Here is a 288,304-nt window from a genome sequence, read left to right on the forward strand (position 1 = left end):
ACTCTAAAACTATCAGTCTGCCACGATCATGTAGTTTTTGGAAACTTAAGATCAGGATGGGTAATATATAGATGAATAAATATATGATTTATATTAAAATAAATAAAAAGTTATAGCCAGATGCAAGCAGTATAGATAATATATAAAACTGATTGTGATTTTTAAGCATATCTCACCTTCCACTCCAGCTTCCATTGTGAGACTACCATCATTTTATAGACAATCATCTTAGATATCGCATACATAAATTTGACTTGCAACTATTTAGCACATGATTAGTTATGCAGATACTTGTCATGTCACTGCATTATTGTTTTACTCCTAAAAATCTAAATATTATTTTTATTTTGTCAGTATTGTAAATCCACTTTTGGTTTTCAACACTGCCTGGATCCTTCTGGGCTGCACTCGACCAGATTCAAACATGTCACAACCGAAATCTGATCCCAGGTCTCTTCTAAATGTTCCAAAAGTTGGTGCATACTGGTCGCCTCACTTAGGTATTGCTTCAAATCTACACATCGATTGGGTTGAGGTTTGGGAACTGTGGGGGCCAGTCCAGCACCTCTACTTCATTCATTGAACCATCTCTTCACCAATCTCGATGTATGCTTTGGGTCGTTACCCTGCAGGAACACTATGTTGTCCTTTTCATACCCATAGTATTCAAGAGTACGAAGTAACTCAACTTGCAGGATACTCACATATAGCTCAGCACTGAGATCACCATCAATCCTGGTCAAGTATCCAACACCTTTGACCATGAAACAAACTCATATCAGGATTCCTCCTCCGAACATGACATTTCCTTTAATTTCTCAATCCATTAGCCCCTTTTCCCCTTGTTTCTTCCAGACCAGACCCATTTGCACTCATCAGAGCCTAGACGTTTGCCTCATCGCTCCAAATAACCCGTCTCCAATCTATTACTGTCTACTTTACATGATGCAGTTTGGCAATTTTCTTGGCCGAGAGACCTCTATTGATGACCTGGATGATGCTGTTTCTCTCTCCTTGGGAAATCATCTTCTTGGCTGCTTTTCGATTCGAACCATTGACATTTCGCTTGGGAATCAACCTAATCACACACTGAGCTATTGGGGAATCTGAGAACATGTTGTAATTTGTCGTATACAGGAAGAAAAAGCAAAGAAGCTAAGTAATGGCAATAGTGGTAAACTAGCTCCCCTATGGGAAAAAAGAGGACGTAGAACCACGGGTTGAGGACAGGACTCTCACATACTGGACTGTAGCACTGTGCTGTGGTGAAAGCAGAAGAATTTGGTGGCAGAAACATGGATGAGGTAAAGAGACTGTGTGTGTGAAGATGCTCCATCTTTTAAATAAAAAAAATTGTGAAGTTAAGCATCCACTATCTATTGAACATAGTTTCCACCAAATTGCTGTTCTATTAAATACAGTTTATTGTTGACTGGTGGTTTCTCTCATTGAACTCTACAACAAGTGATCCTGGCCAACCAAAGCATGTGGCCTGAAAGAGTGCAGTACCCCTATAGACAAAGTCCATACACCCAGCCAGGACCCCCATCTTCATGTAGCATGCCATGCATGGAAATCAAGCACCTCGCCCAATGCTGCCACCCGGAGCCACGTTACACATGTCCACTGTGAATTGTAAAGTTATGTGGAATTTGATAATGCTATACAAATAAAACTATTATTATAAAGATAGTTGTTAGATAAAACAATAGAAGGATAGTTAGATGACCGTGCACGTAAAGCAATTATGATAAGAGACAGACATTACTATGTACTTATTACATTGAAAAAAAAATGCAAATTTTTCAAAATGTATAATTATCGTTACGGTATTTGTAAAATTAAACTTTCTACCTTAAGCCATCTTCACCTCAGTTGTTAATGTTGTATCTCCTCAAACTATCTGCTCACACCTGCTGGATGCTCTCTTTCCATTGTCTGAAAAATGGAATTTAAAAATGATTATTTTATGGATATATGAAGTTTTATTTTACAAAATAATAAGATGAAACAAATAAAAGTATGTGTCTGTATGTGTGCGGGTGTCAAATTTACGATCATAGATTATCAGCATGCCCTAATGAAGCATTGGGAAAAATAAATATTTCCATATGTCATTGTCCTTTTTATCATCCTGTCTCTGTCAAATTTATTCTGGACACCTTAAAAAAAAAGAGCAGGGAACTTTTGTGATGTGAAGTAGAGTCAAGAAAATAGAATATATTCACAGTCAATCCTGGAGACACACAGACACTGACAAGGGACATAACTTTTAAAATTAGTGGAAAAGATGTGAAGGAGCACATCTTTAAAGAAAGGGTGATCCATGGAACAACCATCCTATCATTGTCTTGGGGGCTCATTCTGAATAAGAAAACTCCAGGTCTGTAAAATAAACCATAAAATACGATAATGCACAATATTTACAATAATTCTAAAGGCCATGTTCACACTTGATGGAATTTTTGAAAGTTTCCAAGACAGATTTAACAGCAATAATGTACGATACATTGGATGAGGTTTCTGTGAAACATGAGCATGATGCAGACTTCCAAATATCCAGTATGCCCACTATCTTGCAGATTTACACAGTGGATTTTATCCTGTCAAAATAGTGAGACATCTGCACAGAATCAACAGTACAACCTGCTCCAAAAGCCATCGGTAACTCTGGTGTTTTGCTAGAGAATTACAGAAGATCTGTAGTGAGAGTCATCGTAGAAATTGTAGCAATGTTCATTATAATTTTATTTACTTTTAAAGCAACAAATTATTGCATCATCTAAAAGAGCAAAGAAATCCACTAAACATTAAAACCACTTCTTTGATCCAAGAAAACTGTGATCGAATTTTCAGTAAAGAACATTCTAGTGTTCAAATACAAATATAAATTAATCTAAACATTGATGACTCTGTTCTGCATATTGTCAGAAGTTGTCAGCTGCTGTTATGAAATGAGTAATTTCTTAATGATTTTGGCCTCCTGAATTCAAATCCGACAATGACAATTTTTAGTTGGCTCTTGTTTCTATTATATCAAAGTGTTTTCCTTTTACTGCTACATATAATTCATGCATAAAAGTTTCAGTACTTTGAAACCTTATTATTTTTGCAAATATAAAGATGCAGAATATTGTGTTGTGTCAATTTTCTGAATTTATTTGTTTAGAGAAAACTTAGCAACAATTCCAACACGTAAAACATATCTAAACACCATTGCAAATTATAAACAGAAATTGCTCTACAAAATTGGCTCCTCGTTCAGTAACAACTCTCTTTTGCTTGTCTCTTGTACTCCTGCACTGATCATCTCTTACAATAGTCCACAATAATCTGCAATAATTGATGGGTTCCATTTTTCTTGATTTTTTTTCCTATATTCGCAATATCTTGGTGAAACCTCTCGCCATGCTGGTTGCTCACTGCTCTGCAATTTGGTGGAAAGAGTCTGCGAATGTAAGAAATGAATCTTTAAGGACATACTACAGACAAGATCCTTATATGTTTTGAGGAGATACTCCACCAACTCTTCATAGTTATCTGCTCTTGCATTTTTCCAAAAAAATGAGTTACCACTAATGAAAAATGCTACCCATGCAGCCTTTTTCTTGCCCTGCAACAAACTGAGAAACTCCTCATTTTAAAGAAACTTATGAATCCGGAGGTCCAATAAAGACTCCTGCTTTTATCTTTGCTTCACTCAGCCTTGGAAATTTATCAATGAGGTACTTGTCAAGAAGAAGAAAGAAACCGCACCTTGTGTGGATCAACAAGGTAGGAGAGCTGAAAATGATTAAAATACTGCACACCTATGGAAGATGTGCAGCTGAGGCACATCACTGGTTAAACTGGATGAAAGCTCTGTTAGCTGCTGGTCCACCTGCAAGATCCCATTAGGGTCCAGATCCAAATAGCAGAAAACAAAAAAATTTAAATGTATTGGTACGAGATATGGTGCTGCCCCATAACCATGTAGCAATAATTTGTTTTCTGGGCAGCGCTATATGCACCACCTGAAAACCCAATTTTTTTCTGCTCAATGAGGTACTTTGAATGCTTTTGCATTTTTATCCATTGCTTTTAGAAAGTTCTTCATTGGGCCCAACATTAGGCCATGGTGGTAACAAAATCTTATATGGGTCATGAAATGATGGGTGGAGGACATTTTTAATCCCTGGCTGAAGTGAATGTCTGAGAGGCCAGTCTCTTTTTATTGAAGTGATACTCTCTTGCACGACTATCCCACTCACATGGAAAGCAGCAGTATTTTGTGTATCCACCCTGGAGACCAAATATGAGGGCAACCACCTTAAGTCACCACAGAGGAGCTACAAATGTTGGTCATAGTTCAGGCACATCAACAGCTGTGTCATGCTTACATTCTAATGGGTGCACGCGTCTTGCACGTGTCTCCCTGCAGCAAAAGTATCAGTGCAGCTAAAGTATCGTGAAGCTGCAGTTATTTCAACGGCCGGGAACTAACATCCATCTCTCTTCACACAGGTACAATCTCTGCTTGCTGTCATCTGCTGCTTATCATCCTGCAACATTTCCTTTAATGCTACAATCTCTGCTTGCTGTTTCCCCCCTGCTCCCTCTCTCTGGAGCACTCTGGAATGCCCGCTCAATCAGCAATAAGCTTCATGTGATTCATGACCTTTTTCTCTCTCGCAAGCTTGCCTTCCTCTGCCTCACAGAAACATGGCTTACACCCTCTGACACCGCTTCCCCTGCTGCGAAGTGTTACAGCGGCCTCCATTTCACCCACACCCTTCGCCCCGGCAACAGACATAGTGGAGGAGTGGGTCTTCTCCTTTCTTCTAACTGCACCTTTAACCCAATCCCACCTCTACCCTCCCTTATCCTCCCCTCTTTTGAAGTTCACTCTGTCAGCATCTACTCTCACTCCAACCTCCAAGTGGCCGTCACATACCGACCCTGAGCCCGGCCGCTGCCTTTATTGACCAATTCTCTAACTGGCTTCTTCACTTTCTTTACACTAACATTCCCACTATCATCATGAGTGACTTCAACAACCCCAACAGCCTCCAAACTCCTGTCCCTTATTTCATCTTATGGACTTGCTCAGTGGTCCTCCTCAGCCACCCACACAGACGGACATACACTAGACCTGGTCTTCACCCGTCTCTGCTCTCTATCTAACTTCACCACTTCCCCTCTCCCTCTATTCGACCACAATCTACTCTACCTGTCCTCCTCACCTGTCACCCATGTCCAGCAAAATGTGCACCCCCCCAGAAACCTTGCACACCTAGACACCCACAAGCTCTCTGACTATTCTACCACTGGCATCAATATCCTCACTCCACGACACAGACAGTGTCACTGCTTTCTACAGTGCCACTCTCGCATCAGCTATTGACGCGGTCGCCCCTCTCGCTCATGGCAGAGTGCAATGTATCAGTAGACAACCCGGGAAGAATAACACCACTAAAAAGCTCCAGCAATTGTTCAGGGTTGCAGTGCGGCGTTGGAAGAAAACAAATTCGCAAGATGACTTTACCGCATTCAAACAGGCAACACACGCTTTCAAATCTGCCCTGATCCCAAAAACTTATTCAAAACTTTTAACTCCCTCCTCCACCCACCACTCCAACCTCCATGCTCCCTCATCTCTGCTGAGGACTTTGCCACACACTTTAAAAATAAGATCGACCAAACAAGGCAAGTCTTCATTGTTCAACCACCACAACCCTTTTGTATACCAGACCAATGCCCAAACCCCATAACCTCCCTATCCAACATCACTGAAGGGGAGCTTAATTGTCTCCTCTTCAAATCGCATCTCACCACCTGTGCGCTCGACCCCATCCCATCCCATCTCCTCCCCAACCTCACCACCACTCTTATCCCATCCCTAACCCACCTCTTCAACCTATTACTAACTTCTGGTACCTTCCCTTCTGCTTTCAAACATGCCACAATCACGCCTATCCTTAAAAAGCCAACCCTCAATCCAACTGCTATGTCCAGCTATCACCCAATATCGCTGCTCCCATTCGCTTCCAAACTCCTAGAGCAGCACTTTCCTCCCACCTCTCATCTAACTTGCTCTTAGACAATCTACAATCTGGTTTCCGCCCCACCACTCAACTGAGACAGCCCTGACCAAAATAACTAATGACCTACTTACAGCCAAAGCTAACAGGCAATACTCTATACTCCTAGACCTGTCCTCTGCTTTTGACACAGTTGACCACTGCCTCCTAATGCAGATCCTCTCCTCCTTTGGCATTAAAGACCTCACCCTATCCTGGATCTCCTCATACCTTTCCAACAGCACATTCAGCGTCTCCCACTCTCACACTACCTCCTCAATCCACCCTCTCTCTCTCTGTTGGAGGCCCACAAGGCTCTGTTCTAGGACCCTTACTCTTCTCAATCTATACACTTGGCCTGGGACAACTCATAAAGTCCCATAGATTCCAGTACCACCTTTATGCTGATGACACTCAGATCTACCTCTCTGGCCCAGACATCACCTCTCTGCTGTCCAGAATCCCAGAGTATCTAACAGCCATATCCGTCTTCTTCTCCTCTCTCTTCCTCAAACTCAATGTGGCAAATCTGAACTCACCATCTTTCCTCCATCTCATAGATCTTCCTTACCTGACCTATCCATCGCAATTAACGACATCACGCTTTCCCCCGTACCAGAAGTCCACTGCCTCGGAGTAACCCTTGATTCTGCCCTGCCCTTCAAACCACACATCCAAGCTCTTTCCACCTCCTGTCGCATCCAGCTCAAAAAAATCTCCAGAATCCATCCTTTCCTCAACCCTCATCTACTAAAATGCTTGTGCATGCCCTCATCATCTCCCGCCTCGACAACTGCAACATCCTTTTCTGTGGCCTCCCTGCTAACACCCTTGAACCTCTCCAGTCCATCCTTAACACTGCTGTCTGACTAATTTGTCTCTTTCCTCGCTACTCCTCTGCAAATCTCTTCACTGGCTACCATTCCCTCAGCGTATCCAGTTCAAATTACTAATACTTTTCAAAAACCTGACCGGCACATCCAAACATAGACTCAGTGTGAACAGGTGCTGAACCTAGAGTCGCCAACTCGTATATAGTTAACTAAATAAGGCAGCACACTGCAGCGCTAGAACATACAAACTTGAAAAACGAAATTTGAACTGCATTACTGCACTAGAAATATGAAAAATGAGAGCGTTTAGCGCATAAAAATGGCCAATTTTATGTGTACCTGGTAGCCCCTTTACGGCATCTCTCTTATACCAGGTCCTACACTTGCCTTACCTCGCCGAGAATAAACGTCTCCATCTGAATGGGTACATGTGAAACCTTTTCCTAGACTAAAATTCTCTCTCTCTGTGGAGGGGTATTGGACCTGCTGTAATTAAAACACCTGTGGCTAGGAGGCAGAGTGCACGATCAGAAGGCTAGAGAATACATTTCAAAAACCTGACCGGCACATCCAAACATAGACTCAGTGTGAACAGGTGCTGAACCTAGAGTCGCCAACTCGTATATAGTTAAGTAAATAAGGCAGCACACTGCAGCGCTAGAACATACAGCGCATTAAAATGGCCAATTTTACCTCAGCGAGGTTAGGCAAGTGTAGGACCTGGTATAAGAGAGATGCCGTAAAGGGGCTACCAGGTACACATAAAATTGGCCATTTTTATGAGCTAAATGCTCTCATTTTTCATATTTCTAGTGCAGTAATGCAGTTCAAATTTCGTTTTTCAAGTTTGTATGTTCAGACAGAACCTGAAAACCCACCTCTTCAGGAAAGCTTACAGCCTGCACTGACCCCGCTGCCTCCTTACCACTACTGGAGCTACCGCTTCACCAACACCTGAGCTGCTGCAACCCCCCAACCTACTGTCTCCTTCCCCACCATCCTGTATAATGTAAGCCCACCAGGGCAGGGTCCTCTCCCCTCTGTATCAGTCTGTGATTGTTAGTTTGCTTACTGTAAGTGATATCTGTAATTTGTATGTAACCCCTTCTCATGTACAGCACCATGGAATCAATGGTGCTATATAAATAAATAATAATAATATCATAGGCTTCTTTCATGTTGACTTCATAACCAACTGGAAATGAAGGTAGCATATAGCACTGTGCTATTATTCAGCAAGACAGCTTTTAGGCTTGTTTTGGATGAATCGATTAAGAGCCTCCATTCCTCTGCATTATGACTTATCTTCAGAGCTTCTGTTAAGACAAGATCTTTATCAAGTTTGTGCAACAAATAAATCCGAATATCGCGCTAGGAGATTCAACTGCTGTAGCCGGGAACTTAAGAGCTCAGCCATACTCTTGGGCAGACCCAAATCTCTAACAAGATCATTTAATTCACTTTGTGTTATAAGGTGTGTGTCAGTTCAGGTTTCTGACAGAAAATCTGGGTTGATAAGGGAAGATGCTTCATGACACCAAGCACCCTCGTCTTCTTCACTTGACTTGACTGAAAATGTTTCTGGTTCTTTTGGAATCGGCAGTTCTTCTGTATGTGGTACTGGGCATATTGCAGATGGAAGGTATGGACACTGTAAAGTCAACTTCTTCCTTGAAACTCCTTTCCTAATAGGGAACACGATGCAGAAATGGCAATAGGTAGTAGGATCAGTTGACTCTCTCCAGCAAAAGGCAGAGATTTCCTCTTCCCATAGAACCACTGAGTAATGTGATGCGTATCAACTGCAGGATATGTGTGGAGCCTAGTTCTTTTCCTGATCTCCTATTCTGCAGCCAAAATACAGGTTGTAGGCTTTTCTTATGATGGTAGTCAAGCATTTATAAAAGTAGGTGATGCAACTGTAATTAGGATTACGTAACCGGAGTTGATTTTTTTTTGATTGGTCACCCTTAGATAGAATACCGATAGCTCAATAGACTAAGCAGATGATGTAATAGACAAGCTACTGATAATGCAATAATGATGAAATAATAAAAACACAATTTTTCTATAAGCCTGTATGAAAGGTGTCATACGTAATTACAACCTCCTCTGGATCTTGAAAATTAGAGCCAATCAACAAATTTAAGCATCGTTTGCATCACCACAAAATCCGTTAAGTTCAGTTGTTTTTGTCTCTAAATTAGTCTGTAGAACAGTGTAATCACCTGAGCAAAAAAATGCAAGCACAACACACACAAAAGAATACATAATAATCCATACTTACTTACTTGTACCAAGCAAAAAAAATCCTAAAAATTAAAAGTTCTAAAAAAAAAATGTTGCAAAAAAACAAACAAACCCAAAACAAAACTGAAATAATAATAACCCATTAAAAAAAAAGTTCAATTAAAAAAAAAAAAGCTGCAAGTTTGAAAATGCTATCGGTGTATCCAGCGAGTCCCAAAGGATAAGGGGGAACTTGTAAATTTTGCACATACAGTACCTATCGTTAAAGTATGTGTACACAAGTACTCAATATGTTTTTAAACGTTGGCATACATACATTGTTTTTTAAACAGAAACTTTAGGAAAATGCTGGTCATTCTTTTCCTGAAGCATATTCTTTGATGTCTTTAGTGTCATTTTTTTATGCCATCTTTTTTTTTTTTGTTTAATTTCATTGATAAGGTAGTGGCGACTTCTAATTGGAAGTAGTCTAAAAAATGGTCACTTCTTTTAGCAGCTTCATAGATTTCGAAGCCTCAAGCTTTTAAAAGAACTCACAAATGGTGGAACATATGCAAAGCAATATTGTTTTCCATTTCTCTGCACATGTCCATTATTTTTGGTATTTTTTTTAAAGCTTTTAGAGGTGGAATCTGCTTGAAAAAGATGTTGCCTGCACATATCCTTAAAGGTACCTTCACACTAAACGACGCTGCAGCGATCCAGACAACGATCCGGATCGCTGCAGCGTCGCTGTTTGGTCGCTGGAGAGCTGTCACACAGACCGCTCTCCAGCGACCAACGATGCCGGTAACCAGGGTAAACATCGGGTTACTAAGCGCAGGGCCGCGCTTAGTAACCCGATGTTTACCCTGGTTACCATCCTAAAAGTAAAAAAAACAAACGCTTCATACTTACCTTCAGCTGTCTGTCCCCGGCGCTCTGCTTCTCTGTACTGGCTGTGAGCGCCGGGCAGCCGGAAAGCAGAGCGGTGACGTCACCACTCTGCTTTCCGGCCGCTGTGCTCACAGTGAGTGCAGGAAAGCACAGCGCCGGGGACAGACAGCCGAATGTAAGTATGTAGCGTTTGTTTTTTTTTACTTTTACGATGGTATCCAGGGTAAACATCGGGTTACTAAGCGCGGCCCTGCGCTTAGTAACCCGATGTTTACCCTGGTTACCAGCGAAGACATCGCTGAATCGGTGTCACACACGCCGATTCAGCGATGTCAGCGGGAGAGCCAGCGACCAAAGAAAGGTCTGGCGCTCTAGCCCCGACCAGCGACATCACAGCAGGATTCTGATCGCTGCTGCGTGTCAAACTGAACGATATCGCTAGCGAGGACGCTGCAACGTCACGGATCGCTAGCGATATCGTTTAGTGTGAAGGTACCTTAAGGCGATCCTGTCAACGGGATTTTGCTAAGTAAACTACAGGCATTGTCAGGTTGCCAGTGTTAAAATGATTAAAATGATACCTGATTTCAGTTAATGATATGCCTGTGCTCCAGAGCAGGACTATATGCAGAGTCTTATCTTCCTGCTCTAAGCCAGAGAAACCAAGGAAAGACCTGCCCACAGGCCCGCCCCGAAGCACAAACATATTCCTCATCATAGATGAATTGGGATCTGCAAGGTACTGCGACTGTGACAAGCAAGTCTAAACAGAAAAGTCATAACTAGATGGATTTTTTAAAAACTTGCTTGTCATGGCCATAGTATGTTGCGGGTTGCTATGCAATTTCATTCACATGTGAAGGAACAGTGGCAAAGAAAGATTTTTGGCTGCATAACCAGTGTCATGGCAAAAAATTCCATGTAGCCCTAGCCTAAAATTGCAGACAAGTCACAGTCACGTATAACTTGTATTAAAGTCTGTGTGCCAGTGAGTTATGTGCAACTAGCGATATAAAGTTGAAGACATTTGGAAACATTTACTACTCTGTGTCACAGTAATAATAGGTCCCAAAAATATCATTAGGAAACAATTAGATTTGTTACAGGTGTCGCATCACAAATGAAGCTGTGTAGACCTAGCCAAATGTCCTAGCCTGTACTATATGTTATATGGTTATCTGAGGAATGTTCTTCTGTGCTGATTGCACTTGGACAAATCATCTAGATCCGCTACTGGCAGCTCCTGTGTAATCACCGACCAATGACATCCTAGATGTCCTTGATGGAGGCAAGTCCGGAGATTTTGCAGCCATGGCACCACATTTAGACCACTCGGACTGCTCACAGTAACATGACTGATATGCAGCTTGTTGTTGTCATGATGAAAAACGGCTCTGGGGACACTTTGGAGAAATGGCCAAACCACTGGTTCCACCGCCAAATCAATGTAACGCCAAGCTATTACTGTACTTGTAATGAAGACTTAAGTGGTCCCGCTGCTGTACATTATGCCACCACACAGTATAATTCCGAGAGTAGGACCGGTGTGCGACATTCCGACGTGGATGCATCTTCATGGTGTTGCACACGTGGTGTCATCACATTCAAAGAATGTTGTGTGGTGATTCATTTTGTACTGCAAGTGATATTAGACATCATATGCCAAGCCTACGTTGTCACACAGTGTCTACACAACCATCAGATTCTTGCACAACATCGGGCCACAAGTCAGACATCCAACTATAATGGTGCAGAGCAAGAAACAATGGAACCTGAAATGGAGTCGTGCTTTTGTCTTGGACACAATTAGAGCTGGTGACTGGTCTGGAGATCATATGGGCAATGCCATGAAGAGGTATTCACGAGGGAACTTGAACGTGTCCTAGAAGCCCCTTTTCAGCTTGAGAACGCAAAGCCACATGTTACTGGTGCTTTTATGAGCAGCCTGTGTTGCCTAAAAATGCTTGCAGTGTCTCTGAACTTGCCTCCCATCGAGCACATCTGGGACATCATTGTGTGGTGATTACACAGGAGCTGCCAGCAGCGGATCTTGATGATTTTCTCAAGTGCATTCAGCAGCAGAACCTTCCACGGAACACCATTAATAACCTCATTGTTGGCAGCCAAGGCTGTGACGGGATTTGTGAACAAGGCGCCAATACTCCAGACAGAGGTTTTGAACATATTATTTTGTCATTAAGGCTGGGGTCCCACTACCGTAGAATACGGATGAGTGCTATGTGAGAAAACATGGAATAACACTCGTACAAGTGTTAATCTATGGGGCAGCTCACATCTCCGTATTTTTTCTCAGGTGTATTCTACGTGCGTGTGAAATCGCAGCATGCTGCGACTGTATGCGTATATCGTCCGAGTCTCGCCAATCTATGGGTCCGAGAAAACATTGGACACCACACGGACCATCCTTATAGCTCGCGACAAATACGCACATATTTTCCCCATTTCAGCCCATTGAGCCATTAAATTCAATGAGTAAAACCAGTGAGAAATGTAAAGCCAAACGCATGTCATACGGATGTCACACGGATACTTAGGTGAGAGAAAATCACATCATCGCATTGCAAACGTATTACACACGGATGACCATACGGAGAACACTTGTGTGACTCTCGGCAGTGAGACTCGGACCACTTTTCCATAAGTTTAGTGTGACCCCGGCCTAACATGTCTATCCATTCCATCCTGTGATTTCCAGAACTCTATGACACTTCCTTCTTGGTGATGCAATTTCAATGTTGAGGAGTGTGGGTAAATAGATAGATAGGTAGATAGGTAGCACAATAGTTCACAGCAGGTGCCAGGCCTCCAGGCAAACAGTCTAAAGGTACCTTCACACTAAACGATATCGCTAGCAATCCGTGACGTTGCAGCGTCCTCGCTAGCGATATCGTTTAGTTTGACACGCAGCAGCGATCAGAATCCTGCTGTGATGTCGTTGGTCGGGGCTAGAAGGCCAGACCTTTCTTTGGTCGCTGGCTCTCCCGCTGACATCGCTGAATCGGCGTGTGTGACACCGATTCAGCGATGTCTTCGCTGGTAACCAGGGTAAACATCGGGTTACTAAGCGCAGGGCCGCGCTTAGTAACCCGATGTTTACCCTGGTAACCATCCTAAAAGTAAAAAAAACAAACGCTACATACTTACCTACCGCTGTCTGTCCCCGGCGCTTTGCTTCTCTGTTCTGGCTGTGAGCACAGCGGCCGGAAAGCAGAGCGGTGACGTCACCGCTCTGCTTTCCGGCTGCCCGGCGCTCACAGCCAGAGCAGAGAAGCAAAGCGCCGGGGACAGACAGCGGTAGGTAAGTATGTAGCGTTTGTTTTTTTTACTTTTAGGATGATAACCAGGGTAAACATCGGGTTACTAAGCGCGGCCCTGCGCTTAGTAACCCAATGTTTACCCTGGTTACCGGCATCGTTGGTCGCTGGAGAGCGGTCTGTGTGACAGCTCTCCAGCGACCAAACAGCGACGCTGCAGCGATCCAGATCGTTGTCTGGATCGCTGCAGCGTCGTTTAGTGTGAAGGTACCTTAAGGTTGCCATCACACTAGCAGTATTTGGTCAGTATTTTACATCAGTATTCGCAAGCCAAAACCAGGAGTGGGTGATAAATGCAGAAGTGGTGCATATGTTTCTATTATACTTTTCCTCTATTTGTTCCACTCCTGGTTTTGACTTGCCAAACTAAACAGGAAGAAAAAAATGAAGGCAGCACTCCAATTGTTTCAGGTGTGAAAAGTGAAAAAACTTTATTCTGCCCCACTCATCCTGGGCAACGTTTCCACGCCTCCGTTGAGGTTTGACAAAGGCTCAGGAGGAGCCGAAACTTTGCCCAGGATGAATGGGGCAAAATAAAGTTTTTTCGCTTTTTTCTACCTGAAGCAATTAGAGTGCTGCCTTTATTTCTTCCTTCTAGATAGATAGATATGTACATTCACAATTGTATTTATATACACTTAAGGACATGTTATTTTATTTCTTTCATTCCTTAATTTATTTCTTATTTTATATACAGGTAAAATGCAAAAATATACCTTAGATTAAGAAACCTTAAACATTAGAAACCCAACAGGGAATATTTGCCCAGAAAGCATCTCTGCCAGGATTTCAGAACATTTTGAACACTATTCATTTTATTGCTGATGTTTAACTATATTTGTGCTCTGTAACAAACTGCTGATAAAAATATAATAAAACTTGTATTATGGCTATATAGCACTGCATGGGATGTAAAACACTGCAATTTTTTTTATGTCGACCCCATAGATCCAAATAAAAATCTAACCGGATTTCGTTAAACGTAAGCTTATTTTATGTCTATGGAGGTAATAAAAATATTGTTTCATTTAGAATGCAGAGCAAATTCAGCGCCAGTGATTACTGTAGGTTTATTTCACTATTTATGAAGAATACTATATTGCCTGCAGAGCGCTTAGGACTTCCTATCTGTGTGTGTGGAACTGCTCTGGTTAAGCAAATGTGAGCATATTGAGCATGTTATTAGTTTACGTTAATAATCATTTATATGAATATGGCATAGAGCGCGTATCAAAAGGTTGCAATGGATTAGTGGACGTTATGGGAATCATCATGGGCTGCATTGTCTCTTGCAATAAAACCCGGTTCAAAAGACAGGGGGTTAAGTGTGAATTTTATAACGTACCTAATAACTAATAAGAATTGTATACAGTTCGAATGTCATTCTGAATTCATTTTATTGACTGAATGTTCCAGTAATAAAATTACAACAATCATAATTATTCTTTTTGTTTCCATCCGTGGCACATTTTAATCGGCTGTGTGCTATGGACAGCGCAGGAAAGGATTTACTGTAATTCTGCTGCCATCTCAAGGTCAGTGCTGGTTTATTTTTGTCCCTTCGTCTTTCCTCCACAGTGACAATATTAATTGAGGAGTGCCATTTCTGTATCTTTCTGCTCCTGAATTCTAGTAATTGTGTATTTATCAACACAAAATTTACCCTGTCTACATATTTTTGTTTCTGTATGTACCCCATAGAATGTAAGTCTGCAAGGACAGGGTCCTCTCTCCCCTCTGTACCAGTCTGTCACTGTAAATTTGTTTACTGTAAACGATATCTATAGCTCTGTATGTAACCCCTTTCTCATGTACAGCACCGTGGAATTAATGGTGCTATATAAATGAATAATAACAATAATAATACTCTGCACAAATGAAAAAAAATTAACAAGATATGGGTATAAGACATATTGCGTGATTATTAGACCTATTAATTAGAAAAAACAGTGTATTTTTTGTAATCTGTAAAAAAAAAGAATAAGCTCAAATTAGTAAATAACATAAAATAACCAAACAGTTATTACTTACCTAAATAAACCTCTGTGTGTTTATCCAGAGTTCTCTAACTTTACAGTCATTTATTGGCCTATGGTCATGATGAGTCGAACTCCATATCACAGAAGATTCAGGTGAGACTGCAGTTAAAAGGGTAGTCCGTGAGTTTAAGAAATTAAAGGGGTTGTCAGGAATTAACTTTTATAAGTCCATAGGCTTGCCTAGGAAATACCAAACCCTCTGTCCAGCGCTGCCGTAACTGTAAACCGAATAGAACAAATAGGAGTAACAACGCCCAATAGAGTTTGAAAAAGGTAAATGTATTACTTATAAACAAAATACTATAACAATAAGACGGACTGGGATCAGGTAGTGAAGGCTACCAATGTCCAGACAAAAAGAAACACAAATGGGCAGATACATAAAGTGCTTAGTGCATATTAAATCCAGGGGAACCGAATAGTACTGGGCATAAACAGTATAACACCGCAAAGCAGTGATAAAAATGCGCGCATAGTAAGTAAAGCCCCCGTTCCCCCATCTTAATCTTGCTTACCCATAGTGTAACTGAGTCTGGACACGCGCCACGCCAACACCGACGCGCGTTTCGCTCAGCTTTTTCAAGGTGCGGTGTAACTGTGCTGCACCTTGTTGACCAGGTGCAGCTATTACATCAGGACTACAACAATGAACAGAGCAGCGTCAGAAAGACAGCGCTGAACATGGGAAGTGTGAGCTGTGTTTTTTATTTGCTAAATCTGCATGCCTATGGGCAAACAACAATTATTCCCGACACTCCCCTTAAAGTTAGCTGCAGGAAATGTTATTAAAAAAAAATAAAAAATACACTACTGACCTGGTAAGTCTCCCGCCATGCCAGCGTTGATACTCAAGTGTAACCTGCAGGTCTTGGTGTAGGTTCTTAGCCTAAGTTCACACAAGCATATAAAAAAAATCTTACTTTTATCTTGAAAAACTGTGAAATCTGCATCTCAATTAACTTACGTATGAAACACATATGGAGTCTGATTTTTTTTTTTTTGCGGAACCATAGACTAGAATAGGCCAGTCTTATCCGACATACTGAAGAAACTAGTGCATGTTGAGCTTTCTCTTTCAGGCGCAGAATCTGTCCGTGAAAAAAGACATGTACAACTGAACAGTCTAAATGAATACCATCGGTCTCAGTGCTCTCTGTGTGATGTCTGTTTTTAGACTGCATTCAGACCGAAAATACGGTCATGTGAAAGCTAAAACTACGGTCAGGCAACTGTATTTTCTGTCATCTGAAAAAATGAGGATGATTATGCTAACCGTACTCTGATCAAAGTGCGATCCGATTTTCTCGGATGAGGAGACGATGGAAAAAAATTTTGGGTGTGGTTCGAATTTATCCATTGACTCAATCACTTGCATGGCCAAATGCTATCCAAACATCAGATCAAATCTGAGCATACTGAAATTTTTTTCCTCCGTCCAAGGAGGACATAGGAAAATTTTTTTGACGTGCGCAGTCCCATAGAATGACATTGGTCCGATGTGTTGTCAGATTGCATTCAGACCGAAAATATTGTCATCTGCACAAGCCCTTAGAGCGATTACATAATGTATTGGAGTGTTACCACTGCAGCCAATCATTGGCCTCAGTGGTGATACTATGGGTAGAAAAAAAACAATGCACAGTATATGTTTGTTTTTTTTACAGTGGATCTATGTATGGAAAAGCGCAGTCTGCAGTCAGATGGAGCCTGATATAAAACACTTTTGACCTTTTGTGAATGGGGGTCTGTGGGATGTTACAGCATACATCAGGAAATGCTCTTGATATACACTGTGTGCAGAATTGTTAGGCAAGCTGTTTTTTGGATCACATGATACTTTTTATACATGTTGTCCTACTCCAAGCTGTTCAGGCTTTAGAGCCAACTACCAATTCAGTAAATCCGGTGATCTGCATCTCTGTAATGAGGAGGGGTGTTGTCTAATGACATCAACACCCTATATAAGATGTGCGTAATTATTAGGCAACTTCCTTCCCTTTTGCAAAATGGGTCAGAAGAGAGATTTGACGGGCTCTGAAAAGTCCAAAATTGTGAGATGTCTTGCAGAGGGATGCAGCGGTCTTAAAATTGCCAAACATTTGAAGCGTGATCACCGAACAATCAAGCGTTTCATGGCAAATAGCCAACAGGGTCGCAAGAAGCGATCTCTGTGTCATCAGCGTAGAGATGGTACTGCATACCGTGGGATTCTATGAGCTGTCCCAGGTCGAAAGTGTAGTTGGAGAAGAGTAGGGGTCCTAGAACAGAGCCTTGAGGAACACCGACTGACAAGGGGCGAAGTGAGGAGGTGGTGTGGGGAAGGGAGACACTGAATGTTCGGTCTGTCAGATATGACGAGTGCCAGGAAAGGGCCAAGTCTGTGATGCCAAGAGATGAGAGGATTTGTAGCAGAAGGGAGTGGTCCACAGTGTCGAAGGCAGAAGACAGGTCCAGGAGAAGGAGGACAGAGTAGTGTCGCTTGCTTCTGGCCGTTAGAAGGTCATTGGTGACTTTAGTTAGGGCAGTTTCAGTTGAGTGATGGGAACAGAAGCCAGATTGTAACCGATCAAAGAGGGAGTAGGAGGAGAGGTGGGAGGACAGTTCAAGATGGACGTGTTGCTCCAGCAATTTGGAGGCATAAGGGAGAAGAGATATCGGGCGATAGCTAGACACAGAGGATGGGTCAAGGAAGGGCTTTTTGAGGATGGGTGTGATCTTGGCATGCTTGAAGGATGAGGGGAAGACACCTGTTGTGAGTGAGAGGTTGAAGAGGTGCGTTAGTGTTGGGATGAAGACCGTGGAAAGGTTAGGGATGAGGTGGGACGGGAGCGGGTCGAGCGTGCAGGTGGTGAGGTGTGATCTTAACAGGAGGGTGGAGAGCTGATCTGTCATGGTGGAGAAGCTGGTTTTGGAGGAGCAGGGTTGAGCAGCTAAGAGGGGCAGTGAGCGCTGTGGGCCAAAGCTTTCTCTGATCGTATCGATTTTCTGTTTAAAGAAAGAGGCAAAGTCTTCAGCAGAAATTAGGGGGGAGGGAGGAGGTGCTGGGGGACGGAGTAGAGAATCGAAAGTGTTAAAAAGCTGTTTAGGGTTGTGAGACAGGGAGGATATGAGAGATGAGAAGTAAGTTTGTTTTGCGGCAGTGAGCGCAGACTTGAAGCTGGCGAGGGACTGCTTGTATGCAGTGAAGTGGTCGGCAGAGCGGGATTGCTTCCATCTCTGCTCAGCGATCCTGGAAGCCCGTCTCAATTCTTTGGTCAGGCTGGTCAGCCAGGGCTGCCTGTTGAGTGTACGAGTTTTGCTATGCATGAGCGGGGCGGCCGAATTGAGTGTTGCTGTTATTGTGGTGTTATAAAAAGTGGCAGCAGCATCTGTGTCATGAAGGGAAGCTATGTCTGTGAGAGGGAGAAGGGACTCGGAGAGTGATTGTAAGTTGAGATATTTGAGATTTCTGCAAGGGAGTTTGTGGAGTGGGGGTTGCACATTAGGAGAGGAGGGGAAAGAGAATGTCAGTAGGTTGTGGTCAGACAGGGGGAGGGGGTGTGTTAATGAGATTAGTAAGGGAGCAGAGGCAGGTGAAGATGAGGTCCAGCGTGTGGTCATCTTTGTGAGTGGCCTCAGAGGACCATTGAGTGAGGCCAAAGGAGGCAGTCAGTGATAAAAGTTTAGAGGCAGCATCAAAACTGCCATCAACTGGTATCATCAAAGATGAACTTGTGGGACCTTTTCGGCTTGAGGATGGTGTGAAGCTCAACTACCAGACCTACTGCCAGTTTCTGGAAGACAACTTCTTCAAGCAATACAGAAAGAAGTTGGTATCGTTCAAGAAAAACATGATTTTCATGCAGGACAATGCTCCATCACATGCCTCCAACTACTCCACAGCGTGGCTGGCCAGTAAAGGTCTCAAAGAAGAAAACATAATGACATGGCCCCCTTGTTCACCTCATCTGAACCCCATAAAGAACCTGAGGTCCCTCATAAAATGTGAGATCTACAGGGAGGGAAAACAGTACACCTCTCGGAACAGTGTCTGGAAGGCTGTGGTGGCTGCTGCACGCAATGTTGGTCGTAAACAGATCAAGCCACTGACAGAATCTATGGATGGAAGGCTGCTGAGTGTCATCATAAAGAAAGGTGTTTATATCGGTCACTAATTTCTTGGGGTTTTGTTTTTGCATGTCAGAAATGTTTACTTCTAAATTTTGTGCAGTGATATTGGTTTACCTGGTGAAAATAAACAAGTGAGATGGGAATATATTTGTTTTTTTTTAAGTTGCATAATTCTGCACAGTAATAGTTACCTGCACAAACAGATATCCTCCTAAGATAGCCAAATCTAAAAAACAACAACTCCAACTTCCAAAAATATTAAGCTTTGATATTTCTGAGTCTTTTGGGTTAATTAAGAATATAGTTGTTGATCAATAATAAAAATAATCCTCTAATATACAACTTGCCTAATAATTCTGCACGCAGTGTATAGTAAAGGCTAAGTGCAAAGATGCAGTGTATCAGGAGCCTATCATATATAGTATTCAGGTGCTGATGAGAGTGATTGGCTTCTGCAATCACATGACTATACAACACAACCTCTCTAGGAAGCCGAGGTGCGACCAGCTGAGCATCGACCCTACTTAAAGATAGATGTAACAGATGCAGCAGCAGCTAGTTTAATTTCTCAAATCCTTGGATGAACCCTTTAATGCATCTTTCCCCAAAGTTAGACATAGCGACTAATTCGGTCAGGTGCTTATATTGTAGAGCTGCTTTGACTGTCACTGACAAGGAGGAAATAGTTTAAGGAGCAAGGAAATTTTTTTCTTCGATTACTAACCAAACAGCTAACAAACACTGTCATTGTCACAGTGTATTCACACATAGCATATTAGTTGCAAAAATGTGTTTTCTTTTGTATTTTAGGCAATATATATATTATACATTGCTCAAAAAATAAAGGGAACACTAAAATACCACATCCTAGATATCATTGAATTAAATATTTCAGTTGCAAATCTTTATTCATTACATAGTGGAATGTGTTGAGAAAAATAAAACATAAAAATGATCAATGTAAATCAAAATTAATAACCCATGGAGGTCTGGATTTGGAATGATACCCAAAATCAAAGTGGAAAATCAAATTACAGGCTTATCTAACTTCAGTGGAAATGCCTCAAGACAAGGAAATGATGCTCAGTAGTGTGTGTGGCCTCCACGTGCCTGTATGACCTCTGGACAACTCCTGGGAATGTTCCTGATGAGGAGGCGAATGGTCTCCTGAGGGATCTCCTCCCATACCTGGACTAAAGCATCTGCCAACTCCTGGACAGTCTGTGGTGCAACGTGACGTTGGTGGATGGTGCGAGACATGATGTCCCAGATGTGTTCAATCGGATTCAGGTCTGGGGAATGGGCGGGCCAGTTTATAGCTTCAATGCCTTCATCTTGTAGGAACTGCTGACACACTCCAGCCACATGAGGTCTGGCATTGTCCTGCATTAGGAGGAACCCAGGGCCAACCGCAACAGCATATGGTCTCACAAGGGGTCTGAGGATCTCATCTTGGTACCTAATGGCAGTCAGGCTACCTCTGGTGAATACATCGAGGGCTGTGCGGCCCTCCCAAGAAATGTCACCCCACACCATTACTGACCCACTGCCAAACCGGTCATGCTGAAGGATGCTGCAGGCAGATCGCTCTCCACAGCGTCTCCAGACTCTGCCACGTTTGTCACATGTCAGTGTGAACCTGCTTTCATCTGTGAAGAACACAGGGCACCAGTGGCGAATTTGCCAGTCCTGGTGTTCTGTGGCAAATGCCAAGTGTCCTGCACGGTGCTGGGCTGTGAGCACAACCCCCATCTGTGGACGTCGGGCACTCAGACCTTCCTCATGGAGTCGGTTTCTAACCATTTGTGCAGACACATGCACATTTGTGGCCTGCTGGTAGTCATTTTGCAGGGCTCTGGCAGTGCTCCTCCTGTTCCTCCTTGCACAAAGACTGAGGTAGCGGTCCTGCTGCTTGGTTGTTGCCCTCCTATGGCCCCCTCCACATCTCCTGGTGTACTGGCATGTCTCCTGGTAGTGCCTCCAGCCTCTGGACACTACGCTGGCAGACACAGCAAACCTTCTTGCCACAGCTCGCATTGATGTGCCATCCTGGATGAGCTGCACTACCTGAGCCACTTGTGTGGGTTGTAGAGTCTGTCTCATACTACCACGAGTGGGAAAGTACAGCCAACATTCAAAAGTGCCCTAAACATCAACCAGAAAGCATTGGTACTAAGATGTGGTCTGTGGTCCCCACCTGCAGAACCACTGCTTTATTGAGTGTGTCTTGATAATTGCCAATAATTTCCATATGTTGTCTATTCCATTTGCACAACAGCATGTGAAATTGATTGTCAAACAGTGTTGCTTCCTAAGTGGACAGTTTGATATCACAGAAGTTTGATTTACTTGGAGTTATATTCTGTTGTTTAAGTGTTCCCTTTATTTTTTGAGCAGTGTATTATATATATCACCTACACTTGGTTCTGCTGTTCTGGTACCTCATGGGCTCTCCCAGTGGGTCATGACACCTGCAAGCTATAAAAGTAAAAATCTGGAACGCCTTGCCTTCTGAGCTTTGCACTGTGCCTGAAAAATATTTTCGTTTACATGTAGGGTATTGGCACACTGAGGAAAAAAATGGACCTCAGTTTGTTGTAAAAAAAAATTCCTATTAGCCCTTAGAAAAATTAAAACATAGTGCAAAAACAACATTGTAGTGGTAAAAATGTAATTCATTCATTCTTCATTGCTCAATGGTATAAAATTATGTGAGGCACATGTGGTGTTAATATGATTACTGCACCCCTAGGTGAATTTATTGGGGTGTGTAGTTTGTAAAATTAGTCCACATATAGGGGGTTTCTGTTGTTTTTGCACCCCAGGGGCTCTGCCAATGTGACATGTTACCCTCAAACCATTACAGCAAAATTTGAACTCCAATATGGCACCTGTTCCCTTCTGAGCTTTGCACTGTGCCTCAAAAGTAGTATTCTCCCACATATGGGGTATCGGTGTACTCAGAAGAGTACGATTTGCGCAACAAATTGTATGGTGCAATTTCTCCTGTTACTCTTATGAAAATGCAAAATTTGAGGCTAAAATAACTTTGTTGTGGGGAAAATGTGATTTTATTATTTTCACGACTCAACGTTATAAACTTTAGTGAAGCCCCTGGGGGTTCAAAGTGCTCACTATGCATCTAGATAAGTTCCTTGGGGGGTCTAGCTTCCAAAATGGGGTCACTTGTGGGGAGCTCCAATCTTTAGGCACAAAGGTGCTCCCCAAACGCGACATGGTATCCGCTAAAGATTGGAGCCAATTTTTCATTCAAAAAGTCAAATGGCACTCCTTCCCTTCCTAGCCCTGTTGTGCGCCCAAACAGTGGTTCCCCCCCACATATGGGGTATCGGCGTACTGAGGACAAATTGTACAACAACTTTCGGGGTCCAGTTTTTCTTTTTACCCTTGGGAAAATAAAAAAATTGTTGATAAAAGATCATTTTTGTGACTAAAGTTAAATGCTCATTTTTTTCTTTCCATGTTGCTTCTGCTGCTGTGACACACCTGAAGGGTTAATAAACTTCTTGAATGTGGTTTTGAGCACCTTGAGGGGTGCAGTTTTTAGAATGGTGTCACTTTTGGGTATTTTCAGCCATATAGACCCCTCAAAATGACTTCAAATGTGAGGTGGTCCCTAAAAAAAATGGTTTTGTAAATTTTGTTGTAAAAATGAGAAATCGGTGGTCAAATTTTAACACTTATAACTTACTAGCAAAAAAAAAAAGTTGTTTCCAAAATTGTGCTGATGTAAAGTAGACATGTGGGAAATGTTATTTATTAACTAGTTTGTGTCACATACTCTCTGGTTTAACAGAATAAAAATTCAAAATTTGAAAATTGCGAAATTTTCAAACTTTTCGCCAAATTTCCGTTTTTTTTTTTCACATATAAACGCAAAAATTATCGGCATAGCTTTAGCACTAACATGAAGCCCAAAATGTCACGAAAAAACAATCTCAGAATCGCTAGGATCCGTTGAAGCGTTCCTGAGTTATTACCTCATAAAGGGACATTGGTCAGAATTGCAAAAAATGGCCAGTTCATTAAAGGGACTCTGTCACCTGAATTTGGCGGGACTGGTTTTGGGTCATATGGGCGGAGTTTTTGGGTGTTTGATTCACCCTTTCCTTACCCGTTGGCTGCAATATTGGATTGAAGTTCATTCTCTGACCTCCATAGTACACGCCTGCGCAAAGCAATCTTGCCTTGTGCAGGCGTGTACTATGGAGGACAGAGAATGAACTTCAATCCAATATTGCAGCCAGCATGCAGCCAACGGGTAAGGAAAGGGTGAATCAAACACCCAAAAACTCCGCCCATATGACCCAAAACCAGTCCCGCCAAATTCAGGTGACAGGTTCCCTTTAAGGTCAAAATGGGCTGGGTCATGAAGAGGTTAAAGACATGTAAAATCAAAGTTTGAAAAGTGCAAAATTTTGAAAATTTTTGCCACATTTATGCTTTTTTCACAAATAAACGCAAGTCATATTGAAGAAATGTTACCACTATCATGAAGTACAAGATGTTATGAAAAAACAGTCTCAGAATAACCGGGATTCGTTTATGCTTTCCAGAATTGTAACCACATAAAGTGACAGTAGTCAGAATTATAAAAATTGGTCTGGTATTTAACGTGCAAACCACCTTCGGGGTAAAGGGGTTAATGGTTGGCGAGATTTTCTTTTCCTGAAATTCTGTGCCCTTTTTTCTCCACACATTCATTTGTTCATTGTGGCCACAGAGTTCTATTTTACCTCATCGGTCCTCAGGACTTGTTTCCAAAATACATCCGTCTTGTTTAGATGTTCTTTTGCATACTTCTAACGCTGAATTAGGCCGGTTTCACACGTCAGTGGCTCCGGTACGTGAGGTGACAGTTTCCTCACGTACCGGAGCCACTGACACACGTAGACACATAAAAATCAATGCATCTGTTCAGATGTCATTGATTTTTTGCGGACCGTGTCTCCGTGTGCCAAACACGGAGACATGTCAGTGTTCGTGGGAGCGCACGTATTACACGGACCCTTTAAAGTCAATGGGTCCGTGTAAAGCACGTACCGCACACGGACGTTGTCCGTGTGCAGTCCGTGTGCCGTGCAGGAGACAACGCTACAGTAAGCGCTGTCCCCCCCACTGGTGCTGAAGCCACGATTCATATCTTCCCTGCAGCAGCGTTTGCTGTAGAGAAGATATGAATAAGTGTGTTTAAAATAAAGATCTATGTGCCCAAGCCCCTCCCACCCCCTGTGCACCCCCCCCCCTTGCCTTCCCCCCCCCACCCCCCCGCTGTTCTGAAAATACTCACCCGGCTCGCTCCCTCGCCAGTGCTGCTTCCTCTCCTAGCCGCATCTTCTCCTGTATGCGGTCACGTGGGGCCGCCAATTACAATCATGAATATGCGGCTCCACCTCCCAAAGGGGTGGAGCCGCATATTCATTACTGTAAATGAGCGGCCCCACGTGACCGCTCATACAGTACAAGGTGTGGCCAGGACAGGGCGCTGTGAGGGATCCGGAAGCTAGGTGAGTATTTTAATCACAGCGGTGGGGACGCACAGGGGGTGGGAGGGGGATGGGGACCTGGATATTGATTTTACACACTAATATTCATATCTTCTCTACAGCAAACGCTGCTGCAGGGAAGATATGAATGGGGCTTCAGCACGATGCCAGGGACAGCGCTAAACTTTAGCGCTGTCTCCGGCACGGTGCGTGTGGTACCCAGTGGGCACACGGGCGGCTCACATGTGCCGCACGTGTGCCACACTGATGTGCCACAGAAACGCACCGGCACACGGATAATTCCGGTACCGATTTTTCCGGTACCGGAAATATCTGAACGTGTGAGACTGCCCTTATATGGTGAAGATGCAGGAGAGGTTTTCTTCTGATGACTCTTCCGTGAGGCCCATGTTTGTGAAGGTGTCTCCGAACAGTAGAACAATGTATCACAACTCCACAGTCTGCTAAATGTTTCTGAAGGTCTTTTGTAGTCAAGCAGGGGTTCTGATTTGCCTCTCTAGCAATCCCACGAGTAACTCTCACAGAAATTTTGCTTGGTCTTCTAGACCTTAGGCCGGGATCACACACAGCAAGAAACGGCCGAGTCTCGCAGGTTAAAACCAAGCTCTGGCACCGGCACTCCAGAGCGGAGCATGCAGCCGCATAGCAATATATGGAGCCGCACGCTCCGCTCCGGAGTGCAGGTGCCAGAGCTTGTTTTTAACCTGCGAGACTCAGCCGTATCTCACTGTAGTGTGACTCCGGCCTTACCATGACCTCCACTGTTCCTCTTATTTGCCATTTCTTAATTATATTTCAAACTGAAGAAAGGGCAACTTGAAAACACTGTGCTATCTTCTTATAGATTCCTCTTGCTTTTTGGCCTCCATCATTTTCATTTTCAGAGTGCTAGGCAGCTGCTTAGAAGAACCCATGGCTGCTGTGTTTTGGCACAAGGATAGAGGAGGCTGGGTTTTTATAAAGCTGGGAAATTTGCATCACTTCGCCTTTTCTAACAATGATAGAGAACAAGCCATAACCCTAACAGGCTAATTAAGATCTGAAACCTTGGTTAAAGTTATCTGAGCACACAAATCACCAAGGGTGCCCAAACTTTTTTACTTTTTATAATTTTTAAAATGTAAGAAATTACTAGATATTTTTTACCTAAAACACAAAGAAAGTGTGTCATCTTTAACTTTATCCTTTTTAGAGATCATTTCATCTTAAACTTGCTTAACTGTTCACAATAACAGTAATTTGACCAGGGTGCCTAAACTTTTACGTGCCACTGTAGTTAATATGGAGTGTAGCAATATGGTGTGTGTTTTGTTGTGTTCTCCTGACAAAAAAACCTAGCAAAAAAAATCATTACACACAACAAAAATTGTGACAAAAACATGTGTTTTGCCGTGATTTACACAACATGTGCACTATAGGCGTGGTTTCCTTTTCGATTGATTGGGAGGCTTGTTGCAAGCACATTTGTAGCTCTTTTTAAGGCCGGGATCACACACAGTGAGATACGGCCGAGTCTCGCAGGTTAAAACCAAGCTCTGGCACCGGCACTCCGGAGCAGAGCAATACATGGAGCCGCACGCTCCTGTTGTGAATTCTGTGGCAGAGTTCACTCCTGTGGTCACAAGTGGTACTTCGGCTGATTCTCTCTGGGATCTTCCGTTTGTGGAGGAAAGTGGTACTGCAGCTTCTGAGTTTCCTCCCTCAGGTGATCTGGTGAGGTCGTTAGCTGCTTCTCTACTTAACTCCACCTGATGCTTTGATCCATGCTTCCTGTCAATGTTCCAGTGTTGGACTTGTGTTTCTCTGGATCATTCCTGTGGCCTGCTGCTCTGCATAGCTAAGTGTTTCTTTGCTATTTGTTGCTATTTTTTCTGTCCAGCTTGTCTATTTGTTTTGCTGGAAGCTCTGGGACGCAAAGGGTGTACCTACGTGCCGTTAGTTCGGTACGGAGGGTCTTTTTGCCCCTTTGCGTGGTTTTCTTTAGGGTTTTGTGTAGACCGCAAAGTTATCTTTCCTATCCTCGTTCTGTCTAGAATATCGGGCCTCACTTTGCTGAATCTATTTCATCCCTACGTTTGTCTTTTCATCTTACTCACAGTCATTATATGTGGGGGGCTGCCTTTTCCTTTGGGGTATTTCTCTGAGGCAAGGTAGGCTTATTTTTCTATCTTCAGGCTAGTTAGTTTCTCAGGCTGTGCCGAGTTGCATAGGGAGCGTTAGGCGCAATCCACAGCTGCCTCTAGTTGTGTTTGGAGAGGATCGGGAATTGCGGTCTACAGAGTTTCCACGTCTCAGAGCTCGTTCTATTATTTTGGGTTATTGTCAGATCACTGTATGTGCTCTGATCGCTATGTACATTGTGTTACTGAAGTGCCTTTCATAACACGCTCCGCTCCGGAGTGCCGGTACCAGAGCTTGTTTTTTACCTGCGAGACTTGGCCGAATCTCGCTGTAGTGTGACTCCGGCCTAAGTCTATGTTCCCACTATGAGATTTTGGTGACTTTTTATATGCTTCTTACTTTCTAAAAAAAAATGCAAGTAACCTATTTATTATTATTTTTTATTATTATTTATTTCTATTTTACTTAATGGGTGTAGAAAATCTGCAATATCAAAAACTCACCAACAGCTCATCGTGGGAATGTAGCCTAAAGGAAACTTTGGCACAGAATCGGGACCAAAAACTGCATAAAAAAAATCTGTATGAACATATATGGTTTTCAGAAATTCATGTACCTTCAGTCACAGAAATGTCTGCCGCATGTGACTATATCCCCAGATTTATTACTAGCCACATATATATTTAGTAGAGATGATAGAATCGTTTCTCTGGACCCAAGTCCAGTGGTCCCGTCAATTCTCCATGTCTGCTGGATGGGAATCCTGTGAACTGCCTCTGTTATGATCAGGTGACCTTGGAGCAGCATGAAAACTTTCACTGGAGTAGGTGGTAAATATACTGACCTCAAACCCTGATCTTATCACCGCAACTAGAAGTAGCCGTGGGGTGTGCCTAACAAAACCTAGACACCTCGACACAGCCGGAGGACTAAATACCCCTATAGATGGAAATAGGAATTTCTACCTTGCCTCAGAGCAGAACCCCAAAGGATAGGCAGCCCCCCACAAATATTGACTGTGAGTAGTAGAGGAAAAGACACACGCAGGCAGGAAACAGGATTTAGCAAATGAGGCACACACTAGCTAAATAGGAAAGGATAGGACAGGATACTAAGCGGTCAGTATTAAAAATCCTTCCAAAAATATCCACAGCAGAAAATACTAAAACTCCACCATCTAACTAAAGATGTGGAGCGTATATCTGCATCCCCACAGAATCCAACAAGACTGAGAAAACACTGACACAGTCTAAGCTGGACAAGTGAAAACAAATGAATAGCACAGAATATAAGCACACTGCATGTGTGCCACAGAAACAAAAACCAGACACTTATCTTTGCTGAATTGACAGCTGAGCAGGAGAAGCCAGAAAGTGATCCAACACTTCAGAAGAAACATTGGCAACTGGCAAGGACTAATGAATCCTGCACACCTAAATATCCCAGTCAGAGCTGCAATCAGCAGATTCACCTGGCAAGGACTGCGACTCAGAGACAACTGCATTCCCACCTACAACCACTGGAGGGAACCCAAGAGCAGAATTCACAACATGCCTCCTACTGTATAAGCCAGCATCTCCTACTTGATTAGCTGTAATCAAATTTATTAGCTAATCTGTTCCTAAATAGGATGGGTTTGGTAACCTAGTACTGTGTAGAAAATATGTTCTGCAGCACCAAAACTGTAGGAGAATGTCTAAACTAGACATGTACCACATTACTCCAGCCATGGTCCAGTGCATGAAGCCTACACAGAGATGCATGATTGATGTCCCTATGGCGGTTATATTGTATGGGCACGCAACAAGCTGCAGTTGGGGACCTAAAAGCTGAACTACCTTTTCCAGTAGGAGCGATAGCAAAATAATTTTCCAATATCAAATGCTGTGGAACATTTTATTTCATCTGTGAGAAAAGGTGGTATGTGGAAGTAGAGTAATACACATATAGTAAATATAAAGAGTAAATATCAAGGGTGCTGTATGACAGACCTGATTCAGAATTCAATTGTGGTTCAGGTAGCCTCAATTGGTTCTTCATTTTCACTTCTGTAACCACGTCAGCTCTCCTACTTCTGTAAAAAAAAAACATAAAACATATTACAATGGTATTACATAGTATATTATGAATCTAGAACCAACTAGGAAAAAGTTGTATTAATTAAATAAATTATAACACCTGGACCACAATATCCATCATCATGATCCGTAATTACCTAGCTAATTAATAAACACTTCAATGGACATCTTTACAATAGTTATATTTTCTTTTATGTTATTTTTTTTACTGTATTAGAAATTACCTAAAAAACTGGGGAAAAATAGTACAAAAATTCAGATGAAAAAATTAAAAAAATTCCAGGCCTTCTGCATAGATGTGAGAAAACTGTTAGTAAACCGGCTTTGTGTAATGGAAAAACAACCCAAATGTCATTTACAGTTTCAGGACAGAATATATATTGCGTTCTGACCATAAGCAGCGCTGGCTTCTCCCCTTTTTTATCAGGACTGAATATACTTACTCGGATTATTCTTATTCTCGGATTTAATATTTTTCCAAAATTGGAATTAGAACTTTTTTTGTATGAATTGTGGTTTCTAGAATTTTTTTTTGACATTTTAATACTTAAAAAATATGTTTTTATGTAATTTTTGTGTGTGAAATAAATCTAAAATAATTTACATGTTTACACATGCGAATTAGGATACAATAAAGAGCTGTCCATACCAATATTGTCTAGGCCCAACTCCCCCCCCCCCAAAAAAATAAAATAATATTTTTTTGTATATACCGTAATTAAAAAAAAGTTTTCATAACAAATGAACTTCTTGGAGGATCTTTACTGTAGTGCTTCTTACTTTCACCCTCCTAATACGCAGATAAAGAACGTGGTGAGATCCCTATTGATACCTAATACTTCTTTTACTGCCAACGATGGTCGTCTCTGCAATGGTCACATTTTTTATTATGTTATGTTTCTTCCACATCACTAAAAATAAACTAAAAGATGGGAAAAAAAATTCTGAAAAAAAAAGAGTCAATTTCAGGCCTGTTGCATAAATGTTCGTAAACCGTCTATGCATACAGTAAAATTGGCCCTTACAATTTCAGGAAATGTATTCCTTTTTAATATTTCTCCCAAATCAGAATTTATTTTAATTTCCATGTATGAATTATGGTTTTAATTTTTTTTTTATATTTAAAAAATATATATTTTAACTGAAACTATAAATAGTTTTTACATTTTTTTTATATTTAAAAAAATATATATTTTAATATCATTACCATGTCTAAAAAAAAAAATAATTTACCTCTTGCACGTGAGAAGGAGCTGACCCTAGTGATATTTTTCAGGCCCCCTAAAAATATATATTTTTTTACTTACGCATATACCAAAGTTAAAAAGAAATCTTCAGAACGACTGAATTTGGTGGAGGACCTTTACAACAGCGCTTCTCAAATCCCACTTTTAACTTCCTAACTCACAGTCAGTGAACATGATTGATTATACCCCCCCTTTTATTACTGCTAGCTATGGTTGTCTTTGAAAAAAAGTATAAAAAAAAATCTTTGAAAATATATTTTAAAAATATACTAAAAAAAAAATATTTTTAAAGCATAATTCATCCATGGAAGTTAAACCAATTTTTGGGAGAAATATCAAAAATAATCCATGTAAGTATCTCCAGTCCTGTAATTGTAAGTGACATCCTGGCTAGAGTTTTACATTTTTCAAAACCCGATTAACAGGCATCTATGCAGAAGGCCTTGAATTTTTTTTCTGAAATATTTTACATATATATATATTTTTAGTGGAGTAAAAAAATGAAATTACATAATAGAAAACGTAACTAGTTTTTATGTAACTCGCCTGTCTAAAATATATTCTTTTACCTCTTGCTTGCATGAGAAAATTGGCATGCAGGAAAAAGCTGGATGTAGCGATATTTTCCAGGCCAACCCCCCCAAAAAAAGTAAAAAAAAATAGTTTTTATTATTTTTTTTCCTATATATACTGTAGTTAGGAGGTTTTCGTAACGTTTGAACGTCCTGGAGGATCTTTATGGTATCGCTTCTCACTTCCCGCTTTCACTTTCCTCGTACGTAGCGTGTTTTCCCGCTGCTACGCAGTAAAGGCATTTGTACACCTTTCGCGGATGTTAATAGTTAAGGATTTTTTTTTATTATTATTTTTTTTGTAGTCAGGAACTGACTTTCCTAATGGCGTTTTTACGGAGCTGGGGGAGCCCTTAAAAAATTTCTAGCAAATGTTGAGAATGGTTTGGCAGGACATGAAAAATTACCATGCAGCGCAAATTACTTTTTTTTTTAACATATTAAAAAAAAAAAAGACGAAGGTATGGTGAAATATATTATGCATATTGTCTTGAAGCGCACCTTTAGGCCACATTTACTTTTCTCCGCTGTCAGAGCTGCCATCTCGTGACATTTAATGAAGAATGCTTGCTGTGCATGACAGCGGGGAATAAAGTGCAAGCTATGCAGACCTATTATTGCAGCCCCGAATCTTACTTTTACATCTAAATGGTATCACTCATGTCCACGTCGGGACCCCGATGCATTGTTAAGATTGTCACTCATAAATATGATAACCGATTCATTATGGTTTCAGCTTTTCGAAGTAAAAAACCCTTAACGTCAGTCACGTCGGCCAACAAACCGTGGCAGCTTTCGATTCCCCCGCCTAGCAAATGTCCATCATTGTCAGTGACAAGCATACATTTTTAAAAAATTGTCACTCACGACCGAATAATTACCCCCGTTTGCTCCACTGATGTGTCACTCATAAAAATCGCGTAATTAAATACTAATAATTATACCGAATGTCAGTCAGGTTATATCAGACACTTGCTTTTTTTTTGGGTGGGGGGTAGGGTCTTCAGCCTCCATCAAAATTTAATCAGGGAAAGCGATGAAATTTCCATCAAATTTAATTTTTCTTTTATTTCGCGGCTTTATTGTGTCTGAAGGTCTAGCTGCAGAGAAAAGAAAAAAAAAATAAAAACTATTTTTATATATTTTTATTTAATTCTGTGCATTTATTCATAATTTTTACTTAAAGCTTTTTTTCATTTATTTTTTACTTAAACTACGGTAATCTTTTTTATTTCACTTGCTTTTATTATTATTTAATTAAAGCAATATTTCATATTTTTATTATTTAATATATATATTTTTTTATTCAAATCATTCTTTTATTTTTAACCAAATTAAAGTTTTTCATTTTTTACTTCAACTAAAGCATTTTTTATTTTATTTTTATTTCATTTTTTGTTGTTTTCTTTTTTAATTAAAGCAATATTTTTGCTTTATTTTTTTTTATTCAATTCAAACCATGTATTCATTTATTTCGACTTATATTAATTTTTTTTTCAGTTTTTATTGCTTAAACTAAAGCAGTTTTATTTTTTTTTTTATTATATTTTTAATTAAAGCAATATTTTGGACTTTTTTATATCTAATTTAAAGCATTTTTTTACTTTTACATTTAAATTAACTCAATTTTTATTTATTTATTGTTTTCATACATATTTATATAAGATTTGCAAAGCCGTCTGTCGGATGAGAATGACGCGACGCTCTCTCATAAAAAAATACAAAAAGAGGGCGAAATATGAAAAAAAAAATTACAATAACTTCCCGGCAGCCATATATAAATACCACAAAATATCAACATCCGATCATGAACGATACAACGATAGTAAATTATCGATGTATTCGGCCTAGGACTTGACTTTAAATGACTTTTTGACTGAAATTTTGGACATTTTTGTGTGTTTTTTTTTTTGTGTAAACTACAGGTTTGTGTCAGGTTTTTCTTTTTTTGTGCCCCAAAGGGACTAAATATGGAGAATTCCTGACAAAAATGGTTGTACAGACGAGGACGATGGTTAGGGAACGACAGAACTAAATCACGGCATGGAAATTATTATTGTACGCACTAAAACTTGATTTTAATGGCTTATTAGACTAAAATTTGGGGCATATTTGCATTTTTTAACCATTTTTCTGTCAGGTTGTTAATATATGTGTTTTGGAAGGACTTAATATGGACAATTCCTCACAAAACAAAATGGACGAAGATACAAGAGGACAAAATCATGGGGCAGAGCTTGTTCTCGTAAGTCCTAAAACTTGATTTTATTAATCCTGTTGCACCTATTGAGTGAAATTTGGGGCATATTTGCATTTTGTAACCATTTTTTTCTGTCAGGTTGTCGGTATTTGTGTTTTGGAAGGCCTAAATATGGGCAATTCCTCACAATAAAATGAACGAGGATGGAGATATACAACAACAGGACTAAGTCGTGGCACAGAAGTGATCAAAGCATGTCTTAAAACGACTTTAGTTGAGCATTCGGGCTTTTTTGACTGAAATGGTTTTTTTAATCATTGTACATGTGATTTTGAAGGGGTTAAATAGAGATAATACCTCATAAAAAAAATAATACCTTGCGATATGTAAAATATGCGCCACAGAAGGGCAGAAATGGCGCCACTTTTGACTTAACTATGAGGTAACAAGGCTGCAAAGGGGTTTTGACGATGCTGGGAGTTGTAGTCATTCTCAGCAGCTGGGGACAGACACAAGCTGCAGTTTCGTAGACGGCTCTTGTGTGTTATAATGATGGACAGAGCGGCTGTGGCGACATTTTGTGATTTTTGGTCACGCACTGTGCGAGCAGACAGGTGTCCCTCTGTGTGAGGCGAAGCCGCCGCCGCCGCCACTTCCCGCCTCTTTTAAGCCCCTCCCACCATTTCCCCTCCCGCTGCCGAGCCCTCGCTGACGTCACGGCCGAGGCCCACCTGACCTGTCATGTCGTGTCACGTGATCCACCTCTTGCACGCCGCCATTTTGAAACGCCTGAGAGGAGAGAGGAGCGGAGAGGAGAGTTTGCGGCGGCCTCTTCCTTCCCCGGTAGGATGTTTGAGCCTTTATTTCGTCGGTTCATTGCTAGTCTGGGGGTGGAGAGGCGGCGGGTGTTCTGCCCTGAAGTGTCGGCGGTGAGGGGAGGAGGATGGAGCTGGTAACAGGCCGTGTCTGCCTCCTCTGCTGTGTGTGGCCTGCCCCTTCCCCTTGTTGTCACGTTGCCTGACCAAAACAAAAGGCTGCCAGCTTCCCCTCCCTCCCTGCCCGTGTGTAGCGAACAGTAACGGCGCTCCGGGGCGGTCACGTGACTGCGGCGGGACTACAAGTCCCAGCATGCCTTGCTCGCCAGTCTCCAGTCCCTACAAAAGCTGCAAACAAGCATTGAATCCCCCCTTTCCTCCATCTCTGGTGACTGTAGAAGCTTCTTTTGGATGGGGATCAGGGCATGCTGGGAGTTGTAGTCCCATTTGTGGGGGTTGTAAGGTGCAGAGTACACGCCAGAGGCGGCTTTTATACAAGTTCTGCTGTTTTGCCTTTTTTTATATTTACATTTTAAGATCTCCATTTGCTGTCAGAGAGCTAAGAAACTGGCATTTAAAGGGTTATAGCCCTGATCGGAGGGGTCCCACCACTGCCCCCCATCTAATGGGGCTGGAGGACAGACATGTGCACACCTCGCGTCACACTCAGACCCACAGACAGTGAAAGCAGTGGTGGTGCGCGAGTCTGTCTTCCTGTCCTTTTAGATGGGGGGGATTCCTGGTGGTCGGACCCCCAAACCACCAGCGTTCAGGGGATGGGTAGGTGACAGTTTCTAAAAAACTGGAATAACTTTTTAGTGCCAGTTGCTTGCATTTGAAAACATGGCCCAACCGCTTTGTATGTGCCATGAGCCGGTTAGTGGAGGTCCTTGGAGACAGGAGTCAGGCCGAATATTGCCAAGACAACCAGTGTCTCACAGACATATGAAACATAGGAAGCAGGGGGAAATCTGCTGCGAATCCACCCAGAACCAACGGGCGCTCTGCGAAGCCGCAGCAAATCCACACCTGTTCGGCTCTGCGAAGCCGCAGCAAATCCACACCTGGATGGCGCTGAAAATCTGCAGCAATCCGACCCACAGGCGCGCTGCGAATCCGCAGCAAACTCCACACACGGACGCTCCTCGAAAACGCAGCAGATCCACATCTGGATGGCGCTGCACATCCGCAGCAAATCCACACCTGGACGGCACTGCGAATCCGCAGCAAAGCGACCCATGGGCACGCTGCGAATGTGCAGCAAAGTCTTCCCACAGGCGCTCTGCAAATGCGCAGCACAGTCCACCCACGATAGTCGCTGCGAATGTGTAGCACATTCACAGGCGCCGCTGTGAATGTGTAGCACAGTAAGTCCACCCACGGGCGCCGCTGCGAATGTGTAGCACAGTCAGTCCATCCACGGGAGCCGCTGCGAATGCACAGCACAGTCCACCCACGGGTGCCGCTGCGAGTGCGTAGCACAGTCCACCCACGGGTGCCGCTGCGACTGCACAGCACAGTCCACCCACGGGTGCCGCTGCGACTGCACAGCACAGTCCACCCACGGGTGCCGCTGCGACTGCACAGCACAGTCCACCCACGGGAGCCGCTGCGAGTGCGTAGCACAGTCGACCCACGGGAGCCGCTGCGAATGCGCAGCAAAATAAAAATGTATACTTCTGGGGGTCAGGTCCTCACGCTTCGGATTTGTGGCTTGGTCACACCTGCAGCTATATGAAAGTAAAAACTTTAGTCATGCACGGGCGGATCGTGTACCCAACAAATGCTGTCTGCACCACGAGAACACATTATGGTGTTCTTATTTTACTGGAAAAATACCACCGTGAGCACTTTGTTTATTCATCCCAGAATAATTCCACAGTGAAATCAACCATTGGGTGAGTATCAAACCAGAGCTGTCCGTCATCAGTGAGGTAGGCGGGGTCATGCAAGCAAGTGGGTGGAGTGAATCACTGAGACCCCCCTGGTCACACCCAGGGTGCACCAAGCACAGTTTACATGTTTGATGAATCTTCACTAGTGATATCCCTCACAAGGCTGTGCGCTTGGTTTGGGCTGACAGATGCCATTTAAAGGGGTTTTCCATTGATGGCCTAACGCTGGGATAAGTCATCAATATCTGATCAGTGACGGTGGTGAGACTCCCCCCTGTTGATCAGATGTCCTTGGCAGGTGGAAGTGCTCCGTCCACTGTATAGTGGCCATAGCTGGGTATTGCACATCCACCCCTTATACAGAACCAGTATCTGCACTGACACATTGTAGCAACTGCAGGAGGAAACATTTCTGATGTGTTCAGGGGATTGTTTAGACTGATACAATGTAACGGTGTTAGGTTACTTAGGTGAGAACAATGGCTGTCGCCATTCACTGACAGCATGAGAACTTGCCCAGCTCCTTACATTAGTGTCCCCCGGCGGCCATTGTTCTTTAGCTTTATGCATCTCTCACAAACCACATCCTGAGCACATCGGGACCCACCCACGGGGCTCAGATGTCAGCTGGGGTTGAGGTACTGCCGGGAGCAGATGTTAAGTATCTGGAGAATGTCGTTCATGTCTATAGACCCCTGCCACTTTCACATCGAGAAACCGAGCTCCAATACACGGGGATGAACCATGCACAGTTGGACATGGCTAGGGATAGTTTTCGTTTCAGTGACAGCAAGCAGAGATCCTGAAAAAAACAGTGTGTATTATTCATTAATCAAAATATCCCCTTAAAGGGAACCTGTCACCTCATTTCTGTTCTACCCACTAAAAATATCATTTTAGTCAGTGTCAGCTATGCATTCCCTAAATGCTTATGTAACCCCGACTCCCCATGTATCACCCATAAAACCCTTTTATATTTCTCCTGCGATGTATGCTAATGAGGTCCGTCCGGTCAGATGGACGTGGCTTCCGTTCACTCACTCCACCCCTCTCCTCGGCTGTTGCACACAGTCCTTGACGTGGATGGCGCAGGTCGCTGTGAAATATCGTGCCCGGCTTTCGCAGTATGCTTTGCCCAACTGCAGGCAAAGCCGAAAAGCAGAAGTGCGCATGCGCAAGAAACCATTTGACCAGACGGATCCAATCGTGGGAGAAATATAAAGGGTTTTTATGGGTGATACATGGGGAGTCAGGGGGTTACATAAGTATTTAGGGAATGTATAGATGACACTGAATAAAATTTTTTTAGCTGGTAGAACAGAAAAGTAGTGACAGGTTCTTCCACAGAAAAAAGTTGACTGTACCCAACTGAGCTAAAGGCTTTGTTAGCAAATTCTAGTCCAAAATACGAAAAGTAGGCTCAATTTGTTTATACAAAGAACTCCAAATCCCATGCAAAGGCCCACAACTAAGGGTTGAATGGGTATTCCCATCTCCAAGATCCTATCCCAATATGTAGTAGGTGTAATAATAATATTAGCAAATACCTCCAAATAGAAATGTTAGTATAGTTTTTCTGACAAGTCGTCACTTACCCATGTGCAGGACATTGCAGGACCTTAGGTATCCATGGTTACGTCCACTGATAAGGTGATGACTAGTTGCTAGTGGTCTTAACCATGGATACCTAAGGTCCTGCAATGCCTGCACCTGAGGAAAGAGACATAGCAAAAATCAAAAAAACTATACTACATGTCTAATTGGAGATATTTGCTAATATTATTATTACACCTACTACATATTGGGATAGGATCTTGGATATTGGAATAAAACTTTAAGTAGTGTTGGCTGCATTCACCACTAGGGGCAGATCCCTGCATACAGAGATACATGACAAGATGCTGCCTGTCTGCAGCCACCACTAGGGGGAGCTCCCTGTATACAGAGATACATGATAAGAGCCTGTCTGCAGCCACCACTAGGGGGAGCTCCCTGTATACAGAGATACATGACAAGATGCTGCCTGTCTGCAGCCACCACTAGGGGGAGCTCCCTGTATACAGAGATACATGATAAGAGCCTGTCTGCAGCCACCACTAGGGGGAGCTCCCTGTATACAGAGATACATGATAAGATCCTGTCTGCAGCCACCACTAGGGGGAGCTCCCTGTATACAGAGATACATGATAAGATCCTGTCTGCAGTCACCACTAGGGGGAGCTCCCTGTATACAGAGATATATGATAAGATCCTGTCTGCAGTCACCACTAGGGGGAGCTCCCTGTATACAGAGATACATGATAAGATCCTGTCTGCAGCCACCACTAGGGGGGGCTCCCTGTATACAGAGATACATGATAAGATCCTGTCTGCAGTCACCACTAGGGGGAGCTCCCTGTATACAGAGATACATGATAAGATTATATCTGCAGTCACCACTAGGGGGAGCTCCCTGTATACAGAGATACATGATAAGATCCTGTCTGCAGTCACCACTAGGGGGAGCTCCCTGTATACAGAGATACATGATAAGACCCTGTCTGCAGCCACCACTAGGGGGAGCTCCCTGTATACAGAGATACATGATAAGAGCCTGTCTGCAGCCACCACTAGGGGGAGCTCCCTGTATACAGAGATACATGATAAGAGCCTGTCTGCAGCCACCACTAGGGGGAGCTCCATGTATACAGAGATACATGATAAGAGCCTGTCTGCAGCCACCACTAGGGGGAGCTCCCTGTATACAGATACATGATAAGATCCTGTCTGCAGCCACCACCAGGGGGAGCATCCTGTATACAGAGATACATGATAAGACCCTGTCTGCAGCCACCACTAGGGGGAGCTCCCTGTATACAGAGATACATGATAAGACCCTGTCTGCAGCCACCACTAGGGGGAGCTCCCTGTATACAGAGATACATGATAAGACCCTGTCTGCAGCCACCACTAGGGGGAGCTCCCTGTATACAGAGATACATGATAAGAGCCTGTCTGCAGCCACCACTAGGGGGAGCTCCCTGTATACAGAGATATATGATAAGATCCTGTCTGCAGCTACCTCTAGGGGGAGCTCCCTGTATACAGAGATACATGATAAGATCCTGTCTGCAGCCACCACTAGGGGGAGCTCCCTGTATACAGAGATACATGATAAGGTCCTGTCTGCAGCCACCACTAGGGGGAGCTCCCTGTATACAGAGATACATGATAAGATCCTGTCTGCAGCCACCACTAGGGGGAGCTCCCTGTATACAGAGATACATGATAAGATCCTGTCTGCAGCCACCACTAGGGGGAGTTCCCTGTATACAGAGATGCATGATAAGATCCTGTCTGCAGCCACCACTAGGGGGAGTTCCCTGTATACAGAGATACATGATAAGATCCTGTCTGCAGCCACCACTAGGGGGAGCTCCCTGTATACAGAGATACATGATAAGATCCTGTCTGCAGCCACCACTAGGGGGAGCTACCTGTATACAGGGATACATGATAAGATCCTGTCTGCAGTCACCACTAGGGGGAGCTACCTGTATACAGAGATACATGATAAGATCCTGTCTGCAGTCACCACTAGGGGGAGCTACCTGTATACAGAGATACATGATAAGATCCTGTCTGCAGTCACCACTAGGGGGAGCTCCCTGTATACAGAGATACATGATAAGATCCTGTCTGCAGCCACCACTAGGGGGAGTTCCCTGTATACAGAGATACATGATAAGATCCTGTCTGCAGCCACCACTAGGGGGAGTTCCCTGTATACAGAGATACATGATAAGATCCTGTCTGCAGCCACCACTAGGGGGAGCTCCCTGTATACAGAGATACATGATAAGATCCTGTCTGCAGCCACCACTAGGGGGAGCTACCTGTATACAGAGATACATGATAAGATCCTGTCTGCAGTCACCACTAGGGGGAGCTCCCTGTATACAGAGATACATGATAAGATCCTGTCTGCAGCCACCACTAGGGGGAGTTCCCTGTATACAGAGATACATGATAAGATCCTGTCTGCAGCCACCACTAGGGGGAGTTCCCTGTATACAGAGATACATGATAAGATCCTGTCTGCAGCCACCACTAGGGGGAGCTCCCTGTATACAGAGATACATGATAAGATCCTGTCTGCAGTCACCACTAGGGGGAGCTACCTGTATACAGAGATACATGATAAGATCCTGTCTGCAGTCACCACTAGGGGGAGCTCCCTGTATACAGAGATACATGATAAGATCCTGTCTGCAGCCACCACTAGGGGGAGTTCCCTGTATACAGAGATACATGATAAGAGCCTGTCTGCAGTCACCACTAGGGGGAGCTCCCTGTATACAGAGATATGTTATAAGATCCTGTTTGCAGCCACCACTAGGGGGAGCTCCCTGTATACAGAGATACATGATAAGATCCTGTCTGCAGCCACCACTAGGGGGAGCTCCCTGTATACAGAGATACATGATAATATCCTGTCTGCAGCCACCACTAGGGGGAGCTCCCTGTATACAGAGATACATGATAATATCCTGTCTGCAGTCACCACTAGGGGGAGCTCTCTGTATACAGAGATACATAATAAGATCCTGTCTGCAGCCACCACTAGAGGGATCTATAAGATTTCCAAAACTTGAATCTGCAGTTGGTGGGAAAAATCTGCTTGGAGATCTGCCTCGCGCTCGGTGTGTGCGCTCGGTGTGTGCTGGTTCATCACCATTTACAGTTATGAAGGTAAAATCCGATAATAACACATTTAGGTTTTACAAAAAAATCCATGACAGATATGTTCCCGTGACTTGCATTGTGCAGATTTTTTAATAAGAATGTTCCCCTTTGTGTTGTATTGAGCCAAAGCAGAGCTGTCGCTCTAACCTGATATTTGATATCCCGGCTGCGGCAGAATGCATGGAATCTGCAGCCATGTAAGTACGCCAAGAGCTTGCGAGGGCTGAAAATAGCCTCCGTCCTCCCACTCCTGCTTTTTTAGTTCCTGCGATTTCTTCGGAAACAAAGTGTAGATGCTTTTGAGCAGCTGTATAGACTTGGAGACTTGACAGCTTCTGTAATGATGCTACCCACGTGTCCGTGTTGTACCCGCACTCCTGGCTTCATGACCCCCATATCTAAGAGGAGATCCCGAGACTTCTTATGGATTTTATTGCCTGAAAATAGTCAGACCCCCAGCAATCCATATTTTATTCTTATCCCTGCAAAAAAAAAAAAAAATTATGTTAATAGCCAAGCAGACATAATGTGCCTTAAAAACAGTAACAAGGCCTTATTCTCACAAATGACACTGGACGTGCATCCTAAGTGGAATCCACAAACATGGCTTCAGAAACCGTCTCCTCGGGAGTTCAGCTCCGGGGCCCGGAGAGTAAACGGCTGAACTCTCCTGGAATTTTTAGTAGGTCACCTGATTGTATTAGGGGCAGGTAAATAGATCTTTTCTTGCCTTTTGAGCTACTAGTTAAAATGCATATTTGTGGCCTTGTAGATCACGAGGTATTAACTGTTAGACGCCCTTGATGACATCAGCTGGTATATGATTTAATCCGATGGATGACCTGGCTGCATACAAAATTAATATTTTTTTGGGGTGGGGGGATTTGAAGCTACTTCTCTTACCACTTTTTCCATTATTGGGGTCCACGTTTTATTTACGTGAGAGCCACTGGCAATGCGGGGATAGATATGTGAATGGCACGAGACTTTCAAAACCAGTAAGAGGGTACAGCCGTCATGTGAAAATGGACAGAACCTGACTGTCGCACCGGGTGGCTCCCGCTGTCGCACCGGGTGGCTCCCGCTGTCGCACCAGGGGCAGTTTAAAAGAGTAATGCGTTTCCACTCACTTCCACATCGATGACATCACATCTGTAGATGTGATGTCACCAGTCCCGCTCACCTACCAATGCAGAACGGAATGTAGCCAGGTTAACCCATTAAGTATAGGCCATCAAAATGTAAAAGCCAGAAATCGCCAATAAAGCTGCCTAGGTGTGCAACGGGTCCCCAGACCCAAATATTAGGGTATATCTAGTAGTGCACAACCCCTTTAAGGCTGGATTCAAACACACCGCTTTAAATAAAAGAAAAAAAACAAACTTCAGAAGCTATAGTAAAATCTAACACGCACTGATTCTGTGTGATAGTTTTAGGGGTTACTTTGGGGCGTGGCAGAATTTTTGGAGTTTTTATCCATAGGGTTCTCACTAGGACTTAAAAAAAAAAAAGAAGAAAAAAAAAACACATGAAACGACTTTAGAAAATTCCAGTGAGGTCACTGGGAAAAAATGCTCCAAAGCCAAACATGTTTCTTTTTCTTTTTTTTTTTTTTTCTTAATCATTTACAAACACGGGAGGGAAAAAAAAAGTGTGTGTGAGAGATGGGAGTAGTAGTTTGGCAGCAGCCGGAGAGCTCTAGGTTGTTTGCACAGGAAACGTTTTGCCGTCGCTCACTATTGTGCTTGTCGCATGAGCGCAGGCTACAATGGCCGCAGCGGCACCGGAGAGCGGCGTTGTCTCCAGAGAGCGGCGGCATTGGTGTCACCAGAGAGTGGCGGCAGTTTTGTCGTCACCAGGGAGCAGCGGCAGCGTTGTCGTTACCAGGGAGCAGCGGCAGCGTTGTCGTCACCAGGGAGCAGCGGCGCAGCCTTTTAAGGAATTAGCATTCCAGAGTAGGAGATAAGCGGCGGCAGCGCCCTGACCGCGCCCCCTCCCCGGAGCCCTCACATACCACAGTATTGTCAGTGGTTACTGCTGTGGTGATATTACAGCGAGGAAAGAGGGAAGTGATCTCATCCCGGCTCACTTTCTCCTTTCTTTTTTCTTAGTGTGCACTTCCTTTTTTTTTTTTTTTTTAAGATCACTTTTACATCCTTCGAGAAAACCTTGCTTTATTGACCTGTGCAAATCCTGACCTCCTGTCATAGTCCCCCGAATACACATCCTTGGTGCACAGGGTCATTCAAGGCTAAGTCTAATCCGAGGCCTTCCCATAAGCAAGTTCTTTCTTTCAGATTTTCTTTGTTTTGTTTTCCCTGTGGCACAATTCAGGATCCACATTTTTTTTTTCCATACACTTTGTATATTAGTTGAACGTGCATGAAATAAGTATTTCTCGCCCTCTTTCTCTGCTTTCTGCTGCATTGTATCGCTGGAGATGTAGTTATCACCTGTGCCATGTAAAAGCGATCTACTGGCCAGAGTTACCATGATGGATTAATATAGCGATGTCATGCCGAGATCACAGGTCCACAAAATCCACCCACAATATAATACATCCACGGCGATCCATGTCTGTATCCCAACAATAATGGGACCCCCGATCTATGAGCTGAGCGGCCCTGGGGGTCCGATCCATCCATGCACGTCTGCCACACACAGGGGTCCTGCTGTAGACGTACACCGTGCAGTGTTTATTTTTAATGTGGACATGTGCTGCAGCATGTCCATACACTGACATACATCGAGGTATACGTGGTGAATTCCTCCATGTCTTGTCTGATCCCTTATCACGTAGCGCTCCAGTCCTGGAGTGTTTGTTCTCCTGCCCTTCAGACATTGCCGTGCAGGTGAGGGTCACATATAAAAAGTTGTTGCCCTTTATAAGTTTACTATGCCTTTGATTGCCATGTGATGTGATGGCCCGCAGCCAAATTCCTTTACCACGTGCTTGAAAGATTTTTCTGACAGATTATCCATGACCTTAGCTGACAATACTCCTTTTTTTTTTTTTTTTCCTCTAGTTTCCAGTGTTGTTTGCTCAATCATTTAGGTGGTGAGTAACTTCGTGCATTAATTTACTGGTAAATGAAATTTCACATTGGCCACTGGGACTTTTTTTTTTTTTTTAAGACTTTTTAGCAGGTTCCTTACCTTCAAAGGAAGGATCCTAAGGACTGAAACCTATACAGTAGATAACACAGGATCCACCATTCACAATAGGTGATGTCACAGCTCACCTCCTCCTCCTGTACAATGACTGATAACACCTCTATATACAGTAGATAACACAGGATCCACCATTCACAATAGGTGATGTCACAGCTCACCTCCTCCTGTACAATGACTGATAACACCTCTATATACAGTAGATAACACAGGATCCACCATTCACAATAGGTGGTTACAGCTCACCTCCTCCTGTACAATGACTGATAACACCTCTATATACAGTAGATAACACAGGATCCACCATTCACAGTAGATATCACAGCTCACCTCCTCCTCCTGTACAATGACTGATAACACCTGTATATACAGTAGATAACACAGGATCCACCATTCACAATAGGTGATGTCACAGCTCACCTCCTCTTCCTGTACAATGACTGATAACACCTCTATATACAGTAGATAACACAGGATCCACCATTCACAATAGGTGATGTCACAGCTCACCTCCTCCTGTACAATGACTGATAACACCTCTATATACAGTAGATAACACAGGATCCACCATTCACAATAGGTGGTTACAGCTCACCTCCTCCTGTACAATGACTGATAACACCTCTATATACAGTAGATAACACAGGACCCACCATTCACAATAGGTGATGTCACAGCTCACCTCCTCCTCCTGTACAATGTCTGATAACACCTCTGTATACAGTAGATAACACAGGATCCACCATTCACAATAGGTGATGTCACAGCTCACCTCCTCCTCCTGTATAATGACTGATAACAGCTCTATATACAGTAGATAACACAGGATCCACCATTCACAATAGGTGGTTACAGCTCACCTCCTCCTGTACAATGACTGATAACACCTCTATATACAGTAGATAACACAGGATCCACCATTCACAATAGGTGATGTCACAGCTCACCTCCTCCTCCTGTACAATGTCTGATAACACCTCTGTATACAGTAGATTGTGATACAGAGGAAAAAAATTCCAAAATGTTTTAAAAATGTAACATAAAAACCTAATTTATACAATGGCTATTTATTATTCCTAATTGGCCATTCGGGGCCTACACAAAACTAAACAATTTCCTTTTGTGTTTACAGGTGTGATGGAAGAGAAGGAAAGCGGTGGTGGAAATAAAGACGGTAGACCTCTGCTGCTTCCTGATGCGAAAGTCACTCTGATGCAAATGTCAGCGGTGAAGCAGAAAAGCAATGAGCCCTTGATTAATGTGATCCAGAAACTGACAGCAATGGTGAAAAGCCAAGGATTGAGCAACAGTTCAGAAGGAAATAAGCGCTCGTACCCAGATGACGTGGTTGACGTTACTCCATCCAAGGAGCCGAAAGTGGAAAACCCCAGCCCCAAAAAGATAAAGGAGGAAAATCCCCACACCCAGGCCACCAATAGTCCCGCACCGAACAATAAAAAGGTGATGTTCTACCAGTGCAGTCTTTGCAAATTTATCTCCCCTTCATTTGAGATCCTTACGATCCACGTGAAAAATCACGGACAGCATAACGAAATCATCCTGATGTGCTCCGAGTGCCACTTGACTTTTAAAACCCACGCCGAACTCGAAACGCACATTAAGACGCACTGTGAAAACGACGTCACCGCTCCCTCGCAAAGTAAAAACCAACCCCAAGAGGAGAAGCAGGGCTCCCCGCGTGCAGACGGCGCCGAGCCGGCGAGAAAGAAATGGTACGCCTACGAAGCGTACGGTCTGTACCGGTGCCTCATCTGCAGATATACCTGCGGTCAACAGCGAATGTTAAAAACGCACGCCTGGAAACACGCGGGGGAGGTCGACTTCTCGTACCCGATTTTTGAAGAAGAGAACGAGTCAGCTGGATTACCAGATTCCACCGTTGCTCACACACCGCAGGGAAGCGAATCGGTGCTCTCGGAAAATCTTTACGTCAAGCAGCAGGTGCAGGTATCTGGATGTGACGCCACCGTGCAGGAACATAGCTTGGCGCCCATGGATGTACAACTCAAAAGGACTGAGGTTTTAAGCCCAACTAGTGACCCAACCCCAATGACGGAAGTAGTCATCGTCGACGACACCTTACCCGAAAAAGTGCAGGATAGCCTCATCCGAGAGAGTCTTCTGTCCTCAGCACAGAAAATTATCAGCTGTAGCCAAAGTACAAATGGCCACATGAATGTAATCGTGGAGCGTTTGCCCGGAGCCGAAGAGTCCTCTCCGCAGAAACCCTTTCTGATCAGTACGGAAGTGGATGTTAAGAAGAAGAAGAAGGTGTCCCCTCACGAGTCACAGCTGGCAGGCGCTATGGAAGTGTACCATGCCGATAAAAATGTAGTGGAGAGTGAAGAAATTATCATAGGATTTGAAGGGTCTGATGGGAATTGTCCTCCCGTACGCAGAAGGACAAACTCCGAGTGCTTAAGACTTCACTCTTTGGCGGCAGAAGCGTTGGTTACCATGCCTATCCGAGTGGCCGAATGTCCCAAAACCAGTGTCCGGCTCATCCGTAATTCCAGTACGATCGATCCAGACACTGGTCAAGAAGATGACGACGTCACCTTCGTCTCTTGCTCCACGGTGGGGTCTTCAAAAGGTCCCGAAAAAGAGCCTAATGTTCAAAAGGAGGAAAAAGAGAAAATTGAACTGTCAGAAGCTCCCACGAAAGTGGGCGGCATCAGCATGTCCTTACTTAAAGTGATCGAGAAGCTGAGAGAGAGGACGGATCAGAACGCCACCGACGACGACATCCTGAAAGAGCTGCAGGACAACGCGCAGAGCGAATGCAACAGTGACCTCGGCTCCGGCACCAACCTGGTGGAATTTATACCCGATTCCGATCGGCCCTACCGATGTCGCCTGTGTCATTACACCAGCGATAACAAAGGCTACATAAAGCAGCACTTGCGTGTCCATCGCCAGAGACAGCCTTACCAGTGCCCCATCTGTGAGCACATCGCAGAAAACAGCAGCGACCTGGAGAACCACATGATCAACCACTGCAAAACCATTAAGTACGATTGCAAACACTGCAGCGAATCCTTCTATTACAAGGTAGGAGGAAATTGTTTTTTTCACTGATGTTTGTTGGATAAGAACGGCTTTTATAGGCCCCCTACAAGTGTCTTGGCTTTGATTGACAGCTCCAGCACCATTGCAGCTGACACTGTCAGTCATTGTAGCCGCTGCTGGGTGAGCATGCCGACATTCAGACTTCCTGGCACCGTGTTTGCTAAAACATTAACACACGCTGTGTCAGCTTTGTTACCACATTGAGATCAAAAACGCAAAAAAAAAAAAAAATATCTCTAAAGTCTTTTAATTTACATTGTGTTTCTGCGTACAAAAGTGCAAGAAAACTGCTCCTGTTATAGGGACGGGAATAATGGGGCCACCTGTCTGTGGGTTTCCAACTTTACCTGATCCTCCACGATTTTTTGCAGAGCCAGTTAAGGACTCATGAACGGGGACATCGTGGCGCTCGTGACACAGCGTCTACAACAAGCGAGGAGACACATGTCTTCACTGAAGAGGTGGAAGAAAAGTCATCTCCTGAAGATAAAGAAGATAAAGAAGAAGGTAAGCATTTTTCTGTACTGATTAGTGATGAGCGAGTGTACTCGTTGCTCGGGTTTTGATCTCCGAGTGTTTGTGACTGCTCGGAGATTTAGTTTTCGTTGCCTCGGCTGCATGATTTACGGCTGCTAGCCAGCCTGAGTACATGTGGGGGTTGCTTGGTTGCTAGGGAATCCCCACATGTATTCAAGCTGTCTATCAGCCGTAAATCATCCAGCTGCGGCAACGAAAACTACATCTCCGAGCAGTTACAAATACTCGGAGGACAACCAAGCAACGAGTACACTCGCTCATCACTAGTACTAATGTCTCCGGGTGGGTCATTAAAGGGAACCCCGTCAAGATTTACCCCCTATAATGGGTGTGATACCGGCGAAGTGCAGGGATGAGTGATGTTGACGCCGTGGTCTCTAATAAAGGCGTCATTAGCAGGCGGGTAATGCTCTCTTAACACATTATTGAGAAATGGCCTTCTAAAGAATTATAGGCAAAAGCTTGAATGGTAGTATAAGGGTATACTCTGTCGCCTCATTGGGGGACACAGGACCATGGGTGTTATGCTGCTGTCCACTAGGAGGCGACACTATGCATAATCTGAAAAAGATTAACCATGGCTGCTCCTCTGCAGTATACACCCCTGGATGGCGTCAGCCTTCTCCAGTTTTTGCTTAGTGTTGCATAGGAGGCACACCTAAGATTTTTTACTCCATTTTTTTTCCGACAGATTACAGATGAAGAAAAGTGGGTCTCCTTTGAGACTCCCGGCATGGCTCCTTCCTCGGCCCCCTATTACGGGGTGCCCGGTTGAAGTCGAGATGGCTATTCCCTATGTCGCTCCTTCCACAGTCCCTCGTGTGCTGGTTCGAAGTCGAGAACACCCCTCCTTCCCCAATTCTTTTTGGTTTCTGGGTTGAGGGCGAGGATGAAGCCCCCTGAAGGTCATAGCAGCACCCTCCCTAATCCCTCTGGGGGGCATTAGGTTGAGACGCCTCAGGTAGGGCCTGTACAGGCAGCACTCTGCAGCTCCCAGCAATGGGCCAGCACACTGCGCCTGCATCCAGGGACCCCCGCCCAGCTGCGGGCTCCTGTCGGGGCCGGGGGGGAGTGCAGGCAGGCATGGCACAATAGAGACACAGGGCTCCCTTCGCCCCTGTATCTGCGGCAGCACCAGCTCTATACTGCCTCAGGGGGACCCCTCACAGGGCCCCCCTTCCGCTTATGGCCCCACCGCTATCCTGCCTTTAAATCCGGGGGGGTCCGGTTCAGATCCGACCCCCTCTCAGACTTCCACGACGGCCTGGAGCCTTTCTGGGCATCAGGCATCTAATTTTAGGTCACAGCTTCGGCCTAGCTGAAGTTGCCGCCTCCTCTCCGCCCCCCAGCCTGCCCCCCAGCCCGCCCCCCCGGATGACAAATATGACTCTACAGTGTCACAGAGGGGGCGGATCGAGACAGAAAGGGCGCGTTTTTACAAAGCTTTGCCGCCTTTTTCCTCAGCTCTCCGACCCCTTCTCCCCCTGCCTCTTCTCCTCGGCTGCCATTTCTACTGCAGCAAGGATTAACCCTGCATCTCCTGGTCAGCAAGACCAGGACTAGGCCAGCCAGTCTCTGGGGGGCACAGGACTGTAGTTCTTTGGCGCTGGACCTAGGAGCAAACTGGTGGGGTAAGATCACAGCTGGGTTGTTTTACTCGGCTGTGAATCCATATTCCCTATAAGGCTCCCCTATAGGTTCCTCTGCATAGCTACCCCTGTAAGGTGCTCTGCATAGCCAGCCCTTTTGCACTCTGTGCACTATGCCGGGCTCAAGGTCCAAGAGAACCAGGCAGGACTGCTATTATGCATTCTGCACAGTCTGTGGGACCGCTCTCCCCAGCGGCAGCACGTACCCGCACTGCCAGGACTGCACTCAGACTACTGTCAGAGCCCCAAGAGGCCCCTGCCAATGCTTGTGTCTAATGCCACGCCGGAATGGGTCACTCAGATGTCGCAATCTATGACGCAGTCTATAGATAACCTAACCTCCACATTGCTTCAGACTCTGCAGAGTCATGCCTCGGCTATGACCGCTACCCAGCAAAGGGAGAGCTTGACTCAGGGACAGGACGACCTTGGCACATCCACTTCTAGGTCAGGACGCAAGGGGACCCATAGGTCAAATCCATCTGCATTATCCCATAGCACACGGTCATCCCCTTCTAGGGAGAGACACCGTAGTTCCAGGTCATCTAGACCGTCCCCTTCCAGGGGCAGACAATACAGATCTCCGCAATCCCCGACCAGAGAAGGCCTCCGCCCCAGCTCACCCAGCAGGGGACGCCTCAGTGATACACAGGATTCGGAAGGCATCTGTGACTCCGACTCAGACAAGGAAACTGAGGGGTCCATGATCCCAATCCCTCCTAGCAATACATCGCTAGTTGAGGACTTAATCTCTTCCATCCATCGGGTGCTGGACATTTCTGATCCGCCACCAGAGGCCCCAGAACACAAGATTTCCTTCGAAGGACCTACCCACAGAAGGATACCAAGGAATGGACAGACCCACCCGAAGTGGACCCCCCAGTCTCTAGACTAGCAGCACAGACCCTCCTTTCACTGCCAGATAGCTCAACCCTCAGGGATACAGCAGACCGGCAGGTAGAACGCATGGCTGGTTCAATTTTCGAGGCTGCAGGGGCATCCCTGGCTCCTGCGTTCGCTTCAGTTTGGGCTGCCAAGGCCATTCTGGCCTGGGCCAGAAATTTACAAGCTGGCCTCCAAGCATCCGCTCCTGTGCTGTCGGACCAAGTGGTTCAAATAGCAGTCGTAGCAGATTACATGCTTCATGCAGCTCTGGATTCAGCAAGGGGTGTAGCGGGGATAGCATCAAACGCCATCACAATTCAGCGTATCCTCTGTCTGCGGGAATGGAAAGTGGACGCAGCCTCAAAGAAGTCCCTCACGCACCTCCCCTACCTCAGTGGGCGACACGATGATATCCAACGCCACCGGGGGTAAGAGTACCTCTCTTCCCCAACTGAAATCTAAATGCAGTTACAAGAAGCGTAACCAAACTCTATTCCGATCCTTTCGGAATTCTTCGTGCTGGTCTGTCTCGCATCCAGCACAAAATCGTAACCGTTCCCCACGCAGGGACCACTCACGGTCGATGCAAAGGTCGGACAAGACCTGGCAGTCAAAAGCAGCCCAGTCTTAGCCCAGAGGAGGAAAATCTCAGACTTTCTCCTCATCATGACTCACGGACTCCGGAAGACACCACACCCGTAGGCGGCCGCCTTTTGCTCTTTCATCAAGTCTGGCTGCCTATTACAGAAGACAGGTGGGTCAGGGAACAAGTGTATTCCGGATACAAGATAGAGTTCACCTCCAACCCACCGGACCGATTCTTTCTTTCTGTCCCCCCAAAACCACAGGCCAAGGCTCGTGCCTTCCGACAAGCGGTCTCCTCCCTTTTTCAAGCAGGAGTCATTGTACCGGTCCCCACGGCCGAGCGCTTCCGACGGTTCTACTCCAATCTATTCGTAGTCCCCAAGAAAGGAGACAGTGTGCGGCCCATATTGGACCTAAAACAACTCAACAAATATGTTCGAGTCCGTCACTTCCGCATGGAGTCTCTTCGGTCCATCATTGCGTCCATGGAGAAGGAAGAATATCTCGCCTCCATAGACATACAAGATGCATACCTGCATATACCGATTGCACCTGCCCATCAGAGGTTTCTCAGGTTCGCAATCGACCAGGACCACTACCAGTTCATGGCTCTCCCGTTCGGACTCGCCACTGCTCCCAGAGTGTTTACCAAAGTCGTGGCAGCCACCATGGACGTCCTGCACTCCAGAGGCATAGTAGTTGTTCCATACTTGGACGATCTACTCATCAAGGCTCCCACCTTCAAGGACTGCGAGCTCAGCGTCTCAATTACAATCGACACTGAGTCGCATGGGCTGGTTAGTCAACTTACAAAAGTCATTAACAACCCCGAGTCAGTCTCTGACCTTCCTGGGAATGCTATTCAACACCTCCAGGGGTCTAGTGCTCCTACCCAAGGACAAGGCACTGGCTCTTCGCCTAGGAGTTCACACCTTCCTCCGCAAACCCCCTCGATCTCTCCTGTTTGCCATGAGTCCTCGGCAGGATAGGGCAGCAATAGAAGCCGTCCCATTTGCCCAGTTTCGCCTCAGGCCTCTCCAACTAGCCATCCTCAAGTCCTGGGACAAAAACCCTTTCTCTTTCGACAGGGTGTTCCGGCTAACGTCGTCAACCAAGAGGTCCCTGCACTGGTGGCTCAAGCCAACCTCGCTAGCAAAAGGGAAATCCTTTCTCACAGGTCAATGGAAGGTTCTGACCACCGATGCGAGCCTGACGGGTTGGGGTGCAGTGCACCTACACCACAGGGCAAGTGGTCCCCAGTGGAAGCGTCCATGCCCATCAACATCTGGAAATTCGTGCCATCCTCCTGGCATTGAGGGCCTTTCATCACTTACTGGCAGCCTCTCACATCAGAATACAGTCGGACAATGCCACGGCTGTGACATATGTGAATCACCAAGGGGGGACCCGCAGTACCCAGGTGATGCGAGAAGTGTCACATATCCTCCACTTGGCAGAGGACACGGGGTCGGATCTCTCGGCGGTCCACATTCCAGTTGGAGACAGCTGGGAAGCAGACTTCCTCAGCTGACAAGGAATAGACTCGGGAGAGTGGTCTCTCCATCCCGAAATTTTTTGCCAGATTTGCCATCGCTGGGGGACCCCGGATGTGGACCTAATGGCATCCCATTTTAATGCCAAGGTCTCCAACTTCATGGCCAGAACACACGATCCGCAGTCGCTCGGAGCAGACGCTCTGGTTCAGGACTGGACCCAGTTCCAGCTTTTGTACATTTTTCCACCTCTCCTTCTGATATCTAGGGTGGTGAGGAAGATCTAGCAAGAGGGAGTTCCAATCATCCTAATCGCACCGGACTGGCCCAGACGTACATGGTATGCCGACATCGTACAACTTACAGTAGATGCCCCCTGGCGTCTCCCCGACCGCCCCGATCTTCTATCACAAGGCCCATTCTACCACCAGGACTCCGGGGCTCTCCATTTGACGGCGTGGCCCTTGAGACCTGGAATCTAACCCAGGCAGGGCTCTCGCCGGACGTCATTGGAACCATGATCAGGGCACGGAAGCCAGCCTCTGCCAAGATCATACCGTACCTGGAAAGCTTTCTTTACCTAGTGCGAATCTCGTGGCCAGACTCCACTCCCTTATTCCTTACCCAAAGTACTTGATTTTCTCCAATTGGGTCTGGAGGCAAGGCTGTCCCTGGGCTCGCTTAAGAGCCAGGTGTCAGCCCTCTCAGTGCTTTTTCAAAGGCGCATTGCTATCAAGCCGCAAGTAAGGACTTTTCTTCAGGGGTCTCCCGATTGGTTCCCCCCTACAGACGACCACTAGAAACGTGGGACCTCAACTTGGTCCTGACAGTATTGCAGGAACCACCCTTCGAACCTCTTAAGGAGGTCTCGCTCCGCCTTCCGGCCCAGAAGGTGGTTTTCCTGGTGGCAATCACCTCGCTACGCAGGGTGTCTGAACTGACAGCACTCTCCTGCAGACGGCCCTTCCTGGCTTTTCACCAGGATAAGGTAGTTCTCCGTACGGTCCCATCCTTCCGAAGGTTGTGTCCCACTTCCACCTCAATGAGGAAATTTCACTGCCATCCCTTTGTCCGGTCCCGGTTCATAGAGTGGAGAAGGCCCTGCATACGCTTGACCTTGTCAGGGCATTGCGTATATATGTGTCTAGGACTGCGTCCTTCCGGAGGTCTGATTCTCTTTTCATTCTTCAGGAAGGAGGCCACAAGAGTCTGCCAGCTTCCAAAGCTACCCTTGCCAGGTGGATCAAATCCACCATACAAGAGGCCTACCGCCTTAAGAATTCTCTTCATCCAGCCGGTATTTCGGCACAACAAGTGTGTAAGGCGGCCACTTGGACTAGCCTACACACGTTTACAAAACACTACAGGGTTCATACCCAGTCCTCAGCGGACGCGAGCCTGGGTAGATGTGTTCTGCAGGCGGCGGTGCCCCAAGTGTAGGGGCCTGTCTGCACAATATTCGTCCATTGCTTCACACCCAGGGACTGCTTTGGGACGTCTCATGGTCCTGTGTCCCCCAATGAGGTGACAGAGTAAAGGAGATTTTTGTGTACTCACCGTAAAATCTCTTTCTCTTAGCCTCTAATTGGGGGACACAGCTCCCACCCTGTTGCCCTTTCTGGGCCGTTGTTACTGTTGAGTTCTCGTATTGTTTGCTTGAGCTCGTACATAGTTGTTTTCTTATAGGCATGGTTATGTTATTCATGTTACGTTCCTCCTGCTTTTGCACAAAACTGGAGAAGGCTGACGCCGTCCAGGGGTGTATACTGCAGAGGAGGAGCCACGGTTAATCTTTTTCAGATTATGCATAGTGTCGCCTCCTAGTGGACAGCAGCATAACACCCATGGTCCTTTGTCCCCCGATTAGAGGCTAAGAGAAAGAGATTTTACGGTGAGTACACAAAAATCTCCTTTTCTACTTTTGGAGACAATTAAATGCATTTAAGCATTAAAAAATATATATTTGGGGTTAGAAAATAATTTTTCCAATTGCATTGCATTAAAATTTAGTATCGTTTACAGCAGGGGTGTCAAACTGCATTCCTCGAGGGCTGCACACAGGTCATGTTTTCAGGATTTCCTTGCATTGCACAGGTGATAATTTAATCACCTGCAGAGAATGATTCCAGCACCTTGTGCAATGCTAAGGAAATCTTGAAAACACGCAAGGTTTGAGGCCCTCGAGGAATGCAGTTTGACACCCCTGGTTTACAGGCTCTTTTGTTGTCCGGCACAGTCAAGTTCCAGCGGATCTATGGTCGTAAATCTGTTGAAAGGAGCAAAAAAAAACCAGATAGGAATTACAACCTCTACAGTAATAACAAAAAAAAAAGACAGTTCATTGATGAAATTTCAGTTAGCTCATTCTGCAGCCAGCAGCATTAGCCAGTGCAACACAGAGGCTGTAGAAGGCAAACGGTGAAAATGTAATGACAATTGCAAAAACATTTTTGGCTCGAATACATGCATTTTCTCATTTACAGATTTTTCTGCATTTTCATGACACTTTTTTGTTAAGTATATAATTCCACATGTGTTAAGTCATAGTTTTGATGGCTTCAGTGAGAATGTACAATTTTCATAGTCATGAAAATACAGAAAAATCTTTAAATGAAAAGGTGTGTCCAAATGTGTATATATATTATATTATACTATATTACATTACATTACATTACAGACAGGAACGCTATTTACTTTTCTAGAATGGATGCAAAGCCAGATGCTTCTATTTCCATGGGACCTAAGCAGCTGTGAAGAGGGGCAGCTGCTTGCTCTGCAGTCTCGATTTAAAAAAACAAACAAAAAAAAACAACACATGCACGTGCAACTAAGTAGAGCATGCATATGCAAGGGCGAGTTGTCTGCTGTGTAAAGTGCGACCCTACAGTGTGACCGGCGTGCAATGTCGGTCACAATAATCAATAATACGTTCCACACAGCAGTTCCTATTCTATCTGCGCCGCTCCTACAACTAATCTAAGAACAGGCCGCCATAATTCACTTGCGCATTTTTCCCTCCTCTGTTTCCAGATACATTAAAACATTCCTAGATGTTTCTAGTGTAATAAACCTTTTCCATTAGCATCGCCGCAAACTACCGACTTGTTTATCTCCCTCATAAAAGCCGGCCGGGGAAGTATTATTTCTTTGTAATAATTGTTTTCCACCTAAACTCTTTCCACTGTGAGAACGCGGGCTTGCCTTCGAATTATCATTGTGTTATTTTATTTTTATGACTTTCTTTTTTTTTAAAAATTTTTTATCTAAGATTCCAAATCAAGTATCTCCAAGTTGTATCGATGTGACGTGTGCAGCTACACCAGCTCTACGTACGTCGGCGTGCGAAATCACAGGAAAATTCACAGCTCCGATAAACCGTACAGGTAGGTGGATTTACGTAGGCCGCGACGCGCAATTTGCTGCTTCTTCCACTGTGATGAATTGCCCTCGTCTCTCTGGGAAACCCCAATGACACAGACGGTGATGAGTTATCACACGGCTAAGCTGGAGTTTTTCCCCTTTCGCCCATCCCTGCCATCTTTTCCATGTTTTATTCTAGAACGACTTGACTATTACTTTACGTAGTTATGTAGTCGTCGACTTTGAGAGGAGGATAAAATCCCAACATGACGCTGTAAACGTGTTAATGAAAGGAATCGCAGGAACAGCAACACTAAATAAAGAACAAGAGAATTGCATGCGTCTTCCTGCAGCCTCCAAAATCCTCTGAGGCTCTGTTCACACTCCGGATCGATTTGGGAGTCTTTCCGGCATTGTCCGTCTTTTTTGTTGGACACAAACGTGTAGTTTATTATGCTACCGTGGTAACCAAGGAAAGAAAAGATCATGTCCACAAAACCGGGAGCACCTCAAACAATTCCCAAAAAGTACAAAGTTTTTATTGAAGAAATATAACAATAATAATCAAAATACATCACACAAAAAAAACACAAGACTAAAAACATTTAAAAATGCAAATGCACAAAACAAACGTGCACAACAGACATTTCCTAATATAGGGAGAATGACTAACCACATCCCCTTCCCCTCCCAAAAATAGAGAGAGATATATACGTGATGGCCTATAATTTAGCCGTATAGCAATACATGTAATACAAATAGTCTCTATAAAATACTAATAGTCTCTGTAAAGTGCTCTCATATCCCCACTATCAAAAATACAGTGCATGCCTATATATAAACCCGCTGATATCACAGTACCATATGGTCCTAAGGAAAATCAAAACCAAGGAACAAATGATAATAACAGACATACAACAATCAATGCCTTAATGGCTACTGAGAAAAAGCTAATGCCACACTAGTGCAGATGCACAAGGCAATCAACATAGTGGTCTTATACATGCCTGAATAGAGCATCATATACCTGTGCCTAAAAGGAGCCGCTGACATGCAATGAATCAGGACCCCAAGACGAGCTGAATAAAGGGGAGAGAGACGAGAGAGGGAGGAGGGGATGTGGGGTGCGAACCCACGCGTATCGCCGCGACTATGGCGGCTTCCTCAGGGAAAGAATAGCATTATTATTATGCTACCGTGTTCTATGAAAGACCAACACCGTCGGAACAGAAGCCAAGCGGGGTCGAAGGCAACGTCGGCCGCCCCATTCATACCAAATGCTCCAGGCTGAATTCATATGAAGCAAGTAGAGATTTTATATTTTATCCTTTAGGGTAAGTTCACACAGGGCGTTTTTGCTGCGTTTTTTATGCTAATTTTCAGCTGCTTTTTACAGTACCAGCAAAACCTATGAGATTTCGGAAATCTCAGCACACGCACTGTTTTTTTTTGTGTTTTCAGTATTTTGGGCTTTGCTGCGTTTTTTGGACATAGAGCTTCTTTCAGCGCTTTTGCTGCGTTCTTTCAGCATTTTTCACCCATTGACTTGAATGGGTGTTGCAAAAACGCAGGTATCAATATTTGCTGCGTTTTTGCTGCTGAAAATTCAAGGACATTAGCATGGACAAAGAGGGAGAAAAAAAAGTACCAAATACGCAACAAAAAAATGCACCTAAACCTGCGTTTGTGATGCAGCTTCTTTCCTGCCAAGATCTTTTTATGCTGCAGAAAAAGAAAAAGCAAAAACGCCCCGTGTGACCTTACCCTTACAATGTTTGTTTTTCTTCGCCCTGCCTTCAGGTGCTCACTCTGTGGCTACGTCTGCAGTCACCCTCCATCTTTAAAATCCCATATGTGGAAGCACGCCAGCGACCAGAACTACAATTACGAGCAAGTGAATAAGGCAATCAATGAGGCGATGTCTCAGAGCAGTCGGTAGGTTCTGGAAATGTATATATTCTTTTCATCTTGTATCCAATAATAATAATAAATTAATCTTCTCTTAATGCTTCAAGCAATAAAAAAAAAAGTCTAGTTAGCATACTCCTACTTATCCAAAAGATGGTCGTGTACGCCTTCATGTGTCCATCGGCCCGACCACCCCGTCCATACACACGATGACTTCTGAGTTGGGGGAGAGAAATTGAGTGCTGGATTTGGGTTTGCACTTGTTGGACTTCTCCTTGCCCCGTTCTAACATTTGTGATGTTCTTGACTTGCCCTTTTAGTTCCCCGTTTACGATCTACTGTGATTTCAGGGTACAGTCCGAGCCCTCGAAGGACATATCGCCACTAAACGAAGGGAGCGTGACAATGGACAGCGATTGCATCATTACTGGTTCTCATCCAGCACCCGAAGCAACCTACATCGAAAACCCAAAGGTGAACAGTCCTCATCCTAACCCGTGCAACTCTGAAAAACCGCAAAATCAACTCCGACCCGCGACCGAACTGTGCGTCCTGCTCTTCTGCTGCTGCATATGTGGCTTCGAGTCTACGAGCAAAGAACTTCTTATGGAGCACATGAAAGCACATGAGGGGGATATCATCAACATTATCCTGAATAAATCCGATGGCTCATCCTGAATGGAGGCGCACCACATCTCTACACAGGACACCGCTTTCCTAAAGGAGTCTATCAGTTATTTTTATTTTAATAAAAGGCCACGTCCTATAGATTAGAAGGTACCACGGGTCGCCCTGGAGTATATTAGAGACTTCATCAGATACTTTTTTTTTTTTTCCCCTTTCTTGTAGAGCGTATTCTTTTCTGGGTGACAATGGAGACATTTCTGGGTTCTGCTCATTTTACATCAATTTCCTTAAAGAAAAACTAACTAGGATTTTGATGGGAAATCCCTGCAACCATTAGGATCTTCTGCCTCAAAGCCAATTTACCTTTTTTTTCTATATTTCAGAGCAAATGCAGAAAATGAGTTTAGAAAAACAAAACGAGAGACGTGGAAATGGCCGTGTTTCTTTTTCCTGTTCTGAGTTACTTAGACGAATGCATGTATAGTATGTCATTAGGGTTAAGCCTCCTCATGGGATGAAAGGTCTTCGGAGGAGCAATTGATTTTTGGTAGGGGGGGGAGGGTGCACGTTACAAGGTTGAACGTATTAATGATTAGAATGAAAGGGAAAATCTGGCGACAAGGGATCGTCGGGTGAGCCGGAGATCAGAAAATCGCACCAGGAGTCGGTGAGCAGATTTCCAAAACTAAGAAAGCGACTAAACCTCTTTGCTACTAGCGGAGCGTGAGCTGTCCATTACTGGAGATCTCTGGTACATTGCCTTTAAGAAAAGGCTCAAAATGAGTTGAGGACATTTTGATCAAAAAAAGCTTCGCAGGAGATTTCCAGTGATGGAAGCTGAAGTGAGGTCTGAGCTCAGACTCTGGATTTCACCATTAGAAAGGCCGTGTGCACCTTTGCTAAATATATATATATATATATATATATATATATATATATATATATATATATATATATATATATATATATATATTCTCACTTTTGCAATAGTCTCTAATTAATATTTTCTTGCTTTCTTTTTGATTCGTGCCCTCCTTAAATTGTGTAGTCCTGAAGTTGAGGAAGGACATGTGACCGCAGGATCAGACTTATCGGTCTGCGCCACAAAGTTTTTTTTTTTTTTTGCAAAATTGCATGATTTTACACAAAGTTAGCAAAGTTGCAGGCGACCTTTAAACAGATGTCTGGTCAATGCTTCTTATTTAGTCTGGTGACCACAATTAGATTTTTATATAGTTTTTTTCCCACTAATTATATATATTTATATTATTAATTTTTGTTCGGCTACTAGTTGGATCGTGTGCGATCAGTGAGTGCAATGTATATTTACTTTCCACGGTCAATTATATATTGTGCATCACAAAAAAGACAAAGAAAAGTAAAAGGTGTGTAACTGGAGCTTATCTGGAGATATTGCTGGTCAGACACACAAGGGAGATGTGTAATGTTCCGGCAGCCATCGCTAGAAGTCATATATATAGTTTATTATCATAGGGATCCATTATGTATTGTTTCCTCATGTTTTATATAGAGAGGCAAAAAAAAGCCCCAAAATTAAGCCAGCATCATGTGTAAGAAAATGAGTCGGGCTGCTGCCAGATCTTAATTTTTTAAGTTTGGAAATTTTTAGTAATTTTTCTTATTTCATCGTGGCTTCTATAAAAGGGAGGGTTTATGCTCCTTCCTTTTTATCTTGGCCCCATGGCTTAAAATAAATAAATAAATAGCATTTCCTATCTTCTTCGGTCCCTGTGGCGGGGGCTACCACCGATCTCCTCTCCTTTTCTTCCATCTATTGGCGGCAGCATTCACGTGCACAGAGATGAGGCCGGCGGGATAGACACCCATCAGTTGTGAGTTGTCTGCAGCGGTGCTCGGCCAATGCTGGGGGTTCCCTTTATGTAGTAAGAAAACAGTAGGAAACCGCGGGTATTTCTATAGACTGTCCGAAAGCGGCACAGAGGAGACGTGTCACCAATCAGCGAGCTCTTCGCATAGAGCTATATACACGTGCGAGCGGCTCGCCAAGACTGTACAAGACGCGGTTTTGCTTTTTTCTTTATTATGTTGCTTAAACTGAACGCGTACGGAGTTTTTTTTTTCCCGTACCCTGAATGCATCTGAATCCGGTCATACGGTGATAGGAAAGAGGAAAGCCAATGGTTGCGGGTTCTTAAAGGGGTTTTCAACGCTTTATTTGGTTATGACTGTCTCGAAGCGAATCAGAAATTAGAGAAGTTTTGTAATGTTTGAAAAAAAAATTGTCATTAATCCCCTGGATCTGACGCCATACCGCTCCTGGCAATAAGCCGTCACTTGCCAGTGTTATAGCCTGAGAAACGGCTGAGGAAAGTGAGCAGCGATGCGGCGGATACCGGGGTCACTATTGCAAAATCAGAAAAATGGATTGAAGGGGGTGTCCGGGACTGAAATATTGATGTCTTAGTCTGAAAATATATAGGAAGGGGGTCCGAGAGTCGGAAGCGATCAGATGATAGACGCCACGGCGCAGTACACTGTTGCAGTACCCATAAGCAGCCAGCGTGTGGAGCTGTTGCCTCCGGCTCTGCACATTTTCTGCAGCGCTGCTGAGCAGTGGGGGTGTCGTCATTTTTCGGAGCCCCCTCCAAACCTGAGGATAGGTCATCACTATCTTAGTACTGATTTGTAAATTTACTATCCAATCGCAGTCGGGGGATTCTTTAATTTTATTGACGGACGCTGCGTAATTCAGTTTGTTTTTTTTTCTAGCACTTTTTTTTTTTGTATAGTCATTTTAAGATACCTATATTTTTTTAGCGTTGCGCCAGACGTTTTTTTTTTTTTTCTTACGTATTTATTATGAAGTATTTATGTCATTTCACAAGGTCGCCATCGGTGGAGAATCCTGATGCGTTTTCACATTTTGGTGCTATTTCCAAGGTAATTCATTGTGATGTATTTTTGGTTAGGATTTAGGGATGTGTAAGAAAAAAAAAAAAGATAAAAAAATAAATACATATGATTTTTAATATTCCGCTCTGTCCGATAAATATGTACGTAGGGCTCCGTATTGACTGGTCGTGGGCAACCCCTTTAAGATGCAATCAGCTGACTGTGGTGCCCCTTGCCGATGGAGCGTCAGTAAAACTATGGGGGGCCCAACTTATTTACATTAAAACATTTTTTTTCACATTTTCAGAAGTTTGGACTACATGGCAGCCTCGCTGGTAAAGGTTTGCTATTGAACCACCATGGCAGATGACGCATGATCGGGGGGTTGCAACGTGATTTCACGTGAATGAGTCAGATACTAAAGTCTTAGTGGCGGTCTCCCTTAAAAAAAATAATTTAGGTGACCCCCCTATATGAGACGTCCCATGTGTCTCTCCTCCATCATTACAGTTTTGCACATTTTTGACATTTACTCTTATTATTAGGGTTTCATAACTGACCTGTGATATAACCACATTTCTTTTTTTATACTATGTATTATAGAGTAGAACATGTAGTATTTGAGTGTTTATTTCTTTGTTGTTTTCTTTTAACGCACGTCCTATGAATCTGCGCTAGATATTGTGTGTATGGTGGGAGGAGGAGAGTCCCGTGCAGAGATTATCCCGGGCGATCGGTCGGGTCTCTGCTGTCATTTTCCAGTCTGCCTTAGGAAAGCGACGGCGGTTCCGGTTGCATTCGGGTTTAGGACAGATGCACAGATATTTGGGTAAGGGCACGGTCAGATGGACGTATATATGGGACCGCGGTGCACGGACTGGCTGACCCTGAGTGACTGGCACAGATAATTGGGTAAGGGCGCGGTCAGATGGGCGTATATATGGGACCGCGGTGCACGGACTGGCTGACCCTGAGTGACTGGCACAGATAATTGGGTAAGGGCGCAATCAGATGGGCGTATATATGGGACCGCGGTGCACGGACTGGCTGACCCTGAGTGACTGGCACAGATAATTGGGTAAGGGCATGGTCAAATGGGCGTATATATCTGACCACGGTGCACGGACTGGCTGACCCTGAGTGACTGGCACAGATAATTGGGTAAGGGCGCAATCAGATGGGCGTATATATGGGACCGCGGTGCACGGACTGGCTGACCCTGAGTGACTGGCACAGATAATTGGGTAAGGGCGCAATCAGATGGGCGTATATATGGGACTGCGGTGCACGGACTGGCTGACCCTGAGTGACTGGCACAGATAATTGGGTAAGGGCGCAATCGGGCGTATATATGGGACTGCGGTGCACGGACTGGCTGACCCTGAGTGACTGGCACAGATAATTGGGTAAGGGCGCGGTCAGATGGGCGTATATATCTGACCGCGGTGCACGGACTGGCTGACCCTGATTGACTGGCACAGATAATTGGGTAAGGGCGCGGTCAGATGGGCGTATATATCTGACCGCGGTACACGGACTGGCCAACCCTGAGAGTGACTGCTTTATATTTTTTTTATGCAGCTGTCACTCTTGGGTCGGGAGAGCCGACGGCCAGTCCGATATATATGGCCGTCTGACTGATGTGTTTTCTGCTGCCATTATTACCGTACTCGAGCATCATCCTGCTTCAGTAAAATGTCTGACATTTCTGCTTTTCTCGCTCTTGGGGCGGAGGCGTCACACACCAGGAATACGCCAGTCGGTGGCAAGTGGGACTGTAGTAATTGGCCGTGCGTCCCGTCAGATCACATCTTAGATTCCCATTCACCTTCTGCATAAACGCCAAGAGCTATTAACTCTTTTTCCTTGTGTGTACAGTTTGTTGCCTTGGAGACCGACCACCGTCTGTGACTAGCTTGTATGCGCTGCATTGAAACTGACCGGGATTAGCAGGTAACGGCACGCTCCAGTGATGCTGGATAGAAAAAGATCTTGTTAGAACTGGGCATTTTATGCTGTCTGGCTGTGGTGGTCGGTTTCCAAGGCGACGTAAACAAAAGTGTTAGTATCTCAAGATCGGATGAAAATTTTAATAAGCCACAAATTGCAAAATGGCCTGTATTTACAGTATCCATCAATGAAGGTGGGATACAACCCTTTATTATGTGAGGGTGCCGGTGTAGTAAGACACTTTCCCCTTCTGACTCGCAGTTGTCACCTCCATAGACGCTTACTTCTGCTCGTTACGTGTGAGTTTCCTGCAGGTGGCGCCGTCTTCGGAGGATTGTGTAGCACTTGTGTAGTGATCATGGGTCTCCCCCCTCTGTATAGAATGTAGGCCGTGATGTGATGATGCCAAGAAGAAGGCTTTTTATGCTCCTCCCATAGACTGCAATTATAAAAACATCTTCCAGAAATGGTGCCACCATCATTCACAGGTCGAGTCCGGTATTGCAGCTCGGATACAATGAAGTGAATAGGGCTGAGCCGCAATACCACCCACTACCTGTGAACATGGGGGGGGGGCGCTATTTTGGGAACAAAAAGCCGCTGCTCCACCTTACCAGACAATCTAATTTGTGCAGGGGGCTTACCAACCCTCTCATGTCACCTTTTTTTTGTTGAGGTTTTACAGGCGCCGCTTATCTCCCTTCTCAGCTAAAATGTTTCCACTAGTGGGGAGTTGCTGCTGGGACTTGTTGTACGTCAGACAGGCTTTGTTTTTCATTGTACCCACCCAATAATTGGTGCTCCGCTGCTCCTCGATCCTTTCGCCTCTGCAGCAGATTCATGTAACACTACATCGCGTTATTTTCCCCCTTTTTGCTAAGCCAAAGTCCTCCGCTCCCGTAAACTGACATTAGACCGAGTATCGGCTTCTCCTGGATTTTATTTTATTTTTCATACCTTGTATCTGGAAATGTTGGCGCTCTGCTTTGCCTTAAGACACCAGACCGTCTGTCCGCCCGCGACCTGCGGCAGAGTCTGCGCGGGGCAAGGAGGTTAGAAACCTTTAATATTTCAACCACAACGGAAGATACTGTAAAATGTTAGAATAATTTATTTTGCTTTACAAAGAAGTTTGTCACATATGGACTTTCATATTGTATTTTGGTAATAAACACATTTTAATTAAAGCCTTCGTGTGTTCGTGATTCTAGACGGTAGAAAATGGGGGAGAAATATATATTCTAGGCACAATCCAGTGGAAATGCCTCAAGGTAAAGAAATGATGCTCAGTAGTGTGTGTGGCCTCTATGTGCCTGTATGACCTTCCTACAACGCATAGACCTTCTGAGGCAGCGGATGGTCTCCTGAGGGATCTCCTCACAGTCAGTCTGTGGTGTTGGTGGATGGTGCGAGACATGATGTCCCAGATGTGGTCAATCGGATTCAGGTCTGGGGAACGGGCGGGCCAGTCCATAGCTTCAATGCCTTCATCTTGCAGGAACTGCTGACACACTCCAGCCACATGAGGTCTGGCATTGTCCTGCATTAGGAGGAACCCAGGGCCAACCGCACCAGCATATGGTCTCACAAGGGGTCTGAGGATCTCATCTCGGTACCTAATGACAGTCAGGCTACCTCTGGAGAGCACATGGAGGGCTGTGCGGCCTCCAAAGAAATGCCACCCCACACCATTACTGACCCACTGCCAAACCGGTCATGCTGAAGGATGTTGCAGGCAGCAGATCGCTCTCCACGGCGTCTCCAGACTTTGTCACATGTGCCCCGTGTGGACCTGCTCTCATCCATGAAGAGCACAGGGCGCCAATGTCGACTCTGGCAAATGCCAATCACCCTGCACGGTGTTGGGCTGTAGGCACAACACCCACTAGTGCACTTCGGGCCCTCATACCACCTTCATGGAGTCAGTTTCTGACATTTTCAGGAGACACATGGACATTAGTGGCCTGCTGAAGGTCATTTTACAGGGCTCTGACTCTCTTCCTCCCCTACGTAGGAGGTCCTGCTGCTGGGTTGTTGCCCTCCTACGGACTCCTCCACGTCTCCTGATGTACTGGGCTGTCGGACACCGCAAACCTCGCCACAGCTCGCATTGATGTGCCATCCTGGATGAGCTGCACTACCTGAGCCACTTCTGTAGGTTGTAGACACCAGCTCATGCCACTGTACAGTACTTTTAGGGTGAGAGCAACGCTAAAAAGCAAAAGTGACCAGAACTGAGAAATGGTCTGTGGTCCCCCCGGCAGAACCATTCCTTTATAGAGACTGTCTTGCTCATTGCCGATCATTTCTACCTGTTCACAGTCGGTGTAACTGGACAGGTTCATTTCACAGAAGTGCGACTGCCTCCTTGTCACATTGTGTAGTTTGTGTTCCCTTTATTAGAGCAGTGGGTGTATATAATATTATAATATATAAATATGTGTATTACACACACAAGAATGATAAATATTTCTGTCAACCACTTTTACTAATCAAAACTTTTTTTTCCAACAAGTGTATAGATTTCTGAAAAAGCAACTCGAGTCTTACTTTTTGTTTGGTAACCAGCGCCGCCTGTAATCTATATAGTAAACCTTATTTTGGCATTGTGCTTTTTTTTTTTTTTTTATAATAAACCCAACTGGATAATTTAAACTCTTACTGAGATTGAAGGGGGAAAAAAACCAAATCCGCCCCATGTGCAGCCAGCCTCCTCCAGCTCCGGCCCCGACCCTCCATCGCTCCATTCTCTCCACTGGCAGATTTCATCCCAAGCTGTTGTACGCCAACCGAACTATGGAACGCTGTTAATATGCAGTACAACCGACCTTGCTGCAGGAAAAAATCTGATTGGTTATCCCAGGTTTAAGCTTTGGGGCCGCGCTGGCCTCTGGGAGTTGTAGTCTTACGTCACACCCGTTGTATATTCAGAACGCTAATGTAAACTACAACTCCCAGAGATCCCACCATTCTATTTTTGAAGCGTTAACCAATGGAACGAGACAACCAAGACAGCTGGAGGGAAGGGGGGGGGAGCAGTGATGAGGCCTAGCGGGGTTGCCAGGGAAACCAGACTGCGCCGCCGACATCAGCTCCCATTTTTCTCGGGTGGGATTCAGGCGGCGGAGGCCTCGGGACCAAGTGCCTGCACCGGATACCACGGGGTGCTGTGTGTCACAGGTGGGTGCGGGCAGGAATGGAAACCAGTGTGGCCAGAGTGTTGGTGGCTGCATGATAGTGCGAGTAATATATATATATGTAATGTGTGTGCAGAGGCCAGGCGTGACAAGAAGGCGGTATACGGGGGTCTTGTGGGGTGTTCTCTGTATACGGAGGGTCTTGTGAGGTGTTCCCTGTATACGGGGGTCTTGTGAGGTGTTCTCTGTATACGGAGGGTCCTGTGGGGTGTTCTCTGTATACGGAGGGTCTTGTGGGGTGTTCTCTGTATACGGAGGGTCTTGTGAGGTGTTCTCTGTATACGGAGGGTCCTGTGGGGTGTTCTCTGTATACGGAGGGTCTTGTGGGGTGTTCTCTGTATACGGAGGGTCTTGTGGGGTGTTCTCTGTATACGGAGGGTCTTGTGAGGTGTTCTCGGTATACGGAGGGTCTTGTGGGGTGTTCCCTGTATACGGAGGGTCTTGTGGGGTGTTCTCTGTATACGGAGGGTCTTGTGGGGTGTTCTCTGTATACGGAGGGTCTTGTGGGGTGTTCCCTGTATACGGAGGGTCTTGTGGGGTGTTCTCTGTATACGGAGGGTCTTGTGGGGTGTTCCCTGTATACGGAGGGTCTTGTGGGGTGTTCTCTGTATACGGAGGGTCTTGTGGGGTGTTCTCTGTATACGGAGGGTCCTGTGGGGTGTTCCCTGTATACGGAGGGTCTTGTGGGGTGTTCCCTGTATACGGAGGGTCTTGTGGGGTGTTCCCTGTATACGGAGGGTCTTGTGAGGTGTTCCCAGTATACGGAGGGTCTTGTGGGGTGTTCTCTGTATACGGAGGGTCTTGTGAGGTGTTCTCTGTATACGGAGGGTCTTGTGGGGTGTTCCCTGTATACGGAGGGTCTTGTGAGGTGTTCCCAGTATACGGAGGGTCTTGTGAGGTGTTCTCTGTATACGGAGGGTCCTGTGGGGTGTTCCCTGTATACGGAGGGTCTTGTGGGGTGTTCCCTGTATACGGAGGGTCTTGTGGGGTGTTCCCTGTATACGGAGGGTCTTGTGGGGTGTTCCCAGTATACGGAGGGTCTTGTGAGGTGTTCTCTGTATACGGAGGGTCCTGTGGGGTGTTCCCTGTATACGGAGGGTCTTGTGGGGTGTTCTCTGTATACGGAGGGTCTTGTGGGGTGTTCCCTGTATACGGAGGGTCTTGTGAGGTGTTCCCTGTATACGGAGGGTCTTGTGAGGTGTTCTCTGTATACGGAGGGTCTTGTGGGGTGTTCCCTGTATACGGAGGGTCTTGTGAGGTGTTCCCTGTATACGGAGGGTCCTGTGGGGTGTTCCCTGTATACGGAGGGTCTTGTGAGGTGTTCTCTGTATACGGAGGGTCCTGTGGGGTGTTCCCTGTATACGGAGGGTCTTGTGGGGTGTTCCCTGTATACGGAGGGTCTTGTGGGGTGTTCCCTGTATACGGAGGGTCTTGTGAGGTGTTCCCAGTATACGGAGGGTCTTGTGGGGTGTTCTCTGTATACGGAGGGTCTTGTGAGGTGTTCTCTGTATACGGAGGGTCTTGTGGGGTGTTCCCTGTATACGGAGGGTCTTGTGAGGTGTTCCCAGTATACGGAGGGTCTTGTGAGGTGTTCTCTGTATACGGAGGGTCCTGTGGGGTGTTCCCTGTATACGGAGGGTCTTGTGGGGTGTTCCCTGTATACGGAGGGTCTTGTGGGGTGTTCCCTGTATACGGAGGGTCTTGTGGGGTGTTCCCAGTATACGGAGGGTCTTGTGAGGTGTTCTCTGTATACGGAGGGTCCTGTGGGGTGTTCCCTGTATACGGAGGGTCTTGTGGGGTGTTCTCTGTATACGGAGGGTCTTGTGGGGTGTTCCCTGTATACGGAGGGTCTTGTGAGGTGTTCCCTGTATACGGAGGGTCTTGTGAGGTGTTCTCTGTATACGGAGGGTCTTGTGGGGTGTTCCCTGTATACGGAGGGTCTTGTGAGGTGTTCTCTGTATACGGAGGGTCTTGTGGGGTGTTCCCTGTATACGGAGGGTCTTGTGAGGTGTTCCCAGTATACGGAGGGTCTTGTGAGGTGTTCTCTGTATACGGAGGGTCCTGTGGGGTGTTCCCTGTATACGGAGGGTCTTGTGGGGTGTTCTCTGTATACGGAGGGTCTTGTGGGGTGTTCCCTGTATACGGAGGGTCTTGTGAGGTGTTCCCTGTATACGGAGGGTCTTGTGAGGTGTTCTCTGTATACGGAGGGTCTTGTGGGGTGTTCCCTGTATACGGAGGGTCTTGTGAGGTGTTCCCAGTATACGGAGGGTCTTGTGAGGTGTTCTCTGTATACGGAGGGTCCTGTGGGGTGTTCCCTGTATACGGAGGGTCTTGTGGGGTGTTCCCTGTATACGGAGGGTCTTGTGGGGTGTTCCCTGTATACGGAGGGTCTTGTGGGGTGTTCCCTGTATACGGAGGGTCTTGTGGGGTGTTCCCTGTATACGGAGGGTCTTGTGGGGTGTTCCCTGTATACGGAGGGTCTTGTGAGGTGTTCCCTGTATACGGAGGGTCTTGTGAGGTGTTCCCTGTATACGGAGGGTCTTGTGAGGTGTTCCCTGTATACGGAGGGTCTTGTGAGGTGTTCCCTGTATACGGAGGGTCTTGTGAGGTGTTCCCTGTATACGGAGGGTCTTGTGAGGTGTTCCCTGTATACGGAGGGTCTTGTGGGGTGTTCCCTGTATACGGAGGGTCTTGTGAGGTGTTCCCTGTATACGGAGGGTCTTGTGAGGTGTTCCCTGTATACGGAGGGTCTTGTGAGGTGTTCTCTGTATACGGAGGGTCCTGTGGGGTGTTCCCTGTATACGGAGGGTCTTGTGGGGTGTTCCCTGTATACGGAGGGTCTTGTGGGGTGTTCCCGGTATACGGAGGGTCTTGTGGGGTGTTCCCTGTATACGGATGGTCCTGTGGGGTGTTCCCTGTATACGGAGGGTCTTGTGAGGTGTTCCCAGTATACGGAGGGTCTTGTGGGGTGTTCTCTGTATACGGAGGGTCTTGTGAGGTGTTCTCTGTATACGGAGGGTCTTGTGGGGTGTTCCCTGTATACGGAGGGTCTTGTGAGGTGTTCCCAGTATACGGAGGGTCTTGTGAGGTGTTCCCTGTATACGGGGGTCTTGTGGGGTGTTCCCGGTATACGGAGGGTCTTGTGGGGTGTTCCCTGTATACGGAGGGTCTTGTGAGGTGTTCTCTGTATACGGAGGGTCTTGTGGGATGTTCCCTGTATACGGTGGGTCTTGTGGGGTGTTCCCTATATACGGAGGGTCTTGTGAGGTATGAGAGCGGGGGAGGCAGCATCCATCTTTGTGTGTACAGCAGATTGTCAGTCTTAAAAATAGTGATGAATTTTCCCATAAAGTCTGAGAACATTTCACAATGTATTTATATAGAGAGATTTATTTTTATAAAGTCCAGTCATCTATACGGAATAATGCGGAGCCTCCATTATAATTACCGGACACAGAGCTGGAAATACTTTCCAGATCTTTGTCATCATTTATTTTACAGGAATCTTTCAGAGAACGATGTGAAAGGGGCCGACACGATGACAACAGTGCGACAGAGGAAGAGGATTAACGCTTCTGAGCAAACTCACAACAGCAGCCATACTGACAAAACCTCACCGCCGAATGTGAGGGGGGGATCCAGTAAGTAATGTAAGATGAGCACACCGCTGTGCCACGGTCTACAGATAGAAACTAATCTACATAGGAAGTGCAGTCACTAGAGCCATACTCTATTATACCCCAGAGCTGCACTCACTATTCTGCTGGTGCAGTCACTGTGTACATACATTACATTACTGATCCTGAGTTACATCCTGTATTCTACTCCAGAGCTGCACTCACTATTCTGCTGGTGCAGTCACTGTGTACATACATTACATTACTGATCCTGAGTTACATCCTGTATTCTACTCCAGAGCTGCACTCACTATTCTGCTGGTGCAGTCACTGTGTACATACATTACATTACTGATCCTGAGTTACATCCTGTATTATCCCCCAGAGCTGCACTCATTATTCTGCTGGTGCAGTCACTGTGTACATACATTACATTACTGATCCTGAGTTACATCCTGTATTATACCCCAGAGCTGTGCTTGCTATTCTGGTGCAGTCACTGTGTACATACATTACATTACTGATCCTGAGTTATATCCTGTATTATACTCCAGAGCTGCACTCACTATTCTGCTGGTGCAGTCACTGTGTACATACATTACATTACTGATCCTGAGTTATATCCTGTATTATACTCCAGAGCTGCACTCACTATTCTGCTGGTGCAGTCACTGTGTACACACATTACATTATTGATCCTGAGTTACATCCTGTATTATACTCCAGAGCTGCACTCACTATTCTGCTGGTGCAGTCACTGTGTACATACATTACATTACTGACCCTGAGTGACATCCTGTATTATACCCCAGAGCTGCACTCACTATTCTGCTGGTGCAGTCACTGTGTGCATACGTTACATTACTGATCCTGAGTTACATCCTGTATTATCCCCCAGAGCTGCACTCACTATTCTGCTGGTGCAGTCACGGTGTACATACATTACTGATCCTGAGTTACCTCCTGTATTATACCCCAGAGCTGCACTCACTATTCTGCTGGTGCAGTCACTGTGTACATACATTACATTACTGACCCTGAGTTACATCCTGTATTATCCCCCAGAGCTGCACTCACTATTCTGCTGGTGCAGTCACTGTGTACATACATTGCATTACTGATCCTGAGTTACATCCTGTATTATACTCCAGAGCTGCACTCACTATTCTGCTGGTGCAGTCACTGTGTACATACATTACATTACTGATCCTGAGTTACATCCTGTATTATACTCCAGAGCTGCACTCACTATTCTGCTGGTGCAGTCACTGTGTACATACATTACATTACTGATCCTGAGTTATATCATGTATTATACTCCAGAGCTGCACTCACTATTCTGCTGGTGCAGACACTGTGTACATACATTACATTACTGATCCTGAATTACATCCTGTATTATACTCCAGAGCTGCACTCACTATTCTGCTGGTGCAGTCACTGTGTACATACATTACATTACTGATCCTGAATTACATCCTGTATTATACCCCAGAGCTGCACTCACTATTCTGCTGGTGCAGTCACTGTGTACATACATTACATTACTGATCCTGAGTTATATCATGTATTATACTCCAGAGCTGCACTCACTATTCTGCTGGTGCAGTCACTGTGTACATACATTACATTACTGATCCTGAGTTACCTCCTGTATTATACCCCAGAGCTGCACTCACTATTCTGCTGGTGCAGTCACTGTGTACATACATTACATTACTGATCCTGAGTTACATCCTGTATTATACCCCAGAGCTGCACTCACTATTCTGCTGGTGCAGTCACTGTGTACATACTTTACATTACTGATCCTGAGTTACATCCTGTATTATACCCCAGAGCTGCACTCACTATTCTGCTGGTGCAGTCACTGTGTACATACATTACATTACTGACCCTGAGTTACATCCTGTATTATCCCCCAGAGCTGCACTCACTATTCTGCTGGTGCAGTCACTGTGTACATACATTACATTACTGATCCTGAGTTACATCCTGTATTATACTCCAGAGCTGCACTCACTATTCTGCTGGTGCAGTCACTGTGTACATACTTTACATTACTGATCCTGAGTTACATCCTGTATTATACTCCAGAGCTGCACTCACTATTCTGCAGGTGCAGTCACTGTGTACATACATTAGATTACTGATCCTGAGTTACCTCCTGTATTATACTCCAGAGCTGCACTCACTATTCTGCTGGTGCAGTCACTGTGTACATACTTTACATTACTGATCCTGAGTTACATCCTGTATTATACTCCAGAGCTGCACTCACTATTCTGCAGGTGCAGTCCCTGTGTACATACATTACATTACTGATCCTGAGTTACATCCGGGATTATACCCCAGAGCTGCACTCACTATTCTGCTGGTGCAGTCACTGTGTACATACATTACATTACTGACCCTGAGTTACATCCTGTATTATCCCCCAGAGCTGCACTCACTATTCTGCTGGTGCAGTCACTGTGTACATACATTATTGATCCTGAGTTACATCCTGTATTATACTCCAGAGCTGCACTCACTATTCTGGTACAGTCACTGTGTACATACATTACATTACTGATCCTGAGTTACATCCTGTATTATACCCCAGAGCTGCACTCACTATTCTGCTGGTGCAGTCACTGTGTACATACATTACATTACTGATCCTGAGTTACATCCTGTATTATACTCCAGAGCTGCACTCACTATTCTGCTGGTGCAGTCACTGTGTACATACATTACATTACTGATCCTGAGTTACATCCTGTATTATACTCCAGAGCTGCACTCACTATTCTGCTGGTGCAGTCACTGTGTACATACATTACATTACTGATCCTGAGTTACATCCTGTATTATACTCCAGAGCTGCACTCACTATTCTGCAGGTGCAGTCCCTGTGTACATACATTACATTACTGATCCTGAGTTACATCCGGGATTATACCCCAGAGCTGCACTCACTATTCTGCTGGTGCAGTCACTGTGTACATACATTACATTACTGATCGTGTATTATACTCCAGAGCTGTGCTCTCTCGGCACGGTGTTATTTCTACGGTGTCATTTGCTGTGTATACTAACGATTCTCTTTCGCTCCTCAGGCCGCTCGGTGTGGAGCTCGCTGTGTTGCTTTGTCGGGGTGACGTTCGCTGTGTGCCTCGGTCTGGCCGCCTCGTGTTATGTCGCCACCCTCCATGAGAACGACTTGTGGTTCTCCAGCATTAAGGTACCGGGCACCATTGTATCCTCTTATTACCCTGATTGGCTCTTGTGAGCGCTGCTCTTGCAGAATGTGATCTTGTGACCGGCGTTGGTGGATTTCCGTGCTGCAGCTTTTCTTGCAGAGTTTTCTGTGAGTGGATACCGGTTCCGTTCCTGTGATTTGAGATATTTCAGATAACTGGGACAATTATAAAACTCTCTGGATCACATATTTCCTGCCATTTCACTGCATTTACAATTTTTTCCACATTTTCCAGTAAAGTGAATGCTATTTTTTTTTTTTTTTGTTTTTAAAGAGTAAAAGTAAAAATTCACTTTACCTTAAGGAATTAAACTTGACTCCTTTTAGTCCCAATTACTTGAGTCAGACACAGATCCGGATATGTAGAAGTGTTTGGTGTAATGGTGGCAGCACTGCCCTCTGGTGGACACTTAGGATATATTTTTTTTAAATCCAATTTAAGGCAAACATCCCAATTCTTTATGTCCAGTATTCATCTGAAGTTTTGTTACATCCAGTGTTTTATGTAATAAATCTCACTTCACTGGAGTTTTATGGGACACGGCACAGAAAATGCTGAAATTATGTATTGTAGGTGCTGTTAGGTTGGGATATCGGGCCGTACATTGATCTGGAGCAATAATAAACTGTTGTGTTAATAATCTTCTTCCAGATTCCTAGAAGTTTCCTCACTGGGGCATCGCTGCTGATTCTTTTTTTTCTAGCGTGTCAGTCAGTTTTTAGTTCGTCGCCACCACTGTTTTTTTTTGTGTGAAATCCTTGTGTCATTTCTGTCTCTGTAGGAGGTGGAGAGAGAAATCTCCTTCAGGACGGAGTGCGGCCTGTATTATTCCTACTACAAGCAGATTCTTCACGCCCCGTCCATCACACAAGGTACTGTTATTTTGCCACTGTCGGCTAAACCTCTGGATCCATGCGACTGGAAATAATTAGCCACTAGGTGAGCACTGAGTCAGTGGGATCGGAGTACGAGTCCGACGGTTCTGATTCATGTTCACAGCTCGCGTGAAGGGGTTAATAAAAGCCACTTATAGGGTAATGCCGCCCCATACGCCCCGTAGAGTTAACCCTCTGCATTTTGCATCATCGATTTATTGACATCTTATTCTTTAAATCGGCTCTGCTTGGTCTGCAGGGATCACTGACCTGATCTATGACAATAGCACAGAGTCAAAGAGAACAATTAACATTCTGGAGAGAATGAACATCTACCAGGAGGTCGTCCTCGCCGTCACCTACCGGGCCCTTAACTTATGGGTAAGTGGTGGTTTTCTATGTAAGAAGTAGCGTACATGTACCCCTGGCTTTCCGATTACTGTGGCGTCTGTTGTGAGGGCTCTGCAACCAGTCCCCTTCTGTGCAGGGTTCTGCAGGCAGCTCCCCTGGTTGTGAGGGCTCTGCAACCAGGCCCCTTCTGTGCAGGGTTCTGCAGGCAGCTCCCCTGGTTGTGAGGGCTCTGCAACCAGGCCCCTTCTGTGCAGGGTTCTGCAGGCAGCTCCCCTGGCTGTGCAGGGCTCTGCAGGCAGCTCCCCTGGTTGTGAGGGCTCTGCAACCAGCCCCCTTCTGTGCAGGGTTCTGCAGGCAGCTCCCCTGGCTGTGCAGGGCTCTGCAGGCAGCTCCCCTGGTTGTGAGGGCTCTGCAACCAGGCCCCTTCTGTGCAGGGTTCTGCAGGCAGCTCCCCTGGCTGTGCAGGGCTCTGCAGGCAGCTCTCCTGGTTGTGAGGGCTCTGCAACCAGGCCCCTTCTGTGCAGGGTTCTGCAGGCAGCTCCCCTGGCTGTGCAGGGCTCTGCAGGCAGCTCCCCTGGTTGTGAGGGCTCTGCAACCAGCCCCCTTCTGTGCAGGGTTCTGCTGGCAGCTCCCCTGGCTGTGCAGGGCTCTGCAGGCAGCTCCCCTGGTTGTGAGGGCTCTGCAACCAGGCCCCTTCTGTGCAGGGTTCTGCAGGCAGCTCCCCTGGCTGTGCAGGGCTCTGCAGGCAGCTCCCCTGGTTGTGAGGGCTCTGCAACCAGCCCCCTTCTGTGCAGGGTTCTGCAGGCAGCTCCCCTGGCTGTGCAGGGCTCTGCAGGCAGCTCCCCTGGTTGTGAGGGCTCTGCAACCAGGCCCCTTCTGTGCAGGGTTCTGCAGGCAGCTCCCCTGGCTGTGCAGGGCTCTGCAGGCAGCTCCCCTGGTTGTGAGGGCTCTGCAACCAGGCCCCTTCTGTGCAGGGTTCTGCAGGCAGCTCCCCTGGCTGTGCAGGGCTCTGCAGGCAGCTCCCCTGGTTGTGAGGGCTCTGCAACCAGCCCCCTTCTGTGCAGGGTTCTGCAACCAGCCCCCTTCTGTACCTGGCTCTGCAACGAGCCCTATTTACTTGGATGGGACCAGCTACCACCACTGCGCTGCCGGCAGCCAATGCTCCATCCTGTGGAGGGGGACTAAGCATGACATCAATAGGGGTCCCAGAGGTTGGATAGCGAACTGTTAGTGATACGATACCACTTCCCAAAAACTGGAAGAACCCGTCAATTTAGTAGATAGTTTTTCCAGATTTCACCATCTCTGCTTGCTGTCAGTCTGTAAAGGTAAACCAGGAAGTTTCCATTAACTTACAGCAAACAGAATGTGAAAACAATGATCGACTAAAACGCAAAATGTCGTCGAAAGGTGCAGACCTTGTTCAGTGCACAGTTTACTCCACTTGCGACCCCAATATATCGCCAGCGAGTCTCTGACGTGTCCACCTCTGACATGGAGCTCCGCGGCATCTGCGTAATGACTATTGATGCCTTTCTGTATCCGTAGAGTTACCTGGAGCCGGTGTACTTCTACATTTACACGCTGTTCGGCCTGCAGACGGTGTACGTGGCCGCTCTGTATATTAACAGCTGGCTGCTCAGCGGGACCTGGCTGTCTGGAGCATTGGCCGCGTTATGGTACATCGTGAACAGGTACGGTTCAGGGCAGGACACCTGATTGCCGGCTTCTCATTTCTATGGGGAGCAGCCGACGCGTTTTACTACACCGGACAGGCGTGCGTTCTACCAGAAACTTTCTAGGCACATAAATAGGAAGCAGATTTTTTTTTTTTTTTTTCTTTTCTGAAATGTTTTGGTAAAGTTTAGTACAGCGTGAATGGTTAATATAAAAGCTCTTAGTGAAGGGTGATAAAGGTGTATCACCACCTACGACATTTATTACTCATTCTTCTAGGAAAGCTGGATGACAACCCATATGGGAGCTGTAACGATAGCCAAATTGGAGGTCACGTCTTTTTTTCCTACAGGTGTCTCAGTTTTTTCACATTAATCTTTTCCCCTTTTGCCTTTCAGGTTCCTCAGGACAGCAGGGTGTAATATTCACTCTGCCTTCCCAATTACTTGAGACCGAGAGAACAGTGTGGCATCCCCACGCTGTCCACCCTCATCTCGCCAGGCAGGACCCTATCTCCTGCCACTTCACTGTGTCCAGGGTGATTTGTGGTGGCTTGTACTTGCCTTATTCCACACCCCAGCCCCTCCTCGGAGCGGGCCGGGAGGAAGACGGTGGTCCCTTCCCCAGGTGACATTCCCCCTTTTCTGGCGTCTGCACAGTCAAGGAACATGATGGCGCAGGGAGGAGGACGCTTTATCAATACCAGGAAGCCCCCCTTAAGATTGTGAAGAAGGAATCGGGACTGGCCTATCAGATATTGTCCCTCTTCCTTCACAGGCGGCGGGGGTGCATCGGCGTTCCCACTGAGTGGCGCCACTTTCATATATTCTGACCATGCCATTTTCAAACCCAGCCGTGCTTGTAATAGCGTGCTCTTTTCTTCTCCCTTATGCCCGCTGTCCTGTCTTTGCGCGTCATCCTTTGGCACGCTAGTTTGTTTTTAAAAGGATCCAATCCCACCGCGCCCCGGCCTTCCGTCCTATCATCTGCGAGGCTCGGGCATGCTCCCTTCTCTCCCTCCTATCAGCGACGGTAAATTCAGCATTATGCCCGCCCCTTCCTCCCTCGCTCTGTTTGTCAGGACACCGTCTTCAGTCAGTGTCCATCCGCAACTGTTCCCCTGTAAACCAGCGCCTTCCTGCACCGCACTGTCCTGGGACCTCTGGATCACGCTCCTCCAGGACTGGGTAGGCTCTGTCCAGGCTACGTTTTTTTTGTTAGGCGCCCTCCTCAGCAGTATTCCCCAGGCATTAACTTATGCCCAGAACTGGAGAGTCTCTCTCCTGTCCCCCCACTATCATTCACTACGCCTGCGCCCTTTGTAAAAGAAAGTGGCCCACAGGTCAGGCTTCAGCCTTCTGCCAATCCTGCACTCCTTCTACCATTCTGGCATCACAGGAACAACTGGGCCGTGGCTATCTCTCAGTCTGTGTCGAACCTCACCAGGGTTTCTTAGTCCCTAGTCCAGGTCCTTGAACGTCTACCCAAACATCCCGCTGCCACCAGTGCCCCGATCGCTCCTCAGGACGATTCGCTGGCACTCCGTTACCACTCTCGCAAGAGCAGATCAAGAGTTAGAAGCGGACATAATCGAGCTCCTCGTCCAGATCTCAAGCCATGTATATATCCTCCAGGTTACACTCGACATCCCATGCCATGGAGGTGGCCCTGGGGTCCAACTCTAAATCTGGTTCAGATTCCAAGCACGGGAAGGACAAGACCACCAAGATCCAGGATGTGATTGACAGCCTTATATCCGCAGTTAACCAAACCTTTAATGTTAAGGAAGACAAGGGTATTCCTCAGGACTACTCCGTCTCCGTTAAGAGTGAAACGCCTTTCCCAGGGTTTTCCAATCATGAGGAGTTTGAAGGGATGTTCTTGAAATACTGGGAACATCCGGAGGAACGGTTCTCAGGTAGAAAACAGATAGAAACCTTATATCTCTTTCACGCCGAACTCGCAACTAAGTGGTCCGAGTCACTGGCTGTTAATCTGTCCGACCAAGACGGTCTTCTCTCTTCCCGACGGCTCATCCCTTAAGGACTCCACTGACAGGTTGAGACTTAAGCCAAATCCGCCTTCGAGGGTGCTGGCGCATCCTTTTGCACTGCATTTGCTTCCTCGTGGGTGACCAAATCGGTTTCCGCCTGGGCACAACTCCTCTGGCAGGGCATACTATCATCTGCCCCCTGACGAAGCAAACGCGAAACGCGCGTTGGGGCTCCAGCGTGGATCATTTCTGAGTGCCAGCTCCAGGGGTAAGGATGTAGGGGGGATTTGGGCGCCATCACGGACACTTGTATTTTATTGGAGCCTATGTACAGGGCTCGGTGACGGTCCACATGGACCTATGACTATCTGATTAGGCCCTATACCCCTTTACCTTTCCTTGGTTCTATATTTACCTTTGCACTAGGCACTTTATTTACATATGTGGCATCAGTTTTCCTCCGCGTTGGTTTTTTATCTGTGCTACCGTCACTGTTTACTTTTTTTCTTGTTACTTTATTCATTATTTTGATGTAATTGATATTGGATTTTTATTTTCTATTGTGTATTTAATAAAATTGTTAGTGTCCTAGATGCATTGAGTGTATTATCTCTCCTAGAATAAGTCTCCCCCACTGTGGTTGTGAGTATGCTGGAGAGATTTAGTATTATAATTTTCAGTTTGGGTTTGTTATAATATATCACCCTGACAAGCTGGCTGGCCTAGCGAACCAGATCGCTCACGCAGGGAAGTACCTGCTTGTCTGCGTCTTTAGACGCTGTTTGCTGCTTTGACCGCGTTGCTAATAATATCGTCGCGGTTCAGAGAGTTGTATAGCTCAAAGCCTGGATTCAGCCTGAAAAAGTCTTACTAATCTTCCCTTTCAGGGGGCAAACTATATCATATAATTTCTGACGCTACAGGGGGCAAGAGCACCTCCATTCTACAACCTAGGCCCAACTCCTGTTTCCAGGGAGACATTCTCTTCAATGTCGCCATTTCCCTTCCACAGGGAACTCTCCCCATCGGTAATGTCCTCCTGCCCAGCTGGAGAGACTTAAGCCAGCCCCTAACTGGCATCCCAGGGGTTGTCCTTCAAAGTCCCCCGGGTCCTGATCAAATAGATTTTCTTCAGCATGATCGGTCATCCCTCCCCACCTGTGACTCCTCCCAGGGTGGGCGGCCATCTTCTCCCAGAGTGGGACACATGGCTGTTGGTAGTCGACGACGCCTGGGTCAGGAAAATAGTGACTTCCAGCTACAAAATAGAGTTTTCATCTCCCCCCGGGAATCGCTTCTTGATGTCTCACCCACCAGGACTTCCAGCTCAGGTCCCAGGTTTCTTTCAAGCCATTTCCTCTCCCCTCCAAGCAGAAGTCATCGTCGCCGTTGCTTCCCAAGAACTTTTTTCCGGTCTCTGTCCCAATCTTTTTGCTTTCCTAAAGAAGGACGGTTCCCTCCTTCCAGTCCTGGACTATAAACGTTTGAACCGATCCATGCGTCTTCAGCACTTCCAAATGGAGTCCCTCCACTCAGTAAACTCTTTGATGGAGCCCGAGGAGTTTCTCTGCTTGGTGGACATTCAGGACGCAAATCTCTACATCCTGATGTGTGCGCCGCATCAGAGATTTCTCAGGTTTGCAGTTCAGGGAAGTCATTATCAGATGACAGCTTTCCACTTCTGCCTAACCTTTGCCCCCAGGGAGTTCAAGAAGGTGATGGCGTCCTTGATGGCCATTCTGCGTTCCAGAATACCCTCGACACTCTTGCTCGGCTCGAATGGATAGTCAACAAAACAAAGTCTTGGTTGCTTCCGACGCAACATATTACTTTCCTGGACATGTTGTTTGACACCACCCATGCCAAAGTCTTTATCCCGCAAGAGAAAATCTCTGCCCTTCACCTGGAAGGTCCTCTCTTTGAAACACTTATTCTGTCACCCCCTTGGCTTCTGCATGGGTGTGCATGATGGTTGCGGCCATGAAGCCCATGCCCTTTGCCCAATTTCACACCCGTCCACTTCAGCTGGCCCTCTTGTCAGCATGGGACAAAAAGGTGTCTTCCTTGGACCATCCCATTAACCTTCTCCCTTCGTGTACGTCAGTATTTAACATGGTGGACCCTCCACTCGTTTCTTCATCTCGGGAGATCTTTTCTTCCTCACATTGCAAGGTCATCACTACCGATGCAAGTCTTCTCGTTTGGGGGCAGAAGTGTTTCTGCATCACACAGTGCGGGGCTGCTGGAACCCTCAGGAACTTACCCATCCTATCAATCTCCTGGAGATCAGGGCTAACTCTCCCTTCTACACTGGCTGGAACTCCTCAGGGGCCATCCGGTTCGTATTGTAGGACAACACCATGGCGGAACATGCAGCCAGTCTGTTCTGGCAGATGTATCCAGGATCTTAATCTGGGCAGAGAATCATGTAACAGCAATCTCGGAGGTTTACATTCCAGGAGTAGAAAACTGGGCCTCCAGTCGGCAGGATTTCGCCTCAGGCGAGTGCTTACTCAACCCCGAAGTGTTTGACCAGATCTGTCAGAAGTAGGGCACCCACGATGTTGATCTGATGGCATCTCCGATGAACGCCAAGGTGCCCAACTTCGTAGCCAGGTCCCGCGATCCTCTGGCGATCAGTCAGGACGCCCTGGTCCTGTCTTGGTCTCTCTTTCGCCTTCCATATCTCTTCCCTCCCCTTAATCCTGAGGGTCGTCAAGAAGATCAAATCAGAGGGAGTATCAGTAATTCTGGTGGCTCCAGACAGGCCTGGTATGCACAGCTAGTAAACATGCTCATAGACACTCCTGGAAACTTTCTCCAGTGTGGCCTTGACTCCAAGCTTTCCCTCAGCACTCTTAAGTGTCAAGTCTCCACCCTTTTGATTCTGTTTCAGAAGGGTCTGGCATCTTGACCCCAGGTCAAGACCTTCCTCAAGGGTGTTGCTCATTTGGCTCCACCTTAACATCCTCCGGTAGATCCGTGGGACCTTAACTTTGTCCTATATGCCCTTCAGCTCTCCATTCGAGCCTTTCCAGGACATAACAACTTTCTTTCTTTCCTAGAAGGTTGCTTTCTTGGTTGCTATCACGTCTATCAAACGAGTTTCGGAACTGGCGGCTCTTTCCGGTCGTTCTCCTTTTCTCATTATCCATAAGGACAAGGTCGCTCTCAGACCGGTTCCTTCGTTTCTTCAGAAGGTAGTTTCCTCTTTCCACATCAATGAGGATATCGTTCTGCCTTCCCTTTGCCCTTCCCCAGTTCATTCCCTGGAGTGGTCTCTCCACAAGCTGGATCTGGTCAGAGCTCTTAGCTTCTACCTCCTCTCTAGGACAGCTACCTTTCGGGCTTTGACTCTTTGTTTGTTATTCCTCAGGGTCGTCGTAAGGGTCTTGCAGCCTATAAATCTATCGCTCTCTTGGGAGGCATATCGGGTCGAGAACAGACCACACCCTTTGGGGGTGAGGGCTCACTCCACCTTGGGCGTTGGGGGGCCTCCTGGGCCGTTCGTGAACAGATCTCTGCATCTCAAGTTTACAAGGCAGCTACCTGGTCTTCCCTTCACACTTTTGCGAGGTTTAAGGCTATGTGCACACGTTCAGGATTTATTGCAGAAATTTCCTGAGCAAAACGGACATTTTCTGCAAGAAATCCGCATGCGGTTTTTTTTTTTGCGGATTTTTTTGCTTTTTTTTTTTTTTTTTTTTTTTTTTTCCGGAGATTTCCCAATGCATTGATATAGTGGGAAATCCGCAAAATTAATGAACATGCTGCGTTTTTTTCGCGGAAAAAAAACGCAACATGTGTACAAAAAGTGCAGAATGCATTCTAAATGATGGGATGCATAATGTATGCGTTTTTTTTAGCGAAAAATCTGCAACGTGTGCACACATCCTTACTGATTTCATACCTACGCTTCGGCAGATGCCAGCCTGGGAAGAAACGTTTTGCAGATGGCGACTGTCCACTGTCTGACCTGAGTCTTCCAAAGTCATTTTATTCCCTCCCTTGGACGTCCCATTGTTACCTGCGTCCCCCAATGAAGTGATAAAGAAAGGTGGATTTTTGGTACTCACCGTAAACTTTCTTGGAGCCTTCATTGGGGTACACAGCACCCTCCCTGATTTTCTCTTTTTCACTAACTGACGAGCTTTTTGTCTGTCGGTGAGTATATACTGCTGAGGAGGAGCTAACTCTTTTTTTGCCTAGTGTCAGCCTCCTAGTGACGGCAGCATACACCCAGAGATATTACAGTGAGTACCAAAAATCCCTCTTTCTAAGTTATACCTCCAGATGACATCCAATGGCTATCATCACAGCTCCTAAGGGGGTTGTCAGCCAACTTTCCTGAGTGGCACATCCCATAATAAATGTCTTAAGGTGTGAATAATACCCCACAAATGTGCCATTCAGTACTGTAGGAAAGATGGATGACACGTGACACGCTAGTAGGAATATTATTATTGCTTTTAGGGATAAACTTCATGTTTTGTTCCGGTTGGACGGATTTCTTCTTACGGTATAATTTTTTTCTTTTTTTTTTCTTGGACAGAATTGACACAACCCGAGTTGAATTTACCATTCCTCTTCGAGAAAACTGGGCGCTCCCTTTCTTTGCCGTTCAGATAGCAGGAATATCGTGTTTCCTGAGACCCGGTTTGTCGCCGTTAAAAGCGGTAAGTGGGATCAGTACAGAATATTCTAGGACATTGACTTGTACAGTCTCCGTTTCGTATCAGTGACTTTGCTCCGTCTACACTTTGACAAAGGAAACTTACCTGTCGGTTGAAGGTCCATTAAGTTGCATCACAATAAATAGTGAATATATTAAAAAAAAAGCTGCATACTAAACTATAAATCACCCAGATTTGTGGAATAGTTCACACATACCGTAAGTTATAATCCTACACCTCTGTTTGCATATCCGTGCCGACTTCTGCTGCCGGCTTTAGATGACGCTTTGCTGGCTCATCTGTCCCATCCCTCCTCAGCGGAGCAGTACTTGAGCCTGGACCATCAGCTGCCGGAGTACAATGCACTGATATTATAGTAAATCCTGAACTTTCTAGCTTCGGAGTCTTCAGGAATAGCAGATTGTGACTTGTTTGCAGGTTTCTCTTTATCTTTCTTTTATATGTTGATTTAATTTCATGTTCCTATCCAGAGACTGTCCCTTCTTGTAGTTTACATCTCCACGTTCATCTTCAGCCTCACCTGGCAGTTCAACCAGTTCGTTCTGCTCATTCAAGGTCTCGTTTTCTTCTCTTTGGACTGTCTGGACTTAATACCGGCTAGCAAGGTGAGGCGAACACTCAGCTCAATTCTTCAAACCTCGATGGTATCCTCATGCATCATATGTGTAGTGCCGACGTATTGCCGTGTATCGTCTGCCACAGTGGAGGTTAGGGAACAATATTAAACATTGTCTTTTGGGTTTTTTTTTATGGAGGATAGAAAGGAGGTTGTTTATAAAGCTGCGAATAGCGGCAATGTTCAATTCTTCTCCCACCGATACACATTAGGTAGTTGGCTGGTTCCCTCAAAATTCAGCCAAGATTAATGTGCATGGGGCCTTTAAAGGGGTCCTTTCACCAGTCTGGGGTTGCCCTTTTTATTTAAGAAAAGAGTGGGCAGATGGGGGATTTTTCATCCAGCAAATGTGTTAAGAAGGGTCTCAAATGCACCCTCTACCCTAAAGGACACAATTTTCTAGCAAAAGTCGGGTCCGAGCTCCCGGCTCTCTGCATGCAGTGCAGGTTCCCACAACAGTCCGCTGCACGATAACACGAAAGATTCTGCTCGATCACAGCGAGGCGGGAAGTTTGGACCCAACTTTTGCTAGAAAATTGTGTCCTTTTATGGCGCAGACAGACAGCCATATTTCTTGTGCGAGGATCGTATTGCAATCCTCGGGCTGACCTTAGCGTGACAGCGGCATAGAAATAGATCACGCTCAGGTTAGGAGAGGTGTCGGTCCGGTCCGTGCTGTGCGATGCGATCCTCACACCAGAAATACGTCCTCTGTCTGCACCATTAGGGGTAAGGCTGCATTTGAGACACTTCTTGCCACATTTACCTAATTGGCGTCATTTTGAAAAATCACTTATCTGAGGCTGCCCGCTCTTAAAAAGGGGCATCCCCAGACTGGCGATGACTTCTTTCTAAGGAAGATTTACTAATCCTAAACATGCTTCATGTAATCGGGCATAACCCCAATCATTGATTTGTTGCCATGAAAGTGACATTTTCGGACCGGGCTGCAATACGACTTGCTAGATCACCTTCAGTCCAACAGGTCCTATATAACTACGGCTGATTTTATATATACTTTCGGTCTACTCTGTGAAATCCGCTCACTGAATGGAAACGTCCAGTTAGATATGGTCAGGACAGACTTTCCTTGTCTGCTTATATATAGTTTCCACTCACCGAGAACAAACAAGAAACTTAAGTTCAGTCCCAATATTATAAAAAAAAAATTCTTAAGTCATTTAAAAATGCAAGGAAAGCTCATAGTGGAGAAAAATTCCAAAAACAAGAAATCTCGGAGGAGGTGAGCAGATCCTGGCGCTCCGTGACTGAAATGTTGGATGCTTCGGTTCTAGGTGAGGAGCCTGTACGTGGTCCAAGCGGCGAGCCTGGTCCTGGTGTGTCTCCTGCAGTTCTTTAATACCATGATTTTGGGATCTCTGCTCCTCAGCTTCATTTTGGCAGCGGTTACAGCCCAGAAACTACAGGTGAGCAGCGATCATATCAGTGCGGTGGAAATCCTGGCAGACGGGTACCGCTCCGATACCAACCATTTATTTTCCGTTTGTCATGGAAAAATCATCCATTGTGTTGGTCTTGCAAGCTGTTGGGATCTGATAATCCAGAAAGGTCTGTGAAGATTAATTAAACCCATCCTCCTTTCGTTTAGAAAAACCTTAAAAGCGGCCATCTTCGGAGAAGGATTTGGAACCTCTGTCTTCACGTGGCCATTGTCCTGTGCCTCACGGCGTCGATAAATGTGTTTGTGAAGGTAAGTGCGAAACAACATGGAGGATCGGACGCCAAATGACCTTCTCCTAGCCTTGCTCGTGACACGTGCGTGCTGCTTCATTGTCTATAGGACTGATGGAGGAATGCAAGTACAGAGCTTGGCTATCTCCGTCAGTCCAATAGACAATGAATGGAGTGATAATGCACTTGTAAGATCACCACTTTATTCAAAGGGGGACACAAGATCAGTGACCCCTGCATTGATCATATATTTATCACCTCACCTGTGCAATGACGTACATGGGACAATCCCTTTAGGCAACCACAGAAAGGATTGTAGCAGAATCTCCTGACACTTTTTCTCTCTGTGGATCTCATCCTGTTCTGTTTTATCACCAAGAGGTAAGTGGCACTACATGAACCCGCCAGCCTCCTCATGAAATAGCCTGCCCATCTGGGTATGTAGGACTTGGTGAGGCTGCCGTATGTGTAACCTTCCGCTGCTGGTCCGTGTACACACCTGCCATTTGCCTCGTAGTGATGCAATAACTGGGGCATGATGCATGCTTTATGACGAGAGGAGGAGTACTTTTTTTTTTATAATTGTATTTTTCCAGATTTTTATTTTGGGGACAGGTATGTTTTTCTTTGTGCTCTGCAGAGCAAATAAGACAACTTCTAAAATGACATTTTTTTTTCCCCACAGATTATCCAGATTGCACCTAAAACTTAACTTTTTTGTTTTTCTCCAACAGAAAATCCTGAAGCTGCAGTCGGACGAGCACATCTTCAAGTTTATACAGGCCAAGATGGGCTTCAAAACCCGGTCAGTCTGCGGTGATAGATGGAAGCGGTACTGCACACGTGGCTTAAAGGGACGAATGAATGTTTTCCCTTTAATGTCAGCACTTTTTTGTGTAGGAGGAGCTGTACCCGTATGGCCGTGATTGCTCTGTGGATTCTTCTCTCCTCCCTGTTCTATCTGACGTAGATCCTAGATGTTGGTGGATTGCGGTCAGCGCCTCCGTGCCGTCCTCTTTTCACCACACGACTGATCCTGTCTGTCTCTTCTTTGTAGAGACTTCGATGCCAACCTTTACCTCTGCGAGGAGCCGTTCCAGCTGCTGCCATTGGACACATTCGGGAGACTCTCGGATTCTTTCCTCCTTTACCCTTTTATTATCGCTCTCTTTTTCTTCACCGTTGCAACCGCCATCACTGTGTTCTGTAACCTCAGGTAATTAATCTGGTTATATATTTTTTTTTTACTTACTGGCACTTTCTAGTTTTTGACGCGTTTCATGCATTATGTTCCTAACCCTTTGAAGCAAACCTCACCTTTGAAAGTCGAGGGCGAGGATTATTTCTTTTACCTCCATTGATGTACTTTGCTCCAGCACTCGGATGTATCACCAAAGCTGTAAATGACAGATAATTGTAATAAATAAGTTGCTTTATGAACATTACTTTTTTTTATTTCCAGTAATCCTTCAACTTCTAAGAAGGCGAATCAGCAGGAACAGAAGATGTGTCTAGTAAGAGCCGACGTCGCCTACAACCTAATGCACAACCTCCTGTTCGGGTGCCTGGCCATCAGCACTATGAGGTGAGCCCAAATAGGGGTGAGATTTATCAAAACTGGAACCTTTAAGCCAAAAAACGACTCTGATGTGCTTGATTGCAGAATGAAATATCTCTGGACGTCGCACATGTGTGTTTTTGCTTCTTTCGGACTCGCCAGTATGGACATTTGGGGAACTGCAATGAGACTGCTGCGTCTCCACACACCACAAAGGGTTAGTGCAAGAAATGTGCCAAGTCCTATTCTCCCTCTTAGGGACTGATTCAAGCGTCCGGGCAAATCGGTTCAAGATTGGGCTACAAGGCAAGGACTGGCCGGCGGTCTCCCCACCCGAGCATGACGGCTTCATGTGTTTCTATGCAGCTGTTATGCATCGATCAGGAGACCCGCGGCCATGCTGTGCATTGCTGTCTGATCTCAGACCAATTTGTAAGGACGTCTCAATGCGCTCTTATACTCTGTATGGTTGTTACCCAGTTTTACCCTTCCCATGTAAATTAACTGGCGAACAGACTGATCCAACAACCCTCTTAATCAGTCATCACATGCCTTTAATATTCGCAGGTGGAGCGGTGCTTTGTCCGCGGCTGTTAATTTATTATTATTTATTTATATAGCACCATTAATTCCATGGTGCTGTACATGTGAAAAGGGGTTACATACAGGGTTATAGATATCGTTAACAGTAAACAAATTTACAGTGACAGACGGGTACAGAGGGGAGAGGACCCTGTCCTTGCCGACTTACATTCTTCAGGATAGTGGGGAAGAGACAGGAGGTTGGTGTGCAGCCGCATTGGTGGTGGTGAGGTGGCTGCTCGGGTGGTCGTGGCGGCAGCTCAGGTGGTCTGTGACGTGGCGGCAGCTTGGGTGGTCTGTGACGTGGCGGCAGCTTGGGTGGTCTGTGACGTGGCGGCAGCTCGGGCGATTGGTGAGGCAGTAGAATGGTTATTGCAGGCTGTAGGCTTTCCTGAAGAGATGGGTTTTCAGGTTCCGTCTGAAGGATCCGAGGGTGGTGGATAATCGTACGTGTTGGGGCAGAGAATTCCAGAGGATGGGGGATATTCGGGAGAAGTCTTGGAGGCGGTTGTGTGAGGAACGAATAAGTGTGGAGGAGAGTAGGAGGTCTTGGGAGGATCGAAGATTACGTGAGGGAAGATATCGGGAGATTAGTTCAGAGATATAGGGACGAGACAGGTTGTGGATGGTTTTGTAGATCAGTGTTAGTAGTTTGAACTGGATACACTGAGGGAATGGAAACCAGTGGAGGGATTTGCAGAGGGGTGAAGCAGGGGAGGAGAGAGGTGGATTTGCCAGGCAGCAGAGTTGAGGACAGACTGGAGTGGTGCAAGAGAATTAGCGGGGAGGCCACAGAGGAGGGTGTTGCAGTAATCGAGGCGGGAGATGATGAGGGCATGCACAAGAGTTTTAGTAGATTGTGGTCTTCTGGGACGGATTCTGGCAATATTTTTGAGTTGAAGGCGACAGGAGGTGGCAAAGGTTTGGACGTGAGGTTTGAAGGACAGGGCAGAATGGAGAGTTACCCCGAGGCAGCAGATTTCAGGTGCGGGAGAGAACGTGATGCCGTTTACCATAATAGATAGATCAAGTAGGGGGGATACGCGAGATGGGGGAAAGATGGTGAGTTCGGTTTTGTCTACATTGAGTTTTAGGAAGCGAGAGGGGAAGAAGGAGGATATGGCTGACAGACACTCCGGGATTCTGGACAGCAGGGAGGTGACATCTGGGCCAGAGAGGTAGATCTGAGTGTCGTCTGCATATAGATGGTACTGGTGTCGAGGGAGGATCTAAAGTGATCCTTCACGGTTAACTCAGTGATTTCCAAATTAATCTACAGGGCGTTGCCGGCAACTGAAAATGACCAGACGGAGACGCGTGCCTCTGTGTGGGGGATCGAGCAGATCTCTGGGCCCCCGTTTATTGTCTGACTTTTCATAGTCATAGAAATTATACTTCAACCAATCAGCATAAGAACACGTTCACAGTTCTTAACCTATAAGAATGCAGGAACAGTCTGTACGTCAAAGTCTCGTAGAACAATGCACCCTCAGTCTCATGTCCTGGCAGATTGCAACAATCAAGGTCTCATCAAGGTCTCATAACATCTGTAAACTTTAGCCTACTAACAAAATTTATATCAAAACAACAAAATGGAGTCGAAAAGCACAAAATGGAGAATCTTTCTTAATATGCTCCTTCACATTCCCCCCTAGATAAATTTTGTTAACTAATGTCCAGCATCAGAGGTACTATTCCAAGCTATAAGCTCGAGGGGGTACTGGTCTTCACATGACTGGTGCCATGTTACCAGCCATGGCTGTTGCGGCGTACCCGTCCCCCCTGTATACTAGAATTTACGAATAACAATTATTGATAACAGTGGTGGGGATCTTTTGAAGATAGCCATGCGCTTGGCTTCACCATCTTCATCAGGTAACTTTGTGAAATCGGTGTAGAGAAGAGCAGGGGTGGCAACACTTTTGGTTTGATCATTAGTTGTCTTAGTGCAGAATTACCTAATACATACTGAAATACACCAAAAAACAAGTTTTAGTATTACATACATGACAAGGATAAAGGCAGCGATGTGTAACAAACTTTGCAAGATTCCAGCTATCCAGCCCCCAAGTCCCTCAAACCAATTGGCTGGATTAAGAAAGGAGAAGGTGTCTGCCCACCAACTGTCCCTATTACGGTCATTGTCTTTATCATATTGATCTCTGAGTCTTTAAATGTCCTTTAACTTTAGAGTACTATTGGGTTCTATATAATAACAGCATGTGGGTTCAATAACCTGACACATACCACCCTGTGCTGCTGTTAAGTAGTCCAGTACTACAGTATATTGATTAGTGACTATGATAAGTTGGTTTTGGACAGCAACAGTAATATTAAGTATATCCAATATATCTCCGAATTTGATCTTCTAGATATCTGTGGCCCTAACCAATTTATCCCATATTTGTGTAATCATAGGGTAAATGAAAATAGAACTGACAATTTTATTGGCTATACCCATCTGTACTACTAATCTTTCATGATATTGTACAAACTTATTATTCAAGGATGTTGGGGAATTTAGGCTGTCCCATTCGGTTTTCAATATTATTATATAGCAATATGAAAAACCAAAACATTATGTTCCCTTATTTGCTACTAGTCTGTTTGACCAGCTTGCAGTGCGATACGTTGATCCACATCAGCCTTCCTTCCAGCTTTACTGACATAGGAGTAATATGGAGGACTTGGTAGGGACCGTCATACAAGGGTTCTAGTCCGTGTTTTCTGACATAGCCTTTTCACGACCACAAAATCACCAGACTTCAAGTTGTGACAAGTGTCGGTTTCTGCTTAATCTGGAAGGGAAGAAGAAACTAAAACATGGGTGTTAGCAAGATTTTTACTAAGCTGAATAACATATTGAACAGCACGGTCAGTTTCTTCTGACAACTACTGAGACTGGAAATTTGCAACTGAGGGCTAGCACCAAACAATATCTCATATAGGGACAGACCATGTTTTGCAATAGGGGTAGTACGAATGTGGTACAGTACAATGGGTAGGAGCTCTGGCCATGGAGCCGTAGTCTCCTGCATCATTTTGGTCAATTGTCCCCTCAGTGTGTCGTTCAGCCTCTCAATTTTCCCACTAGATTGTGGATGGTAAGGAGTATGGAGGGCTGCAGTGGATCCAAGCATTGTCAGTACCTCCTGATACACATGAGAAGAGAAGACCGGGCCTTGGTCACTTTCAACAACTTCTGGAACACCATATCTGCATATGACTTCCATCACCAGTTTCTTTGCTGTGGTCTTTGCAGTCATGTTGGTAACGGGGAATGCTTCCGGCCAATTGGAGAACATGTCGACAACCACCAGACAATATTCATACCTTTAAGACTTAGGCAACATGATGTGGTCCACCTGGAGCCTTTGGAAAGGATAGTCGGGCTTAGCAAGATGCTTCGGGGGTACACGTTGAAGTTGACCGGGATTGCAGGTCTGACCGATGTTACATGCACGGTTGAGTGCTGTCAGGACTGTAGAAATACCTGGAGTCTAGTAGAATTTTTGTACCAGGGCTAGGGCCTGTTTTTTCCTCGATGTGTGGGCCCATGTGCCCACATGGCAATAGCAGGGTACATCCGCTTAGGGAGACACACAAGTTGGTCCTTTTTCCAGAGACCATGTCCATACGTGCTCCACCAGCCTTCCACCGCTTCACTTCTTCCTTTTGGAGACATTCTCTGCATCGTCATTAAGCGGTCTCGCGGGGTCCAACAGAAAACCTCAGTCTGGCATAGATCATCAGGTTCCTGTAGAGTCAGTGTTTCTTGTAACTGTTTACGCTGAGAGCGTGTGGTCACCATAGCTGCTATGGTCTGTTCAACGGCTAGGAGAGCAGCAGCTTTGCTTGCATATCCGCAAAGGCGTTACCAACAGTCTGTGGACTGTTCCATAGTACCGTGCTCCTTAACTTTGATAATGGCCACCTGAGTAGGTAATTTGATCGAGTCCATTAGGGTTTTAACAGCTTCAACATTCTTCACTGGAGTCCTGGCGGTAGTTATAAACTTTAGATTGGCCCATAGGGCTCCGAAATCATGAACAATTCCAAATGCATACTGTGAGTCCGTGTATATATTAGCCCGCCTTTCTTTGGCCACAACACATGCAGTAGACAGATCCTGAAGTTCCACTTCTTGTGCTGACAGGGAGGGAGTGCAGCTCCGTGTACTACAGTGTCTTCCGTAGTAACAGTGTATCCGGTGTGGAATCTGCCAAAATCATCAGCATATCTTGAACCATCTTTCAGGGCATTGTAGAGAGGTTGCATTATGTGGGATGCGTCCGGTATCCATTGACGACAATAAGTACATAGTCCAAGAAAACGCTGGAGTTCAGTCTCATCTTTTGGGAAAGGAAGGGAGCTGACGGCTATTTTTCTTCTGTGAGGTTTCTAGCACCCTGAAGGAGACAGTGACCCAAAAATATCACTTGACCAAGGCAGAACCGAAGTTTCTAGGCCGAAACCCGACAGTTCAGATCTGCCAGATACTTGAGGAGACTAACAATGGCAACAATGGCTTCCTGCTCGCTCTGTGCACACAACAAAAGGTTACCCACATGCTGAAGCAGCGTGACATAAGGATATTCTAACTGCCAGGGTAAAAGACACTCGCCCATATTTTTTGCAAACTGATTGGGACTATTTTGGGCCCCTTGTGGCATAACTGTCCATGTCAATTGTCATCCCTGATAAGTGAATGCAAACAGAAACTGGCAATCTGGGTGTAATGGAATGCTGAAGAAGGCATTGGCGAGGTCGATGACTGTGAACCAAGCAGCATCCTGAGGTATCTGGGACAAGAGAGTATGTGGATTAGGCACCGGAGTTTCCAGAACAGTAGCTGCATTAACTGCCCGTAGATCTTGTACCAGCCGGTACACGGGTTGGCTGGGTGGGGTCTTTTTCTTAATGGAAAACAAAGGCGTGTGTTACATGGGGAAACACGGTACCATTATCGAGTAACGTTTGTATTTGACCTTTGAGGCTCCGCTCCTGATCATGTTTCAAAGGGTACTGATGGACTTTGGGCAAAGGGGCACCAGATTTGAGAAACACTTTTACTGGTTCTACAGGCATTATTGGGGGTGGATCTGGGCCTATCAGGGCCATCATAACCGTGGGAAGGGCGTGTAAGATGCACATCTCATTATATTCACCTGCATAGGGGTTAAATAACGTAAGTACCATCTCACTATCATCTTGGAATTATATTCTGGAGCGGAACTGTGATGATACATCTGCCCCCAGTAAATTTACCGGACATGAGGGAGAGATTACGAACTGAGCAGTAACTTCAGGGAAAGGTCCCACAGGGATGGGTTTTGTGAGAGTATATTTATTGGGTCTGCCATCTACTCTAATTAAAACAAGCTCTTGATCTGAGAATTAACATGGTGAGGGAGATTCCCAGACATAGGGTTAAAAAGGGATATTGGAGTATGGGACTGGATTTGTGTAAGGCAGGAGAGCTGGAGTCTGGGCCACTGATAAGGAACCAGCTGCGTCCTTGTAACTGTGGGGGGGGGGGATGTCAGCAGAGAGAAAGTGAAGGAGCCAGGTGGAGAATTGGTCGATGAAGGCAGTGGCTGAGCCCGGTGGTCGGTATATGACAGCTATTTGGAGATTGGAGGGAGCGTAGATACGGACAGAGTGAACCTCGAAAGAAGGGAGGATAAGGGAGGGTGGGGGTTAGATAGGGTTGAAGTAGCAGTTTTTAGAGAAAAGGAAACCCACTCCTCCGTCATGTCTGTTGCCAGAGCGAGGAGTGTGTGTAAAGTGGAGGCCGCCGTAGCTCAGTGCAGCAGGGGAGGCCGTGTCAGGGGGCGTCAGCCAGGTCTCAGTGAGGGCCAGGAAGGAAAGGTTGCGGGAAGAAAAGAGATCGTGGATCACGTGGAGCTTGTTGCAGACGAAACGGGTATTCCAAAGTGCCCCAGAGAGAGGAAGCAGGGGGTGGGGGTCAGTGGCACAGATTTTAAGTGTGAGGGATTGCGATAGTTTATTAAATCTCGTAGTCAATCATGGACAGCGGGATTTAACATGCGTCGGCCAGAAGTGCTTAACTCATCCTGCCCATCGGTGCCCCTATCATGGAGGGCCGATGGGTTGTTATAACAGCTTGGGGTCTGCTGATGACCCCCGTGCCTGTCTTTACGATCCTCCGGTGAAAGCTGGTGTTCATAGTAGATGGTGATTTCTGCTACACATAGCAGAGCCGGCTGATGTGCCGCTACGTATAGCACAAGCGATCGGACGATCACAGCTTCAAGTCTCCTACGGAGACTATTAAAGTAAAAAACCCTCAAAACGTAAAATCATGCCCCTTTTATCTCTTAAAAATAAAACAATTCAGAAATTTCTAATCTAACAAAACTGATGAGTAAACCGCGTAATAAGACAATAAATTAAAATGCCGGAATTATGGGGTTTTTTTTGTCCGCTGCAACATTACAGTAAAATGCAATAAGAGGCGATCAAAACATTGTATCTACCCAAAAATTATATCAGTAAAAGTGTCAGCTCAGAGCGCAAAAAATAAGACATCACCCAACCCCAGATCCCGAAAAATGAAAATGCTACAAGTCTCGGAAAACAGCGACATATGCAAAAAAATTTTTTACATCAATGTTGAATTGTAAAGCGCTGTGGAACATGTTGGCGATATATAAAGATTTATTATTATCAATGTTAAAAAGGTCTACTTTAAAGTGATGAGACCTTGAATGTATTACTGCTTCAGCACACTAGATGGCAGCATAGTCATATTTCTGTGATCACATGGGATCAATGGAAGATTTCCTTACAGCCGTGATCTCCGGATCCAGAGCGATCTGTAGGGTCATTGGGGGAAGGGGGGCAGAGGCACGTTGCCTTGACTAGGGTATTTACAGGGTAAAGTGAAGGTTACTTTAAAATAATTAATTCTTTTCCAGACCAGCGCCCTCCGATATTCTGCCTCCATATTGGTGCTGGTCACCGTGGTCTGCAAGGTAAGAAAGTGTTGATTTCTAGATAAGTTGTTCTTGTTCACGGTGCTGGAAAATAAGACCTTTATGTTAACGAAAGGAAGAACTGAAGCCAATTTTGTGATCTGGAGCCAACAAAGCACCAGTACAGTGGAGATGCCTCTTAATATCCTAGAAACAATGGTTTCTCTCCAACTCTTGTAAAACTACAACTCCCAGCATAGCTCGTCAGCCTGCGGACATGTCGTGGTGACACAGGTCGCAGATTATTACTCCATCAGAGAAACCCCCGAACATAATGCTTAACGGGTGATAACAGAGAACAGTAGCTTTCTTCTGTAGGATCCCAGGAATGATCTTCCCTGTGTTTTTCTCTTCTAGTTCTGGCCTCGGATCACGGAGGAGATCTCCGAACTGCGGGAATTCTACGACCCCGACACTGTGCAGCTAATGAACTGGATCAAGTAAGCGCAAAGTTTTCTTTTATTTCCCCTAATTAACCCAAAGTACCAGCACTTAATAGACGCTGGCCAGCGGAGCAGGCAGAGCTGCAGTGTAAAGCATGGTCATACACAGAGGCTGTGTGGATTTGTGGCTCCTATGCAGTATATAGAAGTTATTGCAGTCCTCTGGATACACTTGGCCTCCGGCGTCGTCCTGCCGGTGCGTGCCGGTGCGCAGTCCCCAGTTTGTCATCTCTCTCCCTGATTAAATCATGGGATCACATCTGCTCTATGCTAATCTTTCGGCCCCTCGCCAGAGGATGCAGAGTCCTTGAAAGCGGGGAAAAAAAAAAGCCGTTCTCGGCGATTTCTGAAATAACTATTGATGTTTTTTTTTTTTTTTATGATAAACCGTTCTGGTGACGAGACGCTTAAAACCATCATCTTATTTTACGCCGCCTAATACTTGATGCATTTTTTTTTTTTGACTCCGGAGAGCCGTCTATGTTGGAGCAGCTGTAATTCACTCACAAGTGTAAAATGTAAGACTATATCGTCGGCGTCCTGAAGGAGGAGACGGAAAAGCTGAGACTGCAGAATATCTGCCCGGAGTTTTATACAGGAAACTTACGGATTTATTCACCTCTCATGACGTCGGCGCCGCCGCGTTTAAAAAGGCAATTAAACGGCAAATATTTGGATTAGTGCCAAAGGCGATTACATCGAACGGCTTAAAACCCAGCGGCGGGAATTTATAAGTCCTGCAGGGTAATATTGGGATTACCGGGTGGTGCGGCATAAATATTCCGGATTACTTGGACTTCCATAGAGAGGTAGGGAAGATTTGCTAGCAAAGAACATACAGAAGGACCGATAATACCGCCATGATATAGTCTTGTTTTTTGTTACCATCCTTAATTCTAATGGATGGACTGATGGTTAATGTGTATTTCTATTGTATAGATCGGATACCCCCAAACATGCAGCGTTTGCCGGAAGCATGCAGCTACTGGCGGGGGTGAAACTCTGCACCGGGAGAATCCTGACCAACCACCCCCACTATGAAGACAAGACCCTCAGGGAGAGGACGAAGCAGGTACGGTAATAAGTGTCCATACAGGGCAGTATTATATGAGTTATATTCTTGTGCATAGGAGCAATATTATAGTAGTTATATTCTTGTACATAGGAGCAGTATTATAGTAGTTATATTCTTGTACATAGGAGCAGTATTATAGTAGTTATATTCTTGTACATAGGAGCAGTATTATAGTAGTTATATTCTTGTACATAGGGGCAGTATTATAGTAGTTATATTCTTGTACATAGGGGCAGTATTATAGTAGTTATATTCTTGTACATAGGGGCAGTATTATAGTAGTTATATTCTTGTACATAGGGGCAGTATTATAGTAGTTATATTCTTGTGTATAGGGGCAGTATTATAGTAGTTATATTCTTGTACATAGGAGCAGTATTATAGCAGTTATATTCTTGTATATAGGAGGCAGTATTATAGTAGTTATATTCTTGTACATAGGAGCAGTATTATAGTAGTTATATTCTTGTACATAGGGGCAGTATTATAGTAGTTATATTCTTGTACATAGGAGCAGTATTCTAGTAGTTATATTCTTGTACATAGAGGCAGTATTATAGTAGTTATATTCTTGTACATAGGGGCAGTATTATAGTAGTTATATTCTTGTGTATAGGGGCAGTATTATAGTAGTTATATTCTTGTACATAGGAGCAGTATTATAGCAGTTATATTCTTGTACATAGAGGCAGTATTATAGTAGTTATATTCTTGTACATATGGGCAGTATTATAGTAGTTATATTCTTGTACATAGGGGCAGTATTATAGTAGTTATATTCTTGTACATAGGGGCAGTATTATAGTAGTTATATTCTTGTACATAGGGGCAGTATTATAGTAGTTATATTCTTGTACATAGGGGCAGTATTATAGTAGTTATATTCTTGTACATAGGGGCAGTATTATAGTAGTTATATTCTTGTACATAGGGGCAGTATTATAGTAGTTATATTCTTGTATATAGGAGGCAGTATTATAGTAGTTATATTCTTGTACATAGAGGCAGTATTATAGTAGTTATATTCTTGTACCTAGGAGCAGTATTATAGTAGTTATATTCTTGTACATAGGGGGCAGTATTATAGTAGTTATATTCTTGTACATAGGGGCAGTATTATAGTAGTTATATTCTTGTACATAGGGGCAGTATTATAGTAGTTATATTCTTGTACATAGGAGCAGTATTATAGTAGTTATGTTCTTGTACATAGGGGCAGTATTATAGTAGTTATATTCTTGTACATAGGAGCAGTATTATAGTAGTTATATTCTTGTACATAGGGGCAGTATTATAGTAGTTATATTCTTGTATATAGGAGGCAGTATTATAGTAGTTATATTCTTGTACATAGGGGCAGTATTATAGTAGTTATATTCTTGTACATAGGGGCAGTATTATAGTAGTTATATTCTTGTACATAGGGGCAGTATTATAGTAGTTATATTCTTGTACATAGGGGCAGTATTATAGTAGTTATATTCTTGTATATAGGAGGCAGTATTATAGTAGTTATATTCTTGTACCTAGGAGCAGTATTATAGTAGTTATATTCTTGTACATAGGGGCAGTATTATAGTAGTTATATTCTTGTACATAGGGGCAGTATTATAGTAGTTATATTCTTGTACATAGGAGCAGTATTATAGTAGTTATATTCTTGTACATAGGGGCAGTATTATAGTAGTTATATTCTTGTACATAGGGGCAGTATTATAGTAGTTATATTCTTGTACATAGGGGCAGTATTATAGTAGTTATATTCTTGTACATAGGAGCAGTATTATAGTAGTTATATTCTTGTACATAGGGGCAGTATTATAGTAGTTATATTCTTGTACATAGGAGCAGTATTATAGTAGTTATATTCTTGTACATAGGAGCAGTATTATAGTAGTTATATTCTTGTACATAGGGGCAGTATTATAGTAGTTATATTCTTGTACATAGGGGCAGTATTATAGTAGTTATATTCTTGTACATAGGAGCAGTATTATAGTAGTTATATTCTTGTACATAGGGGCAGTATTATAGTAGTTATATTCTTGTACATAGGAGCAGTATTATAGTAGTTATATTGTCATACATAGGGGGCGGTATTATAGTAGAATCATGGTACGGTTTTGTATAGTTGTACGGTTGTGTCTTTTATCAGGTGTACCAGGTTTACGCCAAGAGGTCCCCAGAAGACGTACACAGTATCCTGAGGTCATTTGGTACGGACTACGTGATACTAGAGGACAGCATATGTTATGAGAGAAGACATGGCCGCGGATGCCGTCTGCGAGACCTGCTGGATATTAATAACGGACATGTAAGACACATGTTTCAGATCAGTATTGCGTGAGACGTGATTTAACCCCTTCCCGACCTCCGCTGTACTATTACGGCGGAAGTCGGGTCCCCTGCTTTGATGTGGGCTCCGGCGGTGAGCCCGCATCAAAGCCGTGACATGTCAGCTGTTTTGTACAGCTGACATGTGCGCGCAATAGCGGCGAGTGGAATCGCGATCCACCCGCCGCTATTTACTAGTTAAATGCCGCTGTCAAACGCTGACAGCGGCATTTAACTATCACTTCCGGCCGGGCTGCCGGAAATGCGCTCATTGCTGACCCCCGTCACATGATTGAGGGTCAGCGATGTGTCGGCATAGTAACCAGAGGTCTCCTTGAGACCTCTATGGTTACTGATGCCGGCTTGCTGTGAGCGCCACACTGTGTACGGCGCTCATAGCACACCTGCATTTCAGCTACATAAGAGCGATCTGATGATCACTGCTTTGTAGCAGAGCCGATCAGTCTATGCCAGCTTGTATCCTCCCATGGAGGCTCTTGAAGCATGGCAAACGTTAAAAAAAATCTGACATAAAAAAATATAAAAGTTTAAATCACCCCCCTTTCACCCCATTCAAAATAAAATAACAAAAAAAAAATCAAACCTACACATATTTGGTATCGCCGCGTTCAGAATCGCCCGATCTATCAATAAAAAAAAGGAGCGAGAAAAAATTCGAAACGCCAAAATTAGTTTTTTTTGGTCGCCGCGACATTGCATTAAAATGTAATAACGGGCGATCAAAATAACGTATCTGCACCAAAATGGTATCACTAAAACCGTCAGCTCGGCACACAAAAAATAAGCCCTCAACCGACCCCAGATCACGAAAAATGGAGACGCTACGGGTATCGGAAAATGGTGCATTTTTTTTTTAGCAAAGTTTGGAATTTTTTTTTCACCAGTTACATAAAAAAAATAACCTAGTCATGTTAGGTGTCTTTGAACTCGTACTGACCTGGAGAATCATAATGTCAGGTCAGTTTTAGCATTTAGTGAACCTAGCAAAAAAGCCAAACAAAAAACAAGTGTGGGATTGCACTTTTTTTTGCAATTTCACCGCACTTGGAATTTTTTTTTCACATTTTCTAGTACACGACATGATAAAACCAATGAAGTCGTTCAAAAGTACAACTCGTCCCGCAAAAAATAAGCCCTCACATGGCCAAATTGACGGAAAAATAAAAAAGTTATGGCTCTGGGAAGGAGGGGAGCAAAAAACGAACACGGAAAAATGGAAAATCCCAAGGTCATGATGGGGTTAATGTGTTTTTTGTTTTTTTTAATTCTCTTTACGTTATATCGTCAATGAGGGCATTTCTCCTTTCCCGGGTTTTCTGATCATATATTATGGTGATTGCTCGGATAGGTCATCCCTTTGTGATCTATGAAGGTCGGTCGTCTGGGCCGTCATTTTATAAGAGGGAACTTCACAATCCAAGTGGAATATCATTTCTGGAACATCTTACTTGTAAATTTGCCTTCCTCTCTTACTCTTTCTAGATATTATTATTATTATTTTTTTTTACTAAATCCGAAATATCAGGAGAGCTGACTGGTGCATTTTAATAGGATTCCTTGAGATTTTCTGCCAGAAGCCTTAGCTCCTTGATCTGCGGAGATGATGCCGCCTGTGCACGTGTTCTCCACTGAACGCTCGCCGTTTCGCCCAGTTCTTCTTCAGCAGCTTTTCATGTGACCTTGGGAATTCAGCTGACGTGTGTCAGTCACAATGAAGACTTCACTACAAGGACTTGGCTGACGGCCACAAGTACAGACAATGTTATGGGACTTTTTTTTTCTAATTTTTTTTGCAGCAATGCATTTATTTTCTGCAGAAAGTAACCCTTTATTTTCTGCATAAGATTTACAGGAAGGACACAGAGTAGATAAATGGAGCAGGAGGCTCCAGATTCAGAGGGGGAGGGAGTCACCGACTGATTTATAAATCCTTTTTGGGGGGCTCCTTATATCTAGAGGATTGAAGCTAACAGCTGAGATGTCTTGTATGAGCATTTACTCTGCGTGGTGCGTGTGTGTGGCACGTTCAGTGGTCACAGAGGAAGATAATCAGGTCTCTAGTGTCACCTATTGAAAATAGCAAATCCTAGAAGTCAGTACTGACCATATTAAAGAGCCGAGTCTCAGGACTCCGGATATAAAGCAAAACCACAATCTCCATTTACCTACTGCTGTTTCAGCGTTCTTGCCCCTCCTCAGTGGAAAGCAAAGAAGCCTTTAACAAAGGGCCTAACGAAGGGGAGGATAGCTAATTTTCCAAAAGGGCCACAGAAGACCCTGACTGTTGTTGAGTCCGTACTGAATACTACTTATACATGTGACGATAGGGCTTATTGTAATGTATTCTTACTAGCAGCAGGGAGTCAACACCTTATAATTTACTGCTTTTTATAAATCACCTACTCCGGGTATTCAGGCTTTAGCATAGATGTACCTAAATCAACAGCTCCCCCCACATAAGTATGATGTACCCACAGTATACACAGAGTATTATGGCTCTCCTACATGAAGTATGATGTACCCACAGCACAACTGCCCCTCATACAATATCTGCCCCCACCCTTTCACAGTATTAGGTTCCCAAAGCATCTCACACAAGTAGCTCACAACAGTATCCCTCTCCACACAGTATGAGGTTTCACAGCTGCCCCACACACAGTATGTCACCACAGTCCCCCTCCACACAGTATGATGTCCCCACAGCCCCCCTCCACGCAGTATGATGTCCCCACAACCCCCCTCCACACAGTATCATGTCCCACAACCCCCCTCCACACAGTATCATGTCCCACAACCCCCCTCCACACAGTATCATGTCCCCACAACCCCCCTCCACACAGTATCATGTCCCCACAACCCCCCTCCACACAGTATCATGTCCCCACAACCCCCCTCCACACAGTATCATGTCCCCACAACCCCCCTCCACACAGTATCATGTCCCCACAACCCCCCTCCACACAGTATCATGTCCCCACAACCCCCCTCCACACAGTATCATGTCCCCACAACCCCCCTCCACACAGTATCATGTCCCCACAACCCCCCTCCACACAGTATCATGTCCCCACAACCCCCCTCCACACAGTATCATGTCCCCACAACCCCCCTCCACACAGTATCATGTCCCCACAACCCCCCTCCACACAGTATCATGTCCCCACAACCCCCCTCCACACAGTATGATGTCCCCACAACCCCCCTCCACACAGTTTGATGTCCACCCACCCCCCTCCACACAGTATGTCACCACAGTCCCCCTCCACACAGTATGATGTCCCCACAACTCCCTCCACACAGTATGTCACCACAGTCCCCCTCCACTCAGTATGATGTCCCCACAGCCCCCCTCCACACAGTATGTCACCACAGTCCCCCTCCACACAGTATGATGTCCCCACAGCCCCCCTCCACACAGTATGTCACCACAGTCCCCCTCCACACAGTATGATGTCCCCACAACCCCCCTCCAGACAGTATGTCCCCACAGCCCCCTCCACATAGTATGTCCTCACAACCACCCTCCACACAGTATAATGTCCCCACAGCCACCCTCCACACAGTATAATGTCCCCACAGCCACCCTCCACACAGTATAATGTCCCTACAGCCCCCTCCACACAGTATGTCCCCACAACCACCCTCCACACTTTATAATGTCCCCACAGCCCCCCTCCACAAAGTACAATGTTCCCACAGCCCCCCTACACACACAGTATGATGTACCCAAAGTCCCCCACACACACAGTATTATTGCCTCCCCATATAAGTGTGAAGTCCCCAGAGGGCCCTACCCCTCCACAGTATGATTTCCCACACTTGGTGTGATGGGCCTGACAGTCCCTCACGTAGCATGATGGCCCCCACAGCTTCTCACACAGTATCCATACAAATAGGAGGTCCACACAGCACCCCCTACACTGATGTCTCCGCACAAGTACTGACAGATAATTAAAAGATAAGACCACTCTCCCCACCCCGTTCCCTTCGTTGCATTGCCTCCCTCTGTACACTTGCTACTGAATCTCCGCACAGCAGGTGCTATGTGGAGAGACTTGGTGTCCAGGCCGAATGATGGAACAATGTGCCTGCGGCTTCCATCATTGTCCCCCCTGGTATGTGCGTCCTGGTGCTGTAGATACAGGTGAAATTGACTAATATGTGACGCGCGAGGCTGCAGGATTCAGCCCTCTTCTCTCCCAATCCACAGACTGGATAGGAACAGCCTAAGGGCCCAATGTGGCCCATGGATGTACTTTGCCCAGATCTAGTCTAGTGAGTAAGGAGTCAACTCCAGGAGCCAGCAGAGTTTACAAAGATGCAGAACGTTGTGTCGTATTTACATTACGATGGAAATTCCCTTTAAATAATCGCTGGTATAACCTCATAATCGCTTTTCTGTCTCACCGCAGATAATTATTTTTCTTTTCTTCTGTATTTTCTAACAGATCATGGATGGTCCCGGGTACAACGACCCGGATCTGAAGACATCCCCGTCACCGCGCTTCTGTGACGAAGTAAAGAGGGATTCTCCTTCCTACACCAAATACTTCACCAGAGTCTTCAAGAACAAAACTTTCCATGTTTACAGATTATCCCGGAAAGCTGTGGTGAAGTAGCCGGGAGCTGGCGGACCCCCGGCGCGGTGAGATGAGCGGTCAGTCTCCGCGGGCGGCCCCCCGGCTGTTTTATGGTGTTTTTATAGCATAGTGTTTGGACTCACAGTGACGTGAATCATGAATCTTGGAGCCTCCGTCCACACGTCTCTGGATTCTGCCATTTTTATCCTCTTTGGTGTTTTTTTGGCAGAGACGTAGGTCAGCTACAACTCCAATCATCTGAGGGGACTGCGTCCTTCACAGTATCACGTGCCAAATTCTTCTAGTTTGTGTGTTGTGGCGGCTAACGAGGGACCAATGTTTCTGAAATCTCGAGTTTGTCCTTTTTTGGGGAGGGTTGGGAAGAGACGGGCGGCAATTAAAATATTGAAATTCTTTTTATATTTTTTCTTTAAAAGGCATTTTGTTACTTTTGCATAGTGTAATGTTCAGATGCTGCTCCTAATTTCATAGATTGATTTTTTTTTTTCCTCAGTTGGATAAGAACTTGGAACTAAAACCTCTGCTGAGAAATGTTGTAGCCGGCGATGTTTTATGTGAAATGGTTGGACAGAAGTGGCGCTACATACAGTGGAATCATAGAAAGTTCCCTGCCCGGTCAGGTTCAAGATCTCCTCCACAGGTGCCAGTATTATATTAGGTAATGCCGATATTCACATCGAAGGTGTTGTCGGCGTCATTCACTTCCAGGTAGCGGCCAGGTTATGTAAGTGGATAGCTGGTAACTTGCCAAACTGAGACAACACTTTTCAGGTTAAGTTCACACTGAGCGTTTTTTATGCTCATTTTCAGCTGTTTTCCAGTCTGAGATTCTAGAAATCTTGTGCACACATATTGTGTTTTTTTAGTGTGTGTTTACTCTGTCCCCCAATTAGAGGCTAAGAGAAAGAGATTTTACGGTGAGTACACAAAAATCTCCTTTTCTCCTTCGCCTCATTGGGGGACACAGGACCATGGGTTATGCTGCTGTCACTAGGAGGCTGACACTAAGCTGAGACAAAAAAGGTTAGCTCCTCCCCTGCAGTGTACACCCTCATACTGGCTTCCAGAGACCCAGTTCAAGCTTAGTGTCCGTAGGAGGCACACTGTTTTTTAATTCTACCCGGACGAAGGGGGCGACGGATTCTTTCATGGTCCGATCTCCCCCGAACCAACAACAGGCGAGCACGGGAGTTTCACCTCACCATATCCTCTCCTGCGACGTGGGAGCCACTGCCTGAGCTGACCTTTTTTGGGCGACGGTCCCTTTCCCGGGCGCCGATCTCCCCACTTTGTACAGACAAGCACTGGTGTTGTTTACCTCCAGTATCCTCTTCTGCAGCCAGGCCTTTTTATTGCCGGACATCTGCCCTGTCCACCGGGTTCTCCCTCGGCTGTACAGAGGCACTATTCCCGTGGTGTCCGTGCAGACCACACTGCATCACCACTGTCTATGCGTGATTCAGGTGGTGGACGGTTCCTCTCCACTCCCCTGTCTGGGGCTGGTGGATGGAGGCTTCCCAACCCCTGCACCGTCCCTGCCATTCCAAGGCACTCCTCACCTCATCGGGGTAAGTGTCTCGTGGGGGATGGGGGGGGGGTCGCCGGTTTTGCGGTCCGGAGGGCTCCTCCTAAGTAGCGGCACATCGGTTGCTCTGGGCCCCTTATTTTCGGCACTTTGCGGCCGCGCGCCGGGCCGAAGCCGCAAATTTAGTCCCCGGCTTCGGCCTAGCCGCAGGACGCTGCCGATAGGCTCCGCCCATTCTTTCACGTCATTCGGTGGCGCCGCCTCCGAGATCTCTCTCCTGATCTCGGCGGCCATCTTGGTTTCCCTCACTGCACGCCGCAGCTCCAGCTCTGCCGCAGCTTCTAGGCGACACAGCGCCCACGTGCAGCGATTTTATCCAGCCTTCTCTTCGTCTTCTCAGGCGACACAGCGGGACACAGGACCTGGGTAAGGAGACTTCGTCAGCCTCTCCTCTGCAGTACCGCCCTCTGCTTCCCTAGCTTATAGACCCTGTGGTCTATTTTTTGCATTAGGTACATCATGTCCCAGTCAAGGTCTAAAAAATCCTCTAAGGTGCATACGACCTTTTTTTCTGCGTGTACCACCTGCCAGGCCCCACTTCCTCGGCCTCAAAGTTCCCCCCTCTGCTCTGCCTGCGATGCTCCATGTGCCCAGGAGCCCTCCACCGCCACCGACTCCGGCGTACCTAGTCCCCCCCGTGGGTCGCTTCACTTTCGCAGTCCGTGGATTTTTTATCCAACGCCATCAAATCCATTCAAAACCCTCCCGGGGAACGGGGCAATCTGTTACAGGTCCTAAGAGATCCCTCCATAACAGGGGAATCGTCGGCCAGCAGGGGCCGCTCTCTCCATAAAGAGGCACGGTCATCCAGAAAACGGATCCGCACTACCTCTCCTGAGCGCTCACCTCGCCACTCAGACTCTGGCAGCTCCACCTCTCGCTCACCCTCTTTGGGGGCTCGCATCGTTCACGACTCTGAACATGAGTCTGAAGTATCATTAGACCCGGAGGCTCCGGAGTTTAGAGCTACGGTTGACTCACTCATTGTAGCAGTCAATCACGCACTTAAGGTGGACGATGACTCTAATTCCGCTCCGGAACACGCAGTCTCTTTTACCAGAACCAAGCGTTCTCACAAAACTTTTGCCTCTCACCCAGATTTTCTGGCTATAGTCAGGCGACACAGGGAGCGTCCGGATAAGCGTTTCATGGGAAAGAAGGACCTGGTATCGAAGTATCCCTTTTCAGCAGATCTCGTGAAGGACTGGATGGATCCCCCTATAGTAGATCCCCCGGTCTCGCGCCTTGCTTCTAAAACGCTTCTTTCCGTTCCGGACGGCGCTTCAATTAAGTGTCCCACTGAACGCCAGCTAGACTCTCTAGCTCGCTCAGTGTACGAAGCCTCAGGTTCTTCCCTATCCCCCTCCTTCGCCGCGGCTTGGGTGGCCAAGGCAATGGTTTCCTGGGCGGATGCTCTAGCGAAATCCATTCATGAACAGGATCTCCCGTCTGAGATGGCGGACCTGGCTAAACAGATTGCCATGGCTAGTGATTACGTGATGTGCGCATCTCTCGATGCAGCGAATTGCGCAGCATCGGCGGCTTCTAACGCCATCTCTATCAGAAGGGCTCTTTGGCTCAGAGAGTGGCGCGCAGATTCCTCCTCTAAAAAATCTCTGATCTCACTCCCTTTTCAGAGCGGGCGCCTTTTCGGTGAAAAGCTTGACCAGCTTATTTCCGACGCCACAGGGGGAAAGAGCAAGTTCCTTCCCCAACAGAGGCCCAAGGCGGCCTTCCAGCGCCAGCCTTACTTTCGCTTTCGTACCAGTCCAGCCTGGTCCAATCCTACCGGTCTTTCCAGATCGGACCGATCCGCTCGCGCAGACAGAGACGCTCGTCCCTCCTTCAGGCCGAATCCGTCCTGGCGAGGAAAGCCGAGGCAGTCCAGAACCAGAGGTTCTAGACCCCCCAGATTCCCGTCTCAATGACTCGGGAACGGCGCCAGTCGATACCACCAGAGTAGGCGGACGTCTACTCCTTTTTCAGCAAGCCTGGCTCTCTGTCATTCACGACGAATGGGTCAGGGATCTGGTATCGTCTGGCTACAAAATAGAGTTCTCCGCTCCTCCTCCAACTCGGTTTTTTCCCTCTCGTCTCCCCAGTTCGGGAGCTCAGTCTCGCGCCCTCCTTTGCGCCATTCACTCCCTCCGCCAGAGCGGGGTCATTGTTCCGGTTCCGGAACACGAGAGGTTCAAAGGTTTCTACTCAAACTTCTTCGTCGTGCCAAAGAAGGACGGAAAAGTGCGCCCCATTTTGGATCTGAAGCTCCTGAACAAGTGCGTAAAAGTACGGCACTTCAGGATGGAATCGCTCAGGTCGGTCATCTCTTCGATGGAAAGAGGGGAATTCTTGGCATCGATAGACATCAAGGATGCCTATCTTCACATTCCGATATTCCCGCCACATCAGAGGTTCCTCCGCTTTGCCGTTCTAGAGGACCATTTCCAGTTCACGGCCTTACCCTTCGGTCTTGCCACGGCGCCCAGGGTATTCACGAAGGTCATGGCGGCTGTCATGGCCATTCTTCATTCTCGAGGAGTCGTCGTGTTACCTTACTTAGACGATCTCCTCATAAAGGGTCCGTCTTTTCAGGCCTGCGAGTCAAGTGTCCACATTACCCTGGATTCTCTTTCGCGCCTGGGCTGGTTGATCAACTTGGACAAGTCCTCTCCCGTTCCTGCCCATCGGATCTCCTTTCTGGGAATGATCCTGGACACTTCAAGGGGTCTGGTCTTGCTTCCAAGGCCCAAGCGCTTCAGCAGGGAGCCCGAACGCTCTGCCATCCTCGCCCGCGAACCATTCGGTTCGCCATGAAGATCCTGGGAAAGATGGTTGCAGCAATCGAAGCGGTTCCTTTCGCTCAACTCCATCTCCTCCCCTTGCAACAGGCTTTGCTGGACAACTGGGACAGGAGTCTCCCATCTCTCGACCGTCCTTGCCCCCTGTCCCCGCGGGTCAGACAATCACTCGTATGGTGGACCCTGGGTCCATCTCTTCTCCAGGGGAAGTCCTTTCTCCCGATCCGCTGGTTAGTGGTAACTACCGACGCCAGTCTCCTCGGCTGGGGGGCGGTGTTTCTTCACCACTCTGCCCAGGGCCATTGGACAGTTCGGGAATCGAGACTCCCCATCAACATCCTGGAGATTCGTGCTATCAGACTTGCCCTGAGTCGCTTTCACGCCCTGCTCGCGGGTCACCCAATACGAGTCCAATCGGACAACGTCACGGCGGTGGCTTACATCAACCACCAGGGGGGTACCTGCAGCAGGGCGGCGATGCAGGAAGTCTCTCACATCCTTCGTTGGGCCGAAACCAACCATTCCACCATTTCTGCGGTGCACATTCCGGGAGTCGAGAACTGGGCGGCGGACTTTCTGAGCCGCCAGTGCCTTGCCTCGGGGGAGTGGGAACTCCACCCAGAGGTTTTTCGACAGATCTGTCTTCGCTGGGGGACCCCGGACGTGGATCTGATGGCGTCCAGATTGAACGCCAAGGTCCACAACTTCATTGCGCGTTCTCGGGATCCCCAGGCCATAGGAGTAGACGCGCTGATTTCACCGTGGCATCAGTTTCAACTCCCATACGTGTTTCCTCCCCTTCCCTTACTGCCGAAGGTGATCCGAAAGATCAAGACGGAGGGAGTTCCGGTCATTCTGGTCGCCCCAGACTGGCCACGCCGCGCTTGGTACGCGGAACTCGTTCAGCTCGTAGCCGACGTTCCCTGGCGGTTACCAGACCGCCCAGACCTGCTTCGCCAAGGACCAATCTGCCACCAGAGCTCAGGGGCCCTACGTTTAACAGCGTGGCTGTTGAAACCTGGATTCTAACTCGAGCCCGTTTCTCTCAGCAGGTCATTCCCACCATGTTAAGTGCTCGCAAGGCGTCTTCCGCCTCAATTTACCACCGCGTCTGGAAAACTTTCTTCTCATGGTGCAGGCTCCGAGGTCACCCTCCGCTCGTTTTCTCTATCCCTTGCATCTTGAATTTCCTTCAGTCCGGTTTGGACTCCGGCTTGGCACTGAGTTCCCTCAAAGGCCAGATCTCAGCGTTATCCGTGCTGTTCCAGCGCAGGATCGCCGCCAACCTTCAGGTCAAGACCTTCATTCAGGGAGTCTCCCATGTGGTTCCCCCCTACAGGATGCCGTTAGAGACCTGGGATCTCAACTTGGTCCTGGGGGTTCTTCAGGAACCTCCGTTCGAACCCCTTCAAGACGTTCCGCTTTTCCGCTCTCTGTCCTCTCATGGAAGGTTGCCTTCCTGGTAGCTGTGACGTCCATCAGAAGGGTTTCAGAGTTGGCCGCTTTATCCTGCCGGGCTCCTTTCCTTGCCTTTCATCAGGACAAAGTAGTCCTACGTCCTTCCCCGGCTTTTCTTCCGAAGGTGGTCTCATCTTTTCAGCTTAACGAGGACATCATTCTTCCCTCCCTTTGTCCGCAGCCCAAACATAGGGTTGAGAAGGCTCTCCATACCCTGGACGTGGTACGGGCCCTCAGGAGGTACATTTCCAGAACGGCTCATTTCAGAAAATCGGACGCCCTTTTCGTGCTCCCGGAGGGTCACAGAGAGGGTTTGGCTGCGTCTAAAGCCACGATAGCCAGATGGATTCGTTCTGCTATCCAGGAATCCTATCGGGTCAGGGGCAGCCCTATCCCGGCGGGGATTAGAGCACACTTCACTCGGTCGATGGGTGCTTCCTGGGCCATCCGGCACCAGGCAACAGCGGAGCAGGTTTGCAAGGCCGCAACTTGGTCCAGCCTGCATACTTTCACAAAGCATTACAATGTCCACATTCACTCCTCTGCGGACGCGGCCCTTGGCAGGCGTATCCTGCAAGCGGCCGTTGCGCATTTGTAGTCAGATGGTACACGGAGTTATTTGGTTGTATTGTTTCCCTCCCAGGGACTGCTTTGGGACGTCCCATGGTCCTGTGTCCCCCAATGAGGCGAAGGAGAAATAGAGATTTTTGTGTGTACTCACCGTAAAATCCTTTTCTCCGAGCCACTCATTGGGGGACACAGCACCCACCCTGGTAGCCGTAAGGCTCGTTACCTTTTTTGGTTTTTGACTGTTTGGTTGACATGTTATACTCTAGTGTTACTTGATATATTGTTGTTATTATCCTACTGCTTTTGCACTGAACTGGGTCTCTGAAAGCCAGTATGAGGGTGTATACTGCAGGGGAGGAGCTAACCTTTTTTTGTCTCAGCTTAGTGTCAGCCTCCTAGTGACAGCAGCATAACCCATGGTCCTGTGTCCCCCAATGAGTGGCTCGGAGAAAAGGATTTTACGGTGAGTACACACAAAAATCCCTATTTTTTGGACATACCCCGAAAGAAGTGACATGCTCTGTTACCCATTGACTTGAATGGGTGGTGAAGAAACGCTGGTATCAGGTTTTCAATCGTTTTTTTGTGCCAAAACATGATTCTATGGAATAGGACTTTTTTTTTCAGCACTAAACTTAATCAGCATGCACAAGACACAAATCTAGCATCGCAAAACCGCTGAAAAAGTACTAGTGTAAACTTACGAGGTGTACGAGTGTTATCATTGACCATGGGTTGTGTTTGGTATTACCAGTTATTCAGGTTCATCTTTGAAAACCATTTTATATATAGAATAAACACAAAAAAGTCACCAAGACTCAATGTATCTATATATTATCCTGTATTATACTCCAGAGCTGCACTCACTATTCTGCTGGTGCAGTCCGTGTGTCCACACATTACTGATCCTGTGCTACATTTATTATTATCAGGATATGTTGTATTGGAGTAATATATAAGCAGAATATTCTGGGATGGCCTGTGCCTTTGGCATTGTGAGTTCAGCTCTGCAGTATAGTAGAGGCTGACCTGTGATGGACGCACTAGTGATCGCTCTGAGTTCACACTGTCCTATGGGACATTACAGGAGATCCTCGCCGCCTTTATCGGTGTTGGGGAGGCTGGCAGACATCGTATACCACAGTCGTCTCTGCCGCCATCTGCATCCTCCCTGCTGCTCACAAGCTGGAAGTAATGACTGGTAAATCATAGTGTGGAAGTAATGAGAATACCTGGATTTATTAAGGCTTTAGCTAGGAAGCAGAGCCGGCGATCCCTCGCCGCTGGAGCAGAACCACAGTAGACACCGGCTTCCTGCAGGCGCCGGGATTATTGGGCTCAGACATAAACAATTTTAATATTTCTAATCAAACACCTTCCAGTAGACTCCGGTGGACACGGGGATAGCGGCGCATAAAACGCCGGATCACCCTCTAAACCTGCGTCCAGCGCGGCCGCCGCCATATATCAGTGCTGCGATGCTATTAAAAATGGCGCCATTACTTCTGCACCACTGTCGCATTTTCTTTCCGGGTGGCTCTGGTTTTTTTATTGAATGTCTGCAGTAAAACTGTGACGGATTATAGGAATTTCTGAACGATTGGATAATAAAATGTGTGATTGATGGGGACACAGTCACTGGGACCCCCACCGATCCCAGCCACAGGGTCCGGAATGATTGCAGTTGTAGTGAGCATGTGCAACCACCACTCATAGACTAAGTAAAACAGTGGTCGCACATGCTCATTACTGCTCCACTCACATACAGGACTCTGGGACCACCCTTTACGGGATTAGTGAGGGGAGTACAAGTGGTCAGACCCTAAAGTTAGTCATAGGTCAGGTTTTTCAGGTCCTTGTGCTCTACCGACTAAACTAATAGGATTTCAAGGGATCTTCCAGATACGGTATCCCTGCTGCAGCACCTTCCCCTAGTGCAAGAAATGAATGAATATAAAACTGATCTCCAATTTCTGTTTTTTATTCATTTTTTTTTTTTTTTACAACATCCCCATTTGTATCATTGTCCAGATGCAATCAATAGGAAATTGAGTAAAAAAAAAAATAGTATTTTATAGATTTCCAAAAAGAGGGGGAAAAACAGTTTAGGAACGTTTGGCACTGGGTCGAGCATGCACAAAGTAAGGCACGTTTACATACAAAAAAAAAAAAAAGTTCTTCAGAAAGTAGTAGGAAAGAGAGACCTGATTATTATTATTTTTTTTTTATTTCTGCATATTTTCAAGATCAAAGTCCCACAATCGATGTTGGATTCCAGCTTCTCTTAAAGCAGTTTCTTTCTTTTTGTCCTTTTTATGTGATTATTTCCTGTAGGGTTTGGAACTTTATAAGGATCACATGTAGTGATATCTCCGTGTCCTAGAGGTCGGATTGGCGGCTGTAGTGCTGCATTGTCGTCTCGTTCTTCCATGTTCATATATTGCTTTTAACCCCTAAAATACATTTACATTAAATGCCCGATATCACCTTATCTCCTCCTAGACCACATAAATAGGGGGTGCATAAAAATCACTAGAAAAAAGGGGGTGAAGGTTTTTGTGATACTGTACAGAAGTCCTGGAGAGTTCACAGTGGTTTGTGGTTGCACTAGCGCTTGAGTGTGAGCGATCCGCACACGTCGTTAGGGATCGTCGTCCTCCGTGTACGAGTACAGTTTACACAAATAGCTAAATTTCGGCCCCCACGTTCTCAGGTCTTCATACTCCAAGTCTGAGTCGAGTCCGGAGGAAGCTAGGGTGCTGAGGCTCCCGGCAGAGGACCCCGTCCCCTCGGTGTCGTACACCCTCAAGCTGTCGCATGACGCACGCATGTACGCAGAGTCCTGACAGACGTCGTAGAAATATTGCTCAAAGTCTCCACCGGTAAAAGAGCAGCTCAGTCTCTTCGGCGCTGGCGCTTGTGACGTTCCCTTCTGGCTGTCAGGCGTACTGTGATCGCAGCTTAAGGGGCCATTTCTATGCTGCTCCCTCATCCGCCTGCAGAGAGACAGCGCCGGGCTGCTCTGGAGAGACAGCTGGAGATCTGTCATGCTGAATGCGTCCTGCCGAAAACACACAATACAATTAAAACCGATCGGCCAGTCACTTACTTTTACTCTGAATGTCGCCAACTTCTGTTAACCCCTCGCATTTGGTCATTTTTAGTGCAAAAAAAAAGCACCGACTGCTGCAAAACTACAATTCCCAGCATGTCCTGCCACACTGCGATTTTGCAACAGGTACGAAACCCCTGCTCCAATATAATGGCGTTACCATAGTTTATAGAAATAATTAATAATGGGGGGTCCCCAATCTAGGTGGCATCTCACTATAGACGACCTGGAATATCTATGCGTCGCCCCCTGAATACAATGGCTCTCCTTAGTCGTTAATGGACTAGATGCAAATGACTCCTCTGATCACAGACCCCAGAGGAGGCAGGAGAGTAGAATTACTCTGGGGTCTGCGGGCTTTATATACACATATAGTGAAGACCCCAGAAGAGGCAGTAGAGTAGAATTACTCCTCTGGGGTCTGCGGGCTTTATATACACATATAGTGAAGACCCCAGAAGAGGCAGGAGAGTAGAATTACTCCTCTGGGGTCTGCGGGCTTTATATACACATATAGTGAAGACCCCAGAAGAGGCAGGAGAGTAGAATTACTCCTCTGGGGTCTGCGGGCTTTATATACACGTATAGTGAAGACCCCAGACGAGGCAGTAGAGTAGAATTACTCTTATGGGGTCTGCAGGATTTATATACACGTATAGGAAGACCCCAGAAGAGGAAGGAGAGTAGAATTACTCCTCTGGGGTCTGCAGGCTTTATATACACATATAGTGAAGACCCCAGAAGAGGCAGGAGAGTAGAATTACTCCTCTGGGGTCTGCAGGCTTTATATACACATATAGTGAAGACCCCAGAAGAGGCAGGAGAGTAGAATTACTCCTCTGGGGTCTGCGGGCTTTATATACACATATAGTGAAGACCCCAGAAGAGGCAGGAGAGTAGAATTACTCCTCTGGGGTCTGCGAGCTTTATATACACGTATAGTGAAGACCCCAGAAGAGGCAGTAGAGTAGAATTACTCCTATGGGGTCTGCGAGCTTTATATACACGTATAGTGAAGACCCCAGAAGAGGCAGTAGAGTAGAATTACTCTTATGGGGTCTGCAGGATTTATATACACGTATAGTGAAGACCCCAGAAGAGGCAGTAGAGTAGAATTACTCCTATGGGGTCTGCAGGATTTATATACACGTATAGGAAGACCCCAGAAGAGGCAGGAGAGTAGAATTACTCCTATGGGGTCTGCAGGCTTTATATACACGTATAGTGAAGACCCCAGAAGAGGCAGTAGAGTAGAATTACTCCTATGGGGTCTGCGGGCTTTATATACACGTATAGTGAAGACCCCAGAAGAGGCAGGAGAGTAGAATTACTCCTATGGGGTCTGCAGGATTTATATACACGTATAGGAAGACCCCAGAAGAGGCAGGAGAGTAGAATTACTCCTATGGGGTCTGCGGGCTTTATATACACGTATAGTGAAGACCCCAGAAGAGGCAGGAGAGTAGAATTACTCCTATGGGGTCTGCAGGCTTTATATACACGTATAGTGAAGACCCCAGAAGAGGCAGTAGAGTAGAATTACTCCTATGGGGTCTGCGGGCTTTATATACACGTATAGGAAGACCCCAGAAGAGGCAGGAGAGTAGAATTACTCCTATGGGGTCTGCAAGCTTTATATACAAGTATAGGAAGACCCCAGAAGAGGCAGGAGAGTAGCATTACTCCTATGGGGTCTGCAGGCTTTATATACAAGTATAGGAAGACCCCAGAAGAGGCAGGAGAGTAGCATTACTCCTATGGGGTCTGCAGGCTTTATATACACGTATAGTGAAGACCCCAGAAGAGGCAGGAGAGTAGAATTACTCCTATGGGGTCTGCAAGCTTTATATACAAGTATAGGAAGACCCCAGAAGAGGCAGGAGAGTAGCATTACTCCTATGGGGTCTGCAGGCTTTATATACAAGTATAGGAAGACCCCAGAAGAGGCAGGAAAGTAGAATTACTCCTATGGGGTCTGCAAGCTTTATATACAAGTATAGGAAGACCCCAGAAGAGGCAGGAGAGTAGCATTACTCCTATGGGGTCTGCAGGCTTTATATACACGTATAGTGAAGACCCCAGAAGAGGCAGGAGAGTAGAATTACTCCTATGGGGTCTGCAGGCTTTATATACACGTATAGGAAGACCCCAGAAGAGGCAGGAGAGTAGAATTACTCCTATGGGGTCTGCAAGCTTTATATACAAGTATAGGAAGACCCCAGAAGAGGCAGGAGAGTAGCATTACTCCTATGGGGTCTGCAGGCTTTATATACACGTATAGTGAAGACCCCAGAAGAGGCAGGAGAGTAGAATTACTCCTATGGGGTCTGCAGGCTTTATATACACGTATAGGAAGACCCCAGAAGAGGCAGTAGAGTAGAATTACTCCTATGGGGTCTGCGGGCTTTATATACACGTATAGGAAGACCCCAGAAGAGGCAGGAGAGTAGAATTACTCCTATGGGGTCTGCAGGCTTTATATACACGTATAGTGAAGACCCCAGAGGAGGCAGGAGAGTAGAATTACTCTGGGGTCTGCGGGCTTTATATACACATATAGTGAAGACCCCAGAAGAGGCAGTAGAGTAGAATTACTCCTCTGGGGTCTGCGGGCTTTATATACACATATAGTGAAGACCCCAGAAGAGGCAGTAGAGTAGAATTACTCCTCTGGGGTCTGCGGGCTTTATATACACATATAGTGAAGACCCCAGAAGAGGCAGGAGAGTAGAATTACTCCTCTGGGGTCTGCGGGCTTTATATACACATATAGTGAAGACCCCAGAAGAGGCAGGAGAGTAGAATTACTCCTCTGGGGTCTGCGGGCTTTATATACACGTATAGTGAAGACCCCAGACGAGGCAGTAGAGTAGAATTACTCTTATGGGGTCTGCAGGATTTATATACACGTATAGGAAGACCCCAGAAGAGGAAGGAGAGTAGAATTACTCCTCTGGGGTCTGCAGGCTTTATATACACATATAGTGAAGACCCCAGAAGAGGCAGGAGAGTAGAATTACTCCTCTGGGGTCTGCAGGCTTTATATACACATATAGTGAAGACCCCAGAAGAGGCAGGAGAGTAGAATTACTCCTCTGGGGTCTGCGGGCTTTATATACACATATAGTGAAGACCCCAGAAGAGGCAGGAGAGTAGAATTACTCCTCTGGGGTCTGCGAGCTTTATATACACGTATAGTGAAGACCCCAGAAGAGGCAGTAGAGTAGAATTACTCCTATGGGGTCTGCGAGCTTTATATACACGTATAGTGAAGACCCCAGAAGAGGCAGTAGAGTAGAATTACTCCTATGGGGTCTGCGAGCTTTATATACACGTATAGGAAGACCCCAGAAGAGGCAGGAGAGTAGAATTACTCCTATGGGGTCTGCAAGCTTTATATACAAGTATAGGAAGACCCCAGAAGAGGCAGGAGAGTAGCATTACTCCTATGGGGTCTGCAGGCTTTATATACACGTATAGTGAAGACCCCAGAAGAGGCAGGAGAGTAGAATTACTCCTATGGGGTCTGCAGGCTTTATATACACGTATAGGAAGACCCCAGAAGAGGCAGTAGAGTAGAATTACTCCTATGGGGTCTGCGGGCTTTATATACACGTATAGGAAGACCCCAGAAGAGGCAGGAGAGTAGAATTACTCCTATGGGGTCTGCAGGCTTTATATACACGTATAGTGAAGACCCCAGAAGAGGCAGTAGAGTAGAATTACTCCTATGGGGTCTGCGGGCTTTATATACACATATAGTGAAGACCCCAGAAGAGGCAGGAGAGTAGAATTACTCCTATGGGGTCTGCGGGCTTTATATACACGTATAGTGAAGACCCCAGAAGAGGCAGTAGAGTAGAATTACTCCTCTGGGGTCTGCGAGCTTTATATACACGTATAGTGAAGACCCCAGAAGAGGCAGGAGAGTAGAATTACTCCTATGGGGTCTGCAGGCTTTATATACACGTATAGTGAAGACCCCAGAGGAGGCAGGAGAGTAGAATTACTCTGGGGTCTGCGGGCTTTATATACACATATAGTGAAGACCCCAGAAGAGGCAGTAGAGTAGAATTACTCCTCTGGGGTCTGCGGGCTTTATATACACATATAGTGAAGACCCCAGAAGAGGCAGTAGAGTAGAATTACTCCTCTGGGGTCTGCAGGATTTATATACACATATAGTGAAGACCCCAGAAGAGGCAGGAGAGTAGAATTACTCCTCTGGGGTCTGCGGGCTTTATATACACATATAGTGAAGACCCCAGAAGAGGCAGGAGAGTAGAATTACTCCTCTGGGGTCTGCGGGCTTTATATACACGTATAGTGAAGACCCCAGACGAGGCAGTAGAGTAGAATTACTCTTATGGGGTCTGCAGGATTTATATACACGTATAGGAAGACCCCAGAAGAGGAAGGAGAGTAGAATTACTCCTCTGGGGTCTGCAGGCTTTATATACACATATAGTGAAGACCCCAGAAGAGGCAGGAGAGTAGAATTACTCCTCTGGGGTCTGCAGGCTTTATATACACATATAGTGAAGACCCCAGAAGAGGCAGGAGAGTAGAATTACTCCTCTGGGGTCTGCGGGCTTTATATACACATATAGTGAAGACCCCAGAAGAGGCAGGAGAGTAGAATTACTCCTATGGGGTCTGCAGGCTTTATATACACGTATAGGAAGACCCCAGAAGAGGCAGTAGAGTAGAATTACTCCTATGGGGTCTGCGGGCTTTATATACACGTATAGGAAGACCCCAGAAGAGGCAGGAGAGTAGAATTACTCCTATGGGGTCTGCAGGCTTTATATACACGTATAGTGAAGACCCCAGAAGAGGCAGTAGAGTAGAATTACTCCTATGGGGTCTGCGGGCTTTATATACACATATAGTGAAGACCCCAGAAGAGGCAGGAGAGTAGAATTACTCCTATGGGGTCTGCGGGCTTTATATACACGTATAGTGAAGACCCCAGAAGAGGCAGTAGAGTAGAATTACTCCTATGGGGTCTGCAGGCTTTATATACACGTATAGTGAAGACCCCAGAGGAGGCAGGAGAGTAGAATTACTCTGGGGTCTGCGGGCTTTATATACACATATAGTGAAGACCCCAGAAGAGGCAGTAGAGTAGAATTACTCCTCTGGGGTCTGCGGGCTTTATATACACATATAGTGAAGACCCCAGAAGAGGCAGTAGAGTAGAATTACTCCTCTGGGGTCTGCAGGATTTATATACACATATAGTGAAGACCCCAGAAGAGGCAGGAGAGTAGAATTACTCCTCTGGGGTCTGCGGGCTTTATATACACATATAGTGAAGACCCCAGAAGAGGCAGGAGAGTAGAATTACTCCTCTGGGGTCTGCGGGCTTTATATACACGTATAGTGAAGACCCCAGACGAGGCAGTAGAGTAGAATTACTCTTATGGGGTCTGCAGGATTTATATACACGTATAGGAAGACCCCAGAAGAGGAAGGAGAGTAGAATTACTCCTCTGGGGTCTGCAGGCTTTATATACACATATAGTGAAGACCCCAGAAGAGGCAGGAGAGTAGAATTACTCCTCTGGGGTCTGCAGGCTTTATATACACATATAGTGAAGACCCCAGAAGAGGCAGGAGAGTAGAATTACTCCTCTGGGGTCTGCGGGCTTTATATACACATATAGTGAAGACCCCAGAAGAGGCAGGAGAGTAGAATTACTCCTCTGGGGTCTGCGAGCTTTATATACACGTATAGTGAAGACCCCAGAAGAGGCAGTAGAGTAGAATTACTCCTATGGGGTCTGCGAGCTTTATATACACGTATAGTGAAGACCCCAGAAGAGGCAGTAGAGTAGAATTACTCCTATGGGGTCTGCGAGCTTTATATACACGTATAGTGAAGACCCCAGAAGAGGCAGTAGAGTAGAATTACTCCTATGGGGTCTGCAGGATTTATATACACGTATAGGAAGACCCCAGAAGAGGCAGGAGAGTAGAATTACTCCTCTGGGGTCTGCGGGCTTTATATACACGTATAGTGAAGACCCCAGAAGAGGCAGTAGAGTAGAATTACTCCTATGGGGTCTGCAGGCTTTATATACACGTATAGTGAAGACCCCAGAGGAGGCAGGAGAGTAGAATTACTCTGGGGTCTGCGGGCTTTATATACACATATAGTGAAGACCCCAGAAGAGGCAGTAGAGTAGAATTACTCCTCTGGGGTCTGCGGGCTTTATATACACATATAGTGAAGACCCCAGAAGAGGCAGTAGAGTAGAATTACTCCTCTGGGGTCTGCGGGCTTTATATACACATATAGTGAAGACCCCAGAAGAGGCAGGAGAGTAGAATTACTCCTCTGGGGTCTGCGGGCTTTATATACACATATAGTGAAGACCCCAGAAGAGGCAGGAGAGTAGAATTACTCCTCTGGGGTCTGCGGGCTTTATATACACGTATAGTGAAGACCCCAGACGAGGCAGTAGAGTAGAATTACTCTTATGGGGTCTGCAGGATTTATATACACGTATAGGAAGACCCCAGAAGAGGAAGGAGAGTAGAATTACTCCTCTGGGGTCTGCAGGCTTTATATACACATATAGTGAAGACCCCAGAAGAGGCAGGAGAGTAGAATTACTCCTCTGGGGTCTGCAGGCTTTATATACACATATAGTGAAGACCCCAGAAGAGGCAGGAGAGTAGAATTACTCCTCTGGGGTCTGCGGGCTTTATATACACATATAGTGAAGACCCCAGAAGAGGCAGGAGAGTAGAATTACTCCTCTGGGGTCTGCGAGCTTTATATACACGTATAGTGAAGACCCCAGAAGAGGCAGTAGAGTAGAATTACTCCTATGGGGTCTGCGAGCTTTATATACACGTATAGTGAAGACCCCAGAAGAGGCAGTAGAGTAGAATTACTCCTATGGGGTCTGCGAGCTTTATATACACGTATAGGAAGACCCCAGAAGAGGCAGGAGAGTAGAATTACTCCTATGGGGTCTGCAAGCTTTATATACAAGTATAGGAAGACCCCAGAAGAGGCAGGAGAGTAGCATTACTCCTATGGGGTCTGCAGGCTTTATATACACGTATAGTGAAGACCCCAGAAGAGGCAGGAGAGTAGAATTACTCCTATGGGGTCTGCAGGCTTTATATACACGTATAGGAAGACCCCAGAAGAGGCAGTAGAGTAGAATTACTCCTATGGGGTCTGCGGGCTTTATATACACGTATAGGAAGACCCCAGAAGAGGCAGGAGAGTAGAATTACTCCTATGGGGTCTGCAGGCTTTATATACACGTATAGTGAAGACCCCAGAAGAGGCAGTAGAGTAGAATTACTCCTATGGGGTCTGCGGGCTTTATATACACATATAGTGAAGACCCCAGAAGAGGCAGGAGAGTAGAATTACTCCTATGGGGTCTGCGGGCTTTATATACACGTATAGTGAAGACCCCAGAAGAGGCAGTAGAGTAGAATTACTCCTCTGGGGTCTGCGAGCTTTATATACACGTATAGTGAAGACCCCAGAAGAGGCAGGAGAGTAGAATTACTCCTATGGGGTCTGCAGGCTTTATATACACGTATAGTGAAGACCCCAGAGGAGGCAGGAGAGTAGAATTACTCTGGGGTCTGCGGGCTTTATATACACATATAGTGAAGACCCCAGAAGAGGCAGTAGAGTAGAATTACTCCTCTGGGGTCTGCGGGCTTTATATACACATATAGTGAAGACCCCAGAAGAGGCAGTAGAGTAGAATTACTCCTCTGGGGTCTGCAGGATTTATATACACATATAGTGAAGACCCCAGAAGAGGCAGGAGAGTAGAATTACTCCTCTGGGGTCTGCGGGCTTTATATACACATATAGTGAAGACCCCAGAAGAGGCAGGAGAGTAGAATTACTCCTCTGGGGTCTGCGGGCTTTATATACACGTATAGTGAAGACCCCAGACGAGGCAGTAGAGTAGAATTACTCTTATGGGGTCTGCAGGATTTATATACACGTATAGGAAGACCCCAGAAGAGGAAGGAGAGTAGAATTACTCCTCTGGGGTCTGCAGGCTTTATATACACATATAGTGAAGACCCCAGAAGAGGCAGGAGAGTAGAATTACTCCTCTGGGGTCTGCAGGCTTTATATACACATATAGTGAAGACCCCAGAAGAGGCAGGAGAGTAGAATTACTCCTCTGGGGTCTGCGGGCTTTATATACACATATAGTGAAGACCCCAGAAGAGGCAGGAGAGTAGAATTACTCCTATGGGGTCTGCAGGCTTTATATACACGTATAGGAAGACCCCAGAAGAGGCAGTAGAGTAGAATTACTCCTATGGGGTCTGCGGGCTTTATATACACGTATAGGAAGACCCCAGAAGAGGCAGGAGAGTAGAATTACTCCTATGGGGTCTGCAGGCTTTATATACACGTATAGTGAAGACCCCAGAAGAGGCAGTAGAGTAGAATTACTCCTATGGGGTCTGCGGGCTTTATATACACATATAGTGAAGACCCCAGAAGAGGCAGGAGAGTAGAATTACTCCTATGGGGTCTGCGGGCTTTATATACACGTATAGTGAAGACCCCAGAAGAGGCAGTAGAGTAGAATTACTCCTATGGGGTCTGCAGGCTTTATATACACGTATAGTGAAGACCCCAGAGGAGGCAGGAGAGTAGAATTACTCTGGGGTCTGCGGGCTTTATATACACATATAGTGAAGACCCCAGAAGAGGCAGTAGAGTAGAATTACTCCTCTGGGGTCTGCGGGCTTTATATACACATATAGTGAAGACCCCAGAAGAGGCAGTAGAGTAGAATTACTCCTCTGGGGTCTGCAGGATTTATATACACATATAGTGAAGACCCCAGAAGAGGCAGGAGAGTAGAATTACTCCTCTGGGGTCTGCGGGCTTTATATACACATATAGTGAAGACCCCAGAAGAGGCAGGAGAGTAGAATTACTCCTCTGGGGTCTGCGGGCTTTATATACACGTATAGTGAAGACCCCAGACGAGGCAGTAGAGTAGAATTACTCTTATGGGGTCTGCAGGATTTATATACACGTATAGGAAGACCCCAGAAGAGGAAGGAGAGTAGAATTACTCCTCTGGGGTCTGCAGGCTTTATATACACATATAGTGAAGACCCCAGAAGAGGCAGGAGAGTAGAATTACTCCTCTGGGGTCTGCAGGCTTTATATACACATATAGTGAAGACCCCAGAAGAGGCAGGAGAGTAGAATTACTCCTCTGGGGTCTGCGGGCTTTATATACACATATAGTGAAGACCCCAGAAGAGGCAGGAGAGTAGAATTACTCCTCTGGGGTCTGCGAGCTTTATATACACGTATAGTGAAGACCCCAGAAGAGGCAGTAGAGTAGAATTACTCCTATGGGGTCTGCGAGCTTTATATACACGTATAGTGAAGACCCCAGAAGAGGCAGTAGAGTAGAATTACTCCTATGGGGTCTGCGAGCTTTATATACACGTATAGTGAAGACCCCAGAAGAGGCAGTAGAGTAGAATTACTCCTATGGGGTCTGCAGGATTTATATACACGTATAGGAAGACCCCAGAAGAGGCAGGAGAGTAGAATTACTCCTATGGGGTCTGCAGGATTTATATACACGTATAGGAAGACCCCAGAAGAGGCAGGAGAGTAGAATTACTCCTATGGGGTCTGCAGGCTTTATATACACGTATAGTGAAGACCCCAGAAGAGGCAGTAGAGTAGAATTACTCCTATGGGGTCTGCGGGCTTTATATACACGTATAGTGAAGACCCCAGAAGAGGCAGGAGAGTAGAATTACTCCTATGGGGTCTGCAGGATTTATATACACGTATAGGAAGACCCCAGAAGAGGCAGGAGAGTAGAATTACTCCTATGGGGTCTGCGGGCTTTATATACACGTATAGTGAAGACCCCAGAAGAGGCAGTAGAGTAGAATTACTCCTATGGGGTCTGCGGGCTTTATATACACGTATAGGAAGACCCCAGAAGAGGCAGGAGAGTAGAATTACTCCTATGGGGTCTGCGGGCTTTATATACACGTATAGGAAGACCCCAGAAGAGGCAGTAGAGTAGAATTACTCCTATGGGGTCTGCGAGCTTTATATACACATATAGTGAAGACCCCAGAAGAGGCAGTAGAGTAGAATTACTCCTATGGGGTCTGCAGGATTTATATACACGTATAGGAAGACCCCAGAAGAGGCAGGAGAGTAGCATTACTCCTATGGGGTCTGCAAGCTTTATATACAAGTATAGGAAGACCCCAGAAGAGGCAGGAGAGTAGCATTACTCCTATGGGGTCTGCAGGCTTTATATACACGTATAGTGAAGACCCCAGAAGAGGCAGGAGAGTAGAATTACTCCTATGGGGTCTGCAGGCTTTATATACACGTATAGTGAAGACCCCAGAAGAGGCAGTAGAGTAGAATTACTCCTATGGGGTCTGCAGGATTTATATACACGTATAGGAAGACCCCAGAAGAGGCAGGAGAGTAGCATTACTCCTATGGGGTCTGCAAGCTTTATATACAAGTATAGGAAGACCCCAGAAGAGGCAGGAGAGTAGCATTACTCCTATGGGGTCCGCAGGATTTATATACACGTATAGGAAGACCCCAGAAGAGGCAGGAGAGTAGAATTACTCCTATGGGGTCTGCAGGCTTTATATACACGTATAGTGAAGACCCCAGAAGAGGCAGTAGAGTAGAATTACTCCTATGGGGTCTGCGAGCTTTATATACACGTATAGTGAAGACCCCAGAAGAGGCAGTAGAGTAGAATTACTCCTATGGGGTCTGCGAGCTTTATATACACATATAGTGAAGACCCCAGAAGAGGCAGGAGAGTAGAATTACTCCTATGGGGTCTGCGGGCTTTATATACACGTATAGGAAGACCCCAGAAGAGGCAGTAGAGTAGAATTACTCCTATGGGGTCTGCAGGATTTATATACACGTATAGTGAAGACCCCAGAAGAGGCAGTAGAGTAGAATTACTCCTATGGGGTCTGCGGGCTTTATATACACGTATAGGAAGACCCCAGAAGAGGCAGGAGAGTAGAATTACTCCTATGGGGTCTGCGGGCTTTATATACACGTATAGGAAGACCCCAGAAGAGGCAGTAGAGTAGAATTACTCCTATGGGGTCTGCAGGATTTATATACACGTATAGGAAGACCCCAGAAGAGGCAGGAGAGTAGCATTACTCCTATGGGGTCTGCAAGCTTTATATACAAGTATAGGAAGACCCCAGAAGAGGCAGGAGAGTAGAATTACTCCTATGGGGTCTGCAGGATTTATATACACGTATAGGAAGACCCCAGAAGAGGCAGGAGAGTAGCATTACTCCTATGGGGTCTGCAAGCTTTATATACAAGTATAGGAAGACCCCAGAAGAGGCAGGAGAGTAGCATTACTCCTATGGGGTCTGCAGGCTTTATATACACGTATAGTGAAGACCCCAGAAGAGGCAGGAGAGTAGAATTACTCCTATGGGGTCTGCAGGCTTTATATACACGTATAGTGAAGACCCCAGAAGAGGCAGGAGAGTAGAATTACTCCTATGGGGTCTGCGGGCTTTATATACACGTATAGGAAGACCCCAGAAGAGGCAGTAGAGTAGAATTACTCCTATGGGGTCTGCAGGATTTATATACACGTATAGGAAGACCCCAGAAGAGGCAGGAGAGTAGCATTACTCCTATGGGGTCTGCAAGCTTTATATACAAGTATAGGAAGACCCCAGAAGAGGCAGGAGAGTAGCATTACTCCTATGGGGTCTGCAGGCTTTATATACACGTATAGTGAAGACCCCAGAAGAGGCAGTAGAGTAGAATTACTCCTCTGGGATCTGCGAGCTTTATATACAAGTATAGGAAGACCCCAGAAGAGGCAGGAGAGTAGAATTACTCCTATGGGGTCTGCAGGATTTATATACACGTATAGGAAGACCCCAGAAGAGGCAGGAGAGTAGAATTACTCCTATGGGGTCTGCAGGATTTATATACACGTATAGGAAGACCCCAGAAGAGGCAGTAGAGTAGAATTACTCCTATGGGGTCTGCGAGCTTTATATACACATATAGTGAAGACCCCAGAAGAGGCAGTAGAGTAGAATTACTCCTCTGGGGTCTGCGAGCTTTATATACACGTATAGGAAGACCCCAGAAGAGGCAGGAGAGTAGAATTACTCCTATGGGGTCTGCAGGCTTTATATACACGTATAGTGAAGACCCCAGAAGAGGCAGTAGAGTAGCATTACTCCTATGGGGTCTGCGAGCTTTATATACACATATAGTGAAGACCCCAGAAGAGGCAGGAGAGTAGCATTACTCCTATGGGGTCTGCGAGCTTTATATACACGTATAGGAAGACCCCAGAAGAGGCAGGAGAGTAGAATTACTCCTATGGGGTCTGCGGGCTTTATATACACGTATAGTGAAGACCCCAGAAGAGGCAGTAGAGTAGAATTACTCCTATGGGGTCTGCAGGCTTTATATACACGTATAGGAAGACCCCAGAAGAGGCAGTAGAGTAGAATTACTCCTATGGGGTCTGCGAGCTTTATATACACATATAGTGAAGACCCCAGAAGAGGCAGTAGAGTAGAATTACTCCTATGGGGTCTGCAGGCTTTATATACACATATAGTGAAGACCCCAGAAGAGGCAGTAGAGTAGAATTACTCCTATGGGGTCTGCAGGCTTTATATACACATATAGTGAAGACCCCAGAAGAGGCAGTAGAGTAGAATTACTCCTATGGGGTCTGCGGGCTTTATATACACGTATAGGAAGACCCCAGAAGAGGCAGTAGAGTAGAATTACTCCTATGGGGTCTGCAGGCTTTATATACACGTATAGTGAAGACCCCAGAAGAGGCAGGAGAGTAGAATTACTCCTATGGGGTCTGCAGGCTTTATATACACGTATAGTGAAGACCCCAGAAGAGGCAGGAGAGTAGAATTACTCCTATGGGGTCTGCAGGATTTATATACACGTATAGGAAGACCCCAGAAGAGGCAGTAGAGTAGAATTACTCCTATGGGGTCTGCGGGCTTTATATACACGTATAGTGAAGACCCCAGAAGAGGCAGGAGAGTAGAATTACTCCTATGGGGTCTGCAGGATTTATATACACGTATAGTGAAGACCCCAGAAGAGGCAGGAGAGTAGAATTACTCCTCTGGGGTCTGCGGGCTTTATATACACATATAGTGAAGACCCCAGAAGAGGCAGTAGAGTAGAATTACTCCTATGGGGTCTGCAGGATTTATATACACGTATAGGAAGACCCCAGAAGAGGCAGGAGAGTAGAATTACTCCTATGGGGTCTGCAGGATTTATATACACGTATAGGAAGACCCCAGAAGAGGCAGTAGAGTAGAATTACTCCTATGGGGTCTGCAGGCTTTATATACACGTATAGTGAAGACCCCAGAAGAGGCAGTAGAGTAGAATTACTCCTATGGGGTCTGCGAGCTTTATATACACGTATAGTGAAGACCCCAGAAGAGGCAGTAGAGTAGAATTACTCCTATGGGGTCTGCAGGATTTATATACACGTATAGTGAAGACCCCAGAAGAGGCAGGAGAGTAGCATTACTCCTATGGGGTCTGCGAGCTTTATATACACATATAGTGAAGACCCCAGAAGAGGCAGTAGAGTAGAATTACTCCTGTGGGGTCTGCAGGTTTTATATACACGTATAGTGAAGACCCCAGAAGAGGCAGTAGAGTAGAATTACTCCTATGGGGTCTGCGGGCTTTATATACACGTATAGGAAGACCCCAGAAGAGGCAGTAGAGTAGAATTACTCCTATGGGGTCTGCAGGCTTTATATACACGTATAGTGAAGACCCCAGAAGAGGCAGTAGAGTAGAATTACTCCTATGGGGTCTGCAGGCTTTATATACACGTATAGGAAGACCCCAGAAGAGGCAGTAGAGTAGCATTGCTCTTTATATGCGGGCACAGTGAAGACCCCAGTCTCACCTGGTCCTCCTCCCCTCCTCCTTCCTCATTGTAATGGAAGATATTTTGCCGGGTGTCTTCCGGCTCGTCCTTGTACGCCGACACATGATAGACGCCTTCATTTAATCGCCTTTTCTTGCTGCAGCGAGAGAACAGGACGGCGCCTGCAATCAGCGCTGCAAGAGACAGGAACCCCGGTGAGATCGCACGCCACTAATCCCCCAGTAGTTACGTTCTGGCTGGCGGGCAGACATTTCTGCTACATACATTTCCTCCGAGCTCCCATTTATATTCTGCTCACATATCCAGGAATATATACGCTAATACTAGTGGGATCCAGCCGGTAACAAATTTACCTACCCTTAAAATTATAGACTGTTCATGTCTTTGTCAGGGGGGCAAACTTACAAAATCAGCAAGGGATCAAATACTTATTTCCCCCCACTGTATATTACATTCAATATGGTGATATAGCATCGGTGGTGGTCAATCGAGTGTTCCGGTTTATCAAACGGCTTAAACCAAGAAGTCCATGATTGCGGTTGTCGGCCGTGCATGGACATATACTCGTTACCTATCAGTGCGGTGGAGCAGATGCAGATGATGAGGAAGGTGCTGAGTCCTAATCCGGGATCCAGGCCGTGTAAGACGACGTCACATTTGCTGCCCCCATATCGGTGAGGACACAGGCAGGTGAACTCGGCCGGCGTCTGTGGGATACAAGTTCCGTGCTTGCAAGGACTCTGCATGCAGACGGTGTAGAGGCACCAGCGGCCGGTGGTATTCTCCAGTAGTAGGTATTCGGGGGGGCAACTACACCAGGCGACAAGTGGTAGAATGGAGATTAGCACTGACCTGGTAAAGAGGTTAGGAACCATTAATAGCCCCGGATATTTTACCGGCACTCGTGAATCATCCACAGGTCGGTGCAGACAAATCCCCGATCACACGGCTGACTTCTGCAAACATCCGATCCGCAGCCTTTGTCTACACCAAGTTTCTTAATAATAGATACCGGAGCGCCGGACTGGTTTTCCATGGGTAGGTTGTAGTTATTCAGCTTTGCATCCTTTATGCAGCCTATTGACATTGAGAAGAAAGATGTCATAAGTGTACGTAACACCAGTGGTGGCGATCTCCGGGGGTGTGGACGAGCCTGGACCCCTGAGCAGATGGATACCGTAATCTCTGCTCTATCACGGTGTTTATTGGCATGGCCGCAGGGAGGATTGGCATCTCATGGTGGGAGCGGGGTTAGGAGAGGAGGACATTATGGTGTGGAGGCAGAGAGTGGGCAATGGGGGTGGAATTATTACTGATTAGGGCATATTCAAGTTCGTTTAGAGGGAACAACGAGAAGCCAAAGACTTCTCTGCAGAAATGATGAATTTGTTGCGGTGGTCTGGGCCGAACGGAGAAGAAAAGGAGAAATGAATGACTACAATCACAAAGAACACATGGTCTACACCGTGCCAGTGTATAAATGGCATCTAACACTATATGGAGACGATATAGGTCTTGGCACAGATTTTTTTTTCTTTTTTGTTATCAGTACGGTGGTATTACTTGGTTACTATGTTGTGGTAATATGCGCTCATAAGGTGGTATTACCTGTTCCTTTTATAGTGGTTAAAAACAGACTATGGCGATAAAAACACAGGGAAAACTACACGTGTTTTTGTGCACTGGGTTTTCATCAGTAACAGTGTGGCGGAGTTAGTTACTTGCATTGCGGTATTATTTGCTAATTGTACGACTGTCATCTATATATATTTTTTGAGGGAAAAGGGAACATAAATCTTTATAGACCCCTCAGAGTTAAACAAGAAGCCGGCGGTTGTAGGGGTCTCTGGGATTTTAGACTAAACAAATGCCCCCGACTTCGCCGTGGCTGAACCTTTAACAAGATCTGAGCCTTGGCGCGAAATGCTGCGTGACCTGTACAATGGTGAAATCCGCTCATGTATAGATCCCATGTACCTTGGAAGCTGAGGGCTTGGAGGTTGCCACTTCCAAGAATGATACTGCTGGGATCCACTTTGATCTCTTTGTACGTCCCATGTGCCGCTGTGATCTCGCGGTGATCTCCCCCTCCATCCACACGTAAGGTGAATTCATTCTGCATCCTCTCCAAAGTGACCGCCTGCCATTCCCCAGAATCAACCCTGTGATCGGGAAGTCGAACCACGAAATCACCATCTCCGATATTATAGGACACGACAAGCATCCCGCGAATTATCTGAGGGATGTGATAAGAGGGGAATTGTGAGAGATCCTCTTGATTTGGGATTATATCAGAACCCTCGCTGTGCCCCCCTCTAACCTGCAGGATGATGTATTCAGTTTGGTCTTCTGAGGACACGCTCAGGATGATGCTGTTGGACTGACGCGTTCTCACCATGGTCTGGAAATGCGTCCTTTGTGTATGAAACGCGTGGGAAAATTTATACTGGACGAAGCTTCCGGCCTGGAAGAAATATTCTGCTGCGTCTGGTGAAAAAGAAGAAGACTTCATGGACAAGTTTCACTTGCTGTATGTTTCTACTTTGGCGAAACATTATTGCAGCACGGAATATTGCAGTGTTGGACGGTACCTTTATCACAATCCTGTTGGCCGGAGATGGAGGCACCAAATTCTCCGATGCACGGTGATTCGGTCTCGCACAGGGCAGAGCTGAAGACCTCACAAGCCGCACAGCCGGGGGAGCTATGGACTGACTCTATAGGAGATCCGAGATCGTACATCTAGATTAGGAGCAGAAAAAATCCAATGTATAACTGACCGGCGAGACATCAGAATCCAGCAAAAAGGAGCGAATACGCTGAAACCTGATTTGCCAGATTCCTTCGTTTCGCTGTGAAGATGGGAGATTGAGACTGGAGCCTTAGAGGAAAACTGAGCCAGTGGAGAAGGGGGCAGGGGAGCTGCAGCACCAGGGCAGGAGAAGGGCGACGAGTATAGAGGATTATTTTTTTGGCAAGTAAACATATCTATTTTCTATGTCAAAGCTTCAGTCTGTAAAGGATTATGTCTAGACTCCCACTAAACTCTGGGTCCGCCCCAATATTCATTTTATTTTTCACCATTTAATAGCTAATGATGTTATGTGATGGTGATGACAACTTTGTCCAGATCCTGTACTTACACAAGACAGGTTGTCACTGACCTCCTTGTTAACTACTAGGTTACGAACACATCTTTTGAAAGTGGCGTCTGGAGAAGATGAGGCTTTATTCCCCCCCAGTCGGAGAACATGATGGGGATTCCAGGTCCTTTGTGGACAAAAATAAGAAAATGTCACATAATTAATGTCTTGATTTTACCTGTTAGGCCACTTCTATTGCTGCCGATAAAGTTGTAGATAAATGATTAAAAAAAACACGTGTCAGCCCCCAAATCACCTCCACTCCTTGTTCATCACCCCTCCAGCTTCACATCCTGCCCGATCCTCCGATAATAATCTCTTGCCAACTCCCTCTTTCTCATTAATAATGGCTGCACTGCAACGGTCCAGTGTGAGGGTTACTTCCTGCAAGGAAAAAAAAGTGTATGTGTATGAATCTATAATATTATAGAAGGTTTCTATTTTACAAAAAACATCATTCTTTTTGTTGCTTTTTCCTAGTTTCTAATTTTTCCTCCATGCATTACACTGCAATTGTGCTGGTTTCTTAGTCATCATTATATGGAAAGCTAATTTCCATTACAGCAGACAGGATAATCACATAACTAAATACTCTACAGCAGTGATATCCAGCTGTTGAACAACTACAACTCTCAGTATGCCCGACAGCTAGTGTTCTGCACAAACACTATACAGATCAGTAATATACGGTACATAATGCACTAAAATCCTACACTGCATCTATGTACTGAAGTCTATCAACCATAGTGATGATTATTGCACAGAACCATACTGGCTTCTATCAAACATAGTGATTACTGCACAGAAGTGTACTGACTTCTATCAATCATAGTTATGATTATTGCACAGAACCGTACTGACAATCATAGTTAAGATTATTGCACAGAACCGTGATGATATCTGTCAATGATGGTGATGATTATTGCACAAAAGCGTACTGACTTCTATCAATCATAGTTATGATTATTGCACAGAACCGTGCTCTCTTCAATCAACCATAGTGATGATTATTGCACAGAACCGTACTGACAATCATAGTTCTGATTATTGCACAGAACCGTGCTGACATCTGTCAATCATAGTGATGATTATTGCACAGAACCGTACTGACTTCTGTCAATCATAGTTATGATTATTGCACAGAACCGTACTCTCTTCTATCAACCATAGTGATGATTATTGCACAGAAGCGTATTGACGTCTATCAATCATAGAGATGATTATTGCACAGAACGGTACTGACGTCTATCAATCATAGTGATGATTATTGCACAGAACCGTACTGACTTCTATCAATCATAGTTATGATTAATGTACAGAACCGTATCCGGATACTGACCCTTTTCTTCACTCTCACATCGATCCGATGCCACTTTCCATCTGTTGCATTCACTACATCAGGAAGCTGTAAATGTAGGAAATGGTTGACTTGTCCGATCTTCAGACTGGGGACGCCTCGCACTAAATCTTTAAAATACACAAAAAAAGGGAAAATAACTGCACTAAAATCTGATAAGAAATAATCGTTAAAAGAAATCTTACTGTATCTATGGACCCTCACAGGAGTCAAGGGATTGAGAAATGATTCTGCCAATTTCAACAATATTAGTTTTCGGGGGCTCTATCTACCTGGCATTGTTTTTAGCCTGTTTGGTACTGTATTTGGGGGGGTAATGACGCCATTGTTTGTGGAATGTATGGGGGCAATTTGCCATAAGGACACATGGGGAGGCAACAAGCTCAGAATTGTGGATGGCAGCAGAATGGAAAAGTTGGGACAGAGCTGGAAGAAGTGGTCATGGAGGTCTGGGCCAGATAGAGAAAAAAAAAACAAAACATAAAAACGATAATCACTTATATGATCTGCAGACCCGGCGACTACCACTTTTTGGTCTCTGTATAGAGATTTTTTTTTCTTAACAGCATTGTAGTCCGAAGAGGGACCCATAGTATACATACACCTACCGATGGATACAAAATACTCTGAATATCCGGGGGGCTGACTGGACAGAGGTCCATTATAAAGCACGTTCCCATCAGCTTCTTCGCTTATAAACTCTACAGACAGGTGGTTTTCAGAGCAAAACCGGATCGGCGGAAAAGAGGCGAATCCGTCACCGTGAAAACTGCGCAGAGTCAGCTGACACAGGGGTCCGTAGGATTGTGATGCACAGCGACACCTTACAAAGAAAAAAAAAATCACGTATTTGGGCAGCTTTCTCAGTAATATTTCCGGCCCCCCATTTTCCCATCCCCCTCACATCTCTACACAGGCATTTACATACAAATATGCGAAGAGAGATTTAACGGAATCGTATTTCCCGAGAGTAACATGTTACGGTGCTGCAATCAGATTTACGGCGGGATGACAGAAATACCAGCGCTGCATACGGTACACGAGCGTCTCTTCTAGTAACGCGGCATTTAATAAATACAAATTACTCTTCCATCTGCCACTCTCCCTCAAATCCATTTTTTTTTTGCCTCAGATTTCAATAAAACATATCTAAGTTTCGCACGGCCAGAGAAAAATAAAGGCGTCCGCCGAAAAATATTGAAAACAGGAACTACGAATATTATCAGTCCATGTAATAAGACGCTTAATCCATCTGGTGGGGAAAAGAATACAGAAAACGCTAACTGGTGACACCAAGGCCAGGAATGTGCAACGTATCCCAAGCTACATCCTGTATTATACCCCAGAGCTGCCCTCACTATTCTGCTGGTGCAGTCACTGTGTACATACATTACATTACTGATCCTGAGTTACATCCTGTATTATACCCCAGAGCTGCACTCACTATTCTGCTGGTGCAGTCACTGTGTACACACATTACATTACTGATCCTGAGTTACATCCTGTATTATACCCCAGAGCTGCACTCACTATTCTGCTGGTGCAGTTACTGTGTACATACATTACTGATCCTGAGTTACCTCCTGTATTATACCCCAGAGCTGCACTCACTATTCTGCTGGTGCAGTCACTGTGTACATACATTACATTACTGATCCTGAGTTACATCCTGTATTATACTCCAGAGCTGCACTCACTATTCTGCTGGTGCAGTCACTGTGTACATACATTACATTACTGATCCTGAGTTACATCCTGTATTATACCCCAGAGCTGCACTCACTATTCTGCTGGTGCAGTCACTGTGTACATACATTACTGATCCGGAGTTACCTCCTGTATTATACTCCAGAGCTGCACTCACTATTCTGCTGGTGCAGTCACTGTGTACATACATTACTGACCCTGAGTTACCTCCTGTATTATACTCCAGAGCTGCACTCACTATTCTGCTGGTGCAGTCACTGTGTACACACATTACATTACTGATCCTGAGTTACATCCTGTATTATACCCCAGAGCTGCACTCACTATTCTGCTGATGCAGTCACTGTGTACATACATTACATTACTGATCCTGAGTTACATCCTGTATTATACCCCAGAGCTGCACTCACTATTCTGCTGGTGCAGTCACTGTGTACATACATTACATTACTGATCCTGAGTTACCTCCTGTATTATACTCCAGAGCTGCACTCACTATTCTGCTGGTGCAGTCACTGTGTACATACATTACATTACTGATCCTGAGTTACATCCTGTATTATACCCCAGAGCTGCACTCACTATTCTGCTGGTGCAGTCACGGAGTACATACATTACATTACTGATCCTGAGTTACATCCTGTATTATACCCCAGAGCTGCACTCACTATTCTGCTGGTGCAGTCACTGTGTACATACATTACATTACTGATCCTGAATTGCATCCTGTATTATACCCCAGAGCTGCACTCACTATTCTGCTGGTGCAGTCACTGTGTACATACATTACATTACTGATTTCTGAATTACATCCTGTATTATACTCCAGAGCTGCACTCACTATTCTGCTGGTGCAGTCACTGTGTACATACATTACATTACTGATCCTGAGTTACACCCTGTATTATACTCCAGAGCTGCACTGACTATTCTGCTGGTGCATTCACTGTGTGCACACATTACATTACTGATCATGAGTTACACCCTGTATTATACTCCAGAGCTGCACTCACTATTCTGCTGGTGCAGTCACTGTGTACATACATTACATTACCGATCCTGAATTGCATCCTGTATTATACCCCAGAGCTGCACTCACTATTCTGCTGGTGCAGTCACTACTGATCCTGAATTACATCCTGTATTATACTCTAGAGCTGAACTCACTATTCTGCTGGTGCAGTCACTGTGTACATACATTACTGATCCTGAGTTACATCCTGTATTATGCCCCAGAGCTGCGCTCACTATTCTGCTGGTGCAGTCACTGTGTTCATACATTACATTACTGATCTTGAGTTACCTCCTGTATTATACTCCAGAGCTGCACTCACTTAATAATAATAATAATAATCTTATCCTCTCCTCACCTGTACCCCGTCGCTGTGTCCATACACATCCCACCATTTAGACAGGGATTTTGGGGTAAAGAGGAGCAGGAGCGTCGGGAGCCCCCGGGGTTCGGACACCTACAGGCCGCGCTCACGTTATGGATGACTGATACAAAGGAGACGCTGCCGCCATCCACCAGGACGGGCCAGTCCGGGATGGCCCGGTGGCAGGAGCGGCCGGCACCTCTCAGGCACACGGCTCTTAGGCAGAACTCGGCCTCTCCCGGGAATATTTCCGTCTTCACAGCTGTCTGGATCTGGAGGAGAAGAAGGAGAATGTAGGAAGGAGGTGAGCGGCCATTAGAGCGAGGAGATGGATTTTATGTCAGCGGATAAATGGTATTGTGGTGTACTGTGTAGGGTCAGATCCATTATTCATGTGACAGCAGAACTTTTTGGGGTCCCGGCTGAGTGCACACATCGCAGTGCCTGATGTTACATGTAACTTCACATCCAGGTACCGAGGAGCCGTCACCCGCCATTAACCTCCCCTCCATCACTACATATAGCCTGGGGGGAGGGAGATGGAGGCTTTAAATGGGTTTTCACGGTCCTGATGCTTCCTGTAAAATCCGACATATTCCAGGACAGACATCATCATTTTTTAAACAGCATTTAGAACATAAAGAGGCAACTTGAGAAGCTTTTAGGATGATTTACTAATCAGAAACATCAGTGATATGACGGTTTAGATCACCGTGCACCGATAAAAACGATACCAGTCTTGTAGAAATCCGATGTACCAGAGCTGAGAAATTGAGCTTTAAAGCCCCATCCAGAATTAGATGCATTGTGGGTGTGTCTGTGCACTCAGGCTAGTGACACGCCGCCAGTGCACTTTCTGGTTTATTTGCATGTGGGCTTCAAAGCTTGATTTCTCAGCTCTGGCACAGCGGATTACTACAAGACTGGCATCATTTTTATTGTGACAGCGGGATCTATACAGTCAAAGCAATGGCTAGCAAAACTGCTCATTGCCTTTAAGTTTTTTTTTCATCATGCACAACTGGACTTGGAGGTGTTAAAAAAAACCTGACATGGTCAGCTATGACCAGTTGTTCAGAATGGGGAGGAGAGAGCAGGAGCTGCATCTGACTATGGGGCCGGGGTGACAATGTGACTAGTGATCGCTCCATATCTGCCATGATGTAGGAAGTAGTCAGGGACATTACTGACGGATCCAGAGGAGGCTCACCTCGTCTTTATGTGTGATGATAATATTCTGCAGCTTCTCGGCTTTGTAATAAGACGAGGAAGAGGCCATAACGGAGAGTCGCACTTCTGTCACTCGCTCGTTACCCCTTAAGCTGAAGATCTGAATGTTGTCCAGTCGGGCAGGGATCACTTCGGCCAGGACCCTTCGCAGTTGGTCCTCTTTGCTTATTCCTAGATCATCCTTTACTATGAACTCTTCTGCTGTCACATCTTTAAAGAAAAGCGCAAAGTTTACCATTCAGTAATTGGTGTAATATTTGCCGATACCTTAAAATCTGGATCCGCCACGTTAATTGTTATCCTATCCGTGTGGGTACCAACAAACATGGCTGCCACTGCAGCTCCCCCATCTTCCAGGATGGCACAGCTGCTAACTTATGCAAAGACAGGGAAGCTGCAGCGTAATGTCTGCTTAATGGGCTTGTCCACCTTTGGGTACAATATTGTTTCTTACATAAATGTATGTACTTTTACCTAAAAATCATATTCGTAATTGGGTTTTGTTAAAAATTTTGCACCATTTGCCTTTTACTGGCTCCAGAATGAGTTAACTGAGAAACTGTCAGTGAGCTCATTCCAAAAGGGAGAGTTTCTAACTCTTGTCTTTTTCTGGGCTCCTCTCAGAAGATCTATGACCACAGACCACAGTGTATGGAAGCAAATAGCCTGGAATTGCAAAAATGATTTTAGCCCCAAATAAATGCAATTATGAAAAAAATAAATGTCCTCAGAGGTGTCCAACTCCTTTTAACTAGGCAGATTTGCCTCTCCGGGTGACTGACAACCTTTTTTTGAAGCCGCAACACAGTCTCTAATAGTTGTCACACAACTTTCCCAGAAGCAGATGGAAGGAGTAAAATATGCAACAACCTGACAGATAGGGGGCGACACATTATATAAAAGGAATTAATTCTAAACGTACTTGTTAATATCAAAGATGCGGAGTTGTAGATGGTTTCACTTGATATCTCCTTTACGTGAATACTTAGGGTGGAGACGACGTCTGGCCAGACGTTATCGGACACTCTCACCTTCAGATTGTAGGTTCCTTGGTCACACTTTCCCACAAGTTGTATGGCTCCCGTATTATTATCTAAGTGAAAGTGCCTAAGGAGGAGGCAACAAGAAGAAAAGGGTTAACGGCCATTGATCATTTTTTTTTGCAATGATGTCCTCAAATGCTGGGAAACAACAACAAAAAAACACTTGCTGCTGGTGAGGGTCTCTGGGCAAAATCAGTCTCCTTCCCCCTCTGGGCAGAATTAATCTTCTTTCCCTTCTGGGCAGAATCAGTCTCCTTCCCCTCTCTGGGCAGAATCAGTCTCCTTCCCCTCTCTGGACAGAATCGGTCTTCTTCCCCCCTCTGTGCAGAATCAGTCTCCTTCCCTCTCTGGGCAAAATCAGTCTCCTTCCCCCTCTGGGCATAATTAATCACCTTTCCCCTCTGGGTAGAATCAGTCTCTTTCCCCCCTCTGGGCAGAATCAGTCTCCTTCCCCTCTCTGGACAGAATCGGTCTCCTTCCCCCTCTGGGAAGAATCAGTCTTCTTCCCCCCTCTGTGTAGAATCAGTCTCCTTCCCTCTCTGGGCAGAATCAGTCTCCTTCCCCCTCTGGCAGCTATAAATATAGTATTATTTTCCTTGTAGGAGTAGTTATCTCAGCTATGCTGCCATGTACTGAGGCTTTCATGACAAGCATTTCTATTGGCTGCCCGTCAACGAACAGAATTGTGATGCACCTGGAGTGGGGGAATAACTGAGCATGTGTGTCCTCCAGCGCTCATGCATGTTGCTATACATTGTGAACACCAGGTGGCACCATATTATGTAAGCAAATGACAGAATCTCAGAACTTTGTCCTGTGCTGTTCCTCTGTTATTCCTCTTGGAAACAGGGTTTTGAAAGCTTGCTATGCCAGGATGTCGACAATCCTTACACAATCTGACAGCACAGATCGGACGGCATCAGATTATATACGGACATACACGACTGACAAAATATTCATTTCCAGGATAGAAAACAGATTTAAAAAAAAAAACAATTCAACGTTTCATTTACTTACTGTAAATATTTACAGATAAAATGTAGCACTGAAGAAACGGCAACATTTGCAATAGATCTGTCTGATAATCTACAGATTCCGTCTCCTGTTCTGTACAATCTATCACTCCCAGTTATCAGCGGGTTCAGGACAGGCAAGTCCTGAGCTATTGCTCCCTGTTATCAGCCATTCCAGGCTGTACAGAGGCCACCAGTAGTTTTCCTCCATGGCTTGAGTGCCAGGATGATTAGAATCTCCCCGATCCCTCCTTTTTGTCACATCCATACGTGTGACAATGGCGCTTATAAGCCGCCACATTAGGTTTAATGGCCATCGCTGGGCTTGTGGACACGTAGCCGGTGACAGCCATGTGCCAGACACCTATCCTGATGAAATACGTCCCCCCGCTCTCTCTTGGGTTAGCCTGTGATTTGCTTACGCTGGCATCTCCGAGATGGCGCTGAATGTTTTATTATCCCAGTCATCTTCATCCGGAGCGAAGACCTTCCCGACGTCGACCGCTGACCGAGTCGCTGTTCAGAACGGGGCGAGACAAGAATAATGTGGTCAATCATCTCCGTAATTAGACAGGTCCGGAGCGGCGGGAGGCTGTGCTCACAGCGAGATACAGGGGGCACAATACAGACGTACGGAAGAAATAAATGTGCAAAATACAGGGAAAAAAAACCCAATATTCTCCATCCACAGTGCATAGGTCAATGACCCTTTAACCCAAAGCTCCTGAAATACTCTGTACTGCTCGAAGGCCCTGACCCTAAAAAGATGGTCAAAATGTGACCATCCTAGTACTTTAATAAACCCCTCCTCGTATTATGACATTGCCCAGGGCCATAATTAGAAAAGTAACGGCCGTGGAAGAAACTTTTGATGCGACCCCCCCCTCCTTGCCCCCCTATATATATGCTGTTTATTTGGCATTGTTGTACTATTGTGCTGGTTTATCTTGTGAATTTGCAGCGCAGTAAAGCGTGAATGTGGCGTGAATTATTCTATTCATTCCTATGAACGTGGACGCGGTTTTACTTCTGGCCGGTGCTGCCATGAAGGATCCGTGTCGGGACAAGGATTGGGCAGATTCGTAGTGATATAATGCGCATCAGCCAGTACATTATACATGTCATTAACCTACTTAAAAATGATTCAATTAGTGCAAATGAATAAACCTCACGGAACGTCATCTACAGACGGAGGAAGCGGAGAAATGCGGAGCCAACGACGCTCCTTACCGGCGCTCTGCATAGTGCGGGGTTCTAGGAGTGAAGGTTTATAGGGGGGGTGGTCTCATACTTCCAATGAGTCCCAGATTCCGTGGGACCATTCCTGGGTTTGGGAAGTTGGCCCCAGGAGGTCGGGGGTAAGTCCACACGTCAGGTCCACCATGAAGCCTGTGCGCCTGAATCTCAGCTCAGCAGCAGTGATGACTTCGCTATATAAAATGTGGAGGACAGAGAACATACTGTGGGGGGAATGCACTGTGGGGTATCCATGAGAGGAGGCACTGACGGACGGAGACAGAAGAGGCCCCGGTGCAGGAACAATATAAGGGCCTATGCAGTCCAATAGTTCATCATAATGCACAATTCCACCCGCTTTGGAGGTAGAAATGGGCCCCCTTATGTCTTGGTCACACCGGCTACACCAATGATAGGTAGGACCCTCAATGGAGGCACTGTGGAACACATATTTCGGGTGCATTTTACTGTGTGGGGGGGCTCTCAGATGGACACCATGTACGTAGCGGGTGCTGTGGTGCATCAATCTGTGGATCCACTGGGCGACGAAAAGAATGGCACTCACCGTCCCATCAAATGTCCTTTATTTGGATTCACATAAAACAGGCAGGAGAGCTACTGGTGGAAACGCAATGGACGACTGCCGTTTCGCGCAGGTGTGCACTTCTACGGGTCAAATGTGTGGGTGGACACTAAGGAGTGTCTTGCTGTATAGCGAAAACTGAGGTACACCATGTGTGTAGGGAGTGGAGTATGGGGACACTGAGGAGCATCATACTTTGTGCGGTAGCACTCAGGGACACCATGTATGTAGTTAGTGCTGTGTTGCATCAATGTGTGGAGCGACATTAAGGAGTATCTTACTATGTGGGGAACTCTGAGGGACACAATGTGTGTAAGGAGTTATGCAGGGCATCACTGGGTGGGGGGACACTGAGGAGCATCTTACTGTGTGGGGTGCACTTTGTGTGTAGCGAGCGGTGCAGGGCATCAATGTGTGGGGAGCACTTTGAGAATAACATATGTAGGGGGTCCTTTGGGGCATCAATGTGTAGCGTGATGGTTGAAGAGCACCTTACTGTATGGGGTGCACTTTGAAGGACACCATGTGTGTAGGGTTGCTGTGTTGCATCAAGGTGTGGGGGAACAATGAGGAGCATCATTTTGTTTGGGGGGCTCTCAAGGGGACAACATGTGCATAAGGTAGGGTGTGCTGCAGAGCATCAATGTGTGGGGGGATACTGATGAAGGCACTCTGAGGGACACCGTGTCTGTAGGAAGTGGTGCAGGGCATCAATGTGTGGGGGGACACGGAGGAGCATCATACTGTGTGGGGGGACACTTTCAGGGACACCATGTGTATAGGGAGTGTTGCAGGGCATCATTGTGTGGGACATGCACTGTGGAGGTATCAGAATGTAAGATTGCAATGTAAGGGACATCATGTGTAAGGGGGTACTCTGGGGGCATCGTTCGGGATTCATGCTATATGGCGGCCATGAAAGGGGTTTCGCAGTTAGTTTTACTAAGGGGCATTTATTTCTGCATGGGACAACTAAAAGGAGCGGGTTTGGTTAAATGTGCGGTTTAGCATTAAACATTTGTCGGTGAGTGCCAGAGGGATGAAACTTTGCACTTTAGGGGTAAGAGGCGCATCATCACAGAGGTGTATGAAAATCATCGTACGGCCGTGGAGCCAATTACAGTATGTGGTGCCCGCTCTTACTCTGAGCATAGAAGCCATTGTACCGGTGTGACCCCATGACATTTGTGCTCACTTGCTGCTTTTTCCTTGCAGGATTATTGAGAATAAGTAACACCTTCCTAATTTTCCGTGCAGGAGTTTCAGTTAATCCGCTGCATGTGAACAGCAGAAAATCCATTCAGCGGATGTGACTTTGCATGCTGAGAGTTGTAGTTTTACACTGCTGTAGAGCCACAGGTCGGAGACCATTGCTCTGGAGATTGGGTTTATGATCCTTTTATTCCAAAAGAAGAAAAAGTATTACTTAACTCAACTGATTTTTTTTTTGCATCTCTCACAACTTCATATTTACAGCATGTGAACGCGTTCTGCATTTCTAACAACAAAGTCGCTTGTGAGCCGACCTTTATCTCCGGTGTAGATGTTGTCACCGTGCTGCGCTGGCGCTCCATATAATCAAGTGCTGGTACGCGGCACCGAAGCGCATAACATTAGAGCCGTCTCCAGCTATTAGACTAAGTATATATCCATCGAGCAGGGTCTGACGTTCCAGGGGAGCAAAACATCAAGATTAATGGTTTCAGTAAATTAGAGAAACGAGCAAAAGGTTGACCGCCACATCTGAATGCCAATAAATGCAAAATAATGCAACGGGGACACCAAACTGGAGACAGGACACGGGATTAATGGCATTTTACTGACATGTAGAGCAACAGCCGGAGAGGAACGGGATGAGGGAGTCATTATTTTACGTGATTTAAAAGGCGAGAAAAAAACCCATATAATGTGAAATGCCAGGCGGGTGTACGCCGGGCGGATGAGGAATAAGTCTGGGTGGATTCTAGAAGGAACCAAATGCTCGTTTATTATCTTTTCATTTACTTTAAAGAAAAAAAGAGAAGAATAGGATCGATCACAGGAATCTGCGACCAAACACAAAGAAATGGAAAATGCTCCTGTAGCAATCTGAGTTGGGGGCATACAAAAGGGGCCCATCTCTATGAATGCGTGGAGGAATCGTTCTCCTCTTGTAGCGACTTCCAGCATGTACATTTAAGCCAACGTGAACAAGCAGAACTGCAGTGCAAAGCATGGAGGAAAAACAAAGCAGCCTGAGCTTTTGAAGAGGTTACCTGAGACTCAAATGATCTCATGCTTCTCTTACCTCCATGGACGTAAATGTAGACTTCTTTGTGTCCAGCTTGGTGACTGTGGTCATTCTCATCACCGATGGTTATGGTCAGCGTATTCGTGGCGCTCATTGGTGGCCGTCCGCTATCAGTAATGATGACGTGGAGGTGAAACTCTTTTTCACGCTCTCTATCGAAGGCTCTCAGAGTCTGGACTGATGCCGTGTTATCTCCATGATCAACCAGCAGGAAGTCGGTAGAATTTTGCTGGTCGTTGGGTATAGAGAACTGAAAGGGTGGCCCATTCTCCGGAGAGTCCAGGTCAACTGCGTGCAATAAGTAAGAGCTGTCGTTCAACCGCAAGGTCTGAGGGAAGTCTGTATTTTCCCAAACTACGGGCAGGTATATCCCATCGAACATGGGGCCATTATCGTTTACATCCAACAGGGAGACGAGAAGAGTCGTGGTGCCGGTTTGAGCCGGAGAACCTTTATCAGTAGCCAAAATTACTAAACTGTAAGTGGCTAGGACTTCCCTGTCCAGTGGTTTTAATACTGCTATGTAGCCTTCTTGGTCAACAGAAAATTCCTCAAAAACATCAGATTCTGGTGCAATACTGTAAGAAATTTGCCCATTTTCTCCCGAATCGACATCGGTTGCCATGACATTGGCGATGATAGTGCCGAGTGTTATGTTTTCGTAAAAAGGATCCACCTTCGTCAGTAAAGGATTGAAGATCGGGGCGTTGTCATTGGCATCTTGCAGCACTATCACACAGTGGGAAATGCTGGAGAAGTCTTTATCTTCTACTTTAATGCTGAGGTTGAACCAACGCTCTTGAGGATTTTCATAATCCAATTTCTTCTTGAGCTTAATCTCTGCCTGGTGGCTTTTCATTGGGTTTTCTATGGAGAATTTCTCATCTGGATCTCCATCAACAATGCTAAAAGTGAGAAGAGCGTTGTCACCATCGTCTTCATCTACTGCAAAGACTTGGAGGATGGTGGAGTTGACTGAGTTGGTCTCCAAGATGGTTGATTTCCAAGTTTCTTGAGTAAATTTTGGTGCATGGTCATTGGTGTCTAAAACGGTGATGGTGGCTGTAGTGGTGGATGACAAACCTCCGCCATCTTTAACTTCAACCAGAAGTAAGAAAGAAGAGTTCCTTTCCCTATCGAGATTACCCTTGGCCGTGTAAATGGTTCCAGTATTATGATTTATGTTGAACATTTCAAGGCCCAATACATCTACTGGACTGGACAGTATCGAGTAGGTCAGAATAGCATTTAGTCCATCGTTTCTGTCATCTAGGTCCATGGCGGACATCTCCATAATGGAAGTATTGGGTGGAGCGTGTTCTACCACACTAGAGTTGCATATGTTAAGGGAACAGATGAACTTTGGGGTGTTGTCATTTATGTCGTGCACATAGATGATCACATCTGTGAATCCCGTGAGTCCGTCGCCTTCCTCATCAGTAGCCAGTACCACAAATCTCCAAACGGCATGTTCTTCTCGATCCAATGGCTGCACGGCAAAGATGCTTCCAGTCTTCTCATCAATGGTGAATATGTTCTCAGCTCCGTTTCCATGTAGAGAATACGTGATCCCTCCTGGCTGATCGTGATCTGGATCAGTGGCTGAAACCTAAAAACGGTGAAAAGAAGTCGTTAACGACAACTTGAAACCTACTTTCAATTGAATTGGTGCAATTTGATCCACTTTTAGCAAGTGGGACATCACAGACCCTTAACCCATATTTTGCCTTCCTTGTAGGAACTCACCTGCAGAACAAACACCGGTAAATCAGCCAGCTCCTCGGTCACGCTTCCTCTGTACTCATTTAACGAGAAGACCGGTGGTTCGTCATTTTTGTTTAACACGTTGATCGTCACAGTGGCAAAATCTTCCCATTTACCATCGGAGGCCAACAGTGTGAGCACATAGACCTTAACGTCTTCGTAATCCAAGGGGTGGACAATAAGGATCGCTCCGGTCTCTGGGTTCAGATCTAGCACTCCGCCAATATTCCCGGCTGTGATTTGGTATCGGATGTTGGCATTCATTCCTATGAAGGCACGGACATGTTGGTAATGGTATGGAAATATTTCCGAATCTGGTTAAATCACTCCTTAAATGAGTAATGGCATACGTCTACCACTTCAAAGAACAAAGGGGATACAATGTCGTAGTCTCCAAGGGGCTTAGGTATGACACGACAGTATGAATTGGGGGTATTTTAAGGGCTCTATAATTGGAGGTCTCGACTACATGCACTTATCTTGAACCATCTAGCTTTCAAAGTAGGGTCCTTGGGTGGACACATTTTGTATGCACTCACTGGGAGATCACGGGCCTGGGTAGCAAGGCTAGAAGGACATTATGTCGTGGAGGTGGAGTTACCCTTTAAGAAACTTTTTACAATTTTTCCTTTTTTTTCTACTTTGTCCTCTACCTTCATCAGGGTCATTGGCGCTCAAGGTGACCACCACAGATCCGACGTCCTGATCTTCATCCACGCTTACGAAGTAGGCGCCTTGAGTGAACGACGGCTGGTTATCATTGACATCGATGATAAAAATGCGCACGTAGGCAGTGTCTAGAGAGACAAGAGGCAGGAAATTAAAATGCTTGAATGAGCCATTTCTGTCAGCTACAATTCCTTAGCCTGTCGGGGCGAGCGTTAAATGAAAACTAATATGCAGACGATACAGGAACCGACCCCCGGGGCTGGCAACAATTTATACAAGCGCATTATTCCAAATCTCTTGAAGATGAAATGAACGTCAGCATCAATTCTCCTCAACAGATAACACGGGAATAATTGATTTTTGATGTCAGTGGCGTTGATATTTTGGGTCTCATCCCCGAATGCGACCATTTAGTTGGTAGTGTCTATCCTTTTGTGACTTTTGTGTTTGAAACGGTTAAACTGTAAAGCGCTGCGGAATATGTTGGCGCTATATAAATAAAGATTATTATTATTATTATCCTTTCAGCCAGACAGAGATTCATCTCAGCAGCGTTCATTATATATTCACACTGTTTGTATAGCCGGCAGCCCTGTGTGCTGCACATTTACTCTGCTGTCTGCACATATATATTCTCTTATTAGGTTTGTTATTATAGGAATACAATTTGCCATACATACCATTTTAATGGATCCTTTTTACTGTATGGAACACATTATGTGTTATTTTCAGGGGATTGCTTTGCCATTTTGCTGCCAGGAGCTATAAAATTACTTAGTCCCTTCTCATTCTGTACGCAATCTACTGATAACCATTCGAATGTGAGCCACATACACTCAAAAGCACAATTATCCTCAATTTAGCTTCAAAGGGGTCAGATATCTTTTCTTGATATATAGCTCTTATTCATGGAATATACATATCTAAAATATTATCTCTGTCTGCAGCCACCACTAGGGGGAGCTCCCTGTATACAGAGATACATGATAAGATCCTGTCTGCAGTCACCACTAGGGGGAGCTCCCTGTATACAGAGATACATGATAAGATCCTGTCTGCAGTCACCACTAAGGGGAGCTCCCTGTATATAGAGATATATGATATGAACCTGTCTGCAGCCACCACTAGGGGGAGCTCCCTGTATACAGAGATACATGATAAGATCCTGTCTGCAGTCACCACTAGGGGGAGCTCCCTGTATACAGAGATACATGATAAGGTCCTGTCTGCAGTCACCACTAGGGGGAGCTCCCTGTATACAGAGATACATGATAAGATCCTGTCTGCAGTCACCACTAGGGGGAGCTCCCTGTATACAGAGATACATGATAAGATCCTGTCTGCAGTCACCACTAGGGGGAGCTCCCTGTATACAGAGATACTTGATAAGATCCTGTCTGCAGCCACCACTAGGGGGAGCTCCCTGTATACAGAGATACATGATAAGATCCTGTCTGCAGTCACCACTAAGGGGAGCTCCCTGTATACAGAGATACATGATAAGATGCTGTCTGCAGCCACCACTAGGGGGAGCTCCCTGTATACAGAGATACATGATAAGATCCTGTCTGCAGTCACCACTAGGGGGAGCTCCCTGTATACAGAGATACTTGATAAGATCCTGTCTGCAGCCACCACTAGGGGGAGCTCACTGTATACAGAGATACATGATAAAATCATGTCTGCTGCCACCACTAGGGGGAGCTCCCTGTGCAGAAATCTATGCTGTCCTAGGGTGCCCATGTGCTACTTGTGCCCTTATTTACCCTGGCACCAGGTAGTCTTTGACCATATTACAGTTATCCACTCACCAGAATTGGGCTGCCCATGTTTTCCGGGTCTAGCAGATTCTGATCCATCAGACGATTTCACCTCCAGCAGATAGGAAGTCTTCTCCTCTCGGTCAAACACGGCAGCGGTATAGATGCTGCCCGTCTCGGGATCTATATGGAAAAGGGCATGATCCCCACTGCGATCTTCCAAGATAGAATAAGTGATCTGGAAGGTAAAGAAGGCGATTCCTCAGAAGATAATTTATCCAGTTGTCACTTATTCAGCGTCCTGAAAGACGTCAGAAGATCCTGCCACCAATTGGAAGCAGATGTTCTCCACTGGGGACACCAGGATCATTTTTTGGTGTTACCAGGAGCAATTGGGTTAAAAGCAAAAATGAAATAAAAGGTACAGATTGGATATTCACGTTAAAAAATCTAGTAATTCCTTTTTTATATTTCTAGTTTACCTTCCCATTTAGACCCAGGTCCTGATCCGATGCAGACACCTGAAGAACCAAGGTCCCAAGATCGAGCCCTTCAGTCACAGACGCCTCGTATATAGACGAGCTGAAGAACGGGACATTGTCATTCACATCTGCAAGTTCAACATATTAAGTCAGTGTCCGACTGGAAACTATCACACCCAACATTTCATTACCGTACTGGGGTACCACAGTCCCACCTGTGATGTTAATCGAGACTGTAGTGAATGCCGCTAAAGGGACCGGGGCGACGTTCTGAGCTCGGATTTTCAGGATGAAGTTCTTGGTTGCTTCATAATCCAAGTTCTCTGCCACTAATACAGAAGCTGAACCGTCGTCTCGATTCACAGTCAGGTAAAAGCGTACGGGCATGTTGCTCTCGGGGACCAGTCCTTCCTCCAAATTGTAGGTCACTCGGGGGTCTCCCAGGTGGGATGTGGCCTTAACCGTCTGCATGGAAAACACATTTACTGAAATAACAAAAACATCTGAAAACCTTAATGCCACTTTACTTACGGCGTTATAAGTTGGCGTTCTACAAAAAAAATTAGGTAAAAATGGGGCAAAAATGAAATTCTCTCTGACCTGCTGAATGACAACTTTGCACCTGCCTTCTACAGACCAGTGAACGCAGTCCTACTTAATGTCGAAAGACTAAGAAAACCACTGCGTAATGCAGAATAAAATGTAAAATTTAACATTAGCGGCCTGGAAGTCATTTGTGATAGTCCCGCTGTGTTTCTCATGCATTAAAAGACACATAAAATGTGCACTCTCGGAGACGTGTGAATCTAGTGACACATATTGTGCGGGGAGCATTCAGATTTATGAGCGACTACATAAAAACCTCATTCAAAATTGAAATTTCTGCCTGTAGAAACTGACTCATGCACCTCCTAAACAGCAGGGGTCACCTCGGGTCCTGTGGTTTGTAGGTCTGCGTGGCAGCTTGGTCGTCTGGGTTAGGCGAAGCATAAAAAACTAGGACAGGAACATGTTTTTGCGCTTGTTTAATATTCATTGTGAGATGTTATTTTTGCCTTTTTCTGCATTGCTTTATAGCTTTGGCCTAGCAATGTGCCATTCGAGATTGAGTCATGGCTGTCATGTAGGTCACTGCAACAAATTCTCAACAAAAGTCTTCATCTACCAATCAAAAGATAGCAAGAGGGAGGAGTCTCCTTCCAGCCCTCCCCCGAGGAGCTCGCAATCCAAAAAGCAGAACTTTAATGAATCCAATTGATCGCTCATTAAATATATTGATAAATATATCATACCACAATGGGCGTATCCCTCAAGGTATTCTCGGGGATGATAATTTCATATCTATCCTTTTCCCATATAGGTGGCTGATTTTGGGCATCGGTGACTCGTACTGCAACCTCAACCCTTGTGCTTCTGTTTCCGCCATCCGTCACAACGACTTCTTGGGTTATCATGGACTTCTAAAGGGTTAAAATAGAGAAAAACGCTTTAATACAAGCAAAAGAAATCTATATAGGCCTTCGAGCCTTTAGGATATCGTGCCGGACTTGACCACCAACTTCCCAGAGATTCCTCCACTGGGCTTTAGCGTTGGCATCTCTAACATCTGCCTTCCTTGAGTAGCGCCAGATCCACCTCCAGATGTTCCTGTCTAGATATAGAGATGTTGGATCCTGAGAAAAATGAACCTGACAGCTTCATGGAGCCTCCTGACTGTCCGCAAATCCGGCCACCAGCTGTGAGATCTTAAAATGTCCCCTAAACTTGAAGCAAAAGCATCAGCTGCAAGAATAAAGCATCATCTCCGTATTATACGTTCCCAACGTGTGCCTTCGTCTGTCAGATGAGCTACTGGTCATCTCATGCATCAGAGGAAATTCCAGTAGGGCACATGGAAAGAACAAAGCGCATACAAACCTAAGGCGATTGTTCCTATCTGCAAGTATCTCTCGCTGCCTATTGTCATATAACACAATTTCCCCTCCTCTTTACTGCTGATTAAATGGATTTTTATAGTCCTTGGATTTTTTCTTTAAGCTACATACTGCTCCAAAAGACAGTTTGATTTTCGTAAGACTTTTAAGAAAATTAAAAGCTTTTTTATCCAATTGCAAAGTGCTTGAAAAACCAAGAAACTTTGCAATCTTTTTTAATAATTCTCTCCTTTCTTGAGAATAGAGGGATTTTTTTGTCATTTTTTATTGCACTGCTCGTTGACTCGGTTACCAGACGCTTCTGCAATTTATCAAAGGTGGACATTTTCCTCGGTCTCGGTACTGACCAATTTGGTAACCTGCTGTGAAATTGGCGAGATCGCTGGATCTCCCCAATTTCAGATCCTCAGTGCTCTGCCGAAGCTGCAGAAGCAAAGTTGCTCCAATCCTGCTCCTAGTAAGGCAGGGCGCACTTTTCATGCAAGTGGCTCAGTCATCCCACCAGCCCGAAATGCCAACATTCAGGAGCGCACCACCCACCGGCAAGCAGGAATTTGGGAACGTTGTGCTCTTTAAGGTGAGAATTGCCCTTTAATTACCTACACTTTGCTTTACGGAATAACATATGAACGCCCCAAGTATCTAAGCTGCGATTAAACAAGTTGCCTTAGCCTTCAAAAGTTCTGTCTGAAAATGAAGACCAAGAGAGACCCCTGGCTCCTGCACCCTAGGACAATGCCCACTGACCATGACTGATTCTACTAAATCTAAACTTTTGACACTCGTTACAAAGTATACACATTGCTTCCTAAAATTGGTTGCGTACCCTTGGCAAAGGTTGATTGACGTAGAGCCATCCGGTTGTGCCATTGATCTGAAACACAGGCGACTCGTCACCCGCCACAGAGTAATAAAGTGCTGCGTTCACGCCATAGTCTTCATCATGAGCTGCAATGCGAAGAAAGCTGGTGCCCACGGCTGTGTCCTCCTTCAGGAAATCTGGGAGGAAATGACACCATGCCGGTAATCTTTACTATAACTTGATGGTTACAAGCAACAACGTAAACACATGAGGTCACGGGTTGTGTCATTGGCTCTGAGCTCTGGCTGTCTATAGCGGTGACCCACTTGGATGCATTGGGGACATGCAACGTACATGACCGTGGGAGTACGAGTTAGTTGTAATCTTAAGAGCAGATATGAGGCTTACTCACATTCATAGCGGTTGTTTTCAAAGCTCGGGTCATTGTCGTTCTGATCCAGGATGGCAATGTTAATCTGACAAAGCCCGATGAGCGGATCGGTGGCCTGGTCAGTGGCTTTTATAGTCAGGGGATATTCCTTCTCTCTCTCACGATCGAAACTTTGCAAAGTGGTTACGACACCTGCAGGGAAAAGAGACAAATACGCCAAATTCATCCCTGCACGGTCTATGGTGCCCATCGATAGCCGCCAGCACCCAGTGTGGGTTCCAGCACCACGGACAGCTCCACATCTCAGACCTACAACTACACGGTCGGTAGAACTTTCTGCCGGAACCGATCTTTACCCGTGGGGGTGGGGGGGAATAATAATATACTTGGACCTTAGAAAATGGATTTGTGAACGGTAGGATTTTATACTGTGGATTTCAGTTACTGGAGTCGCCGCCTGGACTATCTGCACCGGTGCAGTGTGTGAAATCTCCAATTGGCAACGCAATGTCCGATAAAGCATTTTAATGGGCATGGTGAGATTTGTGCGTGTGCATGCCAACGAGGAGGAAGGAGAGGAGACTTACCTTGCAGCTTTGAAGAAATTTTGATATTTAACTTTTTTTTTTGTAGCATTTATTGCTTTCTTTTTCCCTAAATATACGTACAATACTTCAACAAGCAGTACTGGGAAACAATGGCACAAATCTGACTTGAACAACTGCACTCAACGAGGGATTTTTTTTAGAGACCTATCATGGCCATACTTGGTCCCTTGTCCATGGGGCCATATTGTGCTTCCCCATGGATCCGATTTCACCTACAAGCACACGGGTAACCTACCGATGGACGTAACTAGACTGTTTTCTTCCTTCTTGGGGAGAGCTTTTTTGCATACTTTCCCCCAGGTAAGAATAAGCTGGATCCGCATGATAAAAACCATGTGGCGGCACCTTTAGCACTGGTCACATAAGGTAAACAAGTGACTCAGTGTGCTACCATGCACATCCAATGCGCATGGATCCGCCGAGTGCATGAACCCCCGGGGCTTATCGGTAAGTCAGGTCACAGGGTCAGACAGGGCCATCTCTGTATTGATCACATACTTTATGACGGTTTTGGGAATATGCCAGAACCATATGAATAATTGGAAATGGTGATACATTATTCATGCTGCACCAAATTACAATGATAAATATATATACTTTTTACATGAGTGATAATGATTTTGCCATTACCGGTGTCTGGATGGATGGTGAATGCCGGCAGCGAGCCTTCTCTGTGCACAATCCCATATTTCACCTGTCCGTTGACCCCGGAGTCGGCATCTTTAGCTTCTACTTGGAGTATATACGTTCCCGGGGGCTGGTTTTCCAGGACAGAGGCGTTCTTGCTATAATCTGCACACTGGTTGAGTAAAGGTGGGCGCAACGTTAACTTTTAAATGAGCAAAAATCCCATCAGACATCCAGACCTTAGATATTGTTCTTCTCTCCTTAGAATGGGTTTTCGACATCACAGTAGTGTGGTCTGATCAGCTTTTTGCAGTCGTGTAAGGAGCCGGAACAGCACAGCTTGGTTCGCACTGTGTTGGCCGATCTCAGTACTGCAGATCCACTTCCATTCACTTCCATAGGAGCCGAGCTGAAGTACCAGAGAAAAGCCCCTATGTGGTGTGCAGAGCCTTTTACATGGTGTGCAGAGCCTTTTACCATCCAGACCTGCAAATAGCTGGAGGAGCAGGATGTCGGACCCCAAGTAATATGATACTGATGACTTATCAATATTTAAGTCCTGGATGAACCCTTTAACACAGACTACAAAATGTCAGACTGTTATTATGCATAGCATGACTCGCCTGGTAAAAAATGGGCTTATTATTATTAATATCATCCACTCGGACCATGACTGTGGTGGTGCTGGTGAGGCTGCGAGGACCCCCCGAAGCATTATCATCCGTAGCTGTCACATATAGGACGTACTCTGTCCCATGAAGCCGTGGCAGGGGAATGGAGCCGAGACGGATAAGACCTGATGAGATAATTATGACTTTATCATTAATCTGTATTATAATGAGTACTTAAAGATTTTACCGTGGTCCTGAAACCGATCTCAGATAATGAGGACCATGGTCTTCCTATAATCCCGCAAACCCACTGTCCTTGACAGCTGCCACCGAGCTCGCTATGACACAGATTGATTTTAGGCAGATGACGGTGGGCTCAATCAATAAGTATGTTCAGAAGCTCGGCTCACACAATCTCAGGCTGTAAACACCATAGTGTCTGAGTCCGGAAGCCATGATTACCTTTCTGAGGATCAATAAGAAAGTTTCCCTCTCCGTTGCCTCCTGATATTTCATATGTGACTTGATCTCCATCGGGATCGAACGCTTGCACTGTGGCAACCAGGGTATTGGGGGTGGCATCCTCAGATACAAATGTTCGATATCTGGAAGATAGACCGTAGATAAAGAAGCATGTTACATAGTTAGCCCAGTTAAGGATACAATTATATTATGGAAAATTGGTCAAATAAGCCATTTTTCCCCTATGGCACGTCCCGTTGGCCAGGTTTGGCTTCTTGGGCTAATGAATGCAGTAGATTTGGCAATTGGGAGTATGAAGAACAATAAAAACAGGTATCAAACCCATAAGGCATCGCAATATCCAAATTTCCGGTTGGCGATGCGGAAGTGAAGGGGAATAAGTGCGGGACTATTTAAATGGAGGTGATTTAACTATCAGTAAGCGTCATATCCAGATCGGAACACATTCTGTATATCGGGCATCCTGATGAGCCAGAGGGGCGAAACGCATTGCATGGATGAGTACCATCATTTTTATGCCATGTTTGAATCTTTGTTTATGTCCATAGTGGGCAGTTAGGGCCTTGTTGGACTGCAGCAACTAATGTGACTAACGGTTATGGCTTGTGGGTACTGTTGTGATTTGGTAATTCAGTACCACAATGGACATAGAAGTCAGAGCACATACAGTGACCTGACAATAACCCAAAAACATAGAACGAGCTCTGAGACGTGGGAACTCTGCTGAACGCAATCCCTAATCCTCTCCAACCACACTAGAGGCAGCCGTGGATTGCGCCTAACGCTCCCTATGCAACTCGGCACAGCCTGAGAAACTAGCTAGCCTGAAGAAAGAAAATAAGCCTACCTTGCCTCAGAGAAATACCCCAAAGGAAAAGGCAGCTCCCCACATATAATGACTGTGAGTAAGATGAAAAGACAAACGTAGAGATGAAATAGATTTAGCAAAGTGAGGCCCGACTTTCTGAACAGAGCGAGGATAGGAAAGGTAACTTTGCAGTCAACACAAAACCCTACAAACAACCACGCAAAGGGGCAAAAAGACCCTCCGTACCGACTAACGGCACGGAGGTACACCCTCTGCGTCCCAGAGCTTCCAGCAAGCAAGAAAAACCAAATAAACAAGCTGGACAGAAAAAACAACAAACAAAAATAACACAAGAGCAACTTAGCTATGCAGAGCAGCAGGCCACAGGAACGATCCAGGAGGAAGCTAGTCCAATACTAGAACATTGACTGGAGGCCAGGATCAAAGCACTAGGTGGAGTTAAATAGAGCAGCACATAACAACTTCACCACATCACCTGAGGAAGGAAACTCAGAAGCCGCAGTACCACTTTCCTCCACCAATGGAAGCTCATAGAGAGAATCAGCCGAAGTACCACTTGTGACCACAGGAGGGAGCTCTGCCACAGAATTCACAACAGTACCCCCCCTTGAGGAGGGGTCACCGAACCCTCACCAGAGCCCCCAGGACGACCAGGATGAGCCATATGAAAGGCACGAACAAGATCGGGAGCATGGACATCAGAGGCAAAGACCCAGGAATTATCTTCCTGAGCACAACCCTTCCACTTAACCAGATACTGGAGTTTCCGTCTTGAAACACGAGAATCCAAAATCTTCTCCACAATATACTCCAACTCCCCCTCCACCAAAACCGGGGCAGGAGGATCAACAGATGGAACCATAGGTGCCACGTATCTCCGCAACAACGACCTATGGAATACGTTATGGATGGAAAAAGAATCTGGAAGGGTCAAACGAAAAGACACAGGATTAAGAACCTCAGAAATCCTATACGGACCAATGAAACGAGGTTTAAACTTAGGAGAGGAAACCTTCATAGGAATATGACGAGAAGACAACCAAACCAAATCCCCAACACGAAGTCAGGGACCCACACAGCGTCTGCGATTAGCAAAACGTTGAGCCTTCTCCTGGGACAAGGTCAAATTGTCCACTACATGAGTCCAAATCTGCTGCAACCTGTCCACCACAGTATCCACACCAGGACAGTCCGAAGACTCAACCTGCCCTGAAGAGAAACGAGGATGGAACCCAGAGTTGCAGAAAAACGGCGAAACCAAGGTAGCCGAGCTGGCCCGATTATTAAGGGCGAACTCAGCCAAAGGCAAAAAGGACACCCAGTCATCCTGATCAGCAGAAACAAAGCATCTCAGATATGTTTCCAAGGTCTGATTGGTTCGTTCAGTCTGGCCATTAGCCTGAGGATGGAAAGCCGAGGAAAAAGACAAATCAATGCCCATCCTAGCACAAAAGGCTCGCCAAAACCTCGAAACAAACTGGGAACCTCTGTCAGAAATGATATTCTCTGGAATGCCATGTAAACGAACCACATGCTGGAAGAACAATGGCACCAAATCAGAGGAGGAAGGTAATTTAGACAAGGGTACCAAATGGACCATCTTAGAGAAGCGATCACAAACTACCCAAATGACTGACATTTTTTGAGAGACGGGAAGATCTGAAATAAAATCCATAGAGATATGTGTCCAAGGCCTCTTCGGGACCGGCAAGGGCAAAAGCAACCCACTGGCACGAGAACAGCAGGGCTTAGCCCGAGCACAAATCCCACAGGGCTGCACAAAAGAACGCACATCCCGCGACAGAGATGGCCACCAAAAGGATCTAGCCACTAACTCTCTGGTACCAAAGATTCCAGGATGACCAGCCAACACCGAACAATGAACCTCAGAGATAACTTTATTCGTCCACCTATCAGGGACAAACAGTTTCTCCGCTGGGCAACGATCAGGTTTATTAGCCTGAAATTTTTGCAGCACCCGCCGCAAATCAGGGGAGATGGCAGACACAATTACTCCCTCTTTGAGAATACCCGCCGGCTCAGACAAACCCGGAGAGTCGGGCACAAAACTCCTAGACAGGGCATCCGCCTTCACATTTTTAGAGCCCGGAAGGTACGAAATCACAAAGTCAAAACGGCCGAAAAACAGCGACCAACGAGCCTGTCTAGGATTCAACCGCTTGGCAGACTCGAGATAAGTCAAGTTCTTATGATCAGTCAAGACCACCACGCGATGCTTAGCTCCCTCAAGCCAATGACGCCACTCCTCGAATGCCCACTTCATGGCCAGCAACTCTCGATTGCCAACATCATAATTTCGCTCAGCAGGCGAAAACTTCCTGGAAAAGAAGGCGCATGGTTTCATCACCGAGCAATCAGAACTTCTCTGCGACAAAACAGCCCCCGCTCCAATCTCAGAAGCATCAACCTCGACCTGGAACGGAAGCAAAACATCTGGCTGACACAACACAGGGGCAGAAGAAAAACGACGCTCCAACTCTTGAAAAGCTTCCACAGCAGCAGAAGACCAATTGACCACATCAGCACCCTTCTTGGTCAAATCGGTCAATGGTTTAGCAATACTAGAAAAATTGCAGATGAAGCGACGATAAAAATTAGCAAAGCCCAGGAACTTTTGCAGACTTTTCAGAGATGTCGGCTGAGTCCAATCATGGATGGCCTGGACCTTAACAGGGTCCATCTCGATAGTAGAAGGGGAAAAAATGAACCCCAAAAATGAAACCTTCTGAACACCAAAGAGACACTTTGATCCCTTCACAAACAAAGAATTAGCACGCAGGACCTGAAACACCGTTCTGACCTGCTTCACATGAGACTCCCAATCATCCGAGACGACCAAAATATCATCCAGGTATACAATCAGGAATTTATCCAGGTACTCTCGGAAGATGTCATGCATAAAGGACTGAAACACTGATGGAGCATTGGCAAGTCCGAATGGCATTACTAGGTACTCAAAATGGCCCTCAGGCGTATTAAATGCAGTTTTCCATTCATCGCCTCGCTTAATACGCACAAGATTATATGCACCACGAAGATCTATCTTGGTGAACCAACTAGCCCCCTTAATCCGAGCAAACAAATCAGATAACAGCGGCAAGGGGTACTGAAATTTAACCGTGATCTTATTTAGAAGGCGGTAATCTATACAAGGTCTCAGCAAACCATCCTTCTTGGCCACAAAAAAGAACCCCGCTCCCAATGGCGACGATGACGGGCGAATATGCCCCTTCTCCAAGGACTCCTTCACATAACTCCGCATAGCGGCGTGCTCAGGCACAGATGAATTAAACAGTCGACCTTTTGGGAATTTACTACCAGGAATCAAATCGATAGCACAATCACAATCCCTATGCGGAGGTAGGGTATCGGACTTGGGCTCATCAAATACATCCCGGTAATCAGACAAGAATTCTGGGACCTCAGAAAGGGTGGATGACGAAATAGACAGAAATGGGACATCACCATGTACCCCCTGACAACCCCAGCTGGACACAGACATGGATTTCCAATCTAATACTGGATTATGGACTTGCAGCCACGGCAACCCCAACACGACCACATCATGCAGATTATGCAACACCAGAAAGCGAATAACCTCCTGATGTGCAGGAGCCATGCACATGGTCAGCTGGGTCCAATACTGAGGCTTATTCTTGGCCAAAGGCGTAGCATCAAATCCTCTCAATGGAATAGGACACTGCAAGGGCTCCAAGAAAAACCCACAACGCCTAGCATACTCCAAGTCCATCAAATTCAGGGCAGTGCCTGAATCCACAAGTGCCATGACAGAATAAGATGACAAAGAGCAGATCAAGGTAACGGACAAAAGAAATTTTGACTGTACCGTACCAATGGTGGCAGACCTAGCGAACCACTTAGTGCGCTTAGGACAATCAGAGATAGCATGAGTGGAATCACCACAGTAGAAACACAGCCCATTCTGACGTCTGTGTTCTTGCCGTTCAAATCTGGTCAAAGTTCTATCACACTGCATAGGCTCAGGTTTATGCTCAGATAATACCGCCAAATGGTGCACAGATTTACGCTCACGCAAGCGTCGGCCGATCTGAATGGCCAAAGACATATACTCATTCAGACCAGCAGGCATAGGAAATCCCACCATGACATCCTTAAGGGCTTCAGAGAGACCCTTTCTGAAAATAGCTGCGAGCGCACCTTCATTCCATTGAGTGAGCACGGACCACTTTCTAAATTTCTGACAATATACCTCTATCTCATCCTGACCCTGACACAGAGTCAGTAAATTTTTCTCTGCCTGATCCACAGAATTAGGTTCATCGTACAGCAATCCGAGCGCCAGGAAAAACGCATCAATATTACATAATGCAGGATCTCCTGGCGCAAGAGAAAATGCCCAGTCCTGAGGGTCGCCACGTAAAAAAGAAATAATGATCCTGACTTGTTGAACTGGGTCACCAGAGGAGCGAGGTTTCAAAGCCAGAAATAGTTTACAATTATTTTTGAAACTCAGAAATTTAGTTCTATCTCCAAAAAACAAATCAGGGATAGGAATTCTTGGTTCTAACATAGAATTCTGAACCACAAAGTCTTGAATATTTTGTACTCTTGCCGTGAGCTGATCCACACATGAAGACAGACCTTTAATGTCCATCGCTACACCTGTGTCCTGAACCACCCAAATGTCTAGGGGAAAAAAAGGCAAAACACAGTGCAGAGAAAAAAAAATGGTCTCAGAACTTCTTTTTTCCCTCTAGTGAGAATCATTAGTACTTTCGGCCTCCAGTACTGTTGTGATTTGGTAATTTAGTACCACAATGGACATAGAAGTCAGAGCACATACAGTGACCTGACAATAACCCAAAAACATAGAACGAGCTCTGAGACGTGGGAACTCTGCTGACCGCAATCCCTAATCCTCTCCAACCACACTAGAGGCAGCCGTGGATTGCGCCTAACGCTCCCTATGCAACTCGGCACAGCCTGAGAAACTAGCTAGCCTGAAGAAAGAAAATAAGCCTACCTTGCCTCAGAGAAATACCCCAAAGGAAAAGGCAGCCCCCCACATATAATGACTGTGAGTAAGATGAAAAGACAAAAGTAGAGATGAAATAGATTTAGCAAAGTGAGGCCCACTTTCTGAACAGAGCGAGGATAGGAAAGGTAACTTTGCGGTCAACACAAAACCCTACAAACAACCACGCAAAGGGGCAAAAAGACCCTCCGTACCGACTAACGGCACGGAGGTACACCCTCTGCGTCCCAGAGCTTCCAGCAAGCAAGAAAAACCAAATAAACAAGCTGGACAGAAAAAACAACAAACAGAAATAACACAAGAGCAACTTAGCTATGCAGAGCAGCAGGCCACAGGAACGATCCAGGAGGAAGCTAGTCCAATACTAGAACATTGACTGGAGGCCAGGATCAAAGCACTAGGTGGAGTTAAATAGAGCAGCACCTAACGACTTCACCACATCACCTGAGGAAGGAAACTCAGAAGCCGCAGTACCACTTTCCTCCACCAACGGAAGCTCATAGAGAGAATCAGCCAAAGTACCACTTGTGACCACAGGAGGGAGCTCTGCCACAAAATTCACAACAGGGTACCTCATCATATAAAGGGATCTAAAGATGTTGATCTTCCCGGATGGTTATCCTGCCAGCATTGAAAATTAGAATCCAAATGCTAATTGTTACCACCGATCGCCGATTGTGTTCATCATTGTTTTTATTTGCACTTGTGTTGGGGACTAGGGTATCCCTAGAATATTAGGAGTGATTATTGTTTAGATACAGAGGTGCCCTTTATTCCCTATCCAACCTCTGCTGCCAACCTCCGCTGATAGGAAGGTGCAAGTACAGGTACCATACTAGGGACCCCAAAAAATCCACAAAGGGTCGTTTTTTATTTCACGGTGATTTTGATGTTCACCACGTTTTGGTTTTTAATAGGAATAATAAAATCTGATTTTATAGGGTAGGTTTATGATTTATATACTTTCTTAATTCTTAACAACCTTTAAAGGAGCTAAATAGAAGAACATTATTGTTTTTGCCTGAGAACATTTCTTAAACACTTTTCTGTCCATAGACCTTTTTTTTTTTCTTTTCAACAAGCTTCTTTTCTTTTCTGGTTTTCTTAACACTTTACTATTAACAAGTGACTGGGGGGGTGGGAATAATTACTGATAAATGTAAAAAAAAAATCTAATTAACAGGGTATCTTACTTTAAAAGATCATTAGAAGGATCTTGCATTGCGGAAGCTTTACTTGTTACTACCTTCTTATGATAAGTTGATCGTGGCGATCACATGCAAATTAAGATTCTGCTCACTTTCTCTGCAGTGCCACCGCAGGTGAGATAAAGTATTACACAAGTTTGCACCTTGGAGATCCTCCAGACAGTTGACGTTTCTCGTTTTTTTCCAGCTCCAGCTAAAGAGTCAAGGACCCTAAAATATGGGACTCTCCCCCCCCCCCCTTTAATAATTGAGAACAGGATATTTGAAAAGAAATAATTAAAAAAAATTTCAATAATATAGTGGATGAATATAAAAGGATGTTTCAAAAATAAATAAAAAAAGGAATTAAACAGCAAATGACATGAAAGCCTGTAGGAATGAAGAGCTTTACCAACGGTCACGGCAAGTGGACGTCCGCTCTGTCTACGCCGCACCGCTGCAAATCGAAAGAGACTGGGAGATATATATATATATTTATTTGTGAGAGTCTAATTTAATGCCCTAGATTAGGGGATGGGAACACTGTGATTTTGTTCAGCCACTCAACAATAAATTACAGCCCTGAGGCCACTGTCTTAGCCTAGAGTCTAACGAGCAAATCGATTCCAGCTCTGACAGTTTTAAAGCCGTAAAAACGAAGAAGAACAGAGAGATGGGAGGTTTGAACATTACGCGGAAAGGTCTCTGAAGAGGCAGAAGGATTTTAAGAAAAAAAAAAATAGGCCACCATCGTATCTATAGCAAACAGCGTGCAGAAAAGCTGCAGGGGCGATGGGAAGGAGGCGGAAAAAAGGGGGACGAGGGATGGAGAATACAGAAATCTGTGCGCTAATCGAGGGGAAAAATAAGAACTTAAAGGCATAAAACTAAAGAGCTGCCCAGAGCCAAGGAAGACGGGAGAGGAGCCGACAGTCATAAATCTAAACTTCTCATCATCTGACAAGTCCGGGACAGGGGTGAAGGTGCAGCCCCAAAACTAAGGGGATTTAAGGTCCAATTAAAATATAGAATGTAGAAAGTTTGGAGCCTAAGCCCAGGTTTCCCATTGGAACACTTCATAAGGCGTTCTTCAGACTGTTCGCCATGATTTTCGACAATTTGTGAGGACTCCATGTTAGAGATCTTCCTCTTTAAATTAAAACTCCAAATTAAAATAATGTTTCAAAATGAAAAGGTGTGTACAGTTCTGACGCCACACAGCCTGGATACAAAGAAACCGGGCAAATACATGCGATTAAAGGTCTGCAATCGCTTTGCACCTACAGAAACTTTAAATCAGCAGAATAGTGAGTGCAGCTCTGGAGTATAATACAGGATGTAACTCAGGATCAGTAATGTAATGTATGTACACAGTGACTGCACCAGCAGAATAGTGAGTGCAGCTCTGGGGTATAATACAGGAGGTAACTCAGGATCAGTAATGTATGTACACAGTGACTGCACCAGCAGAATAGTGAGTGCAGCTCTGGAGTATAATACTGGATGTAACTCAGGATCAGTAATGTATGTACACAGTGACTGCACCAGCAGAATAGTGAGTGCAGCTCTGGAGTATAATACAGGATGTAACTCAGGATCAGTAATGTATGTACACAGTGACTGCACCAGCAGAATAGTGAGTGCAGCTCTGGAGTATAATACAGGAGGTAACTCAGGATCAGTAATGTAACGTATGTACACAGTGACTGCACCAGCAGAATAGTGAGTGCAGCTCTGGAGTATAATACAGGATGTAACTCAGGATCAGTAATGTATGTACATAGTGACTGCACCAGCAGAATAGTGAGTGCAGCTCTGGAGTATAATACAGGATGTAACTCAGGATCAGTAATGTATGTACATAGTGACTGCACCAGCAGAATAGTGAGTGCAGCTCTGGAGTATAATACTGGATGTAACTCAGGATCAGTAATGTATGTACACAGTGACTGCACCAGCAGAATAGTGAGTGCAGCTCTGGAGTATAATACAGGAGGTAACTCAGGATCAGTAATGTAACGTATGTACACAGTGACTGAACCAGCAGAATAGTGAGTGCAGCTCTGGAGTATAATACAGGATGTAAATCAGGATCAGTAATGTATGTACATAGTGACTGCACCAGCAGAATAGTGAGTGCAGCTCTGGAGTATAATACAGGATGTAACTCAGGATCAGTAATGTAATGTATGTACACAGTGACTGCACCAGCAGAATAGTGAGTGCAGCTCTGGAGTATAATACAGGATGTAACTCAGGATCAGTAATGTAATGTATGTACACAGTGATTGCACCAGCAGAATAGTGAGTGCAGCTCTGGAGTATAATACAGGATGTAACTCAGGATCAGTAATGTAATGTATGTACACAGTGACTGAACCAGCAGAATAGTGAGTGCAGCTCTGGGGTATAATACAGGAGGTAACTCAGGATCAGTAATGTAACGTATGCACACAGTGACTGCACCAGCAGAATAGTGAGTGCAGCTCTGGGGTATAATACAGGATGTAACTCAGGGTCAGTAATGTAATGTATGTACACAGTGACTGCACCAGCAGAATAGTGAGTGCAGCTCTGGAGTATAATACAGGAGGTAACTCAGGATCAGTAATGTAATGTATGTACACAGTGACTGCACCAGCAGAATAGAGAGTGCAGCTCTGGGGTATAATACAGGAGGTAACTCAGGATCAGTAATATAATGTATGTACACAGTGACTGCACCAGCAGAATAGTGAGTGCTGCTCTGGAGTATAATACAGGATGTAACTCAGGATCAGTAATGTAATGTATGTACACAGTGACTGCACCAGCAGAATAGTGAGTGCAGCTCTGGGGTATAATACAGGATGTAACTCAGGATCGGTAATGTAATGTATGTACACAGTGACTGCACCAGCAGAATAGTGAGTGCAGCTCTGGAGAATAATACAGGATGTAGCTCAGGATTAGTAATGTAATGTATGTACACAGTGACTGCACCAGCAGAATAGTGAGTGCAGCTCTGGGGTATAATACAGGATGTAACTCAGGATCAGTAATGTAATGTATGTACACAGTGACTGCACCAGCAGAATAGTGAGTGCAGCTCTGGAGAATAATACAGGATGTATCTCAGGATTAGTAATGTAATGTATGTACACAGTGACTGCACCAGCAGAATAGTGAGTGCAGCTCTGGGGTATAATACAGGATGTAACTCAGGATCAGTAATGTAATGTATGTACACAGTGACTGCACCAGCAGAATAGTGAGTGCAGCTCTGGAGTATAATACAGGATGTAACTCAGGATCAGTAATGTAATGTATGTACACAGTGACTGCACCAGCAGAATAGTGAGTGCAGCTCTGGATGTAAATCAGGATCAGTACAGGATAAATAATGCACAGTATGAATACAGTTAGTTAACCCTTTATGAAAAAAAATTGTTTTTACATTTGTGATGATGCGATTGAACACTCAGTTCTTGGACCAAGCGTTACATTATCCCTTGTCATCCTTTACTATGGTGGAAATAACAAGGTTTATAAAATTAAGTCCGTTTTTTATTGAAAAGTTTTAGGCCAATTTATATACTTTACCCTGGATGCTATAGATCCATGTCTACATTGTTCCGGGTTAGAGTTTGTATTGAGATTCTTTCTTAGTTTTCGGTATTTTTAGATTTTTGCCTCCATCCATTCTCTATTTTCAGGGCGAGTGTTTAGTGAGGCAGTGGCTCGGATCAATACTGTGCAGCAGAAGTGAAGAATGAAAATACCATAATCGATATCTGAACAGGCCAATTATTCCCCCACTTATATGGAGCCATTGTAATTTACAGAGCATTTCCAGGTAAGACACATTTGTACAGGGTAAGTAATCAGCGTCCATGTAGGACCAAGCGCTGGGGGCAATCCTATGGAAAACCGATGCGGGGCCTGAGCTGTGGGGAGATCGCAGTACTGAAATTACCAGCAATCACAATCTGGTTTATCATATTTCACTTTGGTCCGTGGTACACCCACATCACCATTATCTCAGTAGGTGGTGTGCTGTCACATTGTTCGACGATAGAAAAGAATAGCTGCTGTATTCCAGCAACAGCGCCTCCCATGTCTATAGGTTGTGTCTCGTTTCGAAGCTCAGCTCCTTTAAAATAAATGTGGCTGACTGTAGTACCGCTTACAACCTGAGGACAGTGGTGGCACTATTTCTTTGGGAAAAAAGCAGCTTTTTTTATTATCCTGTACTACTAGAAAGCTTTATTGGTCTTGTGGCCAAGAAAATTTGGGATTGGCCAATCAGACTGCAGGATTTTATGGCCACTGGGACATGGGGGCAGGTGTTATGATCTGGTGGCCTTGGAGCAGCATGAGACATACTCTGGAGAAGGTGGTACCTGTACTGACCGCAAACCCTGAACTTAGCAGCGCAACTAGAAGTAGCCATGGTGGGTACCTAACACTCCCTAGACCCTTTATTCACAGCCTAAGAAATAACTACCCCTAAAGACAGAAACAGGAAACCTATCTTGCATCAGAGAAAATCCCCAAAGGATAGATAGCCCCCCACAAATATTGACGGTGAGAGGAGAGGGAAATAACATACGCAGAAATGAAATCAGGATTTAGCATAGGAGGCCATACTAGCTAAAAAGAAAGAATAGAACAGAGAACTATGCGGTCAGTATTAAAACACTAGAAAATATCCACCACAGAAAAATACAAAACACCACATCTGACTAAAGACATGGGGGGTATATCTGCATCTCCAGAGAAATAGCTAGGCTGCAAAAAATCCTTCACAGACTAAGCTGGACAAGACAAAAACATGAAAATTCACAGAACTATACGGTCCACAGCAGGTGGACAGCAAAACAAAGCCAGGACTTATCTTTGAAGAAAAGCACAGCAAACAGAAGAGAGCAGAAGGGATGTGAATCCTCCAAAAACAATGGACAACTGGCACTGACTAAAGGATCAAGCAAGGCTATATAGCCCAGCCCAAATTGCAAAAAATAGATACACCTGATAAATGCTGCGATCCAACTACCGCAGCACTACCACTCATAACCACCGGAGGGAGCCCAAGAGCAGAATTCACAACAGGCAGGCCACTGGTACCTTTTAGGATCTTTAAAATAATTTTAAAATGACTTCCAACTTTTTAAAATGACTATTCTCATTGCTACTGCAGCCGATGTAAGGGATTTTGATCATTTGGTGAATTGCTACTTGAGGCATTACCCACAAATTGAAGGTGGAGTTTTCCCTTAAGGTCATGTCTGGGACCCTCATGTATTTACAGAAATGGGGTCCCGAATGCTTGGTCTACTGTTGTAAAGAAGTGAATGGACAGAGACACACCCATGGGACCACCTCTCCATGTGGATGGAGCAACCGGAGACCCCCATCGGCAAGTGGGAGAAAGATTAGGAAGAACCAAGTGATATTCATAGCATATCCTGTGGATATACCATCAATGTAAACTGTGGTAAACTCATTAGGAAGCTCAGCAGCATGTCATCACTTTCCCTACACTGCCCCCGCAGGTGACATGAGGAATTACACTTTCGGAGTTTAATTTTTTTTTTTTAAGAATCCAAGTTCCAAGTTAATGGACATTATTTAACTGTCAGAAATTGGGTAAATAAAGGGTTAATGTGCTGGGTTGGTGAATAAATTGATAAATAATGTGCGACACAGACTTCATTTTTTATGGCAGATGGCTATTATAGATAATGATGACCCCTACCGGGTTAATTAGCAAGAAAACAAAAAAAAACCGTACAAGACGAAAAACAAAAGACTCTACTGACATGGTTTGGGAAAATTCTGGGGCTTCGTCATTCAGATTGGTAACCCGGATTCTGACGGTGGTCGTCCCGGTGTTTGGCGGTTCCCCGTGGTCTATCGCCAAGATGACAAACTCGTACAGATGACTGGGCCTCTCGTAATCCAAGCGCCGTGCTGGGCTAATGGTGCCCTGTGCGGATATGCTGAATTCAGGGCTCAGAGTGAAGTATGAAAACTCCCCGTTCACGCCGGAGTCACAGTCAGTGGCTGTCACTGATGAGAAAGAGAGGGGAAAAAAAAAGAAAAATAATTGCTTATACAGGAGGACAATTAGCACAAGTGATACATCAATACACCGTGTTATTAAAGGGAGAAAGGGACCGCTAGTTTAAAGCCAGGATAATTATGCCGTTGTTATTGAGAACATACGCGCTGCCTGTAGTCACATCATTTCACGCCTTTGTTCTGGGCTCTCGCTAGTCGACATTTCAGAACTTCAAAAGACACAAAAGACGGAATCTTCTTTTTTATGTTTTTTTTTTTTTTGTTGAGAAAAATTGTTTCACAGCATCCCTGTTTTGCCACATTCAATGCATTTAACGAGCAACCCAAGCAAGGGATGGCAGCAGGTCCCGATCCTCAGGAGATTACAATCCAATTTCCCCATTTTTTTGCACATACTGGGTCTAATTATACAGCAAGCCGACTCAGGATCTGTTATATTTAAAGGGCTATTCCAGGCTTGAAAAATTCTCACGTAAATGGGTAATGTTTCTCCTTGTGGGGAATGTCAGAATGAGGAGACTTATAAGCCATGCATGCTCCTCTGGGATATTAAATATGCAAATTGTCTCTTCAGAGAGAAAGAAGACTAAGAACTCTAGCGCCATCTTTTGGAAGGAGCAATTCTAAACGTCAATATCGACTCTTTAACGAGCCTTGCAATATGACTTAGGGTAAAAGTCAAATCAGAATCTCTAATTGCAGGCATAATGTTTCAGGGTGTTGCCCCTCATCAGTATAAAGTATGGGACCTGACTTGGCTAGGTGAGAGGCTGTAGACTGGTGTCTAAGGCTATGTGCACACTTTGCAGATTCCACTGCGGATTTTTCCGCAGCGGAATTGCAAAATCCGCAGTGAAAACCCATCACGGTTTTTACTGCGGATTTATCGCGGTTTTTACTGCGTTTTCTTCTGCGGATTTTCAACTGCAGTTTTCTATTGGAGCAGCTGAAAATCCGCAGAAAAGAAGTGACATGCTGCGGAATGTAATCCGCAGCGTTTCCGCGCGGATTTTTCTGCAGCATGTGCACAGCGTTTTTTGTTTCCCATAGGTTTACATTGAAATGTAAACTCATGGGAAACTGCTGCGGATCCGCAGCGGTCAAATCCGCTGCGGATCCGCAGCAAAATCCGCAAAGTGTGAATATAGCCTAAGGGGTAAGGTTTCTACTTGTAGAGAGTGACAAGCCAAGCCTTAGACAACAGATATCTCTGTTCTCAAAAAAGTACAGCATCGTGATCATGACAAATTTTAACTATCCACATTGTTGTTGGGAATCTTTCTCAGGCAAAAGTACTGGGTCCAGAAAATTCTTATCTTCTCAGAAAATTCTTCTCTTGCCGACAACTTTATCTTTCGAAAGGTAGAAGAGAGAGCAAGAAGATCTGCAATTTTGGACCTAATTCTTACCAACATGGAGGAAATGATTGAGGAAGTAAAAGGTGGCTGGAAATTTAGGAGGCAACGATCATGCTATCCTTGAATTTTGGATTACAAGAGGAGGAAGAGCAGCGAGGACTTAAGGTTGGACTTCAGAAAGGCAGATTTTAATAGACTCAGAAAGAGGGTAGGAAAGGTCCAATGGTTGGATGTTCAAAAGAACAGAAATGTCCAAGAAGGACGGGAGATTTGGCTAAATGAAATTCTCACTGCGCAATCGGTAACAATCCCTAAAAGAAGGAAGAATTTATAAGCATTTAAAGAGACCAGGATGGATGAACACATAACTCAATCACTTGTTATAAAGGAAAAAAGAAATGTATATCAAATGGAAAGAGGGGTCATATCTAAAGAAGAATATAAAGCTGTCTGCATGGAATGCAGGGATAGAGTTAGAGGAGCTAAAGCCAGTAATGAAGTGAGGCTTGCAAGGGAGACCACAAGCAATAAAAAAATTTTTGGGGGGTATGTCAAAAATTAAAGTAGAGTCAAAGATGCTATTATATTTTTACAGGATGAAAATAAAAAGGGTGAAGTAGAGAAAAATGATGTTGAGAAGGCCGAACATTTAAATTCCTATTTTGCATCTGTGTTCTCTAAGAAAGCAAATGCAACATCAACTGATCTTCACAGTGCCATCAAAGGAATGAAATAATCCACTCTATCCAAAAACAGAGAGATGGTAAGGGAACATGTAGCTAATTTACATGAATTTATATCTCTTGGTACAGATGAATTACATCCTAGGGTACTGAAAGAGTTAGCAGAGAAAATTGCAGAACCACTAGCCAGAATTTTTGAAAAATCCAGGAAAACAGGAGAAGTCCCAGGAGATTGGAAAAGGGAAAATGTTGCCCCTATCTTCAAAAAAGGAAAGAAGATGGAGCCAGGAAATTACAGGCCAGTGAGCCTTACTTCTATACCAAGAAAGATATGTGAACAAATTATTAAACAGCATGTAAGTAAAATACAGTAATTAACCAGAGCCAGCATGGGTTTGTAGTAAACAAATCATGCCAGAATAATCTAATGTCCTTCTATAATAGAATCACTGACTGGCTAGATCAGGGAAATGTGGTAGATATAGTATATCTTGACTTCAGCAAAGCATGTGATAAAGTATCACATACTATCCTTATTGAAGAAATGACCAAGTAGGGGATTCATAAGGTTACAGTTAGGTGAATTCATAACTGACTCAGTGATCGTAATCAAAAAGGGATTATAAATGGTTGCACATCCAATTGGAAAAGTGTTTCAGGTGGGGTACCACTAGGCTCTGTCCTGGCCACAGTGTTGTTTAACATTTTTAGAAATTATGTAGATAAGGGAACTGAAGGTAAACTAATCAAATTTGCAGATTATGCAAATTTAGGAGGGATAGCCAACACTAGAAAAGACAGAAAAAGGATTCAGAAGGATCTAGATAAGCTTGAACAATGGGCAGCGAATAACAGAATGGTATTTAATAGAAATGCAAGACTCTTCATCTGAGAAAGAAATACAAATATTACATCTACAGAATGGGAAGAATAGAACTAAGCAACAGCAAGTGTGAAAAAGACTTGTTTATACTAATAGATCACAGACTGAACATGAGTCAACAGTGTGATGCAGCAGCAAAAAAGGCAAATACAGTTCTGGGATGTATTAAGGGAAACATAGACTCTAGATCTCATGAAGTAAATTAAATCAGATATAGACAACAATGCACAGTGTTTGGTAAACTAAAAACACCTGTGCCCACATAGGGGGATTGAATAGAACAGGATTCAATGCATAGGAATGTATAGAACATATAGAGAAACACTGCACATGAATGAATCAAACAACCATTAAAACGCGATATTTTTATTTAAAAAAATTGTATTAGTAAGAGTATATAACAAAAAATTAAACGAGGTGATCAGAAAATGACTGCTACCAAGCAGGTGGAACCGCAGGTCCGAGTAACTTAAGTAAGTTCAAGATGTCTACTTTTAATAACGTGGTCATATAAATAACAGGTGAGTACCAGATCGATACAAAATAGTAAAATTACCAGTGTGAATCACCAAAAGGTAGTGAAGAGATCTATTGGCAAAAGAAACATAATAATGGAAGGTAATTACCTCAGACCTGCGGTGCCATGGCCCCAACGCGCGTTTCAGATTGTGTGCCCTTTTTCGGTGGACCAACCTCTAAATTGACAAACTGATGCCTTCATTAGTCTTATAGTCATCAGACCGCAGACAGAAGAGATTGAATGGAGCAACAGGTCACCTTGGCTATCCTTCTCGGCATCATAGACATTGAATGGAGCGTCGAGGCTCATGCGCGACCAGCTGCTCCAATCTACTCCTCCATGGTAATAAAAGAAGCAAAAAAAGGAGTCATAAGTCCTCCCTACTGGCAACTGCCGAGGTTACCAGTGATGGGACCCAGACACATCGAACAGTTCTATCCAGTGGATGGATGATATTTTTGATAGACTGGAGTATCCCTTTAGTGCATGGTTTTCACAAAGTGTCCTTTCACTGCAACAAATGAATCCATCCATAGGAGTATCGGAGAAAACCCAAGAGAACATGCAAACCTTGAGTCTAGCTAAGGCTAACCCCTCATTGACTGTGTTGATGTAGCAATTGGCCATTTTAGATAATAATTAACTAATTGTTGGGCAGAGAAAAAGGGAAAAAGCATAAGTTGCTTTTGAATCCCCGTGGTGTATTTGTAACTGGGACCCTGCCCAAAAAATTATGTATTATTTAGGCTTTTTGTGTTTTCCCATTGTCTGAAAAAATGTACAAATAACAGCAGGGTCAACTCCTATTTTTTGGAACGTAGTAAAAATAACCTAATAAATCTTTTTGCTCAAGTATCGTCAAAAGTCATCATGTCCTGGTTCTATCAAGTTGGACCCCAGGTTCTTCAGCCCTTTTTTGACTGCACCTAGAACTTCCCCAGCGATGCTTAAACTTGGTTTTTTGCAAATCCTTTATTCGTCATTGGTCAATGCAAGAGCCATCATGGCCCCGAAATCCAGACTCCGACATTTTGCCATCCGGCCTGGCTCGAGTGCCCTGAATAAACAGCAGTAGTTACACTTCCTCTGATGAGTTTCCAGCAGAATTTATGAGACTTCAGCCATATAACGAGGATATACTAACCTTGCAGGAGAGAGGTTGCCACCGGCACAGTCTCAGGGACGCCGTCTCTGCTGTAGATTGTCTGCTGAAATTCCGGGGTGCAATCATTTATGTCTATAATCACCACCACAACCTGCAAGACATTTCCATTAACCAAGTTAGAGTTTCAGCAGAGCGCAGTAAAACGGACACTAATATCTTGATATAAAAATGATTCAGAGTGCACCCGCCTCCTGCTCGGAGCCATAAAATCCCCTTCCACATATCAGCATTGTGCTTGGGTCATAAACTTGCCCTTTAATACATGTATAGTATATGCCAGTGTCTGTATCCAGGGGCAGTGCCAACGGTGTACCCAAAAGCTGCAGTGTAGGAGAGTGACCCTTATGAAACACGTCTCTAGCATACTTTATAACCAGCGGGGTCCAACCGGTCGCACTTCTAAAGGAATCAGGACATTGGACCATTACTGCTCATTGCCAGGGTCCGGCACCCCGAGAGATCAGGGGAAAATAAGTATCACACAGCATCCATTATCTATGTAACGCAGAACCGGACTGCAGAGAGAGAGGCGACTGTGCAACAGCTCTGACCACAGGACGGCCCTCTACTAAACTAGGAATTCACTAACAGGGATCAATCCAGAATAGTGAGTGCAGCTCTGGAGTATAATACAGGATGTAACTCAGGATCAGTAATGTAATGTATGTACACAGTGACTGCACCAGCAGAATAGTGAGTGCAGCTCTGGAGTATAATACAGGATGTAACTCAGGATCAGTAATGTAATGTATGTACACAGTGACTGCACCAGCAGAATAGTGAGTGCAGCTCTGGAGTATAATAAAGGATGTAACTCAGGATCAGTAATGTAATGTATGTACACAGTGACTGCACCAGCAGAATAGTGAGTGCAGCTCTGGGGTATAATACAGGATGTAACTCAGGATCAGTAATGTAATGTATGTACACAGTGACTGCACCAGCAGAATAGTGAGTGCAGCTCTGGAGTATAATAAAGGATGTAACTCAGGATCAGTAATGTAATGTATGTACACAGTGACTGCACCAGCAGAATAGTGAGTGCAGCTCTGGGGTATAATACAGGATGTAACTCAGGATCAGTAATGTAATGTATGTACACAGTGACTGCACCAGCAGAATAGTGAGTGCAGCTCTGGAGTATAATACAGGATGTAATTCAGGATCAGTAATGTAATGTATGTACACAGTGTCTGCACCAGCAGAATAGTGAGTGCAGCTCTGGAGTATAATACAGGATGTAATTCAGGATCAGTAATGTGATGTATGTACACAGTGACTGCACCAGCAGAATAGTGAGTGCAGCTCTGGGGTATAATACAGGATGTAACTCAGGATCAGTAATGTAATGTATGTACACAGTGACTTCACCAGCAGAATAGTGAGTGCAGCTCTGGAGTATAATACAGGATGTAATTCAGGATCAGTAATGTAATGTATGTACACAGTGTCTGCACCAGCAGAATAGTGAGTGCAGCTCTGGAGTATAATACAGGATGTAATTCAGGATCAGTAATGTAATGTATGTACACAGTGTCTGCACCAGCAGAATAGTGAGTGCAGCTCTGGAGTATAATACAGGATGTAATTCAGGATCAGTAATGTGATGTATGTACACAGTGATTGCACCAGCAGGTTATTTTGAAGAAACAAACTGTGCTATACTCACACTCCCTGGGTCCACTGGTAAGATTCCAGCCAATCCGTGAGCTCCGTGGCTCTGTGTGGAGCATTCTCGTGTATATAGAAAGCTCCACCAAGAGCTGCAGAGCTCACCGATTGGTTGCTGTGCTGTCAATGTAATGTCAGTGCCACAGCCAAAGCCAGACATTGGGAACTGTCATGAAATTCGATGGCGGACCAGGAGAAGGCGAGAATAGTCGGTTTGTTTATTAAAATTAACCTGCAGCAAGGGATTTACATTTCCTAACACGGAATAATCTGTGTTAGCTGTTCGACTATAGAGTGGATGAAGAGTTCAGGACATCAGCGTGGAGAAAAGTGGCTCATAAGTGGAAAAAAAGCCGATCTATCTGATAGGATGTATTAGAAAGTTTCTTACATTCACCTGTACTATTGATTTATGCAAAGTTTGCTGAAACAACAATGACCATTTAAAAATTATATACACCTTTGGGGGCAATATTCTTACTCCTTAAGGAGGACCTGTCACTTGCTACAAATGTAATTTTGGGAAAACACCTTTAAAGTAATCACAGAGTATGTATAATATATATCATGGGATGAGACGTCAGCAAAGTTATTCACCTCCGCAGAGCTGCTGAGCGGGCGCCCGGCTTCACTTGCTCTCACCAGTAGCAAATACTGATTGGGTTCGGTCTCAAAGTCCAGAGTCCGGGATAACGTGACGTCCCCACTGAGCGGCCGAATGTCAAATACATGGTTGGGGTTGCTGACCAGACTGTAGCTTAATGGGCGATTCTGGAGAGAAATTGCCGACACCGAGAGCAGCCTGAAACATTCAGAAAGTGCCCCCCCAAAAAAAAGATTACTAAAAATATAAACAATATAAAAAATTACATTTACAACATATTTGCCAAGAATAAACAGTTGATAGGCAAGTCATTAACGGGCTGTGCTCAAGGAGAATCTTCAGGAGTACATCGCTCACATGCCTCCTGGCATCATGCTTGTTGGCTCCGTGTGTATAGTATATATAGTACCAGGAAAATTTATCTTCCCACTCATATGTATTATAGTAGTTATATTCTTCTACATAGAGGCAGTATTATAGTAGTTATATTCTTGTACATAGGGGGCAGTATTATAGTAGTTATATTCTTCTAAATAGAAGCAGTATTATAGTAGTTATATTCTTGTACATAGGGGCAGTATTATAGTAGTTATATTCTTGTACATAGGGGCAGTATTATAGTAGTTATATTCTTCTAAATAGAGGCAGTATTATAGTAGTTATATTCTTGTACATAGGGGCAGTATTATAGTAGTTATATTCTTGTACATAGGGGCAGTATTATAGTAGTTATATTCTTCTGAATAGAGGCAGTATTATAGTAGTTATATTCTTGTACATAGGGGCAGTATTATAGTAGTTATATTCTTGTACATAGGGGCAGTATTATAGTAGTTATATTCTTGTACATAGGGGCAGTATTATAGTAGTTATATTCTTCTAAATAGAGGCAGTATTATAGTAGTTATATTCTTCTAAATAGAGGCAGTATTATAGTAGTTATATTCTTGTACATAGGGGCAGTATTATAGTAGTTATATTCTTGTACATAGGGGCAGTATTATAGTAGTTATATTCTTGTACATAGGGGCAGTATTATAGTAGTTATATTCTTGTACATAGGGGCAGTATTATAGTAGTTATAGTCTTGCACATAGGGGCAGTATTATAGTAGTTATAGTCTTGTACATAGGACCAGTATTATAGTAGTTATATTCTTGTATATAGGGAGCAGTATAATAGTAGTTATATTCTTGTACATAGGGGCAGTATTATAGTAGTTATATTCTTGTACATAGGGTGCAGTATTATAGTAGTTATATTCTTGTATATAGGGAGCAGTATTATAGTAGTTATATCCTTGTACATAGGGAGCAGTATTATAGTAGTTATATTCTTGTACATAGGGGCAGTATTATAGTAGTTATATTTTTGTATATAGGGAGCAGTATAATAGTAGTTATATTCTTGTACATAGGGGCAGTATTATAGTAGTTATATTCTTGTGCATAGAAGCAGTATTATAGTAGTTATATTCTTGTACATAGGTGCAGTATTATAGTAGTTATATTCTTGTACATAGGGAGCAGTATTGTAGTAGTTATATTCTTGTACATAGGAGCAGTATTATAGTAGTTATATTCTTGTACATAGGTGCAGTATTATAGTAGTTATATTCTTGTACATAGGTGCAGTATTATAGTAGTTATATCCTTGTACATAGGGAGCAGTATTATAGTAGTTATATTCTTGTACATAGGGGTAGTATTATAGTAGTTATATTCTTGTATATAGGGAGCAGTATAATAGTAGTTATATTCTTGTACATAGGGGCAGTATTATAGTAGTTATAGTCTTGTACATAGGAGTAGTATTATAGTAGTTATATTCTTGTACATAGGTGCAGTATTATAGTAGTTATATTCTTGTACATAGGGAGCAGTATTATAATAGTTATATTCTTGTACATAGGGGCAGTATTATAGTAGTTATATTCTTGTACATAGGGGCAGTATTATAGTAGTTATAGTCTTGTACATAGGAGCAGTATTATAGTAGTTATATTCTTGTATATAGGGAGCAGTATAATAGTAGTTATATTCTTGTACATAGGGGCAGTATTATAGTAGTTATAGTCTTGTACATAGGGGCAGTATTATAGTAGTTATACTCTTGTACATAGGGGCAGTATTATAGTAGTTATATTCTTGTGCATAGGAGCAGTATTATAGTAGTTATATTCTTGTACATAGGGGTAGTATTATAGTAGTTCTAGTCTTGTACATAGGAGCAGTATTATAGTAGTTATATTCTTGTACATAGGGGCAGTATTATAGTAGTTATATTCTTGTACATAGGAGCAGTATTATAGTAGTTATAGTCTTGTACATAGGAGCAGTATTATAGTAGTTATATTCTTGTACATAGGGGCAGTATTATAGTAGTTATAGTCTTGTACATAGGAGCAGTATTATAGTAGTTATATTCTTCTAAATAGAGGCAGTATTATAGTAGTTATATTCTTCTAAATAGAGGCAGTATTATAGTAGTTATATTCTTGTACATAGGGGCAGTATTATAGTAGTTATATTCTTGTACATAGGGGCAGTATTATAGTAGTTATATTCTTGTACATAGGGGCAGTATTATATAGTAGTTATAGTCTTGCACATAGGGGCAGTATTATAGTAGTTATAGTCTTGTACATAGGACCAGTATTATAGTAGTTATATTCTTGTATATAGGGAGCAGTATAATAGTAGTTATATTCTTGTACATAGGGGCAGTATTATAGTAGTTATATTCTTGTACATAGGGTGCAGTATTATAGTAGTTATATTCTTGTATATAGGGAGCAGTATTATAGTAGTTATATCCTTGTACATAGGGAGCAGTATTATAGTAGTTATATTCTTGTACATAGGGGCAGTATTATAGTAGTTATATTCTTGTATATAGGGAGCAGTATAATAGTAGTTATATTCTTGTACATAGGGGCAGTATTATAGTAGTTATATTCTTGTGCATAGAAGCAGTATTATAGTAGTTATATTCTTGTACATAGGGAGCAGTATTGTAGTAGTTATATTCTTGTACATAGGAGCAGTATTATAGTAGTTATATTCTTGTACATAGGTGCAGTATTATAGTAGTTATATTCTTGTACATAGGGAGCAGTATTATAATAGTTATATTCTTGTACATAGGGGCAGTATTATAGTAATAAATAATAATAATAATCTTTATTTTTATATAGCGCTAACATATTCCGCAGCGCTTCACAGTTTGCACACATTATCATCACTGTCCCCGATTGGGCTCACAATCTAGAATTCCTATCAGTATGTCTTTGGAATGTGGGAGGAAACCGGAGTGCCCGGAGGAAACCCACGCAAACACGGAGAGAACATACAAACTCTTTGCAGATGTTGTCCTGGGTGGGATTAGAACCCGGGACTCCAGCGCTGCAAGGCTGCTGTGCTAACCACTGCGCCACCGTGCTGCCCCATAGTAGTTATATTCTTGTACATAGGGGCAGTATTATAGTAGTTATAGTCTTGTACATAGGAGCAGTATTATAGTAGTTATATTCTTGTATATAGGGAGCAGTATAATAGTAGTTATATTCTTGTACATAGGGGCAGTATTATAGTAGTTATAGTCTTGTACATAGGGGCAGTATTATAGTAACATAGTAACATAGTTAGTAAGGCCGAAAAAAGACATTTGTCCATCCAGTTCAGCCTATATTCCATCATAATAAATACCCAGATCTACGTCCTTCTACAGAACCTAATAATTGTATGATACAATATTGTTCTGCTCCAGGAAGACATCCAGGCCTCTCTTGAACCCCTCGACTGAGTTCGCCATCACCACCTCCTCAGGCAAGCAATTCCAGATTCTCACTGCCCTAACAGTAAATAATCCTCTTCTATGTTGGTGGAAAAACCTTCTCTCCTCCAGACGCAAAGAATGCCCCCTTGTGCCCGTCACCTTCCTTGGTATAAACAGATCCTCAGCGAGATATTTGTATTGTCCCCTTATATACTTATACATGGTTCTTAGATCGCCCCTCAGTCGTCTTTTTTCTAGACTAAATAATCCTAATTTCGCTAATCTATCTGGGTATTGTAGTTCTCCCATCCCCTTTATTAATTTTGTTGCCCTCCTTTGTACTCTCTCTAGTTCCATTATATTCTTCCTGAGCACCGGTGCCCAAAACTGGACACAGTACTCCATGTGCGGTCTAACTAGGGATTTGTACAGAGGCAGTATAATGCTCTCATCATGTGTATCCAGACCTCTTTTAATGCACCCCATGATCCTGTTTGCCTTGGCAGCTGCTGCCTGGCACTGGCTGCTCCAGGTAAGTTTATCATTAACTAGGATCCCCAAGTCCTTCTCCCTGTCAGATTTACCCAGTGGTTTCCCGTTCAGTGTGTAATGGTGATATTGATTCCCTCTTCCCATGTGTATAACCTTACATTTATCATTGTTAAACCTCATCTGCCACCTTTCAGCCCAAGTTTCCAACTTATCCAGATCCATCTGTAGCAGAATACTATCTTCTCTTGTATTAACTGCTTTACATAGTTTTGTATCATCTGCAAACATCGATATTTTACTGTGTAAACCTTCTACCAGATCATTAATGAATATGTTGAAGAGAACAGGTCCCAATACTGACCCCTGCGGTACCCCACTGGTCACAGCGACCCAGTTAGAGACTATACCATTTATAACCACCCTCTGCTTTCTATCACTAAGCCAGTTACTAACCCATTTACACACATTTTCCCCCAGACCAAGCATTCTCATTTTGTGTACCAACCTCTTGTGCGGCACGGTATCAAACGCTTTGGAAAAATCGAGATATACCACGTCCAATGACTCACCGTGGTCCAGTCTATAGCTTACCTCTTCATAAAAACTGATTAAATTGGTTTGACAGGAGCGATTTCTCATAAACCCATGCTGATATGGAGTTAAACAGTTATTCTCATTGAGATAATCCAGAATAACATCCCTCAGAAACCCTTCAAATATTTTACCAACAATAGAGGTTAGACTTACTGGCCTATAATTTCCAGGTTCACTTTTAGAGCCCTTTTTGAATATTGGCACCACATTTGCTATGCGCCAGTCCTGCGGAACAGACCCTGTCGCTATAGAGTCACTAAAAATAAGAAATAATGGTTTATCTATTACATTACTTAGTTCTCTTAGTACTCGTGGGTGTATGCCATCCGGACCCGGAGATTTATCTATTTTAATCTTATTTAGCCGGTTTCGCACCTCTTCTTGGGTTAGATTGGTGACCCTTAATATAGGGTTTTCATTGTTTCTTGGGATTTCACCTAGCATTTCATTTTCCACCGTGAATACCGTGGAGAAGAAGGTGTTTAATATGTTAGCTTTTTCCTCGTCATCTACAACCATTCTTTCCTCACTATTTTTTAAGGGGCCTACATTTTCAGTTTTTATTCTTTTACTATTGATATAGTTGAAGAACAGTTTGGGATTAGTTTTACTCTCCTTAGCAATGTGCTTCTCTGTTTCCTTTTTGGCAGCTTTAATTAGTTTTTTAGATAAAGTATTTTTCTCCCTATAGTTTTTTAGAGCTTCAATGGTGCCATCCTGCTTTAGTAGTGCAAATGCTTTCTTTTTACTGTTAATTGCCTGTCTTACTTCTTTGTTTAGCCACATTGGGTTTTTCCTATTTCTAGTCCTTTTATTCCCACAAGGTATAAACCGCTTACACTGCCTATTTAGGATGTTCTTAAACATTTCCCATTTATTATCTGTATTCTCATTTCTGAGGATATTGTCCCAGTCTACCAGATTAAGGGCATCTCTAAGCTGTTCAAACTTTGCCTTCCTAAAGTTCAATGTTTTTGTGACTCCCTGACAAGTCCCCCTAGTGAAAGACAGGTGAAACTGCACAATATTGTGGTCGCTATTTCCTAAATGCCCAACCACCTGCAGATTTGTTATTCTGTCAGGTCTATTAGATAGTATTAGGTCTAAAAGTGCTGCTCCTCTGGTTGGATTCTGCACCAATTGTGAAAGATAATTTTTCTTGGTTATTAGCAGAAACCTGTTGCCTTTATGGGTTTCACAGGTTTCTGTTTCCCAGTTAATATCCGGGTAGTTAAAGTCCCCCATAACCAGGACCTCATTATGGGTTGCAGCTTCATCTATCTGCTTTAGAAGTAGACTTTCCATGCTTTCTGTTATATTTGGGGGTTTGTAACAGACCCCAATGAGAATTTTGTTACCATTTTTCCCTCCATGAATTTCAACCCATATGGACTCGACATCCTCATTCCCTTCGCTAATATCCTCCCTTAAAGTGGACTTTAGACAAGACTTTACATAGAGACAAACCCCTCCTCCTCTCCGATTTTCACGATCCTTTCTAAACAGACTGTAACCCTGTAAGTTAACTGCCCAGTATAGTAGTTATACTCTTGTACATAGGGGCAGTATTATAGTAGTTATATTCTTGTGCATAGGAGCAGTATTATAGTAGTTATATTCTTGTACATAGGGGCAGTATTATAGTAGTTATATTCTTGTACATAGGGGCAGTATTATAGTAGTTATATTCTTGTACATAGGGGCAGTATTATAGTAGTTATATTCTTGTACATAGGAGCAGTATTATAGTAGTTATATTCTTGTACATAGGGGCAGTATTATAGTAGTTATAGTCTTGTACATAGGAGCAGTATTATAGTAGTTATATTCTTGTACATAGGAGCAGTATTATAGTAGTTATAGTCTTGTACATAGGAGCAGTATTATAGTAGTTATATTCTTGTACATAGGGGCAGTATTATAGTAGTTATAGTCTTGTACATAGGAGCAGTATTATAGTAGTTATATTCTTGTACATAGGGGCAGTATTATAGTAGTTATATTCTTGTACATAGGGGCAGTATTATAGTAGTTATAGTCTTGTACATAGGAGCAGTATTATAGTAGTTATATTCTTGTACATAGGGGCAGTATTATAGTAGTTATAGTCTTGTACATAGGGGCAGTATTGTAGTAGTTATATTCTTGTACATAGGGGCAGTATTATAGTAGTTATATTCTTGTACATAGGAGCAGTATTATAGTAGTTATATTCTTGTACATAGGGGCAGTATTATAGTAGTTATATTCTTGTATATAGGGAGCAGTATAATAGTAGTTATATTCTTGTACATAGGGGCAGTATTATAGTAGTTATAGTCTTGTACATAGGAGTAGTATTATAGTAGTTATATTCTTGTACATAGGTGCAGTATTATAGTAGTTATATTCTTGTACATAGGGAGCAGTATTATAATAGTTATATTCTTGTACATAGGGGCAGTATTATAGTAGTTATATTCTTGTACATAGGGGCAGTATTATAGTAGTTATAGTCTTGTACATAGGAGCAGTATTATAGTAGTTATATTCTTGTATATAGGGATCAGTATAATAGTAGTTATATTCTTGTACATAGGGGCAGTATTATAGTAGTTATATTCTTGTACATAGGGGCAGTATTATAGTAGTTATATTCTTGTGCATAGGAGCAGTATTATAGTAGTTATATTCTTGTACATAGGGGCAGTATTATAGTAGTTATAGTCTTGTACATAGGAGCAGTATTATAGTAGTTATATTCTTGTACATAGGGGCAGTATTATAGTAGTTATATTCTTGTACATAGGAGCAGTATTATAGTAGTTATATTCTTGTACATAGGGGCAGTATTATAGTAGTTATAGTCTTGTACATAGGAGCAGTATTATAGTAGTTATATTCTTGTACATAGGGGCAGTATTATAGTAGTTATATTCTTGTACATAGGAGCAGCATTATAGTAGTTATATTCTTGTACATAGGAGCAGTATTATAGTAGTTATATTCTTGTACATAGGGGCAGTATTATAGTAGTTATATTCTTGTACATAGGAGCAGTATTATGGTAGTTATCTTCTTGTACATAGGGGCAGTATAATCTAGTATATAATTGTCTAAGGGTCACATCCGTCTGTCTGTCCTTCTGTCTGTCATGGGTTATTCATTTACTGATTGGTCTCGCCAGCTGCCTGTCATAGCTGCTGCGACCAATCAGCGACGGGCACAGTCCGGAAGAAAATGGCCGCTCCTTACTCCCCGCAGTCAGTGCCTGTCGCCCGCATACTCCCCTCCGGTCACCGCTAACACAGGGTTAATGCCGGCTGTAACGGACCGCGTTATGCCGCGGGTAATGCACTCCGTTAACGCCGCTATTAACCTTGTGTGTCCCCAACGTTTTACTATTGACGCTGCCTATGCGGCATCAATAGTAAAAAATGTAATGTTAAAAATAATTTAAAAAAAAAACAAAAACAACCTGCTATACTTATCCTCCGTTGCAGCTTGCGCCAGCCGCCATGCTCCGTTGCAGGTTCCAGTGGCAGAAGGACCTGCCATGACGTCACTGTCATGTGACCGCGACGTCATCACAGGTCCTGCGCTAATATCAACCCCGGGGACCGGAGCCTGCCGTGGACTACAAGGGCTCCATCGGAAAGGTGAGTATATGTTTATTTTTTATTTTTTCACCTGTGACAAACCTGGCTGGGCAATATACTACGTAGCTGGGCAATATAGTACGTGACTGGCGAATATACTACGTGGCTCTGTGCTGTACACTACTTCGCTGTGCAATATACTACGTGGCTCTGTGCTGTATACTATGTCACTGGGAAATATACTACATCACTGGGCAATATACTACGTGGCTGCGCAATAAACTACGTAACTGGGCAATGTACTATGTGGCTGGGCAATATACTATGTGGCTGGGCAATATACTATGTGGCTGCACAATATACTACGTCACTAGGCAATATACTACGTGGACATGCACATTCTAGAATACCAGATGCGTTAGAATCGGGCCACCATCTAGTAGTAGTTATATTCTTGTATATAGGGGCAGTAGTATAGTAGTTCTATTCTTGTATATAGGAGCAGTATTATAGTAATTATATTCTTGTACATGGGGACAGTATTATAGTAGTTATATTCTTGTACATAGGAGCAGTATTATAGTAGTTATATTCTTGTACATAGGGGGGCAGTATTATAGTAGTTATATTCTTGTACATAGGGGCAGTATTATAGTAGTTATATTCTTGTACATAGGGGGGCAGTATTATAGTAGTTATATTCTTGTACATAGGGGCAGTATTATAGTAGTTATATTCTTGTACATAGGGGCAGTATTATAGTAGTTATATTCTTGTACATAGGAGCAGTATTATAGTAGTTATATTCTTGTATATAGGGGCAGTATTATAGTAGTTATATTCTTGTACATAGGAGCAGTATTATAGTAGTTATATTCTTGTATATAGGGACAGTATTATAGTAGTTATATTCTTGTATATAGGGGGCAGTATTATAGTAGTTGTATTCTTGTACATAGGAGCAGTATTATAGTAGTTATATTCTTGTACATAGGGGCAGTATTATAGTAGTTATATTCTTGTACATAGGAGCAGTATTATAGTAGTTATATTCTTGTATATAGGGGCAGTATTATAGTAGTTATATTCTTGTATATAGGGGGCAGTATTATAGTAGTTATATTCTTGTACATAGGGGCAGTATTATAGTAGTTATATTCTTGTACATAGGGGCAGTATTATAGTAGTTATATTCTTGTACATAGGAGCAGTATTATAGTAGTTATATTCTTGTATATAGGGGGCAGTATTATAGTAGTTATATTCTTGTACATAGGGGCAGTATTATAGTAGTTATATTCTTGTACATAGGGGCAGTATTATAGTAGTTATATTCTTGTACATAGGAGCAGTATTATAGTAGTTATATTCTTGTATATAGGGGCAGTATTATAGTAGTTATATTCTTGTACATAGGAGCAGTATTATAGTAGTTATATTCTTGTACATAGGGGCAGTATTATAGTAGTTATATTCTTGTACATAGGAGCAGTATTATAGTAGTTATATTCTTGTATATAGGGACAGTATTATAGTAGTTATATTCTTGTATATAGGGGCAGTATTATAGTAGTTATATTCTTGTATAGACAAGGCTGTATTATGTTAATTACTCATAATGCACCTCCAAAGGAGAAAAAACATATTTTCCAGTAACTCACACATGTCCTGCAGGTGTGCTTTCAGGAACGTAGACAATGTAAGAGACATTGGTAAATTGGGGAGGTCTTTCACCAGCAATCACTGACACCAAAGCTAGTGAGCTTTTCTTTCCAAATAGATCAGCCGCTTGCACAGTTAGTAGATACTCCACACCTTCCTCCAGGACGTGTCCAGTGGTTTGTATCCAACCATTACTTCTGTCCACTGCAAACCTTGTGTCACCACCTGGATTAAAAGAAGCAAATGTTAATAGGTTGTACACAAAGCCAGTACAGATAAGACTTTAGAACCCAGAACAAATCATCCATTTAAGGTTTTCTGATTTTATGTAATTAAAACTGGATCAGAGAATAATAACCAAGATTTAATTATTCTAGAAATATAATTAAACGTGAAGTACTGCCTGATGACTGTTTATAGTAATAGGGTGCCAATGAGCATCCAGAATATGTATATATTTATAGAAAGATAGTGTCCCTTCACCTTCCAAAAGGAAATATTCCACTTCTCCATTGACGCCGTCATCTGTATCAATGGCGTCTAATTTGTACACATTTGTTCCTGCTGTGGCCAAAGGAGAGACAGTTGCCAAGAAAGGAAAAGGCTGCATTGTCCACTGTGGAGATTCATCATTGACGTCTGTGACTGTCAGCTGCAAATTAACAAGATACCAACCTCTTCCTGCAAAACAGAAAAGAATTCCTCCTATAATCACTGGCAGCAATTAATAAAATACTAACATAGATAAGAAAACATGACATCACATATAAAGTCCTCATATTCTTCACCATTCATAGCAGCATGGTAATATTTATATCCTTGTACATAGGAGCAGTATTATAGTAGTTATATTCTTGTATATAGGGAGCAGTATTATAGTAGTTATATTCTTGTATATAGGAGCAGTATTATAGTAGTTATATTCTTGTACATAGGGGGCAGTATTATAGTAGTTATATTCTTGTACATAGGAGCAGTATTATAGTAGTTATATTCTTGCACATAGGAGCAGTATTATAGTAGTTATATTCTTGTACATAGGAGCAGTATTATAGTAGTTATATTCTTGCACATAGGAGCAGTATTATAGTAGTTATATTCTTGTATATAGGGAGCAGTATTATAGTAGTTATATTCTTGTACATAGGAGCAGTATTATAGTAGTTATATTCTTGTACATAGGGGCAGTATTATAGTAGTTATATTCTTGTACATAGGGGCAGTATTATAGTAGTTATATTCTTGTACATAGGGGCAGTATTATAGTAGTTATATTCTTGTACATAGGGGCAGTATTATAGTAGTTATATTCTTGTATATAGGAGCAGTATTATAGTAGTTATATTCTTGTACATAGGGGGCAGTATTATCTATATATATAATTGCCTAAGGGTTTTTCCGTCTGTCTGTCTGTCTGTCTGTCCTGGAAATCCCGGCTCTCTGATTGGTCGAGGCCGCCAGGCCTCGACCAATCAGAGACCGGCACAGCATCGACGTAGAAATCCCGCGTCTCTGATTGGTCGAGGCCGCCAGGCCTCGACCAATCAGCGACGAGCACAGCGACGATGATGTCATAAAGGACGTAGACATCCTGCGTCTCCGATTGGTCGAGGCCGCCAGGCCTCGACCAATCAGCAACGGGCACAGCGACGATGATGTCATAATGGTTGCCATGGCGACGATAATGTCATAAAGGTTGCCTCGACCAATCAGCGACGGGCACAGTCTGCCGCGAATTCTGGAATCATCATTGTCCATATACTACGGGGACATGCATATTCTAGAATACCCGATGCGTTAGAATCGGGCCACAATCTAGTAGTAGTTATATTCTTGTACATAGGAGCAGTATTATAGTAGTTATATTCTTGTACATAGGAGCAGTATTATAGTAGTTATATTCTTGTACATAGGGGCAGTATTATAGTAGTTGCATTCTTGTACATAGTGGCAGTATTATAGTAGTTATATTCTTGTACATAGGGGCAGTATTATAGTAGTTATATTCTTGTACAAAGGAGCAGTATTATAGTAGTTATATTATTGTACATAGGGGCAGTATTATAGTAGTTGCATTCTTGTACATAGTGGCAGTATTATAGTAGTTATATTCTTCTACATAGGGGCAGTATTATAGTAGTTATATTCTTGTACAAAGGAGCAGTATTATAGTAGTTATATTATTGTACATAGTGGCAGTATTATAGTAGTTATATTGTACATAAGGGCAGTATTATAGTAGTTATATTCTTGTACATAGGGGCAGTATTATAGTAGTTGTATTCTTGTATATAGTGGCAGTATTATCAGGGCCGGCTCCAGGTTTTCGAGGGCCCTGGGCGAAAGAGTCTCAGTGGGCCCCCCCCCCTTTAACACATACCCCAATTTATGATGCACAGATACGGCAGAGAAATTTATAGTACAATGCCAGATTTCACTTCTTACATGAGTGACAGCTATTGTCGATTCTGCAGTGTATATATACAGGAGGATAGGTGCTGTGCAGTGTATATACAGGAGAGGTGCTGTGCAGTGTATATATACAGGAGAGGTGCTGTGCAGTGTATATATACAGGAGGATAGGTGCTGTGCAGTGTATATACAGGAGAGGTGCTGTGCAGTGTATATATACAGGAGAGGTGCTTTTCTGTTTTGAGTTTTTCTATGAAACAAAGAGTTTTCTACATAAACAACGTTGTTTGGTTTTGCGGCCCCAACAGGTCTGTGCTACAAAGTAATAGGTGGCTCGGGCGTTAATGAGGGACCTGATGCTGAATCCTTTCCACAAACCCTAATGACCCAATTAGTGCCCTGTCATTAGAAGCTCATTAAACGCCTCCCTGTCCCGAGCAGTCATGTACAGTATGGGGGGATCCTGCAGCCCACCCCCTGACTGCTCCATACCATACACTGCCCTCTGTCGCGCTCACTATTATCCTGTGCATTTCTCTTTCATCGTTACCCCATGTTACACTTGTCACCCCCCACTACAGAGTAGCAGGGCAGCCAATGTCGCCCCCTCCCGGACCCTAATGGCTGCAGGAAATGTCTGCTCCTCTATTGGGTTGGAACCTGATTTAATCAAGGAATAATGTGGATTTGTTGCCGGTGGCTGCAGGGGAAGGGTTAAGTGATGCTATGTCCTTGGTGGGAGCAGTGGCAGCTGCTGGGACCTGGACAGACACAACCAATGTTGCTGTGACTGCACAGTGTGTGACCTGGAGGAGAGAAGCTGAGACTCCAGAGCAGAAATCACCCACATGCCAGCACTGAGCAGAGTCCCTCCAGTCACCAGCCTGGGGCCACGGGGCCCCAACGTACAGCCCACAGCTCAGTTTTATCCATGGCAGCAGCTCCCCTTCCTCCTGGCATCTGGTTAACCCCATTTATGCGGGTCGGATTGTTATCTTTAAGGTTCAGCAATAACTTTCATACAGATGGGAAGGGGTTAAGCTTCTTCCTACCCCACTGGTGCAGGTTTGGTTCAGCATGCATGTATTCTGGGAGAGCTGGGTGGCTACAGGCTGCACCCCACCAGCTGCTCCTCCAGACATCACCCACATTTTTAGGCAGCGGAGACAGACAGCAGCAGACTGAGCCACAACTGCAACCACTGCTGGATACCTTTGCACTCACTCAGCCACTGGTAGGACGGAGCTCCTCCAGAATCTGCCTGATATACTTCAGCACTGTCTGCAGCCACCCAGGGGGGAGAGCAGAGAACATGCTCTCTCCGCCCACAATGTCACACTGGCTGCCTTCTGTTAACCCCTATGTGTGCCTGCCTGGCTGCACTGACTGAGTGAGAAGATGCTTGTGTCAGAGCTGGCAGATAGGGGTTAAGAGAACGCAGCCAGCAGTGACTTTGTGGGGGGAGAGAGCATGTTATCTCCTGCTCTGCTCTCCCAGCTGTATCTATGACAGCATGAGTGGGCCCCCCTCTCTCCCCAGGGCCCCGGCATTAGCCCGGTGTGCCGGGTGCTGACGCCGGCCCTGAGTATTATAGTAGTTATATTCTTGTACATAGGAGCAGTATTATAGTAGTTATATTCCTGTAGATAGGAGCAGTATTATAGTAGTTATATTCTTGTATATAGTGACAGTATTATAGTAGTTATATTCTTGTACATAGGGGGCAGTATTATAGTAGTTATATTCTTGTACATAGGAGCAGTATTATAGTAGTTATATTCTTGTACATAGGGGGCAGTATTATAGTAGTTATATTCTTGTACATAGGGGGCAGTATTATAGTAGTTATATTCTTGTACATAGGAGCAGTATTATAGTAGTTATATTCTTGTACATAGGGGCAGTATTATAGTAGTTATATTCTTGTACATAGGAGCAGTATTATAGTAGTTATATTCTTGTACATAGGGGGCAGTATTATAGTAGTTATATTCTTGTACATAGGAGCAGTATTATAGTAGTTATATTCTTGTACATAGGGGCAGTATTATAGTAGTTATATTCTTGTACATAGGAGCAGTATTATAGTAGTTATATTCTTGTACATAGGAGCAGTATTATAGTAGTTATATTCTTGTACATAGGAGCAGTATTATAGTAGTTATATTCTTGTACATAGGGGCAGTATTATTGTAGTTATATTCTTGTACATAGGAGCAGTATTATAGTAGTTATATTCTTGTACATAGGGGCAGTATTATTGTAGTTATATTCTTGTACATAGGGGCAGTATTATAGTAGTTATATTCTTGTACATAGGGGAAGTATTATAGTAGTTGCATTCTTGTACATAGTGGCAGTATTATAGTAGTTATATTCTTGTACATAGGGGGCAGTATTATAGTAGTTATATTCTTGTACAAAGGAGCAGTATTATAGTAGTTATATTCTTGTACATAGTGGCAGTATTATAGTAGTTATATTCTTGTACATAGGGGGCAGTATTATAGTAGTTATATTCTTGTACATAGTGGCAGTATTATAGTAGTTATATTCTTGTACATAGGGGGCAGTATTATAGTAGTTATATTCTTGTACAAAGGAGCAGTATTATAGTAGTTATATTCTTGTACATAGTGGCAGTATTATAGTAGTTATATTCTTGTACACAATAGTCTCTATAAAAAAAAGTTTACATCCAATTATATCAATTTCTGTAAACAACTGTGGGATTTTAATGATATGGAGTGACCACTAGAATGAATACTGGTTCATTTAGCAAATTGACGTAGAATATGTTTGTGTGCTATGATGAAAGGATTTGGGGTCTGAACAACGCAGAATCGGAATATAATCGATACTGTGTTTTTTGTTAGATGCAGTATTTGCTGTCTTGCTGGAAATGATAGCAGTGACATTGGAGCTGAAACATCAAGTGACAGCGTTGTATATAAAGCATAGTCAAACAGACAAGGCTGCGCAGCTCCTGACAAGTGTTAAACATCCCCCCATGCTCCGCAGATACTCTGCATTACTATGATTAGGGAATAGTGTGTGAGGAGATAGGACATTCCGTGGCATTTTGGGGTCATTTTCTAGAATCCAGAGACATTCCTATATTTCGTTCTTGCCAGTGGTGTGCAGGGGACTTGGAACAACATAAGTGTGATTTGTTTATCTTAATCCTGCAGGGAAGGATAAAAAGAGGCATTTTGTGATTGACAGTTCAAGATTAACCCTTTGATAATGTTTTCTCTTTTAAAGGGACCATTCATTTAGAAAAGTCAAGAAAAATATTCTAATCATTACCATAAAAAGACGGGGTACGAAAGAACAATTGTAACTGAAATTTCAAATCCCTGGGAAAATATAAGGCAGAAAGACTGGATACTAGTGAAGAGCGAATGTGCTCATCATACCCGCATGCTCGGGTGCAAACAGAGTGACTTAAGCATGCTCAAAAAATATGTTTGAGTCCCTGCATCTGCATGTCTCACAGCTGTAGACAGTCGCAACACATGCAGGGATTACCTAACAAACAGAATCTAACAAATATAACACTGCCCCCTACGTAGAATTATATAACTAGTAAAATACTGCCCCTATGTACAAGAATATTACTACTATAATACTGCTCCTATGTACAAGAATATTACTACTATAATACTGCCCCTATATGCAAGAATATAACTACTATAATACTGCCCCTATATGCAAGAATATAACTACTATAATACTGCCTCTATATGCAAGAATATAACTACTATAATACTGCCCCTATATGCAAGAATATAACTACTATAATACTGCCCCTATGTACAAGAATATAACTACTATAATACTGCTCCTATGTACAGGAATATAACTACTATAATACTGCCCCCTATGTACAAGAATATAACTACTATAATACTGCTCCTATGTACAAGAATATAACTACTATAATACTGCCCCCTATGTACAAGAATATAACTACTATAATACTGCTCATATGTTCAAGAATATAACTACTATAATACTGCCCCTATGTACAAGAATATAACTACTATAATACTGCTCATATGTTCAAGAATATAACTACTATAATACTGCCCCCATGTACAAGAATATAACTACTATAATACTGCCCCTATGTACAAGAATATAACTACTATAATACTGCCCCCATGTACAAGAATATAACTACTATAATACTGCCCCCATGTACAAGAATATAACTACTATAATACTGCCCCCATGTACAAGAATATAACTACTATAATACTGCCCCTATGTACAAGAATATAACTACTATAATACTGCCCCTATGTACAAGAATATAACTGCTATAATACTGCCCCTATGTACAAGAATATAACTACTATAATACTGTTCCTATGTACAAGAATATAACTACTATAATACTGCCCCCTATGTACAAGAATATAACTACTATAATACTGGTCCTATGTACAAGAATATAACTACTAAAATACTGCCCCTATGTACAAGAATATAACTACTATAATACTGCTCCTAAGTACTAGAATATAACTACTATAATACTGCCCCATGTACAAGAATATAACTACTATAATACTGCCCCTATATACAAGAATATAACTACTATAACACTGCTCCTATGTGCGAGGAATATAACTACTATAATACTGCCCCCTATGTACAAGAATATAACTACTATAATACTGCCCCTATGTAGAAGAATATAACTACTATAATACTGCCCCATATGTACAAGAATATAACTACTATAATACTGTCCCTATGTACAAGAATATAACTACTATAATACTGCCCCTATGTACAAGAATATAACTACTATAATACTGCCCCATGTACAAGAATATAACTACTATAATACTGCTCCTATGTACAAGAATATAACCACTATAATACTGCTCCCTATGTACAAGAATATAACTACTATAATACTGCCCCCTATGTACAAGAATATAACTACTATAATACTGCTCCTATGTACAAGAATATAACCACTATAATACTGCTCCCTATGTACAAGAATATAACTACTATAATACTGCCCCTATGTACAAGAATATAACTACTATAATACTGCCCCATATGTACAAGAATATAACCTCTATAATACTGCCTGTTATGATCTGGTGGCCTAGGAGCAGCATTAGACGGACTCTGGAGAAGGTGGTCCCTGTACTGACCGCAAACCCTGAACCTAGCAGCGCAACTAGAAGTAGCCGTGGGGGGTACCTAACACTCCCTAGACCATTTGACACAGCCTAAGATTTAACTTCCCCTAAAGACAGAAACAGGAAACCTATCTTGCCTCAGAGAAAATCCCCAAAGGATAGATAGCCCCCCACAAATATTGACTGTGAGAGGAGAGGGAAATAACATACGCAGACATGAAATCAGATTTTAGCATAGGAGGCCATACTAGCTAAAAAGAAAGAATAGAACAGAGTACTATGCGGTCAGTATTAAAATACTAGAAAATATCCACCACAGAAAATACAAAACACCACATCTGACTAAAGACATGGAGGGTATATCTGCATCTCCAGAGACACAGCTAGGCTGCTAAGAATCCTTCACAGACAAAGCAGGACAAGACAAAAACCTGAATATGCACTGAACTATAAGGTCCACAGCAGGTGAACAGCAAAACAAAGCCAGGACTTATCTTTGTAGAAAAGCACAGCAAACAGGAGAGACCAGCAGGGAAGTGAATCCTCCAAAAAACAATGGACAACTGGCAGGGACTAAAGAGTCCTGCAAAGCTATATACCCCAGTCAGTTTTGCAATTAGTAGATACACCTGTCAAATCCTGCAGTCCAGGCACAACTGCATTACCCTCTACAACCACCGGAGGGAGCCCAAAAGCTGAATTCACAACAACTGCCCCGTATGTACAAGAATATAACTACTATAATACTGCTCCTATGTACAAGAATATAACTACTATAATACTGCCCCCTATGTACAACAATATAACTACTATAATACTGCCCCCTATGTACAAGAATATAACTACTATAATACTGCTCCTATGTACAAGAATATAACTACTAAAATACTGCCCCCTATGTACAAGAATATAACTACTATAATACTGCCCCATATGTACAAGAACATAACTTCTATAATACTGCTTCATATGTACAAGAATATAACTACTATAATACTGCCCCTATGTACAAGAATATAACTACTATAATATTGCCCCTATGTACAAGAATATAACTACTATAATACTGCCCCTATGTACAAGAATATAACTACTATAATACTGCCCCTATGTACAAGAATATAACTACAATAATACTGCCCCCTATGTACAAGAATATAACTACTATAATACTGGTCCTATGTACAAGAATATAACTACTAAAATACTGCCCCTATGTACAAGAATATAACTACTATAATACTGCTCCTAAGTACTAGAATATAACTACTATAATACTGCCCCATGTACAAGAATATAACTACTATAATACTGCCCCTATATACAAGAATATAACTACTATAACACTGCTCCTATGTGCGAGGAATATAACTACTATAATACTGCCCCCTATGTACAAGAATATAACTACTATAATACTGCCCCTATGTAGAAGAATATAACTACTATAATACTGCCCCATATGTACAAGAATATAACTACTATAATACTGTCCCTATGTACAAGAATATAACTACTATAATACTGCCCCTATGTACAAGAATATAACTACTATAATACTGCCCCATGTACAAGAATATAACTACTATAATACTGCTCCTATGTACAAGAATATAACCACTATAATACTGCTCCCTATGTACAAGAATATAACTACTATAATACTGCCCCCTATGTACAAGAATATAACTACTATAATACTGCTCCTATGTACAAGAATATAACCACTATAATACTGCTCCCTATGTACAAGAATATAACTACTATAATACTGCCCCTATGTACAAGAATATAACTACTATAATACTGCCCCATATGTACAAGAATATAACCTCTATAATACTGCCTGTTATGATCTGGTGGCCTAGGAGCAGCATTAGACGGACTCTGGAGAAGGTGGTCCCTGTACTGACCGCAAACCCTGAACCTAGCAGCGCAACTAGAAGTAGCCGTGGGGGGTACCTAACACTCCCTAGACCATTTGACACAGCCTAAGATTTAACTTCCCCTAAAGACAGAAACAGGAAACCTATCTTGCCTCAGAGAAAATCCCCAAAGGATAGATAGCCCCCCACAAATATTGACTGTGAGAGGAGAGGGAAATAACATACGCAGACATGAAATCAGATTTTAGCATAGGAGGCCATACTAGCTAAAAAGAAAGAATAGAACAGAGTACTATGCGGTCAGTATTAAAATACTAGAAAATATCCACCACAGAAAATACAAAACACCACATCTGACTAAAGACATGGAGGGTATATCTGCATCTCCAGAGACACAGCTAGGCTGCTAAGAATCCTTCACAGACAAAGCAGGACAAGACAAAAACCTGAATATGCACTGAACTATAAGGTCCACAGCAGGTGAACAGCAAAACAAAGCCAGGACTTATCTTTGTAGAAAAGCACAGCAAACAGGAGAGACCAGCAGGGAAGTGAATCCTCCAAAAAACAATGGACAACTGGCAGGGACTAAAGAGTCCTGCAAAGCTATATACCCCAGTCAGTTTTGCAATTAGTAGATACACCTGTCAAATCCTGCAGTCCAGGCACAACTGCATTACCCTCTACAACCACCGGAGGGAGCCCAAAAGCTGAATTCACAACAACTGCCCCGTATGTACAAGAATATAACTACTATAATACTGCTCCTATGTACAAGAATATAACTACTATAATACTGCCCCCTATGTACAACAATATAACTACTATAATACTGCCCCCTATGTACAAGAATATAACTACTATAATACTGCTCCTATGTACAAGAATATAACTACTAAAATACTGCCCCCTATGTACAAGAATATAACTACTATAATACTGCCCCATATGTACAAGAACATAACTTCTATAATACTGCTTCATATGTACAAGAATATAACTACTATAATACTGCCCCTATGTACAAGAATATAACTACTATAATATTGCCCCTATGTACAAGAATATAACTACTATAATACTGCCCCTATGTACAAGAATATAACTACTATAATACTGCCCCTATGTACAAGAATATAACTACAATAATACTGCCCCATATGTACAAGAATATAACTACTATAATACTGCTATGTACAAGAATATAACTACTATAATACTGCCCCTATGTACAAAAATATAACTACTATAATTCTTCCCCTATGTACAAGAATATAACTACTATAATACTGCTCCTATGTACAAGAATATAACTACTATAATACTGCCCCCTATGTACAGGAATATAACTACTATAATACTGCCCCATATGTACAAGAATATAACTTCTATAATACTGCCCCTATGTACAAGAATATAACTACTATAATACTGCCCCATATGTACAAGAATATAACTACTATAATACTGCCCCTATGTACAAGAATATAACTACTATAATACTGCCCCTATGTACAAGAATATAACTACTATAATACTGCTCCTATGTACAAGAATATAACCACTATAATACTGCTCCTATGTACAAGAATATAACCACTATAATACTGCTCCTATGTACAAGAATATAACCACTATAATACTACTCCCTATGTACAAGAATATAACTACTATAATACTGCCCCTATGTACAAGAATATAACCACTATAATACTGCTCCCTATGTACAAGAATATAACTACTATAATACTGCCCCCTATGTACAAGAATATAACTACTATAATACTGCCCCATATGTACAAGAATATAACTTCTATAATACTGCCCCTATGTGCAAGAATATAACTACTATAATACTGCTCCTATGTGCAAGAATATAACTACTATATTACTGCCCCTATGTGCAAAAATATAACTACTATAATACTGCCCCTATGTACAAGAATATAACTACTATAATACTGCCCCTATGTGCAAGAACATAACTACTATAATACTGCCCCTATGTGCAAGAATATCACTACTATAACACTGCCCCTATGTACAAGAATATAACTACTATAATACTGTCCCTATGTACAAGAATATCACTACTATAATACTGCTCCTATGTGCAAGAATATAACTACTATAATACTGCCCCTATGTGCAAGAATATAACTACTATAATACTGCCCCTATGTACAAGAATATAACTACTATAATACTGCCCCTATGTGCAAGAATATAACTACTATAATACTGCCCCTATGTACAAGAATATAACTACTATAATACTGTCCCTATGTACAAGAATATCACTACTATAACACTGCCCCTATGTACAAGAATATAACTACTATAATACTGCCCCTATGTACAAGAATATAACTACTATAATACTGTCCCTATGTACAAGAATATCACTACTATAACACTGCCCCTATATGCAAGAATATAACTACTATAATACTGCTCCTATGTACAAGAATATAACTACTATAATACTGTTTCTATGTACAAAAAATAAGCTACATCAATAATAATTAGAAATGGTGATTAAATTAGTAAATTTGGGTGGGTGTCAGTGCTGGGAACCCAGGTCTCTATCACATCAGCTGTTCTTCTTTGGAAAAGATAAATATATGGTGGACGATCTCACGCTCTAAAAAAAATAAAGAAAGAAACCCCTTTTCCTTGTTGCTGAGCCAGTACAGTATATACACCCTTTAGTGTAAATTCTTGGGCCGGGGCTGAGATTCAGGATTATGAGGCCCCTGTGAATTATTTCGTATTGTATTGCTCTGTAGACTGCATACGGCGCGCTGCGTTTTACAGCTGTAATTCTGCTGAGGACGGACTGCGGGTGCAAAACAAGCAGAATTTCCACTGTCTCTGCTCAATTTCACTTTAGTTTTATCGAACCACATCTTTGCTCAAAAGTCTAAACTTTTCTTGTTCTCTCCCCGTGGGTTGTGTTTTCTTCTTCTGCTCCTCATCCCTTTACTTCTCGTACGTCTGCCCAAAAAAGTAATAATACCTGGCTGGCAGCCACGGTAATAAAAAAAAAGTGTATCCTCCACTTTATGAAAAAAAAAAGAAAAATGATTTATTTATTGGGATTAAATGTCTTTTTAGTCTGTTTTCTCTTTATGTATTTGGGGGTCTGTATTTATTCAGGTCCATATTTATTTGTAGAGACATTTCGGAGATTTGGTGTAGATTTATTTCAGGGGGTCTGGAAGATTTCTTTTGTATCCTGGGGTCTGTATTAATTCTACAGATTGTATTCACTTTGTGGGTCTGGTCCCAATCTGTAATTACGGTATTTAACCTCTTTAAGGTCCATATTCTGGGGTCTGTATTTAGGGGTCGATGTCTGAAGTCTGTTCCTTCTGGGGTCTGCACTTACTAAGTCCCAGAAATCAGCATTTATCTCTTATCTTATGATGGGAATAACCCTTTAAATGGAATCTGTTACCATGCTTTCACCACCTAATCTGAGAGCAGCATAGTGTAGAGGCTGAGACTCCGATTCCAACGATGTGTCACTTACCGGGCTGCTTGCTGTAGTTTAGACAAAAATCAGTGTTTTATCAGCAGAAGAATATCACTAAAGGACTAGTAGTAACTCTGCTTCGTAGTCCAGCCACGCCCCTACCACTGATTGGCAGATTTACTGCGCATAGACAGACATCTTCCAATCAGAGGTGTGGGCGGGGTTATACGGAGCTCAGCATTCATAGACCTGCTGCAGATAAAACAGTGATTTTTATCAGAACTACAGCAAGCAGCTCAGTAAGTGATACATCTCTGGTATCGGCTTCTATGCCTCTACAGCATGCTGCTTTCAGATGGAGAAACAAAATATTCCTTTTAACTGTGAAATTTTGGCTAAGGGCAACAGCGTTTAGCCGAATTGCCCCCCCAAAAACTACCCCCGCACTCCTGTGTGTCCACAAGGATGTAGGATAGAATCGAAAACTTACAGTAATATCGGATCTTGTTACTATGTGACAAATATAATTTTTAGAGCAATATATATGTAACCACCCGTAGATTTTTTTTTTTTTGCGTTTTCTTTTAATTCCCGCTTGCCAGACTAACCTCGCCATAACCTCGTAGATATTGAGCTACTTATTTTTCAGAGGATTTAATTACCATTCTTGTGAAGGGACAGCAGGACATCATTTATATCTATACAATGGAGAGCAATAGACACTGAATTGTAATGGCTTCTGGTTTAAATATCTCGGCGCTGTTGATAGAATGCTGACTCGCAGCCTCCGAGAAGCCGCCTTGCATTAATAACGCACTCGCACATATGTCCTGTCATTTTCGGCTTCCAGTAGATTAACAGATTCATCCTCAGCTCCTTCAGCCTATTTCACAATGACTGCACAAATTACTCGGCTGAAAGGAAGGCGAGGAGATGTGAACAGCTTTTCATGGGCCTCACAAGATGCTCTAAATCTGTTTGATTTTAACAAGCAACTTGACGACTGGAAGTATAAAGCATCTCCCTGAAGTTTGTTTAATGTGCGTATCTCAGCAGCGCTGCAGCCGAGCCGGCAGAAATCTACATATCCTATAGATCGAGAAGCAGAATTAACTCGAAGGCTGCCGTCATGGAAGGAGGCAATCGTGCAGCAGGAGGATAATGACAATATTTTGTGTATCACGGCGCAAACCCACCGGAGTCAAGGGGAAGAATAGAATAACAATGGAACAAAGTCAAAGGGATTAAAGGGAACATAAAAAGTTACATGCTCCTTATAAACTTACCTTACCACTTTCCAGCAGTGCTACAAGATAACTGAGTTCATGGGAAAAGGAGGCTCTATAATGGTCACCTTTATAAAAGACTCCTGTCCACAGACTCAATCAGTCAGACTCTAACCTCTACAACATTGTCAAGACCAAAGAGATTTATAAGGATGTCAGGGACAAGATCATAGACCTGCACAAAGCTGGAATGGGCTACGAAACCATAAGTAAGACGGTGGGTGAGAAGGAGACAACTGTTGGTGCAATAGTAAGAAAATGGAAGAAATACAAAATGGCTGTCATCGATCTGGGGCACCATGAAAAATCTCACCTCGTGGGGTATCCTTGATCATGAAGAAGGTGAGAGATCGGACTAAAACTACACGGGGGGAACTTGTTAATGATCTCAAGGCAGCTGGGACCACAGACAACAAGAAAACCATTGGTAGCACATTACGTCGCAAAGGTTTAAAATCCTGCAGTGCCCGCAAGGTCCCCCTGCTCAAGAAGGCACAGGTGCAGGCCCATCTGAAGTTTGTCAGTGAACACCTGGATGATTCTGTGAGTGATTGGGAGAAGGTGCTGTGGTGAAATGAGACAAAAATTGAGGTCTTTGGCATAAACTCAACTCGCCGTGTTTGGAGGAAGAGAAATGCTGCCTATGACCCAAAGAACACCATCCCCACTGTCAGGCATGGAGGTGGAAACATTATGTTTTGGTGGTGTTTCTCTGCTAAGGGCACAGGACTACTTCACCGCATCAATGGGAGAATGGATGGAGCCATGTACCGTAAAATCCTGAGTGACCACCTCTTTCCCTCCGCCAGGACATTAAAAATGGGTCGTTGCTGGGTCTTCCAGCAAGACAATGACCCAAAACATACAGCCATGGCAACAAAGGAGTGGCTCAAAAAGAAGCACATTAAGGTCCTTGAGTGGCCTAGCCAGTCTCCAGACCTTAATCCCATAGAACACTTATGGAGCGAGTTGAAGATCTGAGTTGCCAAGCGACAGCCTCAAAATCTTAATGATTTAGAGATGATCTGCAAAGAGGAGTGGAGCAAAATTCCTCCTGACATGTGCACAAACCTCATCATCAGCTGCAAAAAAAAAGTCTGACTGCTGTGCTTGCCAACAAGGGTTTTACCACCAAGTATTCAGTCTTGTTTGCCAGAGGGATCAAATACTTATTTCTCACTGCAAAGTGCAAATAAATTTATATAATTTATACAATGTGATTTTCTGGATTTTATTTTTGATATTCTATCTCTCAATGTTAAAATTAACCCTTCCCTTAAAATTATGGACTGTTCATGTCTTTGTCAGTGGGCAAACTTACAAAATCAGCAAAGGATCAAATACTTATTTCCCCCCACTGTATATTCTACTGGTCATGAGTAGACTATCCTACTTCTTTCAGATCTATGGTCAGACATCTGCATTGTAGGAGCTTAGTTTCGGGCTGTGTCCAATGACAAGTTTTCTGACCGCTATTGCAATGTTCCAGCAGAACTGTGCTCCCAGCTCTGGAGTACAATACAGGCTATGACTCAGAATCATCACTAACCAATGTAACATATTTATATTGTGACAACGTTTATGTAGATAATTCTTCATATACACTGCAGCATTCTGGACACGAGGACTCAAAGCCGTTTAGCTCAGTAGATTCACGAGTTCCATGAACCTTCTCAGTTCTCCTGAATTAGGAATGTGAGAATATGAGGAACACTTGGGCAGGGAATGATGCAAATGATTGCATGTTCAGCGCCGCAGAGTCCTCATAAATCGTATAAATAATGTATACCGGATGAATATACATAAGATGCCGCACAGTAAGTAGACTCGAGTGACAATGCTGCCAAAACTTCTGATTTAACAGTTATAATAAAGCAGTTTTCTACTCTTATAGAACACATTTGTTTGTAACTTTTAATCCTTTGTAATTGCATTACTTATACACTGGTGTCATCCAGAGCTGCATTTATAATTCTGCTGGCTCTTTTTTTTTTTTACAGTTTACTGCTTTGTGTAACTAATCCTACATGTCCATATGATGCCCATGTCATTTGACAGACGGTGTGGCACAGAATGTTTCCCATGGATTGTAAAACTTGTGTGCCTTCCGACTCTACAGCTAACACATGGGGATAGAGGTGGCACAAATGGGGGTCCCAGGACCACTGTTCGGCTGATAGCAATAAACATACTGTACAAGATTGGAACACCTCTCTATTAAAGGAATAGTTCCATAAGTACAGCCACCACTGCTAGCTAGGGAGCAGTGGTCAAACTTGCTCACTTATGCACCATTCACACACGGGACTTTGGGACCTTCATTCTCTCAACCAATGGGGCCAAAGCAATCATAAATGTATCGATTATCCTTCACATAGGCGATATATGTTTTCCATAAATGGGTGTCAAACTCTTTGCCCTCTGTTACAGGCTTACCTGGCCAGGTGGATTCTCTAAGCTGTAGGTTAGGGCTGGCAGCATGGACAGAAGGTGTTGATGCTGCTGGGTTGGCCTTGCCCGAGGACATGTTAAACAGTGAAGACCTGTAAAGCTGGATGTGCTGGTAGATCAGCTGAGCTGGAAGTACTAGATACAGCAGAGCCTTTTGTGCAGACAGCATAGGAAAAGTTGTGTAGACCATCTGGTACCTAGTTGCAGGAATGCAGTAGCACACTGAATCAGCCAAGTTGTGTAGGCATTCTGGTACCTTGCTGCATGAAGGAATAGCAGGGTTGTGAGTGCAGGCTGCACCAGGAATAGCGGTGTTGAAATATTAAACCGATATCTTAATTAATCAGAGTTAACCGAGTTCAGTAGACACTGGTTGCAGGATACCAGTTAGGAGACTGCTGACTAGAGCAGAACCAAATGCAAGGGAAGGCTTGATTCCTGAAGAGCACAAAATAACAATGTTTAGTACCTGAATACTCAGGCGGCACATTACTGCCTGAGCTGTCCTTAGCTGATGACATCAGTGGTGCATACCGGGTTACTATAGGAAGCAGAGCCAGAATCCACATAAGTGTGTAACACCATCTATTGAAATGGGGATGCCCATCCCAGCCCCCTCAAAATCACTCTCTAGCATATCACTCTGTTTCAGTGCCACCTATACATTTCAATGGAGAGCGTTTACAGCTAACTCTGCTGTTCAGCCAGAAACCCACTTTATTTGTAAATAGGAGGGGGATTTGAGCAGTCCGGACCCCCACTCATCAGACATTTCACGTTAATGCTCCATAATTGTGAACTGATGTTTACTTTTCAACCAGAAGGTAACGGAAAGTTACAAACAATAATTTGCAAATTATAATGTTCCGAGAACGCCGTGCGGATTTCTCTTTTGAAACTTGTTGAAGAATGATTGTGACTCTCCCCGTAGACATCAACACATATTGATGAGGAAACACAAGCCAGCTGGAATTGTAGAGATCCCAGCGCACACCTAGGAAGCAATTACTCTTCTTATCCCAATTCAGCAGTCAATACATCACTGATGCGCCGTATTCATAGTACGGTGCGTTCTGGGCTGAATGTGGGGCGAGTACAGGGAGGGATAGTCACCGTCTGAGCAGAGAATCCAGGTGGAAACAGAAGACGTCTCTCAATCTCATTTGTGAAGTATTTTCAGAATCATGCTTGACAACTTTTCACATGGACATCAGTGAGATTCCCAGGGGATTTTATGGGATTTATGCCCAGCCCAAGTATATAGGATATGTCCCAATTTAGAATAGCGTAGCAATCACATGCTGGTGCCCGAACCTCTGCCCACTGTTATGCCCAATATGGTTTTAAATTATTGCGGCCATTGGGCATCTTGGATGGGTGAAACTTTGGACACATGCAGCCAGTGAAAGCGAACATATCTCGTCTGCAAAACCCCAAAATGTATATGCAGCGCCCCAGAGTCCTGGTTCGTTGCAGTAATGTTATTCTTCCACCAGGGGAAGTGATGTTACGTCTGAAGGCAATGAAGGAGATCTTCTGTCCAGATATCACAACCATTACATACACTTCACACTCCAGTCCGCCAGGGGGAGCAAAGGTTCTATCTACTAGGCCACTCCTCACACTTGGGTAAAACTGGTGGGTTAGGGAGGAAGTTAGTCAAAGTTCCTGGCTGGGGACCGACGAGGAAAGGTCTCCAGGTCGAGCTGGCTGGAGTGATCTCCAGTCAGATCCAAACTGCGGTCTGAGGAGGACGAGGGTACACGGAGCTGCTCCTGCATCCCATGCGGCAGCATCCTAGGAAAGGACACGAAAGGAAGTGTGTTGCAGTGAGTGAGCAACGAAGTCATAGCAACAGGAGTGAAACATCAGAGGGAGACCAGCTAGAAGCAGGCTGCCTCTTTCTGAAGCGCAGACCCGGTAGCCAGAACACCGAGGGAGTAAAGAGCTCTATGCCGTTACTTCAGAGACTGGCAGGACAGTTAATTCCACATTAGCTGGCCGACCATTTACACAGGAGGCAAGGTTGCAACTTGTGGGGGTCGGGGCATCTCTAGGGTCCCTATAAAAAGCCTTAGGCCACCGGTCATACTTGTTTTGTTCTATCCGATCACGGAGAACAGGGACAGGAGTAACAACAGTGAGGACCTTATTGGAGCTTATGCAAGTAGGGACCTACTGCAGGGGTGTCAAACAGCATTCCTCGAGGGCCGCAAACCATGCGTGTTTTCAAGATTTCCTTAGCATTGCACAAGGTGCTGCAATCATTATGTGTGTAGGTGATTAAATTATCACCTGTGCAGTAGAAGGAAATCCTGAAAACATGACCTGTTTGCAGCCCTCGAGGAATGCAGTTTGACACCCCTGACCTACTGTATTACTGTGCGCTAAGGGAAGGCTACTGGTTTCCACCTGGATAAGGGGACTCTGGATTTGCCTTCAGACCGGCCGGACTCTGTCTACCCTGTGGTCCCTACCCTGGACTGTGGATGCTGAAGCCTTCAGTAAAGGTAAAGAGACTGCCACCTTGTGTCCTCGTTATTCCCTGCGCCTTACATCATCCACCATTGTCACTCTGGGAAGCCCTGGGGACACACTTCACCTGTGGGAAGGTATACCATCTAGCTGCCATAACATCTCCCCAGCGGACCCATAAGCAGCGTCGGTCACCCTGACCGAATACCACAGGTGGCGTCACGAACATTATCCTATAAACTGTTGTCCTTTTATTGGACGCCCCTCAAAGGGCCACGGACCAGGTCTAGCCACCGTGACATCCCCATTGACTACAGAAGGGTCTGGATCCGAGTACCCCGCTGCCCTGACGTGGGGGCGCTCCATATACATATACAGGCCCCCTACACACACACTGCTCCCTTCACCCCAAAATACAGATTCCCTCAGATGCCAAAATTAAAAACCTCCTTAATAATACAGACCAGACCATTGCCCGACCCCAGATTAGACATACAACGGTTTTCAGAACCCAGACCTCACATCCACCCCCTGCTCAGTTTTCAGACCCCACCCCCACCTTCTGCCCCATTTACAGACCCCAGACCACACATATCCCCTGCTGTGTTTCCAGACCACACATCCACTACTGCCCCATTTACAGACCCCAGTCCATGCATCAACCCTCTGTCCCATTTACAGACCCCAGATCACGCATCAACCCCCTGTCCTATTTACAGATCCCAGATCACACATCCACCCCCTGCCCCATTTACAGACCCCAGACCACACATGCACCCCCTGCCCATTTACAGACTTCACTCCATGCATCAACCCTCTGTCCCATTTACAGACCCCAGATCACACATCCACCCCCTGCCTCATTTACAGACCCCAGACCACACATCCACCCCCTGCCCCATTTACAGACCCCAGACCACACATCCACCCCCTGCCCCATTTACAGACCCAGACCACACATCCACCCCCTGCCCCATTTACAGACCCCAGACCACACATCCACCCCCTGCCCCATTTACAGACCCCAGACCACACATCCACCCCCTGCCCCATTTACAGACCCCAGACCACACATCCACCCCCTGCCTCATTTACAGACCCCAGAACACACATCCACTCCTGCCCCATTTAGGCTATGTGCACACGATGCGGATTAGCCTTAGGAATTTCTAGTGCGGATTCTGCATGTCTTGGCAGAAAACGCAGCTGCAGATTTGTCGCGTTTTTTGTGCGGATCCGCATCGTTTTTGGTGCGGTTTTGCTGCAGATTTTTTGCCCCTACGGATTTCTATAATGGAATGGGTACAAAAAAGAAGTGACATGCTCCTTCTTTTAATCCACAGCATTTCCGCACAGAATTTTCTGCACCGTCTGCACAGCGTTCTTTTTCTCATTGATTTACATTGTACTGTTAATCAATTGCGGGTCTGCGGCGTTTCTGCACCGCAAAAAACGCTGAGAATCCACAACGTGTGCACATACCTTTAGGCTATGTGCACACGTTGAGGATTTTGCAGCAGATTTGACGGTGCAGATCTGCAGCCGTTTTCCATGCGTAGTGGGGGTGCGGTTTACCTGCGGATTTTGCAAAAACAGTGGGGAAAAATCCACAACGTGTGCACATAGCCTCACAGACCCCAGATCACACATGCACCCCCTGCCCTCTTTATAGACCACTGACCCTGTTTACAGACCCCAGACACACCTCTATACATTCCCCGGACATTTGCCGACTCCTGGAGGAGAATGTATGGTTAGATTTGTTTCTGAGGAAAGCTGGATGATTTATATGGCTGTAATTTCCAATAACATTGTCACACCGCTTTCACTACTGAATGGCATATGGGGATATAATACTGCATAGCCAGATCTGCTGCTGGGCATAATTACACTCCATGGTTATGTGCAGATTACAACCACAATGGGTGAATATGAGGCCACGTAAAAAGGCGCAGATTCTAACCTGCGTTTTCTGCCAAGAAATGCAGCCGATTCTGCACCGAAAACTCCACAGTCAAAACTGCAACGTGTGCACATAGCCTAAAAGGTCTCACATGATTAATTAGGTGTAAATTATGTAACTGGTCAATCACTGACGAATAAAATCGAAAAACAGCGAGGAGCAAAGAGCTTAAAAAAAACGTACCTGTGATAGTCTATGGGGACATTGACATGTCTGAGATTTTTCGTGAACCGAGTATGGGCGATAAGGACAAACGGACCAAACACTGATGAAAAACTGGTCATTTTTTCACGCACAAGAAAATATAGAGATGCGTGAATTAAGTCGTAAGCCATGTTCTCATGTTGCGTTTTTGCAGCTTTTCTAATGCATTTTTGTGCAGATTTTAAGCTACGTTTCACACTGCCAGCAAAGTCTGAGATTTCAGAATCTCATGCCCACAGCTTGGGGTTTTTTTTTTCCCCCTGATGGTTTGGTCAAACAGCTGCGTTTTAGCAAAATTCAGCATGTCACTTTTTCCAGCATTTCACCCACTGATAATACAAAAAAAGCTGCAGAAAATGCAGCTTTCAAGATTTTTCAGCGTTTTTCGTGCCAATACCTGATAAAGTTGAATTAGAGTATTTTTTATGCCCTAAACATTATCATCATGCACAAGAGACGAATGTACTGAGGTGGAAAACACTCAGCGAATCCTGATTTTTTTTATGTTGCTTCTTTACTGGCAAAAGAACAGGTTTTGCCTGTGGAAAAAACTGCATTAAAAAAACGCAACATGTGAACAAAGCCTTAAAAGCATCTATGGAACGTGATGGCATCTTCTCATGATTCAGTGTATGGAGAAAGCCATGATATAACCATTATCGACTGCGCTTCAGACACCTAAATGCGACCTAAGGATAGGACTAGTCAGTGAAAATCTGAGGTAAAAAATAACACAAAGGGCCATGATAATAATAATAAAGAGCAGTGTGAACATGGCCTGTAGCACGGCACCGCTCTCCAGGCTTCTGGGTCTGAGGATGAAGCTCGTCAGCTGCACCTGGATCAGGTAGGAGTCACCTCCACTAATTACTGGGATATCACTCAGTGTCCACATGCAGCAGGCGAAGCCTCAGGTCAGTCAGAAACACCTCAGTATCCATGTAATAAGACCGTACGCATACATGTGTCATAACTATAGGCCCTCCTCCCTCACTATATATGCCTTTACTGCTAAAATGGAGCCTTGCCTAACAACTGTGCTGCCATTTTGTCCATAGCAACCAGTCGGAACTCATCTTTCATTTTTCCAGTGCAGGTTATAAAATGAGAGGTGTGATCTGATTGGTTGCCATGGGCAGCTGCACCTTTCATTGCTTTGCCATTTCGGAGCTATATAAACGAATATTTCTGTAAGTAGACGTCTCCGTACCGTGTAAGAACATCTGAAAATTATCATTGTTGTGTGTATTATTCTCTGTCAGCCATTTTACGGTGTGGAGAGGCGATGACTGACAGGAAGTCAGATGTACGCCTGAAGAGTGACAGGTTTTACATTTTTTTTTTTTTAATTCTTGCCGTCTTGACACGTTTTTTCCTTTTTTTTTAATGTTTTTGATGTATTTTTTAAATAAAAGGGGTTCTCCACTATTGGAGAACGACTTCTTAACCGCTTATATGTCCTGCACACCTTTCCCCCTCCCCCAAACAAAAAAACATATACCCACCTCCATGACTCATGCTGTTCCTGCAATATCAGCGCTGTGATTATGTGATATTATGTTAATGGACCACTGCTGACAATCGGCAGAACCGCGAAGTCTGCAGCCGATCAGCGACTGATGATTAGCAGCAGAGTTGTCGCATGACTGACAGGAATCACAGCGCCGACATCGCAGGAACGGCACCAGGGAGGGGATTATATGTTTTATATTTTTGTGTGGTATTTTATGGTATTTTTGCAGATTCCTTTAATGCAAGTACTACAATGGTATTTTTCTTGAAATGTTTCCACTAAAAAAAAAAAAATAAAAAAAAAGGATATCAATCCAGGCACGATTATACTAAAACGCATTGATGCTGTGCTTTTACGACTGAGCGATAAAAAAAAAAATACAAATGTGCTGAAAAAACAAAAATGGGACATGAGCTGTATGCGTCAGTGTTTTCATGGTGATTTTGGTTGTTTTATCTGCAGGAAGACACCCTAAAGCCCTGTTCACATGTGGCTGATTCCCGCGCCATACGCCACAGTTTTCGGGTGGAATTTATTTAGAAACTGCTTAACCCCTTCATGACCCAGCCTAGTTTGACCTTAAAGACCTTGCCGTTTTTTGCAATTCTGACCAGTGTCCGTTTATGAGGTAATAACTCAGGAACGCTTCAATGGATCCTAGCGGTTCTGAGACTGTTTTTTCGTGACATATTGGGCTTCGTGTTAGTGGTAAATTTAGGTCAATAAATTGTGTTTATTTGTGATAAAAACGGAAATTTGGCGAAAATTTTGAAAATTTCGCAATTTTCACATTTTTAATTTTTATTCTGTTAAACCAGAGAGTTATGTGACACAAAATAGTTAATAAATAACATTTCCCACACGTCTACTTTACATTAGCACAATTTTGGAAACAAAATTTTTTTTTGCTAGGAAGTTATAAGGGTTAAAATTTGACCAGCGATTTCTCATTTTTACAACGAAATTTACAAAACCATTTTTTTGAGGGACCACCTCACATTTGAAGTCAGTTTGAGGGGTCTATATGGCTGAAAATACCCAAAAGTGACACCATTCTAAAAACTGCACCCCTCAAGGTGCACAAAAGCACATTCAAGAAGTTTATTAACCCTTCAGGTGCTTCACAGCAGCAGAAGCAACATGGAAGGAAAAAATGAACATTTAACTTTTTAGTCACAAAAATGATTTTTCAGCAACAATTTTTTTATTTTCCCAATGGTAAAAGGAGAAACTGAACAACGAAAGTTGTTGTCCAATTTGTCCTGAGTACGCTGATACCGCAAATGTGGGGGTAAACCACTGTTTGGGCGCATGGCAGGGCTTGGAAGGGAAGGAGTGCCATTTGACTTTTTGAATGAAAAATTGGCTGTACTTTTTAGCGGACACCATGTCACGTTTGGAGAGACCCTGTGTGCCTAAACATTGGAGCTCCGCCACAAGTGACCCCATTTTGGAAACTAGACGCCCCAAGGAACTTATCTAGATGCATAGTGAGCCCTTTAAACCCCCCAGGTGCTTCACAAATTGATCCGTAAAAATGAAAAAGTACTTTTTTTTCACAAAAAAATTATTTTAGCCTCAATTTTTTCATTTTCACATGGACAACAGGATAAAATGGATCCTAAAATTTGTTGGGCAATTTCTCCTGAGTACACCGATACCTCACATGTGGGGGTAAACTACTGTTTGGGCACATGGTAAGGCTCAAAAGGGAAGGAGCGCCATTTGACTTTTTGAATGAAAAATTATCTCCATCGTTAGCGGACACCATGTCGCGTTTGGAGAGACCCTGTGTGCCTAAACATTGGAGCTCCCCCACAAGTGACCCCATTTTGGAAACTGGACCCCCCAAGGAACTTATCTAGATGCCTAGTGAGCCCTTTAAACCCCCAGGTGCTTCACAAATTGATCCGTAAAAATGAAAAAGTACTTTTTTTTCACAAAAAATTTCTTTTCGCCTCAATTTTTTCATTTTCACATGGGCAATAGGATAAAATGGATCCTAAAATTTGTTGAGCAATTTCTCCCGAGTACGCCGATACCTCATATGTGGGGGTAAACCACTGTTTGGGCACACGGCAGGGCTCGGAAGGGAAGGCGCGCCTATTGACTTTTTGAATGGAAAATTAGCTCCAATTGTTAGCGGACACCATGTCGCGTTTGGAGAGCCCCTGTGTGCCTAAACATTGGAGCTCCCCCACAAGTGACCCCATTTTGGAAACTAGACCCCCCAAGGAACTTATCTAGATGCATACTGAGCACTTTAAACCCCCAGGTGCTTCACAGAAGTTTATAATGCAGAGCCATGAAAATCAAAAATAATTTTTCTTTTCTCAAAAATGATTTTTTAGCCTGGAATTTCCTATTTTGCCAATGGTAATAGGAGAAATTGGACCACAAATGTTGTTGTCCAGTTTGTCCTGAGTACGCAGATACCCCATATGTGGGGGTAAACCACTGTTTGGGCGCACGGCAGGGCTCAGAAGGGAAGGCACACCATTTGGCTTTTTAAATGGAAAATTAGCTCCAATCATTAGCGGACACCATGTCGCGTTTGGAGAGCCCCTGTGTGCCTAAACATTGGAGATCCCCCACAAATGACCCCATTTTGGAAACTAGACCCCCAAAGGAACTAATCTAGATGTGTGGTGAGCACTTTGAACCCTCAAGTGCTTCACAGAAGTTTATAACGCAGAGCTATGAAAATAAAAATAAAAAATTCTTTTCTCAAAAATGATTTTTTAGCTTGCAATTTTTTTATTTTCCCAAGGGTAACAGGAGAAATTTGACCCCAAAAGTTGTTGTCCAGTTTCTCCTGAGTACGCTGATACCCCATATGTGGGGGTAAACCACTGTTTAGGCACATGCTGGGGCTCGGAAGTGAAGTAGTGACGTTTTGAAATGCAGACTTTGATGGAACGCTCTGCGGGCGTCACGTTGCGTTTGCAGAGCCCCTGGTGTTCCTAAACAGTAGAAACCCCCCACAAGTGACCCCATTTTGGAAACTAGACCCCCAAAGGAACTTATCTAGATATGTGGTGAGCACTTTCAACCCCTAAGTGCTTTACAGAAGTTTATAACGCAGAGCCGTGAAAATAATAAATACGTTTTCTTTCCTCAAAAATAATTTTTTAGCCCAGAATTTTTTATTTTCCCAAGGGTTACAGGAGAAATTGGACCCCAAAAGTTGTTGTCCAGTTTCTCCTGAGTACCCTGATACCCCATGTGTGGGGGTAAACCACTGTTTGGGCACACGTCGGGGCTCAGAAGGGAAGTAGTGACTTTTGAAATGCAGACTTTGATGGAATGGTCTGCGGGCGTCACGTTGCGTTTGCAGAGCCCCTGGTGTGCCTAAACAGTAGAAACCCTCCACAAGTGACCCCATTTTGGAAACTAGACCCCCAAAGGAACTTATCTAGATATGTGGTGAGCACTTTGAACCCCCAAGTGCTTCACAGACGTTTACAACGCAGAGCCGTGAAAATAAAAAATCATTTTTCTTTCCTCAAAAATGATGTTTTAGCAAGCAATTTTTTATTTTCCCAAGGGTAACAGGAGAAATTGGACCCCAATAATTGTTGTCCAGTTTCTCCTGAGTACGCTGATACCCCATATGTGGGGGTAAACCACTGTTTGGGCGCACGTCGGGGCTCGGAAGTGAGGGAGCACCATTTGACCTTTTGAATACAAGATTGGCTGGAATCAATGGTGGCGCCATGTTGCGTTTGGAGACCCCCTGATGTGCCTAAACAGTGGAAACCCCTCAATTCTAACTCCAACACACCCCTAACCCTTATCCCAACTGCAGCCGTAACCCTAATCACAACCCTAACCCCAACACACCCCTAACCACAACCCTAACCCCAACACACCCCTAACCCTAATCACAACCCTAATTCCAACCCTAACCCTAAGGCTATGTGCCAACGTTGCAGATTCGTATGAGATTTTTCAGCACCATTTTTGACAAATCCGCGGGTAAAAGGCACTGCGTTTTACCTGCGGATTTAACGCGGATTGCCAGTGTTTTTTGTGCGGATTTCACATGCGGATTCCTATTGAGGAACAGGTGTAAAACGCTGCGGAATCCGCACAAAGAATTGACATGCTGCGGAAAATACAACGCAGCGTTTCCGGGTGGTATTTTCCGCACCATGGGCACAGCGGATTTGGTTTTCCATATGTTTACATGGTACTGTAAACCTGATGGAACACTACTGCGGATCCGCAGCCAAATCCGCACCGTGTGCACATAGCCTAATTCTAAAGGTATGTGCACACGCTGCGGATCCGCAGCAGTTTCCCATGAGTTTACAGTTCAATGTAAACCTATGGGAAACAAAAATCGCTGTACACATGCTGCAGAAAAACTGCACGGAAACGCAGCGGTTTACATTCCGCAGCATGTCACTTCTTTCTGCGGATTCCGCAGCGGTTTTACAACTGCTCCAATAGAAAATCGCAGTTGTAAAACCACAGTGAAATGCGCAGAAAAACCGCGGTAAATCTGCGATAAATCCACAGCGGTTTAGCACTGCGGATTTATCAAATCCTCTGCGGAAAAATCCGCAGAGGACCAGAATACGTGTGCACATTCCTAACCCTAACCCTACCCCTAACCCTACCCCTAAGCCTACCCCTAACCCTAACCCTAACCCTAGTTCTTACCCCAACATTAGTGGAACAAAAAACAAAAAAAAATAATTCTTTATTTTTTTTTATTGTCCCTACCTATGGGGGTGACAAAGGGGGGGGGGGGCATTTACTATTTTTTTTATTTTGATCACTGAGATAGGTTATATCAGTGATGAAAACTCACTTTGGAACGAATCTGACGGCCGGCAGATTCGGCGGGCGCACTGCACATGCGCCCGCCATTTTGGAAGATGGCGGCACCCAGGAAAGAAGACGGACGGACCCCGGGAGGCTAGGTAAGTATAAGGGGGGGATCAGGGCACGGGGGGGGGGGCGTCGGAGCACGGGGGGGTGGATCGGAACACGGGGGGATGGATTGGAGCATGGGGGGGTGGATCGGAACACGGGATGGGGGATTGGAGCACGGGGTGGGGGATCGCTGTGCGGGGTGGTGGATCGGAGCACGGGGGGGATCGCAGTGCGGGGGGTGGATCGTAGTGCGGGGGGGTTTGATTGGAGCACGGGGGTGTGATTGGAGCACGGGGGGAGCGGACAGGAGGACGGGGGAGCGGAGCACAGGACTGAGGGGAGTGGACCACAGATCGGAGGGCTGGGGGGGGGCGATCGGTGGGGTGGGGTGGGGTGGGTGCACATAAGTGTTTCCAGCCATGGCCGATGATATTGCAGCATCGGCCATGGCTAAATTGTAATATTTCACCAGTTTTTTAGGTGAAATATTACAAATCGCTCTGATTGGCAGTTTCACTTTCAACAGCCAATCAGAGCAATCGTAGCCACGGGGGGGTGAAGCCACCCCCCCTGGGCTAAACTACCACTCCCCCTGTCCCTGCAGGCCGGGTGAAATGGGAGTTAACCCTTTCACCCGATCTGCAGGGACGCGATCTTTCTGTGACACAGCATATGCGTCACAGGTCGGATTGGCACCGACTTTCATGACGCATACGCTGTGTCACAGGTCGGGAAGGGGTTAAACTACTGCCCTGTTTGCAAACCATATGGACGGCCCCGCAGTTTTCATCTTGATAATACGATGTGTTTTTTTAGGCATTTTTCATTCTGATTTTGGCACAGATAATGTACACAATTCTGCAGCTTTGAGAACTGAAAGCCACACTGTTACTGCATCTGGAAGGGAGCAATGGCACACCGCACCCCACCCTCTCCACCGCGCTCGTCATCACAAGTTCTACTATATCTGCATCCTGGATGTTGATACAATTGAAAGTAATGAAGAAAAAAGGGAACGTCATCTGAGGCTTCCTCGCCATTATGCATGGTGCCCGCTGCACTGAGGTATGCGGCGCTTCAGAACGCTCGCTGCAGAGACAAGAGCAGCGAGGGAACGAGAATATTGTATTTTTTGTTTTAAATTGTGGTGGCCATAATACTGTATGGAGGACTATGGGGAGTACATTATACTATATGGAGGACAATGATGAGTGCAGTATGCTATATGGAGGACTATGGGGAGTGCCTTATACTATATGGAGGATTATTGGGCACAGTATATTATATGGAGGACTATGGGGAGTACATTATACTGTATGGATTACTATTGGGACTGCATTATACTATATGGAGGACTATGGAGTACATTGTACTGTATAAAGGATTGTGGGAAGTGTAGCGAACTGTATTGAGGACTATGGGGAGTATATTATACTGTATGAAGGACTATGGGGAATGCATTATACTGTTTGGAGAACTATGGAGGTGCATATTGAAGACTATTGGGAGTGCAGTATACTACATGGAGGACTATGGGAAATACATTATACTATATAGATGACTATGGGGAGTGCATTATACTAGATGAAGGACTATGGGAACTACATGTACATGGGGGACTATGCGGGATCATTACACTGTATGAAGGACTTTGTAAAGTGCATTATACTATATGGATTGCTATGGGGAGAGCATTATATGATATGGAGTACAATAGGGAGTGCAGTATTCTATATGGAGGACTATGGGGCCTATTATAATATATGGAGGGCTATGTGGTGGCTATTATAATAGTTGGAGGGCTTCGTGGGGGCCATTATACTGTATGCAAGAAATTATACAGAGTGAAGGTTTGTGTGGGGTTCATCATACTGTGTGAAGGTCTGTGTTGGAGCCGTTATACTGTTTGTAGGGCTAGCAGTGGCCATTTGCAGTGTGATGAGGTGTGGGGCCATTTATACTACATTGAGGGCTGTGTGTGTGTGTGGGGGGGTCACAGTTGAGGTATCATACTGCTTTGGGGTCACCATATTTTGCCAGGGATGTTGAAATGGAGTACAGTAGGGTCATCATACAGTGCGCGTGGAGGAATTCACTGTGGGGGTATCATACAGTGTTTTTGAGGGTCACTTTTGTTGACATCATACTTTTTGGGTGCAATGAATGGTGAATCTAGGGCTTCAGTAGGAGGAAACTTATTTAGTAAAGGCTGTAAAGTTGTGAGATAAGCTCTTCTGTGACCCCGCCAAATATTAATTAATATTTTTTTTTCATGGGGGGCCCAATTGCAGCTTCTGTTATGGGGCCCTATGATTTCTATCTTTAACCCTGGAATATAGTATTCAGATTAATATAATATAATATAAGGGGACAATACAAATATCTCGCTGAGGATCTGTTTATACCAAGGAAGGTGACGGGCACAAGGGGGCATTCTTTGCGTCTGGAGGAGAGAAGGTTTTTCCACCAACATAGAAGAGGATTCTTTACTGTTAGGGCAGTGAGAATCTGGAATTGCTTGCCTGAGGAGGTGGTGATGGCGAACTCAGTCGAGGGGTTCAAGAGAGGCCTGGATGTCTTCCTGGAGCAGAACAATATTGTATCATACAATTATTAGGTTCTGTAGAAGGACGTAGATCTGGGGATTTATTATGATGGAATATAGGCTGAACTGGATGGACAAATGTCTTTTTTCGGCCTTACTAACTATGTTACTATGTTACTATGTAATATATCGGCTGTCTGGGGGAAAGTTTCTCGCTGCCGTGGCAGAGCGCAGCTAAGCTGTTAAGCGACAGGCTTGTTGATGGTTTCCAATGGCAACCAGCAGAGCTGTGAATGCCGTCCCGACATGACGCATATGCTGCAACTCAGCGCCAGTGTAAAATAGACGTTGTGCTAATGCATTTTACAAAAAATACTCAACATTTAGGGGAAGAACATAAATATGGTGCAATAGGATAAGTAAGAGACCCTGTGTATCTGCATGCGGAGTCTTTTGGGACCATCTTAGTACGTTGTGCTGCCATATAATTGTGGCCAGTAAATGTTAAACACTGTGTAGGACCTCGCCGACACTCAAAAAATTGGAAAAGGGGTAAATGCGTGCCATATCTTGTAACCAAATAATGCAAATCCTTAAAGGGGCTGCATCATTAAAGGGGATGTCCAGAAGGTAACTTAAAGTGAGCGATGACGTAATGACCCCACACACCCGCCAACACTTGGGCACTATCGACCAGGTATCGTGCATGTGTCCTTTTCCGTAATATCAGATCTGGGCACGCGTCTCCGGCGGTGTGTGGAGTCGTAGCGCCATTAGAACCGCTCACTCAGTGCGAGAACGAGCGGCTCTGATCGGCATCACTACTGTGTATGTGGACATCATAGCGGGGTCTCCTCCTCTCAGGACCCCCTTTATTAGCCACTCTTGTAAACTGGAGTTAATACTGTATTACAGGCACGTCCATATATCTGAATGTTGCTGCATAAGCCCCAGCGGCACAGGAGCCATACATCACCCCAGCACACCCCACATTATAAATATAACGCTCGTCTATTGCAAGCCATGGAATGAAGACGATGCATTTATTAAGACGTGGCAAGTCTGCTTTATTATTAGTCTGAAGGTCAAACAAGCTGTAAATGTTCCCATTAAATCAAGGAAGCCCGAGCTCTGAGCGCACTCATTTCCATCGATCCAAAAAATCATCTCATCTCAACGACTCTAAATATTTCCAATGATGCACGAGATTTTAATTCTTTTCTTTTATGTCGCTGCTCATAAAGTTTTGTACTTTTTAAGGGCATTTTCACCTTTTGAGCAGAATTTTGCTGTTAACTCACTGATATAATCTAATTAGAAAGTTAGGTTTTTTTTGTAAGTGGCGTACATCATCCGGTTGCCAAGCCGAAAGTTTCCCCAAACAACTCAGGGCTGGAACATGAAACGCGGGAAATGAACGCGTGCTATCACTGCATGGCGCAGGCACGTTATACTCTGGGGTAGTTTTCACGTGTCTAGGTTTTTTATTGGGGGTCTAACCTGTGAGAGGTGCCACATTGATTCCTTCCATGTTTCATCTGTGTGCACTGCAAAACACCCCAGAAGTGTGAATTCTGCCTTACATGGAGGTCGGCTGAACACTGGTCAGCTCACAGCTACCTCTTCCGATTTCTGTACATATACATGCTCAGCTCAGCCGACCATGCATGTGCTTCAGCGGAGAGAAAGAAGTGAACTGCTGCCAGAGACCGGCGAACTGACTGCACCAGCAGAATAGTGAGCACAGCTCTGGAGTATAATACAGGAGGTAACTCAGGATCAGTAATGTAATGTATGTACACAGTGACTGCACCAGCAGAATAGTGACCACAGCTCTGGAGTATAATACATGAGGTAACTCAGGATCAGTAATGTAATGTATGTACACAGTGGCTGCACCAGCAGAATACTGAGTGCAGCTCTGGGGTATAATACAGGATGTAACTCAGGATCAGTAATGTAATGTATGTACACAGTGACTGCACCAGCAGAATAGTGAGTGCAGCTCTGAAGTATAATACAGGATGTAACTCAGGATCAGTAATGTGATGTATGTACACAGTGACTGCACCAGCAGAATAGTGAGCACAGCTCTGGAGTATAATACAGGAGGTAACTCAGGATCAGTAATGTAATGTATGTACACAGTGACTGCACCAGCAGAATAGTGAGTGCAGCTCTGGAGTATAATACAGGATGTAACTCAGGATCAGTAATGTAATGTATGTACACAGTGACTGCACCAGCAGAATAGTGACCACAGCTCTGGAGTATAATACATGAGGTAACTCAGGATCAGTAATGTAATGTATGTACACAGTGGCTGCACCAGCAGAATACTGAGTGCAGCTCTGGGGTATAATGCAGGATGTAACTCAGGATCAGTAATGTAATGTATGTACACAGTGACTGCACCAGCAGAATAGTGAGTGCAGCTCTGGAGTATAATACAGGATGTAACTCAGGATCAGTAATGTATGTACACAGTGACTGCACCAGCAGAATAGTGAGTGCAGCTCTGAAGTATAATACAGGATGTAACTCAGGATCAGTAATGTAATGTATGTACACAGTGACTGCACCAGCAGAATAGTGACCACAGCTCTGGAGTATAATACATGAGGTAACTCAGGATCAGTAATGTAATGTATGTACACAGTGACTGCACCAGCAGAATAGTGAGTGCAGCTCTGAAGTATAATACAGGATGTAACTCTGTAACTCAGGATCAGTAATGTAATGTATGTACACAGTGACTGCACCAGCAGAATAGTGAGTGCAGCTCTGAAGTATAATACAGGATGTAACTCAGGATCAGTAAAGTAATGTATGTACACAGTGACTGCACCAGCAGAATAGTGAGTGCAGCTCTGAAGTATAATACAGGACGTAACTCAGGATCAGTAAAGTAATGTATGTACACAGTGACTGCACCAGCAGAATAGTGAGTGCAGCTCTGAAGTATAATACAGGATGTAACTCAGGATCAGTAATGTAATGTATGTACACAGTGACTGCACCAGCAGAATAGTGACCACAGCTCTGGAGTATAATACATGAGGTAACTCAGGATCAGTAATGTAATGTATGTACACAGTGACTGCACCAGCAGAATAGTGAGTGCAGCTCTGAAGTATAATACAGGATGTAACTCAGGATCAGTAATGCAATGTATGTACACAGTGACTGCACCAGCAGAATACTGAGTGCAGCTCTGGGGTATAATGCAGGATGTAACTCAGGATCAGTAATGTAATGTATGTACACAGTGACTGCACCAGCAGAATAGTGAGTGCAGCTCTGGAGTATAATACAGGATGTAACTCAGGATCAGTAATGTAATGTATGTACACAGTGACTGCACCAGCAGAATAGTGAGTGCAGCTCTGGGGTATAATACAGGATGTAACTCAGGATCAGTAATGTAATGTATGTACACAGTGACTGCACCAGGAGAATAGTGAGTGCAGCTCTGGGGTATAATACAGGATGTATCTCAGGAACAGTAATATAATGTATGTACACAGTGACTGCACCAACAGAATAGTGAGTGCAGCTCTGGGGTATAATACAGGATGCAACTCAGGATCAGTAATGTAATGTATGTACACAGTGACTGCAACAGCAGAATAGTGAGTGCAGCTCTGGAGGATAATACAGGATGTAACTCAGGATCAGTAATGTAATGTATGTACACAGTGACTGCAACAGCAGAATAGTGAGTGCAGCTCTGGAGTATAATACAGGATGTAACTCAGGATCAGTAATGTAATGTATGTACACAGTGACTGCAACAGCAGAATAGTGAGTGCAGCTCTGGAGGATAATACAGGATGTAACTCAGGATCAGTAATGTAATGTATGTACACAGTGACTGCACCAGCAGAATAGTGAGTGCAGCTCTGGGGTATAATACAGGATGTAACTCAGGATCAGCAATGTAATGTATGTACACAGTGACTGCAACAGCAGAATAGTGAGTGCAGCTCTGGAGTATAACTCCAGTATTATGACGTACATTATATTGCTAGTGAAAGTAGCTGTATCGCATAATACAGGCTGCAGTTCTGAATTGATATTTAGCTGGTTTTCCAGGACACAGCAGAGTAATTCCTACTCACCCTATTTTCTGTAGTTGTCTGCATAGTGGAGTTATTGGCGCTGCTGTTCAGAGGAAGAATAGAGAATATAACACATTGCTACAGATCAGTGGTTCCCCACCTTAATTTGTAAAACCAATGAGGTGGTGAGACCCCAGGAATATTTTATCACGTTATATGGTTGGTTAAGACTTTTTCTGATGTCATTCATTGCACTGCTCAGATCCCATCACTAATAGCGTATTTACTAAACTTATTGTGTTGAACCCCTTTAACAAAGCCATATTAGACAAACTGGGAGGCGATGGCTAATTTAGTGGGTGAGTCGCCATCAGATAAGCTCACTTTCTCATCCCTGTCCTCCTCATCAGTCACACATGTCCAGCAACATGCGCATCCCCGCAGAAACCTCACCCATCTAGATACCCACACACTCTCTGACTTTATCCTACCACTGGCATTCATATCCTCACTCCACGACACAGAAGGGCCACTGCTTTCTACAATGCCACTCTCGCATCAGCTATTGACTCGGTTGCCTCTCTCATTCATGGCAGAGTGTGACGTATCAATAGACAACCCTGGCACAATAACATCACTAAAAAGCTCTGACAAGTGTCCAGGGTTGCAGAGCGGAGTTGGAAGAAAACACATTCGCAAGACGACTTCACTGCATTCAAACAGGCAACATTCGCTTTCAAATCTGCTGTCACCTCTGCTAAACAGGCCTACTTCACAACCCTCGTATCTTCCCTATCCTACAACCCCAAACAGTTATTCAAAACCTTTAACTCCCTCCTCCGCCCACCAATGACCCCTGCAACCTCCCCCATCTCTGCTGAGGACTTTGCCACATACTTTATAAGATCGACCAAACAAGGCAAGTCTTCATTGTTCAACCACCACAACCCCTTTGTATACCAGACCAATGCCCAAACCCCATAAGCTCCCTATCCAACATCACTGAAGGGGGGCTTAATTGTCTCCCCTCCAAATCGCACCTCACCACCTGTGCGCTCAACCTCATCCCATCCCACCTCCTCCTCAACCTCACCACCACTCTTATCCCATCCCTAACCCACCTCTTCAACCTATCATTAACTTCTGGCACCTTCCCTTCTGCTTTCAAACATGCCACAATCACGCGTATCGTTAAAAAGCCAACCCTCGATCCAACTGCTATGTCCAGCTATCACCCAATATCGCTGCTCCCATTCGCTTCCAAACTCCTGGAGCAGCACGTCCACGCTGAACTTTCCTCTCACCTCTCACCTAACTTGCTCTTTGACAATTTACAATCTGGTTTCCGCCTCCATCACTCAACTGAGACAGCCCTGACCAAAATTATGAACGACCTACTTACAGCCAAAGCTAACGGACAATACTCTGTACTCCTCCTTCTACACCTGTCCTATGCTTTCGACACGACACAGATGACCACTGCCTCCTACTATAGACCCTCTCCTCCTTTGGCATCAAAGACCTCGCCCTATCCTGGATCTCCTCATACCTCTCCAACCACACATTCAGCGTCTCCCACTCCCACACTACCTCCTCATCCCACCCTCTCTTTGGTGGAGTCCCCCCAAGGCTCTGTTCTAGGACCCCTACTCTTCTCAATCTATACACTTGGCCTGGAACAACTCATAAAGTCCCATGGATTCCAGTACCACCTTTATGCTGATGACACTCAGATCTACCTTTCTGGCCCAGATGTCACCGCTCTGCTGTCCAGAATCCCGGAGTGTCTATCAGCCATATCCTCCTTCTTCTCCTCTCGCTTCCTCAAACTCAATGTGGACAAATCTGAACTCATCTTTCCTACATATCATAGATCAGGTAAGGAAGATCTATCTATCGCAATTAACGACATCATGCTTTCACCCATACATAAGTCCGCTGCCTCGGAGTAACCCTTAACTCTGCCCTGTCCTTCAAACCGCACATCCAAGCTCTTTCCACCTCCTGTCGCCTCCAGCTCAAAAATATCTCTAGAATCCGTCCTTTCCTCAATAGTCAATCTACTAAAATGCTTGTGCATGCCCTCATCATCTCCCGCCTGGACTACTGCAACATCCTTTTCTGTGGCCTCCCTGCTAACACCCTTGCATCTTTCCAGTCCATTCTTAACACTGCTGGCCGACTAATTCATCTCTCTCCTCGCTACTCCTCCGCTTCTCCCCTCTGCAAATCTCTTCGCTGACTCCCATTCCCTCAGCGTATCCAGTTCAAATTACTAATACTGACCTACAAAGCCATCTACAACCTGTCTCCTCCATATATCTCTGAACTAATCTCCCGATATCTTCCCTCACGTAATCTCCGATCCTCCCAAGACCTCCTTCTCTCCTCCACACTTATTCGCTCCTCACCCAACCGCCTGCAAGACTTCTCCCGAATATCCACCATCCTCTGGAATTCTTTGCCCCAACACGTCCGACTATCTACCACATTCGGATCCTTCAGGTGAAACCTGAAAACCCATCTCTTCAAGAAAGACTACAGCCCGCACTGACCCCGCTGCCTCCTCATCACTACCGAAGCTACCGCCTCACCAACACCGGAGCTCCTGCAACCCTCAACCTACTGTCTCCATTCCCACCATCCTGTAGAATGTAAGCCCCCAAGGGCAGGGTCCTCGCCCCTCTGTATCAGTCCGTCATTGTTTGTTTACTGTAAGTGATATCTCTAATTTGTATGTAACCCCTTCTCATGTACTGCACCATGGAATCAATGGTGCTATAAAAATAAATAGTAATAATAAGCGGTGTCCATGCTGATCATCTCCCAACACTATGATGGTTCAAATCCGTGAGGACAAAATTATCACGTGTGCATGGGACTTTAGAAATCTCATTCACTTTGCTGGTTCTGTGCATCTTTTTTTTTTCCCTTGAAAAACATGCAGGAAAAAAGCAGAGTGTGAACAATCCAGTTAGAGTAAGGATTAATTGGAGAGGGATGAGGGGCTCCGCGGCAAAATGAGGGATCATTGGAATACTACATTGCACCAATTAAAATCAATAACCATTTATTTAAAGCCTGGAAGCAATGAGTCTACTGGAGGGAAATCACTTGCAGACCCCCAGAAATGTGCGATTACCACCTGTCTACCCACCAGAATTTTGGCCGGACCAGTGACAGCCCCGTGTAGAAACAATGGGTCAAGTTTGGGCAATCGTCATGTTTGTGGGGAAATCTTTCAATGCACTAGCTGGCTGAGGTCGGGTTCGCTGCGTTATCCCAGAGGATATGATGCTTATTACACCCGGATGCTTGGAAAATGAGCGATATAGGTAGAAATGACATATTAACCAGACTCGGCCCTAAACATACTGGGAGAAGGACGTAGGAGATTCCGGGTGATGGGATTCAGGTAGATTGCTTTTATAATGTCCTGGGGGGGAAGTTCCACATGATTTCAATCAGCTAGGTGGTCTCTGCAAATAACAGGGGGATTATAGTGCTAATGCCAAGTAATGAGCAAAACATGGATGTTACGTGGGATTAGGAAACCATAATGACTTCTTGTCTTGTATACGAATGTGAATCCTTCTCGGAGTTAACTCATTAATTGCTAAACAGAATGACAGACGCTTAAATATTGTGCAGCAAATTGCAACAAAGACACAAACCAGAAAATGATACAGATACAATGTATCGCCGGTAGACTAATATTTACAGATTCAACACCTGTAGATGTAGGTGGGCATGGCTAATGTACTCGAAGTCTCAGCATGCCCTCCTAGATGCTGAGGAATAAATACAATTTTTGCTCCTTTATTAGACTTGTGGCATTATCATTAAACATGTTTATAGGACCCCCCTCATTGTTCCATAGGAATTGATGCACTTCGATACTCAAGAAGACCCCATGCCAGCTATAGCAATGTTTATTATCAAGCTTTTCCAGGAACAGATAAGTTAAACGTGGCTGAATAAGACATTACAAGACCTAAGAAGTTAGTTTCCTTCAGGTGGGAAGGGGTGGCAAATATAATTTCTCATCTTTCTTATACTTAGGTGGTAAATGTGGATGCTGCAATGCCACTTTCTGTCTTTTAGTGTCCAATTTAGCAATTTTTCTTGCTTTTTTATGGCTGTCATCATCCTTGGCACAGTAATGCAACCCACTTTTCCCAATGTTTTCAATCAGGAATCATTTTTGTGCAGTACATCTGTGCATACCCGGTGTGCAGGAGTCTAGGAAAACAGCAACAATCACAGATGAGCATAAAAAGCAGTAACTATCTATACAAAGCAGCAGAAATGACCATAATTTGGCTTATACAGAGGAATCAATGCCATGATTAAAGCTCCTGATCCTCTACATCTCTATACTTTGGATAAAATGTGTGGATTACAGAGCTGAGATCTCTTGATCATTGTCCTAATAATGAATGATACATGCAGAAAATAATCAGCTTGCATATATACACAGTATACACAAAGGAGATCCTTACCAGCTCTGTCCAGCACTTTGATCAGACACTCATAGTGATCTGCTTGTTCCCTGTCCAGGGTCCTGATCACAGACACTTCCCCACTCTCCCCATTCACTGCAATAGGAGACTGTTCTGTAGAGGGTGACACCAGTTCATACCATGGGTCCTGGAAATCTCTGGACACCAAGGTAATGATGACTGATCCAACAGAAATATCCTCAGGGATGGATATAGCAGTGAAGGATTCAGGTAGCTCAGGTGACCTCTTTTGCCTGTACAGCCCCAGAGCATAGTCTTCTTTTTCAGGCACAGAAAACTTTTTGACCCTTGGACAGATCTCCACTTGTAAGGGTGCACTGACCAGAGGTGGCTGCCCGTGATCCCTGGCGAATAGGGTCAGATTGATGGTCTTCTTGAGGTTCAGAATGGACTCTACGAGGACCACCTGTCCAGTCTTAGGGATGACAAAGAAGTAGGAGCTCGCAGGGTCAGCAAAATAAACCAGGTCAGCATTGGTGCCCTGATCTGGATCCTCTGCCTGGACACTGTACACCACAGACTTGAGCCCAGTGGTGTCATCCAGGCTGATCCTTGATTGATTGTTGGAGAAGAACTGGGGTGCATTGTCGTTCAGATCCAGCACATACACAGTGACCAGTGCCAGTTCTGTTACTATGTGCTCTGGGGACAGGCAAAGTTTGCAGCATAGCCCAATTCTGAAGATGTACTTGGACTTGTCTTCTCTGTCCAGGATCTGGGCAGTTTTGAGGGACATCTGCGCATACCTGTGGTGGAAGTAGACCTCAAAGTTAGAGTCTTTCTCCCCTATTAGCTGAAGGTGCCACTTTCTCCCCGCCACCTTGGAGCACCAGGGCTCTGGGCTAAGTCTGTTTAGCTGGATGTTTATGCCGCTGACTTTCGTTCCTATGGGTCTGTTCTCCTGGATAGATCCTGAGTAAACAGGTCTCTTGTGCTTTGCTCCATCACTCTTGGCAATTGCAAATGTTACCAAAACCACAAGAGAAGAAGCTTTGAAGATGCCCCACAGCAAAGTGGCAGTGCCCAACATCCCAGCATTGAGCAAAGTGTGTGCTCCTGTCATTTAAGGAGGCTTCTGGAGTAGAAGATCGCAGCTTCTTGTGGAGCAGGAGATCGCAGCTTCTTGTGGAGCAGGAGATCGCAGCTTCTTATGGAGCAGGAGATCGCAACTTCTTATGGAGCAGAATATCGCAACTTCTTGTGGAGCACGAAATCGCAGCTCCTTGTGGAGCTGGAGATCTCAGCTTCCTGTGGAGCAGGAGATCGCAGCTTCTTGTGGGGCAGGAGATCTCAGCTTCTTGTGGGGCAGGAGATTTCAGCTTCTTGTGGAGCAGGAGATCGCAGCTTCTTGTGGGGCAGGAGATCGCAGCTTCTTGTGGAGCAGGAGATCGCAGCTTCCTGTTGGGCAGCAGATCTCAGCTTCTTGTGGAGCAGGAGATCGCAGCTTCTTGTGGAGCAGGAGATCGCAGCTTCCTGTTGGGCAGCAGATCTCAGCTTCTTGTGGAGCAGGAGATCGCAGCTTCTTGTGGAGCAGGAGATCGCAGCTTCTTGTGGGGCAGGAGATCGCAGCTTCCTGTTGGGCAGGAGATCTCAGCTTCTTGTGGGGCAGGAGATCTCAGCTTCTTGTGGAGCAGGAGATCGCAGCTTCTTGTGGGGCAGGAGATCGCAGCTTCTTGTGGAGCAGGAGATCGCAGCTTCTTGTGGGGCAGGAGATCGCAGCTTCTTGTGGAGCAGGAGATCGCAGCTTCTTGTGGGACAGGAGATCTCAGCTTCTTGTGGGACAGGAGATCTCAGCTTCTTGTGGAGTAGGAGATCTCAGCTTCTTGTGGAGCAGGAGATCGCAGCTTCTCGTGGAGCAGGAGATCTCAGCTTCTTGTGGAGCAGGAGATCGCAGCTTCTTGTAGAGCAGGAGATCGCAGCTTCTTGTGGGGCAGGAGATCGCAGCTTCTTGTGGGACAGGTGATCGCAGCTTCTTGTGGAGCAGGTGATCGCAGCTTCTTGTGGGGCAGGAGATCTCAGCTTCTTGTGGGACAGGAGATCGCAGCTTCTTGTAGAGCAGGAGATCGCAGCTTCTTGTGGGGCAGGAGATCGCAGCTTCTTGTGGAGCAGGAGATCGCAGCTTCTTGTGGAGCAGGAGGCAGATGGATGCAGAATGTAGACGCTTCGCACCAGTCCTTGCAGTCTGCGCTCCCACCTCTGGGTGGAGAGATCCGAGCTGCTCCCATTCAGCACATCTGTGTCTCCATGTTACAGACTCTCAGCATTTTCCCTATAAATCTGGTGTGAAGCAGCATTAACTCTGACATGGACGGATTGTGTGTGAGATGTCAGTCTCCTGACAATCATCTGCAATCTTCCAGAGTAAATGCTGTGAAAGTCTTAATCTATGGAAAGTCATTGTTCTCATCATATTTGGGTGCAGACAATCACTCAGGTCTACACAGCAAACTACTATACTACAGCATATACCTACAGATGTGCACTATTCATCTTCATCTTATCACTCAGTGTTCTTAATTATTAGTGTATCATTTTATTCTGGGACCCTTAAGTCAAAGTTATAATATGCTCATTATCCATTACCCTTTGTGGAGACACAAGGGGTCGGCAGGCGCCCCAGGTCCGCTAGCCAGAATCGCATGGACCAGGGACCGTCCTGCTGAACACCCGAACTCCTTTTAACGTGGGCATAATGCTACTCAGACAACACGGGGTGAGGGTAACACAGTGTGGCAATGCTTTATTGAACCACAAAACAGGCAGATAATATGTAGAACAGTCCCAGTAAAATACCCCATGAAGGTGCACATTACAGAGTTTCACTCTTCCACTGACTCGCCGAGATAATGACAGCTGTAACTTCAGAGCTTCCAGGGTCGACTACCCCACCTGTGGCATGCACACAGATAGGAGGTAACAACAGACAGAAGATGACAGTCCATTCAGATATAAGGGACAGTTCACCAGTGGGTCACAGCCTGGCTTCATCTCCCAGGATCGGTTACCCCACCTGTGGCACTCACATAGTGAGGAGGTAATGACAAGCTTAGGAAGATGACAGTCCATTCAGGAACAAGGTCAGTTGACTGGAGGGTCACAACCTGGTTTCTCCAAACATCTCTATGGAGCCAGGTGACCGGCGGGTCCCAATCCAGACTTTCTCCAAATGTATCCATGGTTCAGCGATGGTCAATGGAGCATATCTGTATTCTAACAACCAGGGCCGAGGTTCCTTAGGTTTTTCCTGTAGAATGATAGATCTGTGTCCCTTGTAATGGAACCATGATGTATTGGCTGCTGTCCTATCTCTGGTCCTTTGAATGTATGGATGTCTTGGCAGAATCTCTTTCTGTCTCTCTATACAGAGGCATGCAACTTATTTTTATACTTAACAAGTGTCCTTCATTCAGTATTTACATAAAGGGTAAGAATGGAGAGGAGATCAAGTAGCATTACTTGATTATTTAATCTATTTACATAGTTTTTCCTCCTCTTTTTTTCAAAGTCACCAAACTATCTGATCTACACAATACATAATTAGCATATCAGTAAACATCACTAGTCATCAAGGATAACAGCACACTATGTTATATGAAATATTCGCTTACAAGTCTATATTACAGGCTTACACAAGTAAAAGTCTGTTTTCTTGAGCAACCAGAAATCAACACTTAAATTTAAAAGTCAACGTATACTGTAGGTAACAGTCTATTCTTTCTGGCTTGCTAAAAATAGTCATCTTGTTAATTAAGATACAATGCTGTGTCTGCACACCCTTTATTATCTCCTTACCCTCCCCTAAGTTCAGAGTGTCATTGGCCACTCATACCACTTACCAGGCCATTTGTCCTGCCACCCCTGGTGTCAGCAGACAGTAGACCAACCATGCCACCTATGGACAGTATGATGACGTCACTTACCAATGGGACATTGTATTGTCAATCCATGTGCCAGAGGGCCAAAGCTCTGTCTCTCAAGATGCTGACAGACTATTGCCCTCTCACCCATGGACAGTGGCCAATTCTATTATCATCCAATACAAAAACAATATATGGACCCCTTGTAGTCCAATAGCGCGTCCAAATCCTCCTGCTTTTGGAGCTGTATGTGGCCCCCTTGCCACCTGGGACCGTGTCCAGCAGCATAGGTGGCACCAATAGTACTTCACCCCTGGTCCTGTCTATTCCCATGCCGGTGGGCTATTGTCTAACCTCTCCAGGTGTCAATGGGCCATTACCCTATCACACCACATGTCCGTGGGCCATTTCCTTTTCACACCATGAGCCAGGGGGCCATTACCCTGTTATTCCATATTCCGGAAGAATATTGCCTTACCATCTTACATGTCAGCTGCCATTATCCTGGTCTTCCCATATATCAGTGGGCTATAGCCCTGCCACCCCACATGCCAAAGGACCATTGTCTAGTGTCTCCAGGTGTCAGCGGCCATTACCCTATCACACCACATGTCAGTGGGCCATTGTCCTATCACTGCATGTGCCATCAGGTTACATACCAGTGGGCCATTGTCCTTTCACACCACAAGCCAGTTGGCCATTGCCCTGTTATTCCATATTCCAGCAGACCACTGTCATGTCACCCCAAGTGCCAGTAAGCCCATTGCTCGGCCACCACATACTGTGCCTTCTCTGAATCACACACTTAATCATTTTAAACCGAAGCTCCATTTTTGGGTGAGTTGTGTCCCATCATGGGGAGCATGTCGGCTGTTGAACAGCAGCGAGTCATACAGTTGCGGGAAATCGAACATATTTTTCGAGCAAGCCGGTGACCCTCGGTTAGCACCTGGGCATGCTCAGATAATGCCTTATCCCAGCACGTTGGCTCCTCACTAATCCCTATATCTTGAGATTTTCCGCTGTTCTCTCGCCCTACAAAACCGCCTTTAAGAGATCTGGACAGGACACCATTAATCTGTAATCTGCCCCACTTCTTCTTGCCGTATTTTTCTGCACATCGCCACATGAATCCCACATTGCTGTATATTTTCCTGTAGAGGTTAGAAGGGCATCGCCCTCCGCAGCAACACTCGCCCCGCTCCCTGAAGCCAACCATGATCACTCATTACAGATACAATAGTTTGTGACTTGGAAGAAGCCGCAGGGAAAGTGCGAGCCCAGCTCCAGGCTTCATACATCGCTGCGGGGCGGCCATGCCTCTCAGCAGAAGTAATACTCTGATATCTTCACCTTCTTCTCTGCAGCAGAGGAATTACATCTGACACCTGAAGAACATTTCCTTCAAATACTCAAGTTTTATAGAAACACCGCGGTGTAAAATAATATAGCGCAAAGACTTAAGAGGCGTCTAATGGAAATAACCCGAGATGGATCGTACGGTGCGGTCGTTCTCCGCTCTCGGGGGGGCTGCACGCCGGCAGGATTTACATGTGGGAACAGCAGATGGATAATTGCAATAATGGCCACAACAGAGTAAATAGTCGCCGCTTACTTGTATTTTCGCCATCTGCTCTTTCTGCAGCTATTTTGAGAAGCCGTGACATATACGTTAGTAAGCGTTATGGGGATATTTATGTAAAAGTTCCCGTGATTAGCAAAAATGTATAAGACTACGTTCCCACATTGCGTTTTTAATGATTTTTTTTATTTACGTTGTGTATTTAAAAAAAAAAATGCAAGTAACCTATTTTACTTAATGGGTTCAGAAAATCTGCTACCTAAAAAGCTCGTGGTGCGAACGTAGCCTTAAGGACTATTGTAGATCAGCACAACAGTAACACCTGTTGGTCCTACAAACATGTAAAAATTCAATTAAAGGAGATATATAATGTATAGTGAATAGCCCGGTGATCTGTGAAGAAGAAAGGGAAAGGGGAGGAGAAGGGATGACATGATCATTGAAGCGCCAAAAAGACGAAATTATATAATTATCAAAAAATCATAATAAATTCTTTTATTCCTAGGAAAAATAGTCAAAAAACCAAGGGAATCCAAAAGAGTTTCTACACGAAGAGGAAAGGTCATCCACTTAGTGCATCCAGAGCTGCGAGGCAAAGATGGTCGATATCTCCAAAGGAGTGGAGCAAAAAGATGGCCGATGGAGACAACAAACCAACGACATCCCAGAACCACCAGGCGACGAACACACAAGGTAAGTTACACAGATGTATTCTAAAAGAAACACATAAAACAATATTATGCACTTCTTTTTCCACCCCTCTCATTTGGTTCAATCATGTCAATTCTAAATACTTTAAAAAGAGAGGCAACACAATTGTGATGGATCTTAAAATGTTTAGGGATAGTTTTCAATAAAGAAACATCCTCAATTTCTTTTGCAGCATGTATCATCAGAACGTGTTCACGAGTACGAACCTTGAGTTGACGAATTGTCAGTCCCACATAAATAAGGGAACATGGGCACGTGACATAATAGATCACTGCCTTAGATGTACAAGTTATAGCGTGTTTAATTTTATAGGTATCTGTTACTTTGGAACTGGTAAAAGTTAGGGCCCTTATAATGTTGGGTCAGACAACACACTTGCCACATGGTCTACAACCCATCGTTGGTTTAGAGCCGGACAAAAAACGAAGAAACAGAGTCATTGACATAGTGACTCATTACAAGCTGGTCACCCAGATTTATCGATCACCTAAACCTATTATTTGGTTTCTTCCCAATATATTGAGATAAAACTGGGCCCGCTTGTAAGATTGACCAGGATTTTGGAAGGTAAAACCGCATTAAATCAGTCTAGCCATGATCTTGAGTAATTCGTAACCACTTGGTTGGAAGTTGACGGTTTGGTGGAATAAAGGGCTTGGTGTCGAATAGTACGTTTGGCCCAGTTATAGGCCTTTTTGACCGAGTGTCAACTATAGCCTCGGTCCAAAAACCTCCAGTTTAAATCATCAGCTTGTTTCTCGAAGTCATTGTCGCTGGAGCAAATCTTGTGTAAACGCAGGAATTGGCCTATGGGATCGTATCATAGCTGGAGGATGTGAAGAAGTCGCGTGAAAAAGTGAGTTAACCGCAGTACACTTGCGTAAGAGGTCAGACTGTAAACAATTATCCTCCCCCCTCCGAATACTCACATCTAAAAACTCAATCAAGTTCTCATCAAATTGGTAAGTCAGGCGTATGTTACGAGAATTCCGATTTAGATGAGACATAAAATCGTGAGGGGATTCGACTGACCCCTGCCAAATCAAGAATATGTCATCGATGAACCGCACCCAAAAAAGAATGCGATCCATCGACAGCACATGATCAGACAAAAAGAGGTCCCTCTCCCACAGCCCCAGGAATAGATTGGCATATGCAGGTGCAATAGAAGCACCCATGGCTGTGCCCTGGAGCTGCAGGTAGAAGGACAAAAGGTCTTAGATACATCATTAGATTTTTAATTTATTCCTATTATTGTATATTTAGTCCTGATACATGCACATGTTTTATACAGTACTACTGTTTGCCAGTATTGTTGAATAAACACAGGGAACAACAAATAATTCCAGTGGATCTATCCTGCTTGGCAGTTAAAATCCATTTTCTTATTTCATCTTTAAAATAATCCATTTTGCAGAAATCCTTGATGTACACAGGGGATCAAAGAAAGGGCACACTGCTGTTTTATGCATGCAGACAACGCGTTTCAACCTTCTTAGGTCTTCTTCTAGGTCTTCATCTGAGCTGGCAAAATTTTTTAATTTATTGTTGAATAAAAGTATATTTTTTATTTGAATATTCCTTGTCTGGACTTTCCTGGTTATCCATTGGTTTAGGGTGTCTTGTTTGGTTCCTTAAGGACTTTTGTGCATGCATAGCCACCGGGAGCTTTCCTGCAGTTGTTATGGAGGAACGCCGCCATTCAACTTCAGCCCTCTTCTCATGTCCGTTTTTCCAGTACGAGTGCTGTCCGTTTATTTCACAAATACGACACGCACCCATTATAACCTGTGCTGCGATGCACATGTCCATGTTTTTACACTTGCAAAACACAAGGAAACGTATCTTTTTTTTCTGGCATCACCGATGGCAAGGGCCTATACAAGTGTATGGGTCTGTGAAAAATACATACAGCACACGGATGGCATCAGTGAGCCAGCCATGTGCCACTCGTGTGCTGAACATGTTTAACACTGATGGCACACTGACTGTCACGTCCCCCCAGAAGACCTGGAGTTAGACGGTCACATCTGGTATTGAATCGCAGGTCTTCTTTAGCGATGGTGTGATTTGTGTCCCATATTACATGGATTTAGTTTCTTCTGGTGCTGAAGATGTTAACGACCTGTTCTATGCTGGTCAGAAACATGCAGTTCCGTTTCAGCTGCTTCTGATCTGGTCATTACCTATTCTTATAAAAACTGGTCAGACCTTCTTGTCCCTGCCGCTGAAAGATTAGTCTTCCTATGCTGTGTGTTAAAGCGAGTGGCGCGTTCAGTGGTTTGCTGTAGTACCTGTGTGTTTATCTCCTGGTCCCTGTTCCCATGTAGTTTATTCCTCCCTGTCCCTACCCTCCTCCCTATTGTTGGTTAGTACTTTTGTATGATAGAGGTTTTCTGTTATCCCTGTTTGTCTTTGTGTCTTGTTTATCTTACATTTCTGCCCCAGGCCTCATTTAGTGGGGGACAGGACAGATCAGAGTCTAACAAGAGCATAGTAAGGTTAGAGACCCAGGCCTCTCTACCTTCAAGAGTACCCCACCCCCAGGACAGAGATAGATAGGGTTCCAGGGACAGTTTGAGGATCCCCTTTCTTACTAACCACCGTCACAGCTTGAAACTGATGGCACAATGATAACACACTGGCACACTGAGGGTACACTAATGACACACTGATGGCACAGTGATGGCACACTAGTGACGCAATGATCCAAAACACTGAAGACACTGATACTGTTTTTTTCCGGTACCGGTTTTATGAAGGTGAAAGGGGCTTAAAGGAATTTTCTGCTTTTGTAACTTTATAAAGGTACATTTACATGAGTCTTTTTTTATTTGTCCACGTGTTTTCCATGCAGTTTTTACCGGTGAAATGCATCCATTTTACCTTCACTACCTGCAAAAACACTTGGCTGTACAAAAACATTGAAAAACGCAGCGTCACAGTAAAGTTAAGTAAGATAAATAAAAAATAGAACTGTACTAAAATACATCTTTTATCGGTTTTAATTCCACAAGATAGGAATCATTGCTCGTCATCAGTAAATAGGAACTTGCTGACATCTCCATCTTGCTCACAGCTGAAGCTTTGTTACAGTTGTATCCAGTCTAGGCAATTGTTTGTGGGCTAAGCAGTCTGATACAGATTACCTACAAGTGATACATTGTAGAAAACTACAGGTGAGAGATAAGAGTTGCTGGATATATTTGCAGCAACCCCTGTGAGAAGTGCAAAATGATTGTTCAAGCCGAGCACAGGCGCTCCCTGCACTCTTGGTGGGGCTGAGCATTCAATGCACCATCCCACCTATGGATTTTCATCTCTCTCCACCCTTTATTGACTGATGTAAAGCGAGAGCTGTCCATCAAGGAAATGGGCTGGAGATACTAGGAAAATGAGTAGGTGGGAAGGTGCACTGACACAGGGCCGGACTGGCCATCGGGCAGTTCTGGCAAATGCCAGAGGGGCCGGTGCCAGTAGTGGGCCGCTGCACGCTGTGCCGTTGTCAGCGGCGCCAGCACCGACTCGCTCACCACCAGCGCCACCTCATTCAACTATACTGGTGTCTATGACGCCGGTACAGTTCAATGCAATGATGGAGGAGAGAGCGTCTGATGACGCTCCCTCTCCCATCATTCTTAACTCTGCCTCTGACACTGCGGGTGCGCTGTGTGCCAGGCAGTGCAGCGGCAGCCGCCGAGACTGGAGCAGGGAGCAGCGCGGGCAGGAGGAGAGGTGAGGAGTGGTTTTTTTTTAACTGGGCTGTGGGGCCATTCTCGGGGGGGGGGGGGGAGCTGTGCTGTATACAACTAAGTGGGTTGTCTGTGCTGTATACTACTGTGTGGTATACTACTGTGTGGGCTGTGCTGTATACTACTACGTGGGCTGTGCAGCTGTGCTGTATACTACTGTGTAGGCTGTGTGTGCTGTATACTACTGTGTGGGCTGTGCTGTATACTATTGTGTGGGCTGTGATATGTACTACTACGTGGACTGTGCAGCTGTGCTGTATACTACTGTGTGGGCTGTGCTGGATACTACTGTGTGGGCTGTGCTGTATACTACTACATGGGCTGTGCAGCTGTGCTGTATACTACTGTGTGGTCTGTGTGTGCTGTATACTACTGTGTGGGCTGTGCTGTATACTACTGTGTGGGCTGTGTGTGCTGTATACTACTGTGTGGGCTGTGCTGTATACTACTGTGTGGGCTGTGTGTGCTGTATACTACTGTGTGGGCTGTGCTGTATACTACTGTGTGGGCTGTGTGTGCTTTATACTACTGTGTGGGCTGTGCTGTATACTACTGTGTGGGCTGTGTGTGCTTTATACTACTGTGTGTGCTGTATACTACTGTGTGGGCTGTGCTGTATACTACTATGTGGGCTGTGTGTGCTGTATACTACTGTGTGGGCTGTGTGCTGTATACTACTGTGTGGGCTGTGCTGTATACTACTGTGTGGGCTGTGCTGTATACTACTTTGTGGGCTGTGTGTGCTGTATACTACTGTGTGAGCTGTGTGTGCTGTATACTACTGTGTGGGCTGTGCTGTATACTACTGAGTGGGCTGTGTGTGCTGTATACTACTGTCTGGGCTGTGCTCTATACTACTGTGTGGGCTGTATACTACTGTGTGGGCTGTGCTGTATACTATTGTGTGGGCTGTGCTGTATACTACTACGTGTGCTGTGCAGCTGTGCTCCATACTACTGTGTGGGCTGTGCTGTATACTACTGTGTGGGCTGTATACTACTGTGTGAGCTGTGCTGTATCTTACTACGTGTGCTGTGCAGCTGTGCTCCATACTACTGTGTGGGCTGTGCTGTATACTACTGTGTGGGCTGTATACTACTGTGTGTGCTGTATACTACTATGTGGACTGTGCTGTATACTGCTGTGTGCTGTATACTACTGTGTGGGCTGTGTGCTGTATACTACTGTGTGGGCTGTGCTGTATAAAACTACATGGGCTGTGCAGCTGTGCTGTATACTACTGTGTGGGCTGTGCTGTATAAAACTACATGTGCTGTGCAGCTGTGCTGTATACTACTGTGTGGGCTGTGCTGTATACTACTACGTGGGCTGTGCAGCTGGGCTGTATACTACTGTGTGGGCTGTGCTGTATACTACTGTGCAGCTGTGCTGTATACTACTGTGTGGTCTGTGTGTGCTGTATACTACTGTGTGGGCTGTGCTGTATACTACTGTGTGGGCTGTGTGTGCTGTATACTACTGTGTGGGCTGTGCTGTATACTACTGTGTGGGCTGTGCTGTATACTACTGTGTGGGCTGTGTGTGCTGTATACTACTGTGTGGGCTGTGCTGTATACTACTGTGTGGGCTGTGCTGTATACTACTGTGTGGGCTGTGTGTGCTTTATACTACTGTGTGGATTGTGCTGTATACTACTGTGTGGGCTGTGTGTGCTTTATACTACTGTGTGTGCTGTATACTACTGTGTGGGCTGTGCTGTATACTACTGTGTGGGCTGTGCTGTATAAAACTACATGGGCTGTGCAGCTGTGCTGTATACTACTGTGTGGGCTGTGCTGTATACTACTACGTGGGCTGTGCAGCTGGGCTGTATACTACTGTGTGGGCTGTGCTGTATACTACTGTGCAGCTGTGCTGTATACTACTGTGTGGTCTGTGTGTGCTGTATACTACTGTGTGGGCTGTGCTGTATACTACTGTGTGGGCTGTGTGTGCTGTATACTACTGTGTGGGCTGTGTGTGCTGTATACTACTGTGTGGGCTGTGCTGTATACTACTGTGTGGGCTGTGCTGTATACTACTGTGTGGGCTGTGTGTGCTGTATACTACTGTGTGGGCTGTGCTGTATACTACTGTGTGGGCTGTGCTGTATACTACTGTGTGGGCTGTGTGTGCTTTATACTACTGTGTGGATTGTGCTGTATACTACTGTGTGGGCTGTGTGTGCTTTATACTACTGTGTGTGCTGTATACTACTGTGTGGGCTGTGCTGTATACTACTATGTGGGCTGTGTGTGCTGTATACTACTGTGTGGGCTGTGTGCTGTATACTACTGTGTGGGCTGTGCTGTATACTACTGTGTGGGCTGTGCTGTATACTACTGTGTGGGCTGTGTGTGCTGTATACTACTGTGAGCTGTGTGTGCTGTATACTACTGTGTGGGCTGTGCTGTATACTACTGAGTGGGCTGTGTGTGCTGTATACTACTGTTTGGGCTGTGCTCTATACTACTGTGTGGGCTGTACACTACTGTGTGGGCTGTGCTGTATACTATTGTGTGGCCTGTGCTGTATACTACTACGTGTGCTGTGCAGCTGTGCTCTATACTACTGTGTGGGCTGTGCTGTATACTACTGTGTGGGCTGTATACTACTGTGTGTGCTGTATACTACTATGTGGGCTGTGCTGTATACTGCTGTGTGCTGTATACTACTGTGTGGGCTGTGTGCTGTATACTACTGTGTGGGCTGTGCTGTATACTACTACATGGGCTGTGCAGCTGTGCTGTATACTACTGTGTGGGCTGTGCTGTATACTACTACGTGGGCTATGCAGCTGGGCTGTATACTACTGTGTGGATTGTGCTGTATACTACTATGTGGGCTGTGTGTGCTGTATACTACTGTGTGGGCTGTGTGCTGTATACTACTGTGTGGGCTGTGCTGTATACTACTGTGTGGGCTGTGCTGTATACTACTGTGTGGGCTGTGTGTGCTGTATACTACTGTGAGCTGTGTGTGCTGTATACTACTGTGTGGGCTGTGCTGTATACCACTGAGTGGGCTGTGTGTGCTGTATACTACTGTTTGGGCTGTGCTCTATACTACTGTGTGGGCTGTACACTACTGTGTGGGCTGTGCTGTATACTACTACATGGGCTGTGCAGCTGTGCTGTATACTACTGTGTGGGCTGTGCTGTATACTACTACGTGGGCTGTGCAGCTGGGCTGTATACTACTGTGTGGGCTGTGCTGTATACTACTGTGTGGGCTGTGTGTGCTGTATACTACTGTGTGGGCTGTGTTGTATACTACTGTGTGGGCTGTGCTGTATACTACTACATGGGCTGTGCAGCTGTGTTGTATACTACTGTGTGGGCTGTGCTGTATACTACTGTGTGGGCTGTGCTGTGTACTACTGTGTGGGCTGTGTGTGCTGTATACTACTGCGTGGGCTGTGTGTGCTGTATACTACTGTGTGGGTTGTGCTGTGTACTACTATGTGAGCTGTGCTGTATACTACTATGTGGGCTGTGTAAAACTACTACGTGGGCTGTGTTATCTACTACATAGTAACATAGTTAGTAAGGCCGAAAAAAGACATTTGTCCATCCAGTTCAGCCTATATTCCATCATAATAAATCCCCAGATCTACGTCCTTCTACAGAACCTAATAATTGTATGATACAATATTGTTCTGCTCCAGGAAGACATCCAGGCCTCTCTTGAACCCCTCGACTGAGTTCGCCATCACCACCTCCTCAGGCAAGCAATTCCAGATTCTCACTGCCCTAACAGTAAAGAATCCTCTTCTATGTTGGTGGAAAAACCTTCTCTCCTCCAGACGTAAAGAATGCCCCCTTGTGCCCGTCACCTTCCTACGTGGGCTGTGTTATCTACTACATGGGCTGTGCTATATTATGCAGGCTGTGCTATATACTATGCGGGTTGTGCTATATACTATGCGGGCTTTGCTATATACTATGGGGGTATATTATATTCTATGGGGGAGGCAGTGTTATACACTATGTGGCTGTGTTATATACTATGGGGGGTATATTATATTCTATGGGGGAAGCTGTGTTATATACTATGGGGGACTGCATTATATTCTATAGGGGGCTACATTATATATTATGGGGAAGTGGGCTGTATTATATTCTATGGGGGGCTGTATTAGATTTTATGAGGGATGATTGCCTCATACTCTTTGATGGGGCTGCATTATATTCTATGGGGAGGTGTGCTGTATTCTATTCTATTCGAGGCTACATTATATTCTACGGGGGGCTGTATTATATGTATATTCTATGAGTGGTAATTGCATCATACTCTATGAGGGGGCTGCATTAAACTATGAGGAATGCTGCATTATATTCTATGGGGGGTTACATTATACTTTGTGGGTTGGTTGCATTATTCTCTGTGGGGTGGCTGCATTATACTCTGTAGGGATCGTGGCTGCATTATACTATATGTGGGCTGCATTATACTGTATTGAGGACTATGGGGAATACGTTATACTGTATAAAGAACTATGGGGTGCATTATACTATGGAAAGTGAATTGTACTACATGGATGACTATGGCGGTTCAATATACTATATGGACCACTATGAGGAGTGTATTATGCTATATGGAGGACTATGAGGAGTGTATTATACTATGTGGAGGACTGTAGTGCACATTATAATATATGGAGGACTATGGAGGACTATGGGGTGTATTTTACTAAACAAGTAAAATGCTGCATATTCAGATTGTTTTTGCCAGAACATCGCCGGTGTAAACTGTAGATGTGCTGCTGATAACATGATACTGTATGGTGATCTGTTAGTGATCTGTTAGTGATCGTTCTGTCCCATCATTATTCCTCAGCTGGTGGAAAGAGGCCGGGAAACAAGCGTTGAACAACTTCAGTATTGTTGATCAAACTCATTTAGCGGCCTGAACTCAGCGCATGTAAATACAACCGAAATGCTTTTGTCTGATGTACAATATGTTAGCATTTGGGGCCCCATTATAAACTTTGCCTAAAACCGGCCCTGCCTACAAGTGTACAAAGATATTATACAGTCACCATGTGACAAGTGGGCCTGTGTAACTTCAAATGCCAGGGCTGAATTTTAGTCCCAGTCCGGCCCTGACTGACAGGTCTGCACCGCGGGTGCCCTCAGTGCCTGTGCTTGGTTTGGACAGTCATTTTGAGTTAACAAACCTCGAGAAGCAGAAAAGCTGTGCACATATATACCCAACATAAAAACCAAAAACCCTTAAAGGGGTTAGTCACTTTCTAGGAAAAAAAAATAGTAAAATGGATACAATTTTTGTGTTCTGTTACAGAAACCCCAAATCCCTTCATTCCTCTCTCTTCCCCATGGATAGGATGACTAAACATTGGACGGCTGTAGTTTCCCGAAGGAGGATGATAATTGATCTGAAACGCATTGTTTATCTACTCTGTGTCGTCTTCATATTATTTTCTGGATTATTCATTAAATCCATCCATTATTTCATTGGGATCATGGGAGCTGTATTTTTCTTCATTTTCCCCTCATTACACACAGGCCGTGTGATCCGTGCACCTGGTGGTGAGTGAGCTGGACTTTACTATGGTTTTGGACACCTGGTTAATAGGATTTAGGACAGTGATGGTTACAGTTTCCCTGACTGCACTCATTTCTACACTGGTGCTTTATGCATTCAGAGCCGGCACAGATACAGCCCACAGACTCTCACATATCTGCCAAGGGCTGAACAAAATCAACTAATGTCTAGTGTTACCTACCTGCCTCAATCTGTTAGATTTTTTTGTGTTCTGCGTTGGGCTTTGCAAGTAGCCTATCGTGCTCCCTTGTCTTGAATTTCCTAGGCATATATAAGGCTTCCCAAGATGCACGCCTGTGTCTTGGTATTGTAGTAAGACATTCTAGTAACTTTTAGTTGGCTGTGCACAGTTTCAGTCCACAGGCTCCAGGACGTCTCCTGGCTGTCTGTGATTTCCCATCCTTGAGTTACTTGTCTGAGGTTTCCTGTAACTCTGCTACTTGCCAGTGGTCTTCAGGACTTCAACTGCTTGTCTGGGGTTTCCAGTCACCTTGCTACCTGCCAGTGGTCTTCAGGACTTCACCTGCTTGTCTGCGGTTTCCAGTAACCTTGCTACCTGCCAGTGGTCTTCAGGACTTCACCTGCTTGTCTGCGGTTTCCAGTAACCCTGCTACTTGCCAGTGGTCTTCAGGACTTCACCTGCTTGTCTGCGGTTTCCAGTAACCTTGCTACCCATCAGAGAAGGATTTCACCTGCTTGTTTTCAGCTTTCAGTACCCCTTTAAGACTTTCTGTTTGTTTCTATAGATCCGCCTGAGGCTTCCAGGACATCTCCTGTCTGCTTGCAGCTTCCAGTACTCCTTTAAGACTTTCAGTTTGCCTGTACATGTCTACCTCCGGCTTTCAGGATGTTTCCTATCCACTTGTAGCTTTCAGGACATATTTAAGACTTTCACATTGCCTCTACATATCCCCCTGTGGCTTTCAGGACATCTCCTGTCATCTTGCAGCTTCCAGGACCCATTTAAGACTTTCAGTTTTCCTCTGTGTGCCCACCTGTGGCTTCCAGTACTCTTTAAAAGGTTTCCTTCTATGTAGCTGTCTTTGGATTTTTGTAAATTTTCTATGTGTTTCCCATGTACTACTCCTGCCTACTGCGCCAACCCCGTGTGCCCACCTGGAACTTGGGCTTAGAGGATCCACTTCACCATGTGAGGCCACTTTGTGTAACATCTAGTGTCTTGGCAGAAGTAGACCAAACGGTCGCATGAAGAAATAGCGGATCCACTACCACTCCAATTCCTATGAATGCAGAGTCCATTAGCATGAGGGGAAAGAAATAAGGGAAATTTAGGGTTTCTGTGGCCAAATACAACAGTTTGTGGCATTTTACAAATTTTACTTAAAGATGGCTGAAGGTAAAAAAGCAAGAAGTCATGATTGTCACTAAGGCAACCTCTGTCTCTCCTATATATATGGACACTAAAGCTGTAATGTAGCTCCGGTATACATGGCGGCTGAGGACACAATCCTGTGCAGCCGAGCAGAGGACACGGTGTAGATTTATGTATAAACCAGATTACGTCTCCCATCAATGTGCGGGGTCCGTGAGCGTCCTGACATCTCCCATCTGTTTGTGTATGAGCTTAGCAGGATCTGTGACCGTTCTACTTATTAACAAGACGAGTCCTTAATTACTCCTAAGACTTAAGCGGCTTATAGTGTAATTTGTACAAGTTGCTATTTGGTGTGTGATACACAGCGGGATTGTCTATGGATTCGTCCTCCAGATTAGCACCTCTTACAAGACTCTGCACCCATAGGAAAGCTTAGCAGTCGTAGCTAGAGGTGACTGCTCACTGACCTGTAAATCTGCTCCTCTCATGCTAATATGGATCAGCCTGGCAGCAATGTTATCCACAATTTGCAGATTGAAACCATTCACTAAACTGTGCAAAGGACGAAAAATGGATTTTATATTAATCATTTTTGGGTGGAGGTTTAAAGGCAAATGCAAGATTTTTAAAGCTAGTACTCGAGATGGAGACTGAGGCAGAGCTCCCAAGTAAATGACAAGATTCTGCCTACCTACCTACCTACCTGTGGCAGCCACTAGAGGGAGCTCAGCCTCCAATGAACTCCATATTAAATGAGTACAAAGTGAGCTCCCCCTAGTGTCAGTAGGAGGAATTGTGTGATTTAATTGCAGTGTGCGCGTTTTACTCTGAAATGCTGAGTTGCTTCAAGAAAATATACTTTGAAAAGCCATCCAGAGACTTTGGTTGACCACTCCTATGTGGTCCCCGGTATGCTAGTCCTGTCCTGCCCTTGTTGACGAACAGGTCTCTCCCTAGGTGTGTGGTTTGGAGTGCGGTGGATCCCGCTGCTGCCACTGACAAAGGGTAACCCAGGCGGTAAGTATAAAAAACTCAGGCAGATAATGCTTGAAAAAGGAGCAGGGTCTACTCCGAAACGCGTTGCAATAAATTGGACGTTTAACATACTTACCGCCTGGATTACCCCTTGTCAGCGGCAGCGGCCTGGATGCACCGTACTCCTCTCTCCTTTACTCTCCATTTGGTGTGAATACAGCGGCCGGAGAAGCAGCCATGATTGGATTATACATCACCAACCCTCCAACTCGCCCTCACCTGCTGCCCACGGTATTACACAGGGAGCACTGCTTGTTTTTTCTGTCTTTTATGTGTGTACATAGGATAGGAAGACACCTGTCAGTCAAAGGGATCATGATGGGGAGAAGACGCCCGGGACCTGCCTCCGACAAGTCAGCCGAGGTGCATAGTGCCTGGCTCTCGAAATGTCTCAGCGTTTCAGAGGAAGACATGGCTGACATAACACAGCCAGTGTCTGATTCATTCTTCCCATAGTTTGGGTAGTATAAATATAACCACACGTTTCCTTTTAAAGGTAACATGTCGCCTCCAGGAACACTGTTTTCCTGCAGATAAGTGGTCATCTGCGAGTAAGGAGAGTATATCTGGCTGCCTTAATGGAGCAGCAGCTACAGGGAAAAAATGAAGCTATATTCTCCTTGCAGCTGCTGGCCGACAGTCCATAGGGGCGGAGCAAGGAGAGGTTACAGTCATCGCTCGCTACACATTCAGCTGCAATCACTCCATTGCAGTTTGATTGACAGCCTGCAAGGGTATGTGTGCAAGGTACGTGTGCAGAGTATGTGTGCAGGGTATATTGTCAATCTTCACGGCAGGGAGTGATTACAGCTCATTGGGGTGACTGTCATCGCTCCCTGCATTGCCCCATTGACTGTGAGTGAGCAGCTGCAAGAAGAATCTAACTTAATTTTCTCCCTGTAGCCACTGCTCCATTAAGACAGCCATAGTCTGTTCATCCAGAGATTACCGCCATATCTGCAAATAAGTGTCATTTCTGGAGGCGTTGCAATAAGTTGGCTACAGCGGATTCTCTGGTCTGATGAGAAGAAGGATAGGTGATAATTCTAAGTGGTATGCGTGGAGAAAACCAGGCACTGCTCATCACCTGCCCAATACAATCCCAACAGTGAAACATGGTGGTAGCAGCATCATGCTATAGGGGGTGTTTTTCAGCTGCAGGGACAGGACGACTGGTGCAGAGTGTACATTAATGAGGAAAAAAAAATGTTTTTGAATTTACCAAATGGCTGCAATGAAACCAAAGAGTGAAAAATTTAAAGGAGTCTGAAAACATTCCGTACCCACTGTAAATGCCATTTAATTGCACACATCTTTGTATTCCTGTCTGCAGGACAGATCTTGCCTAAATGGCTACATCCTTACAAACATGGCGCCATATTGTGACAGCGATGCCAGGAGACAATAAGTGGTGTGTGGCTCTGTTTTGCCATACACGAGCCTCATTTAACCTCCCTCTCAAAGAAGTTCTGCAGCAGCTGCCAGTCGCTCTCCCCCAGAACCGCCATGATTGACGCCACCTGTCATGATGAAGTGATCAGCGAGCGGACTAATCTCGGTGGCGCTTTTAGCGGCAGACTATGTATCGCACCGGCGGAGTATATTAAACCATAATCTATATCTTTAGAGGCAGATGGCGGAGTAATTCCCCTCTAAGTGCAGCACATAATGTATGTATCATATCTTCAATATTCTCTTCTTTTTTTCCCCGCTGACTCTACATCACGACTCAGTTCTGAAACTTGTGTAACCCATTATATGAATCTCAGACAATTGCCGACAGATTGTCTCCGAAACAAGAGATCATTCATAATGCGCCAGATACTGATTATCATTGCAAGCAAGAACATAAAAATAATTTTAACTCTTCCGCTATGCAAATGGAGCCCCGGAGCCGAGCGCTGAGCGGCAGCGGCCTCCCCAAGGCCTCATTGCGGCAAAGTGACTTTTATTACTAGAGGGACACTTTAATGTAAATTTACCGCCATTAATACTAATCCTTGTGAGCGGCCAGGACGCGGCGTACCACTCGGCGCAGGAGACGGATGTGTTATGGAAATATCCTGATACATTGTATCTGTAGTAAAGCGCTGTCCACTTCCATAGAACCTCATCTGCTTTCAGGAATAATTTAATAGCATTTTCTTTTTTTTTTTATTCCTTGGCTATGAGGCAAAATATTAAAATTGACTGAAGAATACATTATATTGGATGTACTCGGTCCCTTTCATTTTTTTCTCTCTCTTAACAGTACCAGTGGATTAGAAAGACAAAAAAGGTCCCTGTAGATTGTGATTTCTTTGTGATGGTTATTTATACAGATAAAGACGAGAAATCGAATCCCCCACGTGTCTCCGGAACTACGCTATTAAAAAAAAAAACAATAATAAAATCCATACTCTACCCCGTTATCTCCACCATACGTGCACACTGATGGGTGACTGACAACCCACGTCTGCCCAGGAGGAGCTGGAGCATCTAGGGTTGTCAGAGCTTTCTGCTCCGCAACTGCACGGGTTCATTCTAAGCACCAACCTTCACCATGAGTGGTGGGAGCCTGGTCCTTGCACTGGTAAAAGCTGGAAAGGGCAGCCATTTGGGTCATGGCCAACACCAAAGGGTCTTTCTTGCCACGTGAGTTGTTTCTGTGTGTAATGCATGGTGGAAGGTGGAGATTTGGGTTCGTAGAGGGGTATCTTGGCAAATTTGTAACAGGTCCTTCACCGACCATGTACCATACTGGTCAGTAGCGTAACTTGAAGCTTGTGGGCACCAATGAAAGATCTCCAAAGGACCCCCAACTAACACAGGTCTTTAATAGTAATAGTCTTTTCATATGGTGCAAAAGGACTTTTGGGGCCCTCCTAGTCTAAAGGGCCCGGGTGCAATTGCACCCTATTATGGTTACGCCCCTAATACCTCTGAGGGAGTCTTCAGTCTTCCACCCTAAATACAAGGCAGAGATGTGATCACTACCTCCGCATCCCCTACAGCCACACTCCAGGAAAGAACATTTTTGACCACCTCAATCCCCATTATGTTAAAAAGGATTGTCCACTTTTTTTTCTTTTTTTTTACTTAAATATATATAATAAAATAATAATTTGTGTAATGGAATTTAGTTAAAAAATGTTATTGACGCTCTTTCTGATGGTCCAGTGGGGGAGTTTGTCGTCTTATTCTCGGCTCCTGTCACTAAAATTATGACCGCAGACCACATCAAAGTTGAAATAAAAAGCCGGTAGGAGCAAAACCGTGCCAAATATTTTAAGAGACCAGATGGCACAAATATGTGATTTTAAGTTAAAAAAAAAAGTTGTCCCCAAAGGTGGACAATCCCTTTAAGTGATAGTCACTGATTGCGCGCTAATAGAGCAGTGCTGCAGTGTAAAACATAAGGAAGGACGTAATTTTGGACTAAACTCTGCCCTTTTGGCATTAAGATGAGTTATACTTTCCACATGGTGAAACATTTTGAAATGTTGGAACTGTGTTCGTGCTCAGCCAACACCATTTTTTTCCCCTCAGTATTCAGTATGGAGGTAAGACTTAAAATGAGTTGACCCTTTAAACAACATTTAATACCTATCCACTGGATAAATAATAAATGTATGATCTCTGAGACCCCACCAATCTCAAAAATGACGGGTTCAAAGTTCCCTATCTACAGGAAGGGTGATAAATAGGGGATCCCTTGGGGTCTGACTACTGGGATCCCCATTGATCGGGTGTCCCAAAGTCACCTGTGTGAATGGACTTGAAGTGAGCATGTGCGACCACCACTGCGAATGGTCGCACATGCTCAGTACTACTCTATTCTATTCTGTGCTTTGGGACACCCATTCTTGTGATTGATGGGGTCCCCAGTAGTCAGACCCTCAGGGATCCTCTATCACCCTTCCTTCCTGTAGATATGGGATTTTTTTGTTTTTTTTTTATGAGACTACCCCCTTTAATTTTACAGCAGACCAGAAAGTGTCGGGGTCGGAAGAAACATCTATTGTTGGCGTTATTTTTGGAAAGAATTTGCACAGTTTTGCAGTCAGAATGACACTTCTTGTAAATGTGCCTCATCGGGCACAAAATAAGCCTTTAATAGATTCATCCCGGCAGCTCTGAGAATCGTCTGAATAATAGGATAGAAACATTATACGCCGCCATCGCTGATTTACAATCTATACACATATAGACAACGCGGCTTATCTAGATTAATATAAAAAAAAAAACCCGAATTTGGAAACTCTTCATCTCCGAAACACAAAGCAAATTTTTTTCTGTACTGTATTTATATGAAAACATTGCATTTCCAATAGCGCGGCGATAAATCTCTCCTTTCCACGACTGCCTTTAGAAGTTTAATCAAGGTTTTCAGGAAATCCTCGGCTAAAATCCCATCATGGCAAGATAAAGATAAAGAACTGCGATTCTTTGAAACACAAATAATTGCCCTGTTTTATATGCCGTGCAAAGTGTGTAAATACGGAGCCCCTGACAGGAGCCGCCGCTGATCTCGCATTGATAGAGATATTAGGATGAGAATATATTAAGCCAAGATCTCCACTTGTTTGTGGATGCCGCCGTCGGCCCCCGACGTTAATCACAATTATAGGAGTATTTATAAAGGCAGACAGTGGCGTTCCCTGCTCCGTGAGCAAGGAGCTTGCTGTTTAATGTCTCCTTCTCATTCCGGAGGCCGCAGAAATGGCTAATAAACTGTTTAGTATACAGCAAGCGGCGCGGCGTCTACGCGCGACAAATTGTGCAATAACCAGAGATGGGGGGGGGAATAAATGAACAATGAAAGACTGACGCATTATCATGAGAAGCATGTTTGCCGTCTGCATCACCCATTTGTTTTACTAGAACCATAGTTCTTTGGCCACCAAAGCAAATGCCACAAGTAATGGACTGATTCACAAATATGTAATTTCTTTACCCGGTGTAAACGCCGCTGTTCTCCTGAATCCAACGTTGTTTGTCTTTTTTCCCTACGCCTCTCCATTCCTGAGATATGGCCCCTATAATTTTAGCCCCTTTTTTTAGCCAAATAGGTGTGGTCTTCAACTCTACTCATGGGTGGGTTTTAAAGGCCACACCCGCTTAATAAGAAGACAATTTATACACAGGGAAGAAGGGGCCATATCTTGGGAACAGAGAGGAGCAGGTAAAAAAAGAAAAAAAAGCTGGATTCAGGAGAATAGCGGCATTTACACCAGGTAAAAAATTACATATTTAAGGCAAGTGACCGGTCCTCTTTAAAGGGAATTTGTCAAGACGATTTCAATACTGAAACTAGTTAGTATGGGTGTTTAGGTTGTATATCACCAATGAAAATGCATGCATCTCTTGTAGTAATCCATTACTTAGAAACTTAACTTTGAAGATGTATGCAAATTACTATGGAAGTGCAATAGGGGGCGTGTTGATGCACTTGGAGGTTGGTGCCACGCCTACAATGCACTTCCAAGTTGAATTCTATGTGGCTTCAAAGCTCAATTTCTCCACGATAGCTGATCGGATTTCTTCTAAACTGGTGTTATTTTTATCACAATTCTTAGACCTATACAGCCGAACTGATCTGATCTGATCTGCAAAATCATCCTTTAATGTATTTCATTTAGTGATATGTTACTGGTCTTTTCCTACATCCTATGGGGTTTGGAACTGTCTATAGACCGTGCGGTGTGAGATCAGAATTGGATCTGGTTTCCATAAAGACAAGACAGTGAAGCTGATCAATGAGAGGAACAGGCTGCCACAATAGGTGGTGACGAGTTCTCCATCAATGGAAGTCTTCGCAGAGGCTGGACAGACATCTGTTTGAGATGGTTTAGTGACTCCTGCATTGAGCGGGGGGTTGGATGCGATGACCCCAGAGGTCCCTTCCATCTCTAACATTCTAGAATTCTATAATTCTAAGCCGGTTATTTTATTAGTAATGTATCTTACCGGTTGTCATGACAATCTTGACTGCCTCAATGTATATAGGCTGCGTCTGCTGTAAGAAGAACATAATACCTGGAGCTTTTCTACCTCTCCTGATACAATGATGTTCTGCCAGACAATCATGCTTGCGTTCCTTGCTGCCGGTCGCGAGCTTCACCCGATCACGCCACTTGTGCAGCTGTGACTGCACATTCATTGCGTTTCTCATCGTTTCCGAGCCAAGTCCCCCAAAACCGGAGACATTTCAGCAACGCTATGACCAGATCAGCTTATAAGCTTAGAAACTTGGCCATGTTGGAAATGCACGCTGCTTCTACCGTGTGATTAACCCGCTGAATCACCTCGACTCTTGCTTTAGTCACATGGTTTAGATCAGGTGTACAACAAGGTCAACCATCAGCACTCAGACAAAGGATGCACGCTCCAAAATCCAAGGATCCAATCGGACAAAACGTATATAAAGAAGAAAAGGCAGCATCCATACCAGGTGATGATAATCCAAAAATAAGTCCTTTATTCCGCCATAGTGAAAAATACAACGTTTCGGCCTACTTGACAAAGGCCAACCAGGCCGAAACATTGTATTTTTCACTATGGCGGAATAAAGGACTTATTTTTGGATTATCATCACCTGGTATGGATGCTGCCTTTTCTTCTTTATATATGGTTTAGATCAGGGTCACCGGACCCCCATTCTCCTGACCTGTCGGACTCTGACTCTATTATTCAGTATGGCAATTCCTCCTCAAAGTAGGAATATCACTGAAGAAAAATAATAATTTTCACGTACGAATCGGGCTTCGTGTCCGGTAAAAAAAAAGGATTATGAGCCCCCGAAATGCCACAATGACTCTGCGTCCGCTAGGAAGTGTGTGAACATAGTTTTAAAGCCTCTATCCCAACAAAAAGTCACTTGTCTCCAGTTTACCAGGAGCACCTGCAGCGATTCCGATCTCATCACGGTCACTGTACCTGGTAGCTAAATTTGTCAAAAACTCGTCACCCACTCCGATTCATCACATAAGTTTTTGCCAAAATTCTGCCGTAAAGCGGTCACAAAATTTATGCAGAACTTTGTTCAAAAATGCCGCAGCTTTTTGCATTTTTTTTACAACAAACCCCACGAGCTTCGGCAGCTTTTTTGACAAGCCGGTGAGAAGCGGCTGACAAATTTCACAAAAGGTTTTGTGCTGTCGAAAAATGCTCCAATTCATTAACAGGATCCTTATGAATTTGGGGAAAACTAAGACTGTGGTGGAATAAATTTGGGCGGATTTTGGGGTGCAAATTGTACCAGAAGGAAATAGATCTTACGTGATCAATAGATCTGTGTGATATCATCGGTTAGTGGCGGTTCGCGCAGGAGAAGGGATTAGATATCGGCACTTTGCTTGTTGCCACCATTCCATAGTTGTCGATCTCTGCCGGCAGTGGAGTCGCGGCGTCATGTGGAGGTTACGTCAATGTTGCGGGGCGACCAGTGGGATCCTTAATACACTTATTCATGGTGTCACTTGAGCGCTCTCTACATATTCCCCTTCGGGTGGCTTTTCCCTCTGATTTCCGAGCTCGGGTTAATTTCCCAGGACGGTCACAGTTGTTCAGATCTTTAATTTGAAAAGCTTATTTTCTAAGAATTAAAATGTATGAGACACTTGAATTAAATAGATTTGACGAAATGTATTCTTATGAAAGTCTTAATGCATTCTGGACTGGAAAACAAGCTTGGCTGGGATGTTTAGCATAAGAAGCGGCGGAGCAGAGGCATCGCTCTCCGAGAAAAACGGGAAGTGGGACAATATTTAAAAGGACAGTAATCGAGACATGAAATGCGCTTTTTTTTTTTTTTTAATTATTTTATGGGGGCTGCTGATAATACAAGCAAATATATGTATACTCACTCGTAACACATGAACAGGGAACAGTGTGAGCGGCTTTAACTGTGACAACCACTCCAGGCGGGAATAAAAGGGATGGAACGGCGCATTTTCCGGGTACGATAACAGACTGACAATGCTAATGCCGTGTAGATGCGATTTGCCTTTGCAGCAAAGTTAAAGGGGTTTTATAATTTTACGTAATTAAAACTTTAAAGGGATTTATATTATATCCACGGAATAAGTCTGATAGATGCATGGGTCTCTGTCTTATGCTGCGAGCCGAATAATCTAAATGCCCACGCATGTGCTGCTCTCTCCATTAACTTCTACGGGATGTGTTTCCCCCCCAAAAAAATGGAACAAGTGTGCACAGCTATTATTTTTTATAACTCTTATGAAAGGAAATAAAGAGCTGCACATACGGATTTCCAAAAATGAAAAAGGAAGTGGACTCGTCAATTTTCCGAAATTCTATGAAACTGAGATGGAGGAGCTGCGCATCCACCTGCTCTTCTCCATTCCTGGAGGATGCGCGTCACCCTCCATTTGCTTTTATTGGGATTTGGAATAGTTAAGTCAGCCACGTGCTCAGCTATTTTTCCAAACTTCCATAGAAGTGAATGGAGAGAGACCCTCATTCCTATGCATCTGTTCATTCCTGGTGTTGAGAGAGCGCTTGGTGCACATACATTTATTCGCCCTCTCCTCCATAGCTTACTATTAATGAGCTCCACTGAAATCTCAATGTTTGATATCGAGACAAAACTTGGCCTGATTTTTTTTTTTATAGTGGTCATAAAGTTACCCCAATTGGAAACATCGCTGGTGCAAAATGTAGTATTTAGGTAATATGAAAAAACTGCAAGTCTCACAGTAGTGTATACTGCTATATGGCTCCCAGCCATGCAGGCGCCATGGGGAGAGATTCTTCCCAAGCAGCAATTCTACATTTAATAAAATCTTATTACAGCTCCGTACAAAGCCGAGCTGTTGTGTCCATGTGCATGAATCCTTCTATGCGTACAGATAGTGGGGCGCAGAGGAGCCCCAAAATGTCTTGTAACCATGACCACCATCAGTACAAGGCCATGTTAAAATGTAATGCAGCGCTGCCACCTGCAGGCAAAATAGTGTATAGCAGAAGCAGCCGCCTCCAGATTACCCAAGAATCACTAAGGGCACAAAATGTGATAATGGGATAATTCATAGGAAAAATCAATATAAAAATCAATGATTTTGTAATTATTCTGATTAAACCAGTGTGTAGCTGAAGGACCGGTTTAAGGGCTGCACACATAAATAATGCAGAATTTATTGCAACAAAAGCCTAACTATCTGTGAAGGAAAATGGAGGCAGAGGTGAAAATTATTTTTCCTTTTTCTGCTTCTCCATTTGCGACCATTGGGGATAAGGAACAAGATAGGAGCCATCATGGGATATATATATATATATATATATATATATATATATATATATATATATATACTTCTCACCCCCAATGAGGGTGGTCTTAGTTGTCCTTTCTCATTCTCGGGTCCTCTGCGCAGGATCTTAGCTGTTCCCAGCATTGCGCTTTTCTGGACAGAGAGCTCAGATCTTGCTCCTGGGATCTGTTGTAGCCATTCTTCCCACTTATGGGTCATTGCTCCAAGTGCTCCTATCACCACTGTTGCCTTCACCTTCCACATCTTCTCCAGTTCTCCTTTGAGGCCCTGGTATTTCTCCAGCTTCTCATATTCCTCCTTTCTGATGTTGCTGTCACTTGGCACGGCCACATCTATTATCATTGCTGTCTTCTGATCCTTGACTGGTTGCTTAGCCAACACCAGCTGGACCTTGAAGTCCCACAGGATTTTAGCCCTTTCGTTCTCCACCACTTTGTCTGGGGTCTCCCACCTGGACTTAGGGGGACTTAGCCCATATGCTGTGCAGGTGTTACCGCTACTTGGTTGTAGCATTCGGTATACGCTGTTCCTGCATTTTGCATCCTGCCACTATGTGTTGGACGGTTTCTGCACCTTGGGTCTTGTCTTGTGTGGTAGATTCCTGCTCCTATGGATCTGGTACTTAGTGCTTGCTCTGGTGCCGCTATCATTAGTGCTGTCTCGGAGTCCCGCGTTCTCCAGCCATTGGCAGGATTTCTCCATGTCAGCCACCTCCATTATCTGACGATGGTACGTCACATGCAGCGGCTTGTCTTGTCATGGCGCCTCATGTTCCTCTTCTTCCTTCCAGATCTGTTGTTGTTCCTGCCTTAGACTTTCTCTCAGCATCTCATCTTTTGGTGCCATTTTTCTGATGTATTCCTGGATACTCCTTGTTTCATCCATGATGGTGGCTTGGATGCTGATCAAGCCTTGACCACCTTTCTTTCTGTTGGTATACAATCTTTGGGTGTTAGACTTCTGGTGGAGACCTCCATGCATTGTGAGGAGCTTTCGTGTCTTCACATGTGCAGCTTCCACCTCTTCTTTTGGCCAGCAGGGTATCTGATAACTGGCAGGGCATATGTATTGATGACGCAGATCTTATTCTTCCCATTGAGCTGGCTCTTCTGGACTTGTCTTACCCTTTGATGGTATTTGGCTGTTGCTGATTTCCTTGCTCCTCATCATGGTTACCGTATCCCTCTGGGATGGCGAGGTACCTGTCGTATGTCTGTACATCTGCTATGTGCCTTGCTGGTAATTCCACTCCATCAGTCTTGACTACCTTGCCTCTCTTTATTACCAACTGGCCGCAGTTCTCCAGTCCGAAGGCCATCCCGATGTCTTCACTATAGATCCTTGTCAGGTGGATCAGTGAGTTGATGTCTCTTTCGTTTTTCGCATACAGCTTGATGTCATCCATGTATCCTACTATATAATTGTCTAAGGGTCACTTCCGTCTGTCTTTCTGTCACGGATATTCATTGGTCGCGGCCTCTGTCTGTCATGGAATCCAAGTCGCTGATTGGTCGTGGCAAAACGCCCGCGACCATTGCCACGACCAATCAGCGACGCCCACAGTCCGGCGGTAGTATGGCCGCTCTTTCCTCCCCGCAGTCAGTGCCCGCTCCGTACTCCCCTCCAGTCATCCCTCACACAGGGTTAATGCCAGCGTTACCGGAGCATGGTGTAACGCACTCTGGTTACGCATCTATTGACCCTGTGTGACCAAGTTTTTACTATTGATGCTGCGTATGCAGCATCAATAATAAAACGATCTAATGTTACAAATAATAATAATATAAAAAAAAAAAACGTTATTCTCACCCTCAGACGTCACGTCCTGTCCGCCGGCAGGTTCTGGTGCTAAGGATGCTATGGGAGAAGGACCTGCCATGACGTCACGGTCATGTGACCGTGACGTCATCACAGGTCCTGCGCTCATAGTCATACCAACCGTGGAACCGGAAGCTGCCGCGTACACTGTACACAGGAGCCAGGACTAAGGTGAGTATATGTTTATTTTTTATTTTGTCACTGGCCAATATACTACATTACTGGGCAATATACTACGTAGCTGACCAATATACTACATACTACATGGCTGTGCAATATACTACGTGGCTGGGCAATATACTACGTGGCTGTGCAATATACTACATGGCTGGGCAATATACTACGTAGCTGGGCAATATACTACGTGGCTGGGCAATATACTACGTGACTGAGCAATATACTACGTATCTGACCAATATACTACATATTACATGGCTGTGCAATATTCTACGTGACTGGGCAATATACTACGTATCTGACCAATATACTACATACTACGTGGCTGTGCAATATACTACGTGACTGGCCAATATACTACGTAGCTGGGCAATATACTACGTAGCTGGGCAATATACTACGTGACTGGGCAATATACTACGTTACTGGGCAATATACTACGTGGCTGGGCAATATACTATGTGACTGGGCAAAATACTACGTCGCTGGGCAATATACTATGTGACTGGGCAATATACTACGTGGCTGGGCAATATATTACGTGACTGGGCAATATACTACGTGGTTGGACAATACACTACATAGCTGTGCTATATACTATGTGCCTGGGCAATATACTATGTGGCTGGGCAATATACTATGTGACAGGGCAATATACTATGTGGCTGGGCAATATACTACGTGGCTGGGCAATCTACTACGTAGCTGGGCAATATACTACGTAGCTGGGCCATATACTACGTTACTGGGCAAAATACTACGTGGCTGGACAATATACTACGTTGCTGGGCAATCTACTACGTGGCTGGACAAAATACTACATCGCTGGGCAATATACTATGTCGCTGGGCAATATACTATGTGACTGGGCAATATACTACGTAGCTGGGCAATATACTATGTTATTGGGCAATATACTACGTTACTGGGCAATATACTACGTTACTGTGCAATATACTACGTGGCTGGGCAATATACTATGTGACTGGGCAATATACTATGTGACTGGGCAATATACTACGTGGCTGGGCAATATACTACGTGGCTGGGCAATATACTATGTGACTGGGCAAAATACTACGTCGCTGGGCAATATACTACGTTACTGGGCATTATACTATGTCGCTGGGCAATATACTATGTGACTGGGCAATATACTACGTGGCTGGGCAATATACTACGTGGCTGGGCAATATACTACGTGGCTGGGCAATATACTACGTGGCTGGGCAATATACTACGTGGCTGGGCAATATACTACGTGGTTGGGCAATATACTACGTAGCTGTGCTATATACTACGTGGCTGGGCAATATACTACATGACTGGGCAATCTACTACGTGGCTGGGCAATATACTACGTGGTTGGGCAATACACTACGTAGCTGTGCTATATACTACGTGGCTGGGCAATATACTATGTGGCTGGGCAATATACTATGTGGCTGGGCAATATACTACGTGGCTGGGCAATATACTACGTGGCTGGGCAATATACTACGTGGCTGGGCAATATACTACGTGGCTGGGCAATATACTACGTGGCTGGGCAATATACTACGTAGCTGTGCTATATACTACGTGGCTGGGCAATATACTATGTGGCTGTTCAATATACTATGTGGCTGGGCAATATACTACGTGGCTGGGCAACATACTACGTGGCTGGGCAACATACTACGTAGCTGGGCAATATACTTTGTGGCTGGGCAATATACTACATCGCTGGGCAATATACTATGTTACTGGGCAATATACTACGTGGCTGGGCAATATACTATGTGACTGGGCAATATACTACGTGGCTGGGCAATATACTACGTGGCTGGGCAATATACTATGTGACTGGGCAAAATACTACGTCGCTGGGCAATATACTACGTTACTGGGCATTATACTATGTCGCTGGGCAATATACTAAGTGACTGGGCAATATACTACGTGGCTGGGCAATATACTACGTGGTTGGGCAATACACTACGTAGCTGTGCTATATACTACGTGGCTGGGCAATATACTATGTGGCTGGGCAATATACTATGTGGCTGGGCAATATACTACGTGGCTGGGCAATATACTACGTGGCTGGGCAATATACTACGTGGCTGGGCAATATACTACGTGGCTGGGCAATATACTACGTGGCTGGGCAATATACTACGTGGCTGGGCAATATACTACGTGGTTGGGCAATATACTACGTGACTGGGCAATCTACTACGTGGTTGGGCAATACACTACGTAGCTGTGCTATATACTACGTGGCTGGGCAATATACTATGTGGCTGGGCAATATACTACGTGGCTGGGCAATATACTACGTGGCTGGGCAATATACTATGTGGTTGGGCAATACACTACGTAGCTGTGCTATATACTACGTGGCTGGGCAATATACTATGTGGCTGGGCAATATACTACGTGGCTGGGCAATATACTACGTGGCTGGGCAATATACTATGTGGCTGGGCAATATACTACGTGGCTGGGCAATATACTACGTGGTTGGGCAATATACTACGTAGCTGTGCTATATACTACGTGACTGGGCAATCTACTACGTGGTTTGGCAATACACTACGTAGCTGTGCTATATACTACGTGGCTGGGCAATATACTACATGGCTGGGCAATATACTACGTGGCTGGGCAATATACTACGTGGTTGGGCAATATACTACGTAGCTGTGCTATATACTACGTGGCTGGGCAATATACTATGTGGCTGTTCAATATACTATGTGGCTGGGCAATATACTACGTGGCTGGGCAATATACTACGTGGCTGGGCAACATACTATGTGGCTGGGCAACATACTACGTGGCTGGGCAATATACTATGTGGCTGGGCAATATACTACGTATCTGGGCAATATACTTTGTGGCTGGGCAATATACTACATCGCTGGGCAATATACTACGTTACTGGGCAATATACTATGTGGCTGGGCAATATACTATGTGACTGGGCAATATACTACGTGGCTGGGCAATATACTACGTGGCTGGGCAATATACTATGTGACTGGGCAAAATACTACGTCGCTGGGCAATATACTACGTTACTGGGCATTATACTATGTCGCTGGGCAATATACTATGTGACTGGGCAATATACTACGTGGCTGGGCAATATACTACGTGGTTGGGCAATACACTACGTAGCTGTGCTATATACTACGTGGCTGGGCAATATACTATGGCTGGGCAATATACTATGTGGCTGGGCAATATACTACGTGGCTGGGCAATATACTACGTGGCTGGGCAATATACTATGTGGCTGGGCAATATACTACGTGGCTGGGCAATATACTACTTGGCTGGGCAATATACTACGTGGCTGGGCAATATACTACGTGGCTGGGCAATATACTACGTGGTTGGGCAATATACTACATAGCTGTGCTATATACTACGTGGCTGGGCAATATACTACGTGGCTGAGCAATATACTACGTGACTGGGCAATCTACTACGTGGTTGGGCAATACACTACGTAGCTGTGCTATATACTACGTGGCTGGGCAATATACTTTGTGGCTGGGCAATATACTACGTGGCTGGGCAATATACTACGTGGTTGGGCAATATACTACGTAGCTGTGCTATATACTACGTGACTGGGCAATCTACTACGTGGTTGGGCAATACACTACGTAGCTGTGCTATATACTACGTGGCTGGGCAATATACTACATGGCTGGGCAATATACTACGTGGCTGGGCAATATACTACGTGGCTGGGCAATATACTACGTGGCTGGGCAATATACTACGTGGTTGGGCAATATACTACGTAGCTGTGCTATATACTACGTGGCTGGGCAATATACTATGTGGCTGTTCAATATACTATGTGCTGGGCAATATACTACGTGGCTGGGCAATATACTACGTGGCTGGGCAACATACTACGTGGCTGGGCAACATACTACGTTGCTGGGCAATATACTATGTGGCTGGGCAATATACTACATAGCTGGGCAATATACTTTGTGGCTGGGCAATATACTACATCGCTGGGCAATATACTACGTTACTGGGCAATATACTACGTGGCTGGGCAATATACTATGTGACTGGGCAATATACTACGTGGCTGGGCAATATACTACGTGGCTGGGCAATATACTATGTGACTGGGCAAAATACTACGTCGCTGGGCAATATACTACGTTACTGGGCATTATACTATGTCGCTGGGCAATATACTATGTGACTGGGCAATATACTACGTGGCTGGGCAATATACTACGTGGTTGGGCAATACACTACGTAGCTGTGCTATATACTACGTGGCTGGGCAATATACTATGTGGCTGGGCAATATACTATGTGGCTGGGCAATATACTACATGGCTAGGCAATATACTACATGGCTGGGCAATATACTACGTGGCTGGGCAATATACTACGTGGCTGGGCAATATACTACGTGGCTGGGCAATATACTATGTGGTTGGGCAATATACTACGTAGCTGTGCTATATACTACGTGGCTGGGCAATATACTACGTGACTGGGCAATCTACGTGGTTGGGCAATACACTACGTAGCTGTGCTATATACTACGTGGCTGGGCAATATACTACGTGGCTGGGCAATATACTACATGGCTGGGCAATATACTACGTGGCTGGGCAATATACTACGTAGCTGTGCTATATACTACGTGGCTGGGCAATATACTATGTGGCTGTTCAATATACTATGTGGCTGGGCAATATACTACGTGGCTGGGCAATATACTACGTTGTTGGGCAACATACTACGTGGCTGGGCAATATACTATGTGGCTGGGCAATATACTACGTAGCTGGGCAATATACTTTGTGGCTGGGCAATATACTGCATCGCTGGGCAATATACTACGTTACTGGGCAATATACTACGTGACTGGGCAATATACTACGTTACTGGGCAATATACTACGTTACTGGGCAATATACTACGTTACTGGGCAATATACTACGTGGCTGGGCAATATACTACATGGCTAGGCAATATACTATGTGACTGGGCAATATACTACGTAGCTGGGCAATATACTACGTTATTGGGCAATATACTACGTTACTGGGCAATATACTACGTTACTGGGCAATATACTACGTTACTGGGCAATATACTACGTTACTGGGCAATATACTATGTGACTGGGCAATATACTACGTGGCTGGGCAATATACTTCGTGGCTGGGCAATATACTATGTGACTGGGCAAAATACTACGTCGCTGGGCAATATACTACGTTACTGGGCATTATACTATATCGCTGGGCAATATACTATGTGACTGGGCAATATAATACGTGGCTGGGCAATATACTACGTGGTTGGGCAATACACTACGTAGCTGTGCTATATACTACGTGGCTGGGCAATATACTATGTGGCTGGGCAATATACTACGTGGCTGGGCAATATACTACGTGGCTGGGCAATATACTATGTGGCTGGGCAATATACTACGTGGTTGGGCAATATACTACGTAGCTGTGCTATATACTACGTGGCTGGGCAATATACTACGTGACTGGTCAATCTACTACGTGGCTGGGCAATATACTACGTGGTTGGGCAATACACTACGTAGCTGTGCTATATACTACGTGGCTGGGCAATATACTATGTGGCTGGGCAATATACTACGTGGCTGGGCAATATACTACGTGGCTGGGCAATATACTATGTGGCTGGGCAATATACTACGTGGCTGGGCAATATACTACGTGGCTGGGCAATATACTACGTGGCTGGGCAATATACTACTTGGTTGGGCAATATACTACGTGGCTGGGCAATATACTATGTGGCTGGGCAATATACTATGTGGCTGGGCAATATACTACGTGGCTGGGCAATATACTACGTGGCTGGGCAACATACTACGTGGCTGGGCAACATACTATGTGGCTGGGCAATATACTACGTAGCTGGGCAATATACTTTGTGGCTGGGCAATATACTACATCGCTGGGCAATATACTACGTTACTGGGCAATATACTACGTGGCTGGGCAATATACTACGTGGCTAGGCAATATACTACGTGGCTGGGCAATATACTACGTGGCTGGGCAATATACTACGTTACTGGGCAATATACTGTGTGGTCATGCATATTCTAGAATACCCGATGCATTGGAATCGGGCCACCATCTATTATAATATATTTATTTATATAAATTTGAAAGTTTGTTAGATGACATGCGAGTCAAAACATGTCCACAGTCTTTGAGGTCAGGTCTCCAAGATGTTTGGAACAACCTCCTGCCGAGATCCTCCATAACATGTGTATAAGTGACAACTCATGTTTGCATCTTTTTTCCACCCTGAGAAATCCTTGAATGCGTCCTCCTTTCATATCCACAGTCAGACATTGGTGACACCGCTGTGTATCCCCTGCAATTAGATGCCCATGGTCTGTACTCACTTCTGCCACCTCCCGCTCATCTCTGTGCAGTAGTAAAAATTCACCGCACACTCTTAGATGCTGGTTTGCAGACGCGTATTTACACTTTTATTCCAATTATTCCAAAAGTAGTTTCAGACAGAAAAAATAACCCACAAGCAGTGTAGAGATAAAGTATGATATAACAACCCAACGTTTCGACCCTCCTGGGTCTTAGTCATGGGGTTACTTGGTAGGAGATGCCAAAGTAAAGGATGTAGGACCCTTAGTCTTAGGGTAACCGAAACTGCTGAAGGTGTGGTGTCCAGGGTGATGGAGCGGCGCATCCGCGTCCTGCTCGGTGTGGGGCGGGAATAAAAGTGTAAATACACGTCTGCAAACCAGCATCTAAGAGTGTGCGGTGAATTTTTACTACTCAACTCTGGGGCCATCTAGGTCCGTTACGCCAGCACCTCGTAATTTAGACCTGAGTGCACACCATTTTTTCCTCCATCTCTGTGCAGTGTCAGGAGTAAGGATGGTTTATGGCAGCTTTATTTGTAGAAAAGCCAAAGAGCAAGAGGCGGCAGATCTGTCTGATCACCTAAAAGATTTATGACCCTGTGACTCCGGACTTGTCCGATTGGCTGAAAAAAAGCAGATAAGAGTCTGGCTTTTCTATATAATAATAATAATTCATAGGGCATCAAACACACTGTGCTTATACAATGGGGGGGGGGGGAGTATTTAGTCAGCCACCATTTGTGCAAGTTCTCCCACTGAAAAAGATGAGAGAGGCCTGTAATTGACATCATAGGTAGACCACAACTATGAGAGTCAAAATGAGAGAAAAAATCCAGAAAATCACCTTGTCTGATTTGGTAAGATTTTTTTTTGCAAATTATGGAAGAAAATAAGTATTTGGTCACCTAAAAACATGCAAGATTTCTGGCTCTCACAGACCTGTAACTTCTTCTTTCAGAGGCTCCTCTGTCCTCCACTCATTACCTGTAGTAATGGCACCTGCTGGAACTTGTTATCAGTATAAAAGACACCTGTGCACAACCTCAAACAGTCACACTCCAAACTCCACTATGGTGAAGACCAAAGAGCTGTCGAAGGACACCAGAAACAAAATTGTAGCCCTGCACCAGGCTGGGAAGACGGAATCTGCAATAGGCAAGCAGCTTGGTGTTATGAAATCAACTGTGGGAGCAATAATAAGAAAATGGAAGACATACAAGACCACTGATAATCTTCTTCGATCTAGGGCTCCACACAAGATCTCACCCCGTGATGTCAAAATGATCACAAGAACGGTGAGCAAAAATTCCAGAACCACACGGGGGAGACCTAGTGAATGACCTGCAGGGAGCTGGGACCACCATAACAAAGGCTACCATCAGTAACACACTACGCTGCCAGGGACTCAGATCCTGCAGGGCCAGACGTGTCCCCCTGCTTAAGCCAGTACATGTCCGGGCCCGTCTGAAGTTTGCTAGAGAGCATTTGGATTATTCAGAAGAATATTGGGAGAATGTCATATGGTCTGATGAAACCAAAGTAGAACTGTTTGGTAGAAACAAATATCGTCGTTTTTGGAGGAAACAGAATGCTGAGTTGCATCTAAAGAACACCATACCTACTGTGAAGCATGGGGGTGGCAACATCATGCTTTGGGGCTGTTTCTTTGCAAAGGGACCAGGACGACTGAGCCGTGTACTTGAAAGAATGAATGGGGCCATGTATCGTGAGATTTTGTGTGCAAAACTCCTTCCATCAGCAAGGGCATTGAAGATGAAACGTGGATTGGTCTTTCAGCATGATAATTATCCCAAGCACACTGCCAGGACAATGAAAGAGTGGCTTCGAAAGAAGCATATGAAGGTCCTGGAGTGGCCTCGTCAGTCTCCAGATTTCAACCCCATAGAAAACCTTTGGAGGGAGTTGAAAATTCGTGTTGCCCAGCAATAGGCCCAAAACATCACTGCTCTAGAGGAGATCTGCATGGAGGAATGGACCAACATACCAACAACAGTGTGTGGCAACCTTGTGAAGACTTACAGAAAATGTTTGTCCTCTCTCATTGCCAACAATGGATGTAGAACAAAATATTGAGATGTACTTTTGTTAATGATTAAATACTTATTTTCCACCATAATTTGAAAAATAAATCTTAACAAATCAGACAAGGTGATTTTTTGGATTTGTTTTCTCATTTTGACTCAATTGATGGCTGACATAAAAGGAACCTGTCACCCCCAGAATCGAAGTTGAGCTAAGCCCACCGGCATCAGGGACTTATCTACAGCATTCTGTAATGCATTCTGTAATGCTGTAGATAAGCCCCCGATGTATCCTGAAAGATGAGAAAAAGAGGTTAGATTATACTCACCCAGGGGCGTTCCCGCTGCAGTTCTGGTCCGATGGGCGTCGCGGTCCGGTCCGGATCCTCCCGTCTTCTTACGATGACGTCCTCTTCTTGTCTTCACGCTGCTGCTCCGGCTCCGGCGTACATTGTCTTCTCTGTTGAGGGCACAGCAAAGTACTGCAGTGCGCAGGCGCCGGGAAAGGGCAGAGAGGCCCAGCGCCTGCGCACTGCAGTACTTTGCTCTGCCCTCAACAGGGAAGACAAAGTACGCCGGAGCCGCAGCGTGAAGACAAGAAGAGGACGTCATCCTATGAAGATGGGAGGCCCTGGACCGGACCGCGACGCCCAACGGACCGGACCGCCCCCCCAGGTGAGTATAATCTAACCTCTTTTTCTCATCTTCCAGGATACATCGGGGGCTTATCTACAGCATTACAGAATGCTGAAGATAAGCCCTGATGCTGGTGGGCTTAGCTCACCTTCGATTTTGGGGGTGACAGGTTCCCTTTAATACTTTTTTCCTCACTTTATACAGCGGAGTCTTGGTGCATCATATGTGATGTATATACAGCAGTCTCAGTGTATCTTATGTGATGTAGACACAGCAGTCTGTGTTTTCTATGTGATTTATAAATCAGTCTGCATCTTGTGTGATTCATATAGCAGTCCCAATGAATCCAATAAGAATTATATACAGCAAAGTCTCAGTGTATCCTATGTGATGTGTATACAGCAGAGTCTCAGTTCATCCTATAAGGTGTATACAACAGTCTGTGTTGTATCCTATGTTATTCATACAGCAATGTCTCAGTGTAGCCTATGTGATGTATCTTCAGTTCTTCACACCACACAGGCACATTTTATTCTATTGGATATTTCTTCTCTGGCTGTTTCTTCATGTCAGCCCTTACAAGCAGAAAACAGAATGGTTTAAAACATCTTCTCATAATAAATACCATAGAAATTTTGCAAACATCACTTATAGTCCTAGGCGGACAATATGGGTAATAGAGGGAAGTTTTATAACTACAGTTCTGCTCATTGCTATTGGCACCCATGACATTTAATGACATGATGTGGAATATTTCCTGAAAAAAATGAATCAAGTGAAACAGGTTTTTTCTATAAGTCACTTGTGTTAAATACAAAAGAGCAAATGATAAACAGTAATTTAAAGCAAAAAACAATGGGTGGGAAAAATGGCAAAATAGAAAAACCTAAAGCTTGCTGTCACCCTTTACATTGAATTAGTATGGAAACACATTTTGACTCGCCTGGGGAAATCACAAATGGGAATCACCTGTGACTAATTTTTGGTGCCCATGTGACATGAATTAGCCAATGAATGACGAATTCAGTGTTTAAAAAGTCACATGGAAGACCCTGTTCCTTTGTCACAATGGTGAAGACAAAGGAGCTGTCTGAGGACATCAGAACGGTTATTATTAGCAAACACAAGACTTCCAAAGGGTATAAGGCCATCTCCAAAGACCTTGATATCCCAGTTTCAACAGTATGCAATGTTATTAATAAGTTTGCCAAGTTTGGAACCATCAAGAACCTCTCTGGATGTGAGAGAAAGAGGAAAATTAACAAGAGATGTCTTCGAAGGTTGGTGCGAATGGTGGAAAAAACACCATGTCAAACATCCAAAGACCTGAAGGCCAACCTGGAACAGTCTGGGGTCAAGGTTTCAACAAATGCCATACGCCGCACACTAAATCAAGCAGAGCTTTATGGGCTTAGGCCAAGGAAGAAAACATTGCTGAAAAAAAGTCATAAAAAAGAATGACTGATCTTTGCCAAAGAGTACCTTGACAAACCACAAACCTTCTGGGAAAATGTTCTGTGGACGGATGAAGGAGCTTTTTGACAATGCAAAGCTACAGTTTGTTTACTGATGGCGAAATGAAGCCTATAAGGAAAAGAACACCCTACCAACAGTTAAGCATGGTGGAGGATCCATATGCTGTGGGATTGCTTTGCGTCGTCTGGTATTTGAGGCCTTGACCGCATCGCAGGAATCATGAAATCGGAGAATTATCAAGAGATTTTAGAGTAAAATGTCCTACCCAGTGTAAGAAAACTTGGTTTGAGTCAAAAATCATGGGTCCTCCAGCAAGACCTTGACCCAAAGCACACATCCAAACGTACACAGGAATAGTTGAAAAATAAAAAAAATGAACTGTTTTAAAATGGCTAGCAATGAGTCATGACCTTAATCCCATTGAAAATCTTTGGGGTGAGCTGAAATCTGGCATTGGGAATAAGAACCATGCAAACATTCAAGGGCTTGTAAAAACTGCAAAGGAAGAGTGGGAGAAAATACCATCTGAGAAGTGCAAGAAGCTTATAGATGGCTACAAGAAATGTTTGGAGGTTGGCATCAATGCCAAAGGGTGTGCAGCCAAGCATTAATTATGGCTGCCTTTATTGCTGCACATTCTGTTTATTGTTTATTGTTTCTTCCTTGGAATTGCAACATGTAAGTTGAAAAACAATGTATCATTGTTGTATTACTTTGAACCACTAATTACAAAATCTTGAGGATGTAACTTTGTTGCATTTCCATTTGTTTCTGAAGACATTGTACAGTCTATAAAAATAAAGGAAGTGTCACCAATAATGGTGAGCAGCACTGTATACAGCTATGCGTTGTATAGATGTACCCGATCTCAGCTGTCATATACAAAGCAGACATTACACCTTCAGCGGCACATGAGGGCCGGGACGTACAGAGACTGGAGAGGGTGAACCTCGGTGTAAAGAGGAGTCTCAGAGCTGACAGGAACGATTTGTTACTTGTCATCCTGTAGTTCACAAGTACTGACCTCTACCCAGAGGAGCATGGACCGGACTGGTTGTCAGACTGGATATCCTGTGATGCTGCTGCCTCTAATGAAAGGGTTAAAAATGTATGTAACAACTTGCACAGCAAAGGCTATTACATGCTACATTATAATCATAGCTGAGGGTTTGTTTCTTGCAGCAGGTGCCCAAGAGGTAAGGCCCCTTTCACACTTCCGTTTTTTACAATTAGGCTGGGGTCACATTGCGTTTTGGTCAGAGCGCTAACGGACAGCGTTGCACGGCGAAATTAACGCCATGCAACGCGTCCGTTAGCGCTCCCATTGCCCGCAATGTACCAGCGCATTGCTAGCGCGTGTCATTTTCGGCACGCGCTAGCGACGCGCCGGTCTTTTGTAGCGCGCCCGAGGTCCGTTCCCCCCTCTCGCAGATCGGGGATCTGCGAGAGCGGGGACGTTAACGCGACCCCGAAACGCGACCCTTTAAAAACATTGCGTTAGCGCAATCCGCTAGCGCTAGCGCTAAACGGATTGCACTAACGCAATGTGACCCTAGCCTTAGTCACAATCTTTCAAAATGAAGAAAAGACAGATCCTGTGCAGATTGGAAAAAAGTGATGCACTGAATCTGTTTTTTTCAACGGATCCGTTGAAGTAGTTGCAACCGGAATTTAAAGAAGCAGAATTCTGGAGAGAGAGATCTCCTTCCAGGCATGCTCAGTTTCAAAAGAAACCATAGGCTGTTCCTGGGCGATTTTCCGACGTACGCAAAAACGTTTCTATGTGCGTTGTCTCCTCCCAACGGACAGCGATTTTACGACGGATCCAGCGCACGACGGATGAAACGGAAGGCCAACCGTCACAATCCATCGCTAATACAAGTCTATGAGAAAAAAAACGGATCCAGCAGAAACATTTGCTGGATCCGTTTTTTTTCACAAAACGACGGATTTTGACGGAAACAAAAAGACGGAAGTGTGAAAGAGGCCTAAGGCTGCTTTCACACTTGTGTTGTTTGGAATCCGTCGCAATGCGTCGTTTTGGGGAAAAAACGGATCGTGCAAATGTGCCCGCTGGATGCGTTTTTTTCCCCATAGACTTGTATTGCCGACGGATCGCGACGTATGGCCATACGTAACGTCCATCGTGAATGCGTCGTGTTTTGGCGGACCATCGGCACAAAAAAGTTCAATGTAACGTTTTTTTCGTACGTCGTGTCCGCCATTTCCTACCGCGCATGCGTGGCCGGAACTCTGCCCCCTCCTCCCCGGAACTTAGAATGGGCAGCGGATGCGTTGAAAAACTGCATCCGCTGCCCACGCTTTGCGACAGCCCCGTACCGACGCAAGTGTGAAAGAAGCCTAAGGGGTTCACTGTGTCCAGACATTACATTACTGATCCTGAGTTACATCCTGTATTATACCCCAGAGCTGCACTCACTATTCTGCTGGTGCAGTCACTGTGTACATACATTACATTACTGATCCTGAGTTACCTCCTGTATTATATTCCAGAGCTGCACTCACTATTCTGCTGGTGCAGTCACTGTGTACATATATTACATTACTGATCCTGAGTTACATCCTGTATTATACTCCAGAGCTGCACTCACCATTCTGCTGGTGCAGTCACTGTGTACATACATTACATTACTGATCCTAGGTTACATGCTGTATTACACTCCAGAGCTGCACTCACTATTCTGCTGGTGCAGTCACTGTGTACATACATTACTGATCCTGAGTTACATCCTGTATTATACCCCAGAGCTGCACTCACTATTCTGCTGGTGCACAGTCACTTTGTACATACATTACATTACTGATCTTGAGTTACATCCTGTATTATACCCCAGAGCTGCACTCATTATTCTGCTGGTGCAGTCACTGTGTACATACATTACTGATCCTGAGTTACCTCCTGTATTATACCCCAGAGCTGCACTCACTAACTTTCTAACTCAATAACCCGTCGGCATTCCACCGGTGCGGTAAAAAGGACCGCCACTCCGCTATACGGCTCGGCCGCATGAGACCAATAGGAGGGCCTGAGTCTCCACTCCCTTTTAGCTTTAAACACATCTGCCATGTTTGGCAGCCTGGTCTCTTGCAAAAAGAAAATGTCAGCTTCAACCCGGCTGAGAAAATCAAAGGCCGCAAATCTAGCTGTATTTGACTTTATGCTGGTGACCTTAATGGACGCCAGCGTCAACGGAGTGGGTACCGCCATCACTGGTTATTGAGTTAGATGGCTTTCTTTTTCCCACTCCCCTTATCCTTTGCCTCAGAGGAGGAATCCTTCCCCCTCTTTAATGACAATGAGGTATCCATTCCCACGTGGTTTTTATTTTTTTCGTCCTCGTCTCCGGACTCTGGGCCAGTCCCTCCCTCCAAGGATCTTACAATCCCAGAAGGAGGAGACTCGGCGTCCCCTGTGAGCCCCGCCGAAGCCAGAACCTCACCCTCAGCTTCCTCCTCAGAGGAAGAGATGTTTTCAAGGGCTTGGAACCGGTTAGAAAGACCAACCAGAGGGGAGTCGGTTTTTCCTTCGTTAGGTACCTTTGTCAGAGCGGGAGATTTTTTATCTCCCTTCTTTCTCTTCTTTTTGATGCCGAGCTTACGCTTGTCCTCTAGCCACTGCCTATTATCCTCATCCATACTTTCATAATGGGAGGACTCTGAGGCAGTGGCACTTTCCTCCCTGTGGATGCTCCTGACCTTCTCATCCAACTCATCATCCCTCGGGGCCTCAGCAGCAAGACTGGCGTCCAGAACAGGAGCCGCCCCAGTGGCCCGAGGCTCGCCCAGCTCCCTATCCTGTCTGCGCTTGTCTAGACGCCTTAGCTGGGCAGGCGTCTTTTTATTGCTTTTCTTCCTTAGCCCCTCCGCTCCCTCACCCCTGCTAGACCCTTCCCCAGCAGAATCAGCCTCACGGCTTTCTCCCACCGGGGTCACGACTGCGTTAGCGAAGGAGCGAGGACAACGGCTGAATGGGTGACCTAACTCACCACACAGGTGGCACCTAATCTCAACACAAGATGCAGCAAGATGGCCGATATCCCCACACAATGCACACTTCTGCACAGTGCAGTTTGCGCTGAAGTGTGTGGGGTCGCCGCACCTGTGACAGAGCTTCGGTTGCCCCTGGTAGAAGACCAAGATACGATCCCTACCCAGGAAGGCAGATGATGGTATGTGGGCAACCGTACCACCTGAACGCTTAAGTTTTACCATAAACGTCCAGGCCCCTGACCAGATACCAAACTCGTCACGGTTTTTCTTTGGCATCTCCACTACCTCTCCATATCGGCCAAGCCACGTCATGATGTCATAACAAGAAAGCGACTTGTTACATGTCATCACGGTCACTTTCTTGACTTGATTTTGGCGAGACACTGCCTGAACGGCAATGTCTCGCCAGCCGGGCTCATTTTTTGCCAACTCGTAATTCGACCAGAAGAGTTCAAGCCCCTCCGGCCGAACAAAGCTGACGTCAAACTCAGGTGTGGAATAGGGATGTATCAAGGCATAGATGTCAATTGCCTTGAAGCCCATCCTCAGCAGGAGCTCCACAACCTTCGACCTTGGAGGACACGCATCACTGCCCCTCCACCGAAGACTGACCACATTCCTACGTACACTCCCCAGCCCGGCTGTTGGGAGGGACCACACTGTATCCCCCACTCTTTGCTCTCGGAAGGCCCCGAGGCCATGCCTCTCTATCCAGAAGGATAGATCAACCTCTCGACCCTCTACCATTAGTGATCTCTCCCCCTTCTTTAGAGCCTCCAGGAGACGCCGTTGCAACACGCCGTCCCCAGAGCCCGGAGACGAGGAGGATGCCCTATTTCCCCCGGAGGTGACAGCGGCAAAACTCCTGACAGGTGCTGCCACCACTGGGGGGGGGGGGGGGTTTGGAAACCGGACCAGTGACCACATCCACACCAACAGCATCACCATTACCCACCTCCATAACCCCCTCACCCTCTACCAAACCAGCAACCACACCACTAGACAAAAAGTTTTCCTCATCCATACCCACCACCACATTCACTCCTGCTGGACCAGTGACAACAGGGGGTGACATTTTGACCTCCGAATCATCAGGCACAAGGAACTGATTTTCCTCCACAGAACTGGAGGTGACCTCACTCCTGGTCTTAAGTATGCCCTCCGCATCATCAGATGATATTTTCCGCTGCTTTACTGTTACCAGGCGCCGCTGATCTTTCGCCACTGTGGGGCGCCGCTGATACTTCATATTAGCATCTTGTTGACCAGCAGCAGCAGCGCCAACACAGAACAGGACTTTGGTGGGGGGACCGGAACTCCCCGCCCCAGCAACCCTCTCACACTGCCGCCACTCCTCAACTACGTGATCAGCGGCAACAGCATTCAGGGGCACCGAGGCTACCGGAGCTGCCCCCGACACCGGGCCGCTCCCCCCTCCCACTGAGGAGCGCACCACAGCATTGTGGCCTGACCATATGCCCGCCGCTGGGCCGCCCTCACTGTCCAGCCTCTCGGCTGATGCACCTGCTGCTACATCCCCGCTACTACAAGCAGAGACGGAGCTCTGCGCTTCACTACCATGCTTTGTAATCTCCCCGTGCCTTTGCACCGGATCCACAGCAGAACCCGGGCTGGGCTGGGCAACGGGGCTTATACAGCGAGCTGACCCCGCAGCCAACTCAGGGGGTACAGGGAGGGGGGCATATACATAGCTTACCACTTCCTGCAGCTTAGGTTTGATCTTCTTTACCTTTTTCTTCTGGCCCCCAGGTGCCTCCTCTGGTAAATCATCACCAAGATGGATGTTCTGAAGGCACACTGGGGACTCCAGGAGCTTGATCTCCGCCATTAGCGCCCCTCCCTGGCCGATGTCACTGTCCTCCCCAGAGCCAGCAGAACTGCGATGAGATGTCATTGTCGCCTGTCCTGCAGGGACCTCGCTGCACGTGGCCTCTGAGTGACTAAGAGGGCTGCCAGGTGGGGCTTTCTGCTGGTCATCGTCCTCCTCATCATCATCATCCACCTGGCACTCAGGCTGCAGCCCCATGTGCCTTTGCTCTCTGTTATCAGCCATTTCTCTGAATCTATCTTCATTAATAAGCTTTTCCTTAAACGGTCCACTTTTTTCTCTTATGAAAGCTTTTCTGACTTCAAGCTCATTGATGTCCACTTTCAGTCTCCTTACCTCCGCCTGGAGCTGATTCTTCCTCGGTTTGGAGGAACTTGCAGCTTTGTTGCTTGTGCAGCGCAGCTCCTCCCGGAGCCTCCTCAGTGTCTTACTCGCCTCTTCATACTCACGGAGGTGGCTCATGACCCGGGAGGCATAGGTGGACACAGACTCCCGGGGTCTCTGCAGCGCCCAACCCTCCTCAGTGAGGTCAGCCTCACCTCCGTGAGCACTCAGCTTTCCTCCGGAAGGGCCGCCATCTTACATGCTAGCAGGCTTCTCCTCCATGGAAGCCTTGCGGCTTCTCTGGGTCTCTGCAGACCTGGGGGGAGTAGGAGCCACATTGCTGCGACTCCTGGTGGAGCGTCTCACCCCCGAATCTTCTGATGTGCAGGCTGGTTGCTGGTTCCTTCTGCCCCCCGCCAGCCTGGTCCGGGAAGCAGAAGCCTGGGACTTGGCTCCCTCACTCATCCCAGGAAACCCACTCCCTCCCTGGGTAAGAGAGAGAGCAGGTCCCCGGGTGGAGAGGTGGTGGTTCCCAGGAGCACACAGCAGGTTCAGCAGCGACTGCACCCACAATTAGCACAATGAGCAGCAGCTGAGCAGAGCTGCACCCACTATCCTGCTGGAGCAGTCACTGTGTACATACATTACATTACTGATCCTGAGTTACATCCTGTATTATACCCCAGAGCTGCACTCACTATTCTGCTGGTGCAGTCACTGTGTACATACAATACATTACTGATCCTGAGTTACCTCCTGTATTATACCCCAGAGCTGCACTCACTATTCTGCTGGTGCAGACACTGTGTACATACATTACTGATCCTGAGTTACATCCTGTATTATACTCCAGAGCTGCACTCACTATTCTGCTGGTGCAGTCACTGTGTACATACATTACATTACTGATTCTGAATTATTATTATTATTTATTTATATAGCACCATTGATTCCATGGTGCAGTACATGAGGAGGGATTACATACAAGTTACAGATATCACTTACAGTAAACAAACTAACAATGACGGACTGATACAGAGGGGTGAGGACCCTGCCCTTGCGGGCTTACATTCTACAAGATTATGGGGAAGGAGACAGTAGGTTGAGGGTTGCAGGAGCTCCGGTGTAGGTGAGGCAGTAGCTTCGGTAGTGGTGAGGAGGCAGCGGGGTCAGTGCAGGCTGTAGGCTTTCCTGAAGAGATGGGTTTTCAGGTTCCGTCTGAAGGATCCGAATGTGGTTTATAGTCGGACGTGTTGGGGCAAAGAATTCCAGAGGATGGGGGATATTCTGGAGAAGTCTTGGAGGCGATTGGATGAGGAGCGAATAAGTGTGGAGGAGAGTAGGAGGTCTTGGGAGGATTGGAGATTACGTGAGGGAAGATATCGGGAGATTAGTTCAGAGATACAGTTAGGGCCAGAAATATTTGGACAGTGACACAATTTTCGCGAGTTGGGCTCTGCATGCCACCACATTGGATTTGAAATGAAACCTCTACAACAGAATTTAAGTGCAGATTGTAACGTTTAATTTGAAGGGTTGAACAAAAATATCTGATAGAAAATGTAGGAATTGTACACATTTCTTTACAAACACTCCACATTTTAGGAGGTCAAAAGTAATTGGACAAATAAACATAACCCAAACAAAATATTTTTATTTTCAATATTTTGTTGCAAATCCTTTGGAGGCAATCACTGCCTTAAGTCTGGAACCCATGGACATCACCAAACGCTGGGTTTCCTCCTTCTTAATGCTTTGCCAGGCCTTTACAGCCGCAGCCTTCAGGTCTTGCTTGTTTGTGGGTCTTTCCGTCTTAAGTCTGGATTTGAGCAAGTGAAATGCATGCTCAATTGGGTTTAGATCTGGAGATTGACTTGGCCATTGCAGAATGTTCCACTTTTTGGCACTCATGAACTCCTGGGTAGCTTTGGATGTGTGCTTGGGGTCATTGTCCATCTGTACTATGAAGCGCCGTCCAATCAACTTTGCAGCATTTGGCTGAATCTGGGCTGAAAGTATATCCCGGTACACTTCAGAATTCATCCGGCTACTCTTGTCTGCTCTTATGTCATCAATAAACACAAGTGACCCAGTGCCATTGAAAGCCATGCATGCCCATGCCATCACGTTGCCTCCACCATGTTTTACAGAGGATGTGGTGTGCCTTGGATCATGTGCCGTTCCCTTTCTTCTCCAAACTTTTTTCTTCCCATCATTCTGGTACAGGTTGATCTTTGTCTCATCTGTCCATAGAATACTTTTCCAGAACTGATCTGGCTTCTTGAGGTGTTTTTCTGAAAATTTAACTCTGGCCTGTCTATTTTTGGTATTGATGAATGGTTTGCATCTAGATGTGAACCCTTTGTATTTACTGTCATGGAGTCTTCTCTTTACTGTTGACTTAGAGACAGATACACCTACTTCACTGAGAGTGTTCTGGACTTCAGTTGATGTTGTGAACGGGTTCTTCTTCACCAAATTAAGTATGCGGCGATCATCCACCACTGTTGTCATCCGTGGACGCCCAGGCCTTTTTGAGTTCCCAAGCTCACCAGTCAATTCCTTTTTTCTCAGAATGTACCCAACTGTTGATTTTGCTACTCCAAGCATGTCTGCTATCTCTCTGATGGATTTTTTCATTTTTTTCAGCCTCAGGATGTTCTGCTTCACCTCAATTGAGAGTTCCTTTGACCGCATGTTGTCTGCTCACAGCAACAGCTTCCAAATGCAAAACCACACACCTGGAATCCACCCCTGACCTTTTAACTACTTCATTGATTACAGGTTAACGAGGGAGACGCCTTCAGAGTTAATTGCAGCCCTTAGAGTCCATTGTCCAATTACTTTTGGTCCCTTGAAAAAGAGGACGCTATGCATTACAGAGCTATGATTCCTAAACCCTTTCTCCGATTTGGATGTGGAAACTATCATATTGCAGCTGGGAGTGTGCACTTTCAGCCCATATTATATATATAATTGTATTTCTGAACATGTTTTTGTAAACAGCTAAAATAACAAAACTTGTGTCACTGTCCAAATATTTCTGGCCCTAACTGTATATGGAGGAGACAGGTTATGGATGGCTTTGTAGGTCAGTATTAGTAATTTGAACTGGATACGCTGAGGGAATGGGAGCCAGTGAAGAGATTTGCAGAGGGGGGAAGCAGAGGAGTAGCGAGGAGAGAGATGAATTAGTCGGGCAGCAGAGTTAAGGATGGACTGGAGAGGTGCAAGGGTGTTAGCAGGGAGGCCGCAGAAAAGGATGTTGCAGTAGTCAAGGCGGGAGTTGATGAGGGCATGCACAAGCATTTTAGTAGATTGACGGTTGAGGAAAGGACGGATTCTGGAGATATTTTTGAGCTGAAGGCAACATCAAAGTTACATCCTGTATTATACTCCAGAGCTGCACTCACTATTCTGCTGGTGCAGTCACTGTGTACATACATTACATTACTGATCCTGACAAGTGATGAGTAAATATACTCATTGCTTGGGTTTTCCCGAGCATGCTAGGGTGACTTCCGAGTATTCTTTAGTGCTCAGACATTTGGTTTTCATTGCCGCAGCTGAATGATTTACAGCTATTAGCCAGCATAATTACATGTGGGGGTTGCCTGGTTGCTAGGGAATCCCCACATGTACTTATGCTGGCTAACAGATGTAAATCATTCAGCTGCGGCGATGAAAACTAAATCTCCGAGCACTAAAAAATACTCGGAGGACCCCCGAGCGTGCTCGGGAAATCTCGAGTAGCGAGTATATTCGCTTATCACTAATAAGGACCCCTTTTGTACCTCCTGCATACCCTTACCATGCCACTTACAGGGCTTTTCAGTATATATTAGATCCCCTTCCGATATACTCTTATTATGGTATATTCCCGGTTCAGGTTTGTGTCAGACACGTAGCAATTGTCTTTTTTTTATCAGAATGGCCATTCCAGAAATCTTGTCCCGCGGTGCAGAGCGACCCCACTCAGATGGATCTGATGCAGGTGCAGCATTTACTGGGATGGATTGTTTCTCCTGTTCTGTTTTTCTTAATAAACTCCATGTAAAGCTTCGCCTCCAGTGTAAAATGAATAGATAAGGCCTCTGAAAATCAACTTCAAGAGGTGCTGCAGAAGAGGAGTGTGGTCACTAGATGGCAGTGTTGTATCATATTTTATTTTATTGACATGGCCGTTGTGTCTCCGCGCAGCTCGTTGGGCAATGGTCGCCTAGCTCTGGTCTTTGCATCATCACTATCCAATGTGGTATCGTCAGATTGACTGAGTACTATTGTGCACATCGCGGTCGCTAAACCTGCCAGTGTCACTGATTGTGCTATTTGCCAGTCTACAGGTGTCACCGTGGCAGGGCTACATATACAGTCATGGCCGAAAGTGTTGGCACCCTTGAAATTGTTCCAGAAAATTAAGTATTTCTCCCAGAAAATTATTGTAATGACACACATTTTGTTATACACAGGTTTATTTCCTTTATGTGTATTTGAATAACACAAAAAAAAAACAGGAAAAAATACAAATTGGACATAATTTCACACAACAAACGAGAAAATGGAGTCCTTTCCAAAATTGTGGGTAACCAACTTTGTTTCCAGCATGTGATGCTCGTTCACACTCACCTGTGGCAAGTAACAGGTGTGGGCAACATGAAAAATTACACCTGAAACCAGATTAAAAGGGGAAAAGTTGACTCTGACACTGATGCATCCTTTTTTTCTTTTTAAGAGGGTTATTCTCCCCCTCAAAAAAAAAAATCTATTTATAAGATAGGGAAGTAGACCCATGAGGTGTGCTCTTAAGCTCCGTCCTGAGTGGGCAGAGGTGTGCAAGCTCACCCTCCATTCCAGCCCCCCACAACTCAATATTGAAGAAGCCTTCCTGGGACAGGGATCTTACGTCGTGGTCAGCCTCTATATAAAGGTTTAGAAAGCTTCCTAGAAAGTGAGGGATCAAAGTTGCCAGTCGCCTGAATTGGGGTCAGACGCAGACAGAGAGAGGCTTATTTTCCTAATTTGCTTTATCCAAAAATAGAGTCTGGCCATGATTGTCAACGAATCCGAGAACATTTGTGCATTGTGCAGCTCACAGGCAATGTATCCATATTGTAACATGTATCATTTTACTAGAGGGCAGAGATGTAACATGACTGCTCAGTGATTGATGCAGGATCACAGCTGCTCCCTCTAGTGGCAATGATGAATATAGCATGCCCCATACATTGCTGTCTGCCGGGAAAGAGAAGTACAAACCCTGCTGTGCAAATCGAGAGATCTGACTTGGCTGTATGAGAGGACTCTGAGGTCTAAGGCATAATATCCCTCCTTGTGGAAAATGACACGCCAGTGTAAGGAGACTTATAGGCCATGAAATGGGAAAATAAACATGCCTTAGACGTATTACGTGCACCTGTTTAAAGCAGATCTGTTACCAAATTTCCAAGTATGTTATTAAATAGAACTTTTAGACCTGGTGAGGTTGGTGTGATTACTTTCAAAATCCACGGTGAAATAGCCGTTTAATTGTTTGCGAAACTTTCCTAATTGCTCTGTAATTTTTTTTTTCTAAATTTCTTATTTTTTTTATATTTATTTATTTGTAATATCCAGATCATACAGCCTTTTTTGACACTGATTTTTCAAATAAGTACACCAGCCTCATCAAGTTTAAGACTTGATCACATTGTGACAGATGTGAACAACCTTGCTCCTTTTATGCCGCAAAATATACATTTCTATCTCCGGCACATGAAGTCTTACAAGACGCCAAAGTGTATCATAAATTTTCAGAAGTTCCATTGTACCATGACAACAGTCTGATGAATCATGTCTTTGCCTAGCCCCGGAGTGCGGTCATACTCACTACAGAATGAAAAGCGAAAAACCTTGATCTGTAACTTCTTTTTCTGACCTCCAGAATATCCACAATGGCTGATATCCTAATTCTGAGATTCTTTTACTTTTTGTTATTTTTTTTCCTTTTGTCTTCTGGACCTGAAAAGGAGGGGTTGTTATGTGAAGCCCACCCATCCCCGGCTGAAGCGTAAGAAAAAGACCTTGATTTCAACACTTAAAATTGCTGTTTGTGATTCCGGGATTTGGTGTCATGGTGTCACCGTCTCTCCATTGACAGCGCCCACAATACTAATAGCGAGATGCATTCATACAGTTTTTGCCGAATATGCCCCCCTCCCCACCGATAATAATACGGCAGAATGTTGATGCAATCTGTCATTAAACGCATTGCCGCTAATGAAGGCTAATTGTGATTAAATTGCCGGCTGTGGGTGAAACTCCATTATCTAAACAGAGTTTGACCTTCACACTTCTCGTTTTCCCTCTGCGGTTTGTGCCGGCGAATTGTTGTAATGTTACAAAGCCGGATTGCGTGGGCTGCGGTAATAAGTAAACCGGCTCTGCCGCCTGGTAAAGAGTCATCATCGGGTCGGTCACATTTGTATATACATAGTTATATAATGCCAGGTTAACATGTCTGTGCCTGCTCTGCCTCAGCCCGGCACTTTACAGTTTAGGTGGGGCGCAAATGTGCGCCAAACATATGCAACAACTGATCACTCCAGGCAAGGGGTCTGCAAAATGCCCTCTGGAAATAAGTCCAATGATATATATTTCTCCTTCACCACATAGGGGGACACAGGACCATTGGTGTATGCTGCTGCTGCCAGGAGGCTGACGCTAAGTGAATACGAAAAAAGGTTCGCTCCTCCTCCTGCAGTATATACCCTCCTGCTGGCTCCACCAGAACCAGTTCATGCTTAGTGTCTGTAGGAGGCACACTGGTCTGCTTCATCAGACCACCTTTTTATTTTTTTTTCATACGAAGATAAGATAGGGGCGACGGATCCTATTAAAAGGGTCCGATCTCACCCAAACCAACAAGTGAGCACGTGGAGTGTCGCCTCCACGTGTCCTCTCCTGCAACGTGGGACATTGTTTTTGCCGGACACAGCCCTGTCCACCCTAAGGTAGTGAAACCCTAGGCTGCACATAGGCACACATTTGGTCCGTGCGGCCCCCACTGGTTCACCCATGTTTTCACTGCGGTTATGGAAGGAGGCGGACGGTCCCTCTCCTCATCCCTTACAAGGGAGGATGGATTGAGGGTGCCTGCACCGTCCATATTACAGCCTGCTCCACCTCCTCCCCTCTGACCTGGATCTTCATGCGTGAGTATACGAAGAAGGGGGGCTGGGAGGGCTCCTGCAGCATTCCTACTCGCGGCTTCACATGCGCGCGCGCATCGCGCCAATGTAAAATTTACTCCCCGACTTTGGCCTCTATTAGGCCGCAGGCGGTGGCTCCCCCCCAACACGCGTTCTTCTGGCGGACCCATCCCCAAGCGCGCGTATATCTGGCAGCTCCATCCTTCCGGCGGCGCTTCTCAGAGAGGCGCCTCTCTTTGAATCTGCACAGATCCAGGACACAGGGGCACCACCTACAAGCCGCAGATCGCTCTCTATCCAGGACGGACACAGGACATGGGGTAAGAGCTGCAGTCCTACATCTGACACTTAGTTCTCAGGCTATAGCTGCCTCCCAGCAGTATACAGCCCATATTAGCCATGGGTACAGCATGTCTAGAAGGACCAGCAAGGCCCATACGGTATTGTTAGCTTCATGTACCTCCTGTCACACTGCTTTCCCACAAGCGCAGAATAAAGAATTATGCGAAGCCTGCGATCTCAAACGCGCTCAGGAGCCCTCCGCCGCGACTGATCCCAGTGTACCTGGCCCTCCTGAATGGGCCTCGTCTCTGTCACAGTCCATGGCATCTCTGGCTAAAGCAATTTAGTCCCTCTAGGCCCCCGGCAGGGGTAGGGACAGCTCGCCTGGTTCAGACAGATCCTGTGTCCCACAGGATTCGTCGGCCTGCACAGGCCGCTCTCACTCAAGGCATACATAGGCAGCCAGAAAACGATCCCATACTGCGTCTCCCAGACCCTCTGGCGCCTCGGCACCTATGAGATCCGTCTCTCACTCCCCTCACCACAGGTTGGCAACGAGCAAAATTCGGACTATGATTCTGATGGGCTTTTTAGTCTAGATGCACATAGTTCTCAGGACACAGTCGATAGTCTCATTGAGGCTGGAGATTGATGAGGAACCTACGCTTACTACCTCACATGGTGTCATTTAAACAGGCCAAACGCCCCCATAGGACGTTCGGTGGTCATCCTGAGTTCGAGGCCATAGTGCAGCAGCATAGGGAGCGGCCAGACAAGCGGTTTACAGGCCAGAAGGCGCTTGAAGCAAGATATCCTTTTGCTTCGCATCTTCGCAAAAACAGGGCGAAATCCCCCCCCCAGTGGATCCGCCTGTATCACTTCGGCCTCCAAAACCCTGCTGTCATTACTTAATGGATCCTCCATCAAGGATCCCACCGATCGCCTGATAGAAAGCCTCGCTTGCTCAGTTTTCGAGGCGTCGGGCTCAGCACTCTCCCCCTCCTTCGCTGCAACATGGGTGGCTAAAGCCATGGTATCCTGGGCAGACTCTCTAAACAGAGCCCTGTAGGGAACTGACCTCCCACCAGAGGTCGCTGATCTTGCTAACCAGATATCCTTGGCTGGGGATTATTTGGTTAACGCATCCCTGGATGCGGCTAACTGTGCGGCGCTTGCGGCCACAAACGCTATTTCTATTAGGAGACCTCTGTGGCTCAAGACAAAGCGAGCAGACTCAACATCAAAAAAGTCCCTTACTTCTCTGCCCTATCTAAGCAGCCGGCTATTCGGTGAGAAGCTAGACCAGCTAATCTCTGACTCCACAGGCGGAAAAACTAACTTCCTTCCCTAACAGAAGGTTAGGCGACCTTTTCGTCGCCAGCCACAGATGCGTTTTCGGGCTTTTCACAGCCCTACATGGGCCACTTCAACCATTCCCTCTGCCCCGGGCCGCCCCACCCAGGGGAACAAAGATCATCAAGTCTCTTACAAAACCAACCCATTGTGGAAAAACCATCCCAACCAGTCCAAATCTAAGGGATCCAGGTCCCACAGTTTTTTAACCAAGTGACTCGAGGCCCTTTCCGGTCGACACCGACAAAGTAGGCTGTTGTCTGCTCTATTTTCATGATGTCTGGCTCTTCCTTGTTCACGAAGCATGGGTCAGAGTTCTGGTGTCCTCTGTATACAGAATAGAATTTTGCTCCCTTCCCCAAATAGTTTTTTCTTTCCTGTACCCCCAAGGCAGAGGCAAACGCCCAGTCCTTTTTTCAGGCCATCGAGTCCCTCTGGCACAATGGGGTTATCATTCCTGTGCCGGAAAATGAAAGATTCCAGGGGTCCTACTTGAACTTGGTCATGGTTCCGAAAAAGGATGGAACTGTAAGGCAAATTTTGGACCTAAAGCTCCTAAACAGGTTCATAAAAGTCAGACGTTTCCAGATGACCTCCCTCTGTTCCGTCATTTCTGCAATGGAAAGGGGAGAATTCTTGGCGTCTATCGGCATCCAAGACGCCTATCTTCATATTCCCATTTTTTTCTCTCATCACAGGTTCCTGCGTTTCGCTGTCCATGGACTACACTTTCAGTTTACTGCTCTGCCCTTCGGGCTAGCCACTGCCCCCAGGGTGTTCACAAAGGTCATGGTGGCCATCATGTCCATTCTACATTCTCAGGGCCTGGTTGTCTTGCCATACTTAGACGACCTCCTGATTAAGAGACCGTCTTTTCAGGACTGCGAGGACTGCGTTCACATCACTTTGGATACACTGTCTCGCCTGGGGTGGCTCATAAATTTGCAGAAGTCTTCTCCTGTCCCAGCTCAGAAAATTTCCTTCTTAGGAATGATCTTGGACCCCTCCCAAGGGTTGGTGACTCTCCATCGAGACAATTTCCTAGCCATTCGTCTGGGAGTCCAGGAACTCCGTCGGCCTATTCCTCATTCCATTCGTTTCGGCATGAAAAAATGGTGGCGTCAATGGAAGCTGTTCCGTTTGCCCAGTTTCATCTCCGCCCCTTCGCATGCTGGCAACCTGGAACAAGAGTCCGTTTTCTCTCGACCGCCCATGCCGTCTGTCCATCCAGGTCAGGCAGGCACTCAGGTGGTGGACACTGAGCTCCTCCCTCCTTCAGGGAAAACCCTTCCCCCCGGACTATTGGCTGGTGGTCACTACTGACGCCAGTCCCCTCGGCTGGGGAGCTGTTTTTCATCACCACACGGCTCAGGGGCATTGGTCACCTCGGGAGTCACGCTTTTCTATCAATCTCCTAGAAATACGGGGCTTTGCGACACTTTCATCATCTTCTGGTGGGACGCCCAGTCCGTATTCAGTCGGACAATGCCACGGCCGTGGCTTATATAAATCACCAAGGGGGCACCCGCAGCAGAGCAACCATGCGCAAAGTAGAACCCATTCTTCGCTGGGCAGAGAATAACAGCTCAGTGATCTCAGCTGTTCACATACCAGGCGTAGAGAACTGGGCAGTGGATTTTCTCAGCCGACAGGGTCTCTCATCGGGGAAATAGTCTCTCCATCCAGAGGTTTTTCAGCAGATTTGTCAATGCTTGGGAACCCCAGATGTGGATCTGATGGCCTCCAGGTTGAACACCAAGGTCCCCAAGTTCGTCGCTCGATCCCGAGACCCAAAGGCCATCGGCGTGGACGCCTTGGTCCTTCCGTGGAATCAGTTCTGGCTACCGTACATGTTTCCCCCTTTGCCGCTGTTTCCGAAAATCATCCGGAAGGTCAAAGCAGAAGGGGTCCCAGTAATCCGGGTCTCCCCAGACTGGCCTCGTCGGGCATGGTACACAGAGCTCATGCAACTAGTTGCTGATGTCCCCTGGCGGATGCCAGATCGTCCAGATCTACTTTGCCAGGGTCCGATTTACCACCCGAACTCAGGGACTCTGTGTTTAACGGCTTGGCCGTTGAATCCTGGGTCCTGACTCGGGCCAGGTTCTCCCGGGATGTAGTTACCACGATGATTAGCGCTCGAAGGCCCGCCCCGGCGCGTATCTATCACCGCACCTGGTTAAGTCTTTTTTACATGGTGCAGAGACCACGATCATCCCCAATTCATTTTTTCGATTCCTAACATATTGGAGTTTCTTCAGGCTGGCCTGGACTCTGGTTTAGCGCCTAGTTACCTCAAGGGACAGATCTCAGCCTTGTCTGTTCTTTTTCAGCGCAGGATTGCTTCCAATCTGCAGGTTATGACTTTCATTCAGGGGGTCTCCCATGTGGTACCGCCCTACAGAGCGCCCCTTGGCAGCTGTGACCTTAACCTTGTTCTAGGTATTCTACAGGAATTCCCCTTCAAACCACTACAGCATGTCTCATTAACTTGCCTCTCATGGAAGGTAGTTTTTCTTGTCGCGATAACGTCTATTAGACGGGTTTCAGAGTTGGCTGCTTTTTCCTCCCGAGCTCCATATCTGACTTTTCACAAGGACAAGGTGGTTCTAAGGCCAGCCCCTCCTTTTCTCCCAAAGGTCGTTTCCTCTTTCCACATTAACGAGGACATTGTCTTGCCCTCATTTTGTCCGGCACCAGTACATCGGGTGGAAAAGGCCCTTCATACTTTGGATCTATTAAGAGCTCTCAGGAGTTATGTTTCAATGACAGCACCTTTCCGCCAGACAGATGCACTGTTCGTACTCCCTGAAGGTCACAAGAAGGGAGGTGCGGATCCAATGTCAATGATTGCCAGGTGGATTCGGTCAGCGATTCAGGAATCAGAGACAGGCCTATTCTAGCAGGGATCAGAGTGCACTCCATGTGGTCGGTTGGCCTCTTGGGCCCTTCGGACCAGGCATTGGCAGAACAGGTTTGCAAGGCTGCAACCTGGTCTAGTCTACATACATTTTCAAAACATTACAATGTCCACGCTCAGGCCTCAGCTGAGGCGAGTCTAGGCAGAAAAATTCTGCAGGCAGCGGTAGCACACCTGTAAACAATTGAGATTTGGGGCTTATTCCGTTGGGTCAATTTTCCCACCCAGGGACTGCTTTTGGATGTCCCATCGTCCTGTGTCCCCCAATGAGGTGAAGGAGAAACATGGATTTTTGTGTACTCACCATAAAATCCTTTTCTCCGAGACACTCATTGGGGGACACAGGTCCCATTCTTTGGCCTGATGGTTCTGGTTGACAGTTTGGTTCTCTTTTTACACATGTTGTAGCTTGTATTAAATATTATTTGCTTTTGCACAGAACTGGTTCTTGTGGAACCAGCATGAGGGTATATACTGCAGGAGGAGGAGCTAACCTTTTTAGTATTCACTTATTGTCAGCCTCCTAGCGGCAGCAGCATACACCCATGGCCCTGTGTCCCCCAATGAGTGTCTCGGAGAAAAGGATTTTACAGCTAGTACACAAAAATCCATGTTTCCATTAATTGTTTATTGAAAAGATAATAATTCCCCCTGCTCAAGACAAGACAGGTTGCCACTCACTTAAATATCAGCTTAGAGATCTTATCAAATTCTATGGAGAAGTGAAGAACAAGGGGAAAGAGATACAGATGCACAGAATGTTGTGGCTGCAGTATAGTATGTGTTTTATCTTACCCCAGATCTGGATTCACAGCTACACATCTCAGTACTGCTGTATAATGCCCTCCATGCAGCTGCTGTTTCTGAAAATGTGCTACATAGAGACAGCATAGCAGGAATCTCTCATGTTTGTGTGTACTCAGTTTACTGATTCCCACTCACTAGCTCAGCGATAACTGAAAATTAGTGTGTTGTACAACAGAATCTGTAACCAGAGAGCAAAATGTGGATGTGGAGGGAATGTTCTTGGCAATATATTCGGGGATTTTAGAGTGGAGAAGAGGTAAATGGTGATCGTAAGCATTGCAAACAGAAAATAATGCCCCTATAGCGTACAAATAGCAACGGACCTGTGCCCTGAGCACAGCTTACACATTTATAAAGTTTGTAACAACACTGTGAATGTATGATAGAATTACACACAGTACATAAATGATAGAATTACACATGTAAGATATAATTACACACATTACACATGTATGAAATAATGACAGACATTACACATGTATGATATAATGACACACATTATACATGTATGATATAATGACACACATTACACATGTATGATATAATGACACACATTACACATGTATGATATAATGACACACATTACACGTGTATGATATAATGACACACATTACAGGTGTATGATATAATGACACACATTACACATGTATGATATAATGACACACATTACACGTGTATGATATAATGACACACATTACACGTGTATGATATAATGACACACATTACAGGTGTATGATATAATGACACACATTACACATGTATGATATAATGACACACATTACACATGTATGATATAATGACACACATTACACATGTATGATATAATGACACACATTACACGTGTATGATATAATGACACACATTACAGGTGTATGATATAATGACACACATTACACGTGTATGATATAATGACACACATTACACATGTATGATATAATGACACACATTACACATGTATGATATAATGACACACATTACACATGTATGATATAATGACACACATTACACGTGTATGATATAATGACACACATTACACGTGTATGATATAATGACACACATTACACGTGTATGATATAATGACACACATTACACGTGTATGATATAATGACACACATTACACATGTATGATATAATGACACACATTACACGTGTATGATATAATGACACACATTACACGTGTATGATATAATGACACACATTACAGGTGTATGATATAATGACACACATTACACATGTATGATATAATGACACACATTACACATGTATGATATAATGACACACATTACACATGTATGATATAATGACACACATTACACGTGTATGATATAATGACACACATTACAGGTGTATGATATAATGACACACATTACACGTGTATGATATAATGACACACATTACAGGTGTATGATATAATGACACACATTACACGTGTATGATATAATAACACATTACACGTGTATGATATAATGACACACATTACACATCTTATATATAATTGCCTAGAATACTACTTCCTGCAATTTGTGCCAACTTCCTGTCCGGAGCTAATGTCCGGAGCTAATGTCCGGAGATAAGTGACGTCAACAGTGTCCAGTGTCTGATTGGTTGCCGCCTGCTGCGAGCGACCAATCAGAAACGTGCCGTACTGTGACACACTCCGCCCGCCATTTTGGTGTGATTTTTGAATTTTTACCTCACAGCAAGTTTCTACTGCGTGGAGGCGGGCCCAGTGACGTTGCTCTTCAAGCTCCTGCCGAATTTCAAGTATATATGGATTCTAGACTCCCGATTCTTTAGAATCGGGCTGCCATCTAGTGTATAATAATATAATCCAGTTACATGTTGCAGGACTATTCTGTTTCACTGTGCCCTTTCATTATTATGACTATGTAATGTCAGCGGCGCCCCCTACAGAGAACTTCATCCTAAATGCAGACCCTGGTCCGGGGGTCTCACTGCAGACTCCAGACTCCCCCCTGAGATGAAGAGGAAGGATAGAAATGAGTGATGTGGCTGGTAAATGCCACTTCTCCTGACCTTGGTGCTAATGAGCCTGAAACTGAAACAAGACAATTTACATGTGTCTACAATATTAATTATTTATGTCTATAGGGCTCCAGAGAACAGCGGGGGTCCGCACGTATTCATCTATAAAGCCCGGCTCCAGTGTCTCCCCCAATATCAGGTCTGCACATTATTATAGCTTCATGACTGTTAGCCATGGTATCATTCCCAAGTCCTTTTAATACCGACATTATCCATTTCACTAAGTATAACATAACATATACTGGCTGTACATGTATAATTATATACAGGAGATGCCCAGGTTATACCAGCTGTACATATATAATTATATACAGGAGATGCCCAGGTTATACCAGCTGTACATGTATAATTATATACAGGAGATGCCCAGGTTATACCGGCTGTACATGTATAATTATATACAGGAGATGCCCGGGTTATACCAGCTGTACATATATAATTATATACAGGAGATGCCCGGGTTATACCAGCTGTACATGTATAATTATATACAGGAGATGCCCAGGTTATATCGGCTGTACATATAATTATATACAGGAGATGCCCAGGTTATACCAGCTGTACATATATAATTATATACAGGAGATGCCCAGGTTATACCGGCTGTACATGTATAATTATATACAGGAGATGCCCAGGTTATACCAGCTGTACATATATAATTATATACAGGAGATGCCCAGGTTATACCAGCTGTACATGTATAATTATATACAGGAGATGCCCAGGTTATACCAGCTGTACATATATAATTATATACAGGAGATGCCCAGGTTATACCAGCTGTACATGTATAATTATATACAGGAGATGCCCAGGTTATACCAGCTGTACATATATAATTATATACAGGAGATGCCCAGGTTATACCAGCTGTACATGTGTAATTATATACAGGAGATGCCCAGGTTATATCGGCTGTACATATATAATTATATACAAGAGATGCCCAGGTTATACCAGCTGTACATATATAATTATATACAGGAGATACCCAGGTTATACCGTCTGTACATATAATTATATACATGAGATCCCCAGGTTATACCGGCTGTACATATATCAGTATATACAAGAGATGCCCAGGTTATACCAGCTGTACATATATAATTATATACAGGAGATGCCCAGGTTATACCAGCTGTACATGTATAATTATATACAGGAGATGCCCAGGTTATACCGGCTGTACATGTATAATTATATACAGGAGATGCCCGGGTTATATCGGCTGTACATATAATTATATACAGGAGATGCCCAGGTTATACCAGCTGTACATATATAATTATATACAGGAGATGCCCAGGTTATACCGGCTGTACATGTATAATTATATACAGGAGATGCCCAGGTTATACCAGCTGTACATATATAATTATATACAGGAGATGCCCAGGTTATACCAGCTGTACATGTATAATTATATACAGGAGATGCCCAGGTTATACCAGCTGTACATATATAATTATATACAGGAGATGCCCAGGTTATACCAGCTGTACATGTATAATTATATACAGGAGATGCCCAGGTTATACCAGCTGTACATATATAATTATATACAGGAGATGCCCAGGTTATACCAGCTGTACATGTGTAATTATATACAGGAGATGCCCAGGTTATATCGGCTGTACATATATAATTATATACAAGAGATGCCCAGGTTATACCAGCTGTACATATATAATTATATACAGGAGATACCCAGGTTATACCGTCTGTACATATAATTATATACATGAGATCCCCAGGTTATACCGGCTGTACATATATCAGTATATACAAGAGATGCCCAGGTTATACCAGCTGTACATATATAATTATATACAGGAGATGCCCAGGTTATACCGGCTGTACATGTATAATTATATACAGGAGATGCCCGGGTTATACCGGCTGTACATATAATTATATACAGGAGATCCCCAGGTTATATCAGCTGTACATATATCAGTATATACAAGAGATGCCCAGGTTATACCAGCTGTACATATATAATTATGTACAGGAGGTGCCCAGGTTATACCAGCTGTACTTGTATAACTACATACAGGAGATACCCAGGTTATACCAGCTGTACATGTATAATTATATACAGTAGATGCCCGTGTTATACCGGCTGTACATATAATTATATACAGGTGATGCCCAGGTTATACCGGCTGTACATGTTTAATTATATACAGGAGATGCCCAGGTTATACCAGCTGTACATATATAATTATATACAGGAGATGCCCGGGTTATAACGGCTGTACATATATAATTATATACAGGAGATGCCCAGGTTATACCGGCTGAACATATAATTATATACAGGAGATGCCCAGGTTATACCGGGTGTACATATAATTATATACAGGAGATGCCCAGGTAACACCGGGTGTACATATAATTATATACAGGAGATGCCCAGGTTATACCGGGTGTACATATAATTATATACAGGAGATGCCCAGGTTATACCGGCTGTACATGTATAATTATATACAGGAGATGCCCGGGTTATATCGGCTGTACATATAATTATATACAGGAGATGCCCAGGTTATACCGGGTGTACGTATAATTATATACAGGAGATGCCCAGGTTATACCGGCTGTACATGTATAATTATATACAGGAGATGCCCAGGTTATACCGGGTGTACATATACAGTAATTATATACAGAAGATGCCCAGGTTATACCGGCTGTACATATAATTATATACAGGAGATGCCCGGGTTATACCGGCTGTACATATAATTATATACAGGAGATGCCCAGGTTATACCGGGTGTACGTATAATTATATACAGGAGATGCCCAGGTTATACCGGCTGTACATGTATAATTATATACAGGAGATGCCCAGGTTATACCGGCTGTACATATAATTATATACAGGAGATGCCCGGGTTATACCGGGTGTACATATAATTATATACAGAAGATGCCCAGGTTATACCGGCTGTACATGTATAATTATATACAGGAGATGCCCGGGTTATACCGGCTGTACATATAATTATATACAGGAGATGCCCAGGTTATACTGGCTGTACACATATAATTATATACAGGAGATGCCCAGGTTATACTGGCTGTACATGTATAATTATATACAGGAGATGCCCAGGTTATACTGGCTGTACATGTATCATTATATACCCAGGTTATACCGGCTGTACATATAATTATATACAGGAGATGCCCAGGTTATACTGGCTGTACACATATAATTATATACAGGAGATGCCCGGGTTATACCGGCTGTACATATAATTATATACAGGAGATGCCCAGGTTATGCCGGCTGTACATATAATTATATACAGGAGATGCCCAGGTTATACTGGCTGTACATGTATCATTATATACCCAGGTTATACCGGCTGTACATATGGCAGGTCCTCTTTACGGATATCACATCCATCTATGTCTGGCACTGGCGGTTGGCGTACCGTACATACTAATGGCCGCTGTCGATACTGCGCTCTGAGACCAAAGATTTATGAATAAACTTCTGCTTTTACTGTTGTGGAAAACAAAACTGCTGAAAAACATTGGAATTTAGGCAATTCGATACATCAAGCCAAAGTGCTGTTTTGCAAAATGTCACCTATCAGATCATTTCTGCAGCTGATTAATCTCATCTTTTCTGCTCTTGGTAAATTTCCCAGGGAAAGTTTCATAAAATGGATGATTGATGTCACAGAACCGTGGCCATTATGTCACCGCGCTCGTCTCATAAGTAAATCTACATCTTCCATATTCCGTTACTTCACAGCTCGTTCTGCAGCCACAGCCCACGTGTAGATAAAGGCGCCAGTCACACCATGAATTACTGCTCCTTAGGATTAGGGAAGAGGAACATGCAAGAAAAGAACAAACCAATATTGTGATTGCCTCAGACGATGATGATGTCTCAGGACGGAGGCATCCAAAAAATTACCCTCTACTGTACACCCCTCTAATGCAGAAAGCTGACCGACTACCTGTTCAAACTCACTGGACCCACAAACCTACAGTTATTACTGCTGGAGATGTATACAGTGCCCTTAGTACTTCTGCTCTGGAAATGAAAGGAGACCAAAGTGGCTGCCAAATCCATTCTGGTATAACCTGGGCATCTTCTGTACATAATTACAGTGCCTTGAAAAAGTATTCATACCTGGTGAAATTTTGCACATTTTTTCACGTTACTCCCACAAACTTAAATGTGTAACACCAGTGCATGCGTCCCTGCATGGCTTCCCATCCCCCACAATGCAGGGACACTGACGTACTCACTAACCCAGGCCGTGCAGTGAGCTGCTGGTCCAATGCTTGCTGTGCATACTTAAGGCGCCCGCGTGTCCACTTTCTGATTCTAAAAGAGACAGTGCATGCATTCCTAATGTGTCCCCAGCCTATTGCTGAGAGGCACTTGATACTTAAGGCACCCTCACCTGTTGGGAGGTGCCTGCGCAGCAATCTCTTTCAGTGTGTGCGCAATTACTGAGTTGCCAGGTCCTGTCCTGTTCCTGATCTTGCCTAAACCTGTTTCCTTGGATCTGTATGCCCAGGCTTGTACCTTGAAACCTGTACCTCTATCCAATCTTTCCTGCTTCTGCCACTCTGGGGGCTGAATACCCAGGCTTGAACCCTGAACCTGTTACTGTGTCTGTCCTTGACTGAATTAGAACCAATTCCTAAACCTGTTTGTATCAAAGTTTGGATCTTTTCCTAAATTCCCGATGTCTGAATCTGTACCTCTCTCTAAAACCTGCAGTGTCTGAACCTCTACCTGTCTCTAAAACCTGCAGTGTCTGGACCTGCACCTGTCTCCATAACCTGCAGTATCTGAACCTCTACCTGTCTCTAAAACCTGCAGCGCCTGAACCTGTACCTATATGTAAAACCTGCAATGTCCGAACCTGTACCTATCTCCAGGGTCGGTTTTAGACAAATTGGGGCCCTGGGCAAAAGTTTAAAATGGGGTCCCTAATGCTCACATATTGCACCATCACACAGAAACATTTCTGTTGTATTTAAATGCGCTGAGTTCAGGCTGCTAAACAAGCGTGATCGACAATATTGAAGTCGTTCGCTTGTTTCCTGGCCTCTTTACACCAGCTGATGAAGAACGATAGGTACAGATAGTCTTCAATACAGTATAGTGCAGGTCCCATATAGTACATATAGTATAAGGCAGAACCCCTCATAGAGTATAATGCAGCACCCCTCAGAGTATACTGCAGACCCCCTTACAGTATAATGCAGTCCCCTGAGAGCATAATGCAGCACCCCTCAGAGTATAATATAGCCCCCTTCACAGAGTATAAGGTAACCTCCTCAGAGTATAATGCAGCCCCCTCAAAGTATAAGGTAGTCCCCTCATAGAGTATAATGCAGCCCCCACACACAGTATAATGTAGACCCCTCAGAGTATAATGCAGCCCCCGAGTATAATGCACCCCCCACACACAGTATAGTGCAGCCCCCACAGTGTAGTGCAGCCCCCTTAGAGTATAATTCAGCCCCACACACACAGTATAATGCAGCCCCCCACACACAGTATGATGCAGCCCCCCCACATAGTATAATGCAGTCCCCCCACACACACACACAATATAGTGCAGCCCCACACCTACACAGTATAATACAGCCCCCCACAGACACAGTATAGTGCAGTCCCCACATAGAATGCAGCCCCCACAAACACACACAGTATAATGCAGCCCCCCAGAGTATAAAGCAGCCCCCTCAGAGTATAATGCAGCCCCACACACAGTATAATGCAGCCCCAACACACAGTATAGTGCAGTCTCCCATACACACAGTATAGTGCAGCCCCCATATACACAGTATAGTAAAGCCCCCCATGTGCACAGTATAGTGCAGCCCCCACACAAAGTATAGTGCAGCAGACACACACATTATGCTTACCTCTCCTCCATGTATGATGCCAATAAGTTGAATGTGGAGGAAGGGCGGCATCTGGCCTCTCTTACTCACGGGCCCAATAGCGGCTGCGTGGTGTGTCACTATTAGCATCATGCCACTGGCTGGGTGCCTCTGGAAGAGCCGGGGCCCTAGGCAGCTGCCTGGTCTGCCTGCCCCTAACATCGGCCCTGCCTATCTCTAAAACCTGCTGTGTCTGAACCTGCACTTGTGTCTACAACCTGCAGTGTCTGAACCTGCACTTGTGTCTAAAACCTGCAGTATCTGAACCTCTACCTGTCTCTAATACCTGCAGTGTCTTAACCAGTACCAGTCTCTTATCTGTTGTCTCTGTGCAGCATTAATCATTTGCATATACTCTTGCTACTTCATTGTAAGTACCTTGTGTGAGACTGGCTGTCCTATCTGTACTTGTCCTTACTTTACCCAGTCTGTTCTTTGTGAACCTGCTCCTGTCTGTCCTGTGGGAACCTGCGGTGATCACTAGTTTATTGCCGGATACTGATCAGGCTGCTGATTAAAGCGCTGTTGAGTTTTTCTTCCGCCATTGACAGATGTATTATACTGAGAATGTAAAGAGAGAATTTTATCACAGTCTCTGAAAGCAAGAGCCAAAATAAGCAGCCGCATCATTAGTCAGGGTGCAGCCGCCGCCGATAGTCTCATTGATGGATCTCGGGAGGTAATTTACTGTCAGTTCCTGAGCTGATGGATTTGATGAATGACCCAAGAGGTCTGACTTTATTCCGATATCCCAGTATGATTCTGCCACCAAATATTGGCCACTTGATTACATTTTTAATTGTTACAGTTTTAAAAAGGATTTTTTTTTTCTGTGAATTACTTCATACGAAAGGAAATAAATTTGTGTAGGGAGAAGCAGACTCCAGTGAATTTGTTTTGTTGATGGCAGTAAATGAAGGGAATATGGAAATACATAATCATTATGAAAGTCTCTGTGCCTGGGGAATGAAAGCCAAAGGGGCTCTCCGGGACTAAATAAAAGGTAGCTGCCTGTCATTGAAGAATAGCGCCCCCACTGTCCATAGGTTGTGTCTGTAATTGCACCTCAGCTGTCCAAAACTGAACAACACAGAGCTCTAAACCATGCCACCAGCATACAATGCATATTTAATATCACCACAATACTCAAAGACAATCTGCCAATACATAGTAGTATTATACATACTAACACCATACAGTATCAAAACTAACAGTATGGGAAAAGTTTGGCATCCCCAGAGTGTACCTGGCTCCCGACAACACATCTGACACAGGAGCTTTCTTAAAGCAAGTTGAAGTTTTTTTTAGTATAGTTGCAATATTGCAATACACCAAACAACCTGAATTGTTGCCTTGCTTACAGATTGATCCAGCCCTTGGTACAGAGTACCAGCTGCTCTGTGTTTATATTCAATTATTTGGGAAGTTCCAGGCATCTACCACCTCTCACATTTCCCATTCTTCCTATTCCTGAAACAATGGCGGGGTCACTAGATCCTTTTCCACATGACTCTTGCTGTCTGCCCACGTGTTCTACTCTAGCAAGAAACAAGTCACAATACAATGTATTTTATAAAAGGTATTGTTCCAGAAATACAATATGGACATGTTCCCACTCTCTTACAGCTGCAGGACTTGTATATCTGCCACCATAGGGCAGGCACCGAATTATTTGCCTATTTATCCCCCCAATCGGCAGCATTTTCCATGGACCTCACCATCTCTCGATCGTGGCATCATTATCTCATTTTTTTTTTTATTTAGAAAAAAGAAGCCCCCTACAGCTGCTTCTCTTTTCTTCTTGCAGTCGTGGGGCGATCATTAAAGTCAATGTCCCTTTTTTAAAATAAAATGTAAACCGTATAAGCCCCCCCGCAGCACGCCGCTTCAGAATTCTCAATTCTTCTTTTGATCCAACATTAATTTGCAAAAATGAAAAAATAAAAAGATTCCGCCATAA

The 288,304-nt window shown here is 44.7% G+C and overlaps 5 protein-coding genes across 8 annotated transcripts; 2 read left to right on the forward strand and 3 right to left on the reverse strand.

Annotated features, from left to right (window-relative positions):
- Positions 1-34,028: 34,028 nt before the first annotated feature.
- Positions 34,029-63,999, forward strand: ZNF507 (zinc finger protein 507). Of its 2 annotated transcripts, XM_069739312.1 has the most exons (7): positions 34,029-34,091; positions 43,710-43,741; positions 44,987-46,926; positions 47,316-47,451; positions 55,362-55,476; positions 57,254-57,388; positions 57,712-63,999. In XM_069739312.1, the coding sequence occupies exons 3-7, from the start codon at positions 44,992-44,994 to the stop codon at positions 58,037-58,039; spliced, it is 2,649 nt and encodes an 882-aa protein (XP_069595413.1). In that variant the 5' UTR covers positions 34,029-34,091; positions 43,710-43,741; positions 44,987-44,991; the 3' UTR covers positions 58,040-63,999. The 2 variants fall into 2 exon arrangements, with proteins under 2 accessions (XP_069595413.1, XP_069595414.1); XM_069739313.1 differs by lacking the exon at positions 43,710-43,741.
- A 1,838-nt stretch (positions 64,000-65,837) lies between these two features.
- Positions 65,838-102,987, forward strand: DPY19L3 (dpy-19 like C-mannosyltransferase 3). 3 transcript variants are annotated; one of them, XM_069739318.1, is made up of 20 exons: positions 65,838-65,992; positions 69,511-69,650; positions 72,728-72,852; positions 73,653-73,743; positions 74,006-74,127; positions 75,646-75,791; positions 82,320-82,443; positions 82,932-83,066; positions 84,373-84,504; positions 84,687-84,788; positions 85,504-85,574; positions 85,827-85,985; positions 86,232-86,354; positions 86,433-86,544; positions 93,851-93,907; positions 94,265-94,347; positions 95,290-95,422; positions 97,581-97,739; positions 102,229-102,437; positions 102,875-102,987. In XM_069739318.1, exons 2-19 carry the CDS (start codon positions 69,548-69,550, stop codon positions 102,397-102,399), a joined length of 2,148 nt encoding a protein of 715 aa, XP_069595419.1. In that variant the 5' UTR covers positions 65,838-65,992; positions 69,511-69,547; the 3' UTR covers positions 102,400-102,437; positions 102,875-102,987. The 3 variants fall into 3 exon arrangements, with proteins under 3 accessions (XP_069595419.1, XP_069595418.1, XP_069595420.1); XM_069739317.1 differs by lacking the exon at positions 102,875-102,987 and having other exon boundaries at positions 102,229-102,780; XM_069739319.1 differs by lacking the exon at positions 102,875-102,987 and having other exon boundaries at positions 65,869-65,992; positions 69,467-69,650; positions 102,229-102,780.
- Positions 102,988-110,795: 7,808 nt separating this feature from the next.
- Positions 110,796-148,362, reverse strand: LOC138649159 (neural-cadherin-like). Its single transcript, XM_069739325.1, has 23 exons — positions 148,297-148,362; positions 146,829-146,996; positions 145,752-146,001; positions 145,537-145,664; positions 145,106-145,292; positions 143,279-143,422; positions 142,608-142,891; positions 140,859-142,470; positions 137,175-137,268; positions 135,619-135,803; positions 134,677-134,906; positions 133,461-133,738; positions 130,992-131,206; positions 130,366-130,493; positions 129,283-129,410; positions 129,048-129,153; positions 128,475-128,625; positions 128,204-128,370; positions 127,861-128,119; positions 126,780-126,960; positions 126,455-126,693; positions 125,902-126,056; positions 110,796-111,853 (listed from the first exon to the last, which is right to left on the reverse strand). Exons 2-23 carry the CDS (start codon positions 146,988-146,990, stop codon positions 111,434-111,436), a joined length of 5,703 nt encoding a protein of 1,900 aa, XP_069595426.1. The 5' UTR covers positions 146,991-146,996; positions 148,297-148,362; the 3' UTR covers positions 110,796-111,433.
- On the reverse strand, positions 147,065-171,367 carry LOC138648646 (neural-cadherin-like). Its single transcript, XM_069738433.1, has 10 exons — positions 171,351-171,367; positions 170,987-171,230; positions 168,698-168,809; positions 163,848-164,097; positions 150,972-151,114; positions 150,522-150,694; positions 149,902-150,100; positions 148,685-148,855; positions 148,297-148,469; positions 147,065-147,187 (listed from the first exon to the last, which is right to left on the reverse strand). Exons 1-10 carry the CDS (start codon positions 171,365-171,367, stop codon positions 147,065-147,067), a joined length of 1,605 nt encoding a protein of 534 aa, XP_069594534.1.
- A 9,724-nt stretch (positions 171,368-181,091) lies between these two features.
- LOC138648647 (protocadherin gamma-A3-like) lies at positions 181,092-221,184 on the reverse strand. Its single transcript, XM_069738434.1, has 3 exons — positions 219,925-221,184; positions 181,580-181,777; positions 181,092-181,321 (listed from the first exon to the last, which is right to left on the reverse strand). Exons 1-3 carry the CDS (start codon positions 221,006-221,008, stop codon positions 181,092-181,094), a joined length of 1,512 nt encoding a protein of 503 aa, XP_069594535.1. The 5' UTR covers positions 221,009-221,184.
- Between the last annotated feature and the right edge of the window lie 67,120 nt (positions 221,185-288,304).

Source organism: Ranitomeya imitator, chromosome 9, assembly GCF_032444005.1.
Source record: "Ranitomeya imitator isolate aRanImi1 chromosome 9, aRanImi1.pri, whole genome shotgun sequence".
In the NCBI taxonomy this organism is placed as follows: domain Eukaryota; kingdom Metazoa; phylum Chordata; class Amphibia; order Anura; family Dendrobatidae; genus Ranitomeya; species Ranitomeya imitator.

Coding starts and splice junctions, on each gene's coding strand:
- ZNF507 (XM_069739312.1), top strand. CDS start 44,992: ATGGAAGAGAAGGAAAGCGGTGGTGGAAATAAAGACGGTAGACCTCTG. Junction 47,452..55,361: donor TAAAGAAGATAAAGAAGAAG/GTAAGCATTTTT, acceptor TTTTTATCTAAG/ATTCCAAATCAAGTATCTCC. Junction 55,477..57,253: donor AGCTCCGATAAACCGTACAG/GTAGGTGGATTT, acceptor CCCTGCCTTCAG/GTGCTCACTCTGTGGCTACG.
- DPY19L3 (XM_069739318.1), top strand. CDS start 69,548: ATGACAACAGTGCGACAGAGGAAGAGGATTAACGCTTCTGAGCAAACT. Junction 69,651..72,727: donor GAATGTGAGGGGGGGATCCA/GTAAGTAATGTA, acceptor TTCGCTCCTCAG/GCCGCTCGGTGTGGAGCTCG. Junction 72,853..73,652: donor TGTGGTTCTCCAGCATTAAG/GTACCGGGCACC, acceptor CTGTCTCTGTAG/GAGGTGGAGAGAGAAATCTC.
- LOC138649159 (XM_069739325.1), bottom strand. CDS start 146,990: ATGATAACCCAAGAAGTCGTTGTGACGGATGGCGGAAACAGAAGCACA. Junction 142,892..143,278: donor CGCCAATGACCCTGATGAAG/GTAGAGGACAAA, acceptor GTGCCTTCATAG/GAATGAATGCCAACATCCGA. Junction 134,907..135,618: donor CGCATCTTTGATATTAACAA/GTACGTTTAGAA, acceptor TTTTCTTTAAAG/ATGTGACAGCAGAAGAGTTC.
- LOC138648646 (XM_069738433.1), bottom strand. Junction 150,695..150,971: donor TCTTATTGATCCTCAGAAAG/GTAATCATGGCT, acceptor TTATCTCATCAG/GTCTTATCCGTCTCGGCTCC. Junction 147,188..148,296: donor TCAATCAACCTTTGCCAAGG/GTACGCAACCAA, acceptor CTCTATATCTAG/ACAGGAACATCTGGAGGTGG.
- LOC138648647 (XM_069738434.1), bottom strand. CDS start 221,008: ATGACAGGAGCACACACTTTGCTCAATGCTGGGATGTTGGGCACTGCC. Junction 181,778..219,924: donor CAAAGTGCTGGACAGAGCTG/GTAAGGATCTCC, acceptor TCTGTTTTGCAG/GAAGAGGTTGGTATCTTGTT. Junction 181,322..181,579: donor GGAATATTTCCTTTTGGAAG/GTGAAGGGACAC, acceptor CTTTTAATCCAG/GTGGTGACACAAGGTTTGCA.